Source organism: Equus quagga, chromosome 2 (assembly GCF_021613505.1).
Source record: "Equus quagga isolate Etosha38 chromosome 2, UCLA_HA_Equagga_1.0, whole genome shotgun sequence".
In the NCBI taxonomy this organism is placed as follows: Eukaryota; Metazoa; Chordata; class Mammalia; order Perissodactyla; family Equidae; genus Equus; species Equus quagga.
In genome coordinates, this window is record NC_060268.1 from 170,338,954 (window position 1) to 170,626,254 (window position 287,301).

General features: G+C 48.5%; 2 protein-coding genes and 2 long non-coding RNA genes across 5 annotated transcripts; 2 read left to right on the forward strand and 2 right to left on the reverse strand.

Annotated features, from left to right (window-relative positions):
- Positions 1-2,738: 2,738 nt before the first annotated feature.
- On the reverse strand, positions 2,739-49,140 carry LOC124235543 (uncharacterized). The gene is made up of 5 exons (XR_006887513.1): positions 48,115-49,140; positions 46,698-46,813; positions 46,418-46,504; positions 37,729-37,936; positions 2,739-3,054 (listed from the first exon to the last, which is right to left on the reverse strand). It is a non-coding gene; the product is annotated as an uncharacterized LOC124235543 (long non-coding RNA).
- A 924-nt stretch (positions 49,141-50,064) lies between these two features.
- Positions 50,065-93,374, reverse strand: LOC124235251 (putative protein TPRXL). The gene is made up of 3 exons (XM_046652837.1): positions 93,268-93,374; positions 92,211-92,742; positions 50,065-51,250 (listed from the first exon to the last, which is right to left on the reverse strand). The coding sequence occupies exons 1-3, from the start codon at positions 93,372-93,374 to the stop codon at positions 51,110-51,112; spliced, it is 780 nt and encodes a 259-aa protein (XP_046508793.1). The 3' UTR covers positions 50,065-51,109.
- EMX2 (empty spiracles homeobox 2) lies at positions 93,061-99,583 on the forward strand. Its single transcript, XM_046653728.1, has 3 exons — positions 93,061-93,784; positions 95,698-95,882; positions 98,103-99,583. The coding sequence occupies exons 1-3, from the start codon at positions 93,373-93,375 to the stop codon at positions 98,268-98,270; spliced, it is 765 nt and encodes a 254-aa protein (XP_046509684.1). The 5' UTR covers positions 93,061-93,372; the 3' UTR covers positions 98,271-99,583.
- Positions 99,584-116,661: 17,078 nt separating this feature from the next.
- LOC124234756 (uncharacterized) lies at positions 116,662-124,642 on the forward strand. Of its 2 annotated transcripts, XR_006887390.1 has the most exons (4): positions 116,662-121,226; positions 121,741-121,800; positions 122,812-122,858; positions 122,940-124,642. It is a non-coding gene; the product is annotated as an uncharacterized LOC124234756 (long non-coding RNA). The 2 variants fall into 2 exon arrangements; XR_006887391.1 differs by lacking the exon at positions 122,812-122,858.
- The last annotated feature ends 162,659 nt before the right edge of the window (positions 124,643-287,301 follow it).

The window sequence follows — 287,301 nt, forward strand, 5'->3', positions numbered from 1 at the left end:
CCTTCCCGCTCCGGAACTCAAAGACCAAGCCTTTCTTCAACTCCAAATTAGAAGTCCTGAGGGAAGACCCTGTGCGCCCTGTGCTGGGTCCTACACTCACCGCTGGAGCCATCGCAGGGCCAAGGGAGTTATGTGCTGGGATTAAGTGGGTCTAACAGTAGGCTTCTTGTCTACCCCTGTACCCTGTGGGGCAGAGTGCAGTGATGGCGGTCCTGTCAGATGCCTGTGGTGGGAGTAGAGGAGGAGCAGTTCTTCAAAGGGGTGTGTGTGACAGTGAAAAATGGCAGATGTCTCCTACAAGAGCTCGCCCACTGCTTCCATGACTACTGCTGTGTGGCTGACTCCTACAGCCCTCAACCACTAGATGCCTATGATGTCTACCTGGCTGGCCCACTGGCATCCCCAAACTGAGCATCTCCCATCTTTGTCAATGGCACCACTCCCCGGCAAGTCTCCCACGCTTCTCCCAGTTCCTTGCTCTCATGAATGGCTGTTCCCCATCCCTATCTAGGTAGTTGCCAAGTCCGACTGATCTTAGCACTTTCAACATCTTTCTCAGCGTTGTTCTCATTCCCAGCACCCCCTCTCTAGGTCGGACCCTCAGTGCCTGCCTACGCCACCCTCCCAATCTCTTAGTGATTCTCTCGGCCTCAAGGCAGATTCAGACACCATCTATGGAGCCCGCTCTATGCTGGACATGTGCTGAGCATCACTATTTTTTAATCCTCATAACAATTCCATGAGTGGACAGTGTTACCACCATTTCACAGGTTAGGAAAGTGAGCCTCACTAAAGTAAGGACTTGCCGAAGGAGCACGGGTGGTGGAAGGGGGATTTGAACTTGGGTCTCCAATTCCAAGTACAGCGTCTATTCTCGCTCCTCTCCACTGCCTTTCCAAACAGCTGCTGAGTGAATTTGTGAAAGATTGCTTTATGCTGATGTCTTTCCTCTGGCTCCTACAGCTCTTCTGAAAGCTTTGCAGCCCTGGGCCCTGCCCATCACTCATAAAGGGAGGCGCTGCTGAGCTCACGCCGATATCTGGGCTTCCCTGAGAGCTGTGGGGCCCCTGTGTCCCACTGGGTGCCTGGGGGTGTGGCCGGGGGGCGGGGAAGGAAGCCTGTTTCCAAAAAGAGTTAAGCAGAAGAATCCAGTGTTAAGAAGTGATCACTGGGTACTTGATAACAAGTAAACATCTGATAAGTTTACTTATCAGATAGCTATAGGGTGTGATAGTTATATGATATGATAGTTACATGATGTTGTATGGTATGATAGTTACATGATAGTTATATGATATGATAGTCATATGACAGTTAGTCAGAGCCCTGGGTTGGGGGTGGGGCAGGCATGTGGCCGCATTGTCCTGGCTGCCCCTGGAGACGGGCTCCCCTTCTCTGGGCTGCTTGCACAGGCTCCGTTGTTCGTCTGCTTGTTTACACGTTTGTTTTCAGTCTCTCCCCAGTCCCCCAGAGTAAGCTCCAGGCGAGGACCTTGCCTGTCTCCCTCTGGGCCGGTGCCGGACGTGGGAGCAGGTGCCTGATGCACACTCCGCTGGATGAGATGGAGGGGTGAGGAAGAGTTTCTGCTAAAGTCCTAGAATGAGATATTTTGAATAGTTTTCACGTCTGGTTATTCCACTCGAGTGACAGTTTATTTTCTACTGAGTGGACCAAGTGTGCCCAAACAGGGCAAACCTCCGCCCACCGGGCCTCGACCCGGTTCCTGAAGCCTCCTGGGAGAGCCACGGTTCGCTCCTGTGTGGGACGGGGCTGCCCTCACTGACCTTGGACGAGGGGTGTTTGCAGCGGCAGCTTAGCAGCCATTGATCTTGACTTGATTAAGCTGGCGTTCTGAAAAAGAGAACTACAGGAACAGGGACAAAAACCCCCTGTGTATTGAGGATTTCACACCATCCATTCACCCCCTTTGCTCCACACATCTAGTTCGTGTGTGCTTTAAAAAAATAAACAAACAATTAATGAATTACTGTTCAGAGAGAAGAGGAAAGCGTCCAAATTTCTCTCAGCAGGGGGCCGATGGCTGCCCAGGGCCCAGAGGGGCGCTCCTAGCCCCCACTGGGCTCAGCTGGAGGGGTCTGTCCAGCTCCTGGAGTGGGCAGCTGATCAGGGCTGGGGGCGCTGGGGTCTCCTCAGCAACTGTAAATGCTTTGGATCTGCTTTTTTTTTTTTTTTTTTTTGCGGCAGATCTAGCACTTGGCAGGGCCCCTGGAAAGAGCAGAAAACTTCGTTCTCTTCTTGGCTCTGCCTGGCTGAGCTTGACTGGGCAAGTGACCTCACTTTTGGGGCCTCAGATCACTCATCTGTAAAATGAGGGGGTTGGACAAGAACAGTGGTTTCCAAACCTTTATTCTTTTGCCCTGGAATTTTTTCTTTAAACAAAAGCGAACTGGGCCACCTCTCCCCCTATGAAACATTAAAACAAAGTTGGAAAAACAGATGGGGCAGAGAGAGGCAGCATGGTCCCACCTCCACCCCTAATCTCCCATCTGAGAGGGGGGCTCCATGGAATCCCCTAGCTTCTGTGGTACACAGTTTGAAAACCACTTCAGGCTCCCAACCAGCTCTAATTGGAGTTGCTCCTCATCAGAAGGAGCCTAATGCTTGTAGCAGTTAGGAATTGCGTATGGCTGCTAGTAATAGGAACTTGACAAATAAGGGCTTAAGCAGATTAGGAGGTTATTTATTTATTCATTTATTTGATAACAAGAAGTCCAAAAGCAGGCACTCCAGAGCTGGTATGGCAGCTCCACAGCATTGTCTTGGAGAAGAGGTCCAGGCTCTTTTTATTTTTCTAGTCCATCATTCTGAGTGCATGGCTGTCATCCTCAAATTTGGCTCGTGGTCAAAATATGGCTGCTGAAGCTCCAAACATCACACTCACATTCTAAACAAGAAAGAAAGGAGGAAGGGGAGAAGAGTAGACAGGCATATGCCTATTCAGTCTAGTCCCTTTAAAAATCTTTCCTGGGAGCATTACCGGGGATTCCAGCTGGTGTCTCCTTGGCAAGAACTGTGTCACATGCCTACTTCTGGCTGCAAGGAAACCCAGAAAACATTATCATTATTTTTTAAACTGAGGTATCTTGGCATCCAGCATAAAACCAGGGTTCTTCTAATAAGGATGATGAAGAAAACAGATACTGGTAGAAAAACTACCACAACATCTAACATCCATTGAGCACTTACCAAGCACCAGACAGCCTGTGGAGAGCTTTCCATGCATTATCTCATGTAATTCTCCTAACTGCCCAGTGAGGCCGACATTCATCATTCCCATTTTATAGCTGAGGATGTTGAGCCACAGAAAAGTTAAAGGACTTGGCCAAGGTGCTGGAGCAAATAAGTGATGAAGCTGGGGTATCAAGCCCAGCACTAGGATGCTGGAGTCCCAACCCTTAACCACCAGATTACACCAATATGGTGAAGACTATAAAGTAAATGACCTCCGAGGCCTTTCAATGCTGTTTCAGCATCTTTGGAAAAAAAGGGAGACACGCAGAACTCTACACACAGCGCTGGGCCTGGCTTTCCTGCTCCTTTGCAGTTTCTGTGTCGTCTTTCTCCCAGTAACGGAGGCGGCGGTGACAGACTGAATTGGCTATGATGCGTTTACCAGAAGGTAAGTATTTTCGATACGGTTTGGAGGGAGTTCAGGGGAATGTTTTCAGAGACTTGACTTGCAGGATGATTTATGAAGCAAGATGAAAAGAGCTAAATATATAAGGGCTGGCACCGTATAAAAAGTGAGAAAGGGAGGGAGGAAGGCAGCCCACAAGTGAAACTCAGAGAGCCCTGAGTGTTCCAGAAATCTGTGGAAGGGCTGCGGCAGCACGAGGCAAAGGGGTTCACGATCCAGAGCCAGTTGACAAAGGAAAAACAGCGAGCCCTCGGCTCTGTCCACCAGACGATTCTTCAGCGCTCCCGCTGCCATCAGCTCTGTGATGGGAGGTGCAGGTGGCTCCTGCAAGACCGGAAATGGAGCTGCGTGCTAGGGGATAATCGCTGGGTAGAACTCAGAAGCTTGGTCTCCCCGGGGGAATAGGCAGTGCCTTTAAGTCGAGCTTTATATTTACAGACCGCTTTTGCAGCATTTTCCTCTTTCAATCATCACAACAATGTCATCCTGTTTTGCAGATGAGAACTCTAAGGCAGAGCTGGCTCAAGGGGCTTCAAGGTCAGGTGATATCACACCCACCCACCCCCAAGTCCGTGGCAGATCCAGGAATGCCGACAGTATCTTCGCTCAGTATAGACGCTGGCTCATAATAAGAGCACAATTAATGCCACTTCTTTGTACGTAATGTAGCCGTAACCAAATCCATGGACACATCCGCTGGTCAGTCAGGATTTCTCTTAAGAGAAGTTCAGCTTCAGTTTCAGTTCATTCATCAGGAGAAAGACTTACTGAATAGCAAGTGGGCTCATGCCCCGCTGAGTCTAAGGAGTAACGCAGACTCAATTCTCATGCGCCAACACGGAAGGAGGCAGCTGCCAACCTGGGATTGTATTTTGTGATTGAATCATTTCTTGTTGTAAGGGAGCTTTCTGGGCTTTGGGTAACATTCTATATCCTGATCCACTTGTGAAAAGTCATTGAGGTTTATTATTTGCATACTTTTTATTGAAGTATACTAAATACACAGAAAGTTTCTTTTAAAAAAAGTGGCATCTTCAACAATGTAAAGTCCTAAATTGGATTCTGGTTAAGACTGTGATGTGGCAGAGGCCACTAGGTGTCTCCCAATTTCGCTCTCCCTCTCCTTCTTAGGAGAAGCCTCCTGATTTATTTACTTACTTTTTTTGTGAGGAAGATTGGCTCTGAGCTAAGATCCATTGCCAATCTTTCTCTTTTGCTGAGGAAGATTGTCCCTGAGCTAACATTGCTGCCTGTCTTCCTCTGTTTTGTATGTGGGACGCTGCCACAGCACAGCTTGATGAGCGGTGCTAGGTCTGCACCCAGGATCCGAACCCATGAACCCAGGGCTGCCAAAGTGGAGCGCACAAACTCAACCACTATACCACTGGCCCAGCCCCAACCTCCTGAGTTTTAACTGGGCACAGGGCCAGCTGGAATAAAAACTCCATCTTCTAGCTTCTCTGGCAACTAGGTATGGCCTTGTGACTAAGTCTGGCCAATGAGATATACAGCACAGTGCAATTTTCAAGAAGTCACCCTAAGGCAGGTGGCATGCCCTTCTTTTGTTCTCTTCTTCTTCTTGCTGGCTTGAAAGTAGATAAGATGGCTGGAGCTTGGCAGCTATCTTAGTCCAGGAAGTGGAAACTGCTATAGACAACGGCACACAGGACAGCTGGTTAGCATCCTGGAGTTCTCAAGCAGCCCTGAACTGTTTTCCTCCAGATCTCTTTTTACAACGATGAATAAGCTTCTACCTCACTTAAGTAACTTTGGGGTATTCTGCTATTTGTAGCCAGACTTAATCCCAATTTCTATGAACGATGGGTACCAAATTCAGGTTATTTTGCAAAGAGAGAGGAGAGAATGTGATCAGCTTCAACTCTGTTGGTAAAACCTTTGTGTCTTAAGCTGAATGGTAGGCATACAGGTGTTAATTATATTGTACACTTTTTTTGTATATCTAAGTATCACGTGTTGAATCTTTTAAAAAGACACTGGTAGAAAAGTGTCAAAGCAAAACCATGAGACACGCAGAACAGAGAAGCAAATGGTGACAACTTTTGGCCTCCCCGAGGCTCTGCATCGGGATTAGCTTAGGTGTTAGGGTCTGAGTGCAGCCTTGGAATAAACCTCATGGAAAGAGTAGCCAAGACTTGAAGGGGCAGGGGAGGGGTTCAGCCCACGGGTACCAAACCCAGTGTTTGGAAGCGAAAAAGACTGGGCACGTTCCCTCCCCCACACGGCCCAGACCCCCTGCTGGGTCAGGTCAATAGGAAGCTCTCACCACAGACAAGTTTGAGGGTCTCTTGACCCCACCCACCCGCCGCATCCCTCTGCTCTCCAACCCCCACCTGCATTTCAACGGGGTCAAAAGTGTACTTTAAAAAACCACATTTCCATTGCAACAAATTCAACCAGATGTGATTAAAGTAAAACGTGGACATACCCGCCTCCTCCGATCTAATCCTGCCCCTCAGAGCTGGCCATGCCGAACAGTACAGCGAGCATGAGGCTGTTGGCAAAGCCAGATTAAAGGCTGGAACCCCAGGGAGACCAGGCAGACGTCATCAGCCATGGGCGTCCTCTGCCTGGGTACAGCCTGCAGATCCTGTAGGCCGCAGCGCCTGGGGAAGGGCTTCTGCTGTTGGGGGGCAGGTTGAGGAACGCCTTGAACTTATAACTCAGGCTCACCCTGGGGTCAGGACAGTCCAGAAGAGGCAGACCTACTTCTTGCCTTGACCAGTCCTCAGCCTTTTGGCCACACCTCACCAGGTGAGGCCCCAGAACCCAGGAGGCTCCTTTCTCCCACCTTTGTGATTCTCTTTCATAAAAACGGCAGCAGCTCCAAGCACTCTGAGTACAATGGTGACAGACATGACAGAAACACACAGACGGACAGGCATTTTGTGGGATTATCTCTAGCCTGATGAATCACGTGTCAGGAAACTGGCACCCTGAATCTCTGAGCGTTCAAGGTTGCGACAGCAGGAACAGCTTGTGGTGACACGTATGATGTGCTGTGCCGAGGTAACTGTACAATGGGACATCCCAATCATCTCTGTTTTGTTAGAGGGTATAAAAAGCCACACTCACTCCATTCCCTGGAAGAGACATGGAGACCACATTGTTGCAACAGAAATTGAGACAGAGCCTGGCAAAGGCTTTTTCTTGACTTTTCCAATCACAAACATAGAAAGACAGTTAGTCTCACTACTGAATTTCCTTTACTGAAAAGTTGAGAATGTTCTGGTCATTCAGACTCCTCATGTCTGACTCAATACTTGTAGTAACACTTATAGGCATCCAGAAGGTTGTTAAATGGATTTTTGCATGGATTATCTCATTAAATCCACATGTCAAATCCAAACATTTGGTAAATAGGTAAAATTATCCCCTAATTACAGATGAGCAAATTGAGGCTTCAAGAGCTTAAATCACTACCAGAAGGCACACAGCTAGTCAATGGTGGAGGGCACGTCTGTACTCAGGCAGGTTGACTTCAGTGCCAGAGCCCATGGGCTTAATCAATGTGGTGTCCAGCGTCTCTGGAGTCCTAAGGGAGCCAGATTCAGTTTAGGTACTGTGGAAGGGAGGGGAGGGCCTTTGTTACTGAAAGATCGGAAGGGTATCGTTAGAAGGGCAATTGGAACCAAGAGGCAGCCTCCTAGAATTTCTTGTCTTCTTGCGTCACGTAAGATGTTTTTGGCTGACAAAACAAGAACAAAACAAAACAACCAAAAAGACAACCAAAAAAAGACCTAACCAGTGATTTAAGCAGTAAAGAATATTTACTATCTCACATCACCAGAAGTCCAGAGATTGAGGTGGCTCCAGAGTTGGTGAACTTAGCAGTTCAATATCACATGCAAGACTTCAATGGCAAGTTGAACCCAGGGTCTTGCCATGTTTTTGCTCTGCCATTGTCAGCAGAGTAACCTTTGAAAGCTTGTTCCTCATGGTGACAAGATGGCTGCCATCAATCTCACACAACAATGTCCAAAAGTCAGAAGGTCAGAAGAACACGTATCTTTTCCTCATGTCCCTCGTGAAGAATAATGGGGCAGACTTCCTTTTATGTCTCCTTTTGTGCCATAACCATGCCTTCTGTTCATTCTTAAGTCAGTCACTGGCAAGGAGAATGGAATTATTACTGTGAATGTTTGATTCTTAAGTGTGGCTGCACATTAGACTCACCTGGGGAGCTTAAAGAAAAAGTAAGTACACCAAGGTCCCAGCCCCACAGACTCTGCTTTAACTGACCCCAGATGGGATCCATTCATGGCTATCTTTTTTTTTTTAAAGATTTTATTTTTTTTCCTTTTTCTCCCCAAAGCCCCCCGGTACATAGTTGTATATTTTTAGTTGTGGGTCCTTCTAGTTGTGGCACGTGGGACGCCGCCTCAGTGTGGCTTGATGAGCAGTGCCATGTCCGCGCCCAGGGTTCAAACCGACGAAACACTGGGCCGCCTGCAGCAGAGTGCGTGAACTTAACCACTCGGCCACGGGGCCAGCCCCCATTCATGGGTATCTTTAAAATTTTCTCAGACACTCTAATGTGTACTCGGGGTTTAGGGCAGTCAGGATCCCTCCCTGGGACTGAGGCCAGGGCCTGGGCCCCACCTGCCATGAAACACATGTCACTTGACTCCTGAACAGAACTGGGTTCTATTTAGCCAGAAAGAACGTGGAAGTGTGGACCAGGGAAGGGGATGGCTGTTGGGTAGGCAGCCAACATCTGCCACGTCCCTGTACGTCTCCCTGTGCATGGAGGCCAGGATTCCGGCTGAGTTACAGCAGTTGAGAAATGTCTTCTTTTCTGGCTCATCAGATGCCTTCAATGATGCAATCACTAGGTGAGATCACACAAGGAAAGGGGAAAATGAGAGGAGGGCAGAAAGGCCCCTCTGGCTCAATTCTTTTGTAAATCATGGGGATGCCAAACTTCAGTCTTTGACCACAGGACAACTTAGAATGCAGATTCCTGGGCTCCGCTCCGGAGCTGTGGAACTAGAATGTCTGTGGGTGGGACCCAGTGATTGGCGTTTCAACAGGGGATTCCTGTACACTCTCAGGCTTGAGCACAGTTGAATTAGATGCAGCAGAAGCAAAGAAGAAGTGGTCAAAGTTTTCAACTTCTCCAGGGGGAAGAAGCTTGAATATTAGGTTTCTTATTTTCTTTTGGGTCCCAGTGATTCAGGAAGATGGGAAATGCTTGCCTTAAAGTTGGCTCATGGGCCCAAAAAGACTCAACTCTGAAAATTCATGTGATGATGACTATTGAGGTGCCTGGAGGTGTCCTCAGCACCGGGCCCAGTTCTCCAGCTGGGGAAGCCATTGTGTGCTGAGAAGAGGGATGGCAGGGAATGCCCACCCCGAGGAGGGCAAGGGCTGGTTTCTAGTTGCTATTGACAGTTCTCTCCTGGCTCTGCGTGCATGCACGTGTGTAAGCATATGCATGGAGGTGTGTGGGTGGGGGTGGTCCTTTAAGGTTCTCATGAAATACTGGAAGTATTATGAATTGAACCCTACTCCTTGATAAGTGGATTCTTATTCTGGAACAAATGAAAGGGAAACAGGTAGCCAAACACACTGACTTTCCAGGTCCGGCCTGTCCCAGCTGTGGCCCTCAAGCTTCAAGGCCTCCAGCCTCCCCTCTAGTCTACACTGCATGATGGATGAATGTAACCACACCATGTCTCTGACCCCAGGATCTTCCCACCCCAGAACACCCACAAGTTCTCAACGATCTGCCCCCTTCCACGTCTCCAGCTACTTACCCCGCCGCCTGTTTCTCTGCTTCACTACACTCAACCCCTGGGGGTCCCCCTCTGCTCGACCACCTTGAACCCCTGGGGGTCACCCTCTGCTCCACCACACCGAACCCTCGTGGTTCCTGAATGCCTCCATGCCATTGCTTTCCCTTCCCCCTCTGCCTGGCCAACTCTAAACTCGTTCTTTAATTCTTACATTGAGGTCCCCCATCCAGGAAGCCTGTCCTGATCCCTTCTTCCCAGGCAGGAATTCCCACTGCCACCCCTGGGCCTTGCCGGTGCTCTTGCAGATGTCCTTGGAATCACTTGCAGCCCTTTAATAGGTGGATATGAGGATGTGTCTCCCCTGGCCCCAGAGAGCCCCTTGGGAAAGGACTTATCTCTATATTCCCTAAGTTTCCTGGCTACCAGGGGACCATTAAGCGCTTGTTGACTGAATAACTAATGTTTGGCCCAACCAGCTGTTTCAAGCCGTAGCTCAGACATCTTTTGCTGCAGAAGAGTCTTGAACTTTCCTGGGAGCAAAAGCCCAGGGGAAGTAGGCTTCCTGTAGTCACCACCATCCTCTAACCTAACAAGTCACAAAAGCCAACCTCTGCTGGGCCGAGCCCTCTAAGAAGTGGGAGAAGCTTCCAGAGTGTGAGCTTGGCCTGCTGGGAAGGTGGAGGGCAGCCTCTTCCTTGAGGGCCCGGGAACCAACATGGAAGGGAGAAGGCGGGAAGGAGGGCAGGAGGAAGGGGAGGAGCCGGTGCTGAAGGCTTTCTAGGAGCCCCTGCTCTGTGGCAGCGTCTTCTCTTTCATCTCCCTGAAAGCTCCTCGGAGTCGGTGTTGCTCTTCCCTCCGTTTCACAGACAACGCTAGCTGGGTGAGAGACCCTGCCCCACGTTCCACAGCAGGGAAAGGAGGCCTGGCTTGGGTCAGTGTGTTTGTTTTTAGGTGAGTGGAAGTTTGGGCCAGGGCATGCTATGACCTTCGCTTGTGGGAGCCAGCTGGACAGCGAGGCTGCTCACCTGTCTGGGAGACGGGTCCAACCTGAGCAGGAAGACAGCGGAGACGCTTCCAGAACCTGGGTCACCTCCTGCAGGACAGGCCACGGCTCCCACGGCCCCACCCCAAGCTCGTCCCAGGGAGCTCAGGCCAGCCTGGGGCCTGGTGACAAGCCACCAGAGCAGAGAGGGCAGTGTGGCAGGAAGAACACGACTGATTTATGGGCTCATTGTATGTAGATGAGCTGGAAGGAGCCCCCAGGTGCCCCCCTTGACCCTGAGCTCTGCCAACAGCTCTAGATGAGGAAGGTGCCACAACGTCACCCTCGTTCCCCTCACTGTGACTGTTATTGTTTCAGCTCTCTTGAGCAGAAGAAAGGAGAGCAAAGTAATCACAGGTGAAAAAGCACTAAATGAGATCAGTATTCAGTCTGGGATGGGTGTGTTTCAATAACTTCATGTTTGTGCCCCAGCATCCTTCTTAGAGTCATGTGGCGAGTGGCCAGCAGGAACAACCTGGAGAGCGCGTTCAGTCTGTAATCCCAGGCCCCACCTCAGATGGCCTGACTCAGCACCTCAGGGCCGCCCGGGGTCCGGCCTCTAACAGGCCTCCTGGACATTGCCATGAGGAGCCAGGCCTGGAAGCCCCTTGGAGGAAGCCCTGCCTCAGGCTGACTGAGGACAAAATGCCAATTCCATCTCCCTCTCTCCTTCTTTATTTTTTTTAATTTTTTTTTTTTTTGAGGAAGAAGAGCCCTGATCCAACATCTGCTGCCAATCCTCCTCTTTTTGCTAAGTAAGACTGGCCCTGAGCTAACATCCATGCCCATCTTCCTCTACTTTATATGTGGGATGCCTACGATAGCACGGTTTGCCAAGCGGTGCCATGTCTGCACCCGGGATCCAAACCAGCGAACCCCGGGCCGCCGAAGTGGAACGTGTGCACTTAACCGCTGCACCACCGGGCCGGCTCTCGCTTGCTCCCTGTTGGTTTGGGGGTTTTTCTTCAGGGACCCCCCTTTACCCCGCAGGACAGTCTGTGCCTTGGTAGCCTCACAGAGGACCTTGAGTGCCATGGCCACAGAGAGGAGAATTCACACAAACAGAACGGCCGGATGGAAGGTTCTTCCCTCAGAGAGGTTCTGTGTTTACTGCAGCGGCTGGGCCAGCAGCCCTCCCTCACCAGCAGCGTCTCCAGTCACTGCCCTTCCCTCCCTGGGGCAGGACACTCTGGTTTGACATAGCGGAGGCAGCCTTTTGCTGGAGTCATAAGACCATTCTTGGATCCAGGAGTTCGGAAAGAAGAGAGGAAGGAGGGAGAGAGGGAGGGGGCAGAATGCATGGACAGAGAGAAAGTGTCTACAGAGAAAGCCTCCTGGCCCGAGCGGGGCTTCCTAGGGAACCAGTCGCTGAGCCAGCCTGCCCATCACGCCTGTTTCTAAGCCAGACCAGCACAGTCTGGGGCCTGGTCTGCTTCGAGCTGCCCATTGCCCCCTGACTCTGCTCACCCCCCTGGTGCCCTGCCAGCACACGGGCCCTCAGCCTGGGTCTGCACTCACCACGGAGCTCTGCTTACTGAGACCTGGCCGTGACCTCATCATCTGCTCCCAGTGTCTCTTTGAGATTTGTGGCCTTATCCTCATTTTTCCGATGGGTAAACTGAGGCTTAGAAAGTTATGCCGAAGGTCATGCTGACAAGGAACAACTTAGATTGGATTTGAACCCTGCTTGTCTGACTCATGTTCTTAACCTTGGCGCCTCCCATAAACTGTTTTGACTTATTTAGACTAAAAGAGAATGTTTGAGTTAGTAGATTTGTTGATTTGACCTTGGAATGCTGCAGGAACACGTAAGGTTTGGCTGCGTACCCGGCGCCCAGTAAACATGCGGCGATTGTCAGCGAGTAGAATAATTAAACGACGAATTACATAATAGGAACCGCTTTCAAGGGGGGCCTGAGGTTTGACAGAGGAAGCTTAGCCTCTCACACACAGCTTCACGGGGAGGGTGCCAAGTTTGCAGGCTGGCTCCCTGACCCTGCTGGTTTCCCTTGCCCCTCACTCAATAATAGTGAGGAGTACTGGTAACATCCCCCACACATTGTTAGAGCAGCTTCCAACTACTTTTACTTAATTCTTACTGCAAGCTGGTGAGATGGGAAGAGGAACACATTTTGTTCTTAGTTAGCAAGACAGAGAAATTGAAGCCCAGATGGGTTAAGTGACTCTCCCAAAGTAACACAGCCAGTTTGAAGCTGAGCCGGGACAAGGCCTGCTAGTCCTCTTCCTCCTCACCCAAGCGGGAGATGTGCATCTAGAGATGGCCAGTAGCACAGTTTTCTAGAGCGGGGGGACCCTTCAGGGACCACCTGGTCCAAGCCCCTCACTTTACAGGTGACAGAGCTGAAGAGGAGAGAGTCAGAATGAGTCCAAGTTCACAGAGCTCGCTGGAGGCTAACAGGTGTGTGCTAGTAAGTCTAGAAAAGAAGGTGCACGCCTGGAGAGGAGAGATTTTTGAAGTTAGCTGACCTGCCACTTAGCTGAGTGACTTTGAGCAAATGACTTCACCCCACTGAGCCTCAGTTTCCTCATCTGCCAAATGGAAACAGTAATGCCTGCCTTGCATAGCAGTTCAAAGGTTAAATGTATGTGAAGTACTTAGCCCAGGCCTGGGCCACAGTGAGCACTTAGTGAGTGATTATTATTATTAATGTTGTTAGTGCCACTGTTAGTATACATTTTTGTCTCCTCCAAGCATCCTGCAGAGTGCTGGAATGCACCTCTGTCCCCAGCTCTGCATCTCTGGTGCCCAGACATTGCCTGGCATGAAGCTGGCAATTGGTAAAGGGCCGTTGGGTTGAACTCAAGACTTGTTATTCTTCATCGTTATGTGGCTCTTCACTCTTTTTCATATCTTGTGAATATATTACTCCATTTGAGCCTTGCTAAATGCCCGTGGGTCAGGAGGGCAGGTGCTACTATCATTCTCATTTTATAGCTGAAAAAAATGGAGGCTGGGAGAGATGCTTCTTCCTGCCCTAGTCACACGGCTGAGCTGAGCCGAGGTCTGAACCTTCAGAATGCCGGTCTCGTGGCTGCTGTGTGTGAAAACCATCCACAGGAAGCAGGAGGTGTTGCAATGAGCTGAGCTGGAAATCCCCAGGGAGAGAGCACCCTTCATCAAATCCCAGTGTTTCTTGTACATGGTTTCAGAAAGGGCTTCAGAGAATGACGAGGTCTATGTCGCCTGGACACACTGAGCTTGGCCCCTCTTCCATCCCAGGCTCAGCCCTGCTCTGCCCTCTGAGCTGGATCCCAGCTGGATGCTCCTGGCCCATCAGAAAGGACCTTGGGAGCTGTGTGGTGTTGAGTGCCTTTCCATCAGGGACCACCTGGCGCTGTTGGAGGAGCTGGAAGCAAGAGACCTTGCCTGCTGCAAAGACACCGGCTCTGCCCGCTGGCCCGCTCACAGCCTCACTGATAGGTTTATTACCAGGCTTTATGACTTCCAAGCTTAGTCACCGCTTCATTTCCCCCACCCAGAAACAAACACTTCAAAAGCCATGACCCAGATGCCTAAGCAGGGCAAGGGGCACCCCGCCCTCCGCAGAACTGGCCTCTGGAGCCAAGTCTGGGGACACAGGAGTCGTCAAGGCTATGGTTGTGATATATTTTGGTGACTCACACAGTTGTCCTTTATTTTCCCCAATCTCCACTACTGAATTTTTAGGGTGTAGGAAGCAGAGGCCTGCTGCCACCAGAGACAGCCTGACCCATGCCAAGGTGGTCTGATCCCTTGTCCCTGGGGCCTTCTTTAACAGCTGAGCCTGCAGGGGGTGGGGGCAGGGTTGGCGCATCCTCTGGCAGACAAATTGAACTCCCTCTTGGCTTTCAGTTCACACACAGAAGATGGAAGCCCAAACTGACCCACAGTAGTTCAACCCCCGATTCCTATCCCTGCTGTTTGCTCCCACCTGCACCCCGCAGCCCCCCCATTGACATGGTCTCTATCCAAACCAGAAGCCTCTCCAGAGTCTCTTGAGCCTCACCCCAGGTCTGCAGTCCATCACCCCCCTGGGCTGGCGCAGGCCCAGATGCAGCGGGAACACACCTCTGCCCAGTGTGCACTGCAGAGCCCTGGGGGAGGGAGGAGCCCCAACTGCAGAGCTGCCCCTCCTGCTGTAGGGACACAGGATCCTACTGGTGGCCCTTCCTCCAGCTCCTTTAGGGCCCCCCGCCCCCCGCCCCAGCCTGGAGAAGAGATGAGGTGCCCAGTTAACTGGAAACTGGCTCCAACCCAGAGTTGAGCTCTGCAGCCTGGAGCTTCAGCTGGGGAGGAAGAATTTGGCGGATTCCGTTGAACTTGAGTTGATGTCCTTACCCAGTTCCTTTACAGCACGGATGGGGCACTGGGGTCTCATCACTGCTTTCATTCTCCAGGTTAACTCCTTCACCCAGGATCAAGTCACCTGGTCGCTTGTCCGATTATAATTGCAAGAGCCTCCATGCTGACCTGCGGTTGGAGTGATCGCTCCACTCCAGCCCCTCGAAATGAAGATAGTCATCATTTTTTCCTTCTTTCCTTCCTGAGGATTTTTATCTTCTTAAATACAATCCATTTCCTTCATTATTCTTTCTCTCTTTCCCAAACATACTGAAGTTTTATTCTAAAAATTGCTCTTGACCTTTAGCTAATTATAATACTGTAAACCCCACTGTAATACTATTAAATCGGGACCAAAAATTCACACACACGAAATGTGGAGTGGCATCACTGATGAGTTCACACAACAACCGGGGCCAGCTTACGCAGCTGGGCAGCACCAGGCTCCAGGGACCAGCGGTCAAGTATATCATATCCAGATTTACACCGTCACATATACATCGTCCAAATTAGTGCATCACTGCAGGGTTTACTGAAGCAGCACAAACATCTACATTTTGGACTTTAGTCCCAGAAAGTTCTAGATTTAAATCCCAACTCTGCCACTGCTCCTTTTATGACACAGGCCAGAGTATAAATCTCAATTCTAGCTTCTTCATCTGTAAAGTGGTAGAGAAGAATACTTACTTCATAGAGTTGTTGTGAGTTTGAAACACTGTATTGGCCAGATATTGCTGTGTAACAATCAAGCGCCACATCTCAGGGGCATACAAGAATACAAGATTTACTTCTAACCTTTCTGAGGGTTGGCTGGGACGAGCTGTTGTAGCTGGGTTCCGCTGGGCAGCTCTGCTTCAAGCTGCGTGTCTGGCTGACTCCATGTATCTCATTGTGGGCCCAGGCCGAAGCGGCAGCAGCTGCCTGGGGGAATCTCTTCACATATCAATGGCAGAGACACAAGAGGGCAAATCCCACTGCTCAAACACGTTTCAAGCCCCTGCTTGCATCTTATCTACTAACATCCCATTGGCTAAAGCAAGTCACACATCTGAGCCCAGTGCCAGGGATCTCAAAGCACAGGCTTCCCACGATTGGTCCATGTCAAGAGCCCGGGTGCACTGAGGAGTGAAGGGTCAGCACTAACATTCAATCAACCACAGATGACAGTGCTCATTCAGTGCAGCTATTCAGCTCCTGATACATGGCAGGGGCTTAGTAAATGGCAGCTATGATCGTTGCATGACTCCTTACACTTTGGGTAAAGCAAAATGTCTCGGTCTCATCCTTGGTCAGCAGCAAAGTCAGGAATGGAATCTGGGCCTCCAAGCATCTTGCTACCCTTCAACATTTTCTAAATGGTCCCATCATCAGCCTCCCACGTCTGACTTATCCCAACCCCATACACTGAAGGAGGACAAGAAGTAGCAATGTAGATGTGGGAACCTCAGGCCACAGCAGCCAAGGTATGTCCAAGACGTGTGTCCAAGACATGTAGACTGCGCATCAAAAGGGAAATTGACCAGTCCCCCATTCCTGTTTGCTTAGTGATGGGAACTGGTGGGAAGAGCAAGGGGGGTTAGAATCCTGGTTCTGCCACTCACGGCTGGGTGACCATAGGCTCCCCCAGAAGGAAGCTTCCCTGAGTCATCTGTCTACATTAGGTCCCCCATGTCGTTCTCTCTCATGGCACCCTTGGCCCTTCCTTTATTGTATTTTAGAATAATGTATAATTGTATATTTATTTGTGGGCTAATTTCTTTAAGGCCAGACTGGCTCTCCAGACTGTAAGCTCCATGAGGGGAGAGCCCACATCTATTTGGGTCAGTTATTACCCAGCGCTTGGCACAGTACCTGATGTGTTCATCTGTGGGATGGATGAATAAATTCAAACTCTCTGGGCTTTCCTATCCTCACATGAAATAGGAGATAATAATATGTTCTTTAAAGAGCTTTTTTTGCAAAATTCAAAGGAAACTATTAGGGGAATACTTTCCATGGTGTAGATACATGGAACGTGGTAAATATGCACAGCACTCTACTCTTAATTCCTACTATAAGATGGTTACATGCACAGTCTAGAAGATTCTCTAGGAAGATCTGTACTTCTAGCCTCTCTTTCTAGCTCATTCCCCATCTTTGCAGTGGACATTGGGGACCTTTGTTCTAGATTCCCAGTCTGCCTAGCTCTTGTCTAGTCAGTAGGGAAACCCATCTTCCTTGGTCATCCTCTATCTCCACCCCCTTCCTCATGCCTCCTGGGTCCTTCTGACTCAGGGCTGTTGTTTGGTGAGGACATACCGGTGAGGCTTCATTGTGATTAAAATATTGAAATCCTCTCATACCAGGTGGTGAAAAGTATAGGTTCATGAGATGACAAACGACCACCTGACATTCGCCCTGGCGGCCCGTAGGAGGTTACCAGGGCTGAGAGTGATGCTGGAGAGGATGCTGGCAGCCCTCAGTGGTACCAAGTGGCTGGGGGCAGTGAGTGTGAGTCCCACATCTGCCCACTGCTCCAGAGTACGCGGCGTTGGTGGGCACGACAGAGCAGGTGGCGAGCCAGGCAGCCACAGTAGCAGAGGCTCTGCGCCCAGACTACATGGTAGGTGTGTGTGTGCCCAGCCGTGACGCGTGGACAGGACGCTGTGCAGCACTGGCTGCAACAGAACACCAGGTGCCAGGGACCTAGTGACCAACAGGCTGACAGGGACGACCTTGGAAGAGCTTGAGGCAGTTCCTATAGTCAACATGGCTCAGACAGGGCCGTCCCAGCTAGTGGCAGCCAGAACAAAAAAGAAATCACCCCACAAATGAGTTGGCAATTATTAGAAGGATTGAATGACTGATTTGTGCTACAGTGTTTATCCCAAAAAGAAATTTTAGCCTAGTTTTGTTTCATTAGAGAAAGAAGGTAATAATCTTTAAAATTTGGATTTGCATGTTAATTAATTAGCTAATTAATTAATTATGGCCCAGGTTGTACATATTTTGCACATTCCCTTACCCTGCGCTCCTCCCAGGGGCCCTCCTCAGGGTCCCTCATAACTTCTGCAGTCACTGCACCTGCCCTGGCCTTAGGCTGGGGCCTCTGCCAGATGATCAGGCCTTTGCTGGGTCAAAGGGAGCTTATCTTGCATAGCCCTTATGTGGTTTTGTGCTAAGTATCCTCTCCTTTTCTTCCTTGAGCCCTGTGATGGTTAATTTGATGTGTCAACTTGACTGGGCCATAGGATGCCCAGATATTTATTCAAACATCATTTTGGGTATGTCTGTGAGGGCGGTTTTGGATGAGATCAGCATGTGAGTTGGTAGACTGAGTGAAGCAGATCGTCCTCCCTAATGTGGGTGGGCTTCGTCTAATCACTTGAAGGCCTGAATACAACAAAAAGGTTGACCCTTCCACAAGGAAAGAGATTTCCTCCTGCTTCACTGTTGAGCCAGGACACCAGTCTTTTCCTACCTTCGGACTCAAACTCAAACTCTTCTTAGGTCATGAGCCTGCTGACTTTCCGACTGCAACTCAGCCCGTCAGCTCTCCTGGTTCTCGGACCTTCTCCTGTTGGTCCTGTTTTCTGGAGAACCCGGACTAATACAAGCCCCAATTCCTCAGATGCCCTGTTGCCCTCCCAGTTTTTGGTGTGTGCCGGTGCTATTCCATGACGAGCAACTCCTTCCGCCCCAGGACTCCGTGGCCTTGGTGTTATACCTCTCATTTCTGCCGTGTCCTTCCCCTCTCGCTGCCTCCCCATCATGTTGCTGAGTCCTGCTCCTGGGAGGGCAGAGTGGCCTCAAAATCATGGTGAATGGCCCAGAGGGGTCACTCCCCAACAGCACGACCTGTGTCTCCGGGAGACCTCCCCAGGGCTGGTCTTAGCAGAGGCTGATTTGTGTCGCATTTCCCAGAGACTCGAGGCTGAATGTCAGGGCTGCTAATCCATCTCCGAACGGCTCCTGGCTCAACCGCCACGGAGTTAAGTCCAGAATTAAAATTCAGAGCTTGCTCTGGACTCAGAGGGCAGACTTCGCTGTTCCTCAGGGAGAAGGAGAAGCCGAGGCTGGCCTGGGAAGGGTTGCCGGGCTGCTGGGAGCCCACAGGCCCCTGGGGCGATGGGCCGTCTGCTGTGTGCTGGGAGGAGACAGAGTCCCTGGCACCACAGGGTTTGCAGATGTAATGGGGGAGCCTGAAGGGGGCACAGGAGGCTAAAGGGCCCTCAGACAGGAAGCAGCTTCCGGCCCACCCAGTCCCCGCCCGTCCGCTCTCCCTGCAGGTCGGGGCTCCATTCTACTGTCCTCAGAGCTGCCATCTCCCCTTAGCCTTGCGTTAGGTAGCAGCTGTTTTCTCCTCATTTTCTAGTCATCCTCTTCCAGAGGCTGCCTGGAGCCATGGCAAGAGAAAGGCGGGAGCCAGAGGGGTCCCAGGTGGAAGGCAGGTCTGCTCTCCTTAGCTCCCAGCAGCCTGCTTTCTACTCCACTCAGCTGTGCCCTCTGGCCGGTGCCCAGTGGTGCTTCTCACTTCAGTTTCCTGGGTGCCCCGTGTATAACCCAAAGATGGGGGAACCCCCATGGGACCCAACCTATGCGTGGAGGCGGCAGAGTGGAGTGGTTAATTCTGGAAGGACTGTTGGACTTCAAATCCCAGCTCTACTCCTCAGAGAATGTCTGACCGCATGTCAGTTCACCTCTGTGTGCCTCACTTTCCTTATTCATAGAATAAAGGAGAAGCATCATGGCTGCTACCTTCAGGGTTGTTCCATTAACGTCCTTAATGGATTAAATGCACGGGTTCAGGCTGATCCTAGGCACTCAGTTATGTTGATTATGATGTCTTAATTAATTATGATTAATTACAGGAGGGCCACCGTGACGTTCCTCACTGTTAAATGAGATGATGCTTGCAAGGTGTTGCCTGGTACAGGGGCCCAAGCAGGTTCTCTGGATTCTCAGCCGTTCCTTTAACCCGGGGTGAAGGTCATTTTCTCTCGTTGCTTGCTTAGGGGCTCCGCATGAATCAATAAAGCCGTAGAAAGGTAACCGGGAGTGCAGACACCTTGTCTGAGATGCCGCCTTGTCCTCCTTGGTCCAGGGTTGGGAGCGCCGATTAGTGCCCCAAAGTCTGGCTTCTAACGGTCCAGGCCCTGTGGGCCCTACAGAGTTAGCCTGCCTTCCAGTCCTGGCCCCACTGTGCAGGACTCAGAGGACACCCCGGCCGCAGACGCCACCGCCAGCCTTGGGGGGGTGCCCAGTTTTCAGCTCTCCCTTGCTTCCGAGTGAGTACTACCCTTTCCCCGCTGAGTCACAGATAATCTTTTTCTCCCTTTTTCTTTGGGCGCCTCTGATGGCCAATTTTGTGTATCAATTTGACGGGGTAACGGGGTGCTCAGATATTCAGTCAAACATTATTCTGGGTGTTTCTGTGAGGATGGCTTTGGGTGAGATTAACATTTAAATCAGTGGCCAGAGTAAAACAAAGTAAAGATTGCCCTTGCTAATGTGGGTGGGCCTCATCCCATCAGTAGAAGGCCTACATAGAACAAAAAAGTTGATCTCCCTTGAGTAAGAGAGAATTCCTTCTGCCTGACTGCCTTCAGACCAGGGTGTCGACTTTTCCTGCCTTCGGACTTGAACTGAAACCTCATCTCTTCTGGGTCTTGAGCCTGCCGGACTGGAACTTACACCTGTGGTTCTCCTGGTCCTCAGGCCTTCACACTTGGACTGGAGCTACATCATCCACTCTTCCTGGGTCTCCATCCTGCCCACTCACCCTGCAGACCTTGGGACTCGTCAGCCTCCGCAATCATGTGAGCCAGTTCCTTACAATAAATCTCGCTCTGTGTACTGCCTGTTGGTTCTCTGTCTGGAGAACCCTGACTATACATGCCCTACTCTGGCGATCCAGGGACCCTCCTTTCAGGCTCCACAGCCATTCCACCATTTCTCCCACATGGCCCAGAACGTCCCCTGCACAAGAGGCTCCTCCAGTATCCTAGCATCCCCAAAGGGTCATGTCACTTGATGCCCCCATGCCTGTGACCCCTCCTGACCCATAAATGCCTGGGTGTTCAGGGAGCTCCCCTTGGCATCAGTGGGAGCATGCTGCCAATCCCCACTCTGTCCTGGCTTCACAGTCCAGGAGGGGACCAGAAAATCTGATGAAGAAAACCCATCAGAGAGCCTTGACCCGGGGGTTGGTCAGAAGCTGGTGCGAGAAGCAGCAACGTTACAATTAAGAAAATGGATGACCTCAATTTGGAGACAGTGTTTGTCGAATTGAATCTTCCGCGGGTTGACTTTCCTCATATGAGTAAAAATGATATTTGGGATTAAGTTTTCACTGCACAGAATGCATTATTGGATTTCTGCTGCTTCTTATTCGAAAGGGGACGTAACCTTCACTAAGGCGGTCTGCGGGGACCGGGACAGCTGGCATAGCTGCCGAGTGCTGACTGACCACAGGGGATTAAGGCCAAACACAACTCATTTCGCACTGAGAGTAAGCTGATTTGGTTTTGTTTTTAAATAAGCCTTATTAAAACTGGCTGCCGCTGGAGCTGGGTCTGCGGGAGCATCGCAGGGCAGGGCTTGCCTTCCCCGGCTTGGCGGTCAGCAGAGCTGCTTTCAACCAACTGGTCCTTCCTGCTTCTAATACAAGAACAACCGGGACAGTCTCGCTGCTGTCTGGGACCCTGCAGAAGGTCCAGAAGGCGTAGTCCAGGGAGCAGCTGAGTGCGGGCAGCCTTGGGCCCAATCGCTAAGTTGTGGGGGACACTGTTCCAGGTCGGGTGGGCGTGGCTGAGTCTCTTGGGCCATTCTCTCTGCATCCACCAGCCTTTCCATAGCTCCTCACAGGAGAAACTTTCCCGACTGTCCATGACTTCCCATTTGGATAACCTTGCCTCCCCCTTTCCCATCCTCTCCACTGGCCCTGCCAGAGGCTCTGCCTTCATTCTAGAATAGATCAGCAGTTCTCAGTGTGTGTCCTGCGAATGTTTTGGAGTCCCCTGGATCCTCTCAGGAGACTCATGAGATCAAAACCATTTTCATAATAGAATATTGGACGTTATTTGCCTTTTTCCCTTTTATTCTCTCACGAGCGTGCAGTGGAGTTTTCCCGAGTTTCCATGACATGTGATGAGGTCATCACTGTGATGGCTGTGGGAACATGTGCTTGTGTGTTCTTTTTTGCTAAACATTTCTCTGTTTTAACCTTGAATATGGAAAATATCTATAGATACAAACCACATAATATGAGTTCTTTGGGGTCCCTAACGCTTTAAGAATATAAAGAGGTCTTGAGACCAAAAAGTTTGAGAACATCCATTTTGGATCTTTTGTTTTTACTTCAAGGTGAGCTACCACATTTGTTGTAGTATTGATGTATTTTTTAACCATTTAACACGTGTAAAACTCTGCTACTACTTTTATTAGGTTCCTATCTTTTTTTTCGTGTGTAATCGATCAAGTTTTTAAGTGTTAGGCCCCAACTCCATTTCGCCCATGAACTTTGCAATTTTTATTGTACGGTTAAAAAAATATTTAAAAAACAATGTGGTACCATACACATGACATGAGTGTACAGCTCAGTGGCATTATGTACAGCCACACTGTTGTGCAACCATCACCGCCATCCATCTCCGGAACTCTTTGCATCTTGCAAAACTGACGCTCTATGCCCGTAAACAGTAACTCCCATTTCCCCACTCGCAGCTCCAGGGAACCACCACTCTACCTTCCGTCTCTATGAATTTGAGTACTCTAGGGACCTCATATAAGTGGAATCATACAGTGTTTATCTTTCTAGATCTTTCTTGATTCTACCCATCAGCAAAACTCCCTGGTCTCAGAGTCCCATAAGGTGACACAATAACTGGAGCTAAGATGCTCTTGTTCTGTAACGATCCTGATGTGCCTCTTACACACCGCTTGTGGTGAGACTGCCAGCCCTGGTGGCAGGGGTGTGTTGGAAGGGACAAAGACATCAGACAGGCCTAGTTTTATCCTCTCCTTTAAAGCTATATGGCCTCAGCATGGACCAAATGCCCCAAGCCTTAGTTTCCTTCATTCTAATACTAGGGTGAAGACTCCCTCCTCTCGGGGTGGTTGTGAGGATTAAAAAAGCTTCTGGAGTGGAAAGCAGGGAGTTCAGTGGGACGTCTATGGCTGTGCAAAGGCCCAGCAGGGAGGGCCAGGGAGGTGAGGGAAGGGCGGCAGCTCCGGTTGCCGAGTGAATACCTGCAGGTGAGGAGCGGAGAGAAGAGAGGCTGAGGAGCCGCCTCATGAAGGGTCTCACGGCTATTTGGGAAGCTTGGACTTTATTCTGAGGGCAATGGGGAGCCACCAAAGGTCTTAGGCAGAAAGGGGACAATCAGATTGCATTTCAGAAAGGTCTGTCAGTGTGCGGAGAAGGCATTGTTGGGGGTGGGTCCTCGTGGGAGAGCAGTGAGGACACGGCCACAGTAGCTCAGGAAGATGCAGAAAGATGTCATCCTACAGCAAAATGCCCATAGAAATCCCCTTGAAATGTCTCAGTGCTTTCCTCAGAGTTCCTCTTCTCTGTTTCACATTTCCTTTCTTTTAATCTACAGTCTCTAAAAGCTCCTTCATTATCCTGAGCAATCCCGCTTCTGCTCTGAGTGCTGACACCCTCTCAGTGGAAGCCCAGTGGTTAGCTAGATGCAAACCGCCCCTCTTCCCTCTTGCATGCCCCTTGGGGTGTCTGCCTACCCCGCCATCCAAGAGCTCATCAAAGTATTCCCCGAGAGAAGCCAGCGGGCCTCCAGGGGGTCTCCGCCAAGAGAAGATGAGCTGATGCATTTGTGAAAATGCTTATTCCTGGTTCTTCCTGTCACCCTGGGCCCCTCCCTCATTGGGGCAGCAGGACCATCACCTCAAGAGAGGATCATTGCAGCACAATGCAGAGAATAAGAGTTTGGGTTTTGGCTTTGAGTTTTGAGGTCCAAGTCTGGAACAAAGATCTGGAAAACTGTGTGATCATCTGTGCCAGTTCCCACCCCGGGGAGAGGAGACCCTGTGCACCCCAATGAGAGCCGGGTGGAGGGACTGAAGGGGAGCAAGAGGCCTCGGGGAGGCCCCCCCTCCCCTGGCTGGGGGCCTGTGTGTGTCGTGAGCAGGGAGAGGAGAGGAAGGGGACGTGACAGAACCTTAAGTAGGTTTAGAGATCTGGGAGCAGCAGGACACAGGCGAGGGCGCGGGGGAGGGGCGGGGTGTCTATTCTGCAGCTTTGGGGAACCAGCAGGGATGGAGCTACCATCTGATTTACAGTTTTTAAAAAACGCTCTGCTCAGGGTGGAGGATGGATTAAATGAATGAACCTTTTTTAAAAAAAAATTTAATAATTTTTTTTTGAGGAAGATTAGCCCGAGCTAACATCTGTGCCCATCTTCCTCTACTTTATATGTGGGATGCCTACCACAGCATGGCTTGCGAAGCGGTGCCATGTCTACACCCGGGGTTCCGAACCAGCAAACCCCCGGCCACCAAAGCAGAACGTGCGCACTTAACTGCTGAGCCACCGGGCCGGCCCTTGAATGAAACTTTTTGGTGTGGAAAGGAGCGAAAACTTTGTGCTACTTACAAGCCCTGCTCCTTTTGAAAGCGGGTGAATCCCATTCTGTGAAAGGCCCTTTCTTCGTGCTGCAGCAAAACCCGGGAGTGGAAGCTGGGGAGAACCGAACTGGATTGCGGCATATTAGAAAACGGAAGGACTTATTATTATTTTTGGCAGTTGTTTTTCTGAGAGAGGGGCAGAGATATGGGGAGAAACAGATGGACCAAGTAAATCAGAAGACTAGAGCTCTCATTTCAGAAATGTTTGGGAGAATTTTTAGCAATAGGCATATTGAACTTTGAAATTTAAGTTATGTGTATCCTAAGATGTAAATCCTGCCAGTTCCCCCAGAGCTTCAGTATTCTGTTCACATGAATAACTGTGTATGAGGAGGGTGTGTTATAGCATAGGATGCAGTCCCGGGGGCCCGGCCCAGTGGCGCAGCGGTTAAGTTCGCACTTTCCGCTTTGGCAGCCTGGGGTTCGCCTGTTGGGATCCCAGTGCGGATATGGCACCGCTTGTCAAGCCATGCTGTGGTAGGCGTCCCACATATAAAGTAGAGGAAGATGAGCACGGATGTTAGCTCAGGGCCAGTCTTCCTCAGCAAAAAAGGGGAGGATTGGTGACAGATGTTAGCTCAGGGCTAATTTTCCTCAAAAAAAAAAAAGAAAAGAAAAGAAAAGAAAAGGGTGCAGTCCCAATATGGGGTCATCTGGCATGAGAACAGTAGCATGTGTGGGATTACAAGATGACCCAGAATGGAAGGATTTCAGGGTCACCCAGAGGGAGGAGTCAGAGGAGACCCTACAACTGCAAACGCCTCCCCTCTCCCTCCAGGAACTTCCAGAAACCCTGGCTGGGCACTGACTTGGGAAAATCTGTAGAAGGGGGATGGGAAGCACTATGACTTAGAACTTAAGGAGCGAGTCATCACCAGCTGACATCTGAGCCGTAATCGCTTTAGAGTTTAGTAAGTAATTTCACATGTTTTACTTAAAAGTGAAATGAAATCGAAAACAGGCTTTCCCTGAGAAATTATCACCCTCTGGTCTTGGAGCTGGAGATCATTCTGAAGGAGTGTGAATTGCAGGATCCTCTTGAGAAGCTATCTGGCAGTGCCTGCTACAATTTAATCACACGTTTCCTCTGACTCGGTGAGCCCGCTCCAGGATGCTGTCCTACAGAATCAACGCCCCAGGAGAGACGCGCAGTAATTAGCACAGGGTCGCGTAAAATAATAGCAAAACCCAACCCAACCCAAACCCAACAACAACAACAGCCCAACCTGGAAACAACCTGAATGTCCATCGACAGGAGACTGGTTAATCAAATCATGGTTCCTATGGACCAAATCGTTGTGCCCACCCCAAAATTCATATGTTGAAAACTAGCCCCCAGTGGGATGGTATTTGGGGGTGATTAGGTCACGAGGGTGGGGCCCTCATGAATGGGATTAGTGCCCTTATAGAAGGGACCCCAGAGAGCTCCCTTGCCCTTTCTGCCATGTGAGGACACAGTGAGAGGATGGCCGTCTCTAAACACGGAAGCAGGCCTTCACCAGTCACAACCTGCCAGCACCTTGATCTCGGACTTGCCAACCTCCAGAACTACGAGAAATAAATTCCTGTGGTTTATAAGCCACCCAGTCTGTGATATTTTTGTTATAGTAGCCCAAATAGACTAAGACAGTGTTACATCCACACGACGGGATGCAACGCAGCTGTTAGAAAAGAACGAGTCAGAGGCTGGCCCCGTGGTGTAGTGGTTAAGTCCAGCGCACCCCGCTTCAGTGGCCTGAGTTCACAGGTTCAGATTGGGGGTGCAGACCTATGCCACTTGTCAAGCCATGTTGTGGCGATGACCCACACACAAAATAGAGGAAGACTGGCACAGATGTTAGCTCAGGGCTAATCTTCCTCAAGAAAAAAAAGAGGAAGATTGGCAACAGACGTTAGCTGAGAGTGAATCTTCCTCATCAAAAAAAAAAAAAAAGAATGAGTGAGATCCACATTTCATGAGCTGGAACAATTCCCGGGATGTATTGCTGAATTTCTTCAAAAAGCAAGTTCAGGAACAATATGTATCCTAGTCTTGTCTGGGGAAAAAAAGCCAGTAGGTCAGTGTGTTTTTATAAGCATTAAAGAAAGATCAACGATACACATCAAAATAGTAATCCTCAGAAGGGTGGGATTAGAGGAGACGGGGGAAGACCATGAACTGCAAAATATATATACATATAGAATACTTTATATATTGTGTGATTTGGTTCTATATTTACACAAGAAAGTAGGGAAAAAAAATCCCAGCGTACTCTGAGGAGGGGCCGCCCTTCCAGGCAGCGGGGAATGTGCCCTGGGGCTCTCAGGATGCCTGTTCTTCTAGGGGTCAAAGCAGGACATCCCGATACCCCATCTCTGCCCCAACCCCAAGAAGGGCCTTCTGCACAAGAATGAGTGTGCATGGCGGGGAGGGTATAGCTCCAGCCAGTCCCTATAAACCCCTCATCCCACATCTTCATTCACAAACCCTCCTGAATAACCAAAAACGTTGGAAAAAGCCAGAGCTGAGGATGGGGTTTCTAAGATGGAGGCTGAGTTTCCACATGCAAAGGTCGTAAGCGGAAAATTTGACAAAACCCTGGAGATGGCTGGCAGAGGCCCAGGAAAGCTTAAATTATCTCCAGGCTTGAATTTTCCTGGTAGAGACTTCAGTTCTCCTCGTCCCCTTGCACGGGGAGTCCAGCTGGCAAAGGAATGTTGAACACCCTTGGCCCCTGCTGGCCATTTCCACTTCCACTGGCCAAGTCTCTCCACTTCCTGTTGCTCTCTGCTCTGCTGTCTCTGTGTTTCCTGTCTTCCGGTTTCTTTTCCTGGTCTCTACTTCTCACCTGTCTGTCTTCTTCTCACCCGTATCTTAAACTGCCACTCAATGCCCTGGGCTGGCCTGGGGGCCCCCAGATGCCGTTGGTCTCAGCCCCTACAGAGTTGGCCCCTTACGCGGAGATGTGTCCAGGAGGGCCCCCTCCGGGTCCAGAAAGGGGCATGGCTTGGCGTTTTAGCAGCTGGATTCCTTTCCTGATTTAGTTTTCTCTTTCCCCCCCTTTTGAGCTCCGGGAGAGGAGAGGCTGGGAGGCAGAGGGGCTTGAGAAGCTTCTCCGCCAGGTGAGCTGGGCCTCGGACTGGAAGGGAGAGGCTGGGAAGGACGGCCGGGCTCTGCGGGGCTGGGCGGTGGAGGGCAGACTGCTCAGGTTTCCCAGGTTTCCTCAACCCTGAAGGCTTGACGAGAGGCCAACTGGCCCCTTGCTCCTCCAAAGGTACCTGCCGGGAAGGTTTCTAAGGCACATTCCCCAGGGCCCTGGCCAGCAGACTGGGACTTGGGTCACTCCGCATAAAACATATTAAATGAACAATGACTCTGCACAGAAGTGGCAACTTTCCACTGGGCAGAATTCATTTTCTACTTGAAAAGCTAATGAAAACCAGTCATGGTGAAAAACCCAGCCAAAGGAAGAACTCAGGCTTTCTTTTCTTCAACAGGAGACAAATACTGCGTTCTGGGTGGTTCTTTGTGGAATCTAGACCCAGGGAGAAGAGGGGATGTGACACGTGGAGTTCCCCGGATTGCTGTCAGAAACTGGGCCTGGGGGCTGGGCAGGGAGCTGAGCGGGGTTGGCAGTGGCTGGGGGGCAGGAAACGTGCTCACTCTTTGGGGGGCGGCTCTGAGGAGGGCCTCAGCAGAGGAGAATTGGGGAGCATCTAAATCTCAAGGGGAAGTCAGAGCCAGAGAGCCTGAGAGAGACAGGAACTCAGCTCAATAAATCAGACACTCTCTTAGCTGTTTCTTTTTCAGTTCCCCGCTCTGAGGTGGGAGCAGGGAAAATCCGGACTGAGTCTAAAAAGCTCCAGACTCCACATTCTCTCTTCATGGCTTAATTTGACAACTGCCTTTTCCTCTCAACATGCTGCCTTCAATGGGGTGCTGGCCTGAGCTGGATCCTCCTTTCTGACAGAGTGCCCTGCTCCAGGAAACTTCTCAGCTCACCCACCCACTTTCTTCTCCCCCCATCACCCAGGGCACTGACAATATGACTCACTTCTACTGGCTTGGGATGTTTTAGATACTCTCTCCCCCTGCTTAACAACCTTCAATGGCTCCCTATTGCCTCCAGAATTTCCACTTTGTAGGTTGCCATCAAAAGCTCTTTAGAATCTTGCCCCCGCCTCCCTTCACAGCTGCATCTCCCACCACTTGAAAGCCTCTTAGATTCTAGAACTAAACAAAGGGTGCATGCCCCCAGCTATACTCTTTTACACTCAGGGGCTTCTGCGCATGCTTCTCCCGCTCTAGGAATTCCTCTCCCCTTCTCCCGTGCTTGCTGGGGATTCTCTGAGTCCTTCAAGAAGCAGCTCAGATAGGGTTCTCCCCTCACCACAACCTGCACTGCTCTGAAAAGTCAGTCTCCAGCCCCCAAGGCAGCGTGCACAGGCTCTAGTTAGAGCACTGGGGACACTGAGTGGCAATTGTTTAGGACTTGGCCACAGTCTTCCTTCAGAGCCTCAGGTTCGTAATCTGTAAAAGGGGAGTAATAGGACCACGTGCATGAGGGGTGGGGGTGAGGATCACGAAGGAAGCAAAGCACGCCCAGCCCTGGGAGCACTCAGCCAACTGCCGACTGGGATTCCATCATCAGACGGCGGACATTTCGAGGACAAGGACTGCATCTCGTTCATTTTTGCATCCTGGGCTCCTAAGGCCAAAGCTGGTTGGGGCGTTTTGCTGTGCTTGTGCTTGTTTGTTAAGAGAGGGATGGCTGCCTTGTGGTGTGTGATTTGTCTCTCTGGGTGTGCACGTCCCCAGCTAGCACTGAATCCTTCCTGAGGACACTGGTCCTCACTCCCCCACAGTGCATCGCTCACCAGAGGTGGTCCATAAACGCCAGCCCAGCAAATAGAGGCAGGCAGGGCAGAGACAATGGTTCCAGCGCCACCGTCTCAGGCTCCTCTGTCTTCTCAGACAACAGCTGGGGGTGCACTGCCTCCTTTCTCCAGGGACCAAGACTGGGACACCGATCAGCCCTCTTAACCGTGGCTTTGCTGGTTCTGCAGGAGAACCAGAGGTCCCCTCAGGCATCTGTGATGTCCCTGGCAGGGCCTGAGAAGGGCAGAAATGGTAGCCACCAGGAGGGGCTTCTTCAAACTGCAGTCACGCATCTAGTCTCTGGGGAGAGCCAGCGAGCACTGTGCGTTCTCCCATTAAATCTCACGGGTCCTGGGGGGTAGGCGCTGCCATTGTGCCCACTTTACAGATGAGGAAACAGGCTTGAAGACGTAAAGAGACTTCCCGAGGACGAACAGCTATGACCAGAGGGGCTGGGAGTTGAACACGGGCACCCCTTAATCCAGGGCTTCGGCACACGGTGCCAGGTGCAGAGTGGGAGGAAAGTGCGGCCATACCAAGTGCGTGTGTACTTGGCAGGTGGGGAGTACTTTCTCCTGAGTTGGCCCATTCATCCAAGGACAACCCCAGGAAGGTTCTTGCCAGTTTACAGATGAAGCAAGGGAGGTTTGCTTCCCAGCTGCCTTGAACTGCAGCGGCTTCCCTTGCTGGCCAAGCATAATCTCCCTGCCCTGGTAAGCTTGTCTCTAGGAATCTGACCCTCACCACAGTCCCACTGACCCCTGGAGAGAGCTCACTGGCTCCCACCTGTCCGGGCTGTGCCCAAAGAACCAAGCCTCATGTGCAGACAGGGCATTCAAGAGCCTTGAGGGTCTGGCTAAGCTGCAGGGCAGCAGCCTTCCAGTCTGGGGTCCCTCTTCAAGGTGGACCTTAGCCATCTGACTCCAGGCATCTCCATCCTCACTAGGTGCAAAGGCTCAGCTCCCTACTCAGGGCTTTGACCCCTGGCCGATTCTTCCTCAGGGGTCACAGTGCCTGGGCCCTGGACTCCCGGCAGGGAGCCTGCCCAGTGGTGGGGACCAAGCTGAGCTATGGCTGAGCAGGTGCTTCTATTTGACCCCTAGACACTGTTATCAGAGCGGCCGTCCCCAGATGTGTCCTTAACATGGGGTGGGGTGGGACTCTGCCGGGGGTGCTGGTGGCTGGATGGGAGCTTTACCTGTGGCCTGAATCCAGAGGTTTGGGGGATGAGCCAAGTTTACTTCCATCAACAATTTAAAAAATATCTCTGTGTGGTTGGGGTGGCTGGGGTGGGGGGTGTTGGAGTGAAAGGAGAAGGCCAGATCATGATAAAATACCAAGGGAGGCTCCCTGAGCATCTTTGCAAAGTTCAAAGTATACAGGAAGAACACAGAGCCAGTTAGCAGGGCTCACAGTGATGGGTAGATGGCCTGAGGACTGGCTGAGCAGGAAGTCCTGCTCCCATCGCCCTGCCAGGCGGAGCCAGAGCCCTCAGTCTCCACAGCCCCCTGAAGGGCCCCCTGGGATTAGCTGGGAAGGTCCCTGTTAAGGCTGGAACCCCAGCGCACATCTCAAGGGCACATCTCAAGGCCACTTCCTCCCATTTAGGGACAGGAGCTGAGGCCCAGAGGCTCTCTTTCTTCCTCTGTTACTCCCATTCCACGTATGTTGTACCTTTTTTAGTTGTCCCACAGTCCTTGGATGTTCTGTTCTGTTGTTTTCAGTCTTTGTTCTCTTTGCTTTTCAGATTTGGAGGTTTCTGTTGACATGTCCTCAAGCTGAGAGGTTCTTTCCTTCCGCTGCATCTTTTTTAAGAGCTTTGTAAGTGAGGGAGGCAGTAGTGGTGAGGGATGCTCAGGTTTATTATTTTCGGCAACTTGTGGCCAGGTTGCTTTCTCTGTGCATCGCAAATTCCTACCTGTCCTTCCAGGTCCTGTTAATTTGCTGGGGCTGCCACAACAAAATACCGCAGACTAGGTGGCTCACACAACAGGAGTGTGTTGTCCCACAGCCCTGGAGGCTGGAAGTCTGAGATCGAGGTGTCAGAAGAGATGCTTCCTTCTGAGGATCTCCCCTCCTCCCTTCTTCCTGTGGCGGAGACTCTGCTCCAGGCCTCTCTCCGACCTGCTGCTTTACTGGTAATCTTCGGCTTTCCTTGGCTTGTGGACTCACCACCCTGACCTCTGCCTTCATTTTCACCTAGCATTTTCCTCTGTGCATCTGTCCTCCAATTTCCCCTTTTTATAACAACGTCAGTCATATTGATTAGGGACCCACCCTACTTCAGTATGACTTCATCTTAACTTAACTACTTCCCTCTGTAATAGCCCTATTTCAAATAGGGTCACATTCTAAGGTGCTGGGGGTTAGGACGTCAACATATGAATTTTGGGGGGACATTGTTTGATCCATAAGAAAGGCCCAGGAGAAATCTCAGCTCCTCCAGGAAGCCTTCTGCACCCACTCGAGCTAGTGGAATCTCCCCTCTGGAACTCCTACAGCACGTCGCATCTGAGGAACTCAGCGGCCCTGGGCATGTCTGGCCTCCTGGGGTGTTTATAAGTCTCCCTAAGGCTACTCTTAACTCCAGGTCCATAGTATTAGCAATTTTTGAAAACAAGCACAGCACAGCAGAAATCCTCTTATCTGATGATTATTAGGACTGGTAGTTAGGTGGTAAATTAAAAATCTGAAAGGAATGCCAGTGGAAGGCTCTCTAGCAACACGGGCCCAGCAGGTGGCGGGCAGCAGATTTATGCAGGAATAGAAGGCCGCAGCTAACCAGGCACCGGTTTAATAGAATTTGGCTGGAAGAGATTCTCCTGCACAAAAAACAAACAGCAGCCCCCAAACCCCAAGATGAATGAAAACAGCATGCAAAGCTGTCCAACCTCCCATGGAGAGTGCATTTTTTTTAAAAAAAGAAACTATCAACCCTCTGGACCGTTTAAGACGCCTCCTATCTGTCCTGGATGTTAAGGGAAGTGGCCATACAGAACCATTTGGGGGGGTTAGAAGTGGAAAGGAATTCTGAGCCACAGTGAGGGGCCCTCAGAACCTGGATACAGAGAAATACGGTAGTTTTCTGAGAGTCAAACTATAAAACAAACGGAATAGGTCAGAGCAGAGAGCAGCAAAGTCGGTTTCACCTGATTCACAGTATTACCATATCCACAAGAGAATGTGCTCATCCGAAGAGTGTGTGTGTGTGTGTGACTGTAGGTGTGTGTGTGTGTCATTGTGCATGGTTGTGCGTGTATGTATGTGAGTACATGTGAGTGTGAGCAGGTGTGAATTGTGTGTCATTGTGCATGCTTGTGTCTGTATGTGTGTGTGTTTGAGTGTGAGCATATGTGTGGGTGTGTGAGCTTGTGTGATTGTGCAGGATCGTGTGAATGTGTGTGTGTGTGTGTGTGTACAGCCAGGGAGGCCCAGGGAAGAGAGAGGACACTGCCTTTGCTTAGCCAGACTTGGAAGCCAAACAGAGTGTTCTTGGCTGTCCCCCAGGGAAAGAGGGGGATGCCGGGCTGGGAGCCCCAGTGCCCGGCCTGTGCTGAAGGTCTGTCCCTTTAGGGGAGATAGGTACATCAGAGGAGCATCAAGTTTTTATAGTGTGAGCCCCTGCGATCAATGTCACCCACATCCCCCAATGCCCACCCCCCACCGGATGCCAAACTCACTCAACAACTGGGTGTCATTCAGCTTCCTGGCAGCTCTCCCCACAGGGAGGGAATGTGCTCAGGAGCAGAAACAGAGACCCGGCCGGGGGGGTCGGGCGGGGGCTCAGAGCCTGGACTGGGGCCAGCCTGCCTGGGCACGAATCTCATCTCCTTTCCTCGCTAGCTGGCATCCTTTGGAAAGCTACGTACCTTCCCTGAGCTTCAGGTGGCTCATCTTTGAAGTGGGTTTAATGACAGTGCTTGCCACATGGGCTGTGGTGAGGATTAATGAGACGGCCCACGTAAAAGGCTTAGCACAACGGCGGGTACATAGCAGCCTTTACAACGTGTAGCTACTGTCACCATAATTATAAATATCACAATAAATAAATGCATCAATATTATTTTTTTATACATCAGCCACGTGCCCTTGGGAAATGGACACATTCCCAGGGGGCTGACTGTGCGGTGAGCTTCATGAGGGCACAGTCTGCTTCTTCAGCTCTGTACCCCCGTGTTGAGCGCAGTGTCTGGGGTAATAGACGCTCACTAAGTGTTTGTTGAAGAAATGAATGAATGACTGAGTTAGTGAGTGGCAAGTCAAGCTTTGGGCTCATAGGCCCAGCACTGTGGTAGATTCACAAAGGTAAGCTGCCCTGTACACTTGAGCCTGGTGACCAGCCCTCCTTTCCCTGGGGACAGCTGACCCCCAACCAGCCCGGGCACTTTGCTCACTCCTGAGGGAGGTGACAGGGGAGTTGGAGAAGGAGCTCCTCGTGCAGCCACATGGTCACCAGGCCAAGGATAGGGTCATTTCACCAAACGTCCCAGGCTGCCGGACTGGGTCATCTACACCTGCTTGTTTTATAATAGTTTGGAGGGAAGCACAAGTGTCAGTGAGCCACGGCAGCATCCTCCCGTGGCTTGTTACTTGTTCTAAGTGTGTTCCACGGACCAGCAAAATCGGCCTCAGCTAGGAGCTTGTTAGAAATGCAAACTCTCAGGCCAGCCCTACGGAATCAGAACCTGCGTTTCCACAAGACCCACAGGGGCTGCGTGTGCGTCTGAAAGTGTGAAAGTGCTGCTCTCGTGCAGCCTCCACACAGAACTTAGTCTGGTCATCTCTGGAAGGAAGTCGAGCACTTAGGACTTGCTCCTTCTCCCCCACTCCAGAATGTGCATCCCAGCGTCTGCCCAGTAGCATGAGGTTGCTGGGGCAGGCACTCTGCTCTTGCTCCGTCCTGCCTTCTCTCCTCTCTGCTTTTCTGAAACTCTTACACTGCTCAATAGCCCTGCCTTTCTTCAAGATTATAATGAGAAACCTCTGCTGTTTGCTTGAAAAGATGTCGTTAAGTCCAGGGACTTAACCAAGCCTCATGGCTGTGAGTTTTATCACCCCTCGGTGGCTTCCTGGTGGGAACTGCCCCAGGCCCTGGCATGCGCTCTCTGGCACTCAGGGAGCAAATAGGATCCTCAGACTTCCAGACAACCCCCACCGCCCTGCTCCCGTCTTTCCGGGTCTGCCCGGTTTTGGTTTTGCAGACCTGGCACATGGGGACGCCCTCCCTTCCTTCTCCCCATCTCTTACCTGCTCTAGATAGACTACAAACATATGTCAATGACAACACAGTAAAACCCAATGACAGCCCAAGAACTCCTAAATCTTCCAAATTGCTGTCTGCCCTTCCTCTCACTTTACATCCTGGATGCCTGAGCAGACCTGCCCCCCGGATCCAGCCCCAGCAGCTGCAGTCAAGTAGCAGCTCATTCCAGCTGCTCTGGGAAATGCTGGGGCTGCAGGTACCAGGCTCCTCCTGGCTGCACCTTCCAGAGTGGGAGACAGCTAAGGCGCGGGGGCCCAGGGGGGTGGGAGAGAGAGAATGAAGCCCAGAACTCTCCCAAGCCCAACTCTTTCAAAGGCTTCTTCGGCTTTCCACATGGAAAACCAACCAACCCACCAAACAATGAATAAATTCAGTGAATTTGCCACAGGCATCTCAAGGCAGGACAAAGGGCAACTTCCAGTACATAGAGTTGTGGCGAAGGGATGGTTATCTCTTTCCCAAGCAGCTCTATGCTATACGTGGGAACTCAAAAGAAAGGTCTAGAACTTCCCTTGAGCATGGAAATTAGGCTTCTGGCCTCAGGTTCAAGTTGAAAATAGTGGTTGGAATTCTGCTGTTAACTTTGCCAGGGAATGGGGCTCAGGAAGCTCCCTGGAGGTGACGTTACATCGTGGTTGCCTCCTGTGGCCCCAGCATTTGCGAAGGGCTTTGTGATCAAAGGCCCCATGGTGGTCCCCTAGCTCATCGCAGGTGCGGAGGCCAGTGCTCTTGCCTCCAGCCCTCCCCTTCACTGGAGCAGAATCTTTCAGTTCGGATGAGAGAAGCAAAGCCATTTAATAATTCATTGCTTAATGAAGAATTAGTCATTTTTAAAGCCTCCTGCCTCTTTTACCAACTGACCCTATAATTAGACAAAGCATGATCATTTCCTTCCCGCTGCTGGCTCCCCAAAGCAAGATCTATTAGTCAGGTCTATCAGGAAACAGATGGCATGCTTAAAATAGGATAATTTAAGGATTCTTAAAAAAAGGACGATTTACAAATGTGTGGGCAGGGTGTAGGGAAACCAAGAGGGAGAGCGGAGGATACTGGGGCTAATAACTGATTGTGGGGCTCTCACCACCCCTGGCCCTGCAGGTGTGAGGGAAGAGAGCATTATGGGAATCTGGAAGGAGACAGTCAAACAGGGAGGGTCATGTTGAGAGGAGCTGGGACCTTCAGCTGAGGGGTGCAGCCAACATGAGTGACCCTGAGAGAAGGGAACCAGATGAATAAATATCCCGTCTTCCTTCTCTTCCTTCCCTCCCATCTTCTGCTCAGCCCTCATCCTGCACCCAGCCTGACCAGGAGCCAGAGGGAAAGGAGCTTATTAACGTAGTTAGGTCACACAGGTCAGCCTCTCGGGGCAGGGAGCAGGCGGGAGAAGGGTAAAGAAGGAATCTGGAGGGGCCAAGAGGAGACACCTGGCACATGAGCCGTTCTTACATTCATCCTGGACTCCACCTGATCAATTCCTTCTTAAGGCTGCAGCTACACAAACATCTTGTCATTTCGTTCTTGGACTATCCACTTGTGTCATTATCATTATAGGTTGTCTAGATATCTTATTTGCCAAACCGGCTTGTAAGCTCTTCACAGAAAGATGGTATATCTTATCTTGAATTCCCCCCACGGCCTGGATCCTTCCCTTGCACACACAGGTACTCAGTAAGAGTGTGTGTGTGTGTGTGCGTGTGTGTGCAATAGTGAGGACAGGCCAGGTTATGTTGCAGTAACAAGCACCAGATCTTAGCGGCTTTACATAATAAGTGCTCTCTCTTGTTCATGCCACCTGTTCATTGCAGGACAGCATGGGGTGCTCTGCATGTCACAACTACTTTGGGACCCAGGATGGCTTTGTCTTGACACACATATCCACAAGCACAACAGAAGACGGAAGAAGATGGAGTGAATTATACACTGGCTTGAAATTTCTGCCCAAAGTGGCACTTCTGCACACATTTCGTGGGGCAAAGCAAGACTCATGGCCATGCCTCGCTCTTACAGGCGGGGAAGCAGAGTCCCGAGGTGCTCATAAAGCAGGGGGCCAGAAAAGATTCCTGAACCGTCCCCACAGTGGGCAAGGGTGGTCTCCACGGGGAGCCCTGGAGGAGCGATTGGTGTTTCTGAATTTAACTGAATAGTAGGTGTCACTAAAAATTAAATGAGCAATGAGTCTATGCCTTTTGACGTATTTAGTTCAAATTAGTCAAGTCAGCAGCAGCAACAAAAAATCAGCAAATCAGATGCCCAGCGATTATTGAAATCAAATGATTTTTAAAATGGACAGACTGGTTAATATGACAATATTCTCTTTCTGGCTGGCCTCAGCATAGCCTGTGTTGCTTGACATAAATTATTCCTGGGATGTGGATTCTTGTTTTCCCTCCATTAGGTTATGTCATTATTTTCCAGATTCTTCGGCCTTGGCTGTTCTTTGAGACTCTGACAAATCGATATGGAAATGCTTGTTGATCTTGGTGCCTTCTTTGGCTCAGCTCCAAGGAGACTGTAGCTGCTGCCACACTCCCTTCCCGCTGTGTGTGGGGTGCTCCCCAGGAGTGGTACCCTGTGCCATCCCCAGGCATCAGGTTACATAGCTGCCCACTCCTAGGCCCCCAGGAAATCCCTGGCCCCTTATAGCAAGTCACCTCACCTCAAAAATAGGAAAGGGTGAAAAAAATCTTCCAGATCTAGGCAATCTCTTTGTTGAATGAAAATATTACAAAATTGAAACCAAGTTCTCAGCATTATTTTCCAAAGTAGAAAAGCATATTCACTCATCTTCAGAAATTGTCCACACTTAAGAACTGTTTGTGTGGTGACTGTGGCCAGCTGGCCTTACCATCAGATTATCCTGTCTACTCGGCTTCCCAAAGAAATTGCCTTCAAAAAGCGTGAAGAGACTATGACTAAAGGTGTAAAAGATGGTTATATTTAAAAACACCCTACACTATCTCCTCTCTGTTCCCTCTTATTTTTTTGTAATCTTTCGCACACTGTGAACCCTGAAAGCAGACACCAACACTGTTTCCTCAAAGTAAATTGTTTAAGGAATTTTGACGGCTGGACTTAGGCAGATGGATGCTTTATTTCCAACAGCAAACCAGATCTCCTGGAACAAACATTAATTCACAAGATCTCAAGGGGCCTCTGGGCAGTGAGAAGAGAAGGATCAAACTGACCTTTGTGACTTGAAATGCACATGGTCTTGATGATAAAGTTATTGCAGCAGCAATCTCGGAAGCCTCCAGAAGTGGGTGGCTAGCACGGTCCCTATCTGTCTCCCTGAGAGGGTCTGTGTCAGTTCAGCTCCAGGACCTTCCTGAGGGTCTTTTAGTGGCCCTGCCTCTCATCTTCAGCTTTTTTCAGCGATACATATTCTGATACGACCTGCCAGGGAGGGAGTGAAAATGATCAGAAATAGCAGTCCACACTTTTATAACTCCTTCACTTGACTATAAAAGTAGTATAGGCTGATTGCAGAGAACTTGGAAAATAGGAAAGATAAAAAGAAGAAAATAAAAGGCAACCATATTTGCCCACACAGTGATTAATTATCAGCAACTTCTGATGCCTCCCTCCCCCTTTTAACCTTCAGCCTTCTCTCTATTGATTTTTAAGCTAAATATTGCCATTATCATTTACCCTTATTTTTTGAGCACACACTATTTTCCTGTTCTTAGCATTAGTGATATAGCAGTAGAATAAATGGACAAAGTCTTGTTCTCGTGGACATAAAATAATTCAGAGACAGTTATTAAAATTCAATGAGTAGACATATGTGGAAGATAAACACATGGACAAAGAGAACAGCTTAGTGGTTACCAGGGGGAAGGGGGTTGGGAGGTGGGCACGAGGGGTGAAGGGGCACATTTATACGGTGACTGACAATAATGTACAACTGAAATCTCACAATCTTGTAAACTATTATGACCTCACTTAAAGAAAATCCCACAAAACTTCAGGAAAAAATTCAGTGAGTAGAAAGACAACAGGGAAGTCTCCAAACACTTGGAAATTAAGCAGCATACTTCTAAATAATTCATGAGTCAAAGAGGAAGTCTCAAAGGAAATAAAAAAAACACATAGAACTTAAGTGAAAAATAAAATATATCCAATCAAAATATGTGAGGTGCAGCTAAAGCAGAACTGAGAGGGAAATTTATAACACTAAATGCTTATATTAGAAAAGAAGAAAGGTCTCTAATCAATAATCTAAGTTCCCACTTCAAGAAACTAGTAGAAGAAGAACAGCACAACCGGAGGCACTCACAACTAGAATATACCACTGTGTACTGGGGCGCTTGGGGAGAAGAGGAAAAAAGTAAATAAACAAGTAAATAAATAAGTAAAAGAACAAATTTAAACCCACAGTAAGCAAAAGGAAGGAAATAATAAAGGTAGGATCAGAAATCATTGAAATTGTAAACAGGAAAACGATGGAGAAAACCAAACAAAACAAAAAGTTGGTCCTTCAAAAACATCAATAAAATTAATAAACTTTTAGCAAGACTGACAAAGATAAAAAGAAGACACATATTATCAATATCAGAAATGAGACAGGGTATATCAACACAGATCCTGCAGCCATTAAAAAGACAGTAAGCAGATACTTTGAACAACTTTATGTTTAAAAATTCGACAACATAAAAGAAATGGACTAATTCTTTAAATACGACAAACTCCAAAATTCAACCAAGACGAAATAGACAATCTAAATAGCCATATAACCATTAAAGAAATCAAGCTTGTAATTTAGAAAGCTTCTGAAAAAGAAATCTTCAGTCTCCGATGATTTCACTGGAGAATTCTTCCAAACATTTAAAGAATTAAGGGTGATTTTATATCACCTTTTCCAGAAAGTAGAAGAGGGAACACATCCCAATTCATTTTATGAAGCTAGTGTCATTCTGATACACCAAAACCAGACAAAGACAGTACAAGAAAAGAACACTAGGAGACTTCCAGCTTCCAGTCTGGCATTTAAGGAGCTTAGATGTCGCCACTCTGTCCTCGCAAACAAAAAGCTGAACCAACTGAAAAATCAACACTTCCTTTTTTTTAAAGAAGAGGTTTCATTCATTTATTTTTTTTTAGCAGGGGATTGTCCCCGAGCTAACATCTCTTGCCAATCTTCCTCTTTTTGCTTGAGGAAGATTGTCCCTGAGCTAAAATTGGTGCCCATCTTCCGCTAATTTGTATGTGGGATGCCGCCACAGCATAGCTTGACGACGGGTGTGTAGGTCCATGCCTGGGATCTGAACCCGTGAACCCCAGGCCACTGAAAGGAGCATGTGAACCTAACCACTATGCCACCAGGCTGGCCCAAAACAATTCTTCTTATATCTAACAGAGAAGTGAGGTCACAGGGCAAATGGCTGTTCCAAAAATTGGAGAAACAGGAAGACACTGAGAATCACAACTTACTCGAGCACAAACCCCCTGGAGGAAACCTCTGCAGAACTCAGCGCAGGGGCAGGAGACCTGAACTGTAATTGACCAGTAGCTAGAGACTCAGTGTGGACAAGTGTGAGAATTAAAAACTCCAGGGAGCTCAATCACGGTGGGATCCTCATGTTTTGGTGAGTTTTATCTCCAGGAGCTCCACCAGGTTCTCACAGTGAATATCAGAGAAAAATCCCCTTGTCCTTCCAGCAGGGAGATGAAAAGAGGAACCATTTTGAAATATGGAGAAGAAGTCTGTTTTTCTTCACAAGGCCTGCCCTCAAGAGAAACTATTTACTAGAGATTAACCTAATGGGGTTTTATCAGCGCCTACTGACCTGGGTGAAAAGAAATAACCAACTCCAGGCCCCTTTAGCCATCATGTCCCACCTAAGCGTGTGTGGGGAAAACAGATGCACTGGTGAGTTCACAGCCCAGGGGCATGGACTCGTCAAAAGACTGAGACCTAATCACAGAACTAAAGAATGCTCCCCCCCAACATACCTTACCACTACCTAAAGGCCTATTGACAGCAGTTCCTGTTACCTGGTACATCACATCTGGTTTTCAACAAAAAATTGCAAGGCATACTAAAGGCAAAAAACGCAGTTTGAAGAGAATAACAAGCATCAGAACCCGAGTCAGATATGGCAGGAATGTTTGAATTATCAGACCAAGAATTTTTTTAAAACTATGATCAATATGCTAAGGGTTTTAATAGAAAAAGTACACCACAGACAAGAACAGATGGATCATGTAAGCAGAGATGGGAATTCTAAGAAAGAATCAAAAATAAATGTTAGAGATCAAAAAGACTGTAACAGAGATGAAGAATGCCTTTGCTGGGCTCATTAGCAAACGGGACATGGCTGAGGAAAGAATCTCTGTGCTTGAGGATATCTCGATAGGAACTTCTAAAACTGAAAAGCAATGAGAAAAAAGACTAGGAAAAATGGAACAGAATATCCAAGAGCTGTGGGACAACTCGAAAAGGTGTAACGTATATTTTATGGGAATACCAGAAGGAGAAGAGAGTAAGGAACAACATGTGAAGTAATAAGGCCCAGGAGTTTCCCCATATTAATGACAGACACCAAACCACAGATCCAGGAAGCTCAGAGAACACCAAGCAGGGTAAATGCCAAACAAAACAGAACAACAAAAAACCACATACTCAGGCATATCATATTCAAACTCCAGGAATTCAAAGACTAAGGAAAAATCTTGAAAAAGCCAGAGGAAAAGAAGCACCTTATCTATAGAGAAGCAAAGATAAGAACTATATCCCACTTTTCCTCAGAAATCATGCAAGCAAGAAGAAATAAAATATTTTGAAGTATTGAGAGAAGCAACCCACCAATCTAGAATTCTGTGCTCTGTGAATTATTCTTCAAAACTAAAGGAGAAGGAAAAACTTTCTCAGATAAACAAAAATTGAGGGAATTTGTCACCAGCAGACTGGCCTTGAAAGAAATGTTAAAAGAAGTTCTTCAGAGAGAAGGAAAATGATATAGGTCAGAAAGTCGGATCTACATAAAGAAAAGAAGAGCATCGAGAAGGAATAAGTGAAGATGAAATAAAAACTTTCATTTTCCTCATTCTCAACTGATCTAACAGATATAGTTTGTTCAAAATAACGGCAACAATGTATTAGATTATGTATGCTTATGTGTGTGTGTAAATATACTCGTACATATATATACTTACGTATAAGTGAAATGAATGGCAGCAATGAAATAAGAGATGGGAGGGAGGAATTGGGATTTTTGTTGTTGTTTTGTTGTTGTTGTTGTCAGAAGGTACTTTCACTACCTGTGACATTGGAAAGCATTATTTGAAAGTGGAGGACTTGGAGTAAATGTAAATGTACATTGCAAACTCTAGGGCAACCACAAGTTTTAAAAAAATAAGTATAATTGATAAATAAAAAAGAAGAAAATGGAATCGTATAAAATGTTCAATTAAAACCGCAAAAGGCAGAAAAACCGAGGAAGACAAAAACAGTAACAAAGAACGAGGAAAATGGATAGAAAATAATAACATATATGGTAGATGTTAATCCAATTATATCAATAATCTCTTTAAACATCCATGGTCTAAATATCCCAATTAAAAGACCGATTGTCGGTGTGGATCAAAAAACAAGACCCAGGGGCTGGCCCCGTGGCCGAGTGGTTAAGTTCGCGCGCTCCGCTGCAGGCGGCCCAGTGTTTCATTGGTTCGAATCCTGGGCGCGGACATGGCACTGCTCATCAAACCACGCTGAGGCGGCGTCCCACATGCCACAACTAGAAGGACCCACAACGAAGAATATACAACTATGTACTGGGGGGCTTTGGGGAGAAAAAGGGAAAGAATAAAATCTAAATTGCTATTAAAAAAATATATGACTAAAAAAAATATATATTAAAAAAAAAAGACCCAATTATATATTGTCTACAAAAAAGTCACTTTAAATATAAAGACACGTATAGATTAAAAGCGAAGGGATAAAGAGATGCTATTGTAACACTAATCAAAAGAAAGCCAGAGTAGTTATATTCATTTCAGACAGAGCAGACTTGAGAAAAAGGAAAGTTATCAGGGACAAAAAGGTGCATTACATAATGATAAAGGGATCAATTCTCCAGGAAGACATAACCATCCTTAAGGTGTATGTACATAACAATAAAGCATCAAAACACATGAGGTAAAACCAGAGGGAACTGTAAGAAGAAATAGAAGAATCCAGTATTATAGTTGGAGACTTTAAAACCCCTCTATCAGAAATGGACAGAGCCAGCAGGCAGAAAGTCAGTAAGGACATAGCTGAACTCAAGAGCACCATCAATCAACGGGATCTAATTGACATTTATAGCCTAGTTCATCCAACAACAGCAGAACACACATTCTTCTCAAGCCCACATGGAACATTCACCAAGATAGACCATATTCTGGGCCATAAAACATACTTTAACAAATTTAAAAGAATAAAAATCATGCAATATCTGCTTTCAGAACACAGTGGAATTAAACCAGAAATCAATAACAGACAGATAGCTGGAGAATCCCCAAACACTGGGAGATTAAATAATACGCTTGTAAATAGCACATGAGTCAACTAAGAAATCTCAAGAGAAATTTAGAAATGTTTTGAACTAAATGAAAATGAAAATGCAATTTATCAATATTTGTGGGATGCTGTGAAAGCAGTGCTTAGAGGGAAATTTATAACATTCAATGCACATATTAGAAAAGAAGAAATATCTAAAATCCCTAATCTAAGCTTCCACATTAGGAAAGCAGAAGAAGAGCAGGGGCCGGCCCTGTGGCTGGGTGCTTAAGTTTTCATGCTCCACTTTGGTGGCCTGGGGTTTGCCAGTTTGGATCCTGGGTGTGGACGTACACAGCGCTCATCAAGCCATGCTGTGGCAGCGTCCCACATAGAAGAACTAGAAGGACTTACAGCTAGGATATACAACTATGCACTGGGGCTTTGGGGAGAAAAAAGTAAAAAAAAAGAAGAAGATTGGCAACAGATGTTAGCTCAGAGCCAATCCTCCTCACCAAGAAAAAGCATACTTAAAAAAAAAAGGAGCAAATTAGCATAGGAGAAAACCTAGATGACCTTGTGTATGGTGACTTTGTAGATACATCCATGAAAGAAGTAACTGATGAGCTAGACTTCATTAAAATAAAAAACTGCTGCTCCATGAAAGACAATGTCAAGAGAATACGAACACAAGCCACAGACTGGGAGAAAATATTTGCAAATAACGTATTTGAAAAAGGACTGTTATCCAAAATCTACGAAGAACTCTTTACACTCAACAATAAGAAAACAAACGACCTGATTTAAAAACTGGCAAAAGATCTGAACAGACCTCACCAAAGAGGGCAAAAATCTTATGAAACTGTGCTCCACATCATATGTTATCACAGAAATGCAAATTAAAACAACAATGAGATACCACTGCACACCTATTTGGAATGGCTAAAATCCAGAACACTGACAACACCAAATGCTGGTGAGGATGTGGAACAACTGGAGCTCTCACTCATCGCTGGTGGGAATGCAAAATGGTACAGCCACTTTGGAAGACAGTTTGGCGGTTTCTCACAAAACTAAACACACTCTTACTGTCTGGTCCAGCAATTGCACTCCTTGGTATTTACCCAAATGACCTGAAAACTTGTGTCCACACAAAAACCTGCACACAGAGGTTTATAGCAGCTTTATTCATAATTGCCAAAACTTGGAAGCAACCAAGATGTCCTTCAGTAGGTGAATGGATAAATAAACTGAGCTAGGCCCAGACAATGGAATATTGTTCAACACTCAAAATAAATGACCTATCAAACCATAAGAAGACATGGAAGAACCATTAATGCACATTACTAAGTGAAATAAGCCAATCTGAAAAGGCTACATATTGTATGATTCTAACTATACTATGTTTTTGAAGAGGCAAAGCTATGGAGACAGTAAAATGATTAGCGGTTCCCAGGAATCAGGAGGAAGGGAGGGATGAATAGGGGCAGCACAGAGGATTTTTAGGGCAGTAAAACTGCTCTGTATGACACTACGATGGTGGATACATGTCATTATACATTTGTCCGAACCCATGGAAGGTACAGCACCAAGAGCGATCTCTGATGTCAACTGTGGACTTCGGGCAATAATGATGTGTCAGGGCAGGTTCATGAGTTGTAACAAATGTATCACTCTGGTGCAGGATGTTGACAATGGGGTAGGTTGGGACCAAGGGGTATATGGGAATTCTCCGAACTTTCCTCTCAATTTTCCTGTGAACCTAAAACTGTTCTAAAAAAAGAAAGTTTAATTTAAAAAAAAACTACATCCAATATCTTTCATGAACTTAAATGCATAAATCTTCAATAAAATATTGGCAAATCGAATCCAGCTATATAGTAACATACATTTAGGAGGTTGGATGATTTAACGAAATGAGCTAAGACTTCAAATTTAGATAGACAGTTTCACTGACCAGCTTCCTGTTGACGCAATAACTCGCTGAGCCCCAGTTTACTGATCTATAATTCAGAAATAACAGACACAATTTAGGGTTAGTATTTGTACTTAGTAAATGAAATAATATATCTAAAAATGTCCAGGGGAAGTTATCATTTTGCCATATTTGCTTCAGGTTTTTTCTTATAGAGAAATAAAAGATTACAGTTGCAGCTAAACATCTAGGTTCATATCCCATTCTCTTCTCTCTCTCTCTCTCTCACATTATCCAGGGAACATTATCCTGAAGTTATTAGTGTGTATATTTCTTGTAAATGTTTTAATAGTATTACTATTCAGATACATGTTAAAAAATATTTATATAGCACGATTTGTATTTTTGAAATAAACATCAATGCTATTATACAGCGTCTATCCCTTGGTAGCTTTCATTCTTTAAACATATGCATGTGTACGTGTGTACAGACACACACACACAGACACACACACATACTGGGAGCACACCCGGCATGTGCTTTTAGAAACTTGAACACCTGCTTTCGAAAGTTTGACCTCTTGTGCCAGTTAGCATCACATCCTACTAGAAGATACACTCCATGAGAGTTCATCATGGTGCCCCCAGCACCTAGGCCAGCACCTGGCACACAGTAGGTGCTCAATAAATACCAGGGACATAACTGACGATCCCTTTAGTCCCCTCAAATACTCCGCGACGTGGGTATTTGCCTTCCCGCGGGAGCAGAAGCTGAGAGATGTTAAAGAACTCGCCTCCCAGCCCTGAGTTGGGAAGTGGCAAATACAGGATTTAAAGCCACACAACCGGCCTCCAAAGTTCATGCACTTCTTACCTCTGCGCACCGGGCAACTGAGTCTAGTCACGACTTCGGCATTCCAGGAGACGGTCGCCTCCTTGAGGCACGCAGTGGCAGGTCTTACCCAACTCTGCGCGCTCCGTCAGAGGCTAGCTGCAGGGCGGGCTCCACTCCCGAGAGGAGGGTGTGAAGCAGAAATTGCAGAAGCAAAGACATCGGGGTGAATTTGCAGGACGGAGGGAAGAGGAAGGCCAGCCTGATGTATGGAAACATGCCAAGGGACGGAGCACTCCCTGTCAGAGCGCCGGGGCAGGCTGGGTGGGGGAGGGAAGGGTGGAGGGCTCTGGCAGAAGGCGCCCCCGTCTCGCCAGACAGGTACTTAGCAAGCATACTTGTGGGGCAATTTGTTTATTTTGCAGGGGGCACCAAAATTAAAGAATGAAGCGTTCATTCACTCAATGAGTGTTTGCTCAGTGTTGCACACACATACTTACACTCACAGAACAAACACACCCCACATGCTCACCCCCGTGCACACCCTCACAGGCTACACACACACACACTCCTCACCTTCAACACACGCGGTTTGACTTATTTTCCCCATTTTATGTATGTGTTTGCTGAATGAATGAAGAGAATTACCAGAGTGGCTTGTGTTTTCGAGAGCATTTTCCAGATGTCTTAGCATCATGGCACTGCAGCCCCGGCTTCCTCTCTGGAACAGCATCTCTGAAGGAAAAGCCAATGTTAAAGAACTGAATGTTTGTGTCTCCCCCTAAAATTCATATACTGGAACCCTCATCCCCGCTGTGATGGCATTTGGAGACGGAACGTTTGGGAGGTAATTAGGGTTACATCAGGTCATGAGGATGGGGCTCTCATGATGCAATGAGTGGCCTTAGAAGAAGAAGACAGAAAGAACCTGAGGAGCAGCCACGTGAGCACAGCAAGAAGTCGGCCCTTTACAAGCCAGGACGTGGGTCCTCACAAGAAACTGAATCGTCTGGCATCTTGATCTTGGACTTTCAGCCTTCAGAACTGTGAGAAACAAAAGTTTTCTGTGTAAGCCACCCAGTCTGTGGCATTTGTTATGGCAGCCCCAAGCCAATCAAGACAGCCACGGTCCTTAAACAATGGCCCACAAGACCCTGCATGTCCAGCCCCTCGCCTGCTTTCTGACCACCTCTCAGACTCCTCTTCCCTGCTTGCTTTCTCCAGCCACCCTGGCCTGCTTGGGATTCCCTGAATGCACAGAGCACATTCCTACCCCAGGGCCTTTGCAACCCATCCCTTCCGCCAGGTACACTCTTCTTCCATGGCAAAGTCCTTCATTTCCTTCAATCCTTTATTCAAAAGTCACCTTCTCAATGAGGCTGACCATGAAAACTATTTAAAACTGCAACTCACCTCCCCCACCCAGCACTTCCCATCCACCTTACATCTTCCACTTTTAAATTTTTTTTCCACGCACATATCGCTTTCTGGCATACAGTATTCTTTATTATGTTTCTTGTCGATTGCCTGTGACCACCTGCAAGAATGTATCTTCCAGAAGAACAGAAATACTTGTCTGTTTTGTTCACTGAGGAATCCCAATGGCCTAGAACTATGCCTGGCACACAGTTTCTGCTCAATAAATATTTTTTGATTGAATGGGCAAACCTCCTCACCCCTGGTGAAACAGCCTGCTAGCCAGGGAGACCATGTCATACCAGGATTGCCCAGCAGATGGCAGCCAGTGAACGCCAGAGACAGCCGGGAGCCTACGCTGAACTCAAGGTTCCTCCCAGGTATTAGTTCAAGATAGCAACCCAGGAAACAAAATCGAGTTCAACTTACTCCTAAGGCAGACTTGTATTCATGAGAAAGAGGGTGTATGTCGGAGGTGAGCTGCTGAGCTGATAGAGCCTTTATCTGATACAGGAGGCTGTTTACCCATAATTCACGGTGAAAAACTGAAAACAGCTGTTGAGAAGAACCGAGGTCCCAGTCCTCCCACGGTGGGAAAAGGGGGTGAAAAAGGTCTGCAGCCGGGGATCTGCATCCCTCCTCCAAAGGATGGCAAAGTGACATTTTCCCGCTACCACCGAGGGAAAGAAGTGACACTAACTAACTAAGAAGTGAACTAACGCATCGCCTGGGAGGTGGACGTTTCCTGCCTTCCTCCGAATACGCCGGAAGATGCTCTAGTGCAAGAACGTGGAGTCTCCCTCTGCAGTACCGTCCTCTGGGCCCTCCCGAAGCTGCCCTCTTCTTGGTGCTTCTGTCACCCGTGCAATCAGGGAATTGAGTTCCCCTGGTAACAAAACCTTCAAAAGCCAAGTCCAAGGTGAACCTACCTTGGATCAAATTCGGCATTTGAGTGCGTCAGGCTAAGGGGAGGCTCCAAGGCAGATGCTGCTCGTGAATCTGAGTCTGCTGACCGAGAACTCTCTAAGCCAGCAGGTCAACTTGGTTTCTGCTGCGCTGACGACAAGAGCAAGCATTTACTGGGCACTTCCTGTGTGCCAGGCAAGTGCTGAGAGCATCACCTGAACTAGCTCATTAATCCTCAGAGAAGCTCTCTGAAGTCCACACTGTCCTCATCCCCATCTCACAGAGGACACAAGAGAACTGTCACTTGCCCCAGGACCCAGCAAGTGGCTCTCAAACTCACTCTCAACCACAGGGAGGGAGGGATCTGCTGAGATGCACCATGGATCCTGATGGACCTCAGAGAACAGTTAATCCGGTCCCTCTGTTCACAGATGGAGAAGCTGAGTCCCAGAGAGGGGAAGGGACTGGCCCAAGTCCACACAGAGAATCGAAAAGCCTGCCCAAGCACTGCGCACTAAGAATTATCCTGCGCCTTGACATTCTTGGCTAGTGTCAGGAGGTCCCCCTAAGCCCTGAGTCACAGGCTTTTATTTTGTTTTCCCCAGATTCCAAAGTGGCTTCAGTCCTTCCTGGGACTAAACACGTCGGCATAAGATCTTGTCAAAACAACAGCACATCCCTTGTTTTAGGACTTTCATCGAGGAGTAGACTGTCCCACCAGGATCACTGGCCTCTCGTGATGTGAATTCTGGCTTCTGCAGGTCATTAGCTCGTGTCCCTGGTCAAGCCACTCAACCTCTGAGCTGGTTTGTTCATCGGTAAAATGGGGATACCAATATTCGAGAAAGGGTGTATTATATTCCAGGCCAGTGCTGTCCAACACAAATGTAACGGGAGCCACAGGTGCCAACGAGAGTGAGAGTTGGCATCCTTTTATTTCTTTTGCAATAACTTTCTTAAGCTCAAGGATGGAGGCGTGTTTGATTTTGAATTTTTTCCTTTTTCTTCTTCTCCCCAAAGCCCCCCAGTACTTAGTTGTATATTCTAGTTGCAGGTCCTTCTGGTTGTGCCATGTGGGACGCCGCCTCAGTGTGGCCTGATGAGCGGTGCCATGTCCGTGGCCGGCGTCTGAACCGGTGAAACCCTGGGCCGCTGAAGTGGAGCGCACGAACTTAATCACTCGGCCACAGGGCCGGCCCCTGTGATTTTAAATTTTCTAGTAGCCACATTAAAAAAAGGGTAAAGGAAAAAGGTGAGCCAAAGCACTTGACAAGCATGCTCCATTATTAAGTTTTATAAGTTGTTTCATTTAGCCCAATATATTCTAAATATTATCATCTCAATATCTAATCAATAGACAATTGATTGAAATGTACACAATTGCAGACAATTGATTACAATGATAAGCAGATACTTCACATTTGATTTTTATATCAAGTCTTCACAATCTGGTGTCTATTTTGCACTTACAGCCTATCTCAATTTGGACTAGCCACATTTCCCATGCGCAGCAGCCACATGTGGCCAGTGGCTACTGAATTGGACAGCATTGTTCTAGGCTTTGATAAACATTCTGAGCACATGGCCCCATGTTAAGAGTCTGTGTATTACCACACAATCCAGCAATTCCACTTCCGGGTATATACCCGAAGGAAATGAAAACAGGATTTCAACGAGATATATGCACACCTATGTCTATCTCAGCATTATTCACAATAGTCAAGATATGGAAACAGCCTAAATGCCCATTAATGGATGAATGGATAAGAAAGATGTGGTATATGTACACAATGGAATATTATTCACTCACGAGAAAGGAGGATATCCTGCCATTTGCAACAACATAGATGGGCCTTGAGCACATTATGCTAAGCAAGATAAGTCGGACAGAGAAAGACAAGTACGGTATGAGCTCATTTATTCATGGGATCTAAAAGTCAAACCTATAAAGAAACAGAGTAAAATGGTGGTTACCAGGGATGGGGGGGGGGGGCGTGAATAAGACTGATGGTGTTTAATGGTACAATCTTGTAATGAGTAGTAAATAAGCTGTAGCGATCTACTGCCCAGTATAATGAATATAGAAAATAATATTTACTATAATGATGTAATGTGATAAATATTGCTTCAATGGCAATCATATTACAATATATAAATGTATCAGAGTAACATGCTGTGCCCTTAAATTTACAAAACTTAACAGCAAATTTATCAAATTTAAAAAAAAGTCACCTGATTGTAGATATTAATCTCATCTACCAAATACCTTCACGGCAGCACCTGGATTAGCGTTTAGTTGAGTAAATGAGGACTATAACCTAGTCGAGCTGACATATAACATCCGCCGTCACCATCACCCCAAGCATGTTCTGATGAGTTCTGCCTGCTCTTGGACTTCAAATAAATGGAATCGTAGAGTTAAAAAAAAAGTCTGTGTATTTATCCCTTGTCTGGGGCAGACCATGTCCACTGCAGCCTGAGGAGAACCTGCTGGGATCTGACAGGTCTGGAGGGTCTGCCTTTAGGCTCGGCAGCAGGAGGTGGTACAACCCCAGCCCCTCCCTGCTCTGAGCAGGTCACCGGGTGCCTTTGAAAACCTTCCCTCCCCAGATCCGTTTCTCCAGCATCATAAACAGGACTTCTGCATTCTCTGCAAACATTCCTGCCCATTTTCTCCTTGGTGCGACCCCAGTGTTGTTAACAACTACATAACAGACTGAGATCCAATGAGGATGAAGAGCAGAGAGGAGGGTGAGGTGACAGGAGAGCTGTAACTGTGTCCTCCCCGGCCCGGCCCGCGGATCCTGGGGCCCAGGGCTCTGGTTAGGGCAGCTCCCGGACGTGGTTCCTGCTTTCCAGCTGAGAACCTCCCCTCGCCACACCCAGCTCAACTGAAACAGCCTCCTCCCGGGGAGCTTCACCTCTGCGGCCAGTACTTACATCTGATAATTCTTCAGCTTGGGGTGCAATCGTGCATGGGCTGTGCTCAGAGAAACACAAGGAGGCTCAAGCCAGGCTTCACCCTCGGGGCCTGGGACGGGGGGCTGGAGCCAGCCGGCGTCTGCCTGGGTTCTCCTGACAGCAGTGGCTACTGGGGTTCCGGGAGAGGGCCAGGGTGGGACGGCTGATGAGCACAAGGTGGCGCCTTGTTGTCCTGGGCTGGGACAAAGTGGGAAATTTAGGTGGGGTGGGGCAGTTCACACACAGGGGCCCTGGATTCCCAGACAGTTCCTCCCTTCCTTCCTTCCAGAAGGCAGGGGTCAAGGGCCAGAGCTCTGCCTCCAGGCTGCCTGGGTTCAGATTCCGACTCTGACACTTGCTGTGTGACTTCAGCAAGTTATCTAGCCTCTCTTAGCATCAGTGTCCTCATCTATGAATGGGAAAATAACTCCTTCCTAGGTTTGTCTGAGGATTAAATGGGCAACAAATGTGGGACAGCATCGTGCCAGGCTGCTGTCATATATTTTACCGGGGAGAGAGCTGTTCCCTGGTACTCTGTCTCGTACTCAGGCTAGAATACTCAGGAGGCCCCTTATTAATTTTCTCAATTAACTATTTTTATGGATTCAGAACACAACATTAATGTAAATCTCTGCTGCTAGAAAACAATCTCTGAGATATTTGTTAACTGCAGAAAGCAATGAGCCAATGTGGAGGGTGTGCGTGTGGCCTGCATTTGGAATGGGACAAAAATGACTCATGGGGAGTGATGCCGGAGGGGCCCTGGGGATGGGGTGGAGAGAGGTGGGCTTTTCGTGATCTAGCCCCTGTGGGATTCACATTGTACCAGGAGTGTGTATTACAGCCTTTCTTCTTTTTGAGCATATGGTACTTTTTCAATTAAAAGTAAACTAATTAAAACATCCTCCCTTTCTCCCCACCCCCCAACCCCCCACTAATTACAGAGGAATGGTCACTGGAGAACATTTCCGAAGTTTGAAAGAAGAGCATGAAAAAGCTGTGTCGTTTCATTGCTGGGGGCTGGAGCACCCAGGGTCCCTATCTGGGGAGATGGTTTGCTCCTAAATTCATTTTCCATGTGTTGCCATTTAAGTATCTGTTGGGATTTAATTGGGGTGAAAGGAAAAGACCAAAGGGGCTACTAACGTATATGAACACATACGCACCCAACAAACACTCCACACACACACTAACAGCCAAAGGGCTGCACACGAGCCCCTTGACAACCAACTACTTCACACCCATGTGCCAACAACTGAAGGGCTCCCCCCACAGTGCCCAACCACAGCCCAACCCCTAAAGTGTTTCACACTCACAAACACATGTACCCCAACAACCAACGCTCTTTACACACACACTCATCTTATGTGCTTCACACACACACACACACACACACCCCAACCAAAGCATCTTACACCCCCCCAAGAGTTTTACTCTCTCAACCAAGGTACTTCATACACACCCCCAACAACCGCAATGCCTTACTCATTCACTCCAACAACCAGATCTCTCTGTCCAGACTCCCCCCACAAAAGAGAACCCCCAACACTCGGATTTGTTTGCCCCAGCAGCAGGTACTTGAGCACCGAGACGTTTGTGACTTTCTTTTCAGATTAATGAGCAGAGAAAGATTGGAGGTGGGAGGGAGCGAGAAGAGCGGGAGAGAGCAATTACACCCAAATCTTTTCTCTGTTGATTAGGGATTCCTTCTCCAGCCTGCTTTGGCTCCAGCTAAATCTTTTTCTAATGAGATGTGGCTTATCCAGATCAGAGTGCTGAGAAAAAAGTTGCAATTAACTTTAAGAAGAAAAGGAGTGAGTGAGAAAGAGAAGGAAGGGTGCAGAGGGAGCAGGGAGACTGAGTGGGGGCAGGGGCAGGGGCTGGGGCTGGCGGCCAGGAAGAGCGGATGCCGGATGCGGAGGGAGCAGGCTCGCCTGCAGGCAGAGCAGCGTCAGCCCTGCTCCCGCCACCTCCTGTGGTTCCTGTTCCCCCATTCCAGAGTTTAGGGAAAGTCCCCAGTGATCCCTGTGGCTGCCTGGGCCAGGTGTCTCAGCCACCCAGGCTCAAGTCAAGGGTGGGAAGTGGTGGGTCTCCTGGAGTCTGGGGCCTTCCCCACTCTGCACACCTGACACCTGGCGGGGATGCTGGGGGAGAAGGATGTTCTCAGCTGCATCTCTTTCATGCCTGAGCTCCTCCTTCGCCCACTTAACCCTGCAAAGACGTGGGGCCCTAAACCACCCGCCAGGAACCTCTGTGACCCCCAGATGCCAAGTTGGCAGGAACACTTCTCAGGTTTGCTGGGTTCAGCTCTCCACTGGCAGCCAGAAGAAATGGTCCTGGAGTGGGCCCTGGGCACTGACAGCCACAGCTGGAGTCTCTAACTCGCCTCACTGTTCCCATCTGGGGGTGGGGTCCCAAGTGATTTTCATGTGCGCCCTTAGAAGGGCGGAGAGGGCCTGGATTGAAAGAGACATTTCATACTGAGATAGCGAAGATGCCTCAAGCTCCTAGAAGCAACACAGATTGATCTTCATCTGCTTCTACTGATCTGTATCTACTGATAGAATCAAGCTTGACTAAGCTCCGCCTGGAGAATGGCCACTTCCTCCCTCTGGTGCTCAGTATCGTCATCTGTTAAGAACATGGGGCAGGGGGGCATCAGATCTCCAGGGTCCCTGCCAATCCTGATGCCCTGAGATCCTGTGAAAGGCACTGACGCAGACTCTGGATGTCCTGAGTTCAGTGAGCACACTGTTCCTGACTCCTATGTTCTGCTTTGCGCATCTACAGGACAGCTACAAATTCCTGTATGTCCTTATCTGTGTGGAGACTGGTTTTTGCCCTTTTTGGCAATAAATATCCAGCAATGCCTGAGGGCAGCTTTCACAAATCTTGAGGTCTCTAACTTGGCATTTGTGGTGAGGTCTCAAATAATAACTTGGCATCTGTGTGCCGACAGAGCCGGGGACCTCAGGCTTGGGTGCGATGGAGTTGGGATAGGTGGGTGGATGGAAGGTCAGGAGCGGGCGCATTCTCCATTCTCTTTAGTCACACACAACCACTTATGCTAAAGGAGTTTGGGCAGATCATCCCAAACTGGTTCCTTTAATCTCTCATCCCAACACTTCCTTTGCCCATTCCGTGCACCGCCCTGTGCGATAGAAAGGATTTTTTATTGCGCTCTTGGAGACTCAGTGGGAAAAAGTGAATCTGGGGTCTCTGAAATTGCCCCACCTGACAAGCCTGCCTGGTTCCCAGAGAAGAAGGGCCCCCGTGTGTTGGTGGCCACCCAGACACACAGGCCCCTCAGTGGTATGTCTGGATGACCCTTTACTAAATAAGCCTTGAAGATGACACCAGGCCAGGGGACAGATGAGCTAAGCCCATTTTTCCTGTGTCTAACTTCTAGAGGGGTCAGCCTCTTCCTCAACTTCAAGGCCCAGGAATTTCCTTAGAGCCTGTTTCCCCAGGTCCCTGAGGAGCCTCCTTTCTGCCTCGCCCTCCACAGGGGAGCTGCTGGAGACAATCCTGGCTTTCTCCTATCTCTCTCTGGCTGTTGCCGATCTAATACACATATGTGCTAGAAATACTAGCTGGAGAGGTAAGTTAGAAATTCTTCTTAAACATATAGTAAGGTCAGATGAAGAGGAAAAAAACCCCAGAAAACAAAACACAAAACCCCGAAACAGAAATTGGACACAGGAGGGCAGATGTAGACAGAACAGGAAGTGCTGGCCCTAGGCTAAATGAAACAGCTGTCACCATTGTTCTGGCCTGAAAACTGCCTTTGCAAACTGCGCGCGGCCCGGGCTCAGAAAGCAGATGTTAATAATTACAGCACATGAAACGAAGGGCACAGGATTAGGCAAGTGACGAAAAAGAAATGGTACCCGTAGATTTATAACTCGCTCAGGCAAATCTGTTGGGGCTGGCGGGGGTGGGCAGGGAGGCCTCGCTGCAGATGCCCCCACCCAATTCCCTTCCTAGTTTGGCATTTTGGGGGACTGTCTAGATTGTTTTAGGCTGGTGGGCTGTGGAGGCCTCTCCTGGCTGCCTTTCTGGGGACCCCAGGCCCGCAAGGCCACAGCCCATTGCCCCTGACCTAAAGGAAAAAGATAAAACCCCCAACACCCTACTCAAGTACCAAAAGGGGATATCTGGGCAGACGAATCCTGGAGCGGGATGGCTCACTGGCAAACAGGGACTCGTGGACACAAAGGCCGGCAGCTGTCCTGGGAGTTCTCGCCTTACCAAAGGGTTCACGTTTAAAGTCCAGGAGCTCCAGTTCTTTGCAGCTGAAAATGATTCACACTTTAAAGTCCGCCAGCCCCCAGCACCCTGGAGGAGGCAAGGGAGCTCTGCGAGAACGTTGGGACACTGGCAAAAAGTCAGCAGAGCCAGTTTCTTGGGCTAACTACATAAACAGAAAAGGCAGGGAGTCTTCACATGTTTTCTGAACATTCCGCAGAGCTTTTCCATGTGAGCCAGAGTTGTAAAAAGCAAAACAAAACAACACACACACTCGCATCCACCACCCCCTGGAAAGGACGTCTCTCGGAAAGGTTAGAAAGAAGGTAAACCATGTGTTTGCCATCTTTACGCCTGATATGGAAACCATATGCTTAAATACACTAGCAAACATACTTAATATAACACTCTCTTTTATTAAATGTGGTTTTATAAACGCTCTCCCCAGCCAGGGCACCTTTGCTTGCTGGAGGCTGGAACTTGGCAAAATAGTCTTCCCGCGGTTCCATCTATTGATACACATTTTTGGAAAATGAGTCTTGGACCCTTGGAAAATAGACTGGTTCTGATTATTATTGCAAGCGGGACGGGGCACACGAGGGCATCTTTTTTCCTCTGATAAATTAAAAGAACTGTAACGGGGGCTTTCTGCAACCTGTAAAAGGGCAGAGCCATCTGTGATTCATTTAGCAGCTCCTTACAGAAGATTTATTTGATTAATTCGGTCAGAAGAGAGAGAATATGGATTTTCCCCTGCTCTGAAAGGCACATACGGACTCACACATGCACACATGCACCCACCCATGGGTAGACATCTCAGGAATGAAAAATGACTAATCGTGTTATTGGAACTGGCCAACTCGGGGCCCCAATGGTGAGATAGCAGGCTCCCACCCTGCGGAGGGGAGGGCTAGCTTCAGAGGAGACTTAACATCTGTAGGCCCAATGCCACCAAAGAGTGATCCTAGAGAATAGTGCCATGGCCACTGGATCGCTTTTATTAGGGATGAGTACTGGTGTCGGGCTCTGTGCTGAGCACTTTGCATGCATCATCCCCTTGCACTGTCACAGGGACCCCTCTCAGAGGAGGCACTGTTACCGTCTCCGCTTTACCCACAGGGAGACCACCCCACTCCCAGGAGGCCTCTGCTCAAAATTCTTTTCCCTTTTTTCATGTGGTCTTTGGCTTTCTCAGTCCTCTGTGCCTAAACCATGTGGATAGAGGCCGCATCCTGCGTTTGTCTGAGTGGGTCATCTTGGAAGGGGTGATCCGCCTTGGCTGTGCTTCATGCCCTGTGGGTCTCAGGATAGCGTTGACAGAGAAAGACTCACTTTTCAGCTTATTTCCGGTCTCAAGGAGAGCCGGCCACCTCTGGCCTTGGTTATCACTAACTCTGGCCTTGGTTATCACTAACTCGCATGGCCCAGCCCTACAAGCAAACATCTGCAGGCCACTGTCAGTTCCTGGTGGGTGGGAACAGCCCCTGAAATAGCTCCTTGAGGAAGGTCAAGCAAACAGCACAGGCAAGAGGAATCATAAAATCCTACAAGATCTGGGGCAAAGAAGACTTCGGATATCAACGGCAGGAGTGGTAAATATATAGCAAGGGAAAGGGCCACTGCTCTCCTTCCCATCCTCATAGCAGACATTGCTAATGCATCCCAGCTCTCTCCCTCCTGCCAGCCCTCAAAACCCTCAACATGGCTCTGCAGGCAGCTTCTACGAATGGATCAGAATTAGGGTATGCGTTGAAAGCTGCTTGCAGTCCCTTCCAGTCGAATGTTTGATTTTGTGGGAGCAAGGAACAGGGACCCAGAGAGGGGACGTCAGCTATAAAGGCAGTTAGGAAGTCAGTTCCCAGCAGCTCTTCTCTGGCTTCCCTGCCCAGGATTCTTTGCATCCACACCCGTGGGGCTGGGGAGGCCCAGGAACAGCGAGTCAGGGACTTCTGTATTGTGCTGGGCCTCTGCTCTCACCCCTGCCTCCCACCCCCATAGCCTGTCACTGACGCTGCTCTGCAGACAGGATAAATGGTGTCCCTTGGACGGCTGCAGAAGAGTGAAATCTCTTTGTTACTTTAAAATAGTTAATTCCTAAATGGGGATCGAGTGGGGCAGCCTGCACCCACAACATTTTACAATGCAGGGCCTAGATTCTAGAAGCAACTGGAAGGTTTCGCTTTGGAAATGCTAGGGTCAGCAGACACTCCCCATGCCAGCCTTTCCCACCTTGCTCTCGCTTGCTGGACCACAGGAAATGCCTACATCAAAGGCAACCAGGACTCAATAGGCTGAAGGTATGGACTGCTTGCCTCCACAGCGGCTGCCAGCTGTCACCCTGTCCTCAGACTTTTCAGCTAGGCGTGATTTCTCCTTGGGAGGAATAACAGGGTTTTGTGAAAGGAAGAAGGAGTCTCCAAGTTCAGAAGTCCCCTCCAAAGCCCCTTTCCTGCTGGTGGCTTCCTAGCCTCTGGTCTTCAACGTTTCTCAGCCTGGGGTGCCCCAGAGGATTCCGAGGCTCGCCACCTCGATCTTCTCAGTGTCCGATGGGCTGAAACAAGCCCTTTCCACAGAAGCGGCCTCTCCACAGGAAAGCTGAGGACCAGGGCTGGTTTGGAGAATCAGAGAGCTAGTCGGAAACACAGCACATCTTGGCGGGGGGCAGTCACGGTACGCTGAGTCCTGCGAGTCCTGTCACCATCTCGTTTAGCAAGGTACCTGCTGGGTCTCTAGGGCACCTGCTGGTGGAACGGATAAGAGTTGTGTGTCACTTGCATCTCAGCTGTGGGGTTGCTCCTGGGGGTTTCTGTGATTTTTGAGGAGGCTTGAAAACACTTTGTTTAAACATGCCTTCTGCAATCTTTTTTACACCAAGAATTTGTAAGGCATAGGGAAGAAAATGTTGCTAAATGAAACATCCTGTAGGCCAGCACAGCCTCTTGAAAAGATCACAAATACTGAATTAGTGAGGTCCCAAATAATGAGGATTTTACAGGCCCAAATGATGCCCCTTGAAGGGGTTTGTTGACCAACCCCTTGGGTGGGGTGCAGGTGAGGAGAGGGAAGGTGGGGAATGGGATGGAGGCTCTTGGTGCGCCATCTTGGATTCTACTTAGGGATAAACGGGCCAGCTGAGGTATGTATGAATTGCCCCTGAAGACACTAATGAAAAGAGGGATCATGTGGCACTGGGAGTCACACACAAACTTGGGGACCAAGCAGATATTCACCAGCTACATGACCTTGGCGGGGGTTAGATCATCTCTCTGTGCTCCACTCTCTGTAAAATAGGGATAATGATAACACCTACCTCGTAACTGGTTGTGAGGGTTAAAGGAGCTAACGCACTGAGAGCAGGGACTGGTAGGGCCGGCCTGGTGGTGCAGTGGTTAAGTCCACATGTTCCGCTTCTCAGCAGCCTGGGGTTTGCCAGTTCGGATCCCGGGTGCGGACATGGCACAGCATGGCAAAAGCCAAACTGTGGTAGGTGTCCCACATATACAGTAGAGGGAGATGGGCAGGGATGTTAGCTCAGGGCCAGTCTTCCTCAGCAAAAAGAGGAGGATTGGCAGTAGTTAGCTCAGGGCTAATCTTCCTTAAAAAAAAAAAGAACAGGGACTGGCATATAAGATAGAGAAAACCTCATCTCCCAAACTGATGAATGGATAAACAAAATGTGGTATATCCATACAATGGAAAATTATCACTCCTACAAAGAAACACAGGACTGATATGTGCCACCATGTGGCTGAACCTGGGGGACATTATGCAAAGTGAAAGAATCCAGACACAGGGGCTGGCCCCGTGGCTGAGTGGTTAAGTTCATGCACTCCGCTGCAGGCGGCCCAGCGTTTCGTTGGTTTGAATCCTGGGCGCGGACATGGCACTGCTCATCAAACCACGCTGAGGCAGCGTCCCTCATGCCACAACCAGAAGGACCACAACAAAGAATATACAACTATGTACTGGGGGGCTTTGGGGAGAAAAAGGAAGAAAAAAATAAAATCTTTAAAACCTCTTCCTTAAAAAAAAAAAATAAGCCAGACACAAAAGGCCACATATTATACCATTTCATTTATATGAAATGTCTAGAACAGGCAAATCTATAAAGATAGAGAGTAGATTAACGATTGCTTAGGGCTGGTGGGGGATAGAGGAACAGAGACGTGATGGTTAAAAGGGTACATGTGGTTCCTTCCTCTGTCTGGGGCTGGAGATACTGGGTTGACTAGCATTCCCCATCCCCACCCCAAGTTCATGTCCGCCAGAACCTGTGAATGTGGCCTTACTTGGAAATAGGGTCTGTGGAGATATATTCAAGTTAAATTCATACTGGGTTAGAGTGCCCCTAATCCAATGACTGGTGTCCCTATAAGAAGGAAATTTGGAAATAGAGACACACAGAGACAGAGGGAGGAGAATGCAATGCGAAGACGGAGGCAAAGATTGGAGTTACAGCTTTCTGAGCCAAGGAACGCCAAGGATTTCAGGCGCCCACCAGCAGCGGGGGAGATGTTGGAGCAGATGCTCCCTCGGAGCCTCCAAAGGGACCTCCCCCTCCCCACCACCGACGACACCACAGTCTAGGACTTCTAGCCTCCTAAACAGCAAGGGAATACATTCTTCTTGTTTCAAGCCACCCAGTTTGTGGTCCTTTGTTACGGTAGCCCTAGGAAATTCATGCAGGGCCTGAGGTTTCTGCTCCCTTGTGTGTCAGCGCCATTTTGATGAAGCGAGGGAGGGAGAAAGCTGCCATGGTGGCACCGGTCACCTTCATGCACCATCCAGGCTCAGGAGACTGCTGTGGGAACCTCCGCCTCTCCCTGGCCCATGACCTTTAGCACTGAACTAGACTAGACTGAACTAAGGAAGGCTGCTGGAAGCAGGGTTTCCTCATGTAATTTTTACTATGATTAACATTAAAAAATACAATTTACATTGCAACCAAGTACACACATCCACAAAACGAGTTTCAGGAAACAATACTTGTTCTTACTTACATTTTGATATTTTCTATTCTGTATTTTTTAAATGTCGATTGCTACCCACTAGATTGATGTATGACCCCCTAATTGATTATAACCTACAGTGTGAAAAACACTAAGTCGGAGGAAAAGTGAGACTAGTAAGATTCGGCCTCTTTAAGCATATTCTTTTCCACATTTTTAGACCTCAGGGAGATAGTCTTACCATCAGCAAGCTTATTCATTCATCAAACATTTATTAGCATCTACTGTGGCTTTGAAAGGGTTGGGGGCTGGGAGAGAGCAGAGATGCCAAGATAATAAGATGCTTATAGAGCCACTCTCATATGCTAGGCATTGTGCTAAGCACATTATATGGATTTCCTCAGTTAAGAAAATTAATGCTGGGGCCGGGCCGGTGACGCAGCTGTTAAGTTTGCACGTTTCACTTCTCGGTGGCCTGGGGTTTGCCGGTTCGGATCCCGGGTGTGGACATGGCACCGCTTGGCAAACCATGCTGTGGCAGGAGTCCCACATATAAAGTAGAGGAAGATGGGCACAGATGTTAACTCAGGGCCAGGCTTCCTCAGCAAAAAGAGGAGGATTGGCAGTAGTTAGTTCAGGGCTAATATTCCTCAAAAGAAAAGAACAGAAAAGAAAATTAACGCTCAGATCAGGAGCCCAAAGTCAGACATTTAAGAAAACAGTAAGATCAGGATTTGAACTCAAGGCAGCTCAACCCAAGAGTCCATGAGCCTAACCACGTGGCTCTCCAGGAACATAAGGATAGACAGAGGGAGACTCATTTGTGAAAGTCTGAATAAATACAGCGAAATTCCACTTCTCTTCCTGGCAGCAACTACTGTTAACCATCTGTAGAGTGTCTATTCAGACCTTTCCCCACGTGTTTGCATTGTGGGTACAATCAGAAGTACAATCTTCGTTTGTGTTTGTGCTTATAGGAGGGTAAACTTGTCAGCTGTCATTGGTAGACGTGTCTCTGAAGATTTTCACGTTAGTGCATAGAGCACGGTCCAGTCTTCCTCACCCCTGCCTGCCTGTTCTCCTTCCTCCTACTTCTGGATATTGAGTTCATCTCTAATTTTTCATTATTACAATGAATATTTTTGTCTATATATCTTTGTGCACATGCGTGACAATTTCTCCAGAGTGGATTACTAGAAGTGAGAGCACTGAGTGGGAGAGCAGGTGCTTTGTCGTAAATACTGCCACTCCTCCTCCAAGGAACCTGTGCAACTTACATTTTCACCATCAGTGCACAAGAGCATGTTTCCCTGCAGCCTCACTGCCAAGGATATCATCAATTATTTCAACTTATGTTAGTCTGATGGGTGCAAAACGCGTCTCTTTGTTGATTTATGTTCCCTTTGACAACGTGAAGCTGAGGACTGCATACATGGGATCTGTCACATACCCCAAAATCCAAATGCCAAGTATGTTCCTGTGCCTGGTCTCCAAGACCCCAGGGTGTGGAGAGGGAGGAATTGCCCCCTTGGGCTTCCATTGTGGGACGGGGGACCTGCCTCCCTCCATGACAACTTGCAACGGTGAAAGGCTGCTGTGTCCTGGAAGGTCAGCTAGGGTCAGGAGGAACGGAGTTGGGGTGCTGTGCAGGATGAACAATGACAAGTGGCCACAACCAACCTTCACGCGTTCCCTGCCTTTTTCTCCTCTGTGAGTCAGTGGATAAGCCCTTTGCCCATTTTCCTCTGAGACTGTTTGTCTTTTGTCTTGTTGATTTGTAGACACACATATCCTGCATGCTCCCTTTCCCAGATTCCTCTGCCATTAGGGCAGCTGAATTTCTGGGGGAGTAGCAAGACGACCACTCTTCCTTTTGGCTTCTTTCCAGAAAAGTACAGCCTTCCCAGATATGGGTGGCTTCTATCAGGGTTGCTGCCAGTCATGCAGGACCTCTGTGCAGGTTAGAAAAAGAGGACCCTTTCCCAAGACATGTTACTTCTGTCAGTTGGGAAAGTATTATACTGATTTTATTAGAATAGACACTTTATTGCAATCCAGAGAAATGGAATAAACATGCAGATCTACCATGTCCAAGATGTGATTGGGACCCCTTGGGTAGGGATGCCCTGATGCAGTGCACAATCTGCCCCACTGTGTGGGCTGACCCTGCTCCTAACTTCCGGACAGCCTCTTCATGGTACACAGTCCCTGTGTGCATCCTCTGGATGAGGCCTGGTGTGAGTAACTAGGCTCAAGTCCTCGCATCTCCACCGCCATCTTGCTGGACCTCAGATTTGTCACAGTATCTTTTGCAATCCCCATGGTATCTGTTCTGTCTTTCTCTCGAATGAGGCTTAAAGGACACATGGCCTGTGGGAAGCCTTTGAAGAGTCACACGGTACCTTGGTACCTTGGTACCTTGCAGAGTTGTTGTTAATACTCTGGAAGCACATTAAAGTTGACATGATCTAACCGCATTCACCAAATTTTCTTTGCAGGCTGCTGGTTCTGTGCACCTTTGGCCACTTGTCAAGAGTGCACCATGCCCGGGCTGTGGCTGCCCTAGGAGGGGACACCCCAAGGGGCACACCCAGGATTTCTTGGCATCAGTGGTGGTGTATCTCATGCCATCTGGACTTGCTTTGCACAGTCACGAGGTGCTTCTGCGCCCAGCCAAGTTTCTGTACTCCATGCATTTGGAGGGCCAGACACCGAGTGGCCTCTCCCAGGAGCTGTCCTCTTCTTCCTCCCTCCTCGGCCTCAGCACTGCAGCTGGGCTGAGGGGCTCTGAAGCGGCCTGCAGTGAGGAGGGATGGAGGTGAAAGCTCGCTGACCTCTGGCACCAGCACCCCTGGCAAGAGTGAAATACACAGTCCAGGGATCCCGGGGCTCCGGGGCTGGCTGAGATTCTTCTGTGGATTCCTGAGCATTTTTGCAATTTCTGAGTCTCATGAAATGGTGTAGTTACTCCAAACAAGGTCACTTGGGCTGATGGACACTCCACATTCCTTTGCAGTGATCTGGAATGACATCAGCTGGACATGGTGACACCGATTCTCTCATGGTGGCCAGAAGCTGCCCAAATGGCAGGACTGCAGCTAGAACTGACTTTTTCAAATAGGAAAGCGATTAGTACACAATAAATGCGTTTGCTTGGTAGACAGACAAATTGCACAATGTAGAACCGTAGGAAGGAGCCAAATAATGGAAAGAATTCTTGGGGGAGAAAAGCTTTTACTTTAGTTAATAAATACCTTTGAACAGCACCTGTGTGCCAGGCCCTGTGCTTGGGGCTGGGGACAGTGACATGCAAGAAAAGCAGGTCCCTGCTCCCATGGTCTGATGTGCTCACTGTGGGAGACAGTAAATAGAGAAACAAAAGTGACCTTCCTTAGGCACTTAATAAATGGTAGTTATTAATTTAAATGTCCCACAATAGGCGATTGGTTTAATATATTTTAACACACCCACACTTTGGACTATTTTGTGGCCATTATAAACGTGGTTTTTAAAGAATATCTAATGACACAGAAAAGTGCTCACAGTTCATTCATTCATTCAACAAACATTAGCAGAACACCTACTCCATGCCAGTTTCTCTCCTGGGCTCTGGAGACAGAACAGGGAGCAGCAGAGGCATGCTCGGCCAGCTCCCTACTGTTCCGGAACTTCTATTCAGGGAGACAGTTAACAAGCAAGTGGAAAAATACCCAGACAGGAAGAGGTAAGATGGAGAGCACAAACAGGGCAGCACCGTTGAGATGGCCTGGGAGAGGGCAGGGGGCTGTTGGAGTCTGGGTGGTCAGGGAAGGCCTCTCGGAGGAGGTGACCCAGAACTAAGAACTGATCAAGAGATGGCCCATGGGCGAAGATAAGGAGCCCCTGCATTTGACCATCTCTCAAGGGGCAAGGTGAGGCTGAGGAAGTACCACATGCCTCAGTTTGGCAGGTGGGAACTTTGCAGAAACTTTAGGACGGCTAGCCCTTCTTTAGTGCCATGGATGGGGAAACTGAGGTGATGCGGCTTGTTTTAGAAGTCAGTGGCAAAGCCAGATGGAACCTTGGGTCTGGGCTCCCTGGACAGCGCTCTTCCCATGCCGTGTACCACCCTGGCTCTCAGTAAATGTCCCTCCTGGGTGCTTTTATGGTCCTTGGACCATACGAAGGATGTATCTCTCCATCAGGCAGGTCTCAAGGATTTCTGGAAGTCCTACACTGTGCATGGTGTGATGCCCAGAGCCATGAAGAGTATACCAGAGCAAGCCACGAGGATCCACACCCACCCAGGAAAATGAAAGCAGCCACACCAGAGAGCATGGATGTGGACCCGGCGTCCTGAGGTGCTGCCACCAGGCAGCAAGCTGAAGGGATTCCCAGGAGGAGAGGTCACTGTGGCCGGGTTGGGAGACTGAATTCTCATTTACTCACAGACAACTTCTCGACCGCCACTTCACGGGCCCCCAGCCCCCCACAAGGGGACCAGGGAGGAGAGGAGGCCTTCTGTCTGGCACCCAGGGTTGCAGATGTCTCAGACCTTCAAAGAGGCCCCAGCCCATCCGTGCAGCCACAGGAATGATATGGGACCGGCCTCACCCCTGCTCCTTTCTGTTCCTTGTTGCTCTGCCACCCCCCGCTGGCTTTGATCTCCGTCCCACTGAGCTTGGCCCAGCTTTGACGTCTCCTGCTGTGACGCCCCAGGCTGGGTCTCGGCTCACAGAGACTCTCTCTCTGTATCTCAGCCTGGATCTGGCCTCCTGCCTGCTGGGCTGTGGCAGCAGGATCCCTCGGGACCCAGGGGGAGGGAACAAAGGAAGGAGGTAACTTTGGGCCAGATTGGGGAGGCTTTTGTAGGCCAAGGGCAGCTAGGCAGATGCCCTCTGATGGGTGACAGGAGCCACCCCATGCCTGGCCATCGGAGTGGCCTGTAAGACCTAATGGGGAGGTTGTAGGTAGTGATCAGGCATTCAGGCTTGGGGTGGGAGGACCTGTTCACATTCCAGTCTAAGCCGTTTCCTCCCTGGGCAACCATGGCCAAGTTCCTTCACTGTGTGCCTCAGTTTGCTCATCTGTAAAATGAGCAAGCCGCTTCACAGGGTTGTCATGAGGATTTAAATGAGGAAATACATGCCAAAGTGCCCTGCTCATTGTAAGCACTCTAAACTGTAGCTGCCATTGATGCTCAGGGCCCAGCCGACTTTGGGAGGAGACGGAGCCAGCCCCTTGGAAGCAGAGCTGCAGAGGCAGCGTCTTCCCTGCCCTCTGCATGAGAGCAGTTTGACTTCCCCTTCCTGCATCCGAGTTCTCCTTCCTCCTCTGGCCCGCGGCCCAGGTTGGGTCTAATGACCTCTGAGGGACTGCCACAGCTTCTTGCTTCATCTTCCTGCTCCCAGCTTCTTTCTGCTCTGGCTTCTTCTGCTCACAGCTGCCCAGGGGATCTTCCAGCCCTGCTCAGAGTCCTCAGTGGCTCCCAGAGGCTGCAGAGGAGATGGCAACCTCCTCAGCATTTAAGACCCTTGGTAGTCTGACCTTTTCTTAACTTTTCAGCCTTATGTAGATCTGGGAAGCTTGAGCTTGAGTTTGAATCTGGGTTCCACTGCATCCGAGCTCTGAAACCTTTGGAAAAATCATACAACCTCTACGCACCTTGGTTTTCTTATGTATAAAGTGGAACTAATTATACCTGCCTTACCAGCTTCACAAGGATGCTTGAAGATCAGAGGAGTGGGGATGTGTATGCTGTTTGCAAGCTGGAAAGTGACTCACTGTTTTTGGACCACGTTTTTCAAACCATGGAGTGGTTTCCTTTCTCTGGGCCTTTGTTCCTGCCATTCCCCCCACCTGGATTGCCTTGTCACCCTCCGTCCCCATTGTCCAAACGGGCACATCATTCACAGCCCAGGGCAACCTCCATGTCCTCTGTGAAGCTGCTCTCTCCCGCCTGCCCGAAATGATCTCCTCCTCTTCTGTTTCCCATATCGTGTGCTCACACCCTCTCAGACACCGGGGCTGGCCTCACTTAATGTTTGTCCCCCCATGTCTGCCTTCTCTCCTTAGACCGTGAGCTCCTGGAGGGCAGGACTATACTTAAATCAGCTCTGTTTTTTCCTAGCACCTCATGCCCCGCCTCACCATGAGTCCTGGTTAAAAGGATGCGTGACCAGACAGATGAATGAAGGAATGTGGGTGGAATGTTGGTACACCGAAGCCAAAGAGATGCACCCAATGCCCTCTGGGGCCTGTTTTACGGCCCTAGGTGACTCTGTCTAATGGGAACATTTCCCATCCATGGCCCAAGTTTTCACAGATGGAATGAACCCAGAACACCTATGTGGGAAGGGCTTAGTGGCAGAAATCCAACTGGAAGTCGGGGAGGGGCCTGTCTGGAAGCCGTGTTATGCAGAGCATATACATATATAAGATTATATATGTAATATATACACACATATACGAGGATGACTGTGGATGAGTTGGTGCGATGCCTCACTCCTGTGGCGGGGAGTCTCCTAAAGCGCCTTCCTGGGTGGGGCTGGGGAAGAGTGGGGTTGCATGGGAGCTGGGGAAGCAACTGCTGGTTCCACACACAGGAGCACCTGATTTATTACCAGGGACTGAAACACACGAGAGAACAAAGGGCCCTGGGGACATTTGTGACCCAGCTGCTCCCTCTCCATATCGAGCCAAGGCCTCGTGCTCTCAGCAGTGCTCAGAGCCACGGCCGCCGACGTCTTCGCGTGAGCCCCTCTCAACAACCCCCCCACTGTGATGTTCTGGGGCCACACATTCCTCGGGCGATGCTGAATCCTAAGCATTTTAATGCCTGATATCTATCTCCGTATGGATTTTTGTTTTATCATGAGGCCACTGCAAAGTTTTTTGATATCTCTTTGAAACAGATGTCAGCAAAAGCTTCCAGCACAGATCAAGGGCAGGTCAAGGCCTTTGAGATGGGTCTGAATGTCCTTTTAACATCGTTCCATCTAATACCAAAATATACCTCGAGTCATTACCCTGTTTTTATAAGAAGCTCTGAACCATATGTTCGGGAACTAATTAAGCATACAAACCAAGCCCTGGGATCAGGTGGAACTCTGTCTAAATATCTTAACCTTTTATGATTATCTTAATTTAGAGAAAATTCAAAACACATTCAGAAGTCTTAGAAAATGAACTAACTAGGAATTTACTGGCCGGTTTCTTTTCTTGATGTTGGGATTGTTTCTTTACAAGCCCAGCCCGGATTCCTGGGGAAATCCTCTGTTCTCACAACTTCCCGGGAAACGTAGACGTCTGCGGGCCTGGGAAGCTCTGCCGGGGCTCCACCTGACTCCCTTCCACCAGCAGCTTCTCCTAGCCCGAAACCCCACCACTGCTCACTGCCCACCCCAGATGTCTCCTGTTTGCTGGAAGGAAGGGGGAGAAAAGAGTGGACTCTGAACTTGGAAGTTTTCTCTTCTGTTTTAATAAAATAAGGGGAGGATGAAATGAGTTGGTGTGAGATATTCTCCCTGCCCATGTTTGGTGGGGAGCCACGGAGCAGGGCGCAGGGCGGGTTGAGATGGGAGCTGCACGGAGCTGGCTGCACGCCGGCTACAGGCGGCTGAGAGAGGAGCGAGAGCATGCAGGCCGCCCTTCTTTTCAAGGCCAAGTTTATTCTGTTGGTGGGGAACAGGGACTGGGTGCTTAGTGGGTCTCTGTCTTCTCACCTACCTCACATAAAGGAGGTGCTTGACCTATAAGGCATGCTTAAAATATCTGTACTTACCAAATCTGACTGACTTATAATGAGGTCTCATAGTCTTTTGGTGCGCATTCAGTGCATCTTTATTGAACACCTATCGTGTGCCACGTTCTGTTCCAGGCACTGGGGATTCAGTGAGCAGGAAAGACATTGTCTTGACATGGATATTAAACAGCCTCTGACACAGGTGCCCAGTTGGTGTACCAAGACTGGATTAAGCCTCAAAAACATTCTTTCTTAAAGTTCTTAAGATCCTTAAACCTTTAGAATAGGGTTTCCAGATAAAATACAGGATGCCTAGTTACATTTTAACATCAGATAAACAACAAATACTTGTTTACTCTAAGTATGTACCAATTATTGTGTGGAACGTATTTATACTAAATAATTATTTGTTGTTTATCTGAAGCTCAAATCTAACTGGGTATCCTGTACTTTTATTTGATAAATCTTGTAAGCCTACTTTATAAAAAAGATGGAGGTAGGGTCTCAATCTTGGATGTTAAACAGTAATTTTGGAGGAAGTGCCCCAGAAAACAACCTTGTACCAGGCCCCTTTACCTATGATATTTCATTTAGACTTCACCACCCCTCCATGAAGGAGTTTCTATTATCATCCCCATTTTACCTATGCATAGACAGAAGCTCAGAGAGGTTAAGTGAGTTGCCCAAGGTCACCCAGCTGGAATCCTAGCCCAGCTCTACGGAATTGCAAAGCCTGGGCTCTTCCATGGAACCCCAATGCCAAGCCTATGGTTATCTTTGCAGAGTTCTGATTTTCCTAGCTTGTCCTGGCTTCTCTCAACTTCTTCCCCCTTTATCCACAAACGTTCAAGGAGAGATTCCCTCCGTCAGATCAATGTCACTGCCATAATGAAAACCACCACCCAAGCCATGAAGGACGAGAGCTGGGGAACCCTAATGAGAATGGTTCCGATTATGCAAAAAGCAACCTCATGGTTATTCTAACGTTACAAGTAAATATAAAACATTTAGAAATACTTGGCTTAGGCTGTTTTTTTCAAGTACAGATGTCTGACTCCCTGCCAGTTTGTTATTAAAAATGCTACGGTGGTTTGGGTACAAAGATTGCTGTAAAAAGAAAAGCTGATGCACTCTGAGCGCTCGTTTTGACTTTGAGGGGAAAATCAGCAACGGTGAGGCCGGGGCAGATGGTGGCTAATGGCGGCTCTGAAGTGGGTACCCCAACATCCTCAGCTCCATCACTGGGCTGCGTAAGACCCTGCGGGAGCTTCCCATTGCCCCTCCAGTCCCAGATCAGCTCCTGCCTCTCCAGCCCTGTCTGCTCCCTCTCCTTCTGGCTTACTGGCTTCTTGCAGCTCACCCTGACTTGCACTTGCTGCGTCCTCTGCTTGCTGTTCCTCCCCCAGCTCTTCATCCAGCTGGCACCTTCTCAGCCTCTCTCCTCCAGGCCTTCTCTGACCAGCTTCTCTGACACGGTCATCCTCCTTCTGCCTCCAGTCTCTCTTTAGCATGGCACTCGGCTTAGTTCCTTTGTTTCTCTTAGAACTCTCTGGAATAGATCTTGTTGCCTTTTTTGTCTCTCCCACCAGAAGGCAAACCTCATGCAGACAGGAACTCTGTCTGTTTTGTTTTCACACATAGAGCAGCAATGTTAAGGCACACAGTAGTTGCTCAATAAATGTTGGGTGATCAACTGAATGCATTTACCAAAGCACTTGGAATCTTTATAGTGTCATCCCCTCTGGGTCCATGGACCAGAAGGAAAGGAGCAGTTTCTACAAATTTTAATCAACTCAAGGAAAACACGGAAACTTGGGAGAATCCTCAAGCTCAGTGAGCAGTGGTTCTGAGGCCAGCTGGAAGGTCCAGGATGGTTCTCCAGACCCCAGCAATGGAAAACACTTGAATGTGCTATAGCACTTGCCTATGTGTCAAAGGAGAAATGTAAAAGAGATAGAAGATTGAGGGCGCTCAAATGCACCAACATAAATACTGTCGCCCTAATCATCTTCCTATTCCATGAAAGGTGTTCGTGGCACCAGAACGGTTTTAGGGGCATGGGAGGGGGTGTACGTTCTAGAGGCTTTGCTCCTTAGCTTGGCATTCAAGGCTGCTCATGCTCTGGCTTCAATCTCCCTTCCCCAATTTCTTCTCTGTCTCCCTTTATGCAGCCTGTGTTCAGTGGGTCCTGAACTGTTGCTCATGTCCCCTCTCCCTGCAAGCTTTCCCAGCCCGTCCCTTTACTCTCGCTGTGCCCTCCACCTAGAACGCCCTTTTACCATCTGTGCAGATCAAAGCCTGCTCACCATTAGAGCCTGGTTCCAAGATCATCTTCTTCTTAATCTTTTATTACATCCACCCCTACCTGGCAGTGATCTCTCTCTCCTCTGAACTCACTGGGTATTTTTTGCTTTTCCTCATCATGTTCTACTTGATATCAAGCTTGATTTCCAGCTCCTTAAGGGTACGAGCTGTGCCTCATTTCTGTGTCCCCCGCTGCCTCCAGCACAGTGATTTTTATGATAAAGGAGTTAATGACATCTCCTGGGCACACACAGCCTCAAGCCATTAGCTCTGGGCCAGAAAGGGGCAGGGTCCGGAAGCTATGGCTAATCAGAGTCCATACCTTCACCTTTCTCTTTCCCCAGACGTTTGGAAGAAGTGATGTGACTTATGGAATGGGCAATCTAAACTAGTGTCTACAGGACCCCGCGTGTCCAGATGAAAGGTCCAGAAAACAAACTGAACTTTCCCCTTTCCATTGAGATGTTTTCCTGTTGGGTGGCCAAAAGCCTGAAACAGCTGAATTCCTGGGCGCTCTACAAACCTCTCCCACTCCCAGCTTCCCAAATGTTCTATTCCAAAACTCTGTCCAAATAAAAAATCCCTAAAGAACCTCGAGCGCTAATACCGAACACATGAATCCGAGAGCTAGAGATCCGAGTAGAAACAGATACCCTGTTTTTGCCAGGTAAATGTTGTCAAATATATGAACATGCAAATATATTTATCTCAAGCGGGTTGTAAACAGAGCACTCCTCTCTCACAGGTCCAAATTCACTTGCGCAAAGATAGTAACCGGTTTTGGAGAATCTCACACATATTAAGCCAAGGATCCTCCCTTTCTGCATGATCCAGGAGGTTTGGAAATGTTCTGTGAGCAATGTGGTTTTCAAATGAAGCCCAGTACAAGCTTTCGATCTACACAGGAGAGTGTGTGCGCGCATGTAACCCTACTGAATCGGCAGGCTAGAACACTCGCCTCACGTACGGGATGTGGATTTACGATTGGGCTTTGGGACACACACATCTTTTGGGATTTCTACATATATGACACATGGAGAGGTGAGGGAGGGGTCCCGTGATCTTTGTCAGGCTAACACTCAAGTGTGGCCTTGGCAGCTGTGAGGCCATTGTCATATTTTCAACAAGCGACGGCTGTTACAGAGTGAAGTAGAAAATGTTTCCCTGAACTCATCGTGGATTGGAACAGGAGGAAACACTCCATCACTGGAAAGTGACACTAATGTATTCTATTAGATTTGCTTATCATGTTAAAGAGCATATTAAAAGGAAATGTTTGGAAAAGGGATGCCATAATGTGGTATGATGGATTGAAAATTCCTAATTTGGAAAAAATGTGCTAAGACAACATGATTGATGTGAGTGACCTACTTTATTTTATAAGAAAGTATGAGTTGCCTCGGGCTCGTTGGTACACATATTTGGAAAAAGTTGTGTTTTTTTCCACATTAAGTTTTTATTAACATTTTCAAAAGAGCAGAAAGACCATAGAAGGATATAAGTTTCGACTTGTCATTGCAGATGTGTTTGTAGTCATTTGCTGCTGAGAAAAACTTATCTCCTTGCTGGAAGGGTTTCTGAATCAGGAGTTTCTTGCCAAGCGAACACCTGATGGGGAGAAATATGACACCTTTTCCACTGATAACAAAGACGGGGAAGGGGCGTTTCATTTAAAGCACAAATAGATCTTCTGCTACTTGTAGCTAGTGATCTCTTGGAATGAATAACATTTCAGGGAGCCCCCTGGCCACCATCCTGCTTCAGAGAGCAGACGATCTAGGCTGAATTAACCATTTTGTTTCTACTCTAGAGGTCGGAGCCTAAAGCTGAGGCCCCTCCTTGTCAGACGACGCTGCCCAGTCTGGAAGCGGGGAACTCTTGGGTTCATCCCAGGAAGCAGAAGGAACCGCAGAGCCTCCAGCAGAGGGTTGGTAGCTGAGAAAATATTCTGTTACTATTAAAATGATGTTGCTAGTGACTTTAAGAACTTAAGAAATGCTTATGGTATAATGTTTACTGAAGAAAGTGGGATACGGAGAAGAACTAGGTATTAAAAAGTGGAGGAGGGAGAATAAATTGGCACAAGCTTTCTGGAGGGCAATTTGTCAGTTCGTTGCCAAAGCCTTGGATTTCTGCATGCCTTTGGACCCAGAAATTCCACTTCTAGAAATTTCTCCTAAAGAAATAATCATGAATATTCACAAAGATTTAGGTAATAAGTTGTCCACTATGGATTTATAATATTAAAAAATGGACTCAACTAAATATCTGAAGTTAGGGGATTGCTTAAACAAATTCATACATTTAATGCAGCTCTTAAAATGATAATGTAGTATAATAATGTGGAAAAAAGTTTATAAGATTTTATTAAGTAGGAAAAGTGGGTTAGAAAATATGTATGGTACTATTTGAACAACTCTACGTACATGTCTACTTAATTCTTAGATATACGCATATGTCTAACTGATAAATATACGTATAACATTATACATATTATAATACTATTTTAAGTATATATACTATGTACTTATATGTATACATCTATGTATATATACGTATATCTGTGTATATATGCATATGATGTATCTGTTTTTTGGAAAGACATTCATCAAAATGTTATGAATGACTTTTTCTAAAGAGTAGATTTCACAGGCACTGTTTGTTTCTCTCTTCTTGTATGTTTTCATTTTTTACAATAGACGTGCTTTATGTTAGTAATAAGTAAAGCAGTTATTAAATGGAAAATCCAAGAGACGCAACTGATTACTTAATAGAAACAGTAAGAGAATTCGCAAGGATTCCCAGACACAAACTAAAGAGTTTTCTCATATAATAGTAATAACAAGTTGAAAATATAAAATGAAAAGTTGGGGCCTGCCCCGTGGCCGAGGGGTTAAGTTCACGCACTCCGCTTCTCGGCCCAAGGGTCATTAGTTCGGATCCTGGGCACGGACCTGGCACTGCTCATCAGGCTGTGTTGAGGCAGCATCCCACATAGCACAACCAGAGGCACTCACAACTAGAATATACAACTATGTACTGAGGGGCTTTGGGGAGAAGAAGAAGAAGAAAAGAAAAGATTGGCAACAGATGTTAGCTCAGGTGCCAATCTTAAAAAAAAAAGTTATTCCATTCACTATAGCAAAAACAAAACAAAACAAATCACCCACAAAACTGAAAATACAATGACTAATTTGTGCGAGGAACATCTAAGACCAGTTGAGAAGCAAATATTGAAGTACACCCAAGAAAATCAAAATAAAGTAAATTGCTGGAGTTCTGCTCGGGTATTGTGAAGTTCTCACTTCTCCCCCAGATTGCTTTATAAATTGTGTGTGATTTCAATAAAATTTCTCAATAAAAGAACTGGTAAGTTGATTCTAAACATTATCCAGGAAAATAGATAATTTTTATGAAAGCAGAAAAATGAGAGGAAGCTTGCCCAATTGGCTTTTAAAAGATATCACAAAGTCAGAGTAATTAAGCAGGATGATAATGTTGTAGGAATATGAAATAGATTAATGAATAAAATAGAACGTAGAATAGAATAAAACAGGTTACTGGAATAAAATGTATATATGGGGATCTAGTATGTGATAAAGATTGTATTTCCTGTTAATAGAGAAAGTCTAGATTGTTCCATAAACAGAATTGGAATAATTAGTTATCTATTTGGAGAGGAAAAAAGTGGGTTTTTACCTCATGCCACAGTCACAGAAAAAAAATTCCAAATGTATTAAAGATGCACACATTTTTTAAAATTATAAAATTTGCAAAAGAAACTAAAGAATAATAATTCCATAATCTTGAGAACGAGAAAGGCCTTTCTTAATAAGTGATAAACCTCAGAATCCTTAAAGGAAAAAACTAACAATTTTACCTGCATAAGTATTTAAATCTTTGGTATGGAAAACATATACTATAAACAGATGACAAACTAGGGAAAAAATGTAACTTGCATGACAAGCGACTGATAAAGAGCTTTACTATATAAAGTGCTGCTTCAAGATAAGAAAAAGACCATCATTCCAATGGGAAAATTGGGAAGACACTAGCCAGCTTTTCAGAGAATACAAATAGCCACTCATGTGCAAAAATGACGCTGGACCTCACTAACAAACAGTTTAAAATGAGAAGAAAACAATATTTTCACTCATCTATCAAAGTTCTAAAAAGGAATGATAATATTCAACGTATTGAGGATGTGGAGAAATATTTTTGATCCAGTAATTTCATTTCAGAGAATTTACCCTGTAAAATAGTGACCAAATGGTCCAACAGATGCTGGAATACCATGCACTTGGTTGAAGGAACGAGGCAGACTCATACACTGAAAGAGGACAGTCCAAGAGAATGATGCATCTTTGTGCTCTCACTTTCTGTTTAAGAAGCTTCCATAGCTATTTGTATATTGAGAAAAATTTTTGCGGCAGACTGTCAATGGTAGGGGAGAGGTACCCTCACTGACTTTTTCCTCCTCTGCCACATTTGCATTTTTTACGATCATGTGTCCCTTTTATAATAAAAAACAATGTACATCTGTCCGTTGTGCCCAGAGACGTGAGGTGACTTGCCCAAGGTGACAGCACGTGAGGACCAGAGACGCTGTATCTCCTGATGCCCAGGCTCCTGCTGCCCTCAAGAGTCCCTTCTCTCTGTGAAGGAGCCCACGGACCCAGGGAGCGCCTCTCCCCTAAATGAGCCCATAAGCGCCCTGAAAATACCACTTGCTGCCACCTCTCAGATTGCGAACACCCCATGTGCCAGGACTCTTGGCTCGGAGGAGCCCGCATATGACGCGTTGGTTTAATGGGTTTCGGGGCGGGGCCTAAACCCAAGGCAGTGATGGGGCCTCCCCAGTCCCCTCTGCAGGGGCTGCTCCGCCAGTGCCAGCTTGCCTACTCGCCTCGTAAGGAAAATCTTGTGAGAGAATCTGCTCGTGACGAGTGAGCAGGCCAGGGATTCCTTCCGCCGCCTCCATGACTGCTCCTGCCCTCCGGACACTGAGAAACCTCACACAGCTTCGTGGCAAAGGGTGTTCCTGGTGGGGTGGGGGACGTAGAGGGGGAAAGCAAGAAGATGCATCGCTTCAAAAGGTACAACATCAGCTTGTATTTTAAAGTGCTTTCTAATTTACTTTTCCAGGTCGTTTGATCTCCAGAATCATCTCTTGAAGGGAGAAAACCCAGTGCAATTGCTATTATTCCCATTTTACAGAAGAAAGAACTGAGGCTCAGGAGGTTGAGCCATTTACCTGGTTACACAGCTAGGAGGTATGGAGAGAGGATGAGAGGGTGGGTCACTTGGCGCTAATTCTCTGCTCCTGCCACACTGCCTCTTCTCCTCTGAGAGAACGTCCACACATCCTCAGCCCAAGGAAGCAAGTTCCCTCTTGCTGGAGATTGGCCATAGTCTCGAGATAGCTCGGCACTAGCTATCCATATGTAATATTATGGAAAGATCTCCAAAACCCATGAAGGGAGGGAAAAAGCAAGTTCCAGAACAATACCTAATATGATCCCATTAATGTTTTCTGCACAGTCTAGGATGACTTCCTCCTCTAGGCCCTGAGTCAATGTCTAGGATGCCTGGGCTTCCTCCAGCAGCTTTCTGCTTCTTGGCTTCTAAGACCGGTTGGGCCCATTCTCTGGGGGGCCCCGGAGAAGAGCACAGACCTGAAGCTTCTCTGATGGAGGATGTTGTCCTGCTCAGGAAAGGCCTCTAACCACTAAAGCCCCAGCCTGTAAGCCCCGTGGTTGATTGGTTCACACTTGTGCTCCCACAATCTGGCAAAGTGCCTGGCAAAGAGCAGGCTCAGCAGAAGTTTGCTGAATCAGTGGATTGGCTATAAGGACCCCTGGTCCCAACTCCAGTCTTTCTAGAACTCACCCTGACCTCAGGCTATCCGTGTTCCCACCCTGAGACTCTTTTTCCCTATTGTAACATGGGTGTGGGTTAGTCTCCAGGATCTGAAGCCATCTAGCATGGCTAGGGCCTCTACGAGCTTTATTTTCAGAACAAAGGGGCTGGAGGAACAGAGGCCAGCTGTATCCAAGAGATTTAGAGCCAGAGACTGCAGAGAAATTGAGGAGGATCTCCAAACTTCTATGCTGAGTCCAGCCTCAACATCCCCAAGAATTTGGCTTAAGCTTTCTGCTTCTCTGTTTGCCACTAGCACATGGTAAGTGCATGGGAAAAAATGTGGTCTCCTCTTGTAACAACTTGCCATAATCGAAATCACAAGTTTGAGACAGGAAATGATGTTATAAGCCATACAGTCCAACTGCCTCCATTGGAGACCCAGAAGCAGCAAAGATTTGCCCAGGGTCACAGACATTTGGGCAGGATGCATGAGCTGGTTTTCAGAGATCAGCCAAAGCTAAGGCCTTGGCTTGGTTTGGAAACCAGAGGGACCCTATTGGGGGCCACCCATCACATACCAGAGCCCCCCCACTGGCTCCAGCCAGAGCTCAATTACTGCTGGGAGAGGCATGAAGCTCCCATAATGAAGTCATATCTATTGCAAAGATCCTCGAGGCTACTTAACTGTGAAATAATTACATGTGCCTCAGAACTGGGAGATCAAGGATTTCTATCCAAGATCCTATGATGCTCTTAAAAAAGGCTTCACCATAAACTGCTGGTAGGGTGGGGAGAGGCAAGATTTCTGAGCCAGGACACCGTGTTTTAATTCCACCTTTTATGTTTTGGCATCATCAAATCTATGTGTATATATCTCCCTATAGACATATTAAAACAACATTAAAGGAGATTAAAAGAGTAACAATTGTCATCCACAATCATATTGCTATAACTCAATTAATTGCACCCACATGCATGTGTCTCCTTGTTTAATTACACGAGCAATACATGAATGCACTCTCATTGTCAGAAATTAAACAGTCAAGTATACACGGTAGTCAGTACAAGTGCCCTGTCCACACCACCCCTCCCCAGTTCCCCTCTCCTCTCCTGAAGTAACACAATTGTCAGCTGTGTATCTTTCCAGAACTTTTCTCTGAGATACATTTAAGTATTCATGTGTAACTATATATTAGCGTGTGAATAAAACACACAAACAGGTAGTATTTATTTTAAACATTAATGGAATCATTGTTCTGGACCTTGCTTTTTCCCTCCCTTAACAGGTCTTGGAGATCTTTCCATAACACTACATACAGATGCTACTTCTATCTTTTAAGAGCTATGCAGTTTTCGGTAGCATGGAAGCATCATAGCTTTTTTTTAACCAGTCCCTATTAAGGGACGTTTACATTGTTTCCAATTTTTCAGCATTCCTAACAGTGAATATAGATAGCTTAGTTCAGCCTTAAGCTTTCTGCCTCTCTCACATGGCTGATGAGTTTTTTCACTCATGTCAGCAGACTGTCCTGCTGGGGAGTGTCGGCTCCACGAGGGCAGAGAGTCTGTCTGTTTTCACTCCTGGCTGTGTCTCCAGTGCCCAGAACAGTGCCTGCTCAGCAGAAGTGCACAATAAAAACCTGTTGAATGAAAAATTGACCGGCAAGGGGCGGACATAGCTGAAAACCATTTTAACAATTAATGCTCGTCTAACGCCTGCCCTTTACAAAGGCGTTTTTATTCCCTATTTGAATTCTGTCCTCAGAACAATTGTGTGAGGTCAGAAGATCCTGTATTGTTATTACCTTTGACTTACTGATGAGAACAGCATCAGGAGGAAAAAATATAGGAGATTTTATGTCTGGGCACATTAAATAATAGTTATCTAGTTCCCCAACTAGTCTTTGAGGGCAAGGATGGTAATTTACTTTATCTTTTAAGACTGTTAATTGCGGGTCAATTGCAAAGTTCCTTATAAATGGTGAATACACGATATTTGTTGAATGAATAAATGCTCCCCAAATACTATAAATATGTGACTTTAAGTGGTTCTGAGGGCACAGGGCCTCCCAATCCCACTGTTTTCAAGACAGCAACCAAGCTGTCCTGAGCCAGTGTCACCCTCTGGTGGCCAGTGTGGGGATGGCCTTTTCTTTCTTCCCTTGGGGTGGAGCTTATGCCTTTTCCTCCCTCACGACTGGGTCAAATCTACCTCTGACAATCCTTCTCCTAGGTTTACATAGCTTGGAAATTTTCTTTCCTTTTCTCTTTCTTCAATTGCAAAGTTGTTTTTTTTTGTAAAGATTTTATTTTTTTTTTCCTTTTTCTCCCCAAAGCCCCCTGGTACATAGTTGTATATTCTTCGTTGTGGGTCCTTCTAGTTGTGGCATGTGGGATGCTGCCTCAGCGTGGTTTGATGAGCAATGCCATGTCCGTGCCCAGGATTCGAACCAACAAAACACTGGGCCGCCTGCAGCGGAGCGCGCGAACTTAACCACTCGGCCACAGGGCCAGCCCCTCAGTTGCAAAGTTTTGCCCACCTCTACTCCCTTCAAATATTTTGGAAGTCAAAACAGCCACCCAACCCCAGCCATGTGTGAGAAGTCAAACCGGAATGCTCTGCCAGCAGTGAAAAGGCAGGACAGACCTTGTGAAGGAGAAGCAGATCCAGGGCCACTGCGCTTCAAAGCGCCCCGTGACCCCTTAGATCTGTCTGCAGGTCTTCATTGACTCCTCATCCCATCGACTCTCCCTGCTTGAGAATGTTTCCTTCGGCAACCAGCATTCACTTCCCTTTTCCTCTTTGGTTTGATTATGACCAGCTCTATCCCAGCACCTGTAAGAGTTGACCGCACGTACTTATTTAGAAGGCAGTCTTCCTCTACGAGACAGTGAGCTGCTTGAGGGAAGATATCTTGACATTTTTCATTTTTGAATCCCAAATGCTGACATAGTGCAACATGGCAGATAGCAGGTATATTTTTGGGGGGATAAAAAAAAAAAGGATATTGCTTTCCTCTCATTCTTTTTCATGGCACACAACCACTATAATTCAACACTTATGTTCCTACTGTGCTTAAAATTCTATATTTTATGAGTAGGGCTTTAATAGATTTTGGGAGGGGAGGGTGGGGAAGAAACTTGGAACCTTGATTACCATGTATAACATTGTTTCCATGGGGGGCAATATTCTGAGTCCCAGACAGTGACTAAGAAAGAAACTTTTGGAACATAATCTATTTGAAAGTTAACGCCTTCTAGCTCCCTTCCGGACTCAAGCACAGATTTTTGTTAGGCTCCAAGGGACCCCTACCCCTATCAGGAAATGCAGTGCATCACTACCACCGTGGCAGAGTAACAGCGTCAAAGAGGAGAGAGTCTGGCAGATGCTGGGCCCCCGTAGGATCTTAAGATTACCCTTTGAAGCATTCAGCTCTCCAGGATTTACCTGCAGGCCCGTAAAGGGGGGATGCTGGGACAGGCTGGTATATGGGGGGCCACGCCTGGCTTCCCTCTCCACAGAGCTCCAGGCATTGTGTGTGGCTTGTCTTAGCTCAGCAGCTCATGCCTTTTAGCCCAGTCATTTGGTTCTTGTCTGCCTCCCCAGTTTGGTCTTTTGCTATAATATTTGTCCAAGATTCTTTCCCTTGCTTTATTGAGGTATAAAATTTTACAGTAAAACACACAGGTCTTAAGTTGGACGAGCTCTGGAAATTGTATACATCCGTATTACCATTGCCCAAATCAAGATATAGAACATTTCTAGCACGCCAGAAAGTTCTCTCATGCCTCCTTCCAGCCCATTCTCTCCCAGACGCAACCACGGTCTGAATTCTATATCCCGTTACGAGCTTCTTGTAAACAGAACCACATAGCTTGTTTCTTTCCTTTCTTTATTTACTAGAACAACAACGAAAATGTGTGGGCATAATCTAATTTCTTTTCTTTTCCGAGGTTTCAGAAGTTATCATTCCCAAATATTTGACAGTGGTGGCCTCCGACTAGGGAGAATTTAAGTGACTGTTACTTTCCTCTATACACATTCTGGTCTAATATAAAGATATACATATAATTTTATAATAATGAGAAAAACTAAAGCTGCTTCATGGGAGGGTGGGCCGTGACTTGTGGAGCGTGAACAGGTGAGGTTGAGGATGCGCATGGGGATGGAGGCCGGGCCATCCGGCAGCTGAGACCGGCTTCCCCCGGGCAAGGCTCCTGCTGGTGGCAGGGGACCTGGTACATCATCTCAAGGTCAGAGACCCCCTCGCGCTATTTCCTGTCTAGATTCTGGGCTGTCCCTTTGGATGTGGAACGATTTGAGCACAAGATTCCTCCAACCTCAAACCCTTCCCTGTGCATCTTAGCAAAGAGAAAATATTATTTATGCAAGGGTTAAAAATACTATTAAACTCATGAAAAAGCCCCCCACATATATAATTTTAAACTCTTTTGATCACACTTTTCAGTATTAGTGATGCACGTAAGGCAAATGGTAAATAGAGCAAAGGATACAATTGTAGATAGAATCTATACACCACGGTCTCTGAATATCATCGGAACACAGATAAGGGGCAATGCCTTCTCCTGTTTCCTTGACGGCCCTGCAACACAGATGGGTACATAACGTGGAGAAAGAATGAATAGAAGAGAGGCATAAATGAAGAGAAGGTTTTGAATCCTGAAAGAATATTTGCAGGAACACTTAAAGAGAAAACAACCTAGAATTTCACAACAGAGCGCAAGGCCTAACTCCACTGGGTAAGTGGTCCCATATGTGCTATCTGTGGAGCCGGGATGTTTGGAATGGGCCAGCCCGGGCCGGTGCCAGGGCTCTGCACACAGGGACTGGGCTCTGAACATGTTGTTCGACCTTACTGAGCCTGTGTCTGCCTCTCTATCTGGGGTAATAACGGTAGAATCCGCCTCCCTGGATTGGTGGGAACGGGGACTGAAGGGAGGGGTGAGCAAGCTCTTTGTAAACCATACATTCTACCCACGTATTATTCTCTCTTTTGGAATAAATGCACTGGAGAGAAGGTGGGATCCAGGCTCTGCATCCTATAGTCATCGACTTTTGGGGGGACTCAGAGCAAAGTGTTATCTCTTTCCTCTCTTGTGGTGTGTGTGTGTATTTTTCCTTACTGGGGAAAAGGGAGCATGTTGATAGGAACTAAGAGATGCAGGCAGGAAGCTGTTGAAGTCAGACAGAGCTGAGCTGGAATCCAGACTCCTTCATTTACTAGCTCTGTGTGTGTGTGAGCGTGGGTGGCCCCTTAACATTTCAGAGCCTCAGTTTTTCTCATCTGGAAAGGGGAAGAGACTGGGAATACTTCAAGGGATTGCTGAGAAGCCAGGATAAGATAGAGCCTTAGCAGAGTATCTGTACAGGTGCTATCAGTGCTAGAAATGGCCTGTCTCTCGTGCAAGATGCCCTGGTGGCAAATGAGCAATGAAGTAGATCCTGTCTTGTTCTCAGCACACCCTGAGCAGCTGCCCTTCAAACCAGGATCGTGGGGGCTCAGCCCAAGGGGCAGATATATGGAACTCTGATGCTTACACAATTAGGATAAAGTTTTCCACCATTCTGGACATGGGCAAGATGGATCACCTGGATGGAGAACATACTAAAGCCGGGCCAGGTGTGCCGAAGCCCATCTCGGGGAGACCCCCATGCACATGGTTGGCACTGTCATCCACTCTTTGTCTGGAAAGCTTGGCATCCTTCGGGTGTTCAGACATGGAGACTGCAGCCATGGGGGAGCAGAGGGGGTGGCTGTTTTATTTTTAGCAACAAAATGTTCTCTCACTTCCCTGACCCCAGGTCACCTTAGCTGATACCCAGCAGCCCCATCAGGGACAGAGCTGGGAGGGCACAGCTTGCATGCACTCCTATGACCACAAAACCTTCCCCCAAGGCTGGGGATTGCACCAGTTAGAGCAGGGTTTTGCTGGAAGGAGGGAGCTCTCTCTTGGGGAGGTTTTAGCCCAGTTTCACTGTTTTGTTCCACAAGACGCTCACCGGGTAGCCATTTGGGGTGGGGTGGGGTGGGGTGGGGTGGGGTGGGGGGGCCGGGAGGTGGTTGCTTTTAAGAATAAACAGTCCACCAGTCCACCGCACCCTGGTGGCCTCTGCCTCCTCTTGCCCCTAGGCTAGGTCTTTCTCGCCCTCACTCCCGTCCCAACTCCCACCTCAATTTCCCTTGACTCCCGGGCCTCGGAAGTAGCCACCTCCTGTTCATCTGGTTATGAAGTTAGGGCGTTTCTCACTTCTGAGCTTTAGTCAGCCATACCTGATTTCGAATGTCTTTAAAAAATTTTTTTCTTTCTCTTTTTCTCTCCCAAAGCTGGATCTCTTGTGCGGTTCCTGCCTTTTAAAGGGGCGATAACGTGAGGACATCTGAAATCCCGACTTTCTTTTCCCCGGGCCCACCTGGTTTCTGTCCTCCTGCGGGAGCTCCCGATTGCCTGCTTCTTTTAGCTCTTATTCGATATTAGAAGCGGACTGTAGTGGAGACCGCCTGATCTGCAAGTGCTCCAAGCCACCGACAGCTTTCCCTAGCGCAGGGCAGGGCGGCAGCGAGCTGGAGCAGCGACCGACCTGCGTGAGCCCGGAGCGCCGCTGCGCGCCCGCCACCGGCGCCGAGGCCAGCCGGTCAGTCGGCGTCTGGAGCCCAGAACCGCGGGTGAAAGGCCTCCGCTGCTCTCCCAACGCCCCAACCGAGCATATGCCTCACCCCCCAAATTCATTTTTAATTCATGACATCAGTTTAGGGACCATCGGAGCCTCTAAACAGCCTCACTCAAAACCAAAACCACCACCTCAACACAAGCAAAGACAGGAGGCCGCCGTCGTCTGGTCCAGGACGTTGGCTCCTCTGTCCCCAGGGAATGGGTATTTGGAAAACCACCTTCCAGAGGGGACCTGCTGTCCCTCACACAGAGTTACCACCTTTCCCTGGAGCCGAAATGGATGGCAGGTATTTGTTATAAAGACATAGCTGTCGTCAAAGTGGTTTCGATCAGGACTTTATGACGTTGCATTAAAACGATCAGATATGTGCTTGCAGGGAGGTTAAAGGCTCCCCAAATACTTTTACACACACACGGAAGAATTAAATATATGTATAAGTACATATATACCCAGAACTATGTACAACACACAATACTGCATATATGTAGTACTACATGTATGGACTACATACAATACTACATGTAATGTATAATAAAACTCATTATATGTTAAGTAGTATAACGTAATATAGGAGCTAGATGTTAAATATATGCTAAATAGCAGTATACAATAAGATTACCGTATAATACATATTATATGTTAAATCATAAATAACACAAACGGCCCATATATGTAAAATATACTATACATCGCATATATTAAACAGAATGTCCTTCTCTGAAATAACCAAGGGGCTGGAAGCTCCATATCGCCCGGCCCCAGCTCGGTACAGGACGCCTGAGAGGAAGGAGGGACGTGCACAACGGTTCCCCGGTTGCTGGTGTCGCCACCCTGCTCCCTGCCCCGTCCCACTTCCCCATGCGCCCACGTGTCATGGGGTGGACGTAAAGATTCCAAACGACCAGCTCCTTATTGGAGTAACAGTTAACACATTATCTCTTACAGAGGTCAGACTCCACGGGGGGAGGGGGCACAAATTTCGTAAACGAGAGCCGAGGGCTCCTTTCCCCACGTTCACTGCAAGCCCCGAGCATATGGCGTTTGGTCCCGCGAGCTAAACCCAAGTGTTCTGTCTCAGACACGTAAGACAACTTAAAGTGCCATTTTCCAACGCAGGCATTTACAAGCAATTTGGAAATTGAAACGAATCTTTATATGCAAGACTTGAACGTTCCAGAGGCCCTTTAAAGCTGCGGTTAGAAAGGCAGTTAAGAAACCCGCGGATGGGCTGCAAGGAAATGGTTCAAAGCAAAGCAAAACGTACAGTTAGAAATTTGATATTAACCGCGCACTCGCAAGTAATGCAGCTTAATGATAATTGCCGCGTGTGTTTACCCTTTTTATGCTGGGGAAATGGGAGAAACACTTTGACAGAGAAGTTACCCTAAAGAGTTGCATCGTTTAAAAGGGGAAAATATCTCAGTGGCCGCCGTTGGTTTACTGGCGAACTAAAACTGTGTTTGGGAATTAGTTTTGCTCCAGAGTTACCTGGAAACGGAGCCTCAAAATCAATTGCCTGGAAGAAGGGAGTGTGTGTTAAAGGACCGCTGTTTTCGATGGGAACGCGCAGCGCCCCTCCTTAGAGAGGTCTCTGGGGCTTGAGACCCTCTACGGACCCCCAGCTCCGGGTGGAGGCCCGGGCGCACGGCGCGGGGAGCGCAGGCGGCCCGTCTGTCCGCGGCTCCGGGGCGCGCCGCCGTGCGAGCAGCTTTTATTTGCAATCTCTTTAACTCTCCATTTCTGATTCCCTTCCCTTGGAGCGCCCTGCCGCGAAGTGTTAGACAAGCCCTGTCGTCTGTGGGCTCTCACCTCAGAGTCAATATTATCTCAGATGGGCACAATAGACTGGAATGAAAAGCTAATATTGAACCAATGAGGTCCCTGCCCGCGCCGCCGCGATGCCACCCTTTGTTGCGCAGCCCACGGCGAGCCGCAGGCGGCCCAGCTAAGCGGAGGGCGGCTGCGGTCCGGCCTCTCCGGGCCTCCGCTCGCGGCGGGGGGGACACGCCGAACCCAGCGCGGAGGCCTCGAAGGCCCAAGCGGGCTTCAGCAGACTGCAGGTCCCTGGAGGTCCCCTCAGACCCCACTCTCGGCTTCTCCTCCAGCCACCTGGGGCTGGCCACGAAGCGGAGGGCTCCGCGCGGCCTTGGGGGAAGCGGAATGCACGGCGTGTCCCCGCACGCAGACACCGGGGGAACGCAAATAGGGGAGTGAGGCATGGTGTGTCCAACCCCCTGGTGTCCAAATAGGGGCCCGGAATAGGAGTGTGGCGGGGGAGGCGGGCAGCTGCGGGGCGCGAACTGGAGGGCTCCTTCCCCTCACCCCGGGGGCAGCCAGGCCGTCCTGCGGTTGCCAGTTATTAAAGGCCGCCGGGGCCGAGACAGGTTTGCTGCTGCTCCGAGAGCGGGTCTCCGTGGGAGGGGGGCAGCCTGATCCTCTCTATGGGCCTCTTCGGAAGCTCCAGCGCCTGTCCACTCTTCTGTCCCCGCCTAGCTCCGCGCAGGCTGGGCAGAGCTGGGGAGGCAGAGGTCGCTGGGCCAGGGCCTTCGGGCCGCCTTGCTGGCTGCGAAGAGAGCTTGGGCTCTGGTTTTTTCATCCGCCCGCGTAGGCGCTGCTCTGTGGGCACCCCCGGAGGTTTCCGAGCCGCTCTGAGTCGCCCACATTAGCAACGCGAAGGTGCCGAGCCTCGGCCGCGGCCCCGGAGCATCCCGGCCGCCCAGCGGGCCCTGCTTGCTCTCCCGCTCACTGGCCGCGGTGAGGCCGCCCACCGCCTTTTAGTCCTAAACCCGGGGCTCGAGTCACCAGGAGGCGACCCGGAAAGAAGAAAGAGGGCGTGGGGAGAGACCTCAGGCCGGAAAAAGTGGCCTGGAGGACAATGGTGGGCAATTGGGTTCGAAGCAAGCTCCGGAGTTACACTGTGTGAGGCCGCCTCGATGAGCCTCGCCAGCTATAACGGTTTGGGCGCCCCCGTCCGCCTGCGGGGGCTCTTCTCTGCCTTTTCTCATTGGCTTGAAGGCAGGTGCCTGGCGACGCTGGGGAGGGGGCTGAAGAGGCGGGACCGTACCGGGGCTCCTGGTGGAGTGACCATGGCTTGCACGGCCAGGAGGTGAGAGTGGTTTGTGTAACCTCTCTGAACCTCAGTTTTCTCATCCGGAAAATAGGCATCATGACTCCTTCCACACCAGCTTGTGCTCTTCACTGAGATCGTGGATGTGAGCAAACAGGCTTTTAAATTAATACTCGATACAGGTGAGAGTTCTTCGGTCTCCCCTGCATCCTCCCCAGGTTTCAAAGAGAGCTGCAGCAGCCAAGAGAAAAAGCCTCTAGTTTCCTTCTCTCCTCAAGTGACCATGATGTCCTTTCTAAGTCCTCACCCAGTCCCCAGAGTCCAGAAAATGGGGAGGGACTAAAAAGAGACAATTAAGTTCCTGAGACAGGGGCTTAAGGGATGCCAGCGTTTCAGAAGCTGCCCCTAGGTTCCCAGGGGGATCACCACTGACAACCCCAGGGAGCTCCTTAAAGGACTGGACCCCAAGTTACAAGGCCAGGGACCAGTGGCTAGAACAGAGTCTCAAACGAAAAGATGCTGGACAAGGCAGCAGAGGAGGGGAAAGGTGGGGGCCCCGCCTCCCGTGCTAGTCCTGTGGCCTGCTGGAGGCCACCTTTTCTGGCCTCGGGAGCACCTGGTGACAGTCGGTGCCCTTGTGGTCCAATGGAGAAGCAGGTTTTGGGGAGGTTAGAGAGGTTTGCGACAACCCTACCCATGCAAGCCAGGGGGAGACGGCAGGGGAGACAGCTGTCTCCACCCCTGTCGGGGCAGTTGCCTGAGCAAGAGCGCCCGTGTTCTAATTCCTGCTTCCCTGTCTGTGTACCTCAGTCTGTCCCTTGCCTACCCTTGCTCAGCGTTAGACTTTCACTTGAAATCAGCCGAGGGAGACAGAAACCGAGATCTCCTTTGACTCTGTTTCCTTGCTTTCAATAGTGAATCAGGACAACCTGCGTGTTGAGGGATTGACGAGTGTCAACGTCATAAAGGAGGGAAAACTCAGCGGCCAGGTCCTGCGTGTGGCTCCATGCGTCAGTCGGCGTTCTTGGCTCTTCAGAAATCTTGAATCTCGAAACAGACGCTCACAGCCTCCCGCTAACGTCCAGAGAGGGGCAGCGCCTGTTTCCTGCAGCCGCTCTGGACTAGGGTCCAGACCCTCCCGCGAGGGCTTGACTCCCAGGTGGATGCTTTGAACAGTTTCGCCGAGGATGCCACATGGGTTTCCAGCAAGCCCCACGCGGATTGCACAGCCTCACCTCACGGGAGGATCCGGGCTGCCCCGGGAGGGATGGGATCCGCGCGCTCCAGGAGGACAGGGCCGGTCACCCGGGTCCCGCTGCGGTTGTCCAATCCGGTTGGTGATCAATCGCCACCTCTGCGATAACCCCCAGGACCCTGTCTCGGGGCGTCCTTGGCCGGCCACGAGGGGGCGCGAAGCTGGGCGAGTCGCACCCGAAGACCCCAGCTCTTTCGACTCCACCCGAGGCGGGACATTTTGGGCCCATTCTCTGAGCCGCTGTGGTCTGGCGGAAGGATCTGGGACCTCAGGCATGGAGTTGTGGCCTCACTTGCGCGGTAGCTAGCCATCGCCCCGGCAGAGGTGATCAGTGCCACGCCGTCCTTTGGGGCAGAACCTATCCGCCCTTCCTTGCACCTTTCGGAAGGAAGCCGGACTCCTTGTGGAGCTGGAATACTGGCGTGAATGGTGAACTCGGAAGCGGAGAACTGCAGTGATGGAGGGAGGAGGGACGCATTTCCAAGTCGTCCTCTCGTCTCAGTGGCCACTGAGCCTCCTTAGACTTCCTCTCCTGACCCAGATTGCGGCTGCAGCAAGATCTTGGCAGTGGGGCGCAACCCCAGCACCCCCCCGGGCGCACGGGGCTCAGGGGCTCAGCGGATATCCCGCCCGCGCCCGGCCCTCGCCACTAGGCGCCGCTGCGCGCACGCGGATCGGGGCCCCCGGCCGCCGCGCCGGCCCAGGGAGCGGCCTCTGGGAGGACGCCAGAAAGGGATTTGCCGTAACAATTTTTAAAAAGTTTTTAAGGTATTAATTCTTCTGTTCGTTTTCCCGACGCGTTTGGAGAGGCCGGGTGACTGAGAATCACAGTGGGTTGGAGGAATTCTTAACCCGGCTCCAACTGGGATGGGGATGGTGTCTCCCCACCCCGGGACACCTTTCCTCTATCCCCGGACCCAGGAAAGGGCTCATCTTTCACTGACGTCCGCGCTTCCCGCGCTACCTGACGCGCGCACCGTGCGGACTCGCGGTACCGGCTCACCGGGAGGGTCCTAAACGCCGTGCCCTGGCTGTGGCGGAGTGCTCCGGGTGGGCCGGACCGCAGAGGGCCAGGGCCAGGGCCTGCCGTTAACCAATATTTGAAGAACGGTAACTGTGCCGAGTGTTAGCTCACTTACTCCTCTCAACAACTAAGATACTGATATTTTCTCTTCTTGGACGAGAAAACCGAGGCTCAAGCAGGTGAAGGGCACACAGGTAGTGACCCCAGGCAGCACCTGGGCATCTATTTTGAGTTGCACGAGGTTATGCACCCACCCCCGTTATCGCGTAGGCTTAGCAGGGAGAGCACTGCTGTTTGCTCCCCAAAAGGTAGGGGGCCTGGCGGGAAACCCAGAGCAAATGGTTATGGGAGATCCCCAGAAATCTCTGCCCTTTGATGCCTCCCACTAGCCAGGAATCCAGGCCTCTCTCACCCCAACACGGCCCTAAGGAAGTCCCTGGCCTTTTAGGGAGCAGGGAGGAGCTCTTGGCAGGAGTGTGAGACCAGCAGTAGCTGATGTTTGTACAACTTCATTGTTCAGTCTTGAAGTCCAGCCACAAGCCCTAGAGGTGGGTAGGCAATAATAATTACAGCCACATCAAGGACAAGAGCTTTTATTACAGCTCATTCATTATGGGCTAGACACTGTCTAAGCATTTTGCTTGGTTTATCTTGTTGAACAACCCCAAGGGCCAAGATGCTATTATTTATCCCTATTTCACAGAAAAGATAACAGAGTCATAAGAGGTTAGGTAACTTGTCCAAGGTCATTCAGGCTGGACTGGGTTTTTTTGGGAGGGAGGGCAGGTTTACTTAGGTATAAATTCCATACATTAAGATTCATCCTTTCTAGTATGCAGTTCTATGAGTTTTGAAAAACGCATACAGACGTGTAATTACCACCACAATCCGGAAGTAGATTTCTATGCTCCCCCAAACAGGCCCGACTCCTTCTCGCCACTGCCCCGCAGGCAGCATGGGCCGTATTTTCACAGACGACAAAATGGAGGTCGGGAGAGGTTGCCGTGTTGCCCAAGATTGCCCAGGCAGTAAGTGACAGACCTGAGATTCGAACCTACATCATGTGTCTGCTAGCCCAGTTACCGCAAGAGTGTAGATTCCTGAATCTACAGAGCCCAACCGCGGTGGCTTGGGGGCTGGGGGAAGGGAGGCCTGCCCTCTAAGATGGAGCCTCAGAAATCTCCCCATCTCCCATGGCACGCGGTACTGAACCAAATACTCGTCCTTCCAGGGCAGCTAAGGAACAAAGAGGGGCCGGATTCTGCAAGGCCGAAGCCACGAGTAAAGTGAGTGAGTAAAGTGAGTGCAGCCACGCGGTCCAAGAAGCGGGGGCCAGAGGCAGCTCGGGGTCCGAGTCCAGACCAGAGTGCCCAGCGCCCTGGCGCGCTTCCACCCGCCAGTTTGGTTAATGAGTTACTCTCCTAGTTAATTCCCCCGCACGTCGGGCCTGGCAGCTCGGAACCTTCCCCAGCTCCTCAGGTCGGGCGCATGAATTAGCATAGATTATCCGGCTTCCAGGGCTTCCACGCGGCCCCTGATTCACTGGAAACCTGCTTCTCCCTTGTGGGGGCCGACACGGCCTGGGGCTAGAGGCGCAGGAGGCAGAGGAACTGGCGTCCTCTGCCCGCCGGGAGGGCAGGCACCAGAGCCTGCTGGCTCTTACCCTCGGCCACCTGCGGGACAGCTAGAGTCACGGGGCAAACCTGGCCTTCTCAAGGAGGTTTGCAGGAGGCGGATGGCCTGCTTGAGGGGGTTGCAGGAAGGGAGACTAGCTTCAGAGGAGCCTGGGCCCTCTGCCCCAGCCAAATGTTCCTGCCTCCAGCAGGAGGCTGAGGGGGCTGGGCTCCAGACTGTGGCTCCCTCCCTTGGGACATTCTATGGACACCTTCTAGGCAAAGGGAGAAAAGCTTTAAGGGGGTACTGACAACACCTTAGTGCTCAGCCCTAGAGTTTTGAAGGAGGGCAAATGCCCATACACGTCACTATAGTGGGCCTCACCCCACCTCCCAAACGCTGACTGGACCCCCCCTTTGCCCTCAAGGTCAATTCCTCTCATGCCCTGAGCCAAGATCACTAGTACCAACTGTGCAATGAATGGTCATTCTCCACCCTGCAGTCAGGGCAGGCTTTGAGTGCTCCCAATTTTCCACCTGGAGTTTCAGGCCGAGTTTTGAGGGCCTGGCCTGAGGTAGAGGCTGGAGCCTGACTCCCCAGCCCTCCTGGAGAACCTACCAGGGAGTAAGGGGCCCTCTCCCTCCCTCTCCAGGATCTGGGATCTACAGCCCGCCTGAACAGAGTGTTTCTTTCCAGCTTCAGAAATAGCGGGCTGACCTCTACCTCCACTCCAGGCTCCACGGCTGGCTGGCACAACCAAAAGACTTCCACTGTTCCTGGTGGCTCTAGGCTCCCTGCCGGCCTGGGCAGCATCAGGCTTCTGTGCCCACAGCCTAACTGAGGGCAGGATTTCTGAACTGGAGACAACATTTTCAGAGGTGGTAATTCAGACCCCAGGAAGGTGCCTCTTCGACTGCACCCCACCCCAAGAGGCTGGATCAAAGACCCTGTATCCTTAGGCCTGGGAGAAAGGATGGGGAGATGCCTGCAAAGCAAGGCCACGAGAACCAGTCAAGCAGCAAAACCCTAGCCAAGAGCTGGAGTCAGAGGTCTGCAACCTGAGGCAGGGACAGGTTTCTCTGAGTGTGAGGGCAACGCCGGGCCCACACCTGTCTCGGTGTGAATGTTTGCATGTGTGTGTGCCTCAGGGAGGTTGAGGGACAGCGCAGATGACCCCTGTTGGCCCCTCACTAAGGTCAGGCGCCCAGACAACCTCAGAAAACACACTTCTAACTCCTCTATTGCCTGGAGAGTTTTCCAAAAGGGGTTTTCGGACCCCCTCCCCCCAAACACAAACTATGCCTGGAATAAAGAAGCGAGAAATTGACATGAACGTAAATACACAGCAGATGAAACCAGAGAGGGTCAGGGAAGACCCTAGGGCAGGAAAGGGGGTAGCTGGCGAAGGGGGTGTGTAGCACGTCCTAAGACCTGGGGAGCCTCCACTGATGAATCTGGTGGTGTTGCAGCCTCGCTCCATCGACTGCGCTCTTCTCCCCCTCCCAGTGGACTTTTCGAGGGTCTCACGGCAACCTAGTCACCAACACAGGCATTTCTTCGTACTTAAGAGAAATGACATGGGCTTCCAAGTAATAGATTTAAAGGACGCCAGATTTTTTTTTTAATCATTAATTGTAAACGTGCAAAATACCTGCTGGTACTTCACTTTGGAAGAATGTAATTGGCAAAAAGAAAAAAAAAAGGAAAAAAGAGGCGGCTGATGAATAGATAATAGATCTTTAACCACCAATAAACAGAAAGCAGCGCCAGCAGCCTGGGGGATGTGATCATAATTATACCGCTGCGTGAGCCAATCGCGACGAGGGAACTCGGCCCTAAAATCGGCCCAAAACCGAAGGCAAGCTCGAAAATGCGGACACGGCCCGGGACCGGAGACGCGATCTGCCGTCCCTAGTTTCGAGCCCTGGGTTAGCAAAGCAACCCGCCCCTGGGACGACAGATGGCAGAATGATGGAAATAATAATAGCGTCAATAATGATAACAATGACAACACTAACACAAGCAATAACGACAACGGAACGATAATAGTCGCACCACATCAGCTTCTCCTCTGACTTTGGACCCCCGGTCCAGATAATACAGAAGAAACTGTTTTTAAGAAGGAGGTGAGCACCCTCCCAGAGAGAAAACGCCAGAGCCTGTGGGGCGAGTTGGAAGCCCATAGCCCCGGCAGGGTCGTCGACTCCCGTCTCAACTTGCAAACGAACGAGCCGGGTCAAGGATCGCGAACGCAGCGACCCAGGGACCTCTAGGTTACGCGCGGTTGGGGGACCCCTCTCTCAGCCCCCAGGCTCCCTCCTCACCTAGGAAACCGCCAGGCGTTTTGCTGGGGGTGAGGACCGGTATAACCAAACGGCTCCGTTAGCCCTCGCACGGAACCAGCCCCTGCCCGCTTACCCTCGCGGTACTCGGGGGGCGATCCCAGCTCCCGTGACCCGGGGCCGCGGAGGGCAGCAGCGGCGGAGCGCTAGGCGTGAGGAATCTGCGTATCTGTCTGTCCGTCTGTCCTACCAGCTCGGGCTCGGCAGGCTCAGGATCCAGGGGGCTGCAGCCGAGGCGCCGCCGGCCGGGACTCTGCAGGGACCGGGGTGCCCCAGAGGGAGTGGTGGCGGTGGAGGAGGAGGCGGTGGCTGAGAGAGAGGAGGTGGGGAAAGAGGAGGAGGAAGAAGAGGAGAGGAAGAAGGAGGAAGAGGAGGAGGAGGAAGAAGAGAAGAAGCTGAAGGCAGAGGAGGCGGCGAAAGAGGCGGAGGAGAAGCTGCAGCGGGCGCCGCGGGAGCGACTGAGCCGGGAGCGCGGGACGAGGGCGCGGAGAGGCCGGGCGGCCTGGCGGGCGCCGGAGGCACAGCCGAGGCAGCGGCGCCGACTCCGTTCCACTCTCGGCCCGGATCCAGGCCTCCGGGTTCCCAGGCGCCTGCCTCCCTCTGACGCACTTTAAAGAGTCTCCCCCCTTCCACCTCAGGGCGAGTAATAGCGACCAATCATCAAGCCATTTACCAGGCTTCGGAGGAAGCTGTTTATGTGATCCCCGCACTAATTAGGCTCATGAACTAACAAATCGTTTGCACAACTTGTGAAGAAGCGAACACTTCCATGGATTGTCCTTGGACTTAGGGCGCCCTGCCCGCCTTTTGCAGAGGAGAGAAAACTTTTTTTTGCCTCCCCCAAGAAACTCCCCCCCCCCCCCCCCTACCCCCCCCCCCCCCCCCCCCCCCCACCCCATCCCCCCACGCCATCTCGCCAAAAAAAAAAAAAAAAAAAAAAAATTACCCCAATCCACGCCTGCAAATTCTTCTGGAAGGATTTTTTCCCCCTCTCTCCAGGTTGGGCGCGTTTGGTGCAAGATTCTCGGGATCCTCGGCGTTGCCTCTCCCTCCCCCCTCCCCCTCCTTTCCTTTTTCCTTTCCTTTCCTTTCTTTCTTTCCTCCCCCCACCCCCACCCCCACCCCAAACAAACAAGTCCCCAATTCTCGTCCGTCCTCGCCGCTGGCAGCGGGCGGCGGAGGCAGCGCGCCGCGGTCGCCGGGAGCCGGAGCCCCGGGCGCCCGCTCCTCGGCGCAGCATGTTCCAGCCGGCACCCAAGCGCTGCTTCACCATCGAGTCGCTGGTGGCCAAGGACAGTCCCCTGCCCGCCTCGCGCTCTGAGGACCCCATCCGTCCCGCGGCGCTCAGCTACGCCAACTCCAGCCCCATAAACCCGTTCCTCAACGGCTTCCACTCGGCCGCCGCCGCCGCCGCCGCCGCCGGCAGGGGCGTCTACTCCAACCCGGACTTGGTGTTCGCCGAGGCGGTCTCGCACCCGCCCAACCCCGCCGTGCCCGTGCACCCGGTGCCGCCGCCGCACGCCCTGGCCGCCCACCCCCTGCCCTCCTCGCACTCGCCACACCCCCTCTTCGCCTCGCAGCAGCGGGACCCGTCCACCTTCTACCCCTGGCTCATCCACCGCTATCGATATCTGGGCCACCGCTTCCAAGGTACGTGCCACGTCGCGGGGCTGCAGCGCGCCGCATCCCGCACTGCCCTCGGCCTGCTCGGGGTGGGCGCTCGGCAAGGCCTGGGCGGAGGTTTCTCCGGCTCGCTGGCCCGCGCGCCTGTTCAGAAACTGGGCGGCGAGGGGCCGGGCATGGTGTTGGTCCCCAGTCTCGGAAGCTGCGGCCGGTTGGGGGCTGGCCTGCGGCCGCTTGACCCTTAAGAAGGGGCACAGCCAGAGAAGTTGTCCCCGAGTGTTCTGAGGTCGAGGCAGGCTGGGACAGCCTTCGGTGAGTGCCGGCCGCCACGGAGTCCTGGAGCCCGCGGGGTCCCCAGGCTCCCCATCTCCTCGGCGATGCCCTCGCCTCCCTGGCTCCGAGGGGCGAGGACAGGGCCCGGCTGCTAAGTTCATCTTCTACTGCGAGAGACCATGTTCGCCACCCACTCCTCGCCCCTTCAGCCTAGACCCACGACTTCTTGGTCTCCGGCCCTCTTCGGGAGGCCAGGGGACCCTCCGTGCCCCGAAGCAGAGTCTGGGGGTTTGTTCTTTTCTGTTTTTTGGAGGCCCAGGGAGGGGCTGGAACTCACGCGGGCAGAAACCTCCGGGGCCGGCGCTCTCGCCGCGACCTGCTCCATCGGGGCGCCGCGCGGCCGCGCGGGAAGTCAGGTTCGGTCTGGGTTTTGTTTTTGTTTTTGTTTTCCTTTTAAAAGAAATGAACTGAGTCGGGAGACGGGCTGGAGAAGAAGACCTGTTTGGGTGTTTGCCTTTCTTGCTATTTTTTGATTTGTTTGGTTTTTTTCGGGGGGGGGTGTGGGAGGAAAGTTAAAACTCCAGAAAAAGTGTCGAGTAATTAGTTTAGCGATCGGAGCCGGGAAGAGACAAACCTCCCGCGGCAGCTGATCAATACTCAGCGGCTTGTTCATTCTTTAACCCTTTGAGCTCCTGCCGAGCCTAAAATCTGGTAGATGCCACTCCCCCAATAATTTAAAAAACAAAACAAAACAAAAACCTTTCTCTCTCATTTCTGGAGACCGGATTTGCCTCCATTCCCGCCTGGACTGTCGGCTTGTTTTTCTTTGTGTTTTTAGTGAATCGATTTCCCACCCTAATGAGTGAACCCGAAACTCTCTCGCAAAGTTTAGGGCTCCCTTTCCTCATTCCCCGCCAGCCACGCTCTTGGTCCCGACAGCAGGCCCGGAGTAGCCGGGATTGTGTGGGGCCGTGGACAGTCCCAATCGGTGCCCCCAGCTCGGTAACCCCCGAGTTTCGATCCCTTCGCTCGCGCCTCCTAGTTCTCTCCAGCCGGGCAGCGGGGGAACCGGGTCCTCGGGAGGCAGCGGCGGCCGAAACCGGGCGCACCCGCTGGCGAGATTTCGGTCCCAGCCAGGCTGCAACCACATCCCCGGCCTCTGCAGTTTCCCGGAGGAGAAAGATTTAAATAATTTTAAAGTACGTCCCTGAGAAAGCTCCAGATAGCGGCACACCGCCTCTCCCCCCGGGGTCAAAGTTCTCCGAGGGGTTAGAAAGAAGAGAAAGCCGTTTCTTTGGGTCGTGGGCACCAATCCCCGGGCCGCCCCTACTGCCTCCTCCTCTGCCCCGGGCGCCCGGCGCGGGGGTGGCGAGGCCCGCGGCGCCAGGGCAGCTGCGAAGCCTGCCGAGGTCGGGAGCGTGGGGACTGGCCCCGCCGAGGCAGCTGCTGGGTGGGGGCCGCGCAGGTACAGCCCAGGCGGTCGGGGGCTGCTGCGGGGCCAGTGTCCTCTTCGCGCGCCTCCGGAGGGCCACCAGCCCCTCAGGCCGAGCCCCACCGGCTACGCGAAGGCCCTGAGCGCGGTGCCCCGCCAGCCCGGCTCGGGAGAAGCGGCCGGCCCCAGCCAGGCCGCCCCCCTCTAACCAGAACTTCTGTTGTGTCCCCCGCAGGGAACGACACAAGCCCAGAGAGCTTCCTTTTGCACAACGCGCTGGCCCGAAAGCCGAAACGGATCAGAACCGCCTTTTCCCCGTCCCAGCTTCTGAGGCTGGAACACGCCTTCGAGAAAAACCACTACGTGGTGGGCGCTGAGAGGAAGCAGCTGGCGCACAGCCTCAGCCTCACGGAAACTCAGGTGAGCCGGCCCCGGCACGACGACTCCATCCCAGATCTCCGGCCCCACGCAGCTGGCGCACAAGTGCGGAGCTGGGAGAGGGCCTTCGACAAAGAGCCCGGGAGCTGGTTCCAGGCCCGGGCTCAGGATGTGTATGTTTCAAGGTGCCTGGCTTCCTTGCGCTCCAGCAGGGCACTGTGAGCCTATCCACCCCGGGCTCTAGGGGCACGCGCCGAGTCGCTCCTTCTGCCCGGCTGGGCATGCCTGGCAGCTCTTGGCTAAGACACCTGTGCACTTCGGTGAGACTTGCGGTGACAGTCTAGTGACTCGGCTGGGGTCCAGCAAGAGGGAGAGTGCAGCAGGGGGCCGGGGGTGTATGGGACTAGAGGCTGGAGACGGCTGGGAGCGGGTTAAGGGCGACTTCTGTGCGACTGCAGGCCCTCGCTCACACCGACGGCTCCAGTTACTCCCGCTGAGGTGATCGGAGAGTCAGACGGCAGCAGCGGAAGCCAGGCATCTTGGGTGTGTCCCTAAATCAGAGAAACAGAGCTGGAAGGCTGCGGAGAGGGGCTGCCCCAGAGGACAGACCCTTCCTGCGCCAGAGTCCCGAGGCGGGCCTGGCTCTGGCCTGCCCCGGGGCGGGGAGGGGGCTTAGGGCTACAGTAGGCGCTACTGTACGCGGAGCCGCGGGGCGGGGTCAAAGTTCTCGGCAAACTGTAACGTTTTCGGGCCGATTAAGTAGTAACACTTTTTCTGGGAGGCGCAAAGAGGTCGAAGCTTTTGTTTTAAAACGTCCCCCAGGACAAAACCGAGGAGGGCCTGGCGGGTTGGTGCGCGACCGCGCACAGGCGCGCCCGCGGCTTTCTCCTGGATGGCCGAGGCGGCGGTGGTCTTTGTCCGCCTCGCTGCCCACGCTGCCTGGGGGCTTTGTGTGCGTGTCAAGCCCCGAGCGCACCGACGCGCGCCTTGGGCGAGCGCCGGGGAGAAATGAACCGTCCTCCCCCTCAATTAGCAAACTCAAAGCAAATTAAACTCAGCCTTGTTCCAGCTCGGCTTTTTCATGGGGCACTTGGGGGGACTGGGCATTAGGGGAGAGCAAGCAGGAACCTGGGCTGGCCGTCTAAAAGGAGGAATTGGAGCGGACTTCAGGGGCCTGGGGAGCTGCTATCAGGATGGGACAGTCCCGGGAGCAGGGGAGTTGCAGTCACCACATTTCCCTCACCAGTCCCTCACTGCTGGGGACCTGGGACAGTGTTACTGTCTAGTCGGGTCGCTGAATGAGGACCCATCACTCAGCTTCCCCAGAGGGCAATGGGGCTTGCAGCCCAGTTTGCCTCATTGCTCCCCAGACCACTGGCAGCTGCCCTGGGGAGGCCAGGCCACCAGCCCTGTCCTGGTGAGAAGTAATGTGACCCGGTGGGAGCTGACCCAGGCCAGTCCTGGGGCTGGTTAAGAGGACGGGAGAGAGGTCTCTTCCTCTCTTCTGTTCTCTTTCTCAGTTTCTCTCTTATTTCCCCTTTATCCCCACGTCTTTCAGAAGCTTTCATTTTTGAGCCTGTTTTCCTAGCTGGAAAGGTACAACTGGGTTGGTGCCCAGGCCTCTGCATCCCACCGTGCCCCCTGGCTTCCTCCAGCAACACCCCCCCCCCCCAACTCCTGCTCACCTGCAACAGTCCTGGGCAGGGAGGAGGAAGCTCAGGCAAATCTGAGAGCTTACCCAGGGCCCGGGCCTTGCAGAGGAGGCGCTTTATTTAGGCAACGCTGCGGAAACCGGCAGAAAATAGAAAGCACATTGGGCCCTGCCGGAAGCTGCAGCAGGGAATGAGGTCTTTCCTGCTCTGGCTAGGTAGAGGGAGTTAGGAACACGTCTCTTTTTATTTTTTCTTACTTACTATTTTTATAGGGGTTTCCCATGCTTTGCAAGACTTTTGCTCTCAGCGGGACGTGGGTGTCCCGGGCAGGGTAAGGCAAGAAGGGGCGCTGTGCGTTTCCGGCTGCTTGGGCTGGGGAAAGCGTCCAGGAGGGCTCAGAGGGCGGGGAGCCAGGCTTCTCACCCTCCACGCACTAGCACTAGGAGCACTGCTCTCCCAAGGGAGGCCATGGGGAGGTCGGTCCTTAGGATACGTCGCTGGGGGACCGGACTCTTGCAGTCTCAGTCCCGGGTGTCGGCTGGCCAAAGGAGGAAGAGGCAGGAGGGCGCTCTAAAGGAACTAATGCGCCCCATCTGCCTCTCGCCCGCAGGTAAAAGTATGGTTTCAGAACCGAAGGACAAAGTTCAAAAGACAGAAGCTGGAGGAAGAAGGCTCAGATTCGCAACAAAAGAAAAAAGGGACGCACCATATTAACCGGTGGAGAATCGCCACCAAGCAGGCGAGTCCGGAAGAAATAGATGTGACCTCAGACGATTAAAAACACAAACCGAACCCCACAGAAACGGACAACACGGAGCAAAACAGACAGGGAGAGGAGGGCAAGAAGAAGGAAAAAACCCTACAAAACAAAAACAAACCGCACACACACATTCACCGAGAAGGGGAGAGGGAGTCAGAGAGCAGCGGCGCATCGCAGACTTTGGGCAGCGAGGGCGCAGAGTCCTGATCCGAGGCCGCGCCAAGATGGCAGAGGACCGGAGGCTCCTTGTTCAACATGCAACCCTTGTCTAAAGAGGCAGCTGAGTGAGTGAGAAAGAGACAGAGAGAGAGGGAGAGAGAGAGAGAGAGAGAAAGAGAGCGAGAAAGATTGAGAGAGAGAAATGTGGCAAAGCCGAAGGCGCTCTGACAAGGGGAGCTGTCAGTCAAACGCCAAACCAGGAGACAAGATGATTGGCAGGTATTCCGTTTGTCGCAGTCCGATTTTTAAAAAAATGATGATGATAATGATGATAAAAGAAAAAACCCAACCAGGCACAGGACTTTTTATTTTGCACCTCGCAGTGTTTTTTCCCCAATTTTTAAAAATAATTAGTAATAATAACAATCGAAATTCCATATCCAGCCCCATCCCACACCTGTTCAGAAACTTGAATTGCATGTAGCAGTTGTTGGGCGAATGGTGTCTAAAGATGGAAAATGAATTGTAATTTTCTTTTCCTTTTAAAGACAGGTTCTGTGTGCTTTTGATTTTGATTTTTTTTTTTTGAGAAATGTGCAGTCTGTAAACACTTTTTGATACCTTCTGACGTCAAAGTGATTGTGAAAGCAAAATGAAGTAGGCTGAGCGATAGGGGTCCTCTCACAGAGCTATGGGGAGCAGGATGGGGGGCTGGGGGTGGCAGGGGAGGGTGCCCACAGGAGGAGTCAGGACTTGTGCTGGAAAAAAAACCCTAAATTAATTATATTTCTTGGACATTCCCTTTCCTAACATCCTGAGGCTTAAAATCACGAGGTAAACTCCCTTTAGTGGTTGGAGATATTGGCTGAGTTCAACCATTCACTGTAAAGGCCATTCCAAACTTTAAATCTATCTATTGCAAAAACTGAAGGACTGTAGTTAGCGGGGATGGTGTTAAGTGTGGCCACCGACCTGGCGGCAAGTTTTCGAGCACTGAGTTTCTATTCCAAGATCATAGACTTACGAAAGAGAGTGACAAATGCTTCCTTAATGTCTTCTATACCAGAATGTAAATATTTTTGTGTTTTGTGTTAATTTGTTAGAATTCTAACACACTATATACTTCCAAGAAGTATGTCAATGTCAATATTTTGTCAATAAAGATTTATCAATATGCCCTCAGAGTAGTCATCTTGGGAAATGCAAGTGAATTTTTTTTAAAAAGTATCTTTATAATTTGAGTGTGGTCTTTCCCCAACTAGGCTCAGGAAACCCAGGCTCCCCACCCACAAAAGGGCCAGACTGATGGATTCTTGGGCATTTTGAAGGGAGCTGGGGGTGGAGAGGGACGAGGATTAGGAAAATTTAAGTACTTCGCAAAAGGGATGGGAGAGTTTTTCCAACCAGACCTTTGCCCATTGCAAGGCCCACTGAGGGAGTTTAGTTTGAATTTCAGGTTAAAAATGCTTACTTCTCTTAACCTCTAGTTATTTTTTTAAAAAAAAATCTGGACATATAGTTATGCATTGAAGAATAGTCCCCTGCAACTGGGGAAAACGCTTAGCAGAATCAGAATCTTGCAACTTTTAAACTATGTTTCTGAGTTCACACCCCAAAATACAAGTTTGTCTCATTCTCTCTCTTTCTGTCTTTTCCTTCCTTCCTTCTTTCCTTCCTCCCTCCCTCCCTTCCTTCCTTCTTTCCTCTCTGGCCCCGGTCTGCCGAAGGTGATGAGGCAAACCCAAAGGCCTCAGCAGCCTTATAAGGCAAGCATTCTGAGAAACCTTCAACTCTTCATTTTAACATTAAAGAAAAAGTTGTAACCAGTCTTGGAGGAAACTTAGCTTTTTTCCCCCTCCTTCTCCCTTCTAGGGGTACGAGGTTGTTTTTGCATGCTTCATTTGCTTCTTATCCTGATAGGCTGCATTAATCAGTTTTATTTCCATTGATAGAGAAACCTCGTCTGTTCTGTTCGAGCTACAAAGCGTCCTGCGAGCTTTTGTGAAAGTGCAAATCAGTTTAAGCAATTATCATACCAGGAATATGAAGGGGAAAGAGGAGGCCTGGCCCAGTGGTCTCCTTTAATCTCTTAATCCACGGATCCAGGGGGGCTGCCTGGACATAATTTAGGACAATCTCCCCACCCTTTACACTGTGATAAGGCCAAGTTACAATGCAGGGCAAAAATACAAGCTTTGTTAACATCCTGCCTTGAAAAGTTAAGATTAGACATTCCGTGCACGTGTGAGGACTATAGGGCACTATGGAAATTTTTCCTCCTTTCTTTTTTTTCCTTCCCTCCTCTCCTCTAAAGTCGAATTCATTCTTGGTCTCTCTCCTTCTTTTTTTTTTTTCTTTATCTTTTCCTGTCTTTTCTTTTTGCTCCGTCTCTGTTCCTCTGGAGAACCCTGGCCGCTCATGGTGTGTGTTCACGCAGCCTCCTCTGGGAAGGTGTATGTGTTGTGGGGGAGACTGGGCTGCAGGAGGATGCCGGGGCGAGAGGGGGCTGCCTGGGGAGACCCAGCCTCGCCTCTCTCGGGGACAGGTGCTGCCCTGGGTATCCTGGAAACTGAGGAGTTTCCAGCCGCTTGGACAGCGGAGACCTCTGGTGACTGACAGCTGTCTTGAGTGCTTTGCGGTCCCTGCTCCAGCGAGGCATATCTTTCCTTTAAACAACTAGATACCTTTTCCTTCTATCACTTCCCCCAAACCCAGATTGCTTTAAACATGAGCACAGACCTGGTAAGATTCAGATTGGCCTTTCCAGAAGAAATTTTTCCTGTCTTGATTTAAAAGGCTTAGTTCTGCAGGAACCATATACTTTTTTGAAGTATGAGAAAAGGGAGAGAGTGACGAAGATTTTTTTTTTTTTTTTTTGGTAAATGTCCTATGTAGTGTAACAGCAATAAAATCATCAGAGAATACTATTAGCTTTGAAAAAAAAAAACCTAAAAGCTTTATTACAAACCAAGCTTTGAAAATAGGGGGGATTAGGCGGCTGAAAGGGTCCCACAATGGTAAGAAGAAAAGGTTTCATGCTAATGAGGTTAATGCCCTTTGTATCTCAGGCCTCCACATCTTCATTACGCGCTATCTCCGGCTGCACCGAGCGGCTCAGAGAGCCGCAATCCACTCCAACGCCCCCTTCCCGGCCCAAAGAAGGATTTGATAGCAGCTCTGTTCAAACTAGATAATTATATCTTTTCAAGTCGGAATTAAGATAAAGAAAGTGAAGCAGAGGCGGCTCGCCTTGATCCACTGCAAACAAATTTGGCGCACTTTCGAGTCCTTCTCCCCGCCTCAAAAAGGCAGGACAGTCAGCTTATTAGCCGCTCGTTTGCTTTATTAATTCATCTATTTAAAGTGGCAGGATTAGAGCGTCTAATGTGGACGCGGGCTGCCGTGGCGCTGAGGAATATAAATATTTGCGAGATGCCATCCCACGATGACTATCTGGGCGCGGGGCGCCGGGACGCGGGGCAGGGTGAGGGGCGCGTGTGCCTTGCGGCTGCGTGCCCTTCACGATGCGCGCGTGCTGGGCTGCAGCTTCTTGGGCAGGGATGCGTGGGAGCTGTGCGCTCTAGGTCTGTGTCCTCCTTCGTGGTACATGGGTGCCAGGCCTGGATGCCCCTGGCAGGGCTCTCTGGGCACCGAGGGCCAGCTTCTGCATTCCTCCCTGCAAGTGATGAACTGCACGCGTGATGCCTTGTGTCCTGCCGGTTACACTGAATGGGGATGTAGGTTACACGTTTGGCCTATTTCCTGCCCCCTTGTTGATTCCTTGTGGGCCTTTCCTGTGCGTCCCCCTGTGGCAAGTGAATGTGGGTGAGACGAGAGGCGTGGGTTCTTGGTTTGCGTTTCCCCGAGAGTGTCAAACGGAATGTACAGTGCCAGTGCGCCCCGGCTGCGTTCTCCGTCCAGCGAGGTACACGTGGGCTCCTTATGCGTTTCTAGCTTGGGATCTCATTCCCTCAGGCCCGGTAGGCGTGCGCGGGGCTGGGTATGGGGACGGGGGAGGGGGGCTTTTTCAAGGCACCAGAAACTCGTGGGATGGGAGAAGCTTTGGATAGTTACCCCTTTCTGCCTGTCGCTCTGGGTGTCCGGTGCCCCCAGCTCCCTCCGACTCTGCTCCTGGCAGCCCAGCCGAGCCGGAGTGGGAGCGTTGGCGGCGGCCCGGAACCTGCCGGGCCACTTTTGTGCTAGGGGCGGATTGTGGCAGGCAGAGAGCCGAGCCAAGCAGGCCAGGCAGAATGGGGGCTCGGGCCTGCGCGCGGCCTTGGAAACCTCGGCTCCTCCCCGTCCCCGCCTCGAGTCTCAGGAAACAAAGTCTCGGAAGCGCAGGCCGATTGGGGAGGAACTCTGGCGTCTCGGAGGCCTGGCCCCGGGCCGCGCTCTGCGGTGGGGGCATCTAGCGTGGCTGCCCGCCTGTGGGCAGTTTCAAGTCGGAATAAGGGTGTGGATGTGAGTTAGGGCGAGAGGCTGTGGTAGTCTGTACGGTTGAGTGTATGAGTTAGGTCTGTGAAACAGTTGTGTTCGTGTGAGATGCAATTATGTGTCTGAGCCAGGACTTCAGTCAGGATGTGTAGGTGCTAACTGCGCTAATCGCCTGAGTTGGAGGCTGGAGGGGCCAGGGCTACTTGTATAGGTTGTGAGAGTGTCCAGGTGTCCAGCTTTCCTCGTGCATCTAGACTGCATTGAGTCAGGGCAAGAATGTGCAGTTGTGCGGCTGTAATTAGAGTGCCTACAAAGGTGTAGAAATGCAGTTGTGCGTGGAATTTGTGTGCCAGGGTCTGGTCGCCAGGCCCACGCTCCTTTCGTACTGGAGTCTGGCTGTAGTTGTGGATCTCGGAGGATGGGAATGGCCTCAGTGTGTGTGTGTGACTCGCGGCAACATTTCTCCGCGTCCGAGTGGGGTTCTCGTGTGATGGCGTCCATGCTCGGCACCAGGGCAGCGTTTGTGTGTCTTGGGGTCCGGGCATGTGTGTGTCTAGTGAGGAGGCTTGGGGTCGGGTATTGTCCCCTTGCCGCCCCACTCGCTCCGGAGTTGGGCAAGCAACAGCCGTTTTTTGTAACCGCGCATTTTTCAGGCCGGCCTTTATTATTCCAGGGATCAGCGCTTGATTTACTCGGGTGCCACCTCAGCGCAGCGCCCGCCGGGCCAGGCGGAACGGCAACGGGCCTACAGCGTTTGCTCGCGGGGCCCCGAGGCCGAGCTGCGGGGCCGCCGGGGCGCCTGGTCCGCAGCTCCGCTCTCGCGCCTGCCGCTCGGCCGCCGGCCTTACCACCCCCACCCAGCCCCGGAGCGAGGGGGAAGTGGGAGTTTTGAGAACCCGCTGACCCCAGCCGTGACCCGGCTCGGGGAGGCTGCTTCTCCCGGCGCGACCCTGTACGCCAGGAAACCCGAGGCGGTGCCACGCTTGAAAGCGAAAGGTCCATTCATCAGCCGCGCCCCACCGTCTAATTGGCCTTTTGTTCATCAGTGCCTGATGCCTGGCGAGGGGGCGGGAGGGACTCGGCAGGGCCCTGGGGCTGCAAGTAGGGGTGTCCAACGCCCGGGGCTGGGGTCTGGGTGGGGCAAAAAGGCGTCGCACTCCTCCCAGGGGGCGCCAGAGCGCGCTAAAGATCACGCCCACGTGCAAAGATGCTCGGCGGGAGGCTGGCCTCCAAGCGTTCCGGCCGGATCCTCCCAGCTGCGGAGGCCCGGGGCCTCGTACTGCCTCCACCTCCACCTGCACTCTGAGCCCAAGTCTTTCCTCCGCATCCCCGGGATTTCAGACCTGCCTTCCTGCCTCTCCCAGGTTCCCACCCTAGGCGATTGGGGCTGTGTTGGGCTCACGTCCCGCCGCCTTTCTCCGTGCGTCGAGTTCGTTCGCCCCGGCCTCGCCGCGTACCACAGAGAGACTCTGGAACCCCCTTCCTAGGCACAAACCAGGCACTGTCGTCAGGCCAGCACCCCGCTTCGCCGGGTGGGGGGATTAAGAGAATTTCCTGGCCGAAGCCGAGGTCCCCACTACTCCAAATTCGACGTCTCTCTCTAAATCAAACCTCACCTTCCCGCTCCCTGTCTCCCACCCACTGTCCAGACCAAGCCTGGCAGTCCCCCTCTCTACCCCACACCTACTGGCCCTCCGCACTCCACCAGGGGAGCCCAACAGAAGGCGCAGGGTTAAGGTCTCCTCTCTCAGCATAAGCCCAGGCCGACACGCACCTGAAGGGCCGGGGAGGTGCCTGGGATAGGGGTGGGGTCGCGTTTGGAAAATGGTCAGGGCCCCCAGCCCCAGCCTCTCCTCTCTGTCGGGGAGGACCGACTTTGCCTGGCAGTGGTCTGGCTGCCCGGCACCTCGCGGCTCCCCGCCTGAGCCGGGCCCCAGGCTGCCCCTGCCCCCAGCCCGCTCCAGGCCCTATATATAGCGCGGGTCTCCATAGTCCTCGGCTGGACCCTGACGTCAGGAAGAACTTGATCTTGCCTGCTTCGCTCCTGCTTCTGAAACTGATCCTTGAAATGAGAGAACAGACTCTACACAATTCCCATGGCCTTGACATAAGGTACAGCGATAAATATACACCACTAATGAGCAATTACCATATAATCACCTTCCAATTAGCTCGCATAATGATGAATTAAACATTCTAGCAGGCGGGATTAGGTTTCTTACTTTGTATATTATTTACGAAGGCTATAGCTTCTGCAAAGAACCAAATATCAAATTAGATGGGGAATTTTCACTTGGGGGTAATTATGCATTCAGGCCAGCGGGTGTGTTCTGGTCACTTGTCAAATGAGGCCTCCTGCAAGGTACTGACCAGTTCGTTTGGGCGTTTATTTCTCCCTTTTTCTCCTCTCTTGAGGTTGCAATCGCCTTTGCTCTCGCCTTTACCATCCTAGCCCGCGGGGTGGGAGGCTGGGGGCTTGGTTGGGGGGAAGGTAGGCGGGGTTTGGGGAGGGACCTCAGTCTAGCTGGGAGGATGCGGGACCCGCTTCGAGGCCCTCGCAGCGCCTGTCCCTCGGGCCCTGCCCGCTCTGGCCTCGGGTCCCGTTCTTCTCCAGCCAGGGAAGGACGCCCCGGGCGCGTCCCGGGGCCTTGGAGCGGTCTCAGCGTTCAGGGAAGAGCCGCGCGGGCTCGGCGCTCCTGCAGAGTGCGGGGCCAAGGCGGCCGCCCTCCCACCCCCAGCGCCGGCGTCCTGCCCCGCCCCGGGCGCCGCAGCCGCGCCTCGCTCGGGCCTCAGTGCGTCTATTCCCACTTCCACCCGCGCTCGCACCCCAGGAGCAGGCGGAGACGGAGCGTGTGTGGGGGGAATACTGAAACAAACAGCAAACCTCTACCCCGCCCGCAGCCACCTCTCCTGTTCGGAAATGAATTTTGGAAAGAGATTAGCTCCTAATCTGATCTAACGCTGCTGACATTTGGGAAGAAGATGAAAATGGCAGCTCAATTTCATTCAGAAACGGGGTCACTTCGCGGGGCTTCGCTCTGCTCCCCAGAGAGCGTGGATGCCCCTCCCCCCAAACCAGAGGAGCTGGCGCAGAGCTGGGGAGGCAGGGAGGCACCGGGGACCGCCCACCCCCGCTCTAGGTCGGCGGGCGCCCCCGGGGCTCGACCCTGCCTCATCTCCGGTCGAATGGTGGGGATAGAAGCTGGCGCATCGTCTTCCTCCTCCCCGCCTCTCTTCAGCGCACCGTATTTGGGCAGAGGTCGGGGCTGCTGGGCCCCCATCTAGGACTTTTTAGGCTGGAGAGCTGCTTTTTTGTCGGAAGGCCCAGGGGCGATAAGAAAGTTTCAGGAGTCACCAGACATGAGGTCGTTAAAGCCAGGCGTCCCAAGGCGTGCCTTGTGTCATTTTGTCTGTGCTCCCTGGGCAAGGAAAAGTGCACCCGGGGGCTGGGGGGTTGGATCCGGCAACCTTGTCAGAGGGTCTGGCTTATTTAGAAATCATGGCTCTGGACTTGGGCTCTCCCCATTTGGCTCCAAGAGGCTGCAAAGTCTGGGCAGGTGGAAGCCAGGACTCCCTGGGGGCGGAGCTTCCTTGTCCCCCAAACACCCGCTCCCCCGCTGCACGCCCAAGAGGTGGGCTGCCTGCCGTGCTCTTGGCCACCTAGAGGGCCCCACTGTGTCCAGCCTCTCCCCTCGCCTGGGACTGTGTAGGCAGTGGCCTCATTCTGGTGCCAGGCAAGAAGGGACAGGTGGAGTCACTTTTGGGGCGCTTGCCTGATCAGTGGAGCTTGAGGCAGCATTCCTGGGGGCCCTCACACTTCTGAGGCCTGGCCTGTAGGGTGTAAGGCCTGGGATGGGGGTTGAGCCTCATCATCAGCCAGACTGAGGACAAGCATCCGCGCCTGGGTCCCTGGGAGTAAGCATGGTGAGGAAGAGAGTTTTGTGCCTGAGTTTGGCCCTGTACCTTGCATACTGGTGGCTGCATACCTTGCATACTGCTGGCCGCAGATGCAGATGCATGAATGGCTGTACCTGAATGTGTTTGCACGGCATCTAACTTCAAGCACGTGGATCACATACATGGATCTGTAAGTGTGCACATGGCCTCGGGGGACAGAGGCTGCTGTACCCCATACTGTGATGGCAAAGCTTAAAAAAAGACATCCCTTCTTCTAGGTAGATGTTTGCCCTGTGGCTTCAAGAGTGAAATGTGAGCTAGATTTCAGTGAATAGCGCCCCCACACCCCGCCCCGACCTCTTATGCCATATATAATCCGTGTTGCACACATTTGAGCTCTGGTGGGCATTCTCTCTGTTGGGTGTGATATTATTGAGAATCAGCTTTGTTCTGAGCAGTCCCTCCTTCCCTAGCATGCTCTTAGCTGAGGACTGCCTCCTGCCCCCTTCCCAGTGTGGAGGTTTTGGATGCAATAGCCACCACTATCTGCCAGCAGAGTTTCTGAACATCATGCAAGAGGCTGCTAACCACAGGTACGCGTGAGTGAGGCTGAGTAACTGTGAGTACGAATGCACCTAGGAGTGTTGGAGAGTGTGTGAATGTTTGTGAACACTTGTTTGTGTTTGTGGGTGGGGGCCTGCAAGTGCTGTGTGTGGGTGAGCACAGATGTGACCACAGCAGGGGGCATGGCTGAATGTGTTGGTGGGAGCCATGTAAGGGATTGGGGGCACAGCTGGCTCCTCTGCTCTGGCTCCTCCAGCCTTGCAGCACCCGCTTTGGCCCAGCAGTTTGCTTCATGAGGGGCTTACCTCGCGCTTTCCTCCCCTGCTCTCCTTGTCTCACGCTCTAAATGCCTGCACTTATGTCTTCCGTGAAACACAGAAGAGGTGGCTAATCCTGCAGATCACTCCAAGCGGAATGTCACTGCTTGTTAAGTCAATTCTGCTGCCTTGATTCAGATGTCGCTTTCCCTACTTGTCATCTAGGGGCACAGAGGGGACTTTTCAGCTCCAGGGACCCTGGTGGAGGAGGGGGTGGCAGTCAGTGCTGAAGTTTATGGCAAACCAGAGCTGTTTAAAATTCCCTCTTCTCTCCCCACACTCCCTGCCATCCACACAACCTGCTCCCTCCCAAACCTTGAGTTTTCCCAGCCGAATAGGAGATTTTATTTACAATATTCTAGTCCAGCCCCACCTATTGCCCTCAGGAGGGTGGAGGAAGAGAGATGGTTCCACCAGTCTGCACCCGTGTAATGTGCATGTGGGGACTGATAACCTAGGTCCTCAGTTGCTTATTGCCCATCAGCTGTCTGAACAGGTTTTGTCAGAGCAAGTGCAGTGTAAACCCAGGAAGAACAGTCTAGAGGGATCACTTGATTCCTGGCCCGGGGGAAGGGAAGAGGTGGGGCCAGGAGCCTCTGGGAGTCTGCACTGGGTGTGATGTTCATCTCAGAAGCTCCCTTCCCTCTGCTGGCCCCTGTGCGAGATTGTAGGCCAACTCGTGGGCAGGGGGTGAGTAGCCATTGCTTCAGCGCCCAACATCGACTATGTGCCAGCAGTTTATGAGCTGTATCAGTCTGGCACCACCCTCCCTGCCCCCGCGGCCATAGGTCGGGGTCTTGTTACTGCCCTCCAGCCCGAGGCACTCACTGGCCTCTCCTTCTAGTGCAGACCAATGGAGTGATGGAGGGCGCCCATGAGGGAGAGGACCCCTGACTTGCTGTCTCCTACCAGTCAAAGGGACGAAGCTGGGATGGGGTGGGGTCACTGTAAAGAGATAGGAACTCAGCATAACCCCATCCTGACCCTGTGTCCTTCCTGCTGCCTGTCTGATTGTGGTTTTCACCCACCTGCCTGTGTCTGTCTCCAGGAAGGATGGAGAGCCATTCGCCTGAGCCCGGCCCCTTCTCTGGGCATCTCTTTCCTCGTTCCCTCCTTTTCTTCCTTCATTTGTTCATTTGTTCCTTCGTTCGTTCATTCGTTCCTTCCTTTCTTTCTTGCTTTCTTTGCTTCCTCCCACCCTCCCTTCCTCCCTCCCTCCCTTGCTTCTTCCCTTCTTCCTCTCTTCCTTCTTTTTTTTTAAAGATTTTTGTTTTCCTTTTTCTTCCCAAAGCCCCCTGGTACACAGTTGTATATTCTTAGTTGTGGGTCCTTCCAGTTGTGGCATGTGGGACATCGCCTCAGTGTGGCTTGATGAGCGGTGCCATGTCCGCGCCCAGGATTCGAACCGGCGAAACACTGGGCTGCCTGCTGTAGAGTGCACAAACTTAACCACTCGGCCATGGGGCCAGCCCACTCTCTTCCTCTTTTCTTCCTTCCTCCAACAATCTTTCTCTCTCTCTCTTTCTTTCTTTGTTTCACTTATAGGGATTTATTTCACAGATATACTCATTCATGTGAAGTGACTTATATATAAGATTAATTACTAAGTATTGTTTGCTATAGGGAATTATTTGAAGCAATCTAAATATCCATCAGTAGGGGATTGGTAGAATAATTTACCCTAGGATAGGATGTTATGCAGCAGTTAAAAAGAATGAGGCATAATTTATGTGCTCAAATGGGAGAATCTCTAAGATATGTAAATGGTCATTGGTAAAAGCAAAAAGAGTGTGCATGGAATATCATTAGTGTAAAAGAAATACATAAAGGGTGTGTATATTTGTTCGAAGTTCCTTATCATCTTTCTGGGAGGATACAAAAGGAACTGGTAAAAGTGGATTCCACAGTCTTTTTTGAATGTCATGGTGTGGTTTCCAGCTCTTTCCACACCTGGCTGTTCCCCTCCAGATGTGACCCTGTGGTTCTTAAATGCTTGATGTCCCCTTTGTGATGGGGTTCCCCGAATGGAGCACCAGGATCCAGGTGTTTCCCTCCAGTTCTAAGTAGAGCGGGACTCCCCCTTCGCTATTCTGGCCGTTCGTTGTACTTCCGTTAGTGCAGTCCAAGACAGCATGGGCTTTTTTGGCAATCAAGAGTTGGGCAAAGTCCTAGAAGTTGGCCGGGCCAGCTTCCCCCCAGAGAAGGAATCCCGTAGAAGGCCCCACTGGTGGCCGTGCAGCCTCAGCTTGGATTTTTCCAGAGCTGGGAAGCTCACTACCTCCCAAAGTTGCATTGTCTCTTCTGAAACAGCTCTGAATTTTAGGATTTTTTCTGAGCTCTGGAGAACAGGTCTTATCTCCCTGGAGGTTACTTGGTGAGATGACAATTGTTCAAAGCATTGCCTCCTCAAGTGCCCCTTCCCTCCCATTATGATGAAAAATGTTGCCGACTTATACAATAGTAGAGTGAATAGTGAAATGTGTACATCCTCCGTCTTCAGCAATGATGTTAGGAGGTGACTTGTGCCCCTCCCCCACCAGTTCTTATGTTGAAGTCCTAACCCCCAGGACCTCAGAATGTGACCTCATTTGGACACAGGGTCTTTACAGAGGTAATCAAGTTAAAATGAGGTCATTAGGGAGGCCGTGATCCTTTATGGCTGGTGTTCTCATTAAAAGAGGAAATTTGGACCCAGACACAGAGGGAAGACAGAGAGAAGGGGGCCTTCTACAAGCCAAGGAAAGAGGCCTGGAGAGGATCCTTCCTTCCCGACCCTCAGAAGGAACCATTCCTGTTGACACCTTGATCTTGGACTTCTAGCCTCCAGAACTATGAGGAAATAAATTTCTGATGTTTAAACCACCCACAATGTGATCCTTAGCAGCCATAGCCAACTAGTACCAACTATCGACTCAAGGGCGATCTTGTTCCACCTGAACCCACTGCTATTTTGAAGCAAATTCCTGACGTTGTATCTTTTTACTAGTAACAATTTTAGGACATATCTCTAACAGGATTCTTTTAAAAGCTAAACCCCAATGCCATGATTCCTTAATAATTCTACTGTGAGGTGATGCACAATTTGTGAGTAAACATGGGACCACATGGAAACACCCTCCAGCCCCCTCCCCCGGGTGTGAACTCCCTGAGGGTCTGTGTGAGGACAGCCCATCTGGGACATGGGCAGGCCCTTCTACAAACACTGGTACCCTCCTCCCATCTGAAGGGTTTCCTTTCCAAGAAGGTCTGCGTGTGTGTGTTTTGGGGGTAATGTGGGTGCCTCCCTTTTCCTTTGTGGGGACCGTGGATCTTGGTGTTGCCAGTCTGGCCATCTTGCAGACATTAGAAGGGTTCGAGGGTCTCAGGAGGGGGGCTTTGCTCCCTGACTAGGGGCTTTGGTGCCTGTGGTCATGCGCTTGTCCCCCTTGGGTACCAGCATCTTCAGCCACCCTTCCCCTGCTGTGCCCCGGTATGGGTACCCATGGGAGCCAAACTCCAGCAGGGGCTATGAGGATAGTGGAAGCAGAATGTGGGCAAAGTGGTCATACTCTAGAGTCACCTGCTTGGAGGGGCAGCAGGGAGGGACCCACTAGGAGGGTCCGTCCAGGAGGGTCCTCCTAGTCACTCTCTAAACACCTCCAGATGGACTTTTCTGAGCTTCCTGGCACCCAGGTCACTTCCAGGAAGCAGCTGGGCCAGGGCTTCCTTCCTTTATACTGACTTGCTGGGGGCCAGGGCCCTGGAAACCACAGTTATGGGGCCGTAGCCTTGCCAGGCAGAGCTGAGCAGGGCTCCCAATGTCCGCAGCTGTGGCTGCATTGTTAAGTAGTGTCCCTGGCAAGTAATTACACCCGCAGCAGCTCAGTTGCACCCTAAGCAAATTAGGTGCTGATCGGAAGGTGTAATTAAGCAATAACGAGGCAATTTAGCAATTGCAAGGGCCTCTCGTCACTGGCGCAGCACCCACGGGCTGAAAAGCCGAATCCAAGACCTGTTGGAAGCCCGTTTTGTTCGGGACCCTCCCTGCTCTAAGTCTAGGCGGAGAGAGACCTCGCAGCCAACTTCTGTTTGATTTCTAAATATTGGGGGTAAACCTTCGGATGTGTCAGGGTGCTAAACATAATTAGCATTCTTTAGGAACAAAATCCACAACAAGCCTGCTATTGTTTTCTTAATTATATGTTTTCTGATATGAAACAATCCCTTGGTGTTGGTGATGTGTTGATTAATTATCCCAAACCGTTCCTTTTGAAAGGTGGGAAGCGTGTCTCTTGGCCTCCTTCTCCATTTCAAGGGAGCCGACCTCTCAGGTTTCCTCAAGAGCATTGTTGTTACCTGTGCTGGAGTGGTGGAGGGAGAAGCGGGTATGTCTGGGCGGTGGTGGGGCCCCGCTGGCCCGTGGGCTCTGGGGGGCTTGTAGGCCTCGGGGCAAGCAGGGCTGCATGACTTTCTAGGCTGACCCACGGAGATAGGTCTGCAGCCCCTCCGTGTGCCCCAGGCAGGGGGTCCAGTGGGGGAGGGACGTGTGCAGGTGAGGATGGAGCAGTAGTGGCATTTGTCTCTAGTCTCTGGACCCTTTGGTCAGGACATCGTGGTGACTCACTGAGCAATCTCTCCCCATGGCCACCCCCGAGGGGCCACCTCTCACTTTCTCCCACCCTCTTCTGTGTTTGAAGCCTCCCAGCAGCCTCTGAGAAGCGTGCCAAGGCCAGGCAGCAGAGGACACAAGGCCTGACCTGAGACATTCCACAGGGCTGCAGCCAGGGAAGGGCTTGTGGGCTCTGTCGGGTGTGTGTGGGTGACACTGTGTGTGCTGAGGGGTGGGGAGAGGGCCCCTCACAAAGCCATGGGTGTGTATGTGTTTATGGGTGTGTGTGTGTATGAATGTGTGTGTATGGCTGTGCATGTGGGTGTGTGTGTATGTACGTATGTGCATTGTGGAAATGGAGCAATGGTGAGGAGCTTTCCTGCTGGGGTTTCCTTTTAAGTTCCTGGTCTCAGTCTTTGCTCACAAGGGCCTAAAATGCCTCCTCCTGTCCCCTTACTGTCCTGTCACACCTTCCTTGCCTTTTAGGGTGGTCTCCAGGCCTTTCACCTCCAGGAAGTCTACCTGGATTTCCCAGCCAGCCCTCTGGGGCCTCTCGGTCATTTCCCCATCTTGCTGCCCCAAACAGTTACTCCTGTCTAAGCAAGTCAATCCAGTTTCTCCGATGGGAGCACGTGAGAGCAGGGCTGGTCCTCGCCATCCTGGTCGCTCCTCGGTGCCCAGCTCCACAGTGCTGTTCCATCTCTGTTCCGTTACCTCTCCTGCTGGTCTCTCTGCCCTGCTCCCTCCCTCAGCCCTGGGCTCTTCGTGTCATGCCTTCCCTGTCACTCCTGCCACTGTCTGTGTGTCTCTCTGTGTGCCTGTCTTTCCTGCCTCATTACAAAAAATATTTGAGGGGCCCACAGGGAATATAATTAAACTTAATTAATGATACCTATGAGGTATAAACAAATTATAATGTAAAAATAAAACAGTAAAAGGTCAATACTGGGGAAACCATACATTAAAAGAATCATGATGGATGGGGCTGACCTGGTTGTATAGCAGTTAAGTTCACGTGCTCCACTTGGGCAGCCCAGGGTCTGAGGGCTCAGATCCTGGGCACAGACCTACCACTACTCATCAAGCCATGCTGTGGTGGCATCCCACATACAAAATAGAGGAAGATGGGCACAGATGTTAGCTCGGGGACAATCTTCCTCACCAAAAAAAAAAAAAAAAAAAAGAGTCAAGATGGCAGGTGTGGGGGTTTAGAATGCCAAATAAGATCCTATTACAGTTTCTGTTAGCAGTATTGATTGTTGAGTGTGCTTTTAGCTGGCCTCTGAAATTTATGTGCATTGCATCATTTAATCCTCTCAATAGCAACCCTAAAGATGAGGACTCTCATACCTCCATTTTATAGATGAGAGCACTGGGCTCAGAGAGGTTCAGAGTCTTGCCCGAGGTCACACAGCCAGCACATGACAGAGCAGGGATTTGAGCTGAGGTGCTGTCTGGCCTCAGACAAGCCCATCTGCACCTGGTACCAAGGAGTAGCAGGCTCAGCCTGGGGAGGAGGGGGACCTCACGGAGGCAGCAGCGAGCAGGGGGCAGGCTTTGGGGAGCAGGGTGCTGAGAAGGGTGGAGAGGAATGTGGGAGGAGGGTAACCCTGACCGACCCAGGAATGTCAGGAGGTGGATGAAGAGTGATGGGGGACATAAGGGAGGCCAGGGGGCAAGTCCGGGCAGTCAAATCTAGGTTCCAGAAGGAGGGAGCAGGGAGAGCAAGCAGATGCAGCCAGAGGGTCCTTGGAGGTGAGATCCCACCTGGCAGGGTGGCCCAGGCAGCCCTGGCTGCAGGAAGCTGAGCCCCTTCCCCCCGTCACGGCAGGTTGAGGCCTCTTCCAGGAGAGGAAAAACAGCCTTGTCTTGGGGCACACCTGGCTGCCCCACTGGGCGGGCATTGGGTTTCAGGAGCACTCAATAACATGCCCGGGGGCAGTCCCCTGGGGAGGGGCTGTGTACCCCTCTCTGCCTGTATCCAGTCCCCTTTACTGGCCGCCCACCAAAAAACTACTTACTTTCCCGAAAGCAAGGACACAGTACACCTGTGTGGTGTCGGGGGCACTGGGACAAACGGCTGCTGAATTAAGTGGCTGGACTGAACTGAGGATGGAGGGAAGACAGGGGCGGAGGGTGTGGGGGTGTAGAGCCAAGAGCCATTCAGGAGGAAAGAAGAGAAAGTGTCTTGTCTCAAGGGGCACGTTGAAAGGCAAGGTTTACAAGGTAGAAACAGGATCACTTCCGGCCCCCTGTCTGGGCCGTCAGTCTTGGAAACTCTCTTAGTGAGGTGGGTTTAAAAAAAGCTTAGCTGAAATTAACGACTTGGGCAAGAAGGGAAGTGGCTAGGAGATGGAGCTGCCCTTGGCTTGGAGAGAAAGGGTTCAGACCCTGATGATGAAATCATGGCCTGTCTTAATGGGCCTCACTCACGCCAGCTCTTCAGAAAGAAGTGTCTGCAGAACCCGCTTTATCTAACACTAGAAAGCCAGCTTTCTACCACGGTTCAAAGTGTCTGGTTAAAGTGACCATGCACTTAGCAGCTGTGTGACCTGGGGCAAATTTCTTGGCCTCAGTTTCTTCATCCATAAATGAGGGCAGTAATAAAACTACACCATGGAATTGCCATTGTAAATTAAGTAAGCCTGGCATGCAGGAAGAGCCCAATAAATGCTAGCCACTGTTATATTATTTCTGCAGTTTGGGGAGCAAACGGCTCCCACTGAATTCTCAAGAGTTCAACTTTCTCTTGACTGTGCCCTGCTGTAAGAAAGACTCAATTTATGCAGTAAGATGAGCCCTAGGCTAGAACCAGGAGACCCTTATTCCTGTTCCAGCTGTTTCTCTGGTGGCTGTGTGACTTTGGGCAAGTCCCTTTCCCTCTCTGGGCTTCTGTTTTCTCACTGGGGCAGTGAAGGAGTTGGACCAGAAGACTTCTCAGCCGGATAGGTCTGTGATATTCCTTGAACATCTCATGTAGAGTGGCTCCAGGAGGGGCCTCCGATCAGTCCTCAGAGAGAGGCCTGGCAGGAGGGATGCTGAGTTATAAGGAACGATTCCAACGGGAAAGGTGATTGGGAAATCTTTCCTCTTAGTGTAGCTCACCCAGACCCCTGGTGAGTCTTCCTGTACCTGGCATGCTTTGTCAGAGCTGGGTGGAGATGCCCTGTAACCATGCCCTGAACATGCTTATACCTGTGCACACACAGAGCACACTCCCCGTGGGCATGGGAGCCCCTGTGCCCATGCACACACGTAACACACACACACTCACGGAGCTGCTTCCATGGTCCACATAGAAACTAGCCCCCTGCCCCCAGCCAGTGTGGGTATCGTTGCTGGTTTCAGAACGCCTGGACCCTGCCAGGGGGTAGCATGGCCAGACTTAGCAGACAAAAATACCAGATGCCCAGGTAAATTAGAAAAGAGCTTTAACGGCTGAAGTTTTGTCATTTATGGACAGAAACTGAATACTGGACATTTAGTATGTCCTGCCGGCCCATCCAGGACGCAGGACACAGTCAGCAAACACAGGCCATGTTCCATGTACAGGGGCCTGGTAGCCCTATCCTGGAGGCCCCCGAGGCTGAGATGAATCAGACTGAACACTGTGGAGAGCTTCCTGCCCGGAGACAAGCAGTTCATCTGGAATGCTCTCAGGCTGGGGGTTTGGCGAAAGAGAGAAAATAAAGGAAAAGGTCCTTGGGGCTTTGTTGGGGGAGGGGCCCGGCTGCATCGTCTTCAGGGAGCTGATCCGCCTCCCTCCCGCAGGGACCAGCACCCAGCCGCCAGCTCACCCCTCCATCGCCTGTTGTTGCGGGAGCAGCCGGGTGGGAGTTGCTGCTCTTCCAGGACGGAGCTGACTCAGGGAAACACCCCCTTGTCAGGAAGAAGTGCGAGTGGGCAGGACCCGGCTCAGACCCGGCTCAGACCCTGCTCCGACCCCCATCAGGTGCCTAAGTTAGGAACAGCCCTCTTTCTAATTCTTTGCTCACCAGCCCTCCGAGTGGCCAGGGACCCTCCTCACTTTGTAGATGAGCAAATGGACATTCTGCCTGGGCCTCTAAGAGATTTGCCGTGGAAGGGGAAAGAGGCCGCCAGCTCCTAGCTGAGCCCGAGTTGGACTGGCCTCTCCTGACTTGTGTGGCTTCAGCTGCCCCAGAATGGGTGGGGCTGCAGTTGGTGGGCATCCCTGTGCATAGGGGACCAACCAAGCTGTGTGGCAAAGCTGAGGCTTAGGGAGGGAGCGTTGGCCAACCCATCTTCTCCCATCCCCTTTACCTTCCCAGATCAGATCAGAGAGGGGCAGATCTCATCCCAGACACCTCAGAGGACTGACCTGCCTCAACACAGGGCGTGGGGAAGGACACGGCTCGGGGCCTGCAGGCTCGGGTGCAAATTCTTGCTTTGTCCCTTTCCTTGGACAAGTCTTGGCTCTCTGCTCCTCGTCTGTAACTTGGGAATAATAGCACCTGACAGGGTCGTTGTGGGATTGAGTTAATGCAGGTCAAGTACTTGGCCCAGTGCGCAGCACATAGTAGGGCGTCGGGAGAGGATCGTCACTGCTTTATTAGCGTGTATCAAAGTGGTGCTGTAACTCCATCTTCCCACACACATTTATAGAGCAGCTTCATCGAACCAGGCACTGTGCTAGGGACCATGGGGTCCTCAGGGCGACTACTGAGTGCTTCTTGTCCCCTAGGAGCTGCTGACAGTCTGGGTGAGGATCTAAAGAAGCCATATACAACAAATTTAGTGAGCAAGGCAAGCTGGTGGGAAGAGGAAGTCATGGAACTTGGTTTTAAAGCATAGGATGACTTTGAAGGGAAAGGCTGTGGTGGTTAGGGAAGGCTTCCTGGAGAAGGTGAGGTTCAGGCTCTGGTCTCGTCCACTGTGTCCTGTTCAGTGCCCTGAGCTTGTAACAAGGCCTCACTGAGGCATGCTCTTGGTGAGTGGCCCTGGCCATGTGCCCAGGGTCTGGACAGAGGCTCCTGGGAGGAAGAAGAGAGGGGCAAGTGTCCATGGCTAGGCTGGAGTTTGGGAGGGCTGGGAAGACCTCAGCTCTTCACCTGCTCCAGGACCTCAGGCCCAGAGAAAAGACAGGTCAGACCCAGGTGTTTGACGCCTTGTGGGCCTGGCTGGGAGGCTGCTCTGCTGAGGGGTGGATAGCCAGCCCCTCCGACTAGGTGCCCACTGTGGGCTTTGTCCTACTGCACAGGCATGGGAAGACCCTCTCCTCGTCTCAGGGATTCCATCTGGTTTTTATTTTCATGTGTAGCAGTGACGAATGTTACCACAAAACCCGAAAAAGGCAAGAGAAACATACCTCCTCCCAGAATGGGAAGTTTCATCGCTTCGTGTCCACACTGCCTGGCTGATGGAATTTGACATTCTGAGCTCGTTAGCACTCAGAACTAGAGTCCCTTACAGCAGCAGCTTGCCATGGGGAGGTCACAGAGGGGCTTTCACTTTGGCGTCAGTGAGAGTTTGGCTTCCAGGGAGAAGCTGTCCAGCGGGACTGACCCCCCATCCCGAGGCTTCTCCTTCTGCTCAGCTGAGGCCCAGCCAGGCTGTGCATCCCCTTCTCGAGGGAGGAGGGCCTTCCTGGGTCCCGGAGGGCAGTCATGGACCCTCCTTCCCCTTTCATCTCCCAGGTTAAGACTCCGGATTGTCAGAGTTGGATGAGATGCCAGCAAGTCCTACTCCAGAAATCTGCAGGTGGGGAAACTGAGGCCCAGGGAGTAGAGGGATTTGCTCAAAGTCACTCAGCGTGTCGGGAGAGCAGTTGCCAATAAGAGCGTGGGCCCTGAAAGCAGAAAGATGAGGCTGCGAGCCTCGTGCTGCCCTTCACTGGCTGCGTGACCTTGGACAGCAAATGCCCTCAACTCGTAGGACTGCAGAGGGGACTGAGAGAACATGTCTAAAGTGCCCAGCACTGCCTGGCACAGACTGAAGGCTCACCACATGCTAGTTATTGCTGTTCTTCTTGATGTGGTTATTGTCCTTAAGCCCAGAACTCTGTATTTGCAGCATGGCCTGTTAATTCACTGGAAGGACTTTTCTCTGCCTTGGTGATCTGCCCAGCAAAAGTCTAACAGCCTATCTGTGCTAGCTTTGTCCTGTGGCCTGGAGCTAAATCATAGAGGCCTCCCGAGACCGGGCCACAGGCAGGCAGAGCTTTAGTAGGAGAGAAAATGCTCCCTGTGGGCAGCGGCACATGTCATTATTGTCATCACCCGGCCTAGCTGGGTTCCAGAATACTCCTACTGAATGAATGAAGGATGGAAGGTTTGCCTGTTGATTTCTCCAGACCCGGGCCACCTTTGGAGCTTGCCTCTAAGGCAGAAAGCATGAATTTTGGAGCCAGCTGGCCTGTTTCTTCATCTGCAGAAGGGGTCATGTTTGTCCTGAAGGACGCAGTGGGAGGGTGTGTGCAGAGCATTTGGCACAAGGCAGGTGATTCTGCAACAGAAGCTGCTACTGGGGCTCATCCCCTCTCCACCAGCACAGGCACGCACCTCCTTCTACCCCGTTCCTCCAGCCCTTTGGACAGGCGGAACACGCATTCCTACTCCCACTGTGCAGCAGAGGAAACTAAGGCCCCGAGAAGGTAAGTGACTTGCCCAAGTAACCATCAGCAAAGCCAGGGCCTCAGGCCAAACCTCTGGGCTGCCCGGCCATCCTCCTGCTCGTACGGGGCTTCCGGTTCGGCAGGCTGACAAAAACAGGGCTGAAAGGAAGCAAGTCAGCAGTTTCTCAGCCCTTCTCTTCTCCTGCCCTGGGTGATCCGTTGCGTTTTCCTCTTCCAAGGCAGAAGCAGCCCTTCGGGTGAGAGTGTATTGGGTTTCCACCCACTAGATCTGGCTCTAGCTTTTAGCAGGGCTCCAGGAAAAACGGAAGGGGTCCTGGACCACAGGATGGGCGACGTGAGCAGGGGCCTGTGACCCCAGGCCGGGGGTCCTGTTTAGGCCGGCTTGCAGGTAAGATGTGCAGGATTTGCTCCCTGAGCGCCTCTCACGCAGCCCCTGCCACCTGGCCCAGCGTCCTGGTGATTAGGACTTAATGAGCTGGCTGCAGGGAGCTCAGCGGCTGGGGCCGTTCCTCCAGGCCCGCGGAATGCACCTCCACCCCAGTTGGGCCTCTGAGTTTTGTGTTTCAAGCCAACCTGCTCCTTGTATATCTATGTGGAACCAGCAAGCCCCCCAGAGCATTTTATCGGGTTATTCTGAATTAGGAGTTTTAACAGCCTGCAGTGCAAATGTAGAAGTCTTTAAGGAGAGAGAATAAATGAAGTTGGCCTGGGGGGAGTGCGCAGGGGAGGAAGGAGGAAATCCCAGGCTGAGTTTTGGAATAGCGCTTGATTATGTTGGTGACAGCAGGCTGCATCTTCCAGGACAGGAGTCCCCCTGTGGTTTACAAAACACTTTGCCACACGTAATTCTATTTAAACCACCCAACCACCCTGAGAGATAGCGAAGGTTTGTTTGCTTTATTATCTTGATTTTACAGATGGTGAATCTGGAGCTCAGAGAGGTGCTGAGACTTGCTCAAGATCACACAGCAAAGAACAGGCAGGGCTGGGATTCCGGGCCAAGGCTGGTGTCTCTTCCTGACACGACAGTATTACCCCAAAGTCTTTGTTTTCCATTCTCAAGTTCAACATCAGTGGTGGAGCTGTAGCGGGGGCTGCCGAAGCTCCGCCCAGATCCACAGGGCCCCTTTATCCTCTTGGTGTGACCACTGCCCGCTTCTGTGCGCTTTGCTTCCAATGGCCCTCGCCTGCAACCTTCTTCAGGAGGCGACCCTTGGGCCCTTGGAGCCATTGGCCCAGACACAGGGCTGACCGTGCCTGTGTTCACTGGGGTCCATCGCCAATGGCTGACGGGAACCAGAGCATTAAGCCCAGCTCCCTCACCTCGAGGCAGGACAAACTCTGAGTTGTGATTTACCCTCCAGAGCTCCTCGTGCGCTCAGGCTGGTCCTAGGACTTCGCCTGGGATGGGATGGCACCTTGCTTGGTTTCTCTCTCTTCCCTGTCCTGCTCCACCCACTCCCTCCCTCCAGTCTCCCCTGGGAGCACTTCCTTAATACATCCATTATAAATAAATTCTCACTTCAACGTCTGCTTCTGAATGTGACCTAAGACAGGCGCTGACCAAGGGCTCCAGCATCAAGATTGCAAAAAGAGACGGGATCAGAGAGGGAGGGGACGCTCCTTTGCTAAAATCTGACCTTCGAGGGGAGCCCTTAGTGAAGCTGTGGCCAGCCACGGAGGTGGGGAAGAAGTCATCTGAGAATGTGCTGGAATCTATTTGCAAATGAGCTGTGATCTTAAAGGACTGAGGTCTCGTCCTCTCCTCTGAATGACAGAAGTGGGAGCTTGGGGAGTGAGTCCTGGCTCTGGCCAGGGGCACAAACCTGCTGCGTGCTGCCTTGGATCTGAGACAGAGGTTAGCATGCAGGACATCTGCTAGAGGTAGATTCTTAGGAACAAAACCTACAAAGGAGTGAGGAAAGCAGGATTGGGCTGAGAGAGATGGGATTGCGATGCAATTGTATCAGAGCTCCCAGGGGATCCCACGGAGACCTCTGGGGCTGGGAGGGCCCTGAGAGACGTCCTCAATCAAGGCCAGGGGCTGGGGTCTCATACTCCTGCCAGGACTCCAGATGAGGACAAGTTCTGGAGAAGGGCTCAGCTGTGAGGGCTCTCAGCTGCAGAGCAGAGCAGACACTTGTTGACTGACCGTTGACCTGTTCCCACCTGGCGTTTTCTTGTCACTGTTTCGTCCGATCTTTGAGGAGAGAAGTTGTAGAAAGGAAACCTGTCTGCTTTCAGTTTCATTTAAGTCCACGTAGATTTCCTGAGGACTTCCTGTGTGCTGAGCCTTTATAGGCCCTGTGGAGGACCGAGAGATGAAGAAGTCAGGGTCCTCACGGAACTTCAGTCCAGCTGGAGAGACACAGCTTTGCCTATGACAAGTGGAAGGACAGCTCAGAGGAGCTTTTGTCATAATGGTGAGTATTTATTAAGCAGTTACTGTGTGCCAGGAACTAGGCTAAGTGCTTTATAAGCATTAGCTCGTTTATCCTCTCCTAACAATTCTTGATGGCTAGAGGGTCTTTTAGCCTCATTTCACGGATAGATTCACTGAGTTTCCCATGAATAGCTGGTAAGTGGTCAAATTGGGATTTTTAGCTTGAGACTTCTGACTCTAAAGCCTGAGCTCTGAAGAATCACCTTCTACTGTCTATGTAGGAACTGAGAGGATGCTGGAGTTCCCTGTAGAGTAAGGTAAAGACTATCAGGGAAGACAGCCTGGAAGCGCTGGCACTGAGTCTGGTACTGGAGCATGTGTGTCGAGGGGGTGGGTTTTGCCCCAGTGCACATAGAGAGAAGGCAATCTCTCACTGGATAAGTGGTTTACAAAATGCTCTCTCCTTCTAGAAGTCTTCCTAGATTAATCAGTGGAAGTTTAATGATACCCTCACACCTGAGTGGAGAGAGAACTTTCTTGTCTGTCCCCTTTAGCTTTTGCAGTGGCCTTCTTCAGATCCCATCCTGTCTCTGCTGTCACCCAGTGATGCACTGGTAAGTGTTAACAACTTGCTCTCTGAACAACAACAACAACAACAAAAAGCACCTGACTTGTAGTGTTTGCCAATTTCCATGGTGTAACTATCTCTACTATGGCGCATTCATGCTACTAACGTGATGTTGCTGAAGGCAGAGTTGGGAAGAAATGCACAGTTGGCTCTTGTAAGCCAGTGTGGCTGGCTCCTGCAGACCACTGCAAGTCCGTTAGCTTTGGTGTCTCCCATACCTCTGTTGCCAGAGCTGGATTCTAAGGGCCAGATCTTGACTTTTACCGTGTCCAGGAAGAGAAAGGATTCCCTGGGTCCATTTGGCCATGGCGCCACGGGCGTCATACTGACAAGCTGAGGACATGGATTTCATCGTGAAAGTCAGCTGTTTCCACAGAGTCACTATCTCCCACCCCCGGCCCTACAGCATCACCCTGCCCACCCACCTTCCTCTGTGTCGGATGCTTCCAGGTCTGGGGTCTGCACACGGCCCACGCCTGCTCTGATGTCATGATTCCCCCTCACGCGTGGAGAGCATTTCATAGTTTGCAAAGCACTTTTCACAGCCGTCTTCTCTCATAATCCTCCCAACAAGCCCCGAGATTGGCTGCGCGGGTGTGATTACCATCGCTTTATGGTTGAATAACTCAAGGCTTGGGGAGGTTTAACGACTTGCTCAAGGCCACACTGACTGGTAAGTGGTGGCAGAGCAGGACCTAAATCCCATGCCCTCTGTAGCCCAGTCAAGTATATTTTCGTCTGTTTTGGACGGATTGAGCATCATGGATCTCCCAAAGTGCCTGCTAAATCGAAAGCTGGGTTAAAAACCATATGCCTGGATTTATCCTTTTAATTTAGAAATATTAACCTTAAAAGTTCTGCCAACTTATATCCAATTTTTTTTTAACATCGTTCCCCTTTTGGTCTTGGTAGGTGAAAACCAGGAGATTTGGGGAGGGGAAATGATACTATTCACAGGTGATTCCACCCCTCCCTGACCTGTCCATTCTCTCCCCAGCCTCCCCCAAACCCAAAAGCTGTGACAGCCCAGGTGACCACGGAGAGGTAGGCAGAGCTAATATTTCAGTCCAAGGTGTTTCAGGTCAAGAGCTTCTTTAGTCGAGATGACAAAGGTATTTATTACAGGAAATCCCTGGCCAGAACAGCCTCTGCTTCGCAAAGGGACAGCAATAAAGGCAGACTTTTGCCCGGAGCACCGGACTTCTGAGGCTGGTCTGCACGGATCTGACTGAGGTGGCATTAACATTCCTGCCGGAGATGGAATCTGCTCTTCTGATTAGGACTTTGTGAACATTACACACCCGCGCTCCAGCCGGGGAGATTTCTATCTGTGACTTTGCTTATGATCTGCTGTGCCCTCAACTCCGGGGATGTAACAGCTGCAATGTTTGACTGGACGTTCAGAAAAGATAAACCTGCCGTCCGTGGGTTTACACACCCACTCACCTGCACACCCACACCACACTCTGTGAAGTCTCGCCTTTGTTTTCTTCCAGTGCAGTGTTAAATGTGGGTGAATGTTTCCCAAACCTGCCTGATGGTGAATTTGCCAGAAAACACAGATTCTCAGGTCCCCTCCCAATCTGATTCAGCAGGTTGGAAGAGGGGTTGTATTAAGAAGTTATAGTTTTAACAAGACCACAGGAAATTCCTATGATTGGAGGAGTATGATTGGATAAATTCAGCAGGGGTGGCCCAGTGCTTCTCAAACCACAGCAGGTGCCCGGAACAGCTGGGCGGCTTGTTAAAAACAGAGCTGACCTTCTTATCTGGGCCTGAGAAGTTACATTTCTGACACACTCCCAGGTGATGCAGATGCTGCTGGCGTGGAGACGACACTTTGAGAGCCACTGGTGGAGACAGACGTAAACTGCTCAGCCTCGGTTTCACCATCTGTCACGTGGGGTTCATCAAAATTTCTACCTCCTGGGTGTCGTTATGAGGATTAACTGAGTTAATACTTGTAAAGAACTTCCAGCAGTGTCTGGCACATGGTAAATTAGTATTCCGTGTTTGTTAAATAGACGAACTAAAATGCCAGCCTAGGTTATAGGTAACTTTTCATTCATACACTCAGTGAATACATAATGATACCACCCTGTGCTGGAACTGTCTTGTAAGTAGGGAGCACGCGGTGGTGCAGGAGGCAGATAGAGTCCCTTCTCATTCTGTGGTCAAGAACGGTGGATTTTCTGGTTATGGCTGATGCGTTCTTCCAGCATGTCATTCTTGGAAGCCCATGTATCTCCCAAGACCTTAAAAGCCCAATGATATGATCAACATCAAGACCCTGTCCTGCTGTGCTTGCACGCTGGACTTAGCCTTCAAGGCACCCATCCTGATTCTTAACCGCACATCTGTTCGTGCAATGGTTTCACAGCTGCTTCCTCGTGGATGGCACGGTTGGTAAGGCCAGGCTCTATCTCTGCGGCTCGTCCCTGCTGAGTCCCCAGCACATCGTGCTGCGTCTGGCACATCATAGCTGCTCAATGAATTTGTTGAATGAGTGGATGGTGGTTGGATGGACAGACAGATGGACAGACAGACAGTTGGAGCCTGGTCACTCACCGGCCTCTCCCAGGTGACCAAGCAGTTTCCTGTCAGGCTTCCCACCTCCATCCTTGGCCCCTTCAATCCATTTTCCCCACTGCAGCTGCAGAGATGGTTCTAAAACCCAGGTCTGATCCTCTTCCATGGCTCTCTCTTTTAATAATTTTCTTCTATGGACCACGTGTAAATCAAACTCCATAACTTATACATTAATTCATGTCTCCATTTACAAGTAATCAAAGTCATGTGCCTGCCAATCGAATTGTTGGTTACCAGGAGATAAGAAGTGCTAATAAAATTTCAACTCAAAGCAAAGAAACTTGATGTCTTACTGAACTATGCAGCTTTATCCTGGGTAAATGTACGGTTCCCCCTAAGCTTCTAGAATCGCTGAAAATAGCTCATCGATCCCCTCTCCCCATAGCTGCTACTTGGACTCTCAGGGGTCAGGACGCCTGATGGGGAAACCACATGATTAGGGGGAAAACGCAAACTTCCTGGCCTGGAGTATAAAGCCCACATGCTTGCCCGATCTTTCCTTTTGAGTTTCGTCTCTTTGCTACTTCCAGCTGGTTGGCTGCTCATGGGCATCTCCTTGACCAGGTGGGAGCTCCTGGCCGGAGTCTAGTCCAGTACAGCACACGCTCCAAAGCTGTGGATGAATGAACAGCTCTGCCTTGTGTACAACAGATTTACTTTGAAGTTATCTTTTCAGATTCTTTTTTGCTTATACTCATAATCTGAGTTTTTCAAATTTTAATGCCCAGCAGGCCTTTATGAAGACTGTCTGTCTAATTTCTCCATCTAGGTATTTGTCTAGATATAATAGGGTGCTAAAATGTTACCCCCAGGAGGTTATAAAAGGATTGAAATAAAGAGGCCAGGCAGAGGATTTCTTTGAAGGGAGTGGTTGGAATGTGGTACGTTTCCCCATTTCACAACCTTTTCTGCCCTAGTCTCTTCCCATCGCTTCCCCAGGAGGTGGTATTTCCTCCTCACTTCAAGCCAAGGGAGACAGCCTCAGGGGGGCCACTCAGAAAGCTTGGCATATGTCCCCTAGGACTGGGGGCCTGGTTGCACGAGTGTTCCCATGAGACAAGGGGATCTGCAGTTGGCCAGTGGGGCCATGTGACCCCAACTGGGAACGTCTGAGTGGGGGGACCTTTGAAAGCCCAGGGCGTGGGGTGTCCCGAGTAGCAGGAGAAGTTTCAGACAAACCCAGAAAAAGCACCCTCCCCCTCAAGAGAAAGAGTGAGGTTTGAACGTCCACAGCAGCCAGCAGCCTGGGATTACATGGCAACAAGGGAATTACAAGGGAACAAGCCCTCTTCTTCCTCCTCTCCTCCAAACCAGGTGGGCTGGCGGGGGGTGGGGGAGGAGGGGAGGAGAAGCACAAGGCCAGGAAGTGGAGAGGCCTCCTCATCACTGCCCACGGCGGGCCTCCCTGGCTAAAGCCGGCCAGAGCTGGGGAGGCCCCTCCGTGGGGCGAGGGGAGAGGGAGGGATTATAACCCTGGGCCTGACATTTTAATTACTGAAGTGAGGCTGTGCTTGGGACTGAAATTGACCGCAGGACTGTTCATTATCTCAGAATGGCCAGAACAGCCGTGGGACCTGCCTGAGATTTTATCCCCAGGGCAAGAACGCCCTGCAGAGCTGTTCTGAAGGGACAGTTGGGCGCGAGGGGGGAGGATGGAGAAAGTCGTTCAATATAATGGTCACACAACCACATTTCTAGAGACCTATGAAAGCATATTTACATAAATATGCAAATATAACAGTTTATATCAATATATGTACATATGATATAGCCATATGTATAATACGTGTATCCATATACACAGACTGCTGTTTTTGAGAATCCCTTACCAAAGGTGTGCTAGGCCAGGCATTTTTATATATATTAGCTTTAATCCTCAAATAAGATAGATATCATTCCTATACAACAGGTGATAAGACTGAGGATCAAGGACATGAAATCTTTTATCCCAAGATCACGTAGCAGGTGGCAGAACTACTATTCGAATGCAGATCCCCTCTCATCCAGACTGTACCTGCGGCTCCCCTGCTAGGTGCCAGCCCTGAGTTGAGCCTGTCCCCACCGCCCAGGTCTTTCCCATGGCCTTATTCGGCTTGGAGGTCTGTCAATTCCTGCGTCTCTATACAGAGATTTTTCTCTCTCTGCATAGATAGGTTGTGATTAATCCACAGGCTGCTGGTCCAGGCTAAAGGATTCCCCCTCCCTTTTAGCTTGGTCACGTCTCATGTGGCTTCTTCTGAACAACACGAAGTCACATGGCGAAGGCAGATGAGGAAGGTGAATGAGCTGTTGAAGCCTTGGGGTAGGCAAGGTGGACGCAGCACAGAGCCTGAGCTCACAGCCTGATTATTTGGTAAAATGAGCCCCCTTGCCCTGGTTGAATTTCATGGGCAAGTGCATCTCCCTCCTTCCCCTTCCAGGGCCCCCCTCATCCCCAAATGCTGTGGCCAAGAGAAGTCCTTTGTCCCTGGAACAGTCACCATCTGTGACCACACATAGGCCACACGTGGCCATTCATCCCATCTCATTTGACACTGTTTTAGGAGCCTAAATCTGGTCTCCCTAAAGCAGGCTGTAATCCCTTGGTGCTGTCCTGGGCAGAGGTGGGGCAGAGCTGGGGCCATGGGTGTGCGACCTGTGCACTTGGTTTAATGCTCTGCTGGTGTTGTCTTGACATTCTTTGAACAAGTTACCCTGCGATTTCATTTTCCCCCGGGCTCTGCAAATTGTGTAGCCAATTCTGGTGGGGGGCACCTTTGTCTGACAAACCCAAGCGTCCTCTACAGAGCTCAGCACCATGCAAATTCAGCCCAAACCACATGGTGTGTGAAATTGTTAAGCAAACAGCAACAGGTCTGAGCTGTGTGTGGTCGGTTTGAGGGTGCCGTGGGAAGGGTGGAGAGGTGTGTGTGTGTGACAGAGGAAGGGACCTGGTGTCCAGGGTTCTGCCCCATGGCAAGAAAAAATCCTCTATCAACTGGAATCTCAGTCAGGAAGTTACTCTTCTCAGCTAAAGGAAAGGGATAAAATACTCCCCCCATTGCTGCACTAGAGACGAACTCCAGAAACAAATACGCAGAACCACGCATCTGGCCATAAAACCTTGAAAACAGAGAGAAGCCATCCCCTTGGGTCATAAGGAATTAGCAGGAGGTATTTTACTAAAAAGATCAGAGGGATGCAAAGCTTCCTCCGCAAAGCAATTGATAGAGAGCCTACACTTACAGTGGACTCTGAAGAAGCACATACACAACGACAATTAATGTTCTGCAAGTCCCAAGGGTTCTGTGTACCGGGTGACCAACTGTCCGTACGCAGTCAGGGGCTGACCAGGAACAAACAGAAACCACGTCAAGTATTTATAACAGAGGGAATGTAATACAGGGGATTTATTACACAGGTGATATGGAGGAGCCCAGAAGACAGACAGGGTTCAGTGAAGTAGCTCAGACATTCGTCAGAGCAGGAAGCCACTCCCACCTGCAGCTGGAGAAGCAAACAGAAGGGTCGGTGTTACTGGAGCCCAGTGTGATCTGGAATCAGGCAGGCCTGTTCAGAAAGCCAGAGCCATGAGAAGCTGCTGCTAGAGAAGACGTCCCAGGCAGAGGGGCGGGAGGAGAAATACCCTGGCTTCTTCCTTTTCCCCCGCCCTCCAATCTCTCACCAGTGCTTCCCACTGGCTGACACAGGAGTCTGGGACATGCAGCCTGTTGGATGATCCCCTCTGTGATGCAGAGCAGCTCCATCTTCTTCTCCTGTGAAGTGTCTGTTCACATCTTTTGCCTGTGTGTTTTTCTCATGGGGTTGTCTGTCTTCTTACTGAGTTGTAAAAGTTCTTTTTTCTGGATGCATATCCTTTGTGATATATATATATATATATATATATAGTGGATTTTTTCTTATGGTCTGTTGCTTCCCTATTCTTTTTCTTCATAGTGTTCTTTGAAGAGCAGAAGTTTTAATTTTGACGGAATCCTTCCTTCTAGGAATTTTATAATTTCAGCTTTTATGTCCAGGCCTATGATCCCTTTTAAGCTTATTTTTGGTGTATAGTGTGAGCTCTAGGTCAAGATTCATTTTTTCCTGTACTGATATCCACTTATTCCAACACCATTTCTTGAAAAGATTATTCTTTCCTTCATAGAATCAGCTTGGTGCCTTTGTGAAAATCAATTGACCATTATGTGTAGTTCTATTTCTGGACTCCGTATATCTATTCTTACTCTAATACCACTCTATCTTAATTGCTGTCGTTTTTTAGTAAGTCTTGAAATGAGGTAATGCAATTCCTCCAACTTTACTCTCCATGTTCAAATTTCGTTGACTATTCTAAGTCTTTTGCATTTCCGTATACATTTTAATCATCAGCATGTCAATTTCTACAAATAAGCCTGTTGGGAGTTTTATAGAGATTGTATTAAACCTATAGATTAATTTGAGATGAAGTAACGTTATCACAATATTGAGTCTTTCAACCTGTGAACATGGTATATTCTTCCATTTATTTAGTTTCTTTCAAAAGTTATTAATTTCTTTTGGCAATGTTTTGTAGGTTTCAGTGTAGAGGTCTTACAAATCCTAAAGCTTTGTTCCAAAGTATTCTATGTTTTTATTGACACTTTTGTAAATGAAATTGATTTTTAAATTTAATTTTCTAAGTGTTTCCTACTAATACAATTGATTTTTGTATATTAGCCTTGTTTCTTGTGACCTTGCCAGATGATTTGCTAGTTTTCATAGTTGTTTTATAGATTCATTCAGATTTTCTACCCAGGCAACAATGTTATCTGCAAATAGAGACTGTTTCACTTCTTCCTTTCTTAAGCCTTTCTTTTTTTTTTTTTATTGCTTTTTATTGCTTTATTGCTGGTTAGGATCTCTAGTACAATATTGATTAGAATTGGCAAGAGAGAGCATTTTGCTTTTTCCTTGATCTTCAGAAAATACTTCTTTTATTTTTCTTGATCTCTCTGTCACCGTTTAGTGTGATGTTAGCTGTAAGATTTTCATGGATACCATTTATTAGGTTGAGGATGTTCCCCTCTAGTCCTAGTTTGCTGAGCATTTCTTTCTTTCTTTCTTTTTTTTTTTAATCATAAATTTGTGTTGAATTTTGTCAGATGCTTTTTTCTGCCTCCATGAGATAATTATGTAATTTTTCTCTTTTATTCTGTTAATGTGGTGAATTCCATTGATTTTAAAATTTTAAACCAACCTTTCGATTCTACTTGGTTGTACTGTATTACCCTTTTAAAATGATGGATTTTATTTGTTAATATTTATGAAGAATTTTTATGTCTATGTTCATCAGAGATATTAGTCTGTGTTCTATTCTTTTTTTTTTCTTTCTGCTTTTTATCTGCAAATCCCCCCAGTACATAGTTGTATATTTTAGTTATGGGTCCTTCTAGTTGTGGCATGTGGGATACCGCCTGATGAGTGGTGCCATGTCTGAGCCCAGGATCCAAACCAGTGAAAGCTTGGGCTGCCTAGGTAGAGCCCGAGAACTTAACCACTTGGCCACAGGCTGGCCCCTGTGTTCTATTCTTTTAATGTCCTTGTCTGGCTTTGTTATCAGATAACATTTGCTTCATAGAATGAGCTGGTAAGTGTTCCTTCCTTCTCAATTTTCTGAAAGAGTTTGTGTAAGATTGATGTTAGTTATTTCTTAAATGTTTGTTAGGATTTACCAATGAAGTAATCCTGGTCTGCAGTTTTCTTTAGGAGATTCTTTTCTTATCATGAATTCAATTTCTTTAATTGATATAGAAATCAAATTTTCTCTTTATTTTTGCATTAGGTCTGGTAATTTTTGTCTTTCCGGGAATTTTTCCATTTCATGTAAGTTGTTGAATTTATAGGCATAAAGCTGTGTATAAAATTCTCTTACGTGTTTTCTTATGATCCTTTTAATGTCTATAGGATCCGTAGTGATGTCCCTTCTTTCATCTGTCTTGGCAATTTGGCTTTTTTTCTCTTGGTTTTCCTTGTTCAATCTAGATAAAATTTTATCAATTTTATTGATCTTTTCCATTAGCCAAGTTTTGATTTCATTGATTTTCTCCATTATTTTTAAATTTTGTATTCCGTTGATTTTCATTCCTATATTTATTTTTTCTTCCTTCTATTAGCTTTGAGTTTAATTAGCTCTTCTTTAATTTGGAAGCTTATAGATAATTTATTTGAAACATTTTTTCCTTTCTAATGTAAATACCAAAGCTATGATTTCTCTTTAAGTTCTGTTTGGCTGCATACTACTGATTTTGATATGTTGTATTTTTATTATCATTCAGTTTGAAATTTTTTTTTGCTTCTTGTGATTTCCTTTTTACCCATGGATTATTTAGAAATGTGTTAATTTCAAATACTTTGGAATTTTCCAAGTGTCTTCTAGTTATTGATTTCTAATTTAACTCTGAGAGAAAATGCTATATAATTTTCAATCATTTGACATTTTTTGAGACGTTTTGATGATCTAGCATATGGTCTGTCTTAGTGAATGTTTCATGTACACTTGAAAAGAATGTGCACTGTGCTGTTGTTGGGTGTGTGTTCTATAAATATCAATTTGTTGTAGTTTGTTGATAAAGTTGTTCAGATATTCTATATCATTACTGATATTCTGCCTGTTCTATTAATTAAGGAGAGAGGAATATTAATTTATTTCTCCTTTCAGTTATGTCAGCTTTTGTTTCACGTAATTTCGAGGTGCATACACGTGTAGTAGTTACGTCTTATTGATGGATTGGCCCTGTAATTATTATGAAATATCCCTCTTTATATGTGGCAACATTCTTTGCCCTGAAGTCAAGTTTGTCTGGTGTTAACCTTGCTACTCTAGCTTTCTTATGGTTGTTATTGTCATGTTCTATCTTTTTCCATGCTTTTAATTTTAATCTATCTGTGTCTTTATATTTAAACTGTGTTTCTTGGACAGAATATAGCTGAGTCTGGATAATTTTTATTTGGTTTGACAGTATTTGCCTTTTAATTGGTGTGATTATTCCATTTAAATTTAATGTTATAATGGTGTGGTGGATTTAAGTCTGTCATCTTACTCTCAGTTTACTCTTTGTCTCATTTATTCTTTTGTTCTTTATTTTTGATTTTTCTTGGATTAGTTGATTCATTTTTAATACTTTATGCTATCTTCTCGATTGGCTTATTAGCTATACTTTTTTCTTTTCTCTTTTTCTTTCTTTTCCTAGTGATTGCTCAAGGGTTTACAAAATGCATCTTTAACTTTATCATAATCTACCTTTAAACAATATTATATCATGTCATATAGTGTATGAATCTTATAAGTATATGCTTCTATCTCCTGTCTTTTGTGCTATATTGCCATATATCTTACTTTTACCTGTGTTATAAACCCCACAATATGGTGTAATTCTTTCCTCTTAGTTAACTATCTTTTTAAAAAATTGAAAATAAGAAAAAAATATGATACGTTGACCCACGTATTTGTCATTTCTGACACTCTTCATTTCTTCATGTGGATCGATCTGAGTTTATGTCTGGCATTAAGTTCCTTCAGCATGAAGGAACTCCTTCATCATTTCATGGTAGTGCAGATCTGCTACCGATACATTTTCATAGACTTTTTGGTTTCTTTTTTGTGTGGGGCATATAAAAATGTCTTTATTTTGTTTCCCATTTTAAAGGCAATTTTTTTTCTGAATGTAGGTTCTTGTTTGACTATCATCTATCTATCTATCCATTCATCGATATCTATCCATCTATCATCTATCTATCTGTCCATTCATCGATATCTATCCATCTATCATCTATCTATCTTACTTTCAGCACTTAAAAGCTGTTATTCTGTTATTTCCTACATTGCATTTTCTTATCAAGGGTCAAAAGTCCTTCTTACTTTGTTCCTTTGTAAGTTTGTTTCTCTGCTTTTGAGATTTTCTCTTTGTTTTTTTTTTCCAGCCATTTGATTTTGATGTGGCCTGGTGTGGTTTTCTTTGTGTTCATCTTGCTTGGAATTCATTGAGATTCTTGGATCTGTGGATTGAATGTTTCATCAAATCTAGAAAAATTTCAGCTATTTTTTTCTTTGCATATTCCCACCCTCCCGAATTCTGAAATTCCGATTATATGTATGCTAGACTGCTTAATATTGTCCTACATGTAACTGAGGCTCTATTAATTTTTTTCAGCATTTTTTTCTCTCTGTGCATCTGATTAGGTGGTTTCTGTGTCTCTGTTTTCAGGTTTACTTATATTTTCTTCTGCTGTGTCTAATCTGATGTTAAGTTTATTGAGTGAACTTTTTATTTTATTTATTATATTTTTTCAGTTTAAAAGTTTCATTTGATGCTTTTTATATTTTCTTTTTTCTTCCTAATTATGTTAATGTTTTCCTTTAAATCTTTGAAACTATTTGTAATAGTTGTTTTAAAGCTCTTGTCTGCTAATTCTATCATCTAGACCATTTGTAGGTCTATTTCTATTGGCTTATTTTTCTCTTAGCTATTGATGACATTTTCTTGCTTCTTTGCTTGTCTAGTAATATTTGATTGGATACTAGACATGTTATTATCATGTTGTCGAGTGTATATATTTTGTTGTCTTTAAAAAGTTTGTGTTTTATTCTTCAAGGAGCTACGTTACTTGGAGGAATAGCTCCATCATTTCAAGACTTGTTTTTGGTAGGGTGTATCTAGACTAGCCTATAGTTTAGTACTTCTTTAGCCCTATTCCTAAGGCATGGACTTTCTGGGGTCAGTATAATGCTTTGGTTGTTGAAGGAAGTCTCTCAAATATGGCTGGTTTGTACTTGAACATCTCCCAGTCCTGTGTGAGCTGCAGTAGTTTTTCTTACCCTAGTAGTTGTTCTTTGCTTGGTTCTGTGGACTCTCTTTCTATGCATGCACTGCTTGGTATTCAGACAAAGACTCAAGGGATATCCATGGAGATTTCTGGAAAATTTCTCTACGTGGGTTCCTCTTCTCTAGTATTCTGCTTCCCAAATTCCAGCTACCTTAACATTTCTAAACTCCAGTCTTCGTCTCCTTATCTCAGCAAGCCTACCATACTCCACATGAGTTCCCCCTCTCTGTGCCACAGTATAAAAAGTACTCTCCACCCCGAGGCAGAAAAGTTGGGTCTATAGGAGGGTTCATCATTTTTATTCCCTTTCTCTCAGTGTTCACAGTCCTACACTGCCTGCTTTTCAATGTCAGAAAACAGTTGTTTCAATTCAATCTTCTAATTGCTTAAGAAGGGATGGCTAGTTTTTCCCTCATGACCGTAGGTGGAAATTCCCTCTCTATTAAAACATCTGTATAATATTCCATTGTGTTGTGCTATAATTTATTTAACTAGTTTCCTATTGATAAACATTTATGTAGTTTCAATCTCTTCCTTTTGTAAACAATGTGGCAGTATAAGTCATCATACCTAATTAATTCCATACAAGTCTGAGCATATGTTTTTTTTGTTTGTTTTTTTGTTTTTTGTTTTTGTTTTTGTTTTTGCAGAAGATTAGCCCTGAGCTAACATCTGCTGCCAATCTTCCTCTTTTTGCTGAAGAAGACTGGCCCTGAGCTAACATCTGTGCCCATCTTCCTCTACTCTGTATGTGGGACACCTACCACAGTATAGCTTGCCAAGTGGTGCCATGTCTGCACCAGGGATCCGAACCAGCAAACCCTGGGCTGCCAAAGTGGAATGTGCTCACTTAACTGCTGTGCCACCAGGCTTATCTGAGCATCAGGCACCCTGAGCATACCTGTAGAATAAAAGTGACACTTCTTGAAGGTGTCAATCAAGGATCAAACAGCATGTTTATCTTTAATATCTCTATATATTTTTGCATTTGAAATTTGGTAGACATGTTCACATTGCTCTCATTGAATTTTCTATTTACATTTTCACCAACAATGTAAGAGCATGCCTCTTCTCTACACTTATGGCAACTTTTTGATTTTCACATATTTGGTGGGTAATCTTCATTTTTCTTATTATGCATCAGGGTGACCATCTTTTCATATATTTAAGAGCCATTAGTGATTCTTTTTCTGTGAAATGTCCATTCACAACTTCTTCTCTACTTTTTGTAACTAAAAAAAATCACACAAGGGAAATGGAAATAAAAACATAAATAAATGAGGGGGTTGGACTGGCTCTTTTTGATCTTGACATCTCTAAGATTTTAAAGCAAAGCTACCCAAATGCAAGTCAAACCAACAACAACAACAAAAAATAAACTCTAAATGACACAAACAGACCTTGACATTCAGAGCAGAGAGTTGAATCAAGGAAGTTAAACTGTAACAAAGATAAGTGTAAGATTCAGGTATGTATTAATCCAGATGCAACCACCTAATGAGAAACCAAGGGAGTGTGGCTTATTGACATGTGTGAAACAGACCTAGTTGGCTGAAAGGAAGTCAAATATGAGCCCAAAGTCTGGGAGGAAATGCTGCTCCGATTTCTATCTGTGCAGATAAAAATGCTGTTGCTGGGAAGTGGGGTTGGCGGGGCGGGGCGGGGGGGGGGGCTTTCCCTGCTCCGGGTATGAACTCACCAATGGCTTCCATCCTTGGCTTTTGGAGCTACGAAAAGAAGTAGGAACCTGTCCAGAGAAGAGAGATCAAGTTGCTGAAGAGACTTGAAACGGGGTCATGTGAGAAGTGACGGAAGGAACTGGGGATGTCTGACAGGCAGAGAAGGCTCAGGGGCTCCATGAATCAAGTCCTCAGACAAAGGAAGACGTATCCTATAGAAGAGAAAACCGACAGGTTCTGCTTGTTTCAAAGGAGGAGATCAAAGATTCACTAGTAGGGTAAGCAGGGAGATAAATTTCAGCTCGCTGTAAGCAAGGACTTTCCAATTTGAACTGTCCAAAGATGATAAATGCTTCCCCAGAAAATGGCAAGTTCTCTGTCATCAGAAGTATTAAAGTATGGGCTCCATCTCCTCCACTGGGAAGGGATTCAAGTATCTTGTGGTGGGTTGGACTAGATGGCCTGCAAGATCTCTCGTAATTCTGGTATTCTCTGATTTTTACACCCTTTCTACAGATGAAGAAAATCAGGCTCCAACAGAATGACTTGCTGGGGATTAAATGACTGAGAAGTGGTAAAGTCAGGTCTAGAAGCAAGGTTTTGAAAGTCATCATGCAGTTTGTTCTAATCCATCTCCATCTGTGTAGTCTTGGATTTGAAAAGTTGTGGGTGAGGGGAGGTATTATGACAGCATGGACATACCTGGAACCAAATGGAGGAGAACTGAGCTCTAATTCTGGTTCTACCACTCTCATTGTGCCAGTCATTTCATCTTTCTCAACCTTAGTTCCCTTATATACCAAACATCAATGATCCCAAGTTGCACCATGTCTACTCAACCAGCCCAGAGGAACTTCTCCTTCCTCAAAACTTCTGAGGATTTATCATCTGCATCAAGTATTGTCTCCTCTTCCTTGTGATTGTCCCACGTGTGTGTACTCTCTGTGGGCAAGGACCAGGCCTTGTGGCTGCTTGCATTGCTGAAGCTCCTGGTGCATGCCTGGAACTTAGCAGGTGCACCCTAAAAAGCACCTTGTTTTCTAACATCTCCTTGACCTCAATTTCTGGAGCCTGGGGAAACTCCATGAGCAAATGAATGGGATCTCCCTTTACATATGTTGGGAGAAGGTAATAAACCAATAAAGGTGTTCAGCAAGACAAAAGGAAGATCAGGGCATCTGCTCTGCCCAGGTGGTTGAAATCAGCATGTTTCCTGAGGAAGTTTTGCCCAGTCACCTCAAAAGTGTCTGCTGTTTTAACTGTTAGAAGGGGTTTAATGATAAAAATATGTCCTGGACAGAAGTCTCTGTCAGATATGCAGCTCAGCCAATAGCCCTGTTTTCAGCCCTGACTGTAAGATGCTGGTCACTTTGGATACCAGAAATGATGAGAAGTGTCAAAATAGGCAAAATTGGACACTTCTACTCTGATATAGGTAGCCCCATGACCTCAGGACTTTCTCCTCTGTGAGAAGATGGAACCTTATCCCCATGCAATCTCTCCAGCCATGTCAACCTTATGCTGATAGAGAGGCTTCAGGGAAAGTACTGGCCACCTGGAAAGACCAGGCTGGCTGACCTGCTTGTTACCTCCGGCTTTCAGGTGACTGAGCTGGGCTAGGGGTAATGGAAAGGCAAGAAGAGTTAGGGTGGGAGGTTGTGGTAGATTGAAAAATGGAACACTATTCTTCCCTTCTATCTAGAAGTATTCCACATCCATCTAGGAGTATTCCACATCCACACCTTTGCCATGGCTGCATGGTGGGCAGGGGCAACTTCCTGCTCTTTGACTTTGGGCTTAGCCATGGGACTTGCTTCGGCCAACAGGACGCTTGCAGAGGTGATGTAAGAGAGAACTGAAATGTGATTGTGTGGTTGGGCTCTCTCTCTCTGCACTTCTGCTATTGCTCTGAGAAGTGTGTGCCCTGGGTAGCCACTGCCCTTTCAGTCTAAACCCCAGAAGGCGACATGTGGAAGAGAGCAATCCCAGCAGAGTCACAGACCTACAAGCAAGAAAAATGAGTATTTGTTGTAAGTCACTGGTATTTTGAGGTTGTTTGTTATGTAATATTATGTGTTAATAGCTGACTAATACAGACGTGAAAGCTGGTGTGTGTATGGGAGGGGTCATGCTGGTAGAAAGTTCCAGTTCCTTCTGTGTTCCAGCTGGGCCTGACAGCTCTCAGCGAGCTACTTCTTGATCTCACTGGCTCTCCCGGTGGTCTTCCATGCTCCGCTTCCTGGAGGAGTTTATGGAATGTGGGCTCAGTCGAGCCTGTTCTGGGTTCCCTAGTGTGGTAGATTGTTGCAGTAATGGCCACCAATAAATCTAATGCTCCTCTGTCGATGCTTTTGTATAGTTCCTTTCCACAATGACTCTGGGCTTGGCTGTGTGACTTTCTTTAGCCAAGAGACATTAGCAAATGTGATGCAAGCAGAGTCTTAAAAAGTGCATAGGCACTGGGTTTGCATCCTCTCGCTGCTGGGAACTTGTCTTCCATCTTGTGAAATAGCTGGACTATCCTTCCTGAGGATGAGAGACCATGTGGAGAGACGTCTCAGTCATCCCAGAAGTCTTGGACATGTGAGTGAGGATTTCTGGCCCCGGCTGAGGTGCCCAGATCAGAACTGCCAGCCAACCCACAGAATCATGAGAACTAGCACGTGTTTGTTGTCTTAAGCCACTACATTTTGGGGTGGTTGGTTATATATCAAAAGCTAACTAATACACCTAGGCAAAATATAGTTTGGAATATCAGTGAGACAGCATTCATGCATATATACATTTTTGGTGAGGAAGCTCGTCCCTGAGCTAACATCTGTGCCAGTCTTCCTCTGTTTTGTATGTGGGATGTTGCCACAGCATGGCTTGATGAGCAGTGTGTAGGTCCACGCCTGGGATCTGAACGCATGAACCCCAGGCTGCTGAAGTGGAGCGTATGAACTTAACCACTATGCCACTGTGCTGGCCCCATGTGTACATATTTTTTGAGCACTTACTATGTTCTAGACATTGTGCTATGGGCTGGGCTTGAGATCTTGAAGTAGGAGACAAGTTTTACTTTTCAAATGCAGAACCAGAAGACAGATGGCATTGCAGGGGCTTTGTCTAAAGCACGATTAAGGTGGGTCCTGTGAGCGGTGGCTGTTGACAGAGCGGAGAGCAAGGCACTCAAGGCAGAGAAGAGCAAGCTAGGGAAACACTGAGTACTACAAGAGCAGAGTCTGAGCTTCGGGCCCAAGTTAGGCTATGAGAGCAGCAGCAGGGGAAGAGGATATAAGGGCCTAGAACCTGGGAGATGCCTGCTCCAGACAGGAAACTCCCTTAACTGCAACAGGAGGATAATGAGAATAACCCTGACATCTGTTGAACACCCTCACACCTATTTTCTTATTTGATTCTCATGACCCTGTGTGTAGGTGGGCCAGGTGTTCTTAGCTGCATTTTACCAAAGTGGGACTGAGCTAGAGTGACGTGCCCTGGGCTACATGGTCACTACGGCAAAGCTAGGACTCTGCTTGAGTCTAGGGCCCACTACGTATACCTGTCCACTACACTGAAAATCTTCCAGGACCTGGAGCCCAGCACTGGTCCCTCAGTAGCCCTGGAAGTTCCTGAGGATGCAGACCCATGGGGGAAATAGCAAGCGCTGGGGTGAAATGGCAAGTGCTGCATGTTGGTCAGGGCCGGAAATTAGGCTCAAGGGAGTTGGGTGGGTGCCAAGGACCCTGGAAGGAAAGGTTGTACAGTGGGCAGGAAATACATTAAACCAGTTCCTGAACAAACCAACCTCTCTACTACCCATCCACCCAACCATAAACCAATCATTCATTTACTCATCACCTATCCACCCATATATCTATCTAACTATTCAACCACCCACCCAACCAATCAACTATCTATCCACCTAACTATTAACCAACTACCCATTCATTTATCTGTCCAGTTAACCAACTATTCAATCAGTCAACCATCCAAATAACCAACCAACCAGCCAGCTTCCCATCAGACAATCAACCATCCAACTATTAATTTGTTCCTGTTGTGAGCAATGAAGGGCACTAGAAATGAGGGGCATATAAAAGTGATGCTGAGTCTCACTTGATTCTTTTTTCCCTCTCATACCCCACATCCAACCCATCAGCAAGGACTTAAAAATATCTACACTAAAAACCTATTTCAAATCTGACTCCTTCTCTTCATCTCCATTGCCTCCTCCCTAGTCCAGGTCATCACCGTTGCTCCTTGACCACTGAAATAGCTCTTATCTGGTGCTTCTGGTTCTGCTCCGCTGTTCTGCAGTGAGGTGGATCACATCCCTCTCTTGAGTAAAGCTTTCCAATGGTTTGCTCATCACACTTAGAAATAAGTCCAGGCTTCTTCCCAGGCCCTCTTTGCTGGTGCCCTGCTGATGTCTCTGATCTCATCTTCTAACACTCCTTACCCTGTTTACTCCATTCTCACTGATCTTTTTATTACTCATGCACATAAGCTTGTTCCTGTCCTAGAGTCTTCTCACTCGCTCTGTACTCTGGAATGATCTGTCCTCAGTCTCACCAGGGCTGCTGCCTCCTCAAGATTTTTTTTTTTTTATTGTTTCCATAGTTTTCCTTTTTCCAGAATGTCATATAGTTGGAATCATACAGTATGTAGCCTTTTCAGACTGGCTTCTTTCATTTAGTGACATGCATTTAAGGCTCCTCCATGTCTTTTCATGGCTTGATAGCTCATTTCTTTTAGCACTGAATGATATTCCTTGTCTGAATGTCCCACAGTTTATTTATCCATTTACCTACTGAAGGACCTTTCGGTTGTTTCCAAGTTTGGGCAGGTATGAATAAAGCTGCTAAAAATATCTGTGTGCTGGTTTTTATGTAGATCTACGTTTTCAATTCATTTGTGTAAATATCAAGGAGCACAATTGCTGAATCGTATGATAAGAATATGTTTAGTTTCGTAAGAAACTGCCCAACTGTCTTCCAAAGTGGCTGGACCATTTTGCATTCCCACCAGCAATGAATGGGAGTTCCTGTTGCTTGGGTCTGCTTTTGATGGCTTTCTCTTTTACTGTCAGTTATTGTCGCTTGTTGTCACCAATCTTCCCTTCAATATGCTGCCTCTAGTCACGTTCATTTCCTTTCCAGTAAAATGGGAATAAAAAGAGTTGCTTATTCTGTAGGTTTGAATGTTCATCCGACAGACACCACTTGAATCCTCCTATGCACATTGCGTGTGGAGAACACAGAGATGCCCAACGCGGCACAGAGCCCACGCCCTCAAGGAGCCCATAATCTAGTGGTGGTGACAAAACAGAAGCATCCTCAAGGAAGGTCCCCTTGAGAGGTCAGATGGACCTGGAGCAGAACCTTGAAGGTTAATGCTTTCCAACCTGGGCATAAGGAAGAGTTCATTGCTGGAGAAAGTTGGAGGTGGCCTTGGGGACCTACCTAGTTGTTGAGGGGATGCGGCTTATCAGCCATCAGTTGAAGACAGACTTGAATGGGACTTTTCTGGCAACAGCCTTGCCTTTTCCACCTCCCAACTCAAGAGCCAACATGTCCCCATTAAATGTGGCCTAAGGACTGAGGTCCAGTCTGCTTTTCAGCAGCCCTGCCGTGGTGGATTGACTCTCACCGTCAGGAAACATTTGTTTGGAGTCTTTGTCATATGCAGGCACCTCTGCACTGAGGCCCAAGATGGTGGGATGTGGCCTGGGAATCATATACACTTGGTGTGAGTTCTGCTCTGCCACCTTCTGGGTGGTGGTGAGTTTTAAATTGGAATGTCTTTTGAATAGTTGATACCTTTACATAGTTCAACACTCCCAAGTACATTCAGGGAAATTTGTATCGATTTTGTCACCTGGTCGCCCAGCACTCCCTGCTAGAAGGTGCCTGCAAGAAGCGTTAACCACTCTTCTTGGTGTCTTACATATACCTCAGGGATTAAAACACAGACACAGCAAATGCCACTATTGATTCTTATTTTCCCCTCATTAACACAAAAGGTAATAAATTACTGGTTCATTTTTTCACTTCATAATATATCTTGGAGATCTTTACATTCGCATTCAGAGACACCTTGCTTGTTTGTTTGTTTATCTGCTTATTTATAGCTACATAATATTCTATTGTATGGCAGCTCATATATATATATATATATATATATAATTTTTTTTAAGCAGTCCCCTATGGTGGACATCTGAGCTGCTTGAGTAGGAGTTTTAAGCACAGCTTCGGAAGGCTCTCCCTGTTGGCCTCATCCATGGTGAAGGCCTCTCTCTTGGCAGGTGGCTGGTAGCAGTGGAAGGCTGGCCGCAGCCCCTAGAGAACCATTAGGGTACATAGGACTAAGGCCAGCCTTGGGGATGATGTCCCACTCAGGGAAGCAGCCATGAGCCTCCATCAGTGGATGGAGACTCATGCTTTGAAGGCAAAAGAGAAGGACCTGCTTCTTTGCACAGATGGGGAAGCTTTGTGAGTCTTGAATTCCTGGGTGCATCTGCTGCCTGGAGGCTTGTGGGGGGTGGGCAATGGTCCATGCTTGGAGCAGCTGCTCACAAATGTGTCCCTTTGCAGCCCTAAGAAGTGTGTTGTGCTTGGAGGGGAATATGGAGCAGTAGACCTAAGGTCTGAGTGGGTGGTGTGGTGGTTTATGGTAAAACCTCTCATTGCTATAGTCTCTTCTTTATTGGATGTGGGACCGAGTCTGGAATTCTCCCATTGCTAATTCCTAGCCTTGCAGGGCAGAGGTGACCCTAGTTATCTGGCAGCTAAACTCATAAACTCATTGTCAGTCATTGATGCCTTTCTGATTGGCTAATGGGAGGTGGACCAAATGGGAGTCCTGGACAGGGTAGCGGGTCTTGCTAAAGAGGCATCTGGGGCGCAGGAGGGAGGCTGCCTGTCCCTTAGTCGGAGCCAGCACAATGCAAGAGAAAAGTGTATTATGGAGGTCTGCCCCATGCTCATGGGAAGGAGAACGCATTTGAAAGACTAGGAGATGAGTGGTGGGATGGGGATTCTGCCTCTGCCCTTGACACAGAGTCCTAGAAGGATCGGGTCTTCGGAATCGTGCAGACTAGTCCTCATTTTAAGTCCTGGCTCAGCCACTTACAAGTTGTGTGGCCTTGAGCAAGCAACAACTTCTCTAAGTCTCAGTTTCTTTATCTATACCATGGGGATACTAACACCTACCTTGCAGGGTTTCATGAAAATTAAGTGAGGTGTGGGTTTGAATGCCTGGCATATGTAGACATCCAATGCATACGAGCCTTTTTCATCTCTCCCTGCTTAAAAAGACAAAACCCTTCTTTTCTTCCCTCTTTCCCTTCTCTTCTTCTTCCCTTGTCTGAGTTGAACCATGTGCATGTTATTTAAGTACTCTGTAATTATGAAGCTTGGAAATTGGGCAGGAAAGCCTGCAAACCTGTTATTTCTGTGTAGATTGAGCGTGTGCATATGTGTGTAGGAGAGATGGGGCGGAGGGGAATTTAACTTCCCGCATTCTAACCACAAACGTGCTATAGGTACCGCGACCTCTGTCTCCTCTTTGTATCTCGCATGATTTATTTTAAGGTCTGCTAAAAACCAAGACATTGCTTAATTGTCTTGCTATAAAATATGTAAAGTATTACACTACTGGGGCTCATTAGCTAAAGCAGAGCTGCTGTTTAGTAATCCATAAGGTGATACTTGTTAATGAACGCTGCAAATGGTTCTCCTAACTACCTAAAGAGTAATAATAGATCTGTCAGCTCGAACAAACAAGTCCCTGGTCCCCAGGGGGCGTGGAGACATTGGATCATAATTAGACAGAGGGGCAGGGCAGACACTTGTATTTTCATGGGTATGGCTCTCGGAGCGCCTTTCCATCCTCCCTTCCGGGTCTGCAGAGCTGGGGGGCCACTTGTGTCTGCAGCCTTGTTTGGGTGAAGGATCTTTCCCTGCTCACAGTGGAAGTCGCCCCTAGGTGTTACTGAGAGTCAAAGTTCCAGTCCCCAAAATGTGGGGCAGTTGAGAGCCTTCTTTAGAGGTCTTTTTGGTAGAGGGGTGTTTTCAGTGGCCCTGTCGATCCCTTGAGGCCAAAGCTGAAGCTCATTATCATTATCCACTCCATGGCTTTGAAGTCTGAAATAAAGCAGAGAGTAGACATGAGGGGAGGGGAAGTATTCTTGGGCTCTCGTGTTAAAAGCCATTTTGTCCTTGGAAAACAATATGGTAGTTCCTCAAAAATTAAACATAGAATTACCACATGGTCTAGCAATTCCACTTCTGGAATATTGACCCAAAAGAATTGAAAACAGGGACTCGAACAGATATTTGTACATTCATGTTCATAGCAACATTATTCACAATAGCCAAAATGTGGAAACAACCCAAGTATATATCAATGGATGAATGGATAAATCAAATGTGGTATGTGCACACACTGAAATATTATTCAGCCTTAAAAAGATATAAAATTCTGATACATACTATAACGTGGGTGAAGACATTATACCAATTGAAATAAGCCAGACACAAAGAGACAAATACTGTATGGTTTCACTTATATGAAGTACACAGAAGAGTCAAATTCACATAGATAGAAAGCAGGACAGTGGTTCCCAGGGGCTGGGTGGGGGTGGTGTGTGTGAGCGGGGAATCATGTTTAATGGACACGGGTTTAAGTTTATGATGGTGAAAATTCTGGAGTTGGATAGTGGTGATGGTTGTACACATTGTGAGTGTACTTAATGCCACCGAACTGTACACTTAAAAATGGACAAAATGGTAGATTTTATGTTATGAATATTTTACCACAATAGAACAAAAAGCCAGCTGGTTCTAATTTAGGTCAAACTGGTACCCTGTGGTCAGATGTGGCTAGGAGCAGGGCCCACCTTATGCCCTGACCCGGTAGCAAGGAGGACATGGGATATGGACAGGTCAAAGGGGTACACAAGTGTTGGGATACGTTGTGGGCAGTGACCTACGCCAGCTCAGGAAAGCTGGGGCTGAGGGCAACCGACAGTTGTCTCTGGTGCAATGTCGTGGGCTTCGGTCATTGCCAGATGCTTTTGGGATCTGTGCTGCCTCTGTTCTTTGCTTTAGTCCTGACAGTGTCACTGGACCCCTTGACCATGCTGTGAGACCCTAGAAGCTGACATTCCCTCTCTGGGTTCATTTTCCCCTCTGTCAGGGGAGGGGGCTGCTGGAGAGGATCTCAGAGGCCTCCTGACCCCTCACATTCTAGGAAGCCAGGGTCACCCCCAGAGGCCTTTGAGAAGTGAAAGGTCCCCATATTCGGGGCTTATTCAGAGCTTTTGAGGTTCTTGAGGTTGGGGGTGAGAGGGTGGTATCCTGGACCCCTGCTCAGGCTGGGCCAAGGTAAAACCATCTCTCTAGTGCTTTTTGAATTTTCCACATGAAAGGGGTAGGAGCCAGGTCTTGGGAGACTGTGTTCACGTCCTGATTCCTCCACTTACTGCTGATTTTGGCATATTAACCTCTCCAAAGCATCAGTTTCCTCATCTAAAATAATGAGACTAGCGTCATAGGGTCGTTGTGGGAATTAAATGAGAGAACGTCAGGAAAGTGCTCTGTATGTGCCTGAAACGTCACAAGAGCTTAGTAAACAGTGGTTATCATTATAATTAATAATTGGGGTTTTTAATGGTAGAAGAGAGTGCACCTGTATTCCTGTGGATCTTGGGCAATGGCCTGGACCAGCCACTGCAAACTCTAATATTTATCTTAATAATTTATGAGCTCAGAGGGCACAAAATGAGAATCTATGAATTCATACTTATGATATAAATAAATAAATGAATAAATAAAGAGGAGGGAAGCTTTTCATTACAGTGGCTTTCAAATAATAGATGTAGGAAGAACGATGGAATTGAAAATTAGCATTTGACATCTACTATAGTTAAAGTTGTTTCAGGCAAGAATCATCAATGGATGCTAAAATTATTGGTTGGAATTATGATGAGAAACAGGATGTTGACATAGTTTCAAGGTCTCCCTCCACAAGATTCTTAAAAATTACAGAGGAGCAAATGGTAACTCTGCAGTAGAGAAACCTGGCAGATAGCACATGACCTAAGGATCAGAGGTGACGTTACAGTAGCAGGGACAAATCAACCTCGCGTCCCTGCCAGTATGATCCTCCAAGAAGGTGTAACATCCTTTCTGTAGTATTCCTGCTAAACATACACAACCGGAACGGGATCATAGGAAAGTGTTAGACACGCTCAAATGGAAGGCTATTCCACAAAATAACTGCTTTGACTCTTCAAAACGGTCAAGAGCAGGAAAGATAAAAAGCAAAGACTGTTCCAGATTCAAGGAAACTAGAGACAAGACAAGTAAATGGAATGTGTCATCTTGGATTGGATTCTGGAACAGGAAAAGGGCAGAAGTGGGGCAGCTGGTGAAATCTGAGTAAGGTCTGTAGATTAGACGAAGCTATTTTATCAACGTTAATTTCCTAATTTTGATCATTGGGCTGTGGTTATGTAGGAGAATGTTCTTACTTTAAAGGAACTATACATGGAAGTATTTAGAGATAAAAGGTCATTATGCCTCCACCTTACTCTCAAAAGTTTCAGAGAAAAATTTAAATCTATACACAAGCGAGTTTGTATATGTGAGAAAGAAAATGAGAGAGAGAATGATAAAGCAAGTTGGGAAAATGTTAACCTTTGGGGAAACTGGGTGAAGGGCATATGGCAGTCTTTGCACTACTTTTACAAATTTTGTGTCTGAAATTATTCGAAAAATACCTTCTAAAAAATTTTTTAAAAATTATGAGCATTATTTGACTATACATTTTCTCTTACCACTTTTCTCATTTAATTAATTTATTCTTTAAGACCACCGTGGGCGGTAGGTACTGTTATTTTCCCCATTTTACAGATGAGAAAATGGAGGCTCAGCAAGAACACTAACTTGCCCAAGTCCCAGGGCTGGGGGATGGCAGAGCTGAGATTTGACGATCGGTGGTTTCAGCCCAGTGCCTGCGTGGTTAAACAACACTTCATAACAAATATTAATTGTCTATTAGGTGCTAAGTACTAAGCATACTAATGCTTTACTTAGTTCTTGCTGTAACCCTTTGCCACAGGCAAAGGATGGGAACATGGCTGCTCAGAGAGGTTAAAGGACGGGCCAACGTCCTATAGCTAAGAGACAGCAGATGTGGGATTTGAACTCAGGTCCTCCTGAGGCCAAATATGTCTCTTCACTATTGCCACAGGCTTCCAGTCCGGGTCCTGGCTGGGAACAATCCACAGAGAATCGGGATCCCAGCTTACATCGGGCTGGTGGGTGTGCTGCCCCTCTTCCTTGGGAAACAACTATCTATCAGTCACGACCACAGGCTCCATCTTCCAAATCTGGGGAGCGAAGTGCCAGCTGCACAGCAGGGTGCCCCACCACTGGTAAGGAGCCACACTGGTATCAAGGCTGGGAAACCGGAGACTCCTCCGGAAACGCCTACAGAGAACGCGATCCACTCAATGATCTGATCCTGGGATGTCGTGCCTGGCTCTTGATGCCCCCTCACTGGGAGAGGGAGTGGGCTGGGGCGGGGGCTCCTATTCTCCCAGGAGCGTTTTCACTTGTGGCCAGTGGGACTTGAACTCAGGGACTCATCAAGAGAGTCTGCAAAATCTGTCCCCAGCCTGCAGGCCTGCCTCTCTCTCTGAGGGGCGGCTGTGGACAGCTTTGACTCACAGTTTTGGCGAGGCAGCTCGATCATGAGTTATGTATAAAAATATTCAGGGGAAGACAATGACTCATAATTGGGGAATTCGAGGGGACACACGCGATGTAACGTGGTTTTAGCGCAAAATCCAAGGGGCCACCACGGTGTGAAAGAACTCCATCCACAGAGGAAGAGGCCCCAGGAGGGCCTATTAATTCCTGTAAGCAAGCTGTACATGTCATCCTGATATTTTCTTAGATTAAAAATATGTATGATGTTCATAGATGTGGGTCTTGGAATATACAAATACATCCGATTCTGGAACAGAATCTTAGGCTGTGAGCACAGGCTGGAGCCGGCAGATCGTGGAGGTCAGTGCCCACAGTTTGGCCAGAGAAACTGAGGCTGAGGAAGCCCCACCAGGCCTGACTCCCAGCCCAGGGCTTTTCTCACTAGGTTCTCTTTGCCTGGCGTCCCCTCTGAGGCCTTCCCTGGCTCACACAGGCCTGCATGCCCCAGGCTGTTTTGCATTAGAATTCCCCTAGGTCAGTGGTTCTTAAACTTCTTTATTGTATTACCCACAATGAGAAATATGTTTTTTATCGCGACCCAGGACACACAGACACACAGAGACACAGAGACACACACACTGGATCAGCACTAGTCATGTTCCCAGGAGGAAACAGAATTCTTCCGAACGATTCAAATAAAGACACTGTATTGAAGGGTCCGGTGAAGGAAACAAACACCGTCTGCTGAGGCCCTCAGACACTAGCGACAGGGGGAGGCCGTTACCGCCTCCAGGCCTGAGGGGACAAGATGAGGAAGGGTGTTACTGGGGCCCGTGAGAGCTGGAGCCGAGAAGGAGGGTCCTGGCAGGAGCTGTGGCCCTGGGAGGTGCAGCCTTTATTGAAGGCGTTGTGCTGAGGCTGAGCTGTGCTGAGGCCAGGAGAGAGTGGGCAGAAGCGTCCAGCCTCTCTCTCCTCCGGACTTGTGATCTCAGACAGGGCCAACCACTGGCCAAACCCAACGAGCAAAAAGGCAAGGAGACGCATTTGAAGGAGTCCACCCGCAAGTGCCGAGAGCAGAGCCGGGAAGGGTGGAAAGTGGACAGTGACTAGGGTGTGGCAAAATGGATCAGAGCCAGCTCGTGCACACACAGATACCATTAGCCCGTGTGGCACCATTGTGAGTGTGAGATAAAGGGGCTCCCTCTGAGTAGACACAGCCTAGTCAGCACACAGCCTGGCACACAGGAGTGCACACCGGAAAAAGAGGCCCTTTCCTCCTGTGGATGTGCCCCCAAGTCAGAGCCTGGGGTTGGGGAATGAAGCTTGGGCTGGAGCACAAAGGCCAGCCTGCCAACCATTCCCCATGGCCCTCACGCACAGGCACAAAAGTGAAAGAAAATTTCCTGAAACAATACTTACATTTGCTGGTGTTGTGTTGACCTAGCTTATTTCCATTCCATTTTGTTCCAGCCCATCCCAACCCATCCCATTCGACTCTTTTGTTAAAAAATGCTGGCTTTGACCTAACTCATGGGTAGTCATTGCAGTTTAAGAATGTTGCAGTGTGGGTTGGGGGACTTTCAGAGCCCAATAACGAGGTGCAGCGTTATTTTCGGGGCACTGGATGGACTTCACCTTGGCGCTGCTCACCCCCTAGGGCCAGACTTCTCAGGGGGAGCCCAGGCTGCCTGCAGGGGTGCACAGGGCTTGGGTCTGTGTGGCATTATTGTGGCTCTGATGTTAAAAGGATTTGGGTTCAAATCTTGCCTCCAGCATGTGTGACATTGGCTAGGTGAAGCAACCTCTTGAACCCTCAGTGTCCTCCTCTGTAAAATGGGCATGATAATTACCCAACTCTTAGATTTGTGACAACATGAGATTAAACTAGACGAGGTCAGTAACACACACAGCACGCGTACGTGCTCAAAGAGTACTGCAGCTGTTATTACTATTGTGATTACAGCTCCCAGGGCCTCTTAGGCCTTGCGAGGAGTCATCTCCCACCCTTGGGGATGGCAGGCAGAGACCGTGGCAGATGTTAAAGACTCGGGGTGACCTGGTCTGGATAAAGAGTTGGCTACCAGCTTCTGCTTTTCCAAACTGTGAGCTAAACAGGCCAAAGGTCAGCTTCTATGGGCCATGGGGCACTCGGAGGATGGGTAAGGCCCCATATGGTCACTGGACAGGTATGCACAGCGTCCTTCTGTTTACCCAGAATCTGGACTGGAAAGTTCAAATATGCAACATTTTTTTCTGCACTTTGCTTTTATGAAGGGGAGATACATACAGATGAAGTAGCTGAGAACTGGGATTTGTGCAAGAAAGCAATTTCCTGGGCAGGTCCTAGAGTAAGTACAGACTCAGTCCTTCCACACCAACAGTCCCCATACAGCCCACTGCCGTCACCCCAGCCTCGGTGTGGAGCAGCCTCATCTCCTCAGTGCACAGCACCGCAGAATCTAGAGTCACCAGCTATACCCTAAAGAGAGGATAGTGTGTCACCCTTTCCTTAAGCTTTGCTTGGTCCAGTTTGAGTTTTAGGGTCTCACCTTAGAACTCTTCGAGAAAGCCTCTGTTCCCATCCCAGGTCTAGGAGCCTCGGTGCTCCCTCCATGCCCACACAGCTCCTCCCACACTTACTGGAAATTCCCTTTGCTTATGGGACCCCTGGGTGAGACAGAGGGCTACCTGGAGGCAGGGCCCGTCTGACTCGTCTTTGTGACCCAATTCCAAACAAGGAGCTTTGCACGTGGCGAGCGCTCGTTCCGTGTTTGTGAAATGAATGGAGTGAAAAACATTCAGATAAAGACTTTTAGAACTTTGTGGCATTTTCCCTGTTTGCTGTGAGCTGACTGTATTTTGAGAGGGCTACTTAGTTAAATTAAAACCAAATGTAAACCCAGATGAAATCCCTCCCACCCAAACGTCATTGGTGGCAGAGGACCAACAGGCAACAAAACTTTGGAGACGGAAAAAATCAGGGTCCGCTGATTTCATGATGTTTCTTTCTCTTTTTAGCCTCTTAGCTGAGGGTTTCTGGATTCTTCCTTGTGCCTTGACTCCTAGGCCACTGGGATTTGCCCTCTCACTCCCCTCTCCAATAAAATAGCTTCATGCTGATCACCAAAGTCATACATACTTATCATGAAGAATCAGACAATACAGGGGGGAAAAAAGGGAAGAAAGTAAAAATTACCTGTAAGCCCAGTCCTGAGAGATAACCCCACTATCGGATTTGAGTATGATCCTCCAGACTTTTCTTAGTGTACAGATGTACATTAACACATTTAAAAATAAATGTTATCACCACTTACAGAGTGCGTTGTAACATGCTTTCATTAATAAGCATCACACCATGACAAGTTTCCACAACAAGAAATACAATTCTGAGCCCTGTCGTCATTTTAAAGGCTCCTTCATGTTCTGTTCATTCCATGGCTTTACCTACAGTCCCTCACGATTGGACATGCAGGTTGTTTCCACTCCCTTTGCTAGTGAAAACACTTGCTTTGGACACAGCCAGGAACACATGCCCAAAAATCTGGGTGGAGAATGATATTTCGTGTCCTGTGAAAGGCTTGACGTACAATTGACTGTTTATTCTCCCACTAAATGGACTAATTAGTGTGTAGACAGCCTCAGAGTAAGAAGAATGTTTTCTCTCCTGCCAAGATGATAGGCAACCTTATCAGAAGGAAGAAGCAGCCTTTCAGAGGGGGGTGGGGGTTTCTCAAGTTTGGGAGGGAGATCCCCGCAGCCCGCTCTAGCTGAGTGAGCTCAGCGAGGAGAGTGTTTTCCCTGTGGCCATCATGCCCGCCCGTCTTAGGGGTTGAAGTCCTCCCTCTGCCAGTACACAGATGCGTGTTTTACTCTCTGGCATGACAACCTACTAGGGAAATACAGACAGAAAGCCCCAGAGAGCTGGATAAAACGACATAAACATGCCTATGTCTAGAAGGTGAGAATTAAGACCAAGACCTGAAAATCTCCTGTCAACTTCCTTCCTTTTCATGAAAAAGTGTTTTATTCCGACAGCCGGTAATCAAACGCAAAGGCGAGCCCCATGGTACAGAGCCTCGGAAATTCGTGAGCGCCAAGAAAAATCCTGGTGATGCAACTTGATTGCGTTGACAAATTAACCTAATGAGAATAGTTTCCCACCACGAATTCATTAAGCAAAAATGTGCAAAGTAGGTATTTGCAGCCTGTTAACCCTTAATTGGCTCAACACCGAAAACACTTAATTGTGACGTGTGTCACCAAAATCCCTAATGTAGTTAGTCGCTGTTAGATTTACAAAATTATACATTTTAAATGATGATCTTTAATTAAAAATTATTTAGGATTATCTTTAGCCCGTGCTTTAAAATGAGCAGCTTTGTTACACTTGAGGAAATGGTGGCAAAGACAATAGTAGCGGGAGTGTTGTTTTTTGCTTGTAATCAAACTTGGACACATGGGAAATATGGACATAAGAAACAGGCGGTTTTGAAATAAGCTTTGAATACTTCAAAGTGGGATGGGGGAAAGTGCTGGACCAAAAGAGAGGAGGGGCTCATCACTTCATTGCTGTGTGATCTTGGAGAAATCACTTTTCTCTGGGACTCAGGGTCGTGATCAGCAAAATGTGGGGGATTGGGTTAGGCTGGATTTGAAAAAGTCTGGTGCACACGGGAGAGAGATGAAAAGGAACATTTTAACATATCCATGGGTCCAACAAAAGTCAGGACACAATTAATAAGCTTCTCACTTGATGGGTCAACGAGCGAAGGTGCCGGAGATTCTAAAACATACCATGGAAACAAAAAAATAAAAACAGCAGAAAAAGGTGGGGCTCAATTAGATTTTCTTTCTGGCTTGTGACACATCTGACTTCAGAACATTCACTGACAAAGACATCTAATTGCCTTCCTCCTTCCTTGGTGATCCCAGTAGGTGGGTAGGAAACTTTTCATCCTAACCCACAAGCCCCATATTGCAAAGAAAATAGTTTTCCTAAGTTAAAGAAAAAACAATTAAATTCTGGAGTTGTGCTAATCTTCTTTGTACCTTCTATATCCTGCACGATCCATTTCAGTGTTCAAATACAAATTATAGTAGCATCTTTCGGCTCCCTGGTGATCCTTTCATCACGTACACAATTTTAATGATCTATATTCTAAGGTGGTTGAACAGTGGTCTCTCCCAAGAGACTTGGAAGTCTCCAAGGTGTGTGTTCAAAAAACACAGCTGATGGCAGGCCTTGAAACCTCAGTGGGGTTGAACATGGAGCAGGTGGGGGAAGGGAGGAGGCTGACACGATGACCATATCTGCACAGACTTCTGCTGCCACCTCAGCAACATGGTGGCCTCTGGCATTAACCACAATAAAAGGAGAAGTGTTGGGAAGAGAGTAAGGATGGACTGGAGTGGAGCTGAAATGCCAGAAATATCAGTCAAAGGGAAATTGGGTGCTCTTTTTCCTTTGTTCAAGGCCAGGAGCAAAGAATGCCAGGTGGTCTGGGTGAGGCTCACCTTTGTTCTAGTGTGGTCCGGTCGTAGTCAACTGAACTTCACCCAATAGTCATTGAGTGCCTCCTGGGTAGCAGGTTCCATGCTGGGCCCTGTGGGCCATGCTAGGATGGAACGGCGCCTCCATCCACTTCCTCCTTCTCCTTCCACCTCTCCCTTCCAGCCAAGGGGCTCAATATAAACAGACCACAGCTGCTCCCCGGCCAGCTCTAGAGTTGTTGCTGTCCTGTTCTCCCTGGGGCTCTAGGCTTGTTGACCTCTACTGTTTGGGCTTGGCTCTACCCTAGACTGCCCTCCTTGTCAATGGGTAGGACTCCGTGTCTCTTTGGCTCACTATGCTTGGATTGGGCTACATTTCTGGGCCTCCTCCTGGCTGGGGCAGGCACCGTGACTGCTGGTGAGAGGCACCCACTTCCACCACCACAGGGATACCCTGCCCAGAGAGGGGACCAGATGACACCTCATGAGGCATCACAAGGGGGACACGGAGCATGGTCTCTGACCTCATGAGCTTCCAGTCTGGTGGCGAAAGGCTCATGGTGTCCATGAACTATAGGGTGGCATGGGTCCCATGAGGAGTCACACTGAGGAAAGCCAGAGGGAAGTCCTTTGCAAAAATCTGTACAACCTTGCCCCACTCCCCCAAAGAGAAATTCTATATCACCAGGTAAACAGATAAAAGTTGAAAGCAGAGCGTTTCTGGCTGAAGTGAGGGATGGCGTCTCCAGAGAACATTTAAAAGATTATCAGCCACTCAGTGAATACTTGCCCCTGTCAAAAAATTAGAACATTCAAAGGTTAAGCTAAAATCTATTGGCTCTCCACCTGCAGGCTTGCTTCCCTTGTGCCCTTCCTAGAGGTAACGAGTTACAATTCGGTGGGTATTCTTCCAGACCCGTATCCCATGCTTATAGGCAAATCTTTGCCTACCTACATAGCGTGGCCTTGTGTGTGTTTTATATCAAAATTACCACACTGTGGACCTGTATATACCTGGTTCATTCCTTTTAACTTCTGTATAGTATTCCACCCCATTTTACAGAGCGGCCTCCTACTGATGGGCATTTAGGTTATTTTCCATGTTTCATGGTCACAAACAAAGCTTGTACATGTCTTTTTCGGGACAGGTGAGAGAGTTTCCCTACTGAGGAGAATTTTCCTGACGGCTTGGAAACAGTTGTGCCAGGGACTTGGGTGGGGGGTGGTGGTGGGGTGGGGTTGGGAGAGGGGAAGGACAGGATAGGAAGGCCTCACAGAGGAGCTGGGCTTGCACCAGGCTTTGAAAGGTGAGCTAATACTTCAAGTAGATGGAGAAAAGGGAAGGGGGTGTCCAGAGCAGAGAGAGGCTGGTGGTGTGGGCAGGGGCGCTGACACAGAGGCCACAGGAGGTTGGAGTCTGGTGCCAGGGTGGGCTGGTGTGGCTGGAAGGGCATAGCTGTGAAGGGGATGCTTTCTGGGCGGCAGGAGTGGGGGAAGAGCGGCTCACCGAGGTGCTCACGGCTGGCCCTTCATTAGGCACCTGGGCTCACCTCTGCCTTAAAACACCTGGGAGGGGCTGAGCTTGTGCCAACCCTCCTCCTCTTCCCCTGGTCCGGTAACCCAGGCCTCTGCTCTCTCTTGCCAACCCGCTACTGCTCAGCTGTCACCCCTGCACAGCAGAAGGGAGGAGCCGGTAGCCAGCATCACCAGCCTCCCCAGGGGTCGGGGGCCGGTGGGCAAGGCCCATCCAGATGCTCGCAGGACCCTCAGGAGGCTGGGAGGGGGTGACTTGAGTGAGTCCTTCTCTTGGGCCCTGGGTGGAGCCTTATTGCTTTTCATGATGCCGATCACAGCCATTGCCTCCTCGCACTTTTGCTGTGAGACTGGCAGCGAAGGCCTTTAAGTGGCCCCTCAAACTACTCTGAGGATGTTGGGGGTGCCCTTCCAGATTGGCACTGGGAGGCATGGAGAGGAAGAGGGACCTGGAAGCCAGAGGAGGGGGGCAGCTCTAGTGAACTTCCCCCCTCATATGATGGGACATCATTCCCAAAGCTGATTCCTGCCCCAGCACATTCATATCAGCAGACATCTCCCAACTGTGCCTTGGTTTCCCTATGTGCCTCAGGACTGGCTCCCAACTCTTGACATCTCCCAAAGTCGGCCTACGAGTCTGTGTCCTGCCTCCTGGGTGAGAGGTTCTGAAGACCAACAGGGAGTGGGTGCATGGTGTGACAGTGTGTGGGAAGTCTCAACTGTCCTTCCGTCATCGGTCAGCGTCTCTGCCAGCTGCCTCTTTCTCTAGCCTGTGTGGTCAGCATGTGTTCAGAGCAAGAGGTCCGACACTCGGTGGGCTTCCAGGAGTGGGTGAGGCCTGAAGAGCGGGACTAAGGTTGGAGAGTGGAGGGCTGTGGGGTTAGAAAGGAAGCTGTGGCTGCCTTGGGCAGATCCTGAGTGCCAGGCTAAGGAATTTCAGCCATTTCCTGGTGGGCAATGGGGAGCCACTGAAGGTCTCTGAGTGAAAGCAGCAAAGCGATCTGCTAAGGAAGTGAAGGATGGATTGGGGGGCGGGGGTCAGAGACAGAGTCCAGGTGGGAGAGACTGGGTTGTCCAGGTGTGACAGATGAAGAGTTGAACTACGAGATAGTGGAGCAAGAGGCAGGGAGGGAAAGGCTGCAGGAGAAATTCTGGAAAACTCAGTAACTGTCTGCAGTGGAAAGCGGGGGAGGTGATACACACCCAGTGGGACAACGTGGCCCAGCCCCCACCACCTGCATTTTCTTTGGGAGAGCCTTCCTAATTAAGACGACTTTTGTCAGGTGGATGAGTAATTAAAACAGCAGAACTTCTAACCTGTGAGGCCCTTAGCAGTCCCAGGTCAAAAATAATGGTCCGGTCCTCAGAGACACCTAATGCCAAGGTAAGGCGGGGAGCCTCCTCCACGGGAAGATGGGGGCCACAGCCTACAGCTACACCTGCCTCTGCCCCGACTGGCTGTGTGCCCCAGAGCAAGGATGAAACCTCTCTGAATCTTCGGTTTCTTATCTGGCAAATGAGCAGTCTGTATGTTGCGGAGCGATTAAACGAGCTAATGAGTGCTGTGCGTGTAGAAAGTGGAGCCTGGCACATGGCAAGAACTTCATAAAGGGCAGTTGTTAATAATGACAACCTGGCTGAGGCTTTTCTGGAAGGTTCTTCCTTCTCTCAGTGCCTCTCAAGAGTCCTGGCTGTTTGCAGATGGGTCTCTGCTCTCAGGATCCCCCACATGTCACTGTGTCGTGTGCCATCACAAGGGCTACTTGAACCTCAGCTGCTTGTGGTTCCGTGGGGCTCTCCCAGGCCACAAGGGAGTTGGGACTCAGTGTCTCGCCCAGCTGTGAATTTCTCTCTCCTTTTTCTTGGCTAGCGATATTGAAGGCAGGTATTTTTCTGGAAGCTGGGGTGGGGAGAGTTGTGTGCTTTTTGTCTGTAATATGCACCAGAAATTTTGATGGTCCAACACTGCCAAGTATTTAAGACAATAGCTTGGCCAAAAGCAGTGACATAAAAGGGACTTGCTAACACTCTATCCAATTAGCGTGTAGCTCTGAATGCAACGCCTTCAAGTGTCCTGCTGCTCTTATCGCATTGGCTGCTTCTTCCCGGCATTAATAAGGTGGGTGGATGCCAAATGTTCAGCTGAGAATGGAGGGGAGGAGCCTCTGGTGCCTCTGGGGTGGAGAGATCTCAGAGTGACGGGAGGATGGGTGCATCTGGAGTGCAAGGAGACCAAGTTATTCACTGTCTGATGAAAAATGCCTTTATGGAAGTGGCCTGTGGCCCAGGGCTGAGACCCACGAGTTCTTGGAATGTGCCTGATGGAGAAAGGGGAGGATGGGTGGGTGTTAGGATTTCTTCCCTTTGCCAAAAATGGAAATAAGGCAGAGCATTGAAGTCCACTCGAAGCTGGTGGGGCATTCCTGGCGGAGGATGGAGCTATCCCTCTGACTTCAGAAGTCCAGAGGATTTTGTTTTGGGGGAAAAGTCTACTTCCTTAGCATATCCATTCGGATTTGTGTGGGTCCCTGGATTTACAGGAATGTGGATGGAAACAGGTGCATCCATTTGAGGCCTAGTCACTTGCCTGTGCATTGTGGCTGGAGGACTCTGTCTTAGGAATGCAAAAAGGGTTAGTGAGCGTGACTTCACATGTGCGGGGCAAAAGGAACATGTGGGCAAGAAGCCTTGCCAAGCAAGTCCTAGAATCTAGTAGGCTGGAGGCGACTGTAGATGCTGCTTAGTTGTTTTGTTTTTACTGGCTCAGCATCCATTTCAACCTTCACTGGAAAACACAATCCATTTTTTTCCCCTGGGAGAAAATTGTCCCTTTGTATTCTCAAACCATTAGGTTTGAGTGGATTGACATCACTTCCTGATCCAGTATCAGCACATGAGTCAGGCCTGGCCAATCAGAGCATTCTACCCCCTGCTGGCCATGATGAATGGTTCAGGGATGGGGCAGGTGACCCAAGCCCATCTGATGAAGCTGAATCCAGAGATTTTTCTTGGTACTATTGGGAATGAGGAACATTTCTTCTACCAGCATTTAAGCCTGGAACTATTAGCGGTCATGTGGGGAAGCATATGTGAAAATAAAGCAATTAGAAAGGAAAGAAGAGTTTAGAGATGGAGAGAGACAGATTCCTTATAACGTTGTTTGAGAATCTGGATTGAGCCGTGCCTGAAGGCCACTCAAACTATTAGTTATATGAGCCTACAGACAGCTCATCCTCCCTTGTTTGACTTGTGTTTAGGTCCCTATAACCCAAAGAATACTGGCTAACTCGAGGTCTTAGAGGTGGACTAATCCAATTGCCTCTGCTTGAATACCTCTGTGGATGGGAATGTCATTCCTTCTGGAGGCAGGAAGACCTAGATTTAAAGTAGAGCTCTTTCAGAAGCATGAGTTTGTGTGCATCTCTTCTGGAAGAAACTTGTAAATGCTATGAGCTTCTGACTGTCCTTTTTGTTAATTCTTTCTGCCACACTCAAACTTGATGACACTGCCAAATGCTCTGACCTGGGAATGCCTGATATGTGACAATGTCCTGAAATTGGTTAGCAGGCCATCTTGGAAAGGCAGGCAGCTGCGGGGAACTCAACACTATCCAATCCCCACACTGGAGCTGTGGGCTCATGACCAACTAAATCAGGTACATGAAGCTATGGCACCATCAAAATACCTGCCTATTTATTTTGCCACCGTTTTTTTTCTTGTCCAACAATGAGGTTTTTTCCTTCAAAGATAGGACTTGGCTACATCCTGGCCCACCTTTTCCTTGCCTACTTACTGGTACTTTGCACGTGAAGACCCAGGCTCTGAGAGTGTCTGGGGGCTGCTCTTAATGTGGTTGCTAGAGTCCTTGCAAAGGGTTTGCAGGGAGCCATCTGAGCTCCCTATGAGGGAGCAATTTGTGTAAAGAGCTTGAGGGTGCAACGATGAAGGTTGCATCCACAGAGCAGGCAGCGTGAACAGATCAGCCCCATCAGTTCCAGACCCTACTGATTTCAGCCCAGGCAGACTGTGGCGCAAAGCTGAGTTATGCAACTCCCCCGCTAGGACCATGGCATTTATTGACTTCCACTGCATAACAGAACTGGAAAGTTCATGGGGTAGACCTGGCTTCATCCATGGTTTAAACAATGTCACCAGAGCCTCTCTCTCCCCCTTGTCTCTACCCTGCTTTCCCCAGCATTAGCCTCATTCTCAATTCTCAACATAAGCCCCAGGCTGCCATCTTCCTGCGGCCAGTGGTCCCAGACAGAGAGATAATGCCCTCTTTCTCCCACATCTGTCTTAATCTCTGAAACAGACTCTGATTGGCACTCTTGAGTCACATGGCCTCCCCAATCAAGTACTAGGGTTTGAACATGGAGTACTCTGATTGGCCAGCCATCCTGGAGGAAGTAGGTGTGGCCTCTTGATTGACAGCCCTATCAAAATCAGGGGGAGTCAGTGTGGTTAATTTCCAAAAGGAAGGAATGCAAGGCAGACCCAAAAGTAAGTGAGTCTTCCATAGCCAGCACAGTGATAGATTTCTTTTCACATGCAGACTCCACCAGACTATTGTTGACTGCCCACAGTTAGTGGATTAGAAGGCTGCAATGGATTAGCAGGGTCTGCCATGGATGCTCCGTTTTTTTTGCTGTGCCTGACCTTCTAGGGCGTGAGAGGCTGGAAAGTTCACACCACCTTAGTTTGGAGAAAGTTCCTAGTTGTACATCAGAGGAGCTGATCCAGAAATCCCAGGGCACATCATTAACTTGCTCCCAGCCTCTCTCCCCTGTCCTATTTCCCTGCTTCACAGGAGCGTTTCCTCCCTGTCGAGGGCCTCTGCTTGGGCTGGGGGAGGAAGCCCAAGACCCTCAGGCTGAGGGCCCTCCTCTTCCCATAGTGCCTTGCAGAGGTCCTCAAATATTCCCCTTCTTGGGGGAAGGGGCTGTTCTGGGACCAGATGCTTCCTTCTTGCCTTTCATCCTGGGTGGAGAGGAAAAAAACCAGAAGAAGAGAAGAGAGCTCTGAAACAATTTGGGCGTTTTGCTCTGAGCTGGTTGTTCTCTCCCCAGTCAACAGCATCCTGGCCGAGGAAGGGAGACGGGAAGTGACCTGAACCCTGGGTTTGAGAGCCAGCTCTGACTCCATGAGTGGGGACCCTCGGCACCTTCCCTGGGCTCAGTTTTCCCATTCCTAAGACATGGGGTAGGAGCTTTACAGCCTTCTGCAGCCCAGGCTTTCTGGGGCTCAATGGCAATGTTGGAATTAAGAATGAAATCCAAGAGTAGCTGTTGTTTCCTTCTCACATGGTGCAGCGAGAGTGGTTCTTTCCAGTCACACACAAGCAATCCCATTTTTTTTTTTTTTTGCAAAGGTAACTTTCAAGAACAAAGAGAACTTGGACCCACACGGTCCAGACACATTTGAACTCCATGGGCTTTACTCTCGCAGGGCGATGGTTTAACTGACCTCCAGTCCCTTTTCAGTGACCAACTCTGCCTTGTTTTTTTTTTTTCCTTTTTGCTGGGTGACCTTGGGTAAATCACTTTGCTTCTCTGGACCTTATTTTCTTCCTCTGTAAAATGGGGATGAGGATATCCACCTTATTGGGCTGTTGAGACGTTCAAATATGATGAGGGCTTTGGGATCATAAATAATGGTACAGGGATGAGCTGTTACTAAACTCTCACTCAAAACTGGCCTAGGAATGGGCCAGAAATTCCTTTAGGCCTGTTTGTACTGTGCCTTGCACGTAGTGGACACGCGGCAAATATTTGTTGAATGATTGGAATCCCAGGGGCTGTTTGATTGTAATGCAACTAGACACGGCTCTTGAGCTGTGCTACTTTATGTCCCAGCAGCAGGTCTCTGGTGGGGCAGCTGGAGTGGCAGGTTCGGGGCCAGGACCAGGGCTGTCTGGTACCTGTGTGGTGCTGAGGCCACTTACTGGCCTGGGATTGGGCATCTGTCAGGCAAGATGGGGAGACAGACTCCTAACAGCAGACGGGGCTGGGAGGGGGGGTTTGTATTTTTCTGCTCGAGTTGTAGCTGTTTTTCCTCTTTCCTTTTGGGAATAAATTACCATGGTTTTATAGCCCCTACAGGAGTTTCTGGAAACTCCGACTGGATGAATCCCAAAAACGGAATTCTTTTTTGAGTTCCCAACTCCTCCAGATCCTCATTAGAAGAAAATGGGGTCAGCCTCCTTGCCTGACAGACACCCATCACCCTCCATGCGGGGTCACCTCTCCTTGATCTTGGAAGATTTTTTTTTCCCCAATGATCTCCAAGAACATGGCTGAGTCACACAGACCCACAGCCACCCCCCGAGGGTGAAGAGCCGTGTCACCTCCTTGATCAAGTGCTCAATCCAATCAGGACAGAGCTCAGGGTGAGCAGGGCCGACTTGGTGCCCAGTCTCATTGCCCCGGCCTGTGTTTCTTGCTCCTAAGAAATATACAGCGACAGCCATCGTATGCTTTACCCCCATGTAGGTGCATTTAGCTTAATAAGCATGGCCATGCCATATTGTCAATTAAATTAAACACCCCCCCCCTGCATCTTAGAAAAATGCTCTCTGCAGCCAAACAGCTGTAGCTCTGGATATGTAATCTCTGTCTGTTTTGTTTTGCTCCAGACAAAATGGTGGAAAAGCTGAAATTTATGCCTTTGGAATCTGAGGCATTAACCATTGTAAATCAGCCTTTGGTGCCCAAAGGTAACAATTACTGCTCTCATTAATAGATTTCCCCAGCCTGGCTCATAAAACAACTCTGGAAATGTCTCCAGGGACAGGGTGGGGGAAGTGTGCCCGGGGATCATTAACAGCCAAGTACCCTGGGCGGAGAGGGATGCCTGGCCCTCTCCCCAGGGCCTGCCCAGCGGACGTGAGAGAAAGCGCACACAGGGGCCTCGAGACAGGGCTGGGGTGCTGTGCACGCGGTGGGTGTGCTGGCTCAGCAGGAGTCCCACGTCCGTGCGATCCCTCCCAGGCAGGGGTTCAGAAGCTGGCTCTTGAAGAGGAAAGGACTGGGGCCGGGGAGGGAAGGAAGGCTTACGCTTCCATCATGACAGGTCATTTTCTTCTCTTGGGAGCACCAGGGCCGGAAGGGATCTTGGGGTCATGGGGTCCACTCCTTTAGTAACCACGCAGGGACTGCAGGGGCCTGGGGACCTGCCCAGGGTTGCCTGGCAAGTCAGGGGCTGAGCTGGGTGCCATGACAATGAAGAAACACGCAGAGGGCTGCCAGAACGTTGAATGTGTTTCTCCAATGGCTTTGGACCCTTCTTGTCCCTGTTTGGTTGGAACATAAACTGGATTTGAACCCAGGAGTGCTATCTTCTGTTCTGTGGGCGGAACAGGGGTAACAGTCCTGAGTCACCCCTGTGGCCGCTGGAAGTGGTAGATGAAGGGCTGTGCTCTGCTGCGTGGGAGGGGCCACTTCCCGTCCAGGCGTCTGTTTGTGCCTGGGTTGGATGTAAATGCTGGACTGTGGGACAGAAAGAGCAGACAGTTCTTTCTGCTCCTTGATGATACCCCATCCTAGTTTTATTTTATTTTTATTTTGGGGTGGGATTCTTGTCTCCTTCTGGGATACTGGTTTGTTGGAAGAATCCATATGGGGTTGGAATACGACAGGACCTGCGTAAGAATCTCAATTACATTGTTGGTTAGTGAGCAAGCTGTGGGGCCTTGTAAGTTGCAGAACCTCGCTGCTCCTTGTTTGCGACGGGCACCCCGGTTCTGCCTTGAGACGGTGCTGCAAGGGCAGGTGCCTGGCTGCGCTATGTGTACCTAGCAGAGCATTTGATCAGTTGTAGGTGCTCACAAAGTGTTTTTGAGTGAATGAAAAGCTATCTATGGTAGCACAGGAGGAGGCCATGCTGCCCTCCTGGGCCAGTTTAAATCCCCCCTGCAATTTATTCAGATGTAAGTAACCAAAGGCGTCCTGGTCTCTGGGACGCCCTTCTGGCTCTTGGGCAAAGCTTGGCTCAGAGAGGCTGTCGTGCTGCTCAGGGCGCACAGCGCCATGACTAGCAGGCAGGCGGCTTCCCAGGCTCCATGCCTCCTGGCTCTGGACATCATTTGCAGCTCATAGCAACTCCACCAGGCTGATTGACAGGGGCACTTACTCCTGTTTGTTTGTTTTAGTTGTGGTAAAATATATACAACATAAAACTTACCATTTTCACCATTTTTAAGTGTACAGCTCAGTGGCATTAGGTACATTCACACTGTTGTATAACCATCACCACCATCCATCTTCAGAACTTTTTCATCATTCCTGCACCCATTAGACAATAACGCCCCATCTTCTTCCATCCTGCCCTTGGTCACCTCTCTTATTTCCTATTTCTATAAATTGGACTACTCTAGGTACCTCAGGGATGTGGAATCATGCTTTTGTGTCTGGTTTATTACACCCATCCTCCTGTCTCTAAGGTTCATCCATGTTGTAGCATGTGTCAGAATTTCATTTGCTTTTGAGGCTGAATAATATTCCGTAGTATGTATTTACCACATTCTGTTTATCCATTCAGCCGTCAATGGGCATTCGGATTGTTGCCACCTTTCGGCTTCTGTGAATAATGCTGCTATGAATGTGGGTGTGCAAATATCTGGTTGAGTCCTTGCTTTCACTTCTTTCGAGTATATGCCTAGAAGTGGAACTGCGAAATCTACGGTAATTCTATGTTTGAGTTTTTGAGGAACCCCCAGACGAGCCCTTCTTTGCCCAATGGAAGGGCAGCGATGCAGGCTGGTGTCTGGTGGGACCACCCGCCACCTCGCTGGGCCTTTCCTAAGTTAGGAATGGGGGCTGTGGCTGGACAGGGTGGGGGCGCTGGAGCTGGCATGGGGCCCCTCGGCGGTTCAGCACCCCCTGCCCCATGCACCAGTTTTACACTACGTCCCGGGAGAGGAAACACGGGAGAGGAAAGCTCTGTCCCCCACACAGGCAAAGGGATTCTTTTTGTTCCGATGATTAAGCAACAGCTGAGTCCCCACCCGAGGCACGTATACGCAAGCTCCAAATCTGCTTCAGAAAAGAGACTTAAAAAGTTCTAAGGTGTCATGATGAAACACACAGGCGTTGGTGCCAGTTCACATTCTGGTTCAGTCACTTACTAGTTGGGGCAAATTGGATAAATCATTGAACCTGTGAGCCTCAGTGTTCACATCTCTAAAATGGGGGTCACGGGTTGTTGTGGCCCCAGAGAGACGTTGTATGTGAAAAGCTGTGTCTTGGGCCACAGGCAGTCCTGTCCAAGGACTGGGATTCCGTTCTTAGAGGCCAGTGACCACACCAGGAGTGAAGGTGGTAGATGTTCCCGATGGGCCGTTTGGCTGTGCCCCGCCTGCCTGCTCTGGCTGTGGAGGCCCACGTGTGGCAGGTGCTCAGGCCCCACCTTGAGCCCCGGGGTTACACATTCACTGCAGGGCCTTCCGGATCTTAAGGCTGGCGCTGCCCGTGGGGAACGCTCGCAATGGAAAATGGCCCACAGTGGGGGGATTTATTATCTCTGGTCTCTGGTGCTTCACGGGTCGTGTGACATGGCTAATCCTTAATTACACCTCATGTTAAAGGTTAGTCCACCTCTGGGATGTTTCCCAGCTTGAAGATGCCTATGGAAAATTAGTTCATTCGTAAAACAACGTGTCAGGTTACAGACCCACACTCTGGCGGAGATGAGGTTGGTGGGGGCTGCTGAGAAATCCCCGAGCTTGCCTCCTGCCTCATCCGTTCCCTCTAACAGGGTGTCGGGTCAGTGTTTCGCTTCCAGAAAGATAGTATCGTGCCCAGAGGAAGAGCTAGTTAAAAGGGCTTCAGAAGCACTGGACGATCACTCAGATGGACAGAGGTCAGCGTGGGGAGGGAGAGGCCCAGGAAATTACATGGTGACAGTTCAACTTCGCTGTTGCTCCACCACTGTCCCTCACCCCCACTGCCGCTGTGCTTTGTATGGTCAATGGAGACATGGCTGAATTGCTGAGAGGGGCTGGGGCCCTCAGCTCCCCCCTGGGCAGTGCCCCACGCGGCCCAGAAGTCATCACAACCAGGCACCCGCGCTCCAGGGCAGCTTTGTCTGGGCCAAGTTCTACTTGCTCTAAGAATGAGTTCCTGTCGGTCCCTAATTTATGTCCTTCAACAAACGTTTACTGGGCACTCACTGTGCCAGGTACTATTCCAGGATCTGGGGATATATTGCAGTGACCCACAGAGACAAAACAAAGCTGCCTACCCTCCCACAGCTTACTTTCTAGTGGTGGGAGATGCAGACAGAAAATGAGCGAAATGTATTAGTAAAATGATAGTGCTATCAGATGGTGATAAGTCCTATGGAGAGAAAGAAAGCAGGGGAGGGAGAGAGGAAACGCTGGCCTGGGTGTGGGTTACAAGTTTTGACAGGGGAGTTAGAGAAGGCCTCACTGAAAGTTGAGAGTGGAGCAGAGAACAGGAGCGGGTGAGGGAATGGGCCATGAAGAAAGCTGGAAGGATGGATGTTCCAGGCAGGGCGAACAGCAGATGCCAAGGCCTGGAGGCAGTGGGATGCCAGGTGTGTTTGAAGAGAAGCAAGCAGGCTGCGTGGCTGGAGCAGAGGGAGCTGGGGAGGAGGAAAAGAGAAGGAGGTCAGAGAAAACCAAGGCCGTGCGGTGGTTTCTGCACGTCCAGCCCTGTGCCCAGCCTTTCCTGCCTTGACCAAGGTGTGGCGTGTCTGTGCAGTTTTAGAACGGGGATCAGCAATCTGCTGCCCCTTGACCAAATCCATCTGGCTGCCTGGTTTTGTAAATAAAGTTTGATTTGAACACAGCCACACCCGTTCCTTTACATATTGTCTGTGGCTGCATTCAAGCCACAGGGTCAGAGTTGCCTACTTGTGACAGTGACTGGATGAGTAGCAAAGCCTAAAATATTCATTCTCTGGCACTTTATAGAAAAAGCTTGTTGACTCAGGTTTTAGGTCCTGGGCTTTACAGTTAGACCCCATGGGATCAAACCTCTGCTCATTTATTATCCAGGTGCCCCTGGGCAAGTTACTTACCTTCTCTGAGCTTTAGCCTCCCGTCTGTAAAATGCTGACAATATCCATCTTATCGGGCTTTGTGAGATTAAACAACTAACGTGAAACACACACAGCACCTGATGGGTCCAAATGTTTTTGTTAGGAGGCGTCAGTGGGCGCAGTCTTGGACTCACAAGGACAAGATCACATGGACGAAAGGCGTCAATGGTCTTCATCTCAGTTTCCCTGTCTATTAAGTGGGGATATTTATTTACGAAACTAAAATGAGATAAAGTGTATGGCTTGTAGGAGGCACACCTTAAATGGAAGTTGCTGATTTTGTTGTCGTTAGCCTTACTCTCCATCATCTCCTATGTGCCAGGGCATCTGCACATTCTCCAGGATCTGGGAGAAAAATCCAACATCCATCTCAATATCCGTGTGCCACTGCCATGCCACTGGCTCCCAGCACATCCTCCAGCTGACAGTGCCTGGGAGGGGGTGGGTATCACGGGGCCTCCGTTTCTACAACTTGGCACCTGGCCTAAACCCACTGCTACCTGAAAGGGTGCCAGCCTGTTCAGACATTTGAATTTGCAAATAATCTCTTGTTTACTGTCGGAGTACCCACAAAGGCGAAGCTTGTCGTGGGTTTTATTATGCTGCAATGGGTAGTGTTGGGAAAGTCTATCTTTGCAAAGCCCAATTAGTGTATTCATTTACTAGGATCTTGCGTCATCAGGTAAGAGTAATAAGAGGATCATGACAGCATTTTGCCCGCTAGACCCAGTTTGAGCACATGCCGTTTTGCAGGGGAAGGGAGGAGGCAAACAGCAAGAGTTTTGGTGACGGATGGCGGTCTGGGCTTGGAAAATGTTCACCTTGTTGGAGGACTTTGTCATGCTGCTTGGCTGTGATGACAATCCACTTGAGTTACATTGCATTAAAAAAAAAAAAGGTGGCGAGAGTCCAGTGGTTGAAATGCAGACACCCACATGTATTTATATTTGCAACGCTTGGGCCATGTGTGCGGTGATACGGTGGACTAGAAAGTTGTGGAACTGAAAATAACATATGTCAGTCTCAAGTGCCAGAGGAAATTGTAGCACTGGCGAGGAGAGGAAGGGTACAGATTTAGAGAGGGGGGAAGAAATATGCTCCTTGTTCAGCCGTGGTGTTTATACACAAGCCCTCATTTCTCCTCACACATAATGAACAGCCTCAAAACCGGCAAGAAAACAAATGCAAAATGGGGTGAGTTGATTGGTTCTTTGTGAGCTGGTTGGCTTAATCGACTTCTGGATGGGAAATAAAGTTCTGGCAGGTTGAACTTTGACCCCCCCACCCCTTGCTGTAGTTTTCTGAGTTCCTTGGGATCCTGTTCATGAGAACGAAGCTGTGGATGTGGCTGGAACAGGTCGAGGTGGAGATGGTAAGAAAGGAGTTCCCCTTTGCCACAAAACCTCCTTGACTTACAAATGATTAAAAGAAAAATTACAAACCAATTACTTTTGGTCTCTTGAGAGTCAGAAGATCGGCTAGGATTTTTCTGGACTCAGGGACCCCTAAGATCACATTTCTCTCCTGGGTGGGGTGCTATTTTTAAGGCTTGGTTACCACTCTCCCCCTCTAATTCCATGTGTCTATACGTATAAATAGAAGTGACTAAATTAAAAAAGAAATAATAGCTTGAATTCACATCTTCTTTTTTTTTTTTTTTTAAATCTTCATGAAAGAAGCGGCTGGTTTGACTTCATTTTCCACGTTTCACTTTGCCGTTCTGACGTTATCAGACACAGTCTGAGACCCAGGGCACATTTGGTCTTTGCAAGCAAAACTCAGTAGAATCTGTGAGTCATCTCTCAGGGTCACCCTGACAACCCGAACCCCAATCCAGACCCCAAAACCAGCTGGAAGCCTCTTACCACAGCCTTGGGCTTGAAATGAGATCACCAAGATTTTAACATACACATTGGTCAAGCCGCTTACGCCCTGCCTCACATTTTCTCTTCTGCAGAATGGACATAATCCTCTCCCCACCTGCCTGGGCCAGGAGAGAATGGGACAAGGTGGGGAGACACCCAGGGCTGGGCTTGGAGGAGCTGGTGAATGGACAGCCTCTCAGCTCTACGCGTCCTGCCTCTCTCTCACCTTACAGGCAAAGTATGGTCAACACCTAGTTTCCATATTCTAATCTCCCTTCTATTCAGGAGTGAGTTCAGTCTGTCGGGTGCACTGGGCCTGAGACCTTGAGGCTGGGGGCTGAACTACCACAGCGCGAGCACCTCTCATGGGCTGGCACCCAGCACCAGGTACTTCACTTTAGTTTGCTTAGTACTCCTCACCTGCAAGAGAGGCATTGCTGGTCCTATTTCACAGAGCAGAAGACTGACAAGCAGCTGCTCCTTCAACACCATTTGAAACTTAACACCCCCGGTAGTTTAAAGAATATTTTACAACCAACCAAAGAAAATGATGCAGCTGTCTGTGGAGAAGGATGGGCGGGTATGCAGAGCAGGGCATTTGAAGACTGGAATCTTGGGAGGGAAGCACCGGATCCTTCCACATCCTGTGTAGTGGGTTGAATAGTATTCCCCTAAAATTTGTGTCTGCCCAGAATATGACCTTTGGAACTAGCATCTTCACAGATATAATTAGTTAACGATCTTGACAGGAAATCTTCCTGGGTTTAGTATGAGCTCTGAATCTAATGACTGGCAATCTTAAAAGAAGAGGAGAGGACCCAGAGACCCAGAGGGAAGAAGGCCATGTGAAGACAGACAGAGATTGGAGCGATGCAGCCACAAGCCAAGGAGTGCTGGGAGCCACCAGAAGCCGGAAGAAGCAAAGAGGCATTCTCCCCAAGAGCCTTTGGTGGGAGTGTGACCCTGCTGACACCTTGATTTTGGACTTCTGGCTTCCAGAACCGTGAGAGAATAAATTTCCATTGTTTTAAGCCACCGAGTTTGTGGCAATTGGTTATCGCAGCCCTAGCAAATTGACGGATCCTGCAGTCCTTAGGGTCAGCCGTTCAGATATGGTCGCCAGAGATAAAGGCAGGCAGGAGCTTGCGTACTTAAACATAGGAACGCCTTGGCTCTGTGAAGGGAAACGTTAAATCTCTTTGGTAAAACAAAACAAAAGGCAGAAATTCCCTTGCTCTTCCCTGGGAGCAGGCCTTAGAGATGGGAACCCCGAGTCTGCAGAGGGGTCCAGCAGCGTGAGGGGTGGGATGGAGGAGTGACGTGAGAGATTATGATTTGTTGCTTTGTTACACAATGTTTTCAGCCATGGATCTTGCTTTCAAGCTTAAACTGTTGCCGAAATAACAGGCAGGGCAAGGGGATATGAACACACAGAGAATGTCTCTGGTGAAGGGAGAGTGAGCATGGTTGACTTCTATTGGGAAGGTGGGAGGTAAGTGGTTTGAAGACTTGATTATGGAAAAACTGCCCGGGGGGACCCAGATGACATCGCCAATAACTTAGTGACACAGGGTATGGGGAATATTGAGGTAGGCTGGCTGAGCCATATCTCTAAGGGAATGACACAAAAAGTCCTTCAAACGGGGACCGTAACTGGGGGCCTCTGACCCCAGCAGGTGAGCGGGCAGTGGGGTAATTAGCATGGCTGTGGCAACCGAGAGCCACAACTCGAGGCCAGATTGTGAAGAGGACAAACGATATAATAGATGAAGCAGGACCAGCCAAGAGCCAATTACAGCAGTTCAACTGGGAGATGACTAAAGCAAAAACTAGAATCTTGGCAACTGTCCTCGTTAAGTATCTATCCATGTGTGTGAGGGCGTGTGTGTATGCGTATTGTATTTTTTAAAAGAGATTAAGATCTAATAATTACAAGGCTTTATTAAAGCCTCCGAGGAGTCAGAAATGATAATCTTCCCCAAAAGGACACCAAATTTCTAACCTGGGGCTGAGGGTGTGGCTGGAATGATCTAACCTCAGGAAACTGCCATCTGTCCTTGGGGGGAGGGTGAAGACAGACCTGCTGGGGGGGGGGGGGAGCTAATTCAGGGGGGTGGGAGGGGGTTCCCGGACTGAAGGGCTCCTTGGCTGGTCTCCGCCCAGCAGAGGAAAGGCCTCATGCGTGTGTCCATCTCTCTGTTGGTGTCCAGGGAGCTGGGCTTCCCATCAGACTCTCAATCTGCAGCCAAATCGCAGAGGTCAATAATTATTCAAGTCGATGGAAGTGAAGATGTGTTTCATAATGAAACAACAGCTTCCCCAGGTGGAAGGAGACAACACTGGGCAGTGGCTCAGAGCCTGCGCTCTGGAGTTTCAAGCCGGAGTTTGAATCCTGCCTCTGGCTGCATGACTCAGATTATGAGATCAGCACCTTGTATGAGATTATCGCATTGCCTCATCTCCTATGTTGGAGGATTGCGTTCTAGCACTATTAACAGCAGAAATTGAATGAAATGATGTGTGTGAATGAGGGCGTGCCGGCATGTAGTAAGCCCGAGCCAACATAAGCTGTTGTTTCAGGGGCTGGCTCTTTGCTGAACTACATTATCCCCTTTAACATATGCTACTGCCAGGCCTGGGGACATAGGTGCTTTTCCTCCATTCACGCAGGAGGAACCATGGACGCCGGGGACTGGAGGCATCTGCCTGAGCTTCCTCACCTGGTGAGCGCAGGGCCAGCATTTGAACGCAGGACCGTGAGCCTCCAACTCTACTGCCCTGGCTCTGGGTACCATATTGCTCTGTCTCAGATCAAACTGAAGGGACAAGCAGCAATGGGCACTCCCGTCCATCACACAAGTTAGTGGTGTTGCTGTCCCAAAGGCACCATGGAAGGGCTGCACACCCAGGGGAACAAACCCACTCCATCCTGCTGCCTCTGTGGCCCTGGTACCTCCACATTCTCTGTCTCCTTGTCTCAGTCTTTAATCTTAATCACCATTTGGATGTTCATGTCCTGCAGTAGCAGATATCACTAACACACACACACACACACAGACATGCACAAACACCTGTCAGATGCCTGTCTCATGGCTTCTTGCTTTGACAAGCTCCTCGCGGAGTTTTGTCAGGTTCCCTGGAGGTACACAGGTCCAAGACAGAGAGGGGATGGGAGGCCGCTTGTCAGGGCTGTCAAATGACAAACCTCCCAGATCCAGAGCCCTGCTTTTTGGTGGGAAGGAAGCAGTCTCAAGACAACTCATGGGTCCACTCCCTACTCATTCCCTCCCACCCCTTCCTTGATGGTCGGTCCTGTAGCATTCCAGGCCCCATTAGCCTCTCTGCTCTGCTGTTTTCTGCCTGGGGATGGAAGGTCAGGCAGCTGCCTGGGGGTGGGTGTATCATTCCAGAACTCCTCTGGTTGCCTGCACAGCCCTCCTTCTGTGGCATCCTTATTACCATCTATATCCCATTGTGTGACTACTACTCAGTGTGTGTATCATCCTCTTGCTGATGGATACTCGGATGGTTTCCGGTTGCGGGCTACTGGGAATAATGCTGCAGTGAACATTCCCGTACTTTGGAGCACATCTTTGTTGAATATATACCTGAGAGGAGAATTGCTTGGTTATAAGGTTATGTATATGTTCAACTTTAGAAAAATTCTGCCAATTTTTTCCCCTGTGCACTTGTACCAATGTATATATTACCACTGGCAATGTAGAAGCAAGAATTCCAGTTGCTCCACATCCTTGTCAAGACTTAGTATAATCTTTTTTTTTTTTTTAACTGTTCTAGTGGGTGTCTAGTGGTATATCATTGTGATTTTAACATGCCATTCGGACATCCTTTTTTGTGAAGTGCTTAAGTCTTTTGCCCTTTTTCTATTGAGTTTGCTGATATGTTTCTTATTGAGTTATAGGAGCTCTTTGTATATTCAGGATCTGTCTCTTAGGCTTGCCTTCTCACTTTCTTTGCGGTGTTTTTGTTGAACAGAAATTCTTAATTTCTTGAGTAAGTTAGTTATGTTTTAATAGATGCTAATGATGCTAAAAGACTGCCAATCATCATAGGAATTATTTCCTTTTGAATGTTATTTCCTACATCATTAAAAAAATTTTTTTAATTGTGGAGAAATTCTTAATTTTAGTTATGATTATTGCTTTTTTGCATCTTGTTTTAAGAAATTTTTGCCTATCCTGAGGCTACGAGGAATCCTTTTATGTGATCTTCTAGAAGTTTCATTGTTTAACTTGCACATTTAGGTCTATATTCTATCTGGGATTGGCTTTCATGTATGGTGTGAGGTTGGGATGACCATTAGCTTCTTCCACATGTAGACATCCAGTTGGGTCCTGTCATATACGTGGACCATCTTTCCTCCATGCATTGCAAATGCATCTTTATTGTAAACTGGGTAACCATATGTGTGAGCATCTGTCTCTGAACTCTGTTCTATTGGCTCAGTGAATACTTCAGGGATGAATGGTGGCTGGTCTGGGCCTCACCGTGTCCCGAGGAAGATGGTGGTGCCAGGCTCTTGCTTTCCGAGGCGATCCTGTGCTTCCTCTTCTGAATCACTTATTCTATCTCTACCCTTTTCTGACTTCTTCCCATAGACACAACTGATTAGCTGGCAAAATTACCAAAATAGCAAAAGCTCATGTAACATTTACCATGTGCCAGGCCCTGTTCTAAATCTGCTTTAACTCATTTAATCTTTACGCAAACCCATGATGTAATTACTATTATTATCCCCATTTTCCTGATAAGAAAACTGGGGTACCTGAGACCACAAAGGTGGTATGTGCCTGAGCTGGAATTTGAACCCAGAGATTCAGTCTTGAAGTCCACGTCCTTAAGCACGACACCAGGCTTTCTTTCAGCCAGTGGCAAGAAGGGAAACGGTGGAGGAGGCTGTCACCCTGGCAGAGAAGTAAAGACATCTGAGTTCTTGTCTTGGTTTCTACACCTACTGGATGGGAGATTGGACCATTAATTAATTCCTCAACTGGAAAGTGAGAGAGTGACGTGATATCTTCAGCTCTGACATTTTACAGTATCATCTACTGGGAAGATTCCTAAAAAGACCGTGGGTTTTTTGGAGAGAAGAAAATTGTGCAGCAGAGACCAGGGTTGAGGCGCAGACGAGGAGGAGTTCAGAGAGGGTGGTGGGAGCCGAGCGAGGAGGTGAGGAGGTGGTGGGGGAGTGGCAGGAAGGAACGGGCCCTGCACTCTGGTCTCATCCTTTCCCATCTGCTTATCCCCTTCCTGGACCCTCAGATCCAGCCTATCAGGTTACATGCCAGAGGAAGGGGTGATTGCTAGGTATCAACTTATCTAATTGTCGCCCCTTCTGGAAATTAGTTTGAGAGCATTCCAGTTTATTCCCAAGGCCGCGGTTCCTGTGTGAGCCTCTGGGGAGGCAGTTTCTCTGCCCAGAGCTGGCTAATTGTTCACCCACCATGTCCATTCGCTGGTGAAAATCACCCCGGGCTCTTCCACACGGACACCAAGTGTCCACGGGGGGCAGTCACGTGACCTCGGAGGCCCTCATAGCCCGGGGCTAGGGGCCTGGGAACAGCCTTTTATCATTAACTCCTGGACAGGGACAGTGGTGGTGGTGGGGGGGTGGGGAGCAGTTAAAAAATAACTTGGAAATGTCACACAAGTAATATATGCTATTTTAAGAAAAATTTAGAAAATTGGGATACAGAAGAAAAAGGAAACAAAAAGTTACCTGTAATCCCTTAATCCAGAGATAGTCACCGTTAACATTGAGTGATTCTCTTTAGAGGTTTTTTGGATCTTTTCATTTCCCTCTTTCTTTGTAGACCTCTCTCTGTCTCCGTATGTATGATATGTATTGATATAAATATGCAATAAATATACATACACACATATATATTTACCTTTTTTATCAAAATAGATTCCACTTCTCTGGAGCTAGATTTTCAACTTTGGCAGCATATCATAAGCATTTTCCACATCGCTCAATGTATATTATTACCCTTAAGACCTGCGTGAGAGCCCAGAGGAGATCGTTTCCCGTTAAACATCGTGAACATGCTTATTCAGGCATTTTTTAACACAGTTTTGATTATTTCCTTAGGAAATTTTTGAAAATATCAGAATGAGTATGTCCCAGTGATTTAATATGTCCCACTGGTAATAAAGTTCTTAATACTGTCTTCATCATTATCAATAAACATTTATATGCAGTCATGCACTGCCCAACGATGTTTCAGTCAATGACGGACGCATATATGATGGTGGTCCCGTAAGATGAGTACCATACAGCCTAGGCGTGCAGTGGGCTGTACCATCTAGGTTTGTGTAAGTGCACGCTGTGGTGTTCGTACAAGGACGAAATTGCCTAAGGATGCATTTCTCAGAACGTATTCCTGTTAAGTGAGGCATGACTGTAGTACCAACAACATTAACAAGTACTTTTTAATCGAATGCCTTATATATTACCAACTCTGTCTACACGTAATCTCATTTAATTTTCCAGAGAGGTATATAGCTATTAAATTCATTTATTCTCATTTGATAGCTGTGAAACCTGAGACCTCAGGAGGTTAAATGACTTCCCCAGGTCACCCGACTGAGAAAAGGAGGGACATGGACCAGGTCTGGGTTGCTCTCGCTCTGCTGTGCTCCCCGCTCCCAGCAGGTGTGCGGGGCCTCCCGGAACGAGGTCCAGCTCTCAAACGCTGTGGACGGGAGAGTGGCGTCTACAGCTGACTGGAGATTGGCATCTGCCACGGGAGAAGCCGCATGGGGCGTGATGCACGCCGGGGCTCTGTGGGGACAGGTGGGCTGCGGCTTCAGAGCAGCCTTCCTGGAGCTGAGCCTCCAACGATGGGGACAGGGAGACACAGAGCTGAGAAAGCCCGCCAAGCAGCGGGCACAGCCTGAGCAGAGGGGCGAAGTCAAGGAAACCCGACACTCCCTTGGGCTCACGTCCCCTGTACCAAGATCCGCTTACAGCAGACCTGTTCCAGCACCTTCTCCAGACACTGACATCGAATGTGCAGTGTCACAGGCAACAGGGGTAATAATGGAAACTTAATTTTCTGTTAAGCCGTCTTATATATATTTAAATCATTTCATTATATAGATAGAAATGTTTTCTGATTTCTTTTTCCTCAAAATGGTAATAGCCTTTCGCCTGATTATAAGAATGATATCTATTCAATTGTGAAAAATAAAATTTTACACAATACAGACAAGCATAAAGACAAAAGCAAGAACAAGCAGAAACCCCCCCACCCCGGGATAAATACTTGACATCCCAGCTTCCAGCTTTCTGAGCCCACAGCCTAGAGGAGTTCTACACAAATGGGATCAGGCCAGACTCACTCTCCTATTGCATGTTTTCCCACTCAACAGTCTGGTTTGGACGCCTTCCTTGTCATGACGTTTGGATTTCCATCATTATTTTTATTTATTTTTGCAGAGTCTGACTTACAGTCATTCAAATGGACAGATTTCTGGTGTATAAAATGATCATTAAAGTGCACAGAAATTGGGGTTTGACTCTTGAAATGACGTCCTTGAGCTTCTCAAAGTGACGCGGGCTTTGTGAGCCGTGGTGGCCTGTGCATAAGGGGCCTTCCTGTCTAGGTTTTTTATGTTTACTTTTTTATTATGCAAATTTTCAAGCTACTTAATGCAGAGAGAACAGTACAATGAACTCTCAAACGCCCATGGCCGGATTTGACAACAATCAAGATTTTGCCGTATTTGCTTGGTCTCTCCCTTAGTTTTTCTTTTGCTGAAATATTTTAAAGCAAATCCAGTTATCTTGTCACTTTATCCCTGCATCACTTAGAATGCATCACTTGGGGAAAAAAAGATACTTTCTTATGTAGCCATAATGCCAGTACCACACCTAACAAAAGGAACCCCGATTCCCTGGGGTCACCTGGTTTGTCATCAGATTTCCCTATTAGTCCCCAAACTGTCATTTTTACAATTGTTTTGCTTGAATCAGGAACCAAACAGGGAGAATACTTTTCATTTGGTTGTTGTGTTTCTTAAGTTTGTTTTCTAGAGCTATCGTCAAATATTAACTTACACAGCAAAATAGTAATTCATGAATTTCAATTATCCTTCAACCCTTGTGTTTACATCAAGGGGAAAGTCTCAGCTCATTGGCAGTAGGTTTTTAGCCCTTCTCTAGAGGACTTCTTCTTTTTTTTTTTTTTGGTAAGGAAGATTGGCCCCGAGCTAACATCTGTTGCCGATCCTCCTATTTTTGCTTGAAGAAGATTGTCACTGAGCTAACATCTGTCCCAGTCTTCCTCTTCTTTGTATGTGGGATGCCACCACCACACAGCTTTATGAGCCATGTGTAGGTCCATGCCCATAATTCAAACCCACGAACCCCGGGCACCAAAGTGGAGTGCGGACACTTAACTACTATGCCACCAGGCGGCCCCTCTAGAGTACTTCTAAGATCTCCCCTGCTTGCTTATGATTTTCTTTCCGTCCAGCCCTCCTTTCTTTCTTACTTTCTAAGTAAGCAGCCCTCAAGCCCACAGTCTTAAACAGGCAACCTTATCTAGACAGATCTTAATAACATTCTTTCCTCTGCATTGTGGTTCCCAGTACTGGGCCATTTTCTATTTATGGCAACTGACACTGATACTCTGTTGAGGGTTGTATGGTTTTTGGGTTTTTTTTAAAGAAAATACATTTATCTGAGTAAATGAATGGAGCAGTTAAAGGACATCCATGCCAGGGATGACATGCAGAGACATCAGCCCTTCTGGAAAGTGGCTTCAGGACGGAAGACGCTGCTTTTCCTTCTCTTTTGAAGGGCATTTAGAGCATTCCCAATTCTTCCAATACTAAAAACAATGCCATAATGAATAATCTTATACGTATACTTCTGTGCCCCTGGATGATTGTTTTCTTAGGATACATGTTTTAGAAGTGGAATTGCTGATTTCAAAGGGTGCGACTCTTAAAAAGCCGTGGCTCCCTAATCAGAGTGTGTTCGCTTAATTGAACGTTTGTTTCTGTTTCTATCACTTGCTGACTCAGCATCACATTGGGAACATCAGTTGTACAGGGTTGGCCTCAGGCTTCCTGGACTTTTTCTCTGTGTCCCCAGACTGTGATGGTGGAGTTTTTACACCTGCTTTCCATGGTCTTTCTGCCTCATCCCTTCCAGTAACTTCCTTTCTCATTCTTCTACCCTCCCTAATATGTTACTTCTCAAGTACGATGAGCTGGGAAATAGATAAACAAGTTTGATCTGATTGTGTCTAAATTAAGGGTAAATAGGCTCTGAGTGAGGGTCGGATGGGAGGAATATGAGGGAAGGGCAGCTGCTGGTGATGATAATGGGAGTTATTGCTACTTATGGCAGATAAAGTGACAACGAGAGGATCATCGGTCCCTTGCAGTCCCATGGAGATTTTACGGGATACAACGTGGGTTTGCTAACTGCCTCCCTCTGTCCTTACAGCAGTTTGATGGAGATGGAGTCAGCATGATGACCTTCAATTTGTGGAGGAGGATCTACAGTTCAGAGAGGCCAAGTGATTTTCCAAAGGCCACACAGCTGGCTCACGGCAGAGCTGTGATGCAAATCCAGATCTCCAACACCAAATCTGGTGAGTTTTGCACTCTTTCCTCTTGTCTGCTCACTGCCTGGGCCAGAGGCACCCCTGGGGGTTCTGAACAATGAGTGTCTGCTGGAGGAGGGGTGCTAGGCAGGGAAGAGTCTTCTAACAGCAAAGAACCAGCACATCATGGGGCTTGTGCCCAGCCAGAGCATGGACAAGGTCCAGGGGGTGGGACAGGCAGATTCAGGGGAGTTGGGCTGCTAGGGGTGAGGCTTTTCCATGGCTCAAGATGTCCTCAGCCAAAAGGACAGCTGGGCAGGACTAGGGGCCAAGAACTCTAAGTCCCCGTGACCCCTCAGCCTCCCGGCTGTGGAAGGAGGAGCAGGGCCCCAGGATCCCTGAGCTGGTTCTGGAGCCTTCATGGCTGTGTGCCCTGCGCCAAGAACACCCCATCTCTGAGCCTCCGCTGAAAAGATGGGCTCGGACCCAGCTCAGGGGCCTTTCCCCTGCAATCCCGGGGAGGTCAGCCTCCCTCGGCCCCTCTCTCGGGAACCCAGCAACTAAAGCAGCTCTGTTCTTGTTTTCAGTTTTTAAAAAAATTCTTAAGACTTAACTGGAAGGATTCTGATGCCAACAGTTTTCTGAACAACTGAACAAAATGATCTTGTATGTTCCATTCTCGTCTCCTCCTGAGTTTCCACTCCTGGGTCACGGTACTCCCCTGGCCCCATGTTAGGCAATGCCCTGGGAGATAGCTTCGGGTGCTCCACCTCCTCCCCTCCAGTGCTTTCTATCCATCCCACTTCCTCCATTTTCCATTTAGCCCCCTGCCACCATCCTGGCCCTGCACAGCCTCCTTGCCTCCTCAGTGGCCTCCCTGCCTTTAGGGCCCTGTCTCGGCTCTCCACACAGGCGTGATCAGAGGCTCCCGCTGTGGGCAGGAGGAAGCCCAAGGTGGGAGGCGACCCAGCCCTCAGTCCTGCCCTCCTCTGCCTCTCCTTGCCCTCCTGCTCCGTGTCTAACCGGGGAGACTTTTTCAGGTTTCTGAACACTCTCTGTTCTCTCTTGTATCGGGCCTGTGCCCAGGCTGTGCCCTCTGCCCCTTGTCATCTCGAAGCCATCGGACTTGTCCTGCAAGACTCAGCTCAAGTGTCGTGTCCTCACCGGGTCTCACGTAGCACCCCGCCCCCGCGGCCAGGTCACTCCTGTGTCCCCACAGCTGTTATGAAGCACTACCACATCCCTCCTCCCAGGTCTGGGTTCCAGTGGACTCGTAGATCCTACCTGCCGACCCTTGGAACTCTCCGTCTGCAGCTTTCTGAACACAAACTGTAAAAAATCCAAAATGTACAACAACAGAGGCATTTACACTGAGCCCCTAGAGCAGACGCCATCAAGCCGATTTCGTTGATTGATTATTTTTCTAGAGAGCACAGTTAAACGGTTCCTGATTTTCTTCCATTATCATCAGTATCAATTCTTTTCCAGGTAGACTGTACGGTGAATATTTGTGTCATTGATCAGTTTTTTGGCCCTTGTAAAGTTTTATAAGTTATAACAGTTTCTGTTGGAATTTTCTTTTGTGGGTGTTATTTCTACCCAATCCAGGCTTTCTGGAACAAATTTTGTGGTAAATTAAAAAAAATTAGTTAACATTTGGGGCCAGCCCTGTGGCCTAGAGGTTAAGTTCGGTGCACTCTGCTTTGGCGGCCCAGGTTTGAGGGTTTGGATCCCGGGCAAAGACCTACACCACTCATCAGCCATGCTGTGGAGGTGTCCCACAAACAAGAGAGAGGAAGACTGGCACAGTTGTTAGCTCAGGGCTAATCTTCCTTAAGAAAAAAAAATTATTTTTTAGAGCAGTTTTAGTTTCATAGCAAAATTGAATGGAAAATACAGAGAGTTCCCATGTACCCCCTGTCCCCACACATGCACCACCTCCCCACTGTGGACCTCCCCCACCACAGGAGTGCATTTGTTACAACAGATGAACCCACAGTGACATGTCATTATCACCCAAAGTCCATAGGTTGAGTTAGGGTTCACTCTTGGTGGTGTGTGTGCTGTGGGTTTTGAAAAATATATAATGACCTGTATCCACCATCACGGTCTCATACAGAATATTTCACTGCCCTAAAATTCCTGTGCTCTGCCTATTGGTCTCTCCCTCCACCCAACCCCTGTGACACCAATGCCATCAGGATGACTTCAATCTCTTCTTAATTCCAAATCTATTATAAGTTTTAACATGTTCAATTTGAACTGTTGTCAGTATGACTGATTAAAAATTAATCTGTATTTATTTCTCAGGTTATTTATGTGAAAATTGTGAGGAACCTCCCATTGGATGTTCCAGGCTTCCTCTAGGAGCAAAGATTAGCCAGGTGAAAATGGAGGAGTCAGACTGTCCCTTTTCAGACTCTGCCATCTGTCTTCTCTGAACCAGAGCTCATCTCTCTCCCAGCAACTCAGAGAGCTTACGTCTCCGCTCCAGGTCATGGAGCTGCCGTTGAGGTCAGAATCAGGACCCAAACCCAGCCAGCCTGGCTCCAAAGCTGATATTCCTCCGTCGAGCCCCTGCCCTGCCCCACAACTGTCCCAGGTGAGTCCTCTGGTGGAGGGTAGCAGCAGCCGACCATGAATGATCATGGAGCAGACCGCATCTGCCCTGGCTGCAGAGGGTCGTGGCGCACTGTGGAAGCCTCTTAGAAGCGGGAGTCTGGCTTCTAGACCCAGACTCCACTCTACCTTCGGTAGGAGCTTATTTAAGTGCTTCACCTTTTCTGACTCCTGGTTTCCTTATTTTAGGATTCATTCATTTGACAAATATTTATCGGACTCACACTACAGGCCAGATGGTGTGTAGGTGCCAAGGATACAGCCATGAACCAAAGAAAGCTTCTGACCCCATGGAATTGACCCTGGACGAGATGGTCTCTGAATCCTCTGAGCTTGATGATTTTGTGGGGAGGAGGGCCAGGAGAAAGGAGAGGGGACATATTGTAGGGCTGTGGAATCAGTTCAAGGCCAGTCTTTGTCCAAAAGCAGTTTCTCACTGGGTGGGGAAGACAGGCTGCCCACTGTGAAGCAACCAGAGACACAATGTCCCTCTGAGGACGTCAAGACCCTGCATGATTTGGCCCCTCTTGTCCTCTCTGGCGTCCTTGCAGGCCAATCTTTCTTCAACTCTCCAGCCAGATCCTTTCCAGCCTGTCTTGGTCTGGATCCCCCAGAAGCCAGCTCTGAGAGTAGCAATTTGAGTGCACGTGGTTGATTTGGGAGGTGATGCTGAGAAGTGATAGTGGGGGAGTGTGGAAGTAAGACAGGGAAGACGTGTGTCTCCTATTGGCAGGTTATTGCCCAGGGCAGTTGGAACTCAATCCTGATGAAGGGCTCTGGGAAATGGTGTGGGACATGCTGTGCTAGGGGTGAGAAAGCTCGGGTGTTCACCCACCAACTCCTATTGGGCATTACTGGGGGCTGCTCCTAGAGGCATCGACTTCCCAGCACTCCAGCCTGTTCCAGGCAGTGACCAATAGAGAGCCCTCAGGCAGAGACTCATGGGTGTGTGCAGGAGGGCACTGTAGGTGTGTGCTGGAAACATAAGTGCTGATATGGAATGTGGGAGACGCTGCTATAAGGCCTCAGGGCCTTTATACTTACTGTTCCTCTAGTTGGAGCAGCCATCTCCCTAGCTCTCTGAAGGGCTGGCACCTCATCCTTCAGCTCTCAGCCCAGAGTCTCTTCCTCTGACAGATCCTCTCTAAATTAGCACCCGCCCCCAGAACGCTCCATCATATCATCTCGTTTATTTCTTTCACAGTGCGTGTCACAATCGGAAATTAGCTTGTATATTTGCTCGTTTGCAGGCACTGCTGTATCTCTAGTGCCTAGGGAAGCATCTGGCTCATAGTTGCACCTCCATAACTATTTTCTGCACACACATGTGCCTTGTCATCTACGCTCCAGCTAGATACAAACACGCCTTCCTCTGCCAACCCCACACTTACTACCAGCTAGGGGCAGTGAAGATTGAGTTCGGGTTATGGGAACATGATGGCACTGCTCAGGATTTCACATACATTGGCTAGACGTTTGCTCATCAGAAAAGTCTGCGTTTTGTAACGTCCCTGTGCTTTGGGGACAGATGGTGCTGATATACCAGCAAGGTGAGGGAGGCAGTGCCCAATATCGATGGCAGTAATTGAGCTTCCAAGTTCCTGAATGACTGGGTGTTTTTGCCTCTGATGTAAACGTACGGATCCTGTCTGACAGCCGACTTGTAGGTATTAAACGCACGAGAGCCCAGTGAATGTCCTTCAAGATAAATTTCATGTCATCTTTTCTTGTGCAAAGAGGTTTATTCCATCCCTTCGAAAATCTGTAGGGTATCCTGCTTCTATTTTTTTATAACTATATTTAGTTTGCTTTGAAGATGAATAAAACTGAGATGCTATTATGTTCCTTTCCTACTTTGCAGCATCCAGAAATTCCTTTGCTATTAATACTCCAGAGAAACAGATTTCTTTGATTTTTTTTCTTCGGTTTAGAAGATCAAAAGCTGCCAGAAATTGTTTCAAAAGAAAAATAAATCTCTGAAAAGTTGGATTTGAAATTCCGAGGGGCCAGCGCCTGCGTCCGCTGTGTTAGGAGCCATGTAATGAGAGAGTTGCTCTGACTGTGGCGCCTGGCCCCTTCGGCGTCCCCTCCTCTCCTGGCGAAGCCCCGCCTCAGCCTCTACCATCTGCTTTCTCTTGTGAAATCTTAGAATATTGGGCCTAAAATTAAATTTCTTCTAAATCTGAGCAGGCAGCGTCATTTCCCAAAGAGAATGATTAAAATAAATGACTGTCAATCTTTGGAAAAATCCAGTATTTCTTGGAGATGAGGACGCAGATTGTAGAAAGTTTTGAATGAAGGATTCAATTTTCTTTTTGGGTCTGAACATACACGTTGCAATTATGTTTCATCACATTATGTCTCATCAATTCTATCATAAAGAATTGGACCAGGGCCTTGCACTGCCGCTCCTCTCTGCTTTGAGGGTGTAGCAACCGTCTCCCCCCACTTTCTTGTGTGCCTTGGGACGTTTGTGCTTTGGGCTGCCAACAGGACGTGGGGTCTTAGGATGCTGGTGGATGGCGTATTTGGGAGGGGGACAGAAAATCTCAGAAACTCCACTGGTGGAGTTTGGCTACCTGGTAGGAGACAGAAATCAAGGAGGAGAGAGGTCTAAGGGCGCCTGAGAGATGCTCTGGGGTAAAAGAGTAGAGACTGGATTCGAAGAAGAATCTCCGTGATGACGCCATTGGAGCTGAATCCTGAAGATGGGTCCTTCCCTGGTTCCCAACTCAGCCTTGTTCTGAGATTATATAAACATTAAAAAGAAAAAAGTTAGAAAATACACAGTAAAATGGATTAATGACAAGAATTAGAAAAAGAAGAAAAAAAAAGAAAAAATAACACCATTCACAATCCCACCCACTCTGAAAGACTAGTAACACTTGGTATCATTTTCTACTTTGACTATGAAATGATATGATATTAGCATATATACACATAGGCTGTAAGTACATAAATATGTATATATGTACACATTTGGACCACACATGTATATGTATACATACATATTTTGATAAGTAAACAAGCATATTATATATTCCTATTTTTGTGACTTGCTTTTCTCCTGATATATCGTAAAGATCTTTCATGTCCATAGACACATATTTTCATTTATATAATTTTTTAGTTTTTTGGGAAATAATTTTAGACAAAAGAAAGTTGCAAAAAATAGTACAGAGTCCTGCATGGACTTCGCCAAGCTTCCCCTAATGTTTACGTCTTTCATAACCACAGCATGATGATCAAAAATAAGAAATTAAGGGCCGGCCGGGTGGAGCAGCGGTTAAGTTCGCACGTTCTGCTTTGGCGGAGGCCTGGGGTTCGCCAGTGCGGATCCTGGGTGTGGACATGGCACTGCTTGGCTAAGCCAGGCTGTGGCAGGCGTCCCACATATAAAGTAGAGGAAGATGGGCACGGATGTTAGCTCAGGGCCAGGCTTCCTCAGCAAAAAGAGGAGGATTGGCAGCAGATGTTAGCTCAGGGCTAATCTTCCTCAAAAAAAAAAAAAAGAACGAAAGAAAGAAATTAACTTTACTGAACCACAGACTTCATTTGGACTCCTTCAGTCTTTCTACCGATGTCTCTTTTCTGTTCCCGGATCCAGTCCGGGATCCCACACTGCATTTAGTTGTCTCCTTAGTCTCCAGTCTGTGACAGCTCTTCAACCTTTTCTTGTTTTTCGTGGCTTTGACACTTTTAAAGAGTCAGTTATATTGTAGAACGCCCCTCAATTTGTTTTTTTCTGCTATTTTCACATGATTAGATTGAGGTCGTAGATTTTTGGTAAGGATACCAAGCCTGTGTCCTTCTCAGCGTATCATCGGGGCTACACCTGGTGACATATCTCATCACTGGTGATGTTAACCTTGATCGCTTGCTTAAAGTGACGTCTGCTGGATTCGTCCGATATAAAGTCATTATTTTCCCCTTTGCAATTAATAAGGCTTAGGGGAGATATTTTGAGAGCATACAAATATCCTTTTTCTGCTCAAATGTTAGCCTGCTGATTTTAACGTCTGCCAGAGGATTAATTGCAACACTATTGCTGTGATGTTCTAACGGTGATTTTCTTTTTTCTTTTTTTGGTGATTTTCTATTTGCTTTGTTTCAGTCCTTCATTTATTAACTGGAATTCTTCTGTACTGAAGAACAGTTCCTTCTTTCTTTCTTTCTATTTATCTATCTATCCATTTATTTGTTTATATGAATATGGCCTCATAGATATCTGTTCTAGTCAATGGTTATAATCCATTGTTATTTTTATTTATTTTGTTGTTCAAGCTGTTCCAGCTTGGAACTTTGGGAGCTCTTTCTGGTTGGTTCCTGGGCCTTTGCATGGCCCCCTCCCAGCCTCCCTGCCCCCCACCCTGCCCCACTGGAAACCTGCACCCTCCTTTTGAGCACTTCCTTACTGTCTGGCACCTGGAGATGCTTCATGTATATACGAAGCATTGTGTATTTTCTCTGCCCAATCTTGAATCAGCCACTTCTCCAAGGAGCCCTAGTTCCTTTTATCAGAAAAGGGTGTTTAGAAACAGCGATCTGGCTAGATGTCCTCATGGCTGTTTGGCCGTTGTTGCTTCTCTGCCTTCTCAGCAGACAGAGCTTGCAAATGTAGATATGCGAGCTATTCAATGTGTACACACATAGTTACCTTCATTTCTTTAAAAAGTCCATGAATTTATACTGATACCTCTCATTCCAATCCAACATTTTAGGGCTCATTCTATCTTTCTCATTTTCTTTCTTTATAACTTCCTCTGACATGAGAAACCTGGCTTTCATTATCTACAATGTGTTTATTTAATTGTTCAACTATTCTACACACATAAAGCAGTTTCAGACTAGCTAGCTCTTCCTGTAACTAAAATAAAGTATTTGTGTACAGTTATTTCATCTTTAGCCTAAAAATATCCAGTCAGCATATTATTTCCCAAAGTAACGTAGGTTAGCTCTTTTTCCCTCGCCCCCTTCAGTGTGGTTATGACTTCAGTGGTTATAACACTGGCAGCTCCCTCTGTGACACTTGGTCTCCCATTTGAAGTACCTCCCCATCTTGATTTTTTAGTTACCTACAGTAAACTTCACTCTTTGTGGAGTATGGTTCTATCACTTTTGACAAATTCATGGAGTTGTGTATCCACCACTCCAGTACTATACAGAACGTGTCATCACCCCCAATAGTTCCCTCATGTGGCCTCTTTCTAGACAACTCAGCAATTTGTTTTCCATTTCTACAGTTTTCTTTTTTCCAGAATGTCATATAAATGGAATCATACAGACCGTTTGGGTCTGAATTCCATCACCTTGCAAGTGCATTTAAAATTCATCCATATTGTTGTGTGTGTCAATAGTTCACTTCTTTTTATTGCCAAGTAGTATTCCATTTTATGGATGTACCACCGGTTGATTTTTTTTTTCCATTTACTGATCGAAATCCATATGTTTTTTTTTTTCCAGTTTTTAACAATTATAAATAAAACTGCTTTAACCATTTGTGTCAGGGTCTTTTTGGTTTGTATACATAAACGTTTATCTCTTAGGTAAATCTCTAGGTGTGGGATTGCTAGTCATGTGTTATGTGTATATTTAACCTTGGTAAGAAAATGCTATTTGTTGTTGTACCCAAACAAGTGGTTATACCATTTTGAATTGCCACCAGTGACGTTTGAGAATTCCAGTTCTCTGCATCTTCACTAGCACTTGATATTGTCAGTTTTTAATTGTAGCCACTCTAATAGATGTATAGTATGATCTCTCTGTGATTGTAATTTTCATTTCCCTAGTGACTAATGATGTTGAGCATCTTTTCATGTGCTTACTTGACATATGTACATCTTCTATGGTGAAGTGTCTGTTAAGGTCTTTTAAATATTTTTTTGTTTATATCTTTTGTCCATTTTTAACTAGGTGGTTTTTCTTTTTTTTTTTTGGTTAGCCCTGAGCTAACATCTGCTGCCAATCTGCTTCTTTTTGCTAAGGAAGAGTGGCCCTGAGCTAACATCAATGCCCATCTTCCTCTATTTATGTGGGACGCCTGCCACAGCATGGCTTGACAAGCGGTGCATAGGTCTGTACCTGGGATCTGAACCAGCGAGCCCCGGGCCACCAAAGCAGACGTGCGAACTTAACTGCTGTGCCACTGGGCCGGCCCCTTCTTACTGTTGAGTTTTGAGAGTTCTTTACATACTCTCGAAACAAATCTTTTGTCAAAAATATGATTTGCAAGTATTTTTTCTACTCTGTGACCAGTACATTCATTTTCTTAAGTGTCTTTTGTAGAGCAAAAGTTTTTAATTTTGTTAAATTCTATTTATCAGAATTTTTCTTTTATGGGTTGTGCTTTTGGTGTCGTATCTAAGAAATATTTGTTAACCTAAAGTCACAAAGGTTTTCTCCTGTTTTCATCTGGAAATTTTATAGCTTTATATAATCGATTTGGGGTTAATTTTTGTATAAACTGTGAGGTATAGATTGAGGGTTTTAAAAATTTTTTTGCATTTGGACAACCAATTTTTGCCAGCATTATTTGTTGAAAAGACTAGTCTTTCTATATTGAGCTGCCTTTGCACCCTTCTCAAAAATCAGTTGACTATTTGTGTGGGTCTATTTCTGGACTTTCTAATATGTAAATTGATGAACGCATCTATCCTTTTGCCAGTACCATGCTGTCTTGATTGCTACAGCTTGACATAAGGTTAAAATTGGAGTATGAGTTCTCCAACTTTGTCCTTTATCAAAATTGTTTTGGCTATTCTAGTTATTTTACTTATCCATATAAATTTTGGAAACAGCTTGTTTGTATCTGCAAAAAAGCTTGCTTGGGGTTTTGATTGAGATTGTGTTAAATCTATAGATCAGTCTGCAGAGAAGGGACATCTTACCAATATTGAGCCTTTCAACCCCTGAGCCTGTTATCTTTTTCTATTTATTTAGGTCTTCTTTTACTTTTTCATCAGTGTTTTGTAGTTGTTAGCATACAGATTCTGCACATGTTCTGTTTGATTTATAGCCAAGCATTTAATTTTTTGGTGCTATTGTAAATTGTACTGTCAAAATTTTAAATTTCAGTTGTTCATTCCTAGTATATAGAAATAGGATTAATTTTTGTATGTCGACTTTTTCTTAATCCTGCAACTTTCAGTTCAAGGAGCTTTTGGTAGATTCTTTGTAACTTTCTACATAGACTATCACATTGTCTGTAGATGAGACAGTTTTATTTATTATCTTCTAATCTGCATGCCTTTTATTTCTTTTCCTTGCCTCCTTGTGCTGGATAGGACTCCAGTAAGATGGTGAAAGGCAGGATGAGAGGGCATGTCCTTGGCTTGCTCATGGTCCTAGGGGAAGAGCATTTCATCTTTTGATGTTAAGGATGATGTTGGCTGTAGGTTTTTTGTAGATGCCTCTCTATTTCTAATTTTCTAAGATTTAAAAAATCATGAGTTGGGGTTGAATTTTTTCGAATGCCTTTTCTACATCTTTGGGATGATCAAATGGTGTCTCTTCTTTCGTATGTTAACATGGCCACTTGCATCATTTGGTTTTGAATGTTGAATTAGCCTTGCGTTCTTGGAATGTCTCATTTGTTTGTGATATATCATTCTTTCTATATATATTGCTGGAATCTGTTTGCTAATAGTTTGTTGAGGATTTTTGTGTCTATGTTCATGAGGGATATTGGATATTAGATATCTGTAGTTTTCTTTACTTGTAATGTCTTTGTCTGGTTTTGGTGTTAGGGTAATGCTGGCCTCATAAAATGTTTTCTCTTTCTTGCTTGGTCAACTTAGCTAGAGGTTTGTCAGTTTTATTGATCTTTTCAAAGAACCAGTCTTTGGTTTCTCTATTATTTTTCCGTTTTCAATGTCGATAATTTCTGCTATCCTCTTTATTATTTCCTTTCCTCTGATTGCTTTGGGTTTACTTTCTTCTTTTCCTACTTTCTTAACCTGGAGGCTCAGATGACTGACTTGAGACTTTTCTTCTTTGCAAATATAAGGAATTAATGCTATAAAGTTCCCTCTCAGCACTATTTTAGCTGCATCCCACAAATTTTGTTATGCCGTATTTTCATTTTACTACAGTTCAAAATAATCTCAATTTTTTTGAGATTTCTTTCCTCTTTGATTTATGGATTCTCTAGAAGTGTGTTGTTTAATTTCCAAATATTTGGGTATTTTCAGGACATCCTTCTGTTATTGATTTTAAGTTTAGCTCTGCTATGATCTGAGAAGATAGTTTGTATGATTTGTGTTATTTTAGATTTGTTAAGGTTTAATGGTCCAAAATACTATTTATCTCAGTGAATATGAACCTAACGTTGCATGTGCCCATAAGACAGTATATTCTGCTGTTTTTAGCTGGAGTGTTCCATAATTGTCAGTTGTCAATTTGATTGATAGTATTGTTGAGGCCTTACAAATTCTTGCAGATTTTCTGCCTACTTTTTTATTAATTACTGAGAGAGGAATGTTAATGTCTCCAAGTAAAATTACAGATTATTTCTTTCCCCTTTCCATTCTATCAGTTTTTGCTTCATGTATTTTAAAGTTCTGTTTTTAGGTGCATACATGTTTAGGATTGTTATGTCATCTTGGAGAATTGACTTTTTTATCATGATACAGCCCCTTTTTATCTCTGATAATATTCCTTGCTCTGAAGTCTGCCTTGTATGATACTAACATAGGGACTCTGGCTTGTTTTGGTTAGTGTTTGCATGACATAAATTTTTGTACCTTTGCTCTTTCAACCTATTTATGTCTTTATATTTAAAGTGAGTTTCTTGTAAATAGCATATAGTTGGGTCTTGCTTTTTAAAAAAATATAATCTGAGAGTCTCTGTCTTGTAATTTGTGTGTTTAAACCATTCAAATTTAAAGTGATTAGTGATATGTTTGGATTAAAATATACCATCTTGCTAGTTGTTTCATTTTGTTCCCTCTGTTCTTTTTCCCTTTTTTCTCTTTCACTGCTTTCTCTTAGGTTAATTGGGCGTTTTAAATGATTTCATTTTCCTTTCTATTGGTTTATTATTTATACCTCTCAAATTATTTTGGCAGTTGCCCTAGGGTTTACATTCTATAGTTTTAAGTGATCAGAGTCTGCCTTCAAACAATATTATATTCTTCATGTGTAGTGTAAGGACTTACAAAAGTATATTCCCAATTCCTCCCTCCGATTCTTTGTGCTAACTTTGTCATTGAGTTTGCTTTTATATGTTAGCAATGCTTAATACATTGCTACTATTTTTGCTTTAGATAGTAAGCTATCCTTTAGAATGATTAAAATTAAGAAAAATAAATTTTATCTTACTTTCTCTTTTCCATTTCCAGTGCTCTTCCTGTCTTTGTTTAGATCCGAGTTTCTGTCTAATATCATGTGACTTCTTGAACACTTCTTCCTTTAACATTTCTTCTAGTGTAGGTGTGTTGGCAATGAATTCTCAGTTTCTGTTTGCCTACAATGTCTTTATTTCGCCTTTATTTGAAAAATATTTGTCCTGGGTGTAGAATTCTGAGTAAGCAGGGTTTTTTTTTTCCTTTCTTTCAGTACTTTAACGAGGTCACTTCATTATCTTCTGGCTTGCATGGTTTCTGACAAGAAGTCTGCTGTAATTATCTTTTTTTCTCTATAGTTAAGAGGTCTTTTTCCCTGACTGACTTCAGGATTTTTACTTTGACTACTCTCCCCCCCCCCCCCCCCATATATTTAGATAGTTTGTTTTTGTTTTTCTTTTGTTTTGTATTTTTCTTGCTTGGTGTTCTCCGACCTTTCTAGATCTGTAGTTTGGTTCTGTAATTAATTTTGAAAAATTCTTAGCCTTTATTTCTTCATATATTCTTGTGCCTCATTCTTTCTCTCTTCTCCTTAAGTGTCTGCCCCAGTTAAGTGAGAGCTCATGTCTTATCTCTTCCTCGAGGCACCTGTCTCCTTCCAGATTTTTAGTTAGTTGGCTGTCCAAGACCTCTGTTCTCTGATAGGTTCAAGAAATTTAGTAATCCTGTAGCTTCTCTGGCCTTTTTTCTTCTTATGAGAGCGGGGATGGTGCTTTTTCTAGTTCTTTCCATCCCTAAGTAGAAACCAAGAACCTACCATATAATTTTTAAATAATTACATTATATTCTATTTTATGGATATGCTGTGCCTTGTTAAAACTAGTCTATATTATTTGGCACTTAAATTACTTAATATTTGTTTTTGTTATGATTAGAAATGAAGCAATAAACATCTTCAAACATACATCCTTGTGCTCTTATCTGAGTAGGATAAACCACTAGAAACTGGATTGTTACATGTATATCTTTTGGAGGAGTTCTACTAAATGTTGCCAAATTGCCTTCCAGAAAAGCAATGACAATTAACCCGCCCTTCCACAGAGATGACAGTGTTTATGGATCACAGTTTTGGGGTTCAGGGGAAGCTGTCTCCAGGGACATGAGTTACTTTCCCTCCCTACAGCCCTGGCATTTGCTTGGACATGCCTAATCCTGACCCGGAATTTTCTGGTTTCCATCTCTGGCCAGCTCTCACTGCATGGAGGACTGCCAGAAACGGGGGCCTGAAGTGAGACTAAATATTGATAAACCTCAGCCCAGGCTGTGACTACGATGCGTTCTTCCAATGGTGGATTAAGATATTGGAACGGCATCTTGACATTTCCTGTCTGAGGAGCTCTAAACCAGTTCTAAAGCACAGACCAACCACATTTCTGCAACCCTGATAGCTCAAATTGGACGTGATGAAGATTAATTTCTGATCAAGGCAACTTCTAATTCTTGTGCTGGCAAGTAAATAACTGGAACAATCTTTTAACATTTTTGGTAGTGGGAGGATGTTGTGGTTTGAACTTATAATTCCAAATTAAAATATTTAATGCTTTATAAAGCAGTTGCTATTTAAACTGCCAATAATATTTAACAGGAATTTACTCACCGTTTCCTATCCCCGTACTGTATAATTTATAACACTAAGCCCTTTCAATACTCCAAAATGCCAGATAAACTTTTCTCATTTGCTCTTAATTTGGTCATGCAGGATAATACCAACATCTGAAGGCTCTTTAAACTGCTTCTTAAAATGCATTCCTGTGAGCGCCACGTGCCCCCTCTGCTTCTTGTCATCGTCCATAATTATTTCCAATCCAGAGCAGCCCTTAATGCACTTATTAATCTGGCATTCTCCTCAGTGTGAAGCACATTCAGCTCGATTAATTTTTAAAAACCCCCCTTTTTTATAGGGGACGGCAGATTCTTGGCTATTACTGAAAAGCTATTAGAAGTTAACACCTTTCCCTCCCTGGAGACTGGCATCTTCCTAGGCCTCCAAATGCCACCCTGTTTTACATTATCAGCTGCTAAGACAAAGTATTAGAGACCTTTTTTTTTCTTTTTTCTTCGGAATTGGGAATGCTATTATTAGCTAATGGCAGAATTCTGCTTGGCCTGTGGACCCAGAGAGATGGCGCCTGAGCTAAAACAGACAGATTTTTCGATTTTCTGGCCTTCTCTGAAGCCGTACCTCCAGCTCTGGAATGCGTGTGCCTCCAGGTGAGTGTGACACAAGTGGCCTCTTGAAGAGTGAGAGAAACGGGTTATTCCTCTCTCTTCCCCAGCGGCCCCTTCCACTGGGATGACACCTGTGGGCCATTCCAGGCACCACGAAAACATCAGAAAGTGGTTGAGGCCGTTGTGTAGTAACGAAAAGACAGGTTTCCTGTTTTCTCAGAAACTACAACAGGGACACAAACAAGGTGATGGCTCTTGGCTTCATGAGGCCCGATGATGCTCTGGGGGCCTCGGTGGGGAATGCGAGAGGATGCTAATAAACGACTTGCCATGACCTCTTTCAGGATATTGGGTTTTACAGCTCAGGGCCATGCTTCCAGGTCACCTGCTGGGAAGCTGTAGGACAGGGAAGCCGAGCTCTCAGAAATTGTTGCTCCTTAGAAACTGGTCACAGCCTGGGATCCACAGCGAGGAGAGAGCGGGCGAAGCACCATCCCGGGAATCAGAGTCTCCAGTTCAATTTCCTGGGCTCTGGGGTTGACCTCAAGCAGGCAGATCTGGCTGCAAACTGGCCAGATTAACAGGACGCTTACAATGCACATTTAGTCTCACCGTTTCCCTCTGTCCTCCTCCACACTCATATTTGGGAAAACAGAAAGTCAGGAAATGCTGGAGATGCTGAAGGAGAGAACACAGATTGTCCTGACAGCAGCTCTTCCTAGGAGCATCTCTGCTAAGATGCAGACAGCCCTGGCACCCGCCCACTGAGCCTGGGCCTCTGACCACGTGCTCCACCGGTGCTTTCCTGAAGCGTGGCCATTGGTCACAGCAACGTCACCTGTAGATAGTTTCCTTCGGGATTCTTCCATTAAAACATTTACATCCACAGTGCTGGGGAAGATGTTATTATCCTCAGTCGTCAGATGAGAAACTGAGGCTCCGAAAAGTGAAATCATTCCCTGAGGCCACACTGTGGTAAGACAGGGCTCAGTCCGGACCTCGCTGCTCCCGGGTCTGTGCTCACTCGACTCCAACACCTGCGTCAGTGGCTTGGATGGTTTCACTGGGGTCTTGGGTCTTCACCAGCGTAAATAGCCAGAAAACACACCACCCTGGTTTGTTTAAGCTGCCATTGCGGGTGGCTGTGTGGTCATCTCAACCATGATTGATTCCCTAAAGAGACATTTTCAAGACACTTTTCAAAAGGGCAACAGTAAAAAAAAATCAAAGAAGGAGTTAAGATGTGGGATAGTAGCCCAAGAATAGAAATAACTCATGACAGAACTGTCCTGATATAAGGCTTCAAAACAATACTATTTTTTTTTAACATTATAAAGACCATTTCTCCAGCCATTCTCCTTTTTCTGGATGCCCCAAATAAAGACAGCTTGTTTCACCTCAACATGACATCAGTTGTAATTTAAAACTCTCACTCAACTAATTTCAAAGATTGCCAATTAACTATGAGGATGCTAAGAATAACAATAATAATACCCTGAACAGTCTTCACATACTGAGTGCTCATGTACCATTGACATGTACGTTTTATTTTCATCTTGGGGCTCTGAGAGCTTAAGTAACTTTTCCAAAGTTCCAGAGCACAAGTTGAAAGGATTCAGGCACTTTATTAATTTCTGAAACATGTGGTATTGTTGCAAACATTATTTTTTTTGAAGAAAGTAATCTGACAATAGCTATTAAGAGTAAATACGCATGTGCCCTTGACCCTGCCACACTTCTTGAGAGAATCTAATCTACAGGCAGTTTGACCTCTGGATTTTCCACTCCTGGGGCAGACGTGTAAGGATGTTTTTCTCTAGCATTATTTGTCATGGCAAAAAAAAAAGAAAACAACTAAAAGTCCATTAAAACAAGAGTGGATGGATAAACTAGAGTGTTGATGTGGAGTGGTCTATGATATATTAAATGTCAAAAGCAAACTCCAGAGTAATATTTATAGTGTGATCCTATTTTAGAAAAACCAAACCAAACCAAAGGTCTTATGCGTATCTGTGGTCCAACCTGCTTTTGTGTACGCATGGAAGATGCCCTCCAGGCTGTCAATATGGGTTGTCAATGTGGCTGGAGGATTATTAACTTTTCCTTCCATATCTTTGGATGGATTTACTTGTTATAGCAAGCATGCATTACTTTGTAATAAAAAGAATCAAATAAAATAAGAGGAATAAAGTTACCAGGTAAAGTCAAGGCTGAAGATGTTAAAAATTAGCTATGCTCCTGTTATGGGAAAGGTTATCCCCACAACTAGTCATGCTGAATACGTGACAAGATTTTTCCATTTTTAGATTGCTGGCTCCCAGTGTTGCGTTCTTACTCTTGACTTTAGAAAAGAATTTACATGTTAACCGAGCTCAGCCACAATATAATCACGGCAATGGAGAATATTCTTCAGTTGTCATAGAGTGCCTATCTCTCAAATAATTTTTCCTCATGATTTAAAGGCAGATATGGATGGCAGAATAGATAACAGAGAGCGAAGCAGAGGTTTGAATAAGAAAGTTGTGGCTGAACCAGAATGTGCTATCTTTCTAATAAAAAGTAGTGCTGATTTAGGGCCTGATAACGCACTTGATTGAATAATATGTTTAAAAGGCTGCTGAATAGACTGATTTTCTAACGGGCTTTGCTCAGACTCACTCATACCTTCCGTGTCCCTCAAGGAAGGTCCTTGTTTCAAATTACTGAATAAGTGAAATGAGTTCCACTCTTAGTTTAAAAGTTGTAACAGAACCATAGACCTGGAGAAGAGTGTCTCTGAACTCCAGGCGTCCTGGGGTGAGATAAGAACTGTGTGTGAAGCCTGTGACAATGGGCAGAATCATTTCTACTCTCCATGTTCTCGTGACTTTAATCTGGTGGCTATCACAAGATCACTCCCCTTTGTGGCTCTCACTACAGTGATTTTGCTGGAGAAGTCTTCAGACGGCGGAGCTGGGACTTTCATCTACTAATTCTATCACAGTGTCGTCTTTGGGTCTGTTTCTATTGGTTGACTTTTCTCCTTGTGAGGGATGGGGTTTTCTTGCTTCTTTGCATGCCTAAGAGTTTTTGATTGGATGCTGGGGACTGTGAGTTTTACCTTGTTGCGTGCTTGATATTTTTGTATTCCTTTAAATATTCTTGAGCTTGTTCTGGACACAAACTCTTTAGAAACCATGTGATGCTTTTTTACAAGTGTTGGAGCAGAGCCATCTTTAGCCCAGGGCTCATTTTCCTCTGGCGCTGAGACAATACCCTTCTGAGTACACGACCTGATGCCCATGTGTTCTGAGGCATTCCACTCTGGCTGGTGGGAACACAAACTTTTCCTAGCCAAGTGTGAACTCCGGCGAGTGTTCTGCTCAGTCCCTTCCGGTGCCCCGACTCGCCCTTCCTGAGTACTTTTTCTCACATGTGCATGCTTCTCCATTCTCAGCTGAGGACTCCGGGGGAGCAGATCCGGGGAGCTTTCCCTGTGCAGCTTTCTTCTTTCTCTGCTGCTCTCTTCTCACAAGGACTCTACCCTTCAAATTCTAGCCACCTTGGCCTCCCCAGATTCTTAACTGTGTCTCTTCAACTCAGGAAGATGGTTGACTGGGTTTTTTCACCTTGTGCTGTGGTCTGGAAACTCTCCAGCAGTAAGCTGGACCAGTCATAGGACTCATCTCATTTATTTCCCTTCTTTCAGGGACCACTGGCTGTGCTGCCTGTTGTCCAGTGTCTGAAAAGTGTTTCCTTGTATCTTGCCCATTTTTTGGGTAAGGCAAGAGGGTGACTCTAGTCCCTGTTGCTTCATCGTGGTTGGAAGTGGAAGTCTTGGAGTGGAGACTCTCGACCTCAAAATGCCAGCTGGGCCCCTGGGTCTCGGTGGGGTTCCTCAGCACGGTCTTACAAATCTGCAGGCAAGTCACAGCCCTTAGAGAGGCCCTGAAATTGGGAAGTCCGAATCGGACCTGGGAATTTTGAACAGCTTTCGTTCTAGGAAGGGACAAGATGTCCAGGGAGGTTTTTCCTAGTGACAAGAAGTAAGATTGTACCTCCTGGGTGGTACCCACAGAGCTTCTTTAAATAACAAACCTGTCACCTTCCTGCTCAGAACCCTGCCGTGGCTGCCCGTTGCTCGTGTGATGAAGAGCACCCTCTGTGTCCCTGCCTGTATCTGCAAACTCACCTCCTGTCTCTGCCCCTTCTTCCCGCCTCCACTACGCTGGCTTTTTGACCAGGCTGGCCTGCCTCTGGACCCGCTCCCAGGCAAGTTCTCACCTCCAGGCTCTCTTCATCTCTCAAGTCTCAGCTGTGATATCACTGCCCTTGACTAACTAAGCCCCCTGGGGGGGGTCTCATAGCCGTCTGCGCTCTCCTTTACGGCACTTACACCCGTGTGACCACAGGAGGCCTCGTCATCTATGAGTAATCGTACCTGGAAAGGTCACCTTAGACCAAGTCTGCTTAACATGGGAGTCAATATTTCATGGGAAATAAAGGGGATTTTTAAAAAAAAGGTTTGATTCAGAAAGTTCAGAAAACCAAAACTAGAAACTATGAGAAATAAATTTTTGCCTTATTCTTACCCAATTTTTAGATTCTAATTCCAACCACATGCTGAAGTTTTAGAATGAACAAGGGATGAGCCAGGTGTTGATAATTTTGACAAATGTAATTTTAATTGGATGGTGGCATGATATGGCTTCCCTTGTTTCATTTTTTTTCTTTTTTAAAAATCTTTACAACATAAATATAAAGAAAGCTGTTTATTGTAGAAACAGTCTAGGACTTTGTGGGTTTTTCCAAGGGCTTTCCTTAACCACTTGATGGTCCACCATTCTATCTTGATCATCAGTACATCACCTCTGCCTCGGCCCCCCCTTCTGTTGTCACCTGATTGAGCTGTCAGAACCTCGTCTGTCATCGGCTTGGTGTGGGGTTCAAGCAGATCTCTCACTGACCTTGTAAAATCCTACAGCTTTGGTAAAGGCTTCAAGTTCTCTTTGCAATTTGTTTGCATTGAAATTGCATCGAACTGTCAGATAACCCAAAATGAAGAGAGGTGGGTCAAAAGTGATGACAACTCTTTGGGCCATGATAGCTGCAGATGTCATAGGGATTGTTTGAGTAGAAACTGAGCTTAGAAGTGGTTGGGTCACTAATGGATATTTTTCAAATTATTATGATAATTTTTGTTTCCCTATACGTAGTCAGGAGTATGAGGTCCCGTATGTACAAACGTTCGCATGCTTACTTCTGTAATGTCTTCCCACCTGAACATCCGCTCCACCAGAGAGACCTCTGAACCACAGGCGCTGAGAACAGGCCTGGCTCAGTGTTGGGACTCGATAAAATGTTTGCGGAAAAATAAACGAAGTAAAGAGGAGCCGAGAGGAGAGGAGCCTTGGTAGAGGGGTCCCAGCTCATCAAATCATTCCATCCTCAGCGATGTGAGCTCCTTACTATCAGAAACCTACACTTTGGTGGCAACCGTTGTGCCGATTGGTTGAAACACTTTCCTTGTTGTTCTTTAGGAGTGTTCAGTGAGATGAATGCACGACCCAGTTACTGCCCTGCAGAGAAAGGCAGGGGAGAGGGCTATCGCCGAGGGCAGGAGCGTGAGAGAGAAGGACTCCTGTCCTGGGCCCAGCATATGAGATGAATGCTCATCTGTGCTGGGAAACTCAGGAGACGGAGGAGCTCCAGGCGGGGGAAGGGCAGCCCCCATGGCCTCATGGAGATCCCCTTCCAGCGTCCTGCTCTGCTCCACCGGGAGGGTGGGAGGCGGTGTGAATGTGCGTGTTTTTAACAAGTTCCTTGCATGGTCTTGGGAGACGCAGGAGATGGACTTCTCAGGCCCACGAAGGCGTGAGAAGGAAGCAACATTTTGGCTCCAGACCATCTCTCAGAGGAAACACAGTGCTTCTGACGATTTTCTTTACTCAGGAAAATGGCACTTGAAGGTGGCTCGCTTTGGGGACATTTTAGCCCCTGGAGATTGCCTGATACTGACTTTTACCCCTGGCCACATAAGTCTCCCTGATGGGAGAGGAGAGAGCCGTGGACCCCTGAAGACACATGCGCCAAGAAGAACATTTTTTATTTTATTGGAAAATTAATGCAAATTTTACACTTGATTTCAACATGTACCCAAGTGTACTTTATATAAAAATAATATCCTCCACCTCCCTCCCCCAAACAAACAACAAACCCCCAAGAAAGCAGCTCTTCGAGTAAAAACCATGCTCCTGGAAGATGCAGTGAGTGGATTCTGTGGGCTTTGTACCTTCAGGCAAAATCCCAAGGGTCTGCATAGTCCAGTGTGTGAAACTCACGGTAATGACTCTTTTCTGGAAAAATTTTCGTTCCCGCCCACTCCCCTACTGCAAACTTATTCCCAGAGGCACCAGCAACATCAGTATCTGGTCTTCCTGAGCACCGATTCTGAATTAGAAAACCATAATCGCTCTTGGCTAATATATGCTCTTCATCACTTCGAGCAACACAACTTCATGAATATCAGTTCTGTTCTAAGAGAGTGTAGGTGTTCATTAGATCAAGCTCAATCACTTAAGAAAACCCATACTTGTTGCTTGTTTCAATTTTTTCTCTAGGTAACTTTTGAAAAGAAAATTGTTGGGTCAGTTTCCAGATAGGTAAAAATATGCATTTGGGGGGTTCAGCAAATTCTTAGGATTCACTAAGATTTTTCTCTTCCTGTTGCAATCTGGGGTTTTCTTTCCCAGAAGGCCGAGTCCTAGCCTGTTCTTGCATTTTCCGAAAGCCTCAGAGCCCAGCAGAAAGCTTTTTCTGGGTTTAGATGTTGATAGTAATTTCCTTTCTTTGCATGACAGGATCAGTTACAGTTTCTTTCTGGCCAACTCTTTCCAACTTCACATTTTAGCCTAGAATCCAACAAGATCATAAAATGCTAAAGAAGCATTTTATGTTTATGCTCACACGTCAGTTAACCTAATCTCAGAATCTCTTGCCTTGAGGCAAAAAAACTCCAGAGCCGCAGCAATGCCTTAGCTGGGTTCCTAGAGTTTTACTGCACTCATGAGTATTGGTTCTTAAGATTTAGAACCACAGAATGACCCAGAAGTAGAAAGGGTCTTAATGTTCATTTTAATTTGATAATTTAATTGACTTTCCTCATTTTATAGTGCAAGAAACTCGACACCAGAAAGGTTCAGTGACTTGCCAAAGGTCACACAGTGAGTTAGAGCAGGGTCCCTCTCTCCTGACTCATTCTGGGCTACCACGATGTATAGTTAACTTTTGCTGCATATCAAACCACCCCAAACTTTGAGGCTTAAAACAACATCCACTTATTTAGGTAATGATTCTGCAGGTCAGCAATTTGACCTGGGCTCAGCTGGGTGGTTCTTCTGGTCTGTGCTGGGCACGGTTGGTCTTGGCTGGGCTCGCTCATGTGTCTGCAGTCAGCTGGTATGTCGGCCAGCTGGTTTATGATGGCCTCATCTGGGATGGCTGGGATGACTGAGGCTTCTCTCCACGTGGGAATCACAAGTTCCAAGAGCAGCGAGGGAGAGATCCCTCAATGTGAAATCACTTTTAGGGACTCTGCTGGTGTCATGATTGCTAATGTCCTATTGGTCAAAGTAAGCTGCAAGGCCAAGCCCAGATGAAAGGGAGTAAAAAAAGGGAGAGAATAATTTGTTGCCACTTTGAAATTGGGCACACATGGTGATTTCCCCTTTTGAATGACAGGATACCCTACAGGCCATCTTTGTAAGAGTTTCACTTCTAGTTACCTTGTGTGACAATGTTGACATGCAGTCTTTGTAAATTAAATCATGGGCTAGCCTTTTAAAATCCAATGATCTCATTTCATCTGATGCTGGGAGATTGCAATTTATTGCATATTATTTCCCTGCTGGAGTACAATCTGAGGTGAACATACGGGACAATCAAAGAAAAAGCCATTTCTAGTCCCCCAGAATGATGGAAACATTCTTCAGTCTTCCAAAATTCTGTGAAAAAGAAACCAAAAGGTATCTACCCAAACAATTTGAAATTAACAATCCAAAGTAACATACATACCCCATGTTCATTGCAGTACTATTTGCAATAGCCAAGACATGGAAACAATCCAAGTGCCCATCGACTGATGATTGGATAAAGAAGATGTGGTGTGTATATATACAATGGAATACTACTCTGCCATAAAAAAAGACAAAATCATCCCATTTGCAATAACATAGATGGACCTGCAGGGAATTATTCTAAGCAAAATAAGCCAGACTGAGAAAGACAAACACCAGATGATTTTACTCATATGTGGAATATAAACAAATACGTGGACAAAGGAAACAGTTCAGTGGTTACCAGGGGAAGGGGGTTGGGGGTGGGCACAGGGGGTGAAGGGGAGAACTTATGCGGTGACAGTCAAGAAATAATGTACAACTGAAATCTCACATTGACGTAAACTATTATGAACTCAGTAAAAGAAAAGAAAAGAAACCCAAAGGATGTGTGGATCCACCGTATTATTTCCTGCATAGCTCCAAGGGATGATAGTTCTACCCTTCAGATTTTTAGGACCATTATTTGGTTTGCCTCTCAAACTCAATTAACTCTCATTGCATTCTTGTGGCGTGGTCAGGCCCGGGTTATTTGCCCCATTTTACAGATTGGGAAACTGAGGCTCAGATAGGGTCTCAGTACCTACCCCAGGAATTCCCATGGGTCCAAAGGTGTGAATGCCTGTGTCAGTCTCCTCTTCCTCCAAATCTATTCTTACCTCTTTGGGGGCCTGTGGAGAACCGTGCAGACAGCCCTTACATCTGTTCTATTAGGCTCTGCTCTTCAGAACTGCTGAGGTGCTGCCACTCTGGGTAGAGGGTCCTGCCTTTCCCTCACTGAGAGGAGCCAGGTGCGTCTGGGTATGTCTGCGTGTCGCTCCCTGCCATCATCTGGTGTGGGGTCTCCTCCTCCACCTCCTTCTCCTCTAGGTTCAGTCCTTCACCTAAGATCCTGACTCCATCCTGCTCAGGGGCATCAGGGGACATTCCCTGGGGCAGGTGACATGTAAGCTGACCCCTGAGGATGAGTTCCCCAGCCCAGTGAAAGGCATTGGCAATAGCATGAAGCATCTTCTAGGCAAGAGGAGACAGCAGTGACCAACAGGGAACTGTGTGTGAGTGTTTAGGACTGGAGAGTGGAGTGTGTGTGCAGTGGGGGGCAGGAGGAAGGGAAAAGATGGACCCTTCTCTCACCTGGACCCACCACAACCTGATGCCACCTCAAGGGAAAAATCACTGGCTGGTGGGAATATGTCTTGGAGAAGTGGCCATCCTGCTAGCCAAAGTCCAAAGTTAACGGCCACCTGGTGCATTCCTCCAGCTGGAGCAGATGTGCACATACGCTCTAATGCTCTTGAAAAGCCTGGAGTGGTACAACAGGGGCCTTTGCTGGATTACTGAACACAAGTGTGAGGGTGCCACCTCCACACCAGTCAACATCTCTAGCAGACACAAGTGTTGGACAAGTTGTGCTTCCTCTGAAGAGCTGCTGTGCTCTTGTTGGGTCGGTTTGTTTCAATCTGGTGGACACCATGCATGGTTACACTATAATGACTGTAGGTCCCTTTTTTCTTTGGCTGCTAGGAAGCTCAGGGATGACTGTTTTCCTAACATTTTTAAAAAGTAAAAATTACTTTATTGATTTTTATAAATATAATAATAATTTTAAAATTTCAACAATACAGCCATGTATGAAAAGGGAAGTTTAAATTTTATTGCTCCAAATATTACCATTAGGTGAAAACTATTTCAAATATTATTCTATGTTTGTGCGTGCATACTTATCTATATATCTCAATATCCATGAATGGACTTCCGTACATCTATTTATTTACTTCTCTACTTATCTATCTATCTAGATGCATGAAAGTCTATTAATGAGAAAGCGATAACATAAATTATGTGTGTTATTTTTAACATAAAGTCTTAAAGTTAATTTTACTTGAATTTAAAAGAAGAAAAAGAAGCTAAATTGAAATGGAAGGAATGATTAAACTTGAAACAGAAGTTTTTTCACCTCAAGAGATATACTTTTCTAAAAGATCTCTCTAAGCTTAAGAAAAGAGATTGTGAAAAAACATTGAAGTTGGGGTAACCGTGTTTTTCTAACTGCACGTTTCAATTTTAGACACTGTCATTCACCTCCCCGCCACAAGAGATGAGGACATTAGCACGTTCACACCTCCTCCCACTGCCTTCCCTCCAGTACTTGACTTTTGTTAGTTTCGTCATTGTTACCCTTTGAGGACTTAGAAAATGTTCACAGTTCACACAATGGTTTAATATTAGTTCTATGTTTAAATAGATTCTATCGTCCCCGTCGGCCATTTTACCACACCTTCTCCATCACTCAATTCTCGATTTTCATTTCTCTCTTAATTGGCTGGATCTCATCGTCCAGTATTGTCAAGCAGACACTGTATTCCTTGAATTTTTTAGATGTCTGTCTTTTAATTCTTTTCATGCCTGTTCTTGCCTTTCTGCCTGACCAGCTCCTTGGGAGGGTGGAGAACGCTTGGTCTCCCTTCCTTTCCTTACAACTGTGTCCTCGCTCCATTGTGACATTCGATGCCGCCTCGGAGAGGCCAGGGAGCAGCCTGACGCTCTCCATCCTCCGTGGTCATTTGTTTTTTATGCCTGGATTCTTGAGGAGTTGTGACTTCTTTTTTGAAGTTGAATTACTTAATCAGGATGTAGCATGGTGTTGAACATGCTGAATACAAAATTTTTTTTTCTGGAACATTGTGTATTGTGGATTCAGTTCTTCCTGCATTTCGGACCATACCGTATTAAATCATTCCATACTTTTCCATTCATTATTTTTTCCCTTCCATTTTTTGGTTTCTCTGTATCAGGGACACTAATTACCCTCGTGCTGGATTCTCTTTGTTCTGAATTCTTTGTCTTTCTCGTCTGTGTTTTTTGTAATTATCCAGGTTTTTCCTCTTTGCTAGTAATTTGACTTTCACATCTGTGTGCTTCTTGATGATTTTAATTGTCATTTATTTTTAAGTATTGTTTTTGGTCCACAATTTCTTTCCTTTGACTTGCAGTCTCCATTTTCCTCCCCGTCTATCATTTTGTGATCCTCTTCATCATTTTATAATGAAAGTTTCAAAGATATAGAAAAGTTGAGAGAATTTATACTGGACACCCATATAGCTACCACGCAGATTCCGTAATTAAAATTTCATTCTACTTGATTCATCAGACATCTATTCATCAGTTCTCCCCTCAAACCATCTACCTATCACATTTTTTCCTATGTTTCTAAAGCAAGTGTTGACATTGGTATAAGTCTCTCTAAATACTTCAGCATGAATATCACTAGGCAGAGTTTAATATTTTTTACAGTTGTTTCCTTTTTCCTTTGAGGTAAAATCTGCATACAATGAAGTACACAAATCTTAAGCATACCCTTGTGCAATCTGATGAGTTTCCCCCCAAAATTTATTGTGAAAATACTCAAATATACAGCAAATTTGAAAGACTTTTACAGCAAACAACCATATACACATTTTCTAGATTCGTCCATTGACATTTAATTATACTTGCTTTATCATATATATAGCACATATTTTCTTTTGAGGTAAAATTTATACAGTAAAATGCATAAATCTTAAGTGTATATTTGGTGTTTTAACAAATGCACGCACTGTGTACTCCAAACCACTATCAAGACACAGAATATTACCTCAGAAAGTTCCCTCATGCCCCTTCTCAGCCAACCCCACCTCCTACCCTAAGGCAACCACTTTTGTAATTTTTTCTCCCATAGATTAGTTTTGCCTGCTCTAGAACTTCATATAAATGGAATTGTACCATATGTACTCTTTTGTGTAAGGCTTCTTTCACTTGGCATACTGTTTTTGAGATTCATCTTTAGTGTCTGTCCCTTTTTTAGTGCTCAGTAGTTTTCCATTGTATGAGTGTAGCACAGTTTTATTCATCCATTCTCTTGTTGATGGACACCTGGGATGTTTCTAGGTCTTGACTGTTATGAACAAAGCTGCTAGGAACATTCTTGTGCCAGTCTTTTTGTAAACATATACCTTCATTTTTCTTGGATAAATACCTAAGGTTGGAATTGCTGGCTCACACAGCAGGTGTATATTTAGTTGTATAAGATCACCTCCAGAACTTTCCCCAAATGGTTGCATTATCTTACACTACCACCAGCAATGTTCGAAGGTTCTAGGTGCTCCATATCCTTGGCAACATATGATGTTGTCAGTCTTTTTAATTTTTGCCTTTCTTGTGGGGTGTAGTGGTCTTTTGAAAATTGAATTCGTGCTCTTATTGCATTTTTTGTCAACTAACACACTTGTGTTGTTTTGTTGAAGTTTCTTCCCTGGGACATTCATGTCTGTCTTTTGTTTTGTTCGCTGAGTTTTTTTTCCTCTTCAGGAGGATTGCCCATCACTGGACTTTTCTAGTTGCTGTGCCATTTCTTTTCGTTTGGCTCTTGCTTGAGCTGCTCTCTCCACATGTTGGTTTTGATCTAATGGAGCGTGGTTGGCTTCTTGACTTTCTTTCCATTCACGTGAGGATGGTTTGATTTTTTCGTTTGGCTATGTTATTTTTTTTAAGTCAACTTTATTGAGGTATAATACGCACACAATAAAACTCATCCTTTTCCAGGCATACAGTTCTATGAATTTCGGCAAGGAACTACCACCACAATCAAGATGTTTTCAGCTTCTCACCAGGATGCTTGTCTCAAACATCTTTGAAACATTTTTGTCTGGCCTGTTTTCAGCATCTCACCAAGTTCTCTCCTGCCCCCTGCTTTGTAGTCTGTCCTCTGTCCTCACCCTCAGCCCCTCACAACCACTAATCTGTTTCCTGTCCCCACAGTTTTGTCTTTTCGAGAATGTTACATAAATAGAATGATACAATATGTCACCTTTTGGGTATGGCCTCTTTCACTTAGCAAAATGCTTTTGAGATTTATTCACGTTTCTTGAATGAATCAACAGTTTTCACTTTTTGCCACTCTATTAATATTTCTTGCTCCACTTTTTAGTGAGCATCATTCCATTGTATGGATGTAGCACACCTTGTTTATCCACTCAGCAGTTCATGAACATTTGAGTTACTTCCAATTTGGGGTGATTATAGATAAAGCTTCTATAAATATCCGATAAAGTTTTTTGTAGGTGTTCATATCCTTTGCTACATTTTGAGGAATGGTGTTTCATGTCACAGTCACATATTTTTGTCTTGAATAGCTCCAGCAAGGAGGCATCTGTCTTAGACGCCCACTTCTGAAATTTCTATTTAGCTCTATCGTAAGGTGTTGGCTCCCCTGAGTATGGAGGCTGGGCAGTGCCACGTGGTGCTGTCTGCAAGCTGGAGGCCCGGGAAGGCCACTGGTGGACTCTGAAGGCCTGAGAACTGGAGAGCTGATGGTGTAGGGGCCAGTCCAGGGCTGAAGGCCTGAGCGCCAGGAGCCCTGAGGCGGAAGGTCAATGTCCCAGCTCCACAGTCAGGCAGAGAGACGGAATCCTCTCTTCCTCCACCGTTTTTTCTATTCAGGCCCTCGACACACGGGGGATGCCCACCCACAACAGGGAAAGCAGCACACTTTACTCAGTCTCTGGATTCAAATGCTAACTTCTTCCAGAAACACCCTCAGAGACACACCCAGAAATAACATCTAACCAGAGATCTGGGCATCCTGCGAGCCAGCCAAGTCGACACACAAAATTAACTCCCATACCCCGTGAGTGGCTTCTGGGGCGTGGAGAGAGGCACCTGACAGCTTGCTGCGCTGGATCGTTTGCTCTGCTCCTTAACTTTCTGGGTTTTTCCTTGGCTGACACTTGAAGTTTAAAGCTTTGGGCTGAGCCTCCTTCCTTGATCACTGGGTTGTTTTTTTTTTTAAATCAATTTCTTCAGCTATTCAGGGAGGGTGGTTCCATATGCTTCTATGAGCCATCCTAACTCAAAAACTTCTGCTTACCATTAAAAACCGTGCAGACCTTTTGACTTGTACTTCCACGTTCTAACTTTTCCTCTGGCCTCATCCTACTATTCTAGTCTGATTTTCCTTCCCTCAGATTTCTTTATCGATCTTTAAATTTTGTTGTGCTCCATGTATATTTACAAGCTGCCTCAAATCCTTTTTGGAAAGTAGTGGGATATAAATGAATCCAAAAGATTAAGAAAATATTAGCATCAGTCAAGTGTTAGCTAAGACTTGCAGGGGCTGGCAGCTGTTCATAGGTCAGTGTGTTGGATCTAGCGGTGACTTTACTTAACTAACCAGTATTACTCTTCAGGAAGAAGTTTCATGTTCTAGTAGCTGAGACAGTGTTGAGAAGGAGTCACAAACTCAAATGCCCCTGGGGCCAGGCAGATCTACTTATTAGTGAAATAAAGTGGTATAAGGCAATAGGGAGTAGTGGGGACTGTAGCAAACCAGAGAGCACCTGTCCTGTCTAATGATGGCTGCATCTCCTCAACTTCAATGGATAGGCAGGCATGTGGGCTAATGTTGTCGTAACTTTTAGAGGGGCCTGATATGAGGCAACTGGCTAGGCACTAATTTTGAACACCCACCCACTCCTTTTTCTATGAAATCTCACTTCAGATGAAATCTCAGATGGAAATCCAGTACCTATAAGAGTAAAAGTCAGGCAGCTTAGTCGGTCTGAGTGTGGCAACCTAAAGCACTGACTTCAGAGGTGTCTCCTTAAAGGCCTCATGGCTCTGAGGAACAGTCTAGAAACCTTTAGACTAGATCACGGGCAAAGCCCTTCCTCGCTGCTCTGATCTCCTCTTGCGCCTTCTGTACCCATGAGAATTGTCACTAGCTTCCCAGCCCTGGACACGGTGGCTTTGCACATTAAATTTTGGCCCTGAATTAACTTTAGGGCACGTGTGTGCTTTGCAAATTTGGAAATTATTTTCAAAGAATTATTTTGTCCAATGGACAAAACACTGAGCATGCGTGTGTCCATGTGTGTGAATCTGTGTGTCCCTGTGTGTGTCCACGTGTGTGTGAGTATGAGGATGGGGGCACATCTGCTTCTCGGGTGTTTATGGTCCCATGAAGGCCATGTTGATCTTGTAGGGAATGTCTTAAGTTAGTGATATTCTAGAAGAGAGATCGATAAACTACTGCCTGGGGGCCAAATTTAGCCCGCAGCCTGTGTTTGTACAGTATGTGAGCTAAGAATGGTTTTTACATTTTTAAAAGGTTGTAAAAAAGAAAAAAGAACACGCAACAGAGACTGCATGTGGTCTACAAAGTAAAATATTTACTATCTGGCCCGTTACTGAGAAAGTCTGCCAAGCCCTGTTCTGGAGTGTCTCTTAGATTCTCATTTAGTCTGAACCAACCCATCGCAAGCCTTTGAAAGCGCATCCTGTATAGAAGCCATGGGGCTTTCTTCCGCTCTGAGAAGGCTGCCGCTGGGGGCTTGCTCCCTGCTTCTCCTGTAGACCACAGCCACCTCCCCAGGGAGAGAAAGGCAGGCCAGGGCTTGACCGGCCTCGAGAGCAGGGGCTGCACCCCCCCGCCCCCCCGCAAAGCTTGCGGCCAGGCTGTGCTGCTCCCATCGCCCTTGCTCCGGGCCTGGCCCCCTGGGAGCTGGACTCCCTGAGTGACTGAACTGCAGCCACAGCCACATTTCGGTATCTGCCGGCTGCCAGCAGCCTGGTGGCAGCCATATGATCCCTTTGTACGAGCAACTCTCCAGGGGAGTAAAGACCTGGCCTAAAGTTTGAGCTCAGATGGTCCAGGCTTCTTTGAGCCCAGGTGGGTCCCACTGACCCTCTTTGGGATAAGTAGGGGGCCTTTGCTGCGGGGCCCCCGTGACTGCTGCTTCCACTTAAAAAGCTCTGGGAGGGGTTCTTGGAAGCCATCCTAGCCAGCCAGCCCGTGGGCTCTCGTGTGTGCCTCCCAGATGCTGGCTTCAGCCACTGGTCATGGTGTCCCGAGGGCACAGCCCCTTCCCCTACTCCAGGGGAACTCATTCACGCTATGATTGGTGGCTCTAGGTAATATGGTTGGTGGTTCTAGCTAATGGCCACCCCTCTGGGTTCCAGTAGGCAGAATTCTGCTCTGGTCAGCTGTTCCTGGGGGCTCTTGTGGGTCCACCCTCGGGCTGAGAAGGACGGCAGTGTGCCGAGAGTCAGTACCTCCTCGTCCAGAGCCAGCTTCAGCCCACTGACCACTGTGATCTTGGCGAGTCATGGTCCTCCTGTGGGACTCAGTTTCCCCATTTAGAAAAGGCGAAGGGTGGGTCTCTGCTTTTCAAACTGGAGTCCCCACACCAGTGGCCAAACTCTCTAAGAGTTATTTAAAAATATTCTATTTTTGTTTTACTGATAATTAAAAACAATGGATGTAAATATTTTCTGGCTCCTCTGGCTGGTCACCTTATACCTGGGTATGGCCGTGAGATTTTAGGGCCAGAGTTTTAAGTGTGTCCAAGGGGACACAGGGTCAATCAGAACCGCACACTTTAATTCTCACGTGCCAATGAGAGAAAGAGCAGACGGGGCTGCGTATTTGTAGCCACTAAAGGCCCAGGATGTCACGGCCTTCTGTGTGAATGAAAGTCTTCGTGACAGTGAGAGGAGAATAACGAGTCGGGGAGTGGAATCATCGCCTGGCACTCATAATACCAGCCCTGCCAAACGCCAAGGAATCCGCAGCCAGCAGCCGCCCTGCGCTGTGAGCCGGAGTGCCCCCTCCCCACACCCCCGCAGCTGCGTTCCTTTAATGCTGTTCCTTTTAATTTTAATGCTTTTGTCATTTTGTTCGCATTGAATCCCAGAAAGTCTTTTGGTTTTCTAATTGTGTAAGAGCTAAAAGCGTAACGCATTTGTACCTAACTATGTATATTTGTGTGTGCGTGTACTACTATAGTGTTAGCATAGTAATAACTATAATAAAAACAATTTAAGTCAAAGTTGGGGCCCTGTGGACATTTTTTGCCCTTTCGAAGCGATGTGCACTTTACCTAAGAATCATTGGTTTAACTCAGGGGCTGCAAACCGTATCTGTAAAGGGCCAGAGAGTAAATATTTAGAACTTGTGAGTTCTATTGTCTCTGTTGCAACTACCCAGCGCCGAGGCCGTAGTGCGCAAGCGCCGCAGATCGGACGCCCACGGAAGGCCGTGGCTGGGCTCGGATAAAGCTTTATTTCCAGAAGCAACAGGTGGGCCGCATCAGCGCCCAGCCCGGGGTTCGCCGGCCCTGGGCTACAGGGTGGCTGCGCGTCTTCCTTCGCAGATGCCTGGCTGGGTGGTATCACCGACGACACGGGCTTTCTGTTCCGGCGTCTCCAGAGACGCCCAGCCTCCCGCTGCAGGAACCCACGTGGCGTGGCGCGCGGGGCGAGCATCTCCCCGGGGCGGGCAGCCCCTGCTTCCCGCGAGCTCGGACCCCGGGCCGGCGGAGGTTTCCTGGGTCGCTCCTGGTGACCGCCTCTCACCTCCGGGGAGATCGTCCCCGCTCCCCTGGCGCACACACCTTGCCAACATTTGGAGGCTGTTATCGAAATAATCCTGCAGCCCAGCCTCACGAAGCTGGGGCCTTTTATCTTTCTTTATAAATCACCCTCTCCCTCCACTTAATCCCGCCTGGCCCGCTCCTCTGAACTGCCTCCAATTTGTCTCTGGCGAGCCGGTTGCGAGCGGGGCTGCAGGCAGCCAGGTGTGGCCCGCGGGGGCTTCGGGAGGGGAGGGGTCTGCCGGGCCGGGGCTTGGGCGGCAAAGTCCCGCACCTTTTCTCTGTTCTTGCTGAATGGAGCCCAGTTAGGTTAGTTACGCAACAGTCATTACTGAGCCCCCTACTAAGTGCCAGGCGGTGTGCCAGCACCCAGGGCACAGCACTGAAGATGCTGGCAGTGCCACACCGTCTTGGGGCTAACATGGAATGGTTGAACAAATGCACCAAATACTTACATATCCTCGAAGTGCTCTGGAAGAAACCAACAAGGGTTGAATTGGACAATGGAAGAGTAGAGAGGGCAGTATCCGTTCAGATAGAGTGGTTGAGAAGGTCCTCCAAGAAGGTGACATCTATGCCTAGGCCTAAAACATGAGAAGGAGCCACCATGAGAACAGCGGAGGGAGGAACATGCCATACAGAGGAATAGCACGTGCAAAGGTCCTGTGGTGGGGAAGGGCTTCTGGGCTTGATTGTGTGAGAAGCAGAAAGGAGAGTGTCTGCTGAGAGATCTGCCTAGGAGTCTTCAGGGTTTTTAGGGAAGAGCAGCTCAGCAGTGCCCTGCTCAGAGCAGGGAAGCATACACACATGCAGATGTAAATAGCATGTGAATAGTCACATAGTGAACTTAATCATTCTCATGATAGCTTCTACCTAATGGCAAGGCCCATATGCTCGACACTTTACTAAATTTATTGCATTTAATATTCAGGGCGACCTTGTAAAGAAGTTATACCCTCCTTATCTTTTACAGATGAAGAAACTGAGGCTCAGAGAGGTTAAGTAGTTTGCTCAGTGTCACAAAGCTAATAAGTGATGGAGCTGGGATTCTAATTCAGAGCAGCTGAATTCAAAGACCCTGTTTTATTATCACTTTGATTCAAAACTCTTCTATTGCATTTGGAAATAAATAAAGTCTCCTGCTTGTTCATCCACACCCTCTGCAAGATGCAGGCAATACAGGGATAAAAGACACATTTGCTCTGGAGAGCTCAGAGTTTAACGAAGGAGACAGATGAAGAGGAAACTGCAATCCAAAGCTGTGAGTGCTGTCGTGGGGTCAGCAGAGGGGTCTGTGGATGGAGTGGGGTCGGGAGGCCAAGGAAGGCTTCCTAGAGGTGAGTCTTGAAGAGGAGAGATGAGAATAGGAAAGGTATTCAAGGCAGAGGGAACAGCAAGCACAAAGGCTCAGAGGCATAAATGCATCTGCTGTGTTCAGCTATGGTCTCTGTGTCGCTAGGCTTGGCTGGAGTCCCGGGTGTGGGGAGAGTGATGAGAGCATTTTTGGAGGGGTTGGTTTTGGGTGCACTAGGCTGCAAAGGGCTGTGTTCGGATGCCGAGTTCATCCTGCAGCGATTACGAAGAAAACCACCGAGGGGACCACGCAGGGAAGGCTGGAGGCAGGCGACCTGGGTTCAGACCAGCTCCGCCATTCACTCCTGTGTGGCCTCGGCATGCTGCTTACCCACCCTGTGCCTCAGTTTTCTCATCTGCAAAGTAAGGACAGTGACAGCACTTCCTTGACAGAGCTGTCGGGAGGCCGAAACGAGTTCACTCAGGCGAAGGACTTAGGACAGCGCGGGCACAAAGTCAGCGTGGGCGGGCGCTAGCTCTTGTCCTCATCATCGTCATCACGATTGGTGATTCTGAGTGTGCCCGCCGTGCGGCCGGGTGGGTGCTGGCCTGGAGGAGGTCTCCCCAGAGGCTGGAAGAGCAGTCAGGGGCTTGGGCGCTGGTCCAGGGGAAAGATGACCAGAACTCAGGCTGAGGTGGGGGGGGCCTGGGCCTACCGAGGAGGGAGCTGTTCGGGAGGTGAGCAGGGGGTTGAGGCGACCAAACCTGAGAACCAGCTGGAAGCCCAGGAGGAGGAAGGGGAAGATTTGGCGAAGGGGAGCCCGGGGCTAGGCCAGGAACTTGGAGCACGGGGTCTGGGAGACGGTGCTGCCCATCCCCAGGCCGGGGGCGCGGGTGGCAGGGGAGGCGGGAAGATGCTGGGTTCGGTGAGGGGCCTGCGGGACATCCCTGGGGATGTGTCCTGGGCCCAAGGAGGTGAGGTGATCGGCGCCAGACCTCACAACCGGTCCGTGGTGGCCCAGGAGTCCAGTCGCTCTTCCCACCGCCCTAGGGGACCGGGGATGGCCCACAGACTCCCAACCCCTCTTTCCCCTGGTGCCCCCTTCCTGTAGCCTGGTGACGTTTGTAAAGAAGCCCGGGCCCAGACTCTGGGGTGTCATTGGCCACCTCAAGCGGAAGCTGGTCCTTGCCCCTGTGGAGAGGGCCACGGTGCTGGAGGATGACGAGCGCCCCACGGCATCCTGCCCGCTGGCTGAGTTCTCAGGGTGCAAAGGCAGATGTTTCTGACTCTCACGTGGCCCTGAGTGTGGCCCCCACCCTGCTCCCCACAGCTGGACCACAGGGTCACAGTGGGGTCCTGGCCTCTGAGAGGGGGAGCCACCAGCAGAAAGGAAGGCGATTCCACTGCCCCCGAAAGGGCCTCTCCAAATCGCTGATGGGCGGGAAGGGCCATTTCACAGGGAGGGGGAGAAGTGGGCCTGGAGCTCCAGCGAGCAAAGGCAGGGACAGGGCGGGCGCAGGAGGGCGTGGGCGCCCCAGTCTGGGGGCTGTGACTCTCCTGGTTCCTCTGGCTCTGAGGGTTCTTTTAACGGGTTGGATTTGGAGACTCAGGGAACCCCAGACTTCTCCGAGTTCCAAGTCCTCCACCTCTCCCTTGATAGACTCCAAATGCAACTGGGACCATCCAAGGTGGTGACTGGGGGCTGGGAATAGTCAGAGCTGAAGGGGATGGGGAGAGAGCGGCCATTGCATACTCACAGCTTCTATGTGGCGAGCATGCACTCAGCACTTTACATACGCTGTCTCATTAAAACGGCTATTATGGCTCTTTTATAGACGAGGAAACAGAGGCTCAGAGACGTTAGGTAACTGGCCCAAGGTCACGCAGCTGATCAGTGGTAGAAGGTGGCCTCTGTGACTTGAAAGCCTGTTCTTTTTCCACCGCACTGTTTTAGTTTTTCCACTCCATCTGCTGCTTCCCCTAATGGCTAACTGTCCCACTAGACCCCTGCGATGTCCAGGGCCCCAACACACATTAGGTGCTTATTTACACATACAACTCTGTACTTCCTGTTTCCTATATGCATTTGTGCTTCTGATAGCAGGCGAAAACTGGTGCCTTTAACACAGCTTTGCCAGGTGCCTGGCTAAGTGGGAGGGACTGGAGTCTGTGGATTAGGATTACTGTTATTTTAAATTTGAACCCCAAAATGGCTGAGGGCTTTGCGCTGAGTCAGTGGGGCCAAAAGGACACCTTCTGCATCTCTCTCTCCTGGGCTTAAAAGTGGGAAAGAGATGCTATTCTGTGTGCAGATTCGAACCTCCCAGAAACTTGCCAGAAAATGTCCAGCAGTGAGGCAGCCTGGGGGAGATGGGCCTGTGCGTTCTGGTGGCCTTGGCTGGGAGGAACGGGTCCTCCAGGCCCAGCCTCCCACTCCGTTCCCCAGCTCAGGCGAGGTGCGAGCCCCAGGAGGGCTGGGAGCTGAGCTGCAGATGTCCGGCCAGCCTGGCCTCTCTCAGCACGTGTGATGCATTAGGCCCCAACGGCTCCCCAGGGACTCTGTTGCCATCATCTCCTCCGCAGCAGCTCGGAGGTGGTGGGAAGATCAAAATGAGCACGTTTGCGGATCACGTGCTGAAGGCTTGTTGGAGTGGGGCCGTCTCGGCTGGGGTGCAGAGAAGGAGGGGACATTTGAGGGCTGAGTGAGGAGAGGGCTGAGCTAGGCAGGGTGGGGTTTGCAGGGGCCGGGCAAGGGGGCAGTGGCTGAGCCGCAGCAGGAGCCGCTCAGCTGAGGGGCCACCTGCCCAGGCCATTCTCCTGGGCCAGGTCCTGGCTCCGTGGGTTCCGGGCTGTGCATCTACTGGGGCAGCGCAAGCAAGCACGCTGGGGACCCAGGAACAAGTTGTGGAATCTCTGGCATTGGGGGTGGGCTGGGGGGGTTGGGGGCACCAGTGAGCTCCCCATCCCAGACTCCATCCTGCCTGGGATGCAGCCAGGCCTCCCCTGGGGATGGAGACCACAGGGCCCTGGGAGACATCACCACCGAGGGCTTAGCTCATGCCTGACCCCAGGCTGGACGCTGGGCAAGGTCTTCCTGTGGGTGATTAATTGTTTATTCATTGATTAGAAAAATTTATTGGCCGTTCATTCCATGCTAAAAACCAACGAAACAGCCAATTACGTTTCAATTCCTGCCTTTAAGAGAAAATAGATGCATATGTAAGTACGAAATAATGAGCTAGTTAGAGCATACCTTTGTGTTAGGCAATTTTTGGTCATCTCCAACTTCAAGAACTCCCCCGCCCCCCCATGGCAGACAATAAATAGCCCTTAGGAAATGCAGTCAAGTTCACTCGACCCCTTCTGACTGTTCGAGAGTCTCTAAGTGTGGGGCTAAATGTATTTTGAGTTATGAATCTTTCCAGTGCTCCTCTGGGTCTCCTCCCCAGGGTGGCACGGCTGCCCAGCATCCCCCGCACCGGGACACGGCGAGGGACACAGGACACAGGCAGCAAGGTAGGTGCCCTACCTGTGGAGGTGTGGCTCTCACACTGTAGCTGTGGGTCGGGTGGAAAAATGACAAGAAGGGGGCGAACTTTCTGGCTTGCTTGCGAACGTCTCCAAACAGCTGCTGTAAAGGCCCCGGATGTTCGGCGCTCTGAAGAGATCAGCCTAGTTTTCCATTGTGTCTCTGCCCCAGGGCCTGTGCACGTACCTGCACACACCGAGCCAGCTCTAGTATACTTCTTTATCTCAAGGACCGCCTCCTGTCCTGGACCGCAAGGAGTTCACATGTGAGGAGGGCTATGGCCAGACAGGCACCCCTAGGAGACCCTCGCTTGGTGGTGGGGGGGAGGGGTCCCTCGTGGGCCTTGGGCTCTTGGCTTCTGGGCTTGAGAAGGCTGTTCATACAGGTTCTGGGAGTGTAGGTCCCATGATGGCCAGGGGCATGGGCTCTCTCCAAGCAGCCCCTATCTCCCAGATGTCCAAGGGAGGCAGGAGCCAGGAGGGCCAGCTTGACCCCCAGAGTCGGGATGTGTCCACTTCCTAGGGGATCACCAGGCCCTTCAGCTGTGATCCTGATCCGTGGGAAGGCCCAGAGGGACTTGTGGACTGAAGGAGGGCTGGACTCCTCTCCAGGGAGAAGGTAAACTTGCTGAAAGCCCCACAGCGGGGCTGCCCCCGGAGGAGAAAACCGAGGTCCTCACTCTGCAAACCAGCCGCATCCAGACAGGATGGCTGGCTCAACGCGGCCCTGCCTGCAACTGCTCCACTGCTCGCACCTTCTCCCCAAAGCAAACGCCAGGCTTGTTAGAACCCTCATTTACATTTCATTAGGAGGTGTCAGGCTGGGTGTTAAAGAACAGAGCCGTTCCATCCCTGAATCCAGTTTTCCGGGCAGCACACAGGAAAAATTTCCCAGCAACCACCTCAGTGGACCTACCTCCCTTCCCCAAATCAGAGGCAGGAACCATCTGAACCCAAACGCAGCCTCCATTTACGGAGCCCCACTGTGCGTCAGGTTCCGCCCCAGGTCCCCAGCGCACATTTCCGCCTATCCTCAGCACAAATGTGGAAAGGAAGTATTATTATCTCCAGTTTGCACGAGAGGAAATCAAGGCCCAGAGAGGTTAAATGACTCATTGAAGGCCACACAGCTAGAACTGACAGAACTGGGTTGCAAAGCTAAGTCAGCCTGCCTCCAGAGCTTGTGTTCTTTCCATTTCTCTAAGCTGACTCCCACCTACTCAGGTGAAGGGGGCTCAGGTGTGACCCCTACCTGCATCAAAGGAGCGTAGTGTGGACTCTTTAAAATGAAATGCGAGAGAGAGCAAAAGGGAGAAAGAGAGACCCTGTGTGTATGTGTTTTGTGTGTGTGTGCACGTGTGCATTTAAGAGAAGCTTCCACAGCTTTCATCAACTTCTTAATGTTCCCCAAATTACAGAGCCCAGTGGTGGGGTTTCTCTGTCCATTACCAGATACTCTCTGAAATTCTCAAGGTGTCCACAGCTTTACTGAGCTACTCTTAGAACACAGCCGGACGCCAAGCAGAGGCCTCTGATCGTGCCTTCTAGAAGGAAAATGTCACCTGCTAGTCTTCTAGCCTGGCCCTTAGGGCGTGGACAGTTTGGAATCTTGTGGAGCGGATTCTGCCTCTGGCTTCATCTGAAAGACGGGCGACAGCAGGGCTCAGAGGAGAGTGGGGAAATCCTGTTTGCTTCTCTTTCTTCCCGGGGACTTGCAGAGACCTAGGGGTGAGCAGGCTCTGAAGAACAGTGCCTGCCCTTCCCGCCCATCCCTGAAAGCCTGGTCCTCCTCAGGTTCGTAACAATTTGTGTTTTATCACATTTCCACATGCAAAATGTGTTTCGGCATTTTTCATTAGATTTTTGAGGCTCAGATTGATGAGGGCGAGGTGAGAGCCAGGCCCGGCGTGTAAGAGACAAAGGTTTAGTAATGAGTTCGAAATTTACAAAACACAGAAGCAAATATGGCTTCAATACACGATGTGACCCTTTCTAAGGCTGAAAATTACTCTTCAAAAATCATTCTGGCCTGACTTCAGAGTCGAGTGGATGCTGGGATACCACAGATTGACTTTGAGAAGTGGGTTGGTATTGCAGGAATTTTTTAATTTCCTGTAACTCACAACAATTTTCTCCCAGCGAGACTTTTCGAACCACTCCTGCGACGGTGCATTGCCTGCATTTGTCGAGCGATCTGCTGCCGAACCAGCTCATGCAGAAAAAGAAAACCCAAGGAAGGAAGGACACAAATGGGATTACCTTCAAAAAAATCACTAAAAGTTTCGAAAATATTTCCAGGTAAACAAAGGACCTGCTACTTAAGCTTATGTGTTTTAAAGAGTGAAACAAAAAAATGGTGTCACTTACATTTCTGATCGAAAAAGAATTTGGGAAAAGCAGATTATTATTAATTATTTTTAATAGCTTCTTAATTAGCCCTTCAAACAAGTTTTTCAAAATCCCCAAAGGTGTCTAATTTGCATGACATGTTTTTACTTTTCTGTGCATTTCATTAGCAGTGTTTTTTTTTTTTTAACCTAACAGCAAGACAGCATTACAACTCTTTTAGAAGGTGGACCAAAAAAAAAAAAAAAGGACTCAAATTATTCCTCCAAAAAGTCTTGTGTTTCTTCTTTCATTTCGGTGACGTCTTGCCTGGATCTCGGGCACTCATTACAGCTTATCTGTCTTTCAGAAATCACTGAACAGGTCCGTTAGAGGGTAAGCCACTCTGGAGGATGGCCCGCTGGACGTGATCCGCCAGGGCGGGGATTTATTAGGCTGACGACCCCTTCTTCTTCCCAACAGCAAATCCATTACAATAATGGGCTTCGGATCCATCAGCGGGCGAACAGCAGGTCAGGAGGAGCCCGATGTGTGGACACTGAGCAAGCCGCACGCCGCTGCCTTTTACAATGTGTGAAGCCAGGCGGAAAAGCGGCACATTTGATTGAGAACAGAGGGGCGCAGCCGAATCCGGCCTCCCCTTTGCTCCGGCTTCCGGGGGGACTCAGGGCTGGGGAGCCGGAGACGACACTTGGCAGCCGAGGGCGTGGGGCTAAACGGAGGACCGGGGACCCGGAAAGAGAGGAGGAGGAGCTAATTAAGCTTTGCCCTGCCTGCTCTGCCCCCCCACCCCCCCTCTCCCCGCCCTTGCTGCCAACGCAACCACCATAAGAATAAATAGCAACATTATCTAGTGCTTACCATGTGCTAGGCCCTGTGCTGAGTAATTACTTAAATTTTCTCCTTTTTCTCCTGGCAGCAAAATAAGCCCGATTATTAGCCCGATTTAACAAATAATCATAATTTAATAGTTAACTTTTATTGAGCATTTATGATGTGGCAGGCCCTGTACTACACATGTATTAACTTAATGGATCACCATAACAGTGATGAGATTGGTGCTATTTTTGTGCCCATTTCACAAGTCAGGGAAGGGAGGCACAGAGAAGTTAAGTAACTTGCCGTGGTCACACAGCTAAGGAATGGCAGAGATGGGATTTGAACCCAGGCAGTGGGACACCATCTATTATCATCCTTCAAGGCCCATCCCAGTTGCCTCTTTCCTTCTGCAGATCTGCATTCTTCTTCTTTGCCCATATTTTATTTATGTGCTGTGTTCTGAGATGATGAGCCCCAGGAGAGCAGGGCCCAGGTCCCTTCCGCGCTGTGTTCTCAGCATTACCAGCCCAATGCCTGGCATGCAGCTGGTGCTCAAGACGCATTTGTTGAATGAAGCATGTAATCAAAAAGCAGCTTTGGTTTTGAAGGTGAGCACGGGATAGAACTGTACTCTAGCACAAAGGACATTGATAGGAAATACGGGACCGTGGGGGTTGATTTGTTGTATCAATTTGATTGGGCTAAGGGATGTCTAGGTAGCTGGTAAAACAGTATTACTGGGTGTGTCTGTGAGGGTGTTTCCAGGAAAGATTAGCATTAGAATCGGGAGACTGAGTAAAGAAGATGCCCTCACCCTTGTGGGTGGGCCTCGTCCAATCCGTTGTGGGTCTGAATACAACAATAAGCTGGGGGAAGGATGACTTTGTTCTCTTGCTTGAGCTGGGACATCCATCTTCTCCTGCCCTTGGACATGGGCGCTCTTGCTTCTTGAGCCTTTGAACTCGGATTAGGACCCATACCCTTGGACCCCCGGTTCTCAGGCCCTTCGGGTGTTGTCTGGGTCCACGCCGCCAGCTTCCCTGGGCCTCCAGCTCGCAGAGGGCAGATCATGGGACCTCTCGGCTTCTGTAATCATGTGAGCCCCTTCCTATAATAAATCTCCTCTTATATATGTATATCCATTGGTTCTGTTTCTCTGGAGAATCCTAATTCAGAGCCTAACATTGCTGCTTAGATTTCAAGGTGATTTGTCTTTTTTTTCTTACTTACTAATGGAAAATTCTCTTCCGAAGTCACACTCATTAGCACTCAGAGGCTGTTGTGGCAAAAATCTTTCCAAAATAGCCCCAAGTATATTTGTGGGAGGGAGAGAAGCTAAGCCAGGGACAAAAGTATTAACACTCGGCATGCAGGAAAAGTTTCAAATAGTGGGGCTGGCAGCCTGCGCCTCTGTCCTCGGGGAGGATGGGAACTTGCCAGGCCCCAGGGGGTTGGACGGATTTTGGGTTTAGTCGGAGAGCAGCAAGGAGAACCGGAGAAGAATGTGCCGAAGCCACGTGGAAATTCGGCGGTGTTGGTTTATCTTTTCAACATACCTAGTTTCCAGCAACACGGAACTAATCAATGGTAGTAAAAGTCGTGTAATTGGCACCTCTTTTATTATCAGACGCATAAATCAAGAGAGAATCTCTTTCCAGCTGGAACAGGGCCTCAGTCAAATTGGCGTAGGTCTCTGCCTTAGGAAAAGTGTTCTGTTCTTTTCTGGGCTCTTTCTTGGTTTATTTTCTTTCATTATGTGCACTTTTTGTTCATTATCCCACTTCAAGTTTTCCAACAACCCTTGGGGTAGATATCATTCCCATTTTACAGATGAACAAACTGAGACACACACAGCCTCATTCAAGATAACTGGAGGCACCCAGTAAGCTGGGATTTGATTCTGGGACTTTCTGATGCAGGAACCCTTGGACCTAATGATGCCATTGCTGTTGCCTTCAGCCTACCTGTCCTACCCTTTCTTCAGGAACAGACGCAGATGCTGGAAGCTTCTGGGTGGATCCAAAAGATGTCACAAGGTCCCCAACTAGCCTGCCCACCTACACACCTGTCATGTTTCTGACATTTTACTACTAAGGAGATGCGTTTGAGTTAAATATTGTCCACGGAAGTTTCTTGCTAAAAGACCCAACAGAAGTGCTCTGGATTCTACTGGAAGACACAGTTAGAAGCCTGAAAAAGGAAATAATATAATCTCGCTCAGAGGATTATTGTGATAATTAGATGAAATACTGAAGGTAAGACTGGCGCGGTGCCGTCAGCAGCAGCATTCAGAGCCCTACAAAGTTGTCGCGGAGACTAAACGCCCATTTTCGTTTCCGCTTCATTTTAGCCGGGTCTTTTAAGGGCTTGCTGTGTGTCTGGCTTTCTCATGCTCTCCTGCGTGCTCCCCTCACTGAATCCTCCTGAGGAGAAACAGTTGAAATCCAGGCACACAGCAGTTGCTCCCTAATTGTTTCCTCTTCTTGAAAACAGAGGGGCTGAATTACATGGATGGAGTCAAGAAAAGGCCCAGGGTGCGGGGCTCCCAGGAGCTGCTGAGGATGAGGGGTGGGAGCGCCACATCTGAGTCTCTCCGGGATGGCAGGCTGGCTTGTGAGAAGCGCTGGGGGCCTCCGTGTTGAGCTGCTGCCAGGAGAATGGAGTGGGGAGCCCAAGACCCAGCAGGCTGATCCAGTGGTGCTCCAAACACAGTGAGGTGCCCGCTGGGACTTGTCAGAGTGGTCCATGCAGAGGGGAGGGGCTGCAAGGCCTCCCCGGTTCAGGATGTAGGTAGCCACTGCTCATGTTCACCTCCATCTGGCTCTTCCCTTCTGAGCCCAGCAGAGGGTTCCATTGCCTCTGCCTTTCGGTGGGCCGTGGGAATAGTTTTAGCCGATGGATTGTGGATGGGAGTGATGCGTTCCTGTCTTCCCAGCTGAAGCATTTAATTGTCATCATGAGACACTGCTCTGCTCTTCCCTCGTTGTAGCAAAAGCCCTGAACATGGGGTTGAGATGGTGGCCTCGTGAGACATGGAGAATGGTTACAGAACACTCTGGAAGGCAGCAGAATTCCCCTCCCTCTCCATCGATCCCCATTGGGCTTGTAGGATGCGCAATAAAGAAGCTTTTATTAGTTTACATCGTTAAGATTCAGGCATTGTTTGTTACAGCATCTTAACTTAGCCAATCCTGACTGATCCATTTCCTCACTTTGGAAGGGACCCCATGCCCCCTCCCACTCCCAGGAATTCATGGCTAACCCTTCCTCTTCTTCCTCATATCAGCTCAAATTCCACAGCCAGATCTGCTGACGAGCCCATAAAATAAGTCCCTTCCTCGTGCTGTATCCTGTCACCCTGTCGATCTCTTTCATTTGTTTATTTATTTGTTTACCATCTCTCTTACATCAGGCTATAAATTCCATGAGGGCAGAGACCATGCTGCTTTGCCCACTGCCTTATGCCCAGCACTTGGCACCACGCCTCAAAGAGTGTTGCAGGTGAGGAAATGAGCTCAGAGAGGAGGAGTGATCTGCTTAAGGCCACACAGCAAGCAGGCAAGGTCAGCCTGGTCCCTGGTCGCCACCCTCCCCAGGCTGATGCTCCTCCGTCTCTCAGTTCGATCTCCATGCCAACAGTCCCATTGGGAAAGGTGTTCTTGTCACTAGGGCTTCAGAGAATAAAAGAGCCTGAGGCTGGGTTGGGAGGTGCCTTGGAGGTGAGAGCAGGGTGGGTGAGAGCTGGGTCTGAACCCAGGCTCTACCATGAGACAACTGTGTGGGCTTGGACAGGTTACGTCACCTCTCCGAGCCTCAGTGTCCTCATCTGTGAAATGGGCTATAATTATACCTCCCTCAGAGTGTTGTTTGGGTTGTTGTGAAGACTAAATGAAATAATGTACGTGGAAAGCTCACACAGTGCCTCGCTGTCAGGGCTCAAGGACTATTGGTGGTTATTACTATTAGCATCATTATCATAGACTCCATCCTCCATACTCTCTCCTGAAGGGACTCTGAGGAGTAAGAATTTCAGCCCACAGCTGGGTCCTCCGTGGGGCCAGCCTCTGGGGAGTGAGTGGCTTCATGACCTGGAAGCTCCTGCCTCCCCATCCTTTCTTACCCTGCCTCCTACCTACCAGGTCCCCAACACCTCCCCACCCTGACAAAGCTGCTTCTTGAGAAAGGATTCAGCACCAGCTGAAGAAATTCTACAGGGCAGCTCATCCTATGTCTCCTTTTTATAAACGGGATATAGAGGCCCAGAAAGGTTAGGGATGTGGCTGAGCTCACACAGCTTGTTAGAGGTGGGACCAGCTGGACCCCTGGTGTAAATTGAAGCCACTGCCCCTTCTCTGCAGGCAATCCGTTGTGTCTAAGGGCAGAAAAACCACTGGTCCTACAAAAGCAATGGTTCTTGACCACGGATGATTCTCTGTCCCCGATCCCTACCCCAGGGGACATTGGGCAATGTCTGGGACATTTTTGGTTTTTGCAAGTCTGGTGGCAGGTGCCACTGGCATCGAGAGGGTAGAAGCAAGAGATGCTGCTAAACAGCCTACACTGCTCGGGACAGCCCCCATAACAAGGGCTTTCCCTACCCCAGCGTCAATGGTGCTGAAGTCGAGAAACCCTGTACTAAGGGAATTTCACACTCAGAAGAGGGAATTAGTTTGGGGGTCCAGGGCAACCACTCTACTCCCCCGAAAGAGGCTGCAGACAATAACAGCGCTCACACCAGGAGGCCTCTTTTACGAAGGCCAAGGGCTTTCACAGGCATGGGATTAATTCAGCCTCGCAGTAACCCCGAGAAGGCAGTGTGATCCTCCCATTTTACAGATGTGGAAACGGAGTATGTGAGAGGCCGGGGCACCTACCCAAGGCCACACAGGCAGGAAGTGGCCAGTAGCAGGGCGAGGAGCAAGCTCTCCTGGCTGCGGGGCCCTTTCATCCACGCCCAGCCTCTCCCCCAACGCGCCAGCCCAAGGGAGACGGTGGAGGGAGACTGCGGGGCCGGGGGTCTGGGGAAGGAAGGACCCGGGACTGTTTAGAAGACAGACAACCCTTCCCAGCTACCTAAAATAAATGACGCAGTAAATTCCACTTCACTGAGTCTCACTGATCAAAGAAAAGGATCATCAGGAAAAACAAGCCCCGGGTCTTGGGAACCACTTCAGGCTGAGTGTAAAATTTTAACCACAAGCGTTCGGCTGGGGAGATTTGCAGCAAAAGCCGGGGCTGTCCGCCTACTGCTGACACCGGCTGAAGGGTCTGTGGACTCTGGCAGACACAGCATCTGCTCAGAAGAGAGACAAGATTGAGTTTCTCATGGAGGAGTAAACAATCTTCTTGCTTCCTGTTCCCGGTCACCTGCAGGGGGATATGCAGCTGGCTTTGCAGCAGAACTGGAGACCGGACCTTGAGCGCTACCTCTCAGCTCCTGGCATCCGGGCTACCAGGCCAAGAAAGGCCAGGGTGAGCCGGAAGGTTCACGCCGGCCCCATCTGTCAGGCAAAGGGGCAGCCCTCCATCACCCACTCCTCTCCTTCATCCTCACCTTTACCCAAAGGCTTCCACGTGCATGCAAATTAACATGAATGTAGTAACAACCAGCCTCCAGTCTGGTGATTGTGGTTAACTGAGTCATCATTTATTGAACACCTACTATGTGCTGGACATTCAGTGGTAAGCAAACTACACAGGCCCCAGAACCCAGGGAACTTATTATTTCAGATATGAGGAGGTGGGGGTGGACACATAACCAGAACATCAGATCAAAAGGTGACGCATGTGACAATGGCATCAAAGAAGATTGATCTATTGGTGGTCAGGGCATCAGAGAAGGCTTCCTGGAGGAAGGGACACCTGAGCTAGCATTTAAAGGATGGCTAGGAGATAGGCAATTAGAATAACTTACCCTACTCTTAGAACATCCTCATTCAAACCCCTTCATGAAGGTTCTCAGCACACAGAACCGGGCACCATTGGGTGGGGTGGGCAGAATGGCTTCCCAGATGAGCTGAAATTTCCCCTGGAGGCCTGGCCTGCCGCTGGCGCACCTATGCCAACAAAGGGAAAATTTTGTTCATTCCATCCGCCAGGGCAAATAAACTGAGCACCTATTGTGGTCCAGGCTCCGTGCCAGACCCTGGGCGTGCAGACACATGGAGCTCCAGGGCGGCTGGGGAGACAGACTTAAGGATGATTACAACACAGCGAGGTGTGGCCCCGGCATTGTCTACCGGGGTGCTTTTCTCATTCTTAAATGCTTGTGATTTGGGTCTAATAAAAGGCACGCACATTATCAAGGAAGAAAACCAGGCAGGTAATGAGCAAGTGCTGCTCCCCTAGCCTGGACTTCTCCCCCACCGTGCGGCCTGCTCCCCTGTCAGCTCCAAAGGCCTCTCTGCAGCAAAGCTTCCCCTGCATCCTGCCACCAGCCTCTGGGGAGCGAATCGCAGCTGTAATCCTGTGCCCGTGTGATTACTGATTCCTGTCCACCTCCCCCGTTCGTCTTCAAGGTCCTCCATGGTGGGGACCATTTCTGTTTCGCATCCCCAGGGATGCTTGGCATTCAGTAGGTGCTCAGTACCTGTGTGTTGGATGAAAAGTCACTGTTGTTATGCCCGTGGTGAGGATGTCTTGGGTTGTTCATCCTCCTCCTAAGAAAACATTCAACGTCTTCTCAGACTCCTCTTGCCTATCAACTCCCTACACATTCCTCAGGGCTGGTTTGAATAGCCCCGATCTTCAGATGAGACAATCAAGGCTCCTTCTGTTCATGGGTGCTGTGCTTGGGCTGTGTGTTAGAATCACCTGAAGACCTTTGAGACCTGCCGACGCCCGGCACATCCTCAGAGACTCTGAGTCAGAGACTCTGCTGTGGGTGGACGTGGTGCTGGTGTTGTGAAAATGCTCCCAGCCGACTGCAACATGTGGCCCCGGCGGAGGACACAGCTCTAGCTACAGCCGGAGGACCAGGGGGCTGGGCCCCATTCACATGTTACCCATGAGGCACCAGAAGCTCAGAGAGGGACAGACCTTGCTGAAGGTCACATAGCAAGTGGGAGGTCCAGCCTGGCCCAGTAGCCGGGACTCTGGAGAGTGCCTATGAGGCCGTTACCCTTCGGCGGAGAACGTTCTCTTGAAACCCCTCTGCCCTTCCACTTCAGAGCAGACAGAGGGAAGGTGGCCGTGCAGGCTGAGTCTTGGAGCCCCCACACCTGGATCTGAGGGAGGGGCAGCCAGTGCATTCCCCGGGGTCACGGAAATGTTTCTGTCTCCCTTCCCCTCTGTTGCCCCCCCTTCACTGGAGCACCATCACAAGTGGCCCCCAACAGGGTTGGGACTGCTTGGGGACAAGAGGCTGTCTCCAAGTCTGAGGCCTGTTCAGGGGCAGCCTCTCCTGGCCCAGAGTTTCTGGAGCCTCAGGGGAAGGCCATCTTTGCAGCCGGTGGAAGCAAGGAGAGGCCCCCCAGTGGGTAGATGCCGGCCTCAGTGATCGCCTGGCGTACCCATTCCTGGCGGAGGATTAGGACACTCCCACCCGAGTAGGGCTCCGTGATGGATGTGGAGAAGCAACCAAATGTCCCTCATTAATCACCAGCTCCATCTGGCTCCCTGCCTGATGGTTTTCAGCTGACTTGAAAAAGACCCAATTAGATCAAAACATTTTGACAATTTATCTTGTGGCATGAACAGGTCCAGATCGAGGCTATGATTTCATCATCTCGGAGGAAGGAAGGAAGGAATCGGGGTGTGGGTCACGCACAGAGCCCAGAGAGATGTGGGGGTTTCCCCCAGGAGCCTTCCTGTGAAACCAGAGTGTAGCCCATCTCCCGTTGGTTGCTGACCCTGTCAATCCCAGGGCCGGCGGGAACCACAGGATGATGAATGTCCTTTGGTTTGGGTGGAAAAAGCCTGGGGTCGGGGAGCATAGGGTGGAGTGAAGAAGATGGACGACCAGAAAGGACCAAATATGCCAGCCAGCTTGGCATGTGGGTGTTGAACATGAACCAGAATTAGAAGTTGAGATGTGACTAAGGCCAGGCCTGTTCCAACTCGTGCACCAGCAAGATGCCTGGGGACTCAGCTCCTCAGCCCAGACACCAGTGGCTCTGATTTCCTGGTGGTTCTGGCCTCCTTGAGATGGGCTCAGCAGGTCCCAGAGACGTCCACACTCTCCTCGCAGAGTTGGGAGCACTCGGGGGTCTTCGGGTCGTCCATGGTGGCAGTTGTTTCCATGAGACCACAACTCTGGGTTCTTAGAACCCATGGATTCAGCTCTCCTCTTGGAGGTCCTTGTGGGGAGCTCACCAAGACAGAGCTCCCAGCAGACACATCACCATCCCCTTAGGTTTGCTCACCCCCTCCCTCTCCTATGCATCCAGAAGGTGCCTTAGGACTGGAAAAGCAAATTAGAGGTCTCTCCCAACAGGCTCATTTCCCCAGCCCCCAGGCCAACCGTAAGGTGTGTTGGCACACTGGGGCGAGGAACCAGTCTTGCTTCTCTGGGCAGGACTTCCAACTCAGGCAGACGGCCAGTCCGGGAAGGGCTGTGGGGGCACCAGTCTGCCACTGCTCTTTCTGGTTGTCTGGGCACAGGCTCGGGGAGGAGGGGGCCTGGTATGTGGAGCTGCCCGCTGCCTCACCAGGAAGGGCTGGCAGAGAAATCCCCAAGGAGCCTGACTCCCCCAGAGAGCTGCTCACCCCAGCAGACTCCGCTCACCGCCCCCCCCATGCACTCCCCACAGACGCACACCCCACCCACTTCACTGCCACCAGGCGGTCGTGCTCCCATTGTCCTGGCCTGTTTTGTCATGTGTAGGCATATGAACACACACGTGCACACACACCCCACAGACACTGTTCACACACCCTTGCATCCCCTTTAGCCCACTTACTCATGGTCTTCAAGTACTTCTCACTCAGTGTCCTCCTCTGTCCTGTTCACAGGCACACGCCCACTCACCCACATGTATTTCCCATATTTGTAAACCCGTTTTTCCTCACACAGACACGCACAGAAGAGCAGGTCCACAAACTCCAGTTCCTGTCCATGCACACACTCACATTTGCACACGCATGTGGACATGCACACATGTGTGCATACATGTACCCTTCATCCAGACACACAGCTGGTTGGGGCCCAGCCTGGCAGGTGACCAGGCCCAGCTGCTGTCCTGGAGAGAGCCCATGTGTGTAGGGCAGGATACCGAAAGTTTGGCTCCTAAATAGATCTGCCTCCAGTCCCCCTTGACTCTGGGCTGGCTCTACTGGCGTGCCTTCCTGGGGCCCTGCGCCATGCTTCTCTCCCCTCTGTTTCCATCTGTTCCTTCAGGAACTTATCCCCTGTCTCTTTCTGGCTGGAGTCTGTTTCCCTCCCTAGGATTCAGTCTGGGCTTTTATGGCCATCCTCACTCCAGCTGTGAGCTGGAGCATCTTTCTCTACAGAGCTCTCGCTCAGGAACCCGAGTACGTGCTGGCCCTCAGGAAGGATTCCGTCCAGCACACTGGCGGGCGTGCAGGACCCATCACGAGGACACACGGGTCTGGTTCTCACTTTGGGTCAAACACGGCTCCCATCTTTGAAGATTGGTGACGGTCTTTGAGGAACAGCAGCTTACACCATCTCCAAGGACTCTTCTGGAGCTCCTGCTCTATGAGCCTTTGGTGTCACGGAGATGTTGCTCTGTCCACTTAAACCATAGCCAGCTGCAGCAGTGCCTTATCAGATTGGGTTGATGTATTATTCAGAACTCTTTTATTTGCGAATGTCAGAAACCCAACTCAGGGGCCGGGGCGCTGGCACAGCGGTTAAGGTTAAGTGCGCATGTTCTCCTTCGGTGGCCCAGGGTTTGCCGGTTGGGATCCCAGGTGTGGACATGGCACCACTTGGCAAGCCGTGCTGTGGTAGGTGTCCCATGTATAAAGTAGAGGAAGATGGGCATGGATGTAAGCTCAGGGCCAGTCTTCCTCAGCAAAAAGAGGAGGATTGGCAGCAGATGTTAGCTCAGGGCTAATCTTCCTCAAAAAAAAAGAAACCCAACTCAAATGGGCTCAAGCAAAAACAAATCAATTGGTTTGGGGCACTGGGAGAGTGAGGAGGAGAGCTTCTAGGCATGTGGACAGCTGCCACGCTCCCTCTCCACCTTTCCATGGACACTTCTGTGCTGGCCTCGCGCTCTTAGACGCTTCCATGGCTGCCAGAAACCCTTGAGACGTATCCACAGGGTTTGCTGTCTTAGAAAGGGAAGCTATAACCCCGCTCCAACTAGTTTGGAAAAAATGAAAGAGATCTCTGATTGGCTTATTTTGAGTCATGTGCCGTCCCCAGGACCAATCACTGTTTCTAGGTGAGTTTCTACTGGGATTGGCCCACCCCAGGTGTGATCCCACTTTCCTGGTCAGAGTGGCAGGATCCTTCCTCATCAAGGCCCCTGAGGAGGCTCAGTGGGGAGGGAAACCAGAGGCATCCATTACAATGGGCCTCTGCTCCCTTCCCAACCCTCCCGCCCAGGACTTGGGCAAGGACAACAGTAAGTAGTTGGGAATCTTTTCTTGGTACAATTGTCTCAATTTGTGAGCACCTTGGCAAGCTTCTGCTCTAGAAGCCCTGCCTCGGGCCCCTAAAAGAGGCGTCCCCCCAATCCTCCATCCTCAAGAGGCTGGGAGACTCTTCTTGGGGAACACCCGAGAGGGCTAAATGGAACCCTGGTTACAAAATGCAGCCCCGAGGCCACCTCAGCCTCTGAGCCGTCTCACTCCTATACACACTCTCCCAGATACGCCGGTGTGGGATTTAGGTTGTTGCCAGCTCTGGAGTCCTGGTAACTACGGCCCACTGAGTCATGAGCTGGTCTAGTTAAGTATCATGTCTTAATCTCATCCGGTTCAGGGGTCAGCTGGGCACAGAGTTCCCCCGTCCTTCTTTTTTTGACTTCTGTGTACACTCATTAGCTGAATTTCCCTGGAGATGCTGGCGTTTCTGTGTCGGTCGAGTTGGAAGGTGGTCCACATTAAACCCACTTGAGCAACAGGAATCTCTTCGGCGCCCCCTAATCCTGATGGGTGCCCTGCAGTTGAGTCAGTTAATGCTGGGAAATTGTTTCAGTTTGGACGTGGATTGAGAATTGTTTCAATTCTTTGGATGTGGGATAGTCCATCATTGACCCACTTTCCCCAAAGGATCTTGATGGCACTTTGAGGTGTATTGGCTTGAGCGGACTACTGACTAATTGGATTAATATCAGTAATAATAATTGTATATTATAATGATGCATAGTAATAATAATAGAACATTCTGCCCCTTTTAAGCCCTGCCTATGTGCCAGGCACTGCACCATCCCTTTCACACAGTGTCATTGAAAACTTAATCACTAGTCCTGTGAGGTTCCCACTTGACAGGCAAGGAATCTAAGGCTCAGAGAGGTTGAGGAACTCCTCCAAGGTCACACAGCTAGTCCAAAACTGGAAACAATTCAAATGTCCCTCAGTAGGGGAGTGATGATATCCAAACCATGGAATATTAAGCAGCTGCTTTAAAATGATGTATGCCTGCATGCCCTGATATGGAATGATTTTGAAGGCAATAGGTAAGTGAGAAAAAGCAAGCTGCAAAAGGTACGTAGGGAATAGTTTCATTTCAGCCCTCTGCAACCACACAGCAGGTCTGTGGAGCTCTAGAGTTCATGATCACGGGGAGCAAAAGGCCAAGGAATATGCACCAGGTGGGGAGTGCGTGTCACTCTGGGGAGGGGGCTGAACTTGGGTGAGGGCCAAGGGTCCTTTGGCTTGATCTGTATTTCTGGAACTTTTTAGATGAACTTGGCTTCCTGTATTCCCTGTATAATTAGAAAAGAAACTTGTATCCTGGCTGGGAGTCTGCCTGGGTTTACCTCCTGGGTCTGCCTTTACGCGCCGTGTGACCCCAGGCAAGTCCCTTATCTCTGTTTCACATCTGTAATTTGAGAATAATCACCAGCAGCACCACCATCACAACAATGATGGCTACCACGACAACAACAACAGCAATAATAATAGTAATACATATCTCATGGGCTTAATATGCAGGGTTTCTCGACCATGGCTCCATTGACCATGCGAGAGGCTGTCTTGTCCACTGTTGGATGTTTAGCAGCATCCCTGCCCTCTACCCACTAGATGCCAGTAGCATCCCTTCCCCCCAATCATGACAATAAAAAAATGTCCCCTGGGGGCAAAATCGCCCCAGTTGAGAACCACTGGGTTAATGCGATGGTAAAATGAGTTAATCCATGTAAGGTGCTTAGGTCAGTGCCTGGTGCAGAGTAAACACTGGATAAAAGTTAGCTGCCGTCCATTCAAGGCGGGAGGAGATGAAAGGGGTGACTTTCTCCGTCCGGTCAAGCATGGGTGCAGCGGGAAGAACTCAGGGCTGGAAGCTGGACTGCTTGGGCTCTGCTTCTGTCTGCCCCTCAGTGTTGGGGGACTTTGGGTTCACCTTCTGGGGCCTCGATTTCCCTACCTGTGATAAACAGTGGGGCCTGACTTGCTGGCACCCAGACCGCATGAGGCTGCTGGGTCCCCAGGGAGCCCTCCTCCATCTCGGAGCCGGAGGGAGGCTGCAGATCACCCCCTGCCAGCTCCGCTCCATGGCAGCCTAGGCGGCTGGATTGGCCGGCTGGGAATCCCTCTCAGACGCGGCCCCCTCGCTCCTTCCACAACTGGGGAGCAGATGCGGGCCCGTGGGGCTGTTGCCCAGACACAGGTGGTACCACCTGCCACAAGTTCCTTGATTCTTGATCGTCCTACAATCACTTTTGGCCCCGAAACAATTTGCTGGGTGAAGGGAGAGGAGGGCCTGGAGGGAGAGGAGGAAGAAAGGGAGGGAGGCGGGGGGTGGTTCAGGTTAAGAGTGGCCTTTGAAGTTTGCAACCATCTTATATAAAACATCCTCAGTCATTCCCCATTTGGACGATGTCAGGAGAGCACATTACCATCCCGAGATCAAATGCAACAGCAAGAATCACTTGTTGCACACCAGGCTACAGTCATATATCAAGTATTCCAGGCACACGCAATTCGTAACTTTCCCTGAAACAGATTGATATTTTCCTCTTCCACTTTCTGGGAAGGAGACATCTGACTTTGTTTTGAGCGCAGTTTGGGAGGCGGTGGGGAAATTAAACCAGTGCCCATTGTCTTTGCATGACGCTGGCAGTGCAGCCAGTGTGGTTCCATTTCTTCTCTCCTTTGTGTTCGCGTTGTGGTTGGCGGTTTGCTCTCAGAGCCACGCACTGAACAAGAAATCCACATTATTCTCTTAGGCTCTCTAGACTTTGGCCCAAATGATACAAATGATACATAGAGCAGCAGGGGTGGTTTGTTTCTTTTATTCTCCTTCTTAGTGTTCTTGTCTCTTCTTTCCCCTTTTGGGTTATTTTGAACCCATAGAGTCTTCCTATTCAGAGGTACTGGTGTAATGAACTCCTTCCAGAAGAACCAGTAAAACTGGAAGATGGGGGTTTTCTCTTGGTTTTGTCCTCCTGAGAACTGCAGATTGTCAGAGCTGGAAGACTGCTTAGGAATCAGCAGGGGCAACCGTTCTGTTTTACAGATGCGGAAATGGAAGCCCAGAAAGGGAAAGTGATCAGTCAAAGTCACACAGCCTTGACTTGGGGCAATCTGCTTACCCTCCCTGGGTGCCACTTTCCGTATCTGTAACCAGCGATGTGGGGACTCATGGTGGCTCTTTTCATGGAGCTGGGTGTTAGGAAGCTGTGAGAAATTGGAAGTCCTTTCAATGACCGTGATATGTTTTCTAAAAGCAAGGTGTTCTCACACTCCTTGTTAGGAATGTTTAGGAGCTGGAATGATGAACTGAAATCTAACTGGATTTACCTGCCTTTCTCTTCTGCTTTCTGTTTCTCTTCTTTATTTTACAAATCTGTGAAAAATGCGCAGTCTGAACCTGGAGCAAACGCTGGCAGATTTCTGAGAGCCCTTGTGAGTGGGGGTCACCACATATCCAGTAGAAACAGGCCGGCAGGAGACTCAGCACCGGAGTGCGGTCCCTTGGAACGAGCTTGGGGAAGAGAACAGGCCAGCACTGACCTCCCCATGAAGGCTTCTGGCATGGGTGTCTGCATCCACCCCCCACGGAGAGGGAGGGTCATTAATACCAGTCCAGCCAGGGCCCGAAGTCAGACCTGTAGATAATATTTGCAGCGGCTCTTGAGCCCAGCCTAGCACACGACAGGCAGCTGGGCTCAGTGGCTTATGTGGGCTCTGCAGCCAATTGCCTGGGTTCAAACCCCAGCACTGCCAGGTACTAGCTGTGTCAGCCTGGCCAAGGTATTCAGCTTCTCTGAGCCTTAGCTTTCAGCACTTTAATCTGTTTTAGAAATTATCATTTAATGCACATATAAAAGAAGACTTGCAACATGCGAGTGATGAATGCCCGTGAACTTGCTTCCCAACCTGAGAAGTAGACTTTTCCTAGCATCTTTGCATCATCGACAGCCCTCTTTCCTTCAATCCACCACCTCCACTGGAGAAGCAACTGTGACCCTGAAATGTGTCCAGGGTTCCAGTCTTTACAAAAAACAAAAACCAATTTTTTTTTATTATTTACATATGCATCCCTAAGTATATTGCTAAATTTTGATTGTTTTTTGAGCTTTAAAAAAGTTATACCATACTCTATACGGTCTTGTGTGACTTGCTTTTTTTCCCCACTTAAAATTATATTTCTAAGATGCATTCTTGTTATTGGGTAAGGTTGTGTTTCATCCGTGTTCTCTGTTAGAAAATATCCTATGGTATGAATACACTACAATTTATTTATCTAGTCTCCTTTTGATGGGCATTTGGGATGTATCCAGTTATTTTTACGATTATAAACAGTGCTTCTATGAACATTTTGCTATGTGCCTCCCACTGCACATGTGTATGAGTTTCTATAGGACATATATATAGAAGTGAAATTGCTGGAGCTTAGGGAATAAAGACAGTCAACTTTATGGGATAGCATCAAATTATTTTCCAGAGTGCTTGTACCAAAGGCCTCCCTTTTTCATTTGGAATATGGATGCCAATCTCATTGGCCTGATACAAGGATTAAATGCATGCAAAGCACGCAAGACATTTAGCACAGGGCCTGCACATAGGAGATGTTCAGCACACGAGTCTATGACTAGTTAGCTCCATTCTCCGCTAGAGTTTGGGAGAGTCCTCATGCATCTTCAGTAATATGCTCTTCTGCTGCTCCCCCTGACCACTTTGCTAGAGTCTGCCCCATTATTCTCCCTTTAAGGCTTATAAGCCACTATTAATTTTCTTTGTCTACACAGTGTCTTGGTGGCATGGCCCTCTGCTACCCAGTGTTTGTCACACAGGGCTTTCTCCTTAGGTCTCAGTTAGAATAAGCCCCTGAAGTTAACTTCCAGGAGACCAGTGCTTCTCAAACTTTAATGGGAATCTTGCAAAAATGCAGATCTTGCTTCAGTAGGTGTGGGGCAGCTTGGAGCTTCTGCATTTCTAACCACCTCCTGGGCAGGCTGATGCTGCTGGTCATGGACAGTGGCTGGAAAATGCTTTTGGAAAGGTTGATGCCCAAGCTGAGCCCTGGGGAAAGCGCTGGGTTAGCCAGGCAATGGTAGGGAGAGCTGTGCCCAGGCCAGGGTGCAAGGCCCTGCAAAGGAACAGCCTGCGTGTGGGTAATGTCCTTTCCATGGTGTAGGCCAGCTCTTCCTCTAGGAATTCTCTCAGTGACTTTATAAAGAGTTGCTCCGGGTGTTATCAGGAGGCGATCAGACGCTGGTGGCCCCGACTGCCTGGTGCAGCCCATGACATTTCAAAGAAAAGCCGCTTCCCATTGTTGGTCAGGACATCTGTTTTGGGTGAGACTCCTGTTTTCCTCACTCAGTTTACCCTGGAGCCCAGGAAAGGGCCAGCCTGATTCAGCTCCAACTCCCACCTCCGGCCCCAGAATTCGGAGCTGCAGGCATTGCCAAAATGTACAGCCTGTGGACAGGCCTTTCTCTCTCACCCCCAAAGCTCCCCCTACCCTAACTGTCTCCAGGTAAGACAATCGCTTTGCTTTTCAAACCCAAGAACTCCTCGGGATATTCCAAGCACAGGCCATTTCTTCAGAACGTACATGCAACAAAACTCTTGTTCTGCTGTGAGCTCAGCGTGTTGCCCTTGAGGACATTAAATTCTCTTTTTTTTTTTTTTAAGTGGAGGTTGATGCTTTTCCCTCAGCTCCATTTTTGCTGTTGACAGCCAGGCACTCAGGAAAGCATGCAAACACGGTTATCCATGGCTTGTCGCCAAAGCTATGTATCACTTCTCAGCTCTGTGCGTGGTTCCTAACCGAGTCACCCAAATGCACCAAAATGGAGCACTTTCTTCTTCTTGTTTGAAGTGAAAATTTCCAAGCAGTATCTGACGTCAGGATAGTAGTGACTCAGATTTTCCAACATTTAAGCCCAGATCCACATGTCCAAACCTCTAAGGTGATGCTATGTCAATTCAATACTCCATCTGACTCCAGCAAGATACTCACCTTTTGGCACCACAAAACTCCTTATATGCCACTGAGGTTCCTGAGGTCTCACTCAAGAGCCATCTCAGAAAGGCGTAGTGGAAGGAACGCTAGGCCGGAACGGGAGAGCTCAGCTCTACCCCAGACATGCCAACAGGTAGCTCCCCAATCCCGGGCACATCTCTTTGCTTCTCTGCTCTGCAGTCTGGTCATTTGAAAAATAATCAGCAGTTTTCAAACATTTTGTCAAACAAAGAACCCTTTGGTCAAACAAAATCTCAAAGGGAACCTCAGTATGGGACGGATAAAAGACATGCTGATTTGGTGGAGGCAGAGTTGGGGTCCCAGATTTCCACTTCTTCTCCTCCTCTCAGCCATGGAAGCCCCTAAGGTCACTTTAGGATCTGCAAGTGCTCCACGGACCACAGTTTGAAAACCACTAGACTAGATAAGTCCTAAAGCCCTCTTACCGTTGATCGTCTACAAAGCAATGGTAAGATGGCTGGGTTGGGGATGTGGAGTGCTGTGGGCTGAATTGTGTCCCCCCCGAAATTCATATGTTGAAGTCCTAACCCCCGGGACCTGAGAAGGTGACTGTGTTTTGAGATAAATGTCACTAGAGTGAGTCCTAATCCAGTATGGCTGGTATTCTTACAAGAAGAGGAGATTAGGGGACAGACACGCACAGAGGGAAGACCATGTGAAGACACCAGGAGAAGATGGCCATTACAAGCCAAGGAGAGAAGCTTCAGAAGAAAGCAACCTTGCCAACACCTTGATCTTGGAGTTCTAGCCTCCTTGACCGTGAGAAAATAAATTTTTGTTCTTTAAGCCACCCAGTCGGTGGTACTTTGTCATGGCAGCCCTGTGAACTAATATGGGGCAGGGGCGGCTTCCCATACAGGTCACCACTTTAAGGAATTCTATTATTCCTCTCCAGAGACCTGATCTTGAGTTTGGCCATGTCCGGTAGGGGGTCTGGGTTCAGCACTCACACACAGGGATCGTGATGGTAGGCATGGTGACCAGAGGCTAGGGATGGCCTCCCACTGGCTCTTGGTCTGTGAAAGTCTAGCTGTAGGAACATTTAAAGCTTGCTGGGGATATAACCCAAGTTTTATTTTTTCCTGATCAAATTGTGCTAATCTTGCGCCCATAGTAATAATAGTCCTCAGTGGTAGAGCTGTGCGAAACTAGCAATTTTCACTTCACAGGAATTTGTCTGGGAAAATAACAGTTTTTCACCTTTGGAAACTGCCATTTGGTTTCATGAAAAATTCAAGGTGAAAAGAAATGTAGAACATTTTCAACGTTTCATGAACTGGATTTTGGCAGAGTGGCAGCTGTCTTCAGTCTCACTAAATGATGAGAGGGCCACCGTGGTGTGGGACTGGGAAATAGGCGGAGGTTGGTGGAAGATGAAAGGGGGTGTAGAGAGGGCAGGTGGCATCATCGAGGTCCTTCCAAGGGCCTCTCTGGGAAGCGGTGGGATGGGGGTTACATCAGGCTCTGGGCAAGCAGAGAGGGACATAGGACTTTGGGACAAACCACTAGCTTCTTTGACATCTTGCCATGGGTTTTCTGGGAAAGAGTTAAGTTTGTCTAACACCTAGTTTATGAGGGTCCCTACATTCAAGTCTCAGCGATTGGCCATATGCAACTGACTCGTGCCTCCTTGGGGTTTTAAACGTGGGATTCATTCACTCAGCCACTTACTTAGTTTCCCCTGTACACCTTGTGTGTGCAGTCACAATAGATACTTCACAAGTGTGTGTGTGTGGTAGGGGGAGGGAGATGGCAAAGCTGAGGGCAAGGCACACGATGGTGGAATAAGATATCCAGAATCTTTACACTTGAGGAGTTGGTAGTCTGATAGAAGAGACAGAATTCTTGCTCAGGAAACGTGGAAAATACTGGTGGGACAAACAAAGGTACAGGTGGAAGTGCAAAGCCTGGCTCAAAAAACAAATGATGCCTACCGAATTTGCCAGGATGACTCAAGAACCTTAAATTATAATTCTTCTGCTGAGAAGCTATTCTAAAGAAATAAACAGAAATGTAGTCAAGGACGTCAGCACCAAGATCTTCTCTGCAGACTTATTTACAATGGCTCCAAATTGGGCACCAGCCTAAGTTCTGACAATAGGAGGGACTGGTTCAATAAGGGATCTAGCCCAGAGAGCAGCAAACTACGGTCCTTGGGCCAATCCAGCTCTCCATCACTTTTTGTAAATAAAGTTTTATTGGCACAGAGCCGTGGCGATTCCTTTATGCATTGTCTGGGGCGGCTTTGGCGCTATGATGGCAAAGTTGAGTAGTTGTCACAGGGACCATATGGCCCACAAAGCCTACAAAATTACAATCTGGGCCTTTAATAAAAAGTTTTCTGACCCCTAGTCGAGCCATGAAAAAAAATTCCAGGCAAGCATTAAAATGATTTTAAGGATTTTTTTTTCTTGTCATGGAAGAATGCATATGTCATAATATTAAGTAAAAACCTAGGATATGACATTTTGATATTAATAACTAACATTCAAGTGCATATGAAGTTTAGGCACTGTTAAAATGGTGTTTACAAGAACTTCTTAATAACAAAGGAAAATGCATATGGTATAATACCATGCAAAAAAAAGCAGGATATAAAATGTTGATATTGGTAATAATTACATTTATTAAGTACATATTCTGCTCTAGGTACCGTGCTCATCACTTTACTTACTTCATTGAGCCTTCAAAGAACTCCATGTGGAAGTTGCCATTATCTTGAATTTACAGATCAAGAACGGAGACGCCAAGAGGTTAAATACTTTGCTTTAGGGACCTACCTGGTTAGCGAAGGAGCCAGAATTCAAAGACAGGGAGTCTGCCTCTGCACAGAGAAAGGCCTAGAGGGATACGGGGCAAAACGTTAGCAGCGCTGCGTGTGGGTGGTGGGAGGAGAGCTGTGTCAGTTAGGACGCTCTTCAGCTGTGAGTAACTGACAACTTGGAAAATAACAGCTTCAGCAAGTGACGTGCTTGTTTTCTCGCAAATTAAGACGTCTGGGGGAGGCAGCCAGTGACCCCAACAGGAACCTGGGCTCAACTGTCCTGAGCATGTGAGTTTTGTCCTCAGGCTTATCACTCGTGTCTCAAGGTGACTGCCCCACTTCTTGGGTCATTTCCTGCATTCAAGGCAGGAAGAGGGGGAGGGCAAAGTGGCCCTTTTTTCAAGAACTTTCCTCTAAGTTCCAACTAGCAACTTTCACTTACGTCTCATTGGCCAAGCAGGGTCATGTGACCATCCCTAGCTGCAAGGGAGGCTGGGAAGTGAAGTTTTCTAGCCAGGCACATTGCAACCCTGAACAAAATCGGGATTTCATCAGCAAGGAAGAAGGGGAGGATGGATAATTGGGAGTCAATGTGCAGTGTCTGCCACTTGGATGGTTGTTGATTTATCTTTTATTCTTTCCTGAATTTTCCAAAGTCAAATAAACCTTGCTGAATCTGAAGGCATCAGGACTGAGGAGAGGTGTGGGAAAGGAATGATAGAGAGGGGTGAAGTCTTAGTCCATTTGGGCTGCCATAACACAACACCACAGACTGGGGGGATTACAAACAACAGAAATTTTTTTCTCACAGTTCTAGAGGCTGGAAGTCCAAGATCGAGGTGCCAGCAGACTGGGTGTCTAGTGAGACCTGCTTCCTGATCATGGACGTCCGTCTTCTCCCTGTGTCCTCACGCAGTGGAAGGGGTGAGAGGGCTCTCTGGGGTCTCTTATGAGGGCACCAATCCCATTCATGGGGACTCTGCCCTCATGACCTAATGACCTCCCAGAGTCCCCACCGCCACATCACACTGGGGACTAGGTTTCAACATATGAATTTTTGGGGGACATATTCAGTCTGTAGTAGGTGGGTAAATTGAGGGGGTTTCCAGGAGAGACATATTTTGATGTGCAGGGCAACTGGTGAAGGGGCGAGCCTCCATCTTTTTTTGTTATCCATGAGAGCCTCAAGCCTTCTGGGTGTGTAAGAGAAGCCCTGAGACAGTCTGCTCGATTGGCCTCTCCCACGCAGGAACATAGACCACAGGGATCAGCCCTGCCCCAGGGTGGGCCCACGGGCGGAGACACAGCATGTGGACTCAGAAGCCCTTGAGGCCCACAGATAGGGCCAGGAGGCCAGTCTGGCAAAGGTGACCTTGGCTCCTATAGTGGGTAGAATTGTGTCCCTCCAAAGAATATGTTCAGGTCCAACACCTCACTACCTATTTGGAAGTAGGGTCTTTGCAGACGTGCTGAAGTTAAGATGGGGGCATACTGGATTAGGATGGCTGTAGTCCAGTGACTGGTGTGCTTATAAAGAGAGGGAAACAAGCCACAAAAGACACAGGAGAGAGTGCCATGTGGAGGTGGAGGGGAGACTGATTCAGCTGCAAGTCAAAGGATGCAAAATATTGTGGGCAACCACCAGAGACAAGGAGAGAGGCATGGGACAGATTCTGCTGCAGAGCCTCCAGAAGGAAGCATCCTTGTGACGCCTTGGTTTTGAACTTCAGGCTGCCGGAACTGTGAGGGAATAAGCTCCTGTCGTTCTCAGCCACCCGGAGTGCGGTAATTTGCCATGGCAGCCCTGGGACAGAAGCACAGCTCCCTCCTGGGGGGACAGGCAAGGTCTGGCCATCTTGTGTGTCCTTATAGAGGTGTCACCTGCAACTTGTTGTGCTCTACTCCGTGGCCCATGCCCCTCCCCACTGAAGCCAAAAGGGGACAAAGAGGCCACCTGGCTGGCCTTTCAGCCTCCACAAGGCCAGCACGCAGGCCTGAGGCACGCGCAGTTCTTCACTCAGGGTTAGAGCACCTTCATGACCACCCTTCCTTCAAGCACTTTTTGGCTCCCCCATCGTCTCCATCAGCACCATCTCCAAAAGCCCCTCCTACATAAAATACACGCTGCATCCACGCAGCAAGGGAGATCTGAAGCTTAAAGCTGATACAACTGGGGGTAAGAAGACAGAATTACAAATGCAAAACCATGCACAGGGTCTTGGAAAGGATGAGTTCAGTGAGGGGTTCTCCAGTGGAAGCTTCTAGATACGAGTCAACTCAGCATACTCGTTTTGCACATACACCTTCAAGGCAGCATCCCAGCCGTCTTCCTACCAGGTTTCAGCCACCTCCGCCCTATGGACCTTCTGCACCGACAGGTAAACGGCTGCTATCAGAGCCTTCCTTGGGGGCAGGTGCTGAGGGAGCAAAGGTGGGGGTGGGGAAGAAGAGTCCACAGGTTGCTGGCTCAGAGGGGTGAGAAGCCTGGCTCTGAGACCAGCTGTGTGACTTAGTATTCCCATCTGTCAAGTGGGAATAATGGTTAAAGAAAGACCAGAGGTGGAGACCCTGGCACAGAGCCTGACAACTGTAGATGTTAAATAAGTGTCTATTCGCTTCCACTTCCCTTCCACGGAGGGACAGGAGCGGAGGGCCTGAATGTCGAGATCGGGGTCACCATCACCAACTTGACAGTGCCTCAGGGTGGACCTCACCCGTGGGCCCTGAATTTCTTTTCTCCCCCAAAGGACCAGGTAATCGGGGCTCACCACAGACTTTGACTCAGCCCTGAAACCATGTTTGTCAGGACCTGTGCTCAGGAGGAAAAGGAGTTTCACATTTTCTGTTAAATTGCTGAGTAACTGCTTGGAAAGCCCTGCTCTGCTCGCGTGTGCCGGGCGGGCGAGGGTGCCGACGCCGGTGAGCGAGGCTTCGTGTGCTGTAAATGGAAACGCGAGATTGCTTCACATTGGCTGAGTCTCTCATTCATGCAGAAAATGAGACATGATGTCAAAAGCCCATGAGCTCAGCGGTATTAGGCGGCCTTTATGGGCCTGTCAAGTCCCATCTCCGAGAGGCGGGCCCTCCTTTATCTGATATGTGTAGTAACTTTCTGATGATTACGGTTCCTGGGGCCCAGGCCCGACAGCCTTTCCTGGACACAGTAACAATCCCCTCTAAACAGGACCGGGAAGCTCATCTCTTCTCTGAGGCTGCTGAGTCTGGAGGGCATTTAACAGTGGAGTCCTTACTCCGAACCTAGGTCATCATCCAAGGTAGACCAAGCTCCCCAAAGATTCGTTTCCCCACAGGAAGGGGTGCATTTTCTAATCCACACGGAGGTGACCTTGGGTTAGCTGTGGTCCTGGGTGTCACCCTGAGATGTTGACATGAAGGATGTTAACAGAGGAAACCCCAATAGATGATTTAGAGTGGGCCCTCCTCTCTGTACAGCCTGCAGTTGAAGTCATCGTTCTCTCTGCTTCCGCTTCTAACTCAGCTGCTATCTGTTGTGGTCCTACTGACGTACTAGGAATATCCACACTCTTTATATGCATGACTTTTTAGTTCTCGTGTAGGAATTTTCATTCCCATTTTACAGATAAAGAAATTGAGGCTCAGAGAAGCTGTGTAATTTGTTTAAGCACATAGCTTGCCATTGGTGGAATCAGGATTTGAACCCATGACTTCCTGGCTCCATTGGCTGGCAGCTTTCCAGGGTCCCTTGAACATGAATGGCTCGCAGATGAGGCAAGCATTTAAAATATATATATATATATATTTTTTTTCTTTTTGGTGAGGAAGATTGGCCCTGAGCTAACATCCATTGCCAATCTTCCTCTTTTTGCTTGAGGAAGATTGTCGCTGAGCTAACATCTGTGCCAATCTCCCTCTGTTTTGTAAGTGGGATGCCACCACAGCATCGCTTGATGAGTAGTGCATAGATCCATGCCCGGGATCCAAACCTGTGAACCCCAGGCCCCCGAAGCAGAGGGAGCAAACTTAACCACTATGCCACTGGGCTGGCCCCAATGTGTATTTATATTTTTAAATTGTGAAACATAAATTATGTATAGGAAAGAATATAAAACATAAATTTACATATTAATGAATTATTGTAAGTAAACATTCATGTACCTTCCACTTAGGTTCCATTGTGAGTACCCCAGAAGCCCCTCACCCTCCCTCCCAGGCACCACCATAGCCCTCACGTGAAGAGGTGAACGTATTCTGACTCTTACAGAAGTCACTCCCCTGCTTTCTTTTTTGTTTTATCACTTAACCGGCATAGTTTTGTTTTGCCTGTTTTTTGAACTTTACAAAGCTGGAATCGTACAGTATAGACTCAGCCATGTCGGGTTTCTTTCCTTCCACAATGCATCTTTGAGATTCATCCCAATTCCAGTAGCTCGTTTGCATTGCCATGCAGTAGTTGATTATGATTGTTCTAAAATTTATTTACCTGTTCTTCTATTGCTGGAGCTCGGAGCTGTTTCCAGTTCAGGGTTATTATGAATCATGCTGCTACGAACACTCTTATCCATGTTCCCGCGTCTCTGTGGCGTACATACCCACAAGGGAAATCTCAGCATCATAGGACGCACGTATCTTAACTTTAGTAGAAACTGACAAAAATTTTACCAAAGTGATTGTGCTGGTTTACACACCCACCAGCAATGTGTGAGAGTTTCCGTTGCTCCACATCTTCACCAACACTTTGTGTCATCAATCTTTTTAATGTTAGCCATTTTGGTGGGTGTGTAGTGTTATGCCATTGTGATTTCCCATAGGTTTTTTATGATTTTATTTGTTCTGGTGAAGCACAGTTTAGTTTTCTTTAAGTAGATAGGACTCCACTATATCAAGTGAGGCTATCGCAAAGCTTACCGGCTAGCCAGCCCTGGGCACTTTGTACCGCTCCTGTTTGAACACAGAAGTAGACAGCTGTTGAGGATTTCCCAAGCTGAGCTCTCTGCAATTTGTAAAATTGGTCTTGAGAAGTTGGTTTGTGGGAAATCCATGTGGGTGTTTGGGCTCCAAGATCAACAAGCACGTGTGACCTGGGCATTGATGACAGCCTTGCTTCTTGGTGGCATGTGTGCACCTGGGCATTGATGACAGCCTTGCTTCTTGGTGGCCCTCTACCGGCTCGCCATACTCACCCCACCCATTCCTGTAGTTTTCTTGTCCTGGCGCTGTCAATCACCCCAGATTTCTGGGGACTGCTAATGGTCACAGCTGACGCTTCCTGAGCATCTCTCTTGGCCTCAGTTTCCTCTATGGAAAGAGAGGCTGTTGGGAAGATCACATCCAAGCCCTGGGCACAATGCCTGGCACAGAATAGGTGCCCAGTTAAAGGGCTGAGACTATGAGGTGACAAACGGGGTACCAGGGTGCAAAATTTGAGGAGGCACTCACTCTCAGATGCCGCCCTCACACTTGCTCAACCCCGAGGGTGAGTCCCTCATTAAATTTCATGCTTAGGGCATCTCACTTCCGTCATCCTAGTCCCGCCCTGCCCAGCTGTGATGGCGATGCTGATCCTCTGCCCTCTGCCTCCTGCATCACTTACCCGAGAGTGTGCTTTTCAAACTACTCATTATGAAACTTCAGGGGATTCCAAAACTAATTTGCTGGATGTTTTATACAGCACTTAGACAACATGAAATAGAATAGAATAGGAAATATTAAAGTTCATCCTACCTAATAGGGGTAAGCATTGACTCAGGAAAGGAGGTCTCAGTTATACATGAGTATACACGTACTAGGCCACAGTGTAAATGCATTGCTCGCCATGGGTCACAGAAAAAGGCATTCTGAAAACTGCCCCACTATCAACTCTGCATCACCAACGGTGCTCAGAACACCACCCACTTTCCCCTCTGTCCCCTTTCATCTGCCAACTTACTCGGGCCTCTCAGGCATCCCCGCCTGAGCACCTCTCCTCTCTGAAGCCTGCCCTGACTTCCCCAAGCACAGGCCACTTCCTGCTGCTTCATGTCTCTGCCAGGCGTCGCACACAGCAAGGCAGGGTGGTATAGACGGTGGAGCCAGACTGCCTGGGTTCAAATCCCAGCCTGCCTCTAACTAGGTGTGTGACCAGGAGCAAGTCATTTGCGCTTCTTATCCCTCAGTTTCCCCATTTGTAAAATGGTGATGATAATAATACCGACCTTATGGGACTGATTTAGGGATCAAATGATTTAATATACGAGGAGTGCCTAGACCAGCCCCTAGTGAGCTCTCAGGTGCTCAGCGAGTGCTGGCAGTTCTTCACAGCTCAGGCCCTGGCGTAGGGGTCATTTCTTTGCCTTTTAATGATTTGGTTCCCTGTCTGCCTGCTCTCCTGGACTGTGGTTCGTTGCGGGGAGGGTCTATGCCTGGTTAGCGTTCACAGCTCTAGCGCCAAGCCCCGGGCCTGGCATACAGCAGGTGTAGCCCGAGGCTCAGCCTTCCCCATTTTGTTTCCTCCATCCAGGACACATCAGGTAGCTCAGGGTTTGTCCCCTGTCTGCCTCTCCAGGGGTGTCCCCGGCCCTTGCTCCTCACCCTTGGGACCTCTGTGCACCTTAGTGATGGTCATTGCCTGGTTCTCCTGGGCTATGAACCTTGGCAGGCTTAGGGGCCTGGGCACCTCTCGGGGGTGAGGGTGAGGCAGAGGACACACACGCTTGTATGATCCTGTTTCTCTGACCCTGCAGTTTTGTCACTTGTTGCTTCACAGCTGGGCCAGATGAGAGTAACTAGCGAGAATTCAATGCTCAGAGGGGAAGATGCAAAACTGCCCAATTCATGGGATTCCCACAAACTCCAAAAGAAAAGCTCAAAGTCAAGAGCAACCTTCCACAGGAGGTGTGAGCTCCCAGCCAGGGTGGCCCTGTCCTCGAGTCTTCCCTTCCCCAAGAGCCTGCCTCCTCCTTTAAACTGTCTAGATAAATCTCCACCCCACGTTAGGGACCATGCTCTGCTCAGAGGATGGGCCTGGCCCCGGACTCCATCTCCCTCCGTCCAGCAGCCAGTCTGTGAGCTTCAGTAATCCCTGCAGCTCATTTCCAGAAGCTGAGTGATTCGGTCAAGGCTGAAAAAGAAGGCGAGTGTGCACGTGTGTGTATGTGTGTGCACGCGCGTGTGTGGGTGTGGGTGTGTGGGAGAAGACCAAAGGGACGTGAACAGGACAGTCTGGGATGGGGTTGGCCATACCCGTCAGGTCTTCCTCCAGATCTCCCGCCGGGGGGAGGTGTGAAGGGACGATGCTTCCCTCTTATCCAGTGGACAACTGGTGGATCACCCCCTACCCCAAATGTAGACACAGCTGCAAATGAATGCATACTCACACGTACAACTTCACACACATAACCACAACAACACATGTATAATAGACACACACAGCACAGATACATCTCTACATACACGATATCATGCACACAACCCCCCAAGTAACCACACATACACACCAATATGTGAACGTAAGCGCACACACACACACACACACACACACACTCGCCTGTACATCTTTCAATGACAAATACTGATTCTCACTGATCAAACAGTCTAGAGAATAGTGAGGAACAAAGACATTTTCCCAAATGCAACCTCATCTTCCCAGCCTCCTGCTCTCCGAGGAAAAAGCCTTTGCGCATTAATCCAGGTGGTCTCGGTTTCCCTTTTAATCCTTCTGTGACCAGGCTCCGGCTGCCCTCCGAGATCGATCTGCATCAGGAACTGGCACTCACTTCAGAGCCATCTGCCCACTTACGCCTCCACAGAGACCGGGTAGAAGTTTTGAAATTAGCTCTCATCTGCATCTTAGGGCAACTCGCCTCCTGAGCAGGGCATTCTCTTGAAGGTGGAAAGGAGGAGGCAACATGTGGATTTATGGTCCTCCTGTACGGGCAAAGCCCTGGGATTCTTGCTTCTATTACATAGTCATTAAAGCTGAGACGAATAAATGAGTGAATGAATCATATTGCAGGGGTTTTGGAATCCAACAGACATGGGCTTGAATCCTTGCTGTGTATCGTATAAATGTGGGCAAGTCACAATCTTTGTGAGCCTAAGTTCCCTTATCTGTAAAGTGGACATGATAATACTGCATTAGTCAAAGATGAAGCTATAGTAATAAAACAAAGAGATGTCAAAATATAGGGGCTCCAAAGAGACCTGTCTATTTCCCTGGCACGTATCAGTCCTGGGTGAACAGGCAAGGTTAACGGGCAGTTCCATGCATGTGGTCATTTCAGGACCTGGACCCCTTCCACGGTGTTGCTTTGTCTCCCCTGGGCCATTGTTCTCATCTGCAAGATCCAAACCAATATGCAGGAGTGTGAAAGAGAGAGATCACAGTAAAAGGCTTGCCTTTGGAGTTAAAAAATGACCCAAAAGTCACACACATAACTTGCCAAAACATCCTACTGATCTAAATGCAGTCATGTGATCAGATCATCTACAAAGGAGCCTGGGAAATGTAGTCTTTAGCTGGGCACCCATGTGTTCAATTGCAAGTCTCGTTCTATGGAAGAAGGGGAGATTTCTCTTTGGTGGATAACTAGCTGTCTTACCACAAATAGCCACTTCAGTCGGCTGTGGTGAGGACCAAGTCAGGTAATGTGCACAACCTACAAAGCACAGGGCCTGACGTACAGTCTGCACTTGAGAAATGGGAGCTATTATTTGATCATTTCAAAGGAATTCTTTTAAGATGAATGTTATAACAGTGTAATCGGGGTGCACATTTTCTTGGTCCTTTGGTGGGGCAGGGTGGTATGGAAAACATAAAAGGGTCCAGCCACAAATGTTTGGGCAAGACTTAGGGAGTGTAGAGCCCCTTGTAGGAAGTGACACCTGCTCCAGGTACATCTCAAGGTGGAGTCCTAGAGGAAGCGTGGACACCCTCGAGATCTCCCTCAGATATAGGAACGTAAGGATGTGGCAATGGCAGGAAGCTGTCATGATGGACATCAGGCAACCTGTGATTTTACTCTCCTGCCTCTGGTAAGTTCTGCTTGTCACAATCAGGAAGTAAGTTTTCAGGAGGCTGAGGGAGAAAGCCAGCAGGACATGCGTGTTCATGGGGAAGCCTGCCGGAGGCAGTGGGATACCTGCCTCCTAGTAGTTTCATCACGGGGCAGATCACCTCCCCTTCTGGAGTTTCGTCTTCGTTCACACATAAAATGGGGACCCAGACAATTCTTACTCTAAGGGGTGGTTCTGAGGCTAAAGCAAGACAATGGGTGTGCTGGAAACTCTGAAAGGCTGTACAGATGTGAGGAATTAGGGTAATTAAATGAAAGTGGGGGAAATCCATCAGCAGCAGTCAGGTGTGTCCCAGACCCGCTTGGGCTCATGTGGAGGGTGGGTGGGGCCCGCTTACCTGTCCAAGAGAAATGCCCTCCTGTCCCCCGGGAGTGGAGCAGAGCTGTCAGTCTTCATCAGGACTTCCTTTCTGGGAGCGGCTTCCTCGTGTCACAAACTTGGCATGGTTCAAACCTCTCCTTCCAGAGTTATTTTCTTTGGGTGTTGCAAATCCTCCTTTACCCGGAGGAGACAGAAAGCTCCACATTTCTTTCCACCTGGAAATCACCACGGTTCTGAGGCTGTCCTTGCTTCCTGCCGAAGACATATTTGTGTGTCTACACCCCACAATTTTCCCATGTAACTTTCATTAAAGTTAATTGGTGTCACAAGATTAAGGCAGGCAGCAAGAGACAAAGAAGGCAGTTCCAAATTGGGCCTGGCCGGGGTGCCGGGGGAGCGACAGGCTTCTGGGGGGGGGCCACACCGAGTGGGGGTCCCAGGCTTTGCTTCAGTGGTTTCTGCAGAAGGGGCTGTGGAGGTGCATTGTGGGAAGAGCCACAGCCCGGGGTTCTTGTGTGAGGTTAGGACAGGAGGCGCCTTCTTTGTAATGTCACTGGCCTGGAAGGCATTTTTACCCCTTTCTCTTTTTGATGGTAATTGGCCACGGTAACGCATATGACAGTCCTGGTAGCAACCATTCGCTGGGTGTCTAATGCACTGATCCTGGGGTGGGGGCTGCACTTGCGCTTGATTCTCATAGCAGCTCTATGAAGGCTACGGCTACCTGCATTTTACACATGGGAAAGCTGAGGCTGCAAGAGGTTTCATGATTCGCCTGAGCTTGCATACACAGTAAGGAGCAGAGCTCGTGTTCAAGCCCCTGTCTCCTGACTCCATAGCAGGACATGGGCTGAAAGTGGAGTGGGAAGGAAAGCCTTCCTGCCTTTGGTGGCCCTCAGCTGATGCCACACCACTTGAAGAGACCCTCCCAGACAACCTGTCTTTGGGCTGGCTGGGTGTCTGGGACCCATTGGGTGCAGGGGTCACATTTGCAGGGTCCGTGAAAGCCTGGTGTGGACAGGCCTGGCTCTCCCAGGGAGCAGGAGTTCAGCCCCTCCCCCTCTGCAGCAGGTGGTGGGCACCCCCAGTCCACAGAACCCACCGGTTCTTCACCCTTTTGTGCACGAGGACCTATTTAACATGAAAACATTCAAACTATTTTTAGTATCTGTTAATTGAAGAGATGAAATGATAAAAAAGATACTGTCAGTTTAATCATACTTAAAAATAGGTCTGTATTTTATCCATCACAATATCGATGTAAATGAATAATAATGATACAGATATAAACAGGCAATTCACAGAGAAAATACAAATGGCCAATAAATGAGAAGAGATCAATCTCACGAGTAATTAGGGAAATGCAAATTAAAACAACAATGAGACATCATTTCATTAATCAGATAGGCAAAAATTAAAAGTTTGATGCTATCTAGTGGGGGCTGGGGTGTGGGGAAATGGTTACTTTTATCTACTTTCTGTCCCTGGAAGGATAAATCAACGCAGCCAGTTTGGAGGGGAATGTGTGGCAGTGATTATTAAAATGCAATACATACACACACGTGCACACACGCGGGCGCACACACACACACACACACAGACACTGGGGTTTAGCAACTTCACTTCTTGGTGATTCCTCTAGAGCACAAGATGAGACGAACACTGAAGCACTGTACGAAACAGTGAAAACATTGGAAATAAATTAAATGTCTTTCAATGGAGGGATGATTACCCAAACAACGGAATATTCACACAATGGAATACCATGCAGCCATTAAAAAGAGTTAGCAGATCGATACGCACTGAAGGGAAAAGATTTCCAACATATGAGAGTTGAGTAACAGAAGCAAGCAAGCTGCAGAATGATAACATTCCCTAAGACATTATATGGCGGCCAGGAGAATGAGCCTCACGGATCACCAGGTGGCATCATTGGTTGACAATGTAATTGTTGCTCCTTGAAATCCGTCCCTGTGTTTGAGTCAAGGCCATGCTTCCCCTGGGCTGCTCCCCTGCAGTGACTGGGTGTGGGAAGAATACTAAAGCAAACCCGTTCCTGGGAGACATCGGACTCCTTTCTTAGCCAACTTTGAGCTCAAGGACTCCCCACTGGCAGTCTAGGTGGCTTCTACTTAATCTCTCCCCCTTTCTTCCTCAGGGTCAGACGCACCTTGACAAGACCACTTGCCCTGCAGTCTGATGGTTTTCCCAGAATCCCTCCTGTTTCCTCTCTGTTCCCTTTCTGCATGCCTCCCGCTCTATGTCCTCTCATATAGGGACTTCCCTTAATGAGATTCTTACGCACTTAATCCTATTTTGGTGTCTACTTCTTGGAATCCCCATTGCATACCATTAGTGTAGTGGTTCTCAAACTTCAGCGTGCATTGGAATCACCCGGAGAACTTGCTAAAATGCAGATGGCTGGGCCCCCAGTCTCAGAGTTGCTGATTCAGTCCGTCTGGGGTAGAGTCTGGGAATTTGCATTTTACGGAGTTTCCTGGTGATGTTGATCTCAAAGGACCACACTTTGAGAACCACTCTGTTAATGTATAACATGCAATTTAAAAAATATTTTTATGGGTTTGTCTATGTATGTAAACATGAAGAAAAATATCTGGGAGACATCACACAGCAAAGTGACAACAGGATCTTTCTCTGGGGAGGCCAATGGGATTAAAATCAGCAATATGGAGGTGGTTAAGAGCATGGCCTCAGAAGCCAGATAGCCTGGGTTGAAATCCCAGTTTTATAGCATGCTGGCGTGTCATCTCAGGCAAATTCTTAATCTCTCTGTGCCCCAGCTTTCTCATTTGTAAAATGATGGTAGTAATCGTAGCAATCTTGAGGGTTGTCCGGCAGAGAATATAAGCAAGTGCTTAGAACACCGTCTGGGATATGGTAAGTACACAGTGTTAGTTATTTCATTATTTTAAATTAAGTGAATGGTGAAAGGGGTCTTTAACTCTGAACTTTTAGCAACAAGAATTAGGCATACTACTTGAATAATTAAAAATTTGTAAATAAAGAGAAGAAAAATAGTTGTGCATATATGTGTGTTTGAAGGATATTCTGTATTCAATCTACATGCAATATTTGGTGAACAAATGAAGGCAGAGATTTCTTGCAAGATTTTTGCCTACCATCTATCCCCTGAGGGCCCCAAACCCATAAGTTATGAACATTTAAATAGGGCAACTACCACTTGTTGGCTGAATTTTAAAAAATTAGTGTAATCCAACTATAAGTCAGTCCCTATGTGACCCAGTCTATGTAGGTCATGTTAAAAAATGCACAATCTATTGGCCCAAATTAATTAAAAAGGAATTCCAAGTTTGACTTACATCACCACTAAAACATTAAGTGAGGTCCATTGAATTACCTCAACAACGGTTCTTAAAATGCCCTTTTCTCTCTCTCCCCAGGGAGAGCCTGAGAGCGTCTGCAGGTTAACAGTTACCAGTGTGGGTCCCTGTCACATTAGATTCATCAAGAAATCAGTTTAATTAAGCCTGAGTGTTAACAGGCCTGTTTTTAAAGCGAGCCACTGCTCCTATAAAAGGTCCCTTTCCCTGGGCACATAATCCTATTTTGACATTGAGCTTTTGGCGGTGAAACCTTCCTGCATTAGGCAGATTATCAAGTAAATCGTGTCCCACTCAGCGAAAGAAGGCCGGTTGTCAGGGAGTGAAAAGTTAGAGCGGTCTTCCTTTTTTTTGCATTTGTTTTTCTAAATTTCTTCATGCATTTACTTATTCAACACTTATTTTGGACATATTATATTCTGGCTCCGAAGCTAGAGGATACGTACATGTTATTTTATTCGATACTCACTACTCTACCTATGCAGTAGCAATTGTCTCCATTTTTTCAGATCAGTAAACTGAGGCTTAGAGAAATCAAATAAAAACTCACTTAAAGTCACTCACCTCATCAGTGGCTGAGCTTCTGTGATCTGTTCACTGTCGTAGCTCTTCTGCTGGACCAGGGTACAGCAGGGCAAAACTCAGCTCCCTCATTTGCTGTCTGTGCAATGCTGAGAAACTTTCTTAAAGTCTCTAAGCCTCAGTTTTCTCATCAGCAGATAAGATGGTAAGTACCTAGCTGTGGGGATTTTTGGAAATCAAATTATGTTACAGATGTGAAAGTCCTATCTCAGCACCTATGCACTGTAGGGACGTCGTGAGCCATACAGTTGTGTGGGTTTGTTTGGACAAAAGGAAAATCATGACCAGCATTACTGTGGCTGGTTTTGTAGATTAGCTCACTTATTACTCATCACAACTCCCTTCTAGCCCATCCTTTTGTATTATAGATGCTATAGAACTAGAAACAAGACAAACTACATTTCCCAGATTCCCTTGCAGCTAGGAATCTGCATATGAGCTCAATTCTGCCAAGGAGCTGTGCCACTCAAATCTTGGAAGTGAAGTGAGCAGTCGAAGTTGGCAGCCATGCAGAGGAAGATCAGCTGTGCTGACGGGGAGTGTAGGCATCTGTGTTTGGAGCTGGCTGTGGTGGAGTTGGTGGAGTACACCGCTTGGTGTCGTAGGTTCTGACCAGTGGGTTTTATGGTACAGGAGTCCCACAGTGTGCATCAGTATTGCTCCTAGCAAAGTGGCCCCTTGGCTATAGTATTTCTTATAGCATCCAAATCTGGTTCCCCAGCCTTTCTGGAGGTTCTGTGAGCTACTTAATCCTCCTTAGTAAATCCCTTTCTGCTTAAACTGACTAGAGTAGATCTGTTGTCCAGAAACAATATTCAAAGACTGATATAGTATAAACCAGGAATGGGGAATTGGAAATGTCAACCCTGAGTGTTCAAGTTGTCCATTGACACATGGCCAGCACTCTGAACTAAGATATTTTTAAATATATAATATGTTTCCTATCAAGGAAAAGAATCTAAGATTGATGGAGAACAGATACAGTTTCTGAATTTTCTCTTGATCTTTCACTATATGAATTATTTTAACAATCTGTAGTAATTTTATACTTATAGTACTGATGCAGTAGGAGATGTTGACTGCAAAGGTAACAAGGATATTTTAAGATTTAAAAACCAAGTTATAATTCTGCAAAATATTGAAGGAAATTTCCATGTCCCCAAACAGCAAACCATGTGTATGGTTAACGACTAGTATTGTTGTAATTGCCAATTTTAAATGGAAAACTATAATATGATATTTGGACAAGATTAGCAGAGATTCTGCGTGACATAGAGATAGTGTGAGAAGCCTCAGAGCAAGCTAGAACGGAGAGAGAGTGGGTCATGCCGTCCACTGGCACCCAGTCCCAAGTCTGCCACATCCTGGGGGACCCTGGGCAAGTTAAGGATAGGCTGTCTACATGGCCTAATTCACTGTGTGGTGAGAATTACATGAGACAGTGTATGGAATGGCCCAACACATAATAAATACCCGCCTCGTGATGGATCCCTCTCTTTGTCTTCCCTTTATCCATTTTGGTCAATGGAGAGTATAACACAACCAGTTGCTACACTTCTGAAATGTCGCATGTGAATTGATTTGGGAATATCAAATCAGCTTGGCATACATCAGGGGGACTCTCTAAGGACCCATTGTAAATCTAATATGTGTGTGTGTGTATACATGTTCACACATACCCACACACTCACACACATATATATAATTGTCTGGTTGTTTTGGTTTATCAAGGAATTTAGATAAGGATATGATAAACAGGGCTTCTGCCTCTGCATGTCTGGAAAGGGTCCTTGTCACTGTGTTTGTCCCGATCCTGAAACCTTCAGGTCGTCTCCTAATTGGCACCTTTCTGGCCGACTAAGCCAGGAGGCCACGGAGCGAATGGATTCCACACACTGAGTGACCCTGTGGACTAACCCCCTCCTGGGGTCTGGGGTGCCTTCAGGAAGGAGTGGGAGCCCCCCAGCTCTGCTGCTGCCTGCACTCCATTTCTTCCTTAGATCCACAGGGTTAGATCTCTGTTGTTGTGCCTGCAACGCATTTTTAACAGCACTGCTCTCGAGTTAAGTGAACAGCGAAGGGACATAAATAAAGAGAAGAGAAGGAAAGAGAGAAGGTCAAGAGTAAATGACGTCGGCGACCACAGTTTGACACTTAGAGGTTGCCCAGATTTTGCAAAACTCTATCTTCCTTGTTTAGTTAGCTGTTCTATGCTGGAACAAACAGACCTTTTCAAAAAATAAGAGCTGAGTAAGAAGCTTGGCGGAATTCTTAGACCCAAGTTTTCCACGGGTTAGGTTAGCTATAAATTAACCAGTCTGCAAAGGATATAAATAAATGAATTGCTTTGTTGCGAGCTATCTCCGGTAGGGCTCCGGCTGCTGGCTCTGAAGCCTGGTGGCCGTTCCACTGCCCAGTGCTTTTATAAATACTAATGAGTGACATATTGAGAAAAATTGTACCTACAAAAGCAAAGACTTCTTCCATGCAAATCAGGCCCCAATTCCCCACAGATAAGGATCTTTTTGATGGAACACATGCAAAATCTCGAGCTCTTAATTCTTTCATTAGTATTCCAGGCAGATGGCTGCCAAATAACAGAGAAAACTGTCTGAATTGCTGTGTCTGAAACCTAATATTGATTTGTTTAATAGTGTCAGGAAGTCAAAATTCACAAATCTCCTGTCGATTGTTTATGAGGCAGTTAGCAGAGAATTGGTTGCCCCTGCTTAATTAATAACTCATTACTGAAATTTGATTATATGCTTGAATGCTTTAAATGAGTTCTAACATAGCGTCGGCAGAGTGGCGGAGCGACAAGGTAGGGCCGCTTGCAAAACCTCCTTTCCAGGCTCCTGCCATCAGAATTTCCCGACAGTCACACGACACAGGCCTCTTTCACTTTCCTTCCAGGGTCAACCTCCCTGGTGTTAATATGTTGGTTTAAAAGGTGTTCTTGGGTCACGTGGACTAAATAGAGGTGGGTCTACAATTTGGGGTGGAGACACTTCTAGAAAAAACTGACTTGAACATAATTTATTGGTCACTGGATCAGAAGAGACATATGTAATATTGTCTGGGAGTGCACAAATTCGGAAGGTGGGAGCTCTTAGGGGGCAGATTAACTGGTGGGAAGATGGAAAACGCTCTATCCCTTAAGTGTTGTTGTTTAAAAAAATAGAGATTCAGTGTGGCTAGTTGCCATGCGTGGACAGACTGGCAGGACCAGGGCCCAGGAGGTCTAGGCGTTATCTGACCCTGAGTTCTGAGGCTGGGGGTGTGGAGGGAGGTGCTGCTCCACATGGCCTTGTGCCAGGGACAGAAGGAGAGAGATTAGAGCCCATGTTAAGGTGACATCAGAGCGTCCGGGTGTCTCTGTTACATCTCTGGATTAAAGTGGTGCCTTTGGGAGACGACTGGTCTGAGAGGCTGGGCTTGGGTGTGGTTGGAAGGGTAGCTCTCTACAGACTAGTGATGTGGGTGCTGCCCCTCATCATCCTTAAACTTCTAGCCCCCCACCATCACTGCCCCCACCCTACACCCCACCGCCTCCATCCATCAGAAAATTGGCTTTGCTGGGGCAGGCTCTGGCCAACAAGGGTTCCCTGAGCCCTCTTCTCTTTCTGTTTTAGGTGCAGCCAGGCTGACCTGAGCAAGGGAAGAAAGCAGAAGGAGAGGAGATTCGTAGCTTTGCTCCCTCTCTGTGCCCTGCCAGACACTGTGGCCGGAGATGGACGGGAGGAAGTGTGGGAGATGAGTGTGCTTCCCACCAAAGCGTTCCCTTTAGTGGATAATGGGGGCAAGTTCCCAGGCTAGCCCATAAAAAATCATTAAGCTCACAGTGGATTAATTGGAGTGTATCTGTTGAATAGTATTGCTGTTATGTTATAGGCAAATTAGGACTTTGTGGGCTAGCCTGTGACCTGGCCACCACTGGAACATTATTGCATCATTTTAGAACACTGTTATACTGGAACAAATGAAAGCGTACAATCTAAATTCCAAATAGCTGACTCACAAACGAACTTTCGGGAGCCAAGCCTTTGTCATCAAGGGCTGCCAGTTCGCAGGCTCACACAGGGATTTTAAAGGCTCGTCTTCAGTCAGTGATCAGGGCCTGCTCGGGGAGGCCCTGTCCCGTGGGGAGAATCCTCAAGGAGTTTGAAGTCTGATTGCTTGTAAGAAAGTAAACTGCAGCTCAAGGCAGACCACGATAAAACCCCGAGTGGAGGGACACACAATATGGGTGCAAAATTTCAGAGGGAGGAAAGGTCACTGCCAGCTGGTAGGGCCAGGGAAGGCTTCTGGGAGGAGGTGGGAGCAGGATGGGGCCTTGAAGGGCGGTCAAATTTCATTGAGGGTGGTGGAGCATTCCGGGCAGGCATAAGAGTGGGCTGGTCAACGGTACATTTTGGGGACGGTGACCGGCCAGGCCGGCTGGGAAGGAGGGTAATATGACCGGCCTGTCTCCTGCCTGTGATCTTAATTGAACCAGTCAAGCTTTCAAAATGAACAGTTGATCATTTGATTAAGAAGGGCCTTTGACTCTTTCAAGACCCACAGAGACTGATTTTTATCAAAGTGGATCAGAATGGTTTGCATGGAGGAATGCTGACCCGATTTGGGAGGGAGGCTCCGTGCGGCTCCTCGGGGGCCCGCCTGAACTGCTCCTTCTCCATGGAGTGTCCTTCAGTGGGGTGGGAGTTTAGGGCGGAGGCCGGAAATTGCTGCCCCATTCAGAGTGGCTGGGTCCCAGAGCAACGCTCACTCCTGCCGGCGACGGGAACTTGAGGGAGCCCTGCGTCAAGGGTAAAGCCTGGGTTTTCCCCAATGGCCTCCAAGATGGAATGTCTTGCAGCGACTTCATCTTGGCTTAACCAGCTCCAGTAGAAGGAAAGTTCACTGGTGTCTGCCATGGAGCTGAGTTGTCAAAGTGCTATTAAGGATTTTCAGTTATACAAAAAAAAAAAACCGGAGTCAACTTTTTTTTTAAACTCTAATTTATTATGCTTGATTACGCAGCTGGAATGGGAAGGTAGCTGCTGTTTTAAATAACTCCTCACAATTTCTTAAAGAAATGATCTTCAAAGCTTTAACGGGTCAGTGGCTCAAGTACAAAGGAAAGATTGATTTCCATCCTCCCACCCTTTGTTCCCAGAGTTTAAAACAGACACGTTTGGGTAAATTAGTTTGTCTATGTTATTAATGGAAGAAGTTATTAAACTCCCATAAATATACTGTGGTATCTTGCTTAAGATGCCAAATTTGCTTTCAGGGGGGAAAAAAACAACTCAAAAAGAAAATGTGGAAAAGCCCAGAAGGGTCTATTGTTTTTTTAAAAATTTTATTTCGAGGCATGAATTTGGATTAGAGAGCTGGAGAACGGGGCTGGCTCCAGATAGCCCCCACGTGGCGGGATAAACACCCACAGAAGGAGAGCCCCGCATATTTTTTTAAAAATCTCTGAATTTAACGGGAAACATTCAGAGGCTAGGGTGTAGCAGGGGTGTGGGTACACGTGGGTGGGAGGGCACAGCGAAGTATTCTTTCCACCATGAAGGGGTTGATGAAGGACTGCCCAACTTTTAAACCTGAGGGGCTGGTGGACATGTGATGGCTGAGGGGGAAAACATGTTCCCTCTCCAGGGCCCTTTTGGGGAAGGGGCTCAGAGAGGACTCCCTGAGTGAGGGAGGCAGCCCCTATCCCACGTCCTAGGCTAGAGTGTGAGGGAGACACAGCCGCAAGACCCACCCACGGGGGACGGTGCCCCAAGAGCTGCAGGTTGGCGGCTCCAGTGTGCTTCTACGGGTAATTCCCCAACTGTGTACCGCACTTCACAGTTGATAAATCTGAGTTCGGTGTCTCCTTAAACCTCACAGTGACCTGGGAGGTATCTTAAACAAGGTTTGTGATCCTGATCTTGCAGATGATAAAAGTCAAACGCAAAGCATTTTTCCCCGAGTAGAAAAGGAAAATAAAGAAAATCATCGGAAAAGTAAAGAAAAGCATAAAGAAGAAAACCGAAGTCACCGCCAGCTGACGTTTAACATTTTGGAGCTTTCCCTTTTGGACTTTTCTCAGTGGCCACGCACATGCACACACGTGCATACACACACTCACTGAACGCTCGGTGTCCCAGGCACTCTTACAAGCGCTTTTCACTTAGTAATTCATTTACTCTTCAACACGACTATACCAGGCAGTCCCTTCATTTTACAGATGAGAAAACAGAGGCACAGAGAGGTTTTGACTTGCTCGAGGCCACACAGATAAGTAGTGGTGGGAGATAAGATTTGAACCCAGACAGACGGACTGGCTCCAGCCTCGGTCCTATGTGCCTAACCACCCAGCATTTGGCCTTTTTGTACATCAGTGGACCGACTTAACAGAGGTGAAATCCTGCCATATCTGTAACATGCCCCATGAGCATTTCTGATGCAATTACAGTTCTAAAATGATTTTCAGTGGCTGCACCACCAGATGGAGAAGTTTTGATAGAGTTAGCTATCTTGCGTGGGGTCCCACAATCCAGGACCAGAACTGGGGTTCTCGGGCTCACAGTTCAGCACTCTTCCCACTGTGCACACTGTAGAGATAGTCACAAAATGAAACAGAGAGACAGCAAAACTCCCAAAGAAGCCAGGATGCACTGTCAGATTCTGAAGCGGCCCTGGGAGCTTCTGTGACAGCGGAGGCAGGACGTACAGCCCTGGGGTGAGACTGTTTTTCCTGTCATCTAGTGTCCCTATCCTAAACCCTGTGTGAGAAATTAACTTTTTAATTCAAGACTAAGAAGAGCTCTGTGTTCCCCGAGAGGCTGAAATGCTTCTTTGCTTTCCTCCTCTATAAGTATTTTTACCTTTTCACTTCTGCTACCAGGAAGTTCCAGGTTAAATCTGAAGCTAACCTAGGGCAACTACTCGACCCCTTACGACCTGCATGCTCCTCCCTGGCTCTCCCTGATCCCTTACGACCTGCATGCTCCTCCCTGGCTCTCCCTGATCCCTTACGACCTGCATGCTCCTCCCTGGCTCTCCCTGGTCTTGGTGGTCTACTCACATTTGCATTTTCCCAGTTTCTGTATTCTGTTTCCATGTTTCCATGACACATGTTACAAGGTTTCCTTGAACAGTAACCTCCCTTGTGTGCACAGGTCCATCTGCTTGGGACTGGCCGCCTCACGCTGTGGGGAGAGCCAGGAACGACCATTTTGAGCACTCAGTTTTGCACTGTGTCGCTGTGTATAAAGCTCATGAACAGCCAGAATCCCAATTAATCGTCCTCTCACGCATCCTGAGAGGAGACTGACCATGCTCAGCCTCATTTTAAAGCCGAAGAAACTGAGGCTTGGAATACAAGTGGCTCAACCAAGGCCGTGCCCAAGGCGCCCTCCCCCGACCCCAGGATGTTTCTGAAAAGCACCGGGCGGCTTCAGTGCAGAAACAGGAACGCCGCTCCCCTCCCCTCTCCCTTCCTCTTGCTTCCCTGTGTGTGGGTGTTTCGCGCACGCACTGTGTCATGCTGTGGCATGTGAGCTGACTGGAGGTACTACACTGAGGAACTTTTTTATATTTTGAAAGATATATTAGTTTTAATGAATTATGGCAAGTGAAATTGGTTTTCCATTTCCAATAGCAATGTGATGTGTTCTTTTAAAATACACGTATTGAACTTGTTAAGAAAAAAGCAAATCAACTTAAAGTAAAATTTTGAGGAAATAGTAAAAGGACAGGTATGCAGGGGCCAGCCCGGTGGCGTAGTGGTTAGGTTCACGTGTTCCGCTTTAGTGGCCAGGGGTTTGAGGGTTCGGATCCCTGGCACAGACCTGCATAACATTCGTCAGCCATGCTGTGGCAGCATCCCACATACAAAATAGAGGAAGACTGGCACAGATGTTAGCTCAGGGACAATTTTCCTCAAGCAAAAAGAGCAAGATTGGTAACAGATGTTAGCTCAGGGACAATCTTCCTCAAAAAAAAAAAAAAAAGGACAGGCATGTAAATATAACCAAACTGGCGAGCCAGCCTTATCCTTGGCTCCCTGCCAGCTTATGACCACATTTGCAGATTTCTCATCTATGCAGATAAGACTCTAGAAGACCAAATTGTTCTCCAGACCCAAAGGAATGAGTGCCCAATGTAAGAATTTCAGGCCAGCAGCAAGTGAGTTTCTTTAAGTTTGAAGGCAAGCCACCTTTCGAGTCAAATGTCCAAGGACAAAGTGGTGTCAGGAAGTTCAGGTTAGGTTCCCTGTAGCCACCGTGGCAGGCCAGTTAATCCCTCGATTTGTTCATCTGAGAAATAGGTGATCTCTACCTGGTCAGGTTAAAGTTGAGGTGCTTCCCCGAGATTGCTCAGGCTTGCTTCACCAAAAGTTGCAACGCTTCTCTCCTTTCTTCTCAGCAGGCCCAGCCACACGAGACAATTCACTTTCAGGTAGCATGTGGTTGCAAAGGGCCAGGAAGAATTAGCTGCGTGAGGCACTCCCAGCTCTGGGAACTGCCCGTTTGCCCTGGGGGAGTCATCGTCTGGGCCTCAGTGTGCTCATCTCTAGGATGAAGGGAGACGGATGCAGTCAGGCCTGAAATAAGTAATAGCTGCCTGGAGTGCTGTGTGTAGGAGAACTCTGAAGCCACACCCAGGCTCTGGGGAAGCCAGGGGACCAGTGAGTGACCTCCAGCATGGCCAGATGATGGTGTGATTGTTGACATCGAGAGGGCCCCAACAGCCAGGATCCTCCAGGTCTCTGGGGTCTTGGGGTCAATGCCCACGATCTCTAATTCTAGTTGTTTCTAATTGCCCAAAGCCAGCTTCTAAAGAAAGCCTGCCCACTTGTCTTCCTTCCTTCCCCTCTTCCCTTTTCCTAGCCCAGTCTCCATGGTGATAATGTGATCCCCATCTCTCAGGAAGGCTGCTAGGCTCATGGGAGCCGTTTGTAGGGACCATACAATTTATGATCCATCCTGAGATACTTTTGAAAATGAAAGGGGCACTCTCCATAATTCTCCCGGGACCACAGCTGCGACCTAGGACTCTCCTGGGGAATTGGCGTCACTTAAGGTAATAGTTCTCAAACTGCCCATGCATGAGGGATCCTCTACCAGAGGGCAGTCCCGGGCCCTGCCTTCAGACATTCTGACTCGGTGAGGGTGGGGCCTGAGAACTGGCATCTAACTAGCTCCCGAGGGATGCTGATGCTACAGGTCCACAGGCCACATTTTGAGAAGCCTGACTTGGAGCCTGTGTGCTTAACAGTTCTTACAACTCATTCACAATGTGTTCGGATTGACCCTTACAAAAAGTCCAAGAGGCCTGGAAAGTTCTTACCCATAGTTCCGTGTTAAGCTAAGGAACTGAGACTCAGAGAGGTTAAGTGATTAGCCCAAGGACACCCAGCTACAAGAGGAGAAACCCTGGGCCAAATTCGGCTCCTCCAGCTCCCAGGCTCCACTTGCCTCACCTGGTGCAGAGCCTCTCAGCTCAGGAGCATGTCTAGGGCTGAGCTGGGCTCTCTGGCTCTGCAGCAAGGCCTGCTCAGCAAATGCTCTGACCTAGATGAAAACTGGCTTCTTTTGCTTTATAAACACCACTTCAGGTCAGCCAGGAGGTCAGAGATATGGTGTAAGAAGTTACTTTAGCAATACTTTTGTTTATATTTATATTTAATTAATGTTTTAGGGTTTTAATCATTTTGATATATTCATAATTTTTAATAGGCTTTTAAAAAACCTTTTTTTGCTGAGGAAGATTTTCCCTGAGCTAACATCCTCTACTAATCTTCCTCTTCTTTTTCGCTTGAGGAAGATTAGCCCTGAGCTAACATCTGTGCCAATCTTTCTCTATTTTGTACGTGGGTTGCCACCACAACATGGCTGATGAATGGTGTAGATCCATGCCTGGGATCCAAACCCATGAACCTGGGCCACCAAAGAGGAGTGTGCAGAACTTTAACCACTAGACCAGGCAGCCAGCCCCTTACTAATTATTATATATATATATATATATATATATATATTTTGGTGAGGAAGATTGGCCCTGAGCTAACATCTGTGCTGATCTTCCTCCGTTTTGTATATGGGACACCACCACAGCATGGCCTGATGAGCAGTGTGCAGGTCCATGCCTGGCATCTGAACCTGTGAACCCCAAGGCTGCTGAAGCGGAGCACAGGAACTCAACCACTGTACCGCTGGGCTGGCCTCCCTTAATAATTTTTGATATTTAAATAATCAGGTGTACATTATGGAACATTTGTGTTAGGTATTTTCTATGTTTTACATCATTGAAATGGAGTTCCATTTCTTTTTTTTTTTTTACTACCTTTTTTTTTTTTGGCTGAGGAAGATTAGCCCTGAGCTAACATCTGTGCCAATCTTCCCCTATTTTGTATGGGGGTCACCGCCACAGCATGGCTGCTGGCGAGTGCTGTAGGTCTGTGCCTGGGAACTGAACCCCGGCTGCCGAAGCAGAGAACGCTGAACTTAACCACCAGGCTGTGGGGCTGGCCCCTGGAGTTCCATTTCTAACACACCAATCTATTACTCAACTTCCATGCATTTAATACTCATGTATATTTTCAGGAATGTAGTGGGGGACTGCCTGTACTATTTAACCTCTCTGTGCCTCAGTTTTCCCATCTCTAAAATGGGGCAGGTAATAGTGTCTTCATAGTAGGATTGGGGAGAGGATTAAAGGAATTAAAGCAGTTAGAATAATTATTGGAAGAGTGTTTGGCAAATGCTGAGTGTCCATAAATGTCAGCTCTGTTTTTTTTATTCTCTGCTGGACACTCATTTTATTCTGCTCTTCACCATCTTTCCTCATTTTCACACATGTCCATCAGTGAGCTCTTTCCAAGCGGAGGCCTCTTTTCCTTCCTCACTTTGCCCCTCCAAGTCTTGCTTGTACACAGTAGGTGGCTAAGACCTACTTATTGAATGAATGCAGAGTGTAAAATGCTTAGAAATCCCAGGAACTCACCTCTGTAGAGGAAAGCCATGAAACCCAAAGCATGAATGACGGGACATTTCACTGAGGCTCTGTGGAGGTTGCTGGAACAGCTCAGTTTGGCCACAACCCAGCTTCTAGCATCTCACGTCCAGCTGCATGGAATGTGTTATGGGCTCCACAGCGCTGTTCCAGACATGAGGCCTTAACAGGATTTCCAAAGTGAGTTCCACTGTGGGAAGGCCTGGAATCAATGGATCCAATGGGAAAACTGGAAACGAGTTGGGAGCGTTGCATTCAGCCCTGCCGGCTGCTGATGGATTTGCGAGGGATGAATGTTTGCCTGTGGACGCCTGGCTATGAAAGGAAAGCAAAGCAAAGCGAGAATCTCAGTGGATGTGGGAGGTTTTGTGGTTTGGTCCAAAATCAGAACCAAAAGTGGGAATGAATCTCGTGTCCAATGACCACAGAAGTAGACTTTTGAAAATAAAAATTCGCATTTGTCAGTTGCTTGGTGAGCAAAGAGGTTTCCTGGTGCTCAGGGACTGGTGACAGGAGGAGCCTTATGGAATCTTGCCAGGTTGATGAGTTTCTTGCATAGCCCTAAAGATAACCAGCCAATGAAAGAAGCAGAGGGTGCAACATGAGCATGCCTTAGATAATAAAAAATATCTGGCTTGGAAGCTGTCTTGTATTTAGTGCCCACTGCGAAACAAACCGCCCCCAGACAGAGTGGCTTAGCTGACCACCATCTCTTTATGACTCTGTGGGCAGGTGAGCTTGGCTGGGCTCATCTGGGCACTTCTTCTTTCCTGAGGGTGCTTCCTCATGCCTCTAGGGTCATCTGCAGGTCAGTGAGGCAGCTTTGCTTCCAGAGGTTGGCTGGCTCTTAGCTGGGAAGTGGGGACAATTGGCCATTTACCTTCGTCATCCAGCAGGCTGGCCTGGGCCCATTTGGGGGTGGTGGCAGGATTCTAAGAGAGAGAGAGAGCAAAAGGATGCATGCCTCTTGAGACACGCTCTCGGAATTGATATCTTGTTGTTTCTGCCACATTTTACCAGCTAAAGCAAGTCAGAAGGCCAACCTAGATTTAGAAATACACTCTGTTAAACACATCCCAGCTCTTGAGGGAGGGAGCTGCAAAACCCCACTGCAAAGGGGGCACGCACATGGGGTGGGAAATTGGGCCATTTTACAAACCACCGCGGACTGGGCGGGCTCACCAACCAACCGTTAGGGGAGGGAAGCAGATAAGGCAGTTGCATGCTGAGAATGAGCATGGCTGAGGATTTGGAAGGTAAGCACTCTACTTAGCTTCCTGGCTGCCTGTTGGGAGCAGAGACAGCTCATACGGGGCTGAAGACTAGGCCTGTGTGTGTGGAATGGCAAATGGGGTGAGGTTTGGATCCTGATCCACTGCTGACTAGCCATGTGGCTTTGGTGGGGGGAGGGGGGTCAGTGAGTCCATCTTAGCCTTAGTCTTACCATCTGTAAAATGGGATGACAGTTTCTACCTCCCAGGGTTGCTGTGAGGATAAAGAGGCATTTGGCCTGCCATATGGCAGGCCCTGGAAGAACAGCTGCAATAATGAGTAGTACATGCTATCAATCAAATGGCAAATATGTTGAAAGATAATGAATAATAATGAACAACCAGAATTTCTCCCTAGCAAATGACCCTGAAATTTCTTACCCTGGAAGGCAGAGTGGCGTCCCAGGTTTGTACTAGCAAAGGCTGGCGCCTCCATGATGCAAACACCATTTGGCCAGCAGAACTGACCGTTAGCCACTCAAGGCCTCCGTGACCTCAGATGCCTCCCAGGGCTCTGCAGGGGCTGGGGCTTTTTTTCCCCAACAGGAATCCCAGTGAGGGCACACTGAGCTCTGGGTAACACACTGAGCCCAGGGTCTGACCTTGGCCCTGCACAAAAGGCCAGGTGCAGCGAGGGGAGTGCTTACTGAGACAAGGCAGCGTCTTCATGAGTCCAGGAAAACCTCTCTGGTTTTATCTTTCGATCCCCTGGACCAATATGCCAGTGTCTCTGGGCAGGGAGACATCAGGACAGAGAGCAGACAATTATGTAGGGTTCCAGACCAACAGTCTTGAATACGTTCTATATCTGCACTGTCCAAAAGGGTGGCCACTAGCCATATATTGAGCACGTGAAATGTGGCTAGTGCAAACAAGAAACTGAATCTTTAAATTTAGTTGGTTGCATAGCCACTTGTGGCTAGTGGTTATCTTACTGGACAGTGCAGTTCTAGACGGGTGAGCCCCTGAAGAAAGAGGGCTTTGTGGATGCTAAGCCACACAGCCGTCAGGTCTGAGTGGGTTGGGGACATTGTCCCGGAGCCTTGTGGGAGCCAGGGGAGGGTCCGGGTGCGAGCCATGGGGCAGCGAGCCTTGGTAGAGCCTCCAGGGTTGTCCCTGGTTTCTTCCTATTTCTAACCAGGGCTGAGAAAAGAGGAAAGCCTGTGACTCTGCAGATGTCCAGAATCCAGGGTAGATTTGCCCTGTCCCCTTGCTCTGTTCTGAGTGGCCACTTGTAGCTCCCCCAAAGCCCACAGCTCTGTATGCTCCCTCCTCCTTTCTTGTCAAGTCAAGGGGAAGGAGAGGACCTGCCAAGGATGGAGAAGGGTCCTTTCTATTTGGATGGTTGCTTTTGAACAAATATGGCTTTTGAAAACATTAAACTAGTGCACACGTGTACACACACACACACACACACACACACAGTTTGTTTGTGATGGTGGTTACTTTTGGAGAGTTGGGACAAGATGCTCGGTTTGGAAAAACTGGAGAGTTTGCCTCTGCTTTAATTGGCTTCAAAAAGATGACAAACCAAATCCGCCTCAGGGTTTGCTCTTGAAACTCACATTGGAATTTATTTCAGGACCTTCCCCCAGCCTCAGCAGAGTGCTGCTTGTGGGTCTGCTGGCAGATTTCGCCTAGAGATTTTTTTCCCCAATTGCCTTTCAACTCGAGCAGCAATAAACAGCCCAAACCAATCACAGTCCTTGTAGGAAAGCTGGATGAGAAAGCCTCTCTCTGCCCACCTCACCCATCTCTCAATCCCCTGGTATTTCTTAAAGTTGGGACTTTATTGCAGGCTAACGTTCTAGTGTCCTTTAAAGGATAGACTCTGTGGATCCTTCGATTAACTGACTGCGGTGGAGACCAGCGGCTCCTGAACCGGCTTTTTGCACGTGGTGTGGGCGAGATTAGTTTCCTGCTATCGGCATAATTTACAAGGCTCACATACCCATGTAAGGACTTGGTGATTACATGGAAAATATCGTATAAATATATAGTAATTACAAGTTCATGCAGATTACTTGGTATATACATTTGAAGTTACCGAGTAGTTCAAAGATTAATTATCCTGTAACTGGCTGTATTTAAATCATTTTTTCTCATATACGAATACACTGAGGCGGACTTCAAGGCTAGCGAGGATGGGGATGAGATGAGTATGATCTGAAAAGAAAAAATGAAATTTGACAGGCATGGATTATTTAAGGCATGCATATGTGAGCGGAGCAGCCACTGCACTTTGATGCAAATCGTAGGGGAAAGAGCAGGGAGATGGTGTGTAGAGAAAGGTGCTGAGGAGAGTAAGGATTTCCTGCGGGCGACTTGAAATTTAAACAAATAATCATTTAAATGGCGGCCCGGCATTACGTTCCGAGTTGTGTGCATTAATGTCAACATCTGGTACCAAGATTTTGACAATTCTATTAAAATGCCCCAGCACTCCCTATCTAACACCTGTTAGCTCTAATTTTCTTTCCTGAGAAGCACACCAGTAGACAGGGTAGATTCCAAATCATTTATCACTTTTAAAGTGCTTCCATATGCGTGTTGGACCCAGCCTGGCCCTAGGCAAAAGTTTTCTGAATGCATTAAAATTCAGGACTATGTTTTTTTTTAAGTGTAGACACCAATGTTTCATTGAATTCATGTCTGGTAATTATTAGCTTAAATTATGGCTCACACATGACTTGACAAAGTGGACCATGAATTAAAACACACACACACATACACACACACCCCCCCCAGAACTCTTCAATAGATGCACCCAACTCCTACTGCTCGTTATTGAGATGTCAGTCAGTAATCATTAGGCAAACACTCTTCATAGAGGGAACTGCTAAGAGGCCCAGGAGTCCCAAGAGACAATCTAAAAATGTCAAAAATGTTACAGTATAAATGAATGACACCAACAAGAGAACATGTGTTAGTGATGCAAGCAATTAGTTAATATACTACAAGTTTCAACCTCTGAGCAAAACAGGCAACAAAAATTTCCTCTTGACAAAAGGCTACAGATAAGATCAGGTTGATTTCCAGACAATGCAATCCTCCTAAATTGGAGCGGCCCACTAGGAGGCTGGGAGGAGGGATGATGGAGGATTCAGGGATTTGTAGGGTGTGAGCCCCCAGGGTAGGTCCTGCTTCGCCTGGAAATGACTGGCTTGACTGCTGGGCTCTGGCCGCGGGGAAGCCGAGTCTGAAACGAAGGAAGACGTCCTGTGTCCCATGGATCCGCTCACGAAGCTACCTGCCCGCTCCTTGCTGGGGCTTGAGAATGAAATTTAGAAGGTCGAATGAAATTTTATTGCTGTTTTCAGAGGAAAGAAGGTGCCTACAAAAGGTGACAGGGGTGAGGATGTTATATGGACAAATGCTTGTTCATTGCTTTTCAGAGATTTTAAAAACTATTGTATATTGTATAGTTTCTCTTTCTCTCAATATATATATACACATGCACAAACATAGACATAATATACACACAGAAAAGATGTTTTAAGAAAAAATCCTGCTACATTTATACACATACAGAAAATATGTTTTAAGCAGAAATACACATGATGTGCACTTGGGCTGAGGATTTGAATACGTCCTCTAGAAATACCAGGCAAACACTGAGAATACAAGAAAGCAGGGATGAAAACCTGAGTTCACCAACTTAAATATAAAAAAATTTGTAGACAGTTAAAAATGTCTGCCCCTGTACACACGCACGCCTACACTTTCACACTTCCTCTGTTTACTAAATAACATTTCAGCACAGTTTTCATCTTATAAGGAAAGTGTTTGAAACTTGGAATAAGTGCACTTAATTAGAGGAAGGCTGTGAAAATGTGCACTAATCTGATATGACTAATAGCAAAGTGCATGAAATTGCTAATTAGAATTTCATTAAAGGTACTGCTTTATCAGACTGTGAATATCACAACCTTTAAAATTCTTTCAGGAGGGCTTAATTCCTTTTCAAACAGAAATATTCTTTAAAGACATTTGATTTGTTCTGAAGGAATTCATGGCTTAGGCTGGAACTTAAAGTGTTGCCGATATTCCAGGAGGTGCTATCAGAATAGAAATAGACATCAGGGACTTTGTTTCATTTGCTGCATGAATCCCTTCCTCTCCCGCCTCTATGGATTATTGTTCAAAAAACCAGTCATGAAAACAGAGTTGAGTCCTTGGTTTACTCCACGTGTAATTTGTCTTGTGCCGAAGCAAAACGTTTATTCTCTCCTAAAAGAATACAGGGAAAATTACTTAAAAAAATTTAAAGTCACCAAAAATAAAATTAAACATCTTAATTTTCACACTCATTCCAAAAAATAAAAGGGAGCAGACAATAAAATATTTTTTTCTTTAAAGGAAAAGGCTATTCATTAAAAAAAAATTAGCTGACAGCCTTCACTCTTTCTTAAAAAAGAAACTTCTTAAAATATGAATAACATTTCAATCATTAAATGGCACTTTTTAAAATTAGCAATGTCCACTGTTAAAAATAGCAAATTCATGTTTACTTCTCTCATTTGCTTTCCTAGGTTATTGGGTTTTCTTTATTTCATGTTTTAATTATTTGCTGCACTCAATCTGCATTTCAGCTTGCTTTTTACCACTCGGATTTTTAAAATTCTACCTCCATTCCTTCATCTTTTATATTTTCAGCCTTCCTTTCTGTCACTTCTTTTATTTTCATATGCATCATGTTGCTATGACACATTACTTCACTGCGCACAACTCCCAGTGTTACCAACTATATTTTTTTATTTGGTGTTTTTCCTGGTCCTTCAAGGGTATTTACCATTAGTAACTGGGTTCTTTCTAATACTCAAGCTTGATTGCACAGTTACATTTTGTTACTGAAAAACCATTAACGTGAGTGGAAACTACGGCTCACTCAAAGCAGCAGTTTACTTTTACAGAAGTTGTTAAAAAACCAGCCTGGTTTCAAATTTGCTGAACACACCGGTTCACAGTGATGTAATTTTGCAGAACTGAATATTTTAAATACACTTTTAAAAGCTTGGTGTAAAAGCTAATCAGTTCTATTTGCCTGACGGACCACATCTGAAAGGCGAGAAAATGAGAACAGAAGTAACTTTATTTGAGAAGCCGTGTGATTTCTTTGGACGTTTAAACAAATCTCAAGTGAGTTAATTACAGTTTGCTCTGATTTTAGGAGGAATTTTCATGGCATTTAGATAATTTATCGACCTGGCTAGGTAACAGATAAAAGATTATGTTGTCCTTTCCAACATTTGAGAGGTACACTTGTACAAGAAATGCAACGATTTTAAAAGATCGGTCTAGACTTGAATGAAAATTGCGCTGGTTAACTGTAATGTCTGCAGTCCGGGATGGGTGTCAGTCTTGCCTATCTGTGGGCCACCGTAGTCAAACAAAGCTGCTAATTCGAATGTTTTAAGTTTCAAATGGAGAAATATTGTTCTAATGTGGCAACAATGGGGCTGTTGTCCTTTCAAGCACTCCGAGATTGCAGGCTCCTCACGGGTCGTTTTATGCAAAACGAATGGCAGGTAATTGTGATTTAATTCTTTTCAAGTAAATTACAGTGAGTGCGTGACACAAAGCCGCGCGGCAGACCCTCCTTTCTCTGTCAATAGTTGAATTAATGATGGCAGGAGTAAAAACAGCAATTGTGCACAAGAGCCCTCCCCCGGCCCCCCACCCCTGCCAAGGGGAGATCTGCCAATCAGGCCGCGCCACCAAGAGACTGGGAATCCTTGGGTCGCCGAGGTTCGGGGGACGGAACGTTCGGGTGTCTCGGCGCGGGGGTCGCGGAGCCCGGGCTCGCCCAGAGCCGAGGTGCCCGCAGGGGTCAGCGTCTGCGCGCTACCGGCCGGGCGCCCACCGCGTGGTCTCCGGGGACACCGGGGGCACCAGGGGCTTATGGCGCTGGACATGCGCGGCCGAGCTGACGACAGAAACGATTCCGCGGGCGGGCAGGTGGTCCTGGGCGCTTTGATAGTAGGTTAACCTGGCCACGCTCGCCTCCCTGAGAGACACCCCAGAAGGCTCCCGAAGGAGGGGTCTCCGGTGAGCGAAAGGCGCTCTGGAGGCGGGGCGGGTGACGGGTGGCCTCTCTGCGAGCCCCGTCTGAGCGCGCGCGTGGTGGCTGGGCTCCACGGGTCCCTTGGCGCGCCTGGGGTCCGAGGACCAGAGACCGGAGCCGCTTCTCACCCAGAGCGCCAGTGTCACTCCCAAACCAGTGAAGCCCGGGTCGGAAGGGAGTCACTGGGGGAGGCCAGAGAGGTGGACGGGGAAGGCAGGGGTCGCCTGAGAGGGCATGTCCCCACACCAGGCGCACTGCAGGCAGCCTGGCACGCAGGAAGGGGCTTGAGGATGGGGCTCGGCACCTGGCACACAGTAGGAGCTCGATAATCATTGAGCTGACCACTCGCATACTGTGTGACCAGATCCGAGGCTCACAGCAGCTGTGTCCTGGAGCTTTTGCCTGGAATCTGCTCCAGTGGGCTCTGGATTCAGAATTCCAGGGATGGAATCCTGCACGTCTTGTCCTCAGTGGGTAACTTTGGGCAGGTTACTTAACCTCTCTGGCCTCAGTTTCCACAACTCAAATGGAGTTAAGAATGGTACCCTACCTTCGAGGGTCCTTCTGGGTATTTAATGAGCAACCAGTACAGTGCTTAGAACAGTGCCTGGCATGCAGTAAAGTGCCCTCAAATGACAGCAGGCTCACTCTGCCTCAGCCCCGTACATGTACACCTGTCCCTTTTCTGGAACCTCCTTAACTGAGTCCCTGCCTCAGGGCCTTTGCAGGCAGAGCTCTTCCGGTGCTCCTGTCCTAGCTTCTGCTTCAGGCCTCAGCTGTCACCCCTGAGATACATCTTCGTGACACCTGGCTCTTCCCCCCATGACTATCACAAAGCTCTTTGTTTTCTTCCTAATATTTAGCCTGATCTGAATGCTTTTCTTTATTCCCTTAGTGTTTATTCTCTGTCTCCTCCCCAAAAATGTAAGTTCCATGAGAATGAGGACCTCGGTCATCTTGTTCTCTGCGGGTCCCAGCACCTTGATCAGCGCTGTAGCAGGTGCTCAGTAAATACCGTGGGAGGGATGAACGGAGTCACATCCTCTGACCTGTACATCAAAGTGGTTGAACCACATCATTTCTAAGTGCCTAGGCCTGTCGTTCAAGAAGTGAAATCGTCAGCATGGAAATTATATTTTCAAAATTTAAAAAACCAATTATTTTCTAAAGAGATCTAGGTTCTCAAGAAGGGTGCCAGACAACTGGAGACTTGTCTCAATGCCACCATCTTTCTGCCCTGACCAGTTTTGACCATGAGGCTGGAGCCAGTCTCTCAGAGCTCTCCCCATGGCTCCCTGATCCTGGGAGGTGATAGAGGGGACTTCTGGATTTCCTCCCTACTCTTGATTTCTTTCCTAGTTGAGGGTGGTGGTGGCTCCAGGCCAGTCTGGGTCCCGGAACCCTGTAGATTTCCACCCCACAGCACAGTAATGCCCACCTTCATTCTACCTGCCCTTCCATGTCCCTCTCGCCCACCCCCTCCCCCTGTTCTCCAGTGACATCATACGGCACTGGCCTTTTGTCCTCAACCTCCCTTGCCAGAGCTTTTCTATTCCTTTGATTGCCCCTCTTTGGCATTAATCACAGATTCACACCTGCTTTTCCTCCTCCCCAGAGCCAGCTGCTTTAGACTGGCTCCGCTGGGCTTGCCAGACCATCTGAAGGAGCCAGCAAGGCCAGGCGAGAGAGGCTGGGTGGGGCTGTCTCAGCAGCTCAGCTCATGGTGGAGAGATGAGTCAACTGGCTAGGGTCACTGTGTCTCCGTGCCGGGGCCAGAGCCAGGGACAGAGTATTTCTGGAAGACCTGGCTCCCCATCTCACACTATTTACTCAGTGAGGTCATTATAAACAGTGAGTATCTCGGATACATGACATCCTCGGTGGCCAACTCCTGTCCCAGGGTCCTATCTTTGGGAGAAAATTTGAAGAAGACCTCTGGCCATCCAGAGAACGTGAAATATAAATAGCTCATTCACGGATCCACAACCAGTTGCTTAGCACCACTGGATGGGGCACAGCGATGGGTGCTGGGGCCGTAGATACAATAATAGCTCACACTGGTTTAGCACTTCCCATGTGCCAGGAGCTGTTCTACGTGCTTCATGTGGGTTACATCACTTAATGAAGCACTCACATCTCTATGAAATAGCTTCTATTATTATCCCCTTTTGTGCAGGAGGAAACAGGCTCAGAGCAGACACAGAGCTTGACGAGGTTACATAGCCACGAAGTGACAGGGTCTGACCATCAAACCAGAGCCTGCAGTCCTAACCACCACACTGCACTCTCCCTCTGTCTTAGTTTCCAAGATGGACAAGATACAGCCTTGGCGGTCCAAGGGCACAGAGCATCAGAAGGACACAGAGGTAGGTGGGTGGGGGTGGTTGCCTGCCCAGGGTATCAGTACTAACACGTGATGGTTCTTGCTATACACCTGCCTTGTTCTAATTGCTTTACACCTGTTATTACTCTTTAAAGCCTCACAGCACCCTAGGGGGTAGAAAGTAACATCACCCCCGTTTTATAGATGAGATGGCGAAAGGTACGGCAGCTTGCCCAAGGTCTCAGGGCTAGTAAGTGACAGAGCTGGGAATGGGACCCACAGAGCCCAGCAGTCACAATGGATGCTGGCAAGAGGATTTCTGAGAGCAATTTCCTGGCTTTGGAGCCTCTCTGCAACAGAGGGGTTCTGAAGACAATTCCTTACCTGAGGGATTTTAGTGACAGCCTTGCCTCTGGGGGCCAAGTTCTCCTAGGAAGGCATCACAATCACACAGACACTCTCTGCCACACCGCGTGCAGCTGCCAAGCGCTTGCTGGCATCCCCATGGCACGACCAACGGGTCTGACGGATCACAGGTCACAGGATGGGGCAGAGGATGGGGCAGCAGCTCCTCCCTGCTGAGCTCCGAGTACAGACTTTGCTCATTGCCACCCCTGCCCCTGCCCTCATGCAGCCCTCTCCCACTTCTGCCTTGGGGGAAATCGGCTCTTTCGGCGCTGCCTCCCCCATGAAATCGAGCGCCCCCTGGAGGCCGGGGCTGTGTGGCATCCATCCACTTTCCCCTCAGAGCCCACCATGGGGTTGTGGGGGGGTGGAAGATATCACTTGTTTTGCACAAGTTTGTTGATTTCAGGCGTCAGGGACAATTTTTATGGTGTTCTGGAAAAGATAAAAATCCTCAGCTTGGGTGAAGTTTATATTAATTTGAAAAATTGTGTATTATTATTAATATATTGGATGCCTGTGCTGCTCCAGGCCCTTCTGCTATTTCATGAAATCCTTTCCCATAATCCTAGGAGGTGAGTTTTAAGTAACCCATGTCCCAGGTGAGGAAGTGGGGTGTAGAGATGCTAGGCCCAGAGGCCCAGAGTTGCAGGAGGTGAGTTGGAGACTCCCATGGGGGTGAGTCCGGTGGTAACAACAGCTGACTTTTCCTAAGCCCTTAGGTGTGCTAGGGGCCATGTACCCTAAGTGCTTTTGATGAATTAATGCATTTAATTTAGATAGTTTTCCTTATGGAGTGGGGAGCGCTATTCCATTTCACAGGTGAGAAAACCAAGGCTCAGGGAGGTTAATTAACTCGATTCCCCAAGGTTTCATGGTTAAAAGAAGTGGTGCCCGAGTTCAGATTCGAGTCGCTCTTCCTTGAGAGCTTGCCCTTCGCTTACTCGGCATGTGCAGTGCCTCCTTCTGCCGCTGGGAAAGTGCCGTAGGCACCCGGTGAATGCTCTTTTGGGGGCAGTGACTTTTGGGTGGGGAGCCATCCTGAGGTCAAGTTGACAGCCTGCTCCGGACAACCCCTGCTATGTGCAAACTCTGGTCCTGAGCCCTGGGACGAGACAAGGGAGGCCCAGACTGTCCCAGGGCACTGGCATCCTGGGAGAGAAGAGAGCCATGTCCCTCCGCCTGCAGGCTGCACCAGTCAGGGCCAGGGAAAGGTGGATGCCGCGAACCTCTGAGGGGAAAGAGGGCGCCCCAGCAGAGGCAGGGGACCTTTGCCAAAGAAGTGGACTTGAGATGACTTGAGTGGACTTGCTACCTGGGTTTGAATCCCAGCTAGCTGAGTGACCGTGGGGTTGTTAATAACTTCTCTGAACCTCAGTTTTACCAGGTATAAAATGGAGACGATAAAAGTACCTACCTTACAGGATTATTATGAGCACTATATGATAACATTTAAAGTGCTTGGAACGCAGGAAGCTCTATATTCTGTACTTCTTTACTCTGTTCCTTATCAAGGGTGGTTGAGTTTCAGTAGCTGAAGGGGGGGAACGATGCACCAAGTGAACACCTTGAGCGAAGCTTGTGAGTTGAGACAACAGAGGGTGTTTTTAAAGAATAATAAGTAGCTCCGTCTGGCTGGTTCCTATGGGAGCAATAGAAGACGAGGCTAGAAAGAGAGGCAGGGGCCAGGTTGATGAGTATATACTTAACAGGCAATGGGGAGCCATTGAAGGTTTTTGAGGAGGGGCATGTCATAGCCAGAGCTGGGTTTTAGAAAGATCCTTTTGGCTGCACAGTTTAGAGGGGGTTGGAACAGAAGTGATGGGAGAAGCTAGGCTATTGTCATAGGCCGGGGGAGAGGGTGGTGGCAGCCGGCAGGGCAAGAAAGCATGAACTGGCACTCACGGCAGAGGGAGGCCCCTGGAGCTTGGCGGTCTGTAAGGTTCCTGCTGTGTGGGGCGTGTGCTATACGCACCCTTGGCCACGGGCGGGCACGGCACAGGGCCCCATCTAGGTCCAAATGAGTGGCTGGGAGTCTGCATCAGGGTTTTCCCTGTGCAGGCCCAGGCTTGGAATGCGGTCCCTCTGGGCACCACATCATCAGTGGCATCTTTGTGCCAAAAAAAAGACAAAAGAAAGGTAGACAAATGGGGGTGCAGCCTCCTTTGGGCCTGAGAACCCAGGTGCCTGGAATCCTCAGGGCGGGAAAGCTCTCTGATGGTCCGAAAACCGTTTCCCGAAGCTGCACTTGGAGGGGAAAAGGGAGGCAGGCTCCTTTTGGGTTTTCCTGTAGGTTTTTGAAAAGCAGAGCAGACTGGCGAAAGCTGCCTGTCTGAGGCGTGTTTTATCTTAACCTTTCCATGTAATCCTGAAAGCCCACCTAATCAATTGAAGATCATAAAATATTAGACTTAATGCTGCAAAGTGCTGCTTTTTAATTCACATAACAAGCTCCTAAATAATTCAAATAGCAAACAGACCCTGCAAGTCAATGGTGGGAGGCTGCCTGGATCAGCGGGAGAGTGTCAACACATGCCACATTTCCCGGATCGGCTCCATTTCAAGAACCCCATTAAGTTAATTGCTGGTTTCTGACAGCAGAGAGCATGCTGGGAACACAGCAAGCTTTATTAGCCTCCGTGGCATCTGGAGACATCAGCCATTTTGCCCCTACTTGCAGGCACTGGGAGCAGCACGGAAAGAAAGTAAATCAAATTATGAGACAATAAATGCTTTTGGCACCACGTGGGCATCCGATTCATGGGTGAATCCAAAAGCGTTCGAGTGTCAATTGTTGGCCTGTTAAATTTTTTACAGCAATGCTGTCTATATGTTGCAAAAGTCTCGTGGGATGCCACGGAGCAGTGACATCATTTGGCACCGCATGGCTGATCCAGGTGAACCTTGATGCAAGTGAGGGGCCCCTCCTCCTCATGGAACTAGCGGGTGGAGAAAGTCTCTGAGTGGAATGGGAGTTGAGGGGATCTTTAGAGGGGTCCCCAGTTACCCCAAATAGCTGATTTACGCATTCAGGTTTGTAAGCAGATCTGCCTGTGTTTGGAAACCCAGTAGAGGCCCCCATGGGGTTCTGGAGATGGCCAGGGCTGGGCAGGGAATGGAAGACGTGTGCAGTCAAGGTCCCCAGCCTTCTGCCCATGCAGAGGTTCCCAAGCAGGGCGTTGCTTCCGTGGCTATGTGCTCTCCCCTTGGAGGCCCTGGTGTATATTGAGTACGGAGTGGGGTGGGGGCTTCCTGGCAGCTTGAAGATCTACCAGCAAGGATCACTCTGCCAAAGCCCACCTTTGATACTGGAGGAAACACAGGCACAGAGAGATTCCATGTCTGCCCTGAGGTCACACAGCCACCCAGTGGCAGCTGGTTCCAGGATGAAATTCTCTCCTACTGCCTGGCATCGGCCCATCTTGTGCTGTTTCTCTTTCAGGCCTCAAGATTATGGTACAGTAATCCAGAATCTAGTAATCTAGGTTAGAATCCTGGCTCAACCATTCATTGTCTGTGTGACCTTAATTTAAGTAAAATATATATCATGACATGTTAAGTATGTGGTTAAGGCCTCGAGCTCAGGAGCCAGCAGTCAGCATGATTTCCATCTATGCAGAGGCTCTCACGAGCAAGACGCAGATGAGCAAGCTTATTTCTATTTCTAAGTGATTCTTTTACAAACCAACAATCTTCCAATTCATTGGGTTTGCACATCTGAGTTTTTATATCAGGTTTGCGTAAAGTGAGGTAAACCACTCTCTACAATCTCTCCGTGCCTGGTCCTCAGATCTAGGCTCAGTGTCTGCAGAAATGATGGTTCTTCCTGAATGGGGCCCGTGGTGTGATGGGAGTACAGTGGGAAGGAAGATTTGAGAATGATGGCAGGGGCGAGAAGCCGGCAGAGTCGACAGCAGGTACAAATAGAGCAGGTGGATGGATCGGTTCCATCCGGTTCTCCAGGCCCCCTGTGTTCGCGGGATCGCTGCTCTTTGATGCTGGAAGGGGTCTCAGAGGTGGAGTCTGGCATCCTCATTTCACAGATGGGGAAACTGAGGCTCAGACAGAGGTGGCGACTTGCCTGAGGTCACACCGCTGTGGTGAAGCCAGTGACAGGAGCCGGGTCCCCTCCCTCCCAGTCCTGTCATCTTACCCAGGTCTCAGACAGTTGGGAGTGACCTTGGTGGCACGGGAAGTGATTTACCTGGGAAGAACAGAGCAATGCTACCTCCTGCGTTTACGGAGAGAGGACGTGCCATTGCCCCAAGACCTCTCTCTGAAAACAGTAGTATCAGTTCATAAGTCATCTGTGATGAGAACAGCTGTCATTCCTGAGGGCTGAATTCCATGCACTTTATTTGCATTATCCATGTAGCCCTTTGAGGCAGGTGTTACTGTGATGCCTATTTTTCAGAGGAGGAAACCGAGACTCAAGGATTAAGTGTTTTGCCCAAGTCACACAGCTGGTAGGAGTCAGAGATAGGACTAGAACCAGGGTTCATTTTGACTTCTGCCCTTTTCCTGTTGCGGCGCGGGCCCCCCCCCACCCCAATTAGATTTTGGCTAAGGCTGGAGGTGTCTAGAAGGTGAAACAGGGAGAGACGGATCACTCATCTGGGGTCTAGCACTAGCGAAAATTGGTGGATTGGTGGGCACTAGTGGGAAGGTGGTGTGGACCCTCATCCTGCACCATGACATTATGCCCCCTTCCTCCCACCTCCCACCCGTGTCTCCTTCCAAGAATGGGTTGGTAGCCAGGCACCCAGAGCTCCTATTTCACACAATCACCAGCCTCCAGTAACAAAGGACAAATATTAGGATTAAGTCCCGCTGCACCTGACAGTAAACTCAAATAACAGTGGCCTAATTGCATACAGGTTTCCTCTCTGATGTACAAGAAGTCCTAGGTAGGCTGGTGTGGTAGCTTCACCATCATCTGGGGCCCAGGCCCATCTCTCCTCCTGCTCTGCCATTCCCAACATTTGGCTTCTGTCCTCAGTGTTTCAAGATGCCTGTTGCAGCTCCGGCCGTTGTGTCCACATTCCAGCCAGCAAGAAGGAGGAAGTTGGTAAAGCAAAAGGATTTTTCTTCAGTTGTCTTTTCTCCCTTTCCAAGAATCTTCCCAGAAGTCCTTCCCTGTAAGTTTCTCTAGTTTCAGTGGCCAGAACTTAGTCACATGGCCACACCTGTCTACAAGAGAGGCCGGGAACGAAAGTCTTTAACTGGGCACCTTGCTGTCTCAAGAATATAGAGGCTCATGAGCACGGGAGGATGAGAGAACAGTAGGCTGTCTCTGCCACAGCGTGGCCCTGTGGCACCTCTCCCACTTGCCAAAGTGCTGTTAGCTGAGAATGGTGGCATTTTGAATCGGGAAAACTCGGGTTAGCTTTGGTCAGAGTTTGGTGTCACCCTGTGAGATAATTGGCAACGCCCTGGGGTGCCACAGGGCGAGGGTTGGACCACTGAGCTTTCTGGTGCTGTGTGTTCTGGGGATGGCCACGGTGATGGAATCAGCGGCAATTGGCACTGTCAGTGGCTTTCATCCCACATTGTCCCCTTTCAAAATAGGGATAAGTTTTATTTCTCTGGATTTTTTCTGTTCATGACATGTTTATCCAGCGGGTCTTCTGAGGTCAATTGGAGGATGGGCTTCCTGTTCTGGAGGATTCTGATGGTTACCCCTGAGCCTGCTCTGCCTTGCACCAGGCACTGTGCATGTGGAAGGTCACGTCCTCCTCACAACATGCTTGCAGGCAGAGGGATTATGATCCCATTTTACAGATGAGAAGTGGAGGCCCAGAGAGGCTAAGCAGCTTGCCCATGATCACACAGCTGGTGCTATGGACTAAATGTTTGTGTCCCTCCCAAATTCGCATGTTGCAGTCCTAACCTGCAATGTGACGGTATTTGGAGGTGGCGCCTCTGGGAGGTCACTAGGTTTAGATGAGGTCATGAGGGCGGAGCCCCCATGATGGGACTGGTGCCTCGATAAGAGGACGAAGATTGCAGAGCTCTCTCGCTGCCATGTCAGGACACAGTGAGAAGCGGCCATCTGCGAGCCAGGAGGAGGGCTCTCATTGTGAGCCGATCACACCACAGCCTGATCTCAGCTTGCAGCCTCCAGAATGGCGAGAAATTCGCGTCTGCTGTTTGAGCGCCCCATCTCTGGTACTTTTGTTGCAGCACCCGAGCTGACTAAGAAGCTGGTAAGTGCAAGAGCCTGAGGCTGTTCTTTCCCCTACACCACAAGACCACTTCATGCGGTCCCTATCTCCACCCTCCCCATTGCAGACGTAGCTCCTGGGGACAACAGGGGTATCCTCAAGACCTCCCAACATCTGCTGTCTCCTAAACTCCTTTCTCATCTCTACCTCCTCCTCTTTCCTCTCCTCCACTCAAGACCCTCCTCCAGTCTTGGAAAGACCCCTGCAAAGTTGCCGCGGGAAGCTAGCCCGTCACCTGACCCCCGTCTGGGTTTGGGCCAGTCACGCCTCCTTTCTGGGCCCCAGGTGGCTCACACCTCGGTCCAGCCCCCTTTCCTGAATCTCAGGTCACACGCTGTATAGGAAGTCTCCGTGGAAATAGTGTTACTCCTCAAGTTGTGACCCACGTGGTCTGCGGGCTAGGACTGAGGCCGGTCGATAGGAACCAAACACAGGCTGTCTCCATGCCCTGTGCCCGTCTTCATCTCAGTGAAGGAAGCCACTGACTCTGAGGACAAAACCAGAAAGCCCTCGTTACGCGGCCCCAAGAGGTGGGAAGAGCTGTGTGTGCAGCTGAGGCCCCGCTGCCTCTCAGCATCCTCAGGTTTTCATATATATAATCTAAATATATACTTTGAAAATTGAAAAGCGCTCACATATAGAATGTGTCTGTGGGGAGGGAATGCTCTCTTTGAACATGTCTTTTTAAAGAGAAAATTTGCCAAGTGTTTTCCTGCCCTTAAGGAGACACTTGAACACGGCAGCAGATGTAAAATGGAAATTGAAGTGTCTCTCCCAGGCCACCGTACACGTATAAAACAGGCACAGTCTATTCTAAGCGCTCATTAATAGCTGGTCTCCGAGGGCCCTGGCAGCAGCCAGAGGGTTTTACTCATTAAAAAGATGGCGAGGTAGAGTTTGGAGCCTTCCCCGCTTGTCGCTGCATGATCCTGGTGTTCAGACGTCGCCAGCAGGCCCCAAATGAGCTCCCCTGGATAGCTGGCCTGGGTGAATCTTTTCTGAAGCATTGGAGAGCATCACCCGCTCATTGATGAGGGGAGAAGCCCTTGCTGTTTATCGAGTGGGCTCGTCTCTCCTCTGAGGCCAGCCCAGAACAGCGTTATCTCCAGACAGGTGTGGGGAGGGAAGAGCTGTCACTTGTCAGCTAAGAAAAGATCATCGGTGATTCTCAACATGGCATCGTGGTCCTCTGGGCAGCGCCGTAAATGACACGGTGCCACCAGGCTTGGGCCTTGTGCAGAGGCCTGGGGCCCTCAGAAAGGTCTGTAAGGGACCGGACCCTTGGAACTGAAGGTGCTGACTGACGGCCCCCTGGGTTTCGCATCTTAGCAGCGCCTGCTTGCAGGAGGGCCCCTGGCTTGTTTTAGGAACGAGCATCTCTGCCTCGTTTCTCACCCACACTGTCTGTCTGTTCTTTGTTTTTGTTCTTCCACTATCAGGATCAGTGTTTTGTCCTCTTCTGCCACTCTCTGTGAGGGGAGTGACATTGTCTTGTCCCCATAGGCACATTTGCGGGCACTCTACAGTTTCCCAGCCTTCCTGAAGGCTGCCTTTCTGCCCTAAACCCCCCGGGAGAGGTGGGAAGCTTACTGGCCTCTACGCCTCTGAGTCCTCCACGTCCGCCTTCTTTCCTCTTCTGGACTTTCACTGTTGGACCCTTGACTTCTGCTTCCCCTGCCCTTCTCCTGGCCGGCTCAGATGTCACCTCCTCTGAGAGGCCTTCCCTAATGTGTCCACTCCCCCACCCCCCACTGCTCCCTGTTGCATTAGCACGGTTTGGAATGACCTTGTACTTGGCAGCTCCCTCGCTTCTTGTGCTCTCCCCACGCTGCGCGCTTAGGTCCAGTCTTGTTCATCTGTTTCCACGGGGCTCAGCGTGCTGCCTGACCCCAAAAGGTACTTGATTTATTGAATGAGCCAAGAAGCAGAGAATGAATGAAGGGTTCTCTGATCCCAAAGCCTGGCGCTTAGTCCCTCCACTAAGAGCAGCCCTTTGGGACTTTTTTCATCTGTGACCCTTACTAGCTTCTGGGCCATAGCCCCCAGCTCTCATGGTGTCCGTGCAGACGTACTAGGGCCTGCCCCTTGTTGCACACTCAATCAAGGTCACCACAAGGGGACAGAGCCAGGATTAAGACAAGAAGAAGGTCATGACATTGCGTTCCTTCCTGTAGGGAATGTTTTCTTGTTTGTTTGTTATCAATACTGTGTTGAGAAATCAGTTTATCTATTCTTACCCCTCCTTTGCAGATAGAAAATGTATTATTTATGAATGCTAAGAATAAATTGGACTGTTTAAATGAAACTAAACTTCAAAACAATTAAACTCAATATTAATAAAACGAGTTCAGGGGTGAAGGGGGTGGGAGATAGGGAGAGCGTTCTGCAGCTTTTTTTGTGTGTATGCAAAGGGAGCTTAGCTCACCCCTGAAAGGACTTGAGTTGGCCTGTGGAGATGCATCCATTATAGCTTCAAAAATAGACAGGAAATCCAATGGAAAGGGCAATAAGGAGCCAAATCCTCTGGAGTGGAGACTTATGGCGCACCACGTCCACCGCGAGGCCTGGGGGGCTGAGGGCTGCGGATTTGGCTGTGAGTTTCCCAGAGGCAGGGCAGAGAAAGAGAGGCGGGGCTGAGGTCTGGAGGAGGTACGAGGCCTCGAGCTTTGCAGGGAAGAGTGTGGATACCCTGGAGTCTTTTTTAAAAAAGAATTTCAAATAACTTCTTAAAAGACCAAAAAATCATCACTCATGGTCTCAAGATGCCTATCACGCTGCTGGGCTGCCCCTGCCCAGTTACTTGGCAACGTGTGCTGTGGGCTCTGATGGCCGGGGTGCCACTGCTCAAATGCCCCCAGCCTCCAGCAGAAGACCCACCCTTACGGCACCCCCTCCTGGGAAGAGCGCAGGATTATGCCGCTGGGGGGGGAGGGGCCAACAGCAGGCTGTGATCAGGGTGGGCCCTGCAGCTGGGTGGGGTTGGAGGCTGCACACTGATTTCACAGGCATGGCAGAGTGGGGTTGGATGCTGTAGATGGCTGGTGGGGTGAAGGTCCAGCTGGGGCCCTACTGAGTCATGCTCAGATGTGACCAGGGTCTCTCCTGTGCATCAGGCACCCAGAAGTCTGACTGGGCCGCACAATCCTTGAAATCCCTAGACTGTCCTGAGAACAGGATCAGATTCGTCCTTCCCTGGTGGCACGGTGTGTTCATCTTTGTGTTGACAGCATCTGATATGACACTGTGCAAGAGTCCCTTGAATGAGGGAATGAATTAATGATTGAACAAGTGACTGCCATGACTCCCGTGCTCCAACTCCCCTCTTTCCTCAGCTGCTGTTCAGGGCCACTTCCTGCAGGAAGCCCTCCCTGAATTCTTCTGCCATCCCGTCTCAAGACTTGCAGTGCTGGGTATGCAACCAACGTGTAAACGCTTCCCTGGTGCCAAGAATTGGTAGGTCTTTCTCTGTTTTCCATTGTTCCTCTTTCTACCTGGACAACAAACTCATCTCTTCAACACACACTCATTCAGCTCTCACTGTATGCCTTACACTGTGCTAGACCGGAGGCCTTCAAGAGTAAACAGACAGACACGGAGGAGCTTATAGTCTAGTGCGGGGATCAGCAGTCTACTGCCCCTGGGCTGAATCCAGCCCTGCCTGTTTTTATAAATAAAACTTTATTGGTGCACATCCCCGCCCGGTTATTTGCATGTTGTCTATGGCTGCTTTCGAGCTATAGTGATAGAGTTGAGCTGTTGTGACAGAGACCATATGGCCTGCAAAGCCTAAAGTATTTGCTCTCTGACCCTTTCAGAAAAGTTTGCTGACCTCAGTCTAGTGGGGGAGACAATCTAGAAAAAGGTCATTACAGCAACGACCTGTGCCCTGAGGGACAAGAATGGGGTGATGTGACTGAGACTAGTCGGGGTGGGGGGATGTGTGTGTTACTGTAGACAAGTGACAGGGAAAAGGTGCTCTCATGGAAATATCTGTGAGCTGCGACATGAAGGATGAGAAGGCTGCTGCATAAAGAGCGGTCCTAGTGGAGAGTAGAGCACGTGCAAAGGCCCTTTGATGTGTTGGAGGAATGGAGAAAAGCTTGTGTGGCCGGGAATGCAGTGAACGAGGAGAGAGTAGGACCAGACCAGTGTTGGAGAGGTAGGCAGGGGCTAGATCCGTGGTTCCCAAGGCGGGCAATATTGTCCTCTAGAGTCCATTTGTGGTGATAGAAGGAATGCCATAAATTCAGGGAGCAGGCACCAAGGATGCAAGACTTCAAGAGATCATGGAACAGTGCCACACAACAATGGACTGTCCTGGGTCCTGCCTGACTTTGGGGTGTCCTGATGGGTACTCACGTAGGTGAAAAGCTGGTTTCTAATGATTGAGCCTGGACGTGGCTCTCTTATGCACATAAACAGAAGGAAGTTTCAGCATGGCGTCCACTATACATTGACTTGTGCAGGGATGGGACTAACGTACAAATTAAGGGGAGATTGCGCTGTGTTTTGTTTGGAACGTTACCAAGCAGCGTTCACCACGTTGGGAAAATCATGTCACCCATGGCAACCTCGCTCTCGGTATTTGAGTCTCCGAAACAACACGCCCATTGTCAGGCTGTGTTTGTGGCTGTGGCATTCACAACGACTTACACACAAACGCAGGTCCTTGTGTTCATTAGGGAAGTCATGTCAGAGAATCGACCTATTGAAATTCATCTTGTTTTGTTACAAACTGCTTCTCTTTTCCCCTCTCTATATTACAGTTGAGATGTTATGCTGATTAGAGCATCTTGTGTGTAGATAAACTATATGCCTCTAAACTTTGTTTCAGAATAGCCAAGGGCCACCACAAAATATTGTCTGGCAGGAGCACCAGGCTGGATCCTCATGTTTCGTGTGGATCTTGACCCGGTTTGGATTTTTTCTCTTTTCTTTTTCTTTTTCCCTTTGATCCTCCATCCCTCCCCGTCCAGCACAGGGCACCATGCTGGGTGCCCAGCAGGCACTCTGCAAATTAAAGTGCTGCCAGTCAGAACAGCCTCAGCCCAGGAGCTAAGCACGTCTGTACTCCTCCCTTGCAATGAGATCGCTGAGGCCGAGGGGGTTAAGTCGCTCACCTGGGCCAGGTAATATCTGCTGAGTGGTGTCTGATGAATGCGGGGTGTGTGTATGTTGGGTTAGGGTGCCTGGACCCTGATGCAGTCCTAGTTCTTGTGGCTTCCCTGTTTACTCATCTACCTACTAACCCTGGCCACCTGCCCAGGCCCCGCCCTGCTCACTCCTGTTACCCGGCCAATGCCACAGGCATCACCTTGTCCCAGGAGCCAGCCTCTCACCCTTTAGACCCCAGGCCAGGATCTAAGAATATCTCCAAGAGTATTCCCCAACACCTGCAACAGATGTGCCCGCAAATTACCTGGTCCCAGTGGTGGGGAGAAGGGGAGGAAAGGGCATCGTTTTTCTAAAAGGATTACACACTTAATTTGCGAAGTTACATCACACATTCATGCACAGGTCAACTTTCTGGGAGCTTATTTTAAAACTAGAGGCAGGTCAGGGATCCTGAGGGCGTCCTTCACGGAGAAGACGTCTGGGGAAGGGGGACCAGACGCGTCACTTGCTTTCACATGTGCAAGGTCAGATGGGGACAGGTGGATATTCACGGGGCCTCTTCTCTACATGTGCCAAGCGCCTCCAGCCGCCTTCCAAGACCAAGTGTGCACTAGCAGCATCCTTATCTCACATGTGTGGAAACCAAGGCCTAATGAGGTTGTGTGTCTTCCTACCCTCCGTGTGCCGTGTGACCTGGGCAGAGCCTGAACGGGAACCCAGTCTCCAGACTCCTAATGCCACGCTTTCCCACCATCTAGTGCAGTGGGAGATGTGAATGGGGCCGTGTATTGAGCACATTAATGTGTATAGAGAGTCGATGTGTGTACGTATTTAGTTATATACTTTTTATTATTAGATGGGTCTGGGTTCTTTATTTTATGAGTCACAGAAAAAGCTACGGAATCCATGTGAGCCTACAGCCAGGAGTGGATAAATTTCATAGAAAGTGGTAAAAATGAATACTGATCCAGCTCATTCAACTGACAAAGCAATTGTCTTGAATTCTTGCTGTTAATTTAAGGGTTTTTAAAAATTAACTTGAGGATAGTTTTGTGTGCAGAAAAGACCGTTTAGAAGTTTATTCGGTTTCTAAAATTAATATTAGCTATATTACAGTTACAAAGTTCAAACCCTAGTTCTTCCTTATGGTTTTAAATTCTGCTTATGAATTGTATTATTCTATTTAGTCTCTTAGTAATGATGTTATTGTGGTTAAATGTACGTGACATAAAAATTACTGTTTTAATAATTTTTATTACAATCCAGTGGTGTTAAGTACACGCATACTGTTGTGCATTTCTATACTTTTTTTAAAAAACGTAAGAAATCTCTTCTGAAAATTCTAGCAAAGGACGAATGGATCAAAGCCTTCTGGGAGAAGGAGCAGCCAGCCCCACACGTCGCGTGCCCACTTCCCGGGTCCAGAGAGCGCGTGTGAGCACAGCTGCTGGTCCAGTGAGATGTGCGTTTCTGCCAGGTTCTATCAGTCGCTGAGACTTCGTTGCTGGCGACCACTGAGACATCATCTCAAATCCCAGCTGCCTCTGCCTCCCTCGATTTTTCAAAGCAATGTTTCCCCAACCAGATTTACATTTTCAAAAACCCTTCAGATCATCACAAACCCAAGAAACTTCCACTCCTCTGATGTTTAATTAGGAGAAACTGTCTTTCTGGTCCTTCCGAGAGCCGGGGTCTCAATTTCTCAGCAGAAAGGGAAGGTTCTGGTGGATGAGCAGGGGCGAGGGAACTCGTGAACAGCCTCGCCCGCCTGCAGCGGAGAGAAAGCCGCGCTGAGGTCACTGAAATCACGTTGTAAGTGTGCCCCGTGTCATTAGGAACCGGAGAATGGGGACGATGGGAACGCAGGATAACACATTAGCAATAGATAATACAGTCTAAATAAACATAATCAGCTTTCTTCTATGTCTCCAGACCAAAGCTTATCTATAAATACCCTAATGACGCCCAACCAGCCAATTACTTGTTTCTTGGAAGAGCCCCTTATTAATGGCGTTGCAGTGAGGGAAAAACATTAATTATTGGACACAGTGGGATCTTTTACGTTCTGTCTGGTCCGGACAGCACCAATTAATGCAACAATTATTATCAACGACCGTGGCAGCATACTGAGTGCAGCCACCCCGGGGTTGGCTCGATGGGGTGGGAAGAATTCACACTGGGGGAACATCACCCACGCTCTCTTTATGGAGCCTGCTCCTTCATCACTGCAGAAGCTGCAGGAACAAAGCAGAGTGTGTTGGTTTTTCTTTTGAAGCGTCAGGATAGTGTTCCTGGGGTGCTAGGTAGGGGAGAGGGGGAGGAGTCAGGCACCGGTCTGTCCTGATGAATTGCTGAGGGAAGTCAGGCAGAAGCTCAGAGAAGAGAGTCCATCTTCAGAGCATGGAGCACCTGGTTTGGCCCCTGCCCATTCCTTCAATCCCTTCACCCCCCCACTCATCATACTGCAGCCCCACTGCTTCTCTCTCAGCTTCACCAATTCAGTCGTGCTCCATTCTGCCGCAGGACATTTGCACAAGCTATTCCTCATGCCTGAAAGCTTTTCCCCTGCCCTTTGCAAGGCTGGCTGCTTTCTGAATGCAGTATGAATGTTCCTTTCCTAGGGAGGTCCTTCTTGAGCCTGAACCCAAAATACACATTTCCCTTCATATTGGTCACTTCTTGTTTCTATTTTTTGCACAGCATCTATCACAAATCGTAGTATATTTAACAGACGTATCTTATTATTTTATTTGTGTCTGTTTCTCCCACAAGAATGCAAGTTCCATGAGGGCAGGGATTTCATATTTTCCCTCCAGCATCTATCCAAGTGTCTTGCATTTAGCGGGTGCTTGATAAATATTTGCTGAGTGAGTGAATAAATCCACGCGTTGTGTAGAAACAGATTATACTTGAGAGACTGCGTGCCAGGTGCTACACAGGCTAAACCAGCTCTTCTCTTGCAGAAATTCCACAGGAACCCCCCAAACTGTTCTATTCATAGCGATAATGTCTCCTGCAAACTTTATGTTGACTCTGCTTCTGTGGTTAAAAAGAGAGAAACATCCTGGAAGGGCCTTTGACAGGCTGTCCTGAAAAATATTGGTCTCTATTATTACTCACCTCACGGCACTTGATTTGGGCTGGCTAAAAGGAATCTGCTCTGCCCAGGGTATAAAACGTTTGCAGGAATGCTTTTATTTTTCTCTGCTCTGTGACAAGGAGAGGATCTCTTCTGGGAGGCATTAATTAGAGAGCACTTTGGGAAATCGGTTCAGGGAAGGCTGGAAGAACTCCCCAGAGCCGTGGTCAGGGCTCGGAGAAGTGGGCGTGCCCCTGTAGCCCTTCTGGAGAAAGATGTGCAGGCTATTTTCACTGAAAGTTCCCCTTTGGAGCATTAAAACAGCTCCTACGTCTTGTTCAAAGTCAGCCAAGTTCGGGAAGTTTCGCCGACCTCGCTGACCCACAGCAGCCCCCACTAACCGGGGGCCAGCCTTGTGCACCCTTGGCCGAGATGATGGCCTCCCGGGGTTTCTAACCAAAGTGGAACTGTGAAGCTTGGAGGCAGCCCCGGGGAGCCCTCAGCCTGCGGCTGCTGTACAGATGTGACCACAGCAAGCGTTACCATCCCAGTTCCCCAAAATAACCATCCCCAGGGAAATACTTAGAGATGACACGGACACTCAGGGCATCTGTCAGGGCTGTTTTTGCTTTCATCTCCCAGAGAATGGCGATGACCTCAACCCATAGTGATCTCACCCCATCTGCACGCTTCTAGCACATTTGGTCTTGACCCTGCCATTGGGCTCAAGGGTGGGCTACCCACTTCTAGGCTGTTTGGGGGCAGACAGGTTGTAAGCCACTAGCGGGCAGGATGTGCAGTGTCCCCACACCCTGCTGAGTGCCTCGCTTGGTGACGCCAGCTTGGCAGTGTTCAGTGGAAGTCTGTTTCAATGCCACGCTGTCTTGCCATTATGTCTCTTCCTCTGCCCCCTGGTGCAGCCTGTGACTCCTGGAGGGCACGAACCACAAACTATTTATCCTTCTAGAAATGACTTGCAAAGTTCCGAATGAGAAAATGCCAAGGTCCTCAAAGGAAGCTGCTGCAGGGGCATTTCAAAGATGCTCCCCCGCAAAGGAGCATCCGGGGTTACTGTGGGCCTCTGGATGTCCAGAACAAAAATAAGAATGAAACGTTATCATGAGGGGCCTCCAAACAAGGTGGTGGTTGATCTGGGTTCGAATCCTGGCTCTGCCACCTACTGGCAGGGGGCAGTGGACTTGTGCTTGAATCGTCTGGCCCCTGAGTTTCTTCACATGAAAGATTGAAATAATGGTCGCAATCTCATCGTGCTGTTGAGGTGTTCTACGGGGTAATGTCAGTAGAGTGTTCAGCATGGTGTCTGGGACAAAATACACCTCCAATCAATGTTAGCTGCTGTGGTTACTGCTGCTCTAACTGGAGAGCTTTGGAACGTGGGAGTGAGGTCTCCGAGGACGGCCAGTTGACAAATTTGTACCGAATGGCACTGTGAACTAAGCGTTGTCCTAGGCCCGAGGATGCAGTGGTGACGAAGGTTGGTTCTGTCCCAGAGAACCTGTTGCACATTAACCAAACGATGTTTCCCGTCGGCTGCAATCTCACTTCTCCTGGCCACACTGGCCGTGTCCTGTGGGAGGACACCTAACATGGGTGCAGAGTGTTTGACAAATGGAAGGAACAGTGGTGGCCGTGGAGTGTGGGCTGCTTCCGAAGCACCAGCGGTGGCGTGTGGGGTGGATTTCAGAGCTAGCTGTTGTCCCTGGACTGCGTTGGACAATCATTAACCGTCTTTAAATCAACCAGTGCCTGCAGCCAGGTAGAAATGCCCATGTCAGAAGGTTCTAGATCATAAATCATGGGCTGCAGTTCAGATAGTTCTGCTGTTAGGTCTTTAAATCGGGACTTATATTTGAAAATACTGTTTGTGGCTTCTTGATATATTTGACGTTTCTTTATCAACGGGTATGAAAAAGGTCTCTGGTTGCTATCAGCTGCTCGGGAGGACAACTGTGTATTTCTCTGGGATCCCTCGCGGTAACCCCCAAGTGAATGGTGTGTATCCATGCGGCCGCTATCTTAAGGTTAGCCACCCCAGATGTACTTTCTAAATTTGGAGGCAATCAGTGCAGGCATTGCATGTGATGTGGAAACAAACAGACACAGAGGCCCTTTCTTTATGTAGATTTGAAGTGTGGGGTCCCGGGCGGCGCCACTTGATTTCAAATGCATGCTTCCCCTGTTATTCCTTTCCCTCATCTCCCACTTCCACGCCCCGCTCTCGCTCGGATACACAGTGATTCTTAATTTCCTGTAAAGCCGAAGAATATGATAGTCATTTAAAACGTGTCAAATTCTTTACAAAAAAGTACAGTGTCTCGTTCAGTGATTTCCATGATTATTCAAGGCAAAGGACTTTTCGTTTGAAATGACAGTGTAGTTCATTCCCAAAACAACAGCATAAGTTCCACGTCAACGCTCACCCTCTACTGTGCAGTCAGCAATTCCAGGCTATCACTGGAAAGACAGACGGAAAGCAACGTTCTGCTGGTTTTCTGGGGCTTTTACTGACCCACAACAGTTAGGGGGTAAACCTCCTTCACGGCCACTTACTGCTGTTTACTTTTGTCCCCGCTCTGAGCGTACCCCTCAGGTCCCACAGCTCACTGTCGTCTCCTGACACTCTGTGGCAAGCTCAAGGTCTTCCTCAACGCGGTACCTACGTGTGAACCTTGTATAATTGGGGTCCCTCACGTAATATGTGTACCTTACATAATTGCTTTAACCGTGGACCTTATTTAATTGGAAACCAGGAACCTTTGAGCTATCTAATGACATCATATGACTTTTATTAATTTCTGCCTATTTGCTTAGCTGTCAATTTCTAAACTTGTTCGAAACTGTGATGAGGAAAGGAAATGCTGAGCAGGCAGGTACCCACAGAGTTTATTCAGGCAATAAATGAAATATTGAATGAAAAGACATCAAATCAGTAATAAATGAAACACACCAAAATAGAAAGCTGTGGTACTGAAGACTGCATCTCTACCGAGTACCAACTACGCTTTCCTTTACTGTGAAGAGGGAGAAGTCCCCTGGGCTCCTGGTGGCCTCAAGGGAGGGTGTAGGAGGAGCCAGCAGGCAGAAGGAACAGCGAGGCCCTGGCGTTGTGAGTGGCTTAGAAAACAGGTGCCCGAGACAGGCTGCTGGCTAGCCACGTGATCTGGGGCAAGTCATCTAGATGGTGGGGCCTCTGTTTTTTCATCTAATCAGAAGGAGCCACAGCTAGCCCCCATCTCATCCGGCCGGGGTGGGCTTAAACGAGATGATTCAGGCGTAGTGCCTGGCTCACAGAGAGAACACAACAAAGGGAGGAGAAATGCTTTTCTAATAATTAGAGCCAGTTAAAGATGGTGTGGGCTTCCGTGGGGATGGGAGAGGGAGTCCCCTGCCACTGGAAGTATTTAAG

Bases quoted from the DNA above. Each gene is read 5' to 3' on its own strand.
- EMX2 (XM_046653728.1), top strand. From the start codon at position 93,373: ATGTTCCAGCCGGCACCCAAGCGCTGCTTCACCATCGAGTCGCTGGTG. The intron at 93,785-95,697 runs GTACGTGCCACG...TGTCCCCCGCAG, and splicing joins TCTGGGCCACCGCTTCCAAG to GGAACGACACAAGCCCAGAG. The intron at 95,883-98,102 runs GTGAGCCGGCCC...TCTCGCCCGCAG, and splicing joins TCAGCCTCACGGAAACTCAG to GTAAAAGTATGGTTTCAGAA.
- LOC124235251 (XM_046652837.1), bottom strand. From the start codon at position 93,374: ATGCTGCGCCGAGGAGCGGGCGCCCGGGGCTCCGGCTCCCGGCGACCG. The intron at 92,743-93,267 runs GTTTGTTTGGGG...GACTCTTTAAAG, and splicing joins CGGACGAGAATTGGGGACTT to TGCGTCAGAGGGAGGCAGGC. The intron at 51,251-92,210 runs GTAAGCGGGCAG...ACTTTGTCCCAG, and splicing joins GCCCCCCGAGTACCGCGAGG to CCCAGGACAACAAGGCGCCA.